Source organism: Vipera berus (assembly GCF_964194415.1).
Source record: "Vipera berus genome assembly, chromosome: 1".
Classification (NCBI taxonomy): domain Eukaryota; kingdom Metazoa; phylum Chordata; class Lepidosauria; order Squamata; family Viperidae; genus Vipera; species Vipera berus.
This window is the reverse complement of record NC_138202.1, coordinates 116,821,745-117,098,248: the sequence shown is the minus strand read 5'-3', so window position 1 is coordinate 117,098,248 and position 276,504 is coordinate 116,821,745. Positions and strand designations below refer to the sequence as shown.

Below are 276,504 nucleotides of genomic sequence, written 5' to 3'. Positions count from 1 at the left end.
GTCTTTATATACTTCTTGGGGACATTGACTATGAAATGAAACAAAGAAGTCCTTCCAATCTCTTTGAGGTCATAGGAAAATATTGTCCAAAAGACCAGTCAGGATTCTGTGATACAGGGGTCCCCAACCCCTGATCCGTGGACTGGTACTGGTCCACGGCATGCCAAAAACGGCTGCGCAAACAAGTGATTCTCAGGATGCAGGCAGTACCTGAAACCACACCCCCTCTGGTCCATAGAAAAAAGTCTCCATGGAACTGGTCCCTGGAGCCCAAAGGTGTGGGGGTGGCTGCTGTACTATGTGAATATAACTTAGATGAACTCATCTAAACCTTTATTTTCCCATTCCTAATTCTTTTGCAAGGTTTATAAATGTGCAGATGAAATGGAAAGCTGCTTGTACTATTAATTTGTAAATATTTTTTTAAGTAGTATCTGGATAAAATGGTCCAATGCAGTACATCTGGCTCTACAGGTATATTTCAGTATTGTCTTGCATATGTAGTTAGATATGCAGTTGGCCATGTCATGTGGGGGAATTCATTGGAGAAAGCAATTATTTTTGGAAGAGTTAGGGTAAAAGGAACCCAGGCTGTGAAAGAACATGATGGCTGGACACTTATCAAACCTGACACCGGCCAGAGCATAGAAAAACTCTGTGAAATAGGGCAAGATTGGAAGATGTGGAGAGAGCTGGCCTGTAGAACCGCCATGAGTCGGACTCGATTGAATTGTAGTATCATCAGGCTGTTGGATGAGCAGTATCAGTCATCTTTAGAAACTATGGGAGCTTAGTAAGAAAGGAATAGTGCAGTATAATAAAAGATGTATTTCATTCATTACTTCTTGAACTAGCTTTTTGAATAATGTACAGTTTCAGGATTCACGTACTATGCCCTAACAGGCAACCATGTTATGGCTTATAGTACATTATGTAATTCTTGTACTCTTGCCCCAGCTGTTGCTCTGGGACAAGAGACAAAACAAAGTTTCAAATTGTTTCATACTGAATGGAGTAGTTTGTCTTTGGGCTGCTATGATTTTTTTCCCCTCTATGGTTTTCTATACAGGTTTTTAAACTATATGCCACCTAGAGTTGTTAGTTCAATGGCCTCTAAATAGATATTGTACTGTAGTACAAAGTCCTGTTTCATCCACAGTGAGAAGAAAGAGCACAGGATCTATGGAGAACGTGGAGAGGATGAAAAAGAGGGTTATTCCAGGGCTCCAACCTCACTCAGGAATGTTAAAATGGGACCTGCTCTCTTACCCACTTTACATATGTTCAGCACTGGTGGCATTTGAACTATTTTACATATTTCTCCCTAGTGAATAGGCCACAATTTTTGCCTAATGTATTAAGGCTAGCAGACCTGCTTAAATAACTTCCTGAATAATAGGTGATACTATCACAAGAAATTCTGTGGGCTATTTATCAGTTTACTTCTAGATAACAAAGGATTATGACAATTCCTGGGTGCATTTATCATCTTATTTATTTGTATCCCTTTATTACTTTTACAAGTAACTCAAAGCCACAAACATCATTTTGGGGACTAATTCCAAGGCAGAAGACCCCAAATAAAATATTTCCATTTTGTGATTGATGCTCTCATTTTGCCATCTACATGTGGTTAATGCCTGTCCTGAAAAGTAAGGATTTTTAAAATTACTGTTTGATGAATACCTTAAAATTTCACAAAAGCATCAACTTAAGTTAAATGGATAGAGTCTAAGAATACATGTATAATGGGTGGCGTTCAGACTTTTCCTGTGAATCATTGAAAGAAAACAGGATGCCTTAAAGCAGGGGTCCTCAAACTAGGCCCTTTTATGACTTGTGGACTTCAACTCCCAGAATTCCTCAGCCAGCGAGCGTGGCTGAGGAATTCTGGGAGTTGAAGTCCACAAGCCATAAAAGGGCCAAGTTTGAAGACCTCTGCCTTAAAGAGCCCTCAAGGTCTTTTTCAGGGGCAAGGGAGCTCTTGCTTGCACCGCCCAGCCTCTCAGTTTGGGGCGTGGCTTTGCCACCCACCGGTCTCATTGGTTGAGGCAGCGTCCTCGGCTGTCGGTTTTACGGTGCTCTCGGCGAAGAATTCCCTCTTTTGACGGAGGAACGTTTCTACGAGGTTAGACTGGCGCTCTCCATGTTTCGGCCTGGCGGAAGTGCGCCTTCACTGACATCGCTCTATTCCCCCATTTGTTGAAAAGCAAGCTGGGAAGCTTTTCTGTCCCGCCATGTTTGTAGAGGGGCGGGGCGAGGCTAATAGGAAGACCTGAGAAGTGGGATTCTCTGCTCGGCTTTGGGTTGCTCTAAGTAGCTGGTTGGGTCGCCGGGTACCGTAGTTTGCGGGTAACTACGGTAGCAGACCGAGGAGTGTGTTGTGCCTTTCCTTGGTGGCTGCTATCGAAAGAACCTCCTCTTTGTGTGTGTGTGTGTGTGTGTGTGTGTGTGTGTGTGTGTGTGTGTGTGTGTGTGTGCGCTTCTGGAGACTTTGAATGGGACGGTTTCAGAAGCTTCGGCATCTCCTCGCTGGGATGGACTACGGCTCCCATCTACCTCAGGCTGGGTTGGCTGAGGATGACGGGAGATGATGTCCTGCTTATATGGAGAACCCTGGGTGAAGCTGATAAGGCAAAACCGAAACGCCCGAGATCTGTACCCTGATTAACCATCCTGTGATAGTTCTTGTCCTCTGACTACGGAGGACTTAAACCCCTGCCTGGTCTGGGCTTGTCAAATTCTCCGTGGATTTTCTGGGTCTTTGTGCTTGTACGACGGTCGCAGCCGCGTTTCCTGACATGATACGAACCGACTGTCGCAGTCCAAGAGTGGTTGGTCCAAATTTGACAGGGAAGATGAAATGCAGACGTTTTGAGTGTGGACTCCAGACTTTAGCCCTCCCTGCCTCTCTTGCACAACAAGTTTGGACTAACTTAAGAACTTCGAGGTGAGGCTGAAGGAATTACTAAGTCACAAGGTGTGGGCTGCCATTCTGGTGAAATTCTTCCCTTCCTCTTTTTCCCCCATTTAGGGCACTATGCTTCCTTCTCTGCCCTACCTCTGCCAGCGTACACGCCATATACCCATAACCAGTGTGGGTCTGGTACGTAGATATTTATCCTGGGAAAACGAGCAGCGGTGCAGAGGACTGCTAGAGAAATCCACCGTCCAATACAGGAAAGAAACTGTTGGGGCAGCTGTGCTGGTATCTCTGTGCTCTGTGGCTGGGGACCCAGCGATCCTGTACACTCTGCGCTCCAGCACTCTGACCGGTTTATACAAAGGACAAGTCAGGTACCTGACAGCTTGATCTTCCACCTTGGTAAATGCAAAGATAAATGGCAGAACACCCGGACGGGAATCCCCAGTTGCAACCTTTTGTTGTCTTTGATGGATCTCATAAATTCTCTGAGGAACAGTTGAAAGTCTGCGTCTAGAGAAGATTAAAGAGACGCATAATACCGGTAGTGGTCTCCAGATATATGAAAGTTTTGCAAAAGGAAGGCAGGACACAATTGTTCTAGAGTTGTTCTAAAGAAAGGGCAGGGAAACATTGTTTAGCTGAACGTTACAACTGGCGTGCAAACATTTAATAGCAATATAGACTGGGGAGCTATTTAAAAGCAGGATGGCAATTCAACAGGATGTATCTTCATTAAGGAACCTGTACAAAGTTAGCGATTGAGCCAGAAGATGTCCAGGAAAAACTTGACTTTTCGAGTCCCCATCAACCCCAAGTAATCTTAAGATTTTCTCCTCCTAAACGTCCCCTGCACAATAACTGATTTGCTTTTGCAGTTTCCCAGGTGGAAAGTGTGATGACACTGACCAGGATGCCATCAGCACAGCATTGCGGGAGACCCATGAAGAGCTGGGTGTACAGTTAAAGGAAGACTGTGTCTGGGGAATCATGAGGCCTGTTCCTGATAGGGTAATGCTTAATGTATCCCCATATCTTCAGGGATAAGATGAGGTTTCTGTCATGAAATCACAATGGATATCCTGTTTTTCGCTAGGATCAGTAGGGGAAAAACCTTTTTTTGCAATTGCTGTCTGAGATGAAAGAAATGGAAAATTTCCAGAAAACAGAAAGGGCTGGGCTAGGGGTTTAATGTGCTACTTGGGATATGCCTTGCAAGAGTAAGCATGGAGTAGCCAAGAACTCACATCTGTTTAATTCTGCCTTTTTTCAGACTAATATGATGGTGGCTCCTGTACTAGCAAACTTGGGGCCTCTGGAGGACCTGGCACTGAAACCTAACTCCCAAGAGGTGAATCAGAATATTAACTAAAACACAGTGACAGTGTATCACATGCTTTTTTTATTCAGTATATTTTTCCAGGAAGATGGGTATGAAAGAAAATTCTCAGTGATGTTCTATTGGCAATCTTCCTGTGCTAAGCACTAATTCCCTTGGAAGTAATCTCTTAAGTGGAGCATAAGCAACTTCTGGGAGGGACCATATGGATGGGCTGCATCATTTTCTTTCCTTTTTGATACCAGATGTTTCTCTTTCTGAACCTGTCTCTCCCCCACTCTTTTTGTGTGCTTCTCTGTGTTTCTGATCCTCTCCCCCCCCAATATTACAATTTAAAATCTGAACTAATTACTTCCAAAAGATTTGGATGGAGGAGAAGATAGTTATCCCACAACTAAACGGGACAATTTATGCTTCCACTCAATCTTCATTGTTCAATTTACAGGTTGAGGCTGTCTTCACACTGTCTTTCTCCCACTTGCTACAAGAAAAGAACCAGGGCTACACCCACTACTGCCGTGATGGTGTCTACCGCTATACAATGCCTGTCTTCCTTCATGGTCCTCACCGTGTGTGGGGTCTTACAGCAGTCATAACAGATCTGACTCTGGAGATGCTAGCACCAGGGAAATACCACAGGCGGACTTATGTCAAGGGTCAGCTCTGACTTTGGGCCCAGATTCACATTGGGATCTCTTAAGATCTTTTTCTGCTTTCCATATTTATCAAAGGACTTTAGAATTGATGATCTCGTCAACCAAGTGCTGCTTTTTTCCCTTGTCATGAGAATCTTCAAAACTCGGGTCAGCTCAGTTCTGAATAACAAGAAGAAAGTCGTTTATCTCTAGTTCACTACCTCGGAATGCAACTATTACATTATTGGCAAAAAGCAATGAGGAAACATCTATCTAGTTTATTGTCAGTTGTTACCTGGATAAACAAGGACACCTGAAACCTTATGCAGGTTTCTGTTTTGTCAGGTATATGTGTAGTACAAATAAAACAGGTTTTAACCTCAAAGAGATGCTAGACCTGCATTCTAGGCTTGTTTGTTTGGTAATGGCAATAACTTTATAAATGAATGATAAAGGCAGCATTTGCCAAAGAAAGCACTGACTTTTAAAGTACCCAAATAATAAGTGCCATCCATCCAGATTAGGATAAAATTTGTGAATGAATATTGGTCCCTGTTTCTTTCACATCTCCACTATTTCCTTATCACGTGGAATTTCTGTTTAGGGCTCTGTGTTGATTTAACAAAATCTGTATTTCAAGAACAGCTGTAAAGTTGTAAGAAATAGTATTTAAATATTTCTGTTAATCAGAATAAATCTGAGATTGTTTAGAATATATAGAGTAATCAGTTCCTAGTTTTTTGAGACATGGAACATTTTTACTCTGCTCTTCCTGCTCCCTAAAACAGCAGCATGAATGACATATTGCTACGTTTAAAAAATATTCTCACTAAGGCTATGACACATTTTGTAGAACTAGGCATCTTACAAGATACTTGTGAACTGGTAAAACCTTGGTTACATGGCAATCTGAATTCCGCCTGAGGGTATTCATACAGAGAGGATGATTTCTCCTTAGCTTTTTCCCAACACTTTAGCAGACAATGATATAATTGGAATTAAAAACCAGTGGTTCAAATATTTATTTGGTATAGCAAAATTCAGAGTTGATGACAGGAATAATGGAGATGACGCATATTTCTGAAAAGACATTCACACCAAAAATGTTAGTATCCTTCAAAGAATGTTGGTGAGTTCAGAGAGAGCTTGAAAATAAAACGGCAGAAGTGTATAGGTCTGAGTGGATGTTGTAGCTTAAGAAACCAAAACTTACAGATTATAAATTGAATATGGCTTTTGGAAAAAAGTATCAGTGAAGGTATGAGATGGACAGTCTTGTTTTACAGTAACCAGGCCACCAGCAATTTTCATATGCTGAATATGGAAAGAGGAGAGTCTTGCCTAAAATGAGGCAATAAAAATGTGCTATTAAATTTAAATTGGTTTAATAAATACATCTCAGTCCTCCCATCTATGCATTGAGAACAATAGAACGGAACAGAATAGAATAATGGCCAGGGGAAATCTCCGCAAACAGGCCCCCCGTAGAAGATTGCAATGCAGTCCCAAAAGAATCTATATGTGATGCCCAGCACTGACTGCAAGCCAGAGCAGAATGACAACCTTGTAAGGTCACAAGAAAAGCCCTTCCCCTTTTGTGCATGTGTCAGGACAGGACATGCATTTCTAGAAGGAGCAGAGCTAGTAGCAGACCCTACTTCCGTGGTTTGGGTAAAACTAGCCTGATATTTTGTAGCAATATCCACATGCAGAGCCTTCCCTTTCTCTAATATATACAGCATAGGAACATTAGACAAGAAAACCTATTGTGGCAGATGCCTCTTTTTAGGAGAGGATTCTCTCTTTGTGATTTTAAGATGGATAGCTTAATATTGTTCAATCTTGGACAACAGCTCTCTAAATAAGAAGAGAGTGCTATTTGAATGGAAATTTATACCTTTTAAAGCTAGGGCGATTTGTCCACTTAGTATGAAATCATTTTTTGAATGATGTGAATAGGTTGGCGGGGAGGGGGGGGCTGTTCTTCTAAAGAAACCTTGTACATAGTCTTCCCATTTGGTTTTCTTAAGCTAATTGCCACAATTAGTTGTTTCATAAGGAGTCCTAATCTCTTGCGCTACAAAGCAGAAGCTGAGTTCACATGTTGGGAGAAGCCTGTATTGACTTACCTGACCTAGCATAGTATGTGAACTGGAGCCTACTCTGTAAACTGAAACAGTAAACCGTAGCTTATCAGTTTGTATAGTAAGGTAAAACTTAGGAAGCTAGCTATTAGGAGCCAAAGGGTGCAAAAGAAGACTAGTCCAGCAGACAAATGCAACTAGAATTTAGACTGCCCTGTTGAGAAATTGATCTGCAATTTTTGCTTCCTCTATGAACATAACTACAGTATTTCTAATCAGGACAGGAGACTATCCCATGAAAGAATTCTCTTGTGAAATGTTACTAAACACAACAATCAAGCTCACTGATAATAATACCAAGATTATTCCCAGTTCTACCAGTAAAGTTTATAAAAATGCATTCAATAGATGGCGCTGTTGCTTTGGACAAGCATTTTTCAAACCTGTTGAGGCTGGGGAACTTGTTAGCTTTTTTAAAAAAAAAATTCACAAACTGATCAAGAGGTAAAACTGTGGTTAAGAAAATTGGCTGCATTTGAGAACTTTTGTTTGTTCTTAGGTAAAAGGTAAAGGTTCCCCCGCACGTGCGTGCTAGTCGTTTCCGACTCTAGGGGCCGGTGCTCATCTCCGTTTCAAAGCCGAAGAGCCAGCGCTTGTCCGAGGACGTCTCCGTGGTCATGTGGCCGGCATGACTAGACGCCAAAGGCGCACGGAACGCTGTTACCTTCCCACCGTAGTGGTCCCTATTTTTCTACTTGCATTTTTACATGCTTTCGAACTGCTAGGTTGGCAGAAGCTGGGACGAGTAACAGGCGCTCAAAATCTGTTAAATTGTGTTCTCCAGAACACAATTTAGAAATCTAGGGGCTTCCAGTTGAGTAGCCTGTAATTTTGTGGGGTCAGAGGAGATGATACTACAAAGAGCAGTCCACTTTTCCTACTGGCACCCTCTCCCCCCCTCCCCCCCCAAACAAATATAAGACTTGCTGATCTTCTGGAATGAGGAAGTCAGGAGCTTGTCTGTCTGGAGAAGTCAGGAGTAGAAGTGCAGCTGCCTGGGCTAGACTGAAAAAATGCACTGCCTAATTCCAAGCATGAAGTACTTTACGCAAGGAATGGGCTCTTTTCAAGTTACTGAAGGGAATGACAGAAACTGCTTCTCTCTCCGGAAAGGAATCCTTTTCAGTGAATCCTTTTCTCTCTCTCCGAAAAAACAGTGACTACATATCGGGATGCAAAGGACACCATTGCACTGATTTTCTCCTGTAACGTTTGTCTTCGTTTGCTGTGGTTATCTCTGATAACCTGTCTGAATATCATCTCTTTAAATGGGAGATTCTTTTAGAAAGGGAATCATCGTTTTTGGTGTATGTTTCCGTATAGTGTAATTTATGTGGTTATTTATAATTATGCTATAGTTTTATATTCTTTTTCTTACAAGTAAAATCTTTTTTTTTTGAACCCAACTCAGTTCCCTCCACTTGTTTGTCTAAATAGAATGGAATAGTGTTGCGGTGTGCCTGTCATGTGCTACAGACGTTGCCTTGAAAGGTTCTTTGGAAGAGGAAGCAGTTTTAAGGATGACATTCTGCTTCTTCAAATAAAGATTCTTAGGTCAAGGGGCCAGACTGACATGCTAAATAAGAAATAATTGCCATGTTGGTTCAGGGAATCAAATAAGCCCAAATAGTTCTGCATTTTCCTGTAGGTCAGACACAGACTTGGCTAAGAATATGTTTTTCCAGAACTGAAAAAGGTACAGGTAGTCCTCAACTTACAACAGTTCATTTAATGACCGTTCCAAGTTACAGCGGCACTGAAAAAAGTGAGTTAGGACCGTTTTTCACACGTAGGACCACTGCAGCATCCCTGGGGTCATGTGATCAAAATTCAGATGCTTGGCAACTGACTCGTGATGCTTGCAGTGTCCCGGGGTCATGTGACCCCCTTTTGTGACCTCCTGACAAGCAAAGTCAATGGGGAAGCCAGCTTCACTTAATAGCCGTGTTGCTAACTTAACAACTGCAGTGATTCATTTAACTGGGCAAGAAAATTCGTAAAAGGAGGCAAAACTCATTTAACAAATGTCTCACTTAGCAATATAAATTTTGGGCTCAATTGTGGTCCTAAGGCAAGGACTACCTGTAGTGTTTTCCCCTGGTTAGTCTCAGTGTTACTGTTTGTGATGTAGGGTTAAGTCCAGGAAAACCCAGAGAAGAGTCTCCTCTCAATCATGAAGCTCATGGAAAGAGATACATACTACCTTGAACTTCTGAAGGAAAGACTGGATATAACTGTAACAAACGAGCACGGTTAATATTAATGGGATATTAGGAGATGTTTGCGCTGGAATTCTTTCAAATTTAACAACTCCCATTGCTACAACTGCTTCTTGCAAACAGCAGAGCCTGCTTCTTCAGGAGAGCAAAGGTGCTGTCAGCTGCAAATGGAGTAGCTCTGAGTATTGTCCAAAGGGTTGAATAATTTGCTGACAGGTCATTCCTTTAATTAGGGGGATTTGGGATAATTTTTACAATTGAGTGCTTCTTGTATCAATTCCACCTGCCTTTTACTAAACATTCCACACAATTTTCTCACAAAAAAATCTGCCTAGAATTCTTACTTTTCTAAAAAAAAAAAAAGCTGGTAGATAGGTTTATCTTGTTACTTAAAAGCTGATGAAAAGGAACCTGAAAGGCGATTTCCCTAGTACCCAAATAAGGACTAAGCATGTTTAATGGCTGTAGAATATTAAAACATTATTTTCAGGTGATTTACAGTTTGATCAACATGCTGCTCATGTCTACACAGTGCCTATATCCAGATCAGAGCAAGTACAGACATCACTCAGATCAGCTAACAAAGATCTAACTTGATGTTGATTAAGCAACCAGTAACATTGAAACATTTAATTGGCAAAACACAACAAAGGGCAGACAAAACAAGGTGGAGGACATGAAGCAAGAATTGACATTTCCAGAGCTGTTGGAGACAATTCTGTGGGTCATTAGTATGGGCAGTCCCAAAGTCTTTGATTATTCCAATCTTAACATTTTATGACAATGTGAACAGGATAGGGATGGGAAGGAGGGCACCAGATGGTTCTTGAAGGTGATGTATCCAAGGCAGATTACAGTACTTAGTCTTTGCAGCCATGTGGGGGTGTATAATGCAAGTTCTTTTGAAAGAAAAAGCATGGGCGGCTTGAATTTAAGCATTCATTAAATATTTTGTTGCAATTTTCACCAGAAATTGTTGTCAGTACCGCAAATACCATTCTTTATGTAAATGATAATGGAGATTTTATCAGGCTTAGAGAAAATCTGAAAATTTGCTGAAGTTTATACACACATACATGCTACATGTTGAAGGAGAAAATAAAGGTCCCTCTGGGGCTGAGTATCTTCAGTAAATATACAATATTGATTGACAGTGATAGTAGGGAGAAGAATATATGCAAGAACATATCACTCCGGCATGACATTCAATATATTGTTGGGTACTAGAGAAGAAAAGAATATCCTGAATCATTTCTAGAGTTGTTAATAATAAATTTTGAAGCCAACAGGCTTCTATGAAGAGTAGAGAATGCTTCATTTGAAAAATACCCAGATTTAAATCTAACCAAAGATTTTGAATAGAAATATTTGCCTGAAAGCTAGGGGTACTTCTTTGGAAGTGCCTGTCAGCTAGGATTCAAAGAATCTGACAGGAAGGAACAATGCCCTAGAAATGAGCTTCCATGATTTGGGGAGATGTATGGCATGCTTGGTGGCATGTAGAAAAAATTAACACCATTGTTAGTTGGACTGAATTGTTCTCAAATTGTGGCTGCTTGATTATGGACTCACTTGAAGTCTGATATCTCAGATCTTTTTATTTCAAGAACTGAACACTTTCTTCTCTAATTCTCTGATGCTTGCACTGTGGTTATCAGTCCTCTCGCTAGGCAAAAGGCTCACTCACCCTCTTGTGAAAGATGGCCTCCATGTTTATGTGTCTCCCACCGCCACCATCGGCTTCCACACCACATAGTCCAACCCAGCCAATCAAGCCACGCTCTGGCTATCGTGCTCCAGCGCCTCATGGTTCTTCCTAGAGGAGGCAGTGGGGCATTTTCAAAAGCAAATGAGGATAGGAAAGGTAACAATAGGAAAAGAATGCAACTCTGGAAAATCTGTCGAAAAATGATGCCGGAACTCTGTTCCGGTGCATTCTATGACAAAAAAAGCCCTACATATACATATACACATACACATACACACACACACACATATACATATATGCACACACATTATACTGTATATATTATATATATACATTATATATATACATTTATATAGAGCCATTTATGGTATTCACAGCTGAAACTAACTGTCAGTAAAATTTACTATATATATATATATATATGCATATACACATAAACATGCACATACACATATACATATACACAGACATTGTATACATAATATATACATTTATATAGAGCCATTTACGGTATTCACAGCTGAAACTTTTTACTTGGAATACATTTCTTTCATGTTACCTTATTGTAATGCTACTTAATAATTGAAGGCATCAGAAGAAATCCTCTGGCTGATCAAGCAATTTAATATAATAACTCTAAGTTAAATGTTAAAAAATCCAGCATTCTTGTGGATCAATTGTTAGAGGTTATAGTTCAAGGATGATGTATAATAGACTGTAATATGTTGCTTACTGGGGATTTCTTTAAATTACTGTAAAACAGTAATGGCTTTGGGATTAATATTACAAATTTTGATGACAGTATACTTTTGCTTAAGCAATTAATAATAGCTAATATTAATCAAGATGATGATTCCAAGTGTTACTAAAAGCCAGGCCAGTTGTGCAAATTTATCCATATGAATTATATATAAAATACGAAACATGTTTAATACCAGACAATTTTCTTGAAATTTAGCAGTTTAAATTTCTCCCCTGCTCCTTCTGCCTATACTGTCATTTTTCCCTATATGATATCATTGTTGAACAATAGAAATCCTGCTGCTTCTGTTTTCTTGTGTTTCTTCTGTAGTTCAAGAAGAATGGTTTGCATACGTTGGCTCCTTGCCAAGTGAGGACAGTAGCTTTGTGCTATTGAAGTTGTGCCTGATCTGAGTTTTCTGGGCTGAACCTCTAAACAAAGGTCCCTAAACAAGTGGTGTCAAACTCGCAATGTCATGTGACGTGTCATGACGTTTCCTGACTTTTTTGCCATTGCCGGCAATGGGGTGGGCGCGGATTTGCTATGATGCATCCAGCCTGTGGGCTGGCAGTTTGACACCCCTGCCCTAAACCATTTGGGGGGAAAAATGTAGCTGCTAAAGGAAGGATGGTCAAGAAGCAATTTGTATCAGGGTTGAGGGAGGAGCCAGCACTTCCCAGGCCTAGATGGCTGTTACATAAACATACAATGAGTGTTTACTATCAAGACCACCAAGCACTGCACCAAGTATCTGTTAATTCGGAAGGGCAGGAGAACAAGCTATGAATCTTCTCCCAAAGGTATATAAATAATTTACATAGTCTCATTGCAAATGAGCAATTGACTGTTTAGTATACTGTAGCTTCATTCTCTCGTGCAATGAAAATTCTCATTTAGTCCAGCTGGGTCTGTCATTCTTAAGAGCACCCATATTTGTTGATATCTTTAATAATGGCTAAAGGCCAAGTACTCATTACTAATTTGAAATTTAGATTGCATACGTCAAAATATACGAGATCCAGTTTCAGCAGACATCTGTTTGTTTGACAATTTAGTTTACTCATTGCCAAAGTACTCTCCAAAGTTTTTTGCTGTTCTAATAGGGGACTACTACAGTTCTGCTTAGGGATGAAGCCTTTTTGACTTCCCAGTTCAGCCTGCAGTTCCTGATAAGTCTCCCATCCAAGCACTTAACCAGCCTTGACCCTGCTTAGCTTTCTGAAATCAGCCAAGATCAGCTTTTGTAAATGGCCATACATTTAGAGGATTAACTAAGGGGCTATCTAATGTTTGTGCTGGATTTGAATTTGTCAGAAGTAAGTTTCTGCTCGGGGCTGTCATCAGATATCAGCTAACTGATTTCTATAAACTAATATAAAAAACTGCATTAGGCAGTTCACATATTTGCTAGACCAAACGAGATATGGAGATAATTGTCTGATTTTCATGGGTAACTTTGTCTACAGTAGAGTTACATAGAATATTGTACAACATAGTAACTTGTAGAGAATGCTGCTTCCAACAAAACTAATTTACTTAGAAAACTCCTAGATACTTAGGCCCATGCCTACCCTGAACATATTTTTCCCAGAAAATATGGTCCTACCTATATATGCATGCATGAGATGTCAAAAGAGAAAACTTTGCATGTGAACATTCTATTGCTGCAGCCAATGGATCAAAGTGAAATCAGGATTGTATCTCAATTTTCCCATACCGCATTCAAAGTAATTTACGTTTCTGGCCTGGAAAATACACAGTAATACATTTCACCACACGGTCTTTTAAATCATCTACCTCTTAAAATCCCGATAATATACAACTCAATTTAACAAATGCATCGTGATCTTATGTAAGTTTAATATTAATATAAGAATTCTATGGGATCAGTGAGATTAGTTATAATTAAATTGATGTATTCTGCAGAATCGGGAACTTATTTATTATTTGTGCTGCTGGACAGAATGCTCCTAATGACACATCTTATGAATGACTCTAGCTAGTTTATAATACTGAAAATTAAAAAGGGATTACTTTTTAATTTTCAGTGTTTCGTTGTGTGGGGCTAGAACATTGGGCTTTATTGGAATACAAACCAGTTTCCTCCTTTGCCTTGTTCAAGATAATCTCTCTCTGTGTAATTCTAAATGCAGAGGGTGCAATTTTTATGTGGGGAGGTACAATGGGAGGGCAGATAAAGTTGGGTAGACCACATGAAATACATAGACAGGGTCAGGACTTTCTAAATTGGGGTGATGCAATTCCTCTCTCCCTTTTTAAAATGATAATACTGTTAATCTTGTTATACATATTTGTGGGCTTTCTGTCTCAAAATAATAGGAAACCACATCACTGCTCTGGGGCAGTTGTATCTTTCAAAATTCAATTGGTAGGGTTTCCTGGGGCCTGACATTGTTTCCAGCTTTAGCAGAAGCTGAGGTTAGGAAAAGAATTATTGTCCTCAGCCCTGCTCTCATCCCTATTGTTATTTCTGCTTTTGCCATTTGTGAACAGCTTGCTACAGGCCTACAAAGTCAGAGTATTACATGCTCATTTTATGAAAAAGCCATAGAAGAAGAGATTTGGGATATACATATTCATGCCCAAAACACACTTTTCTTTGAAACCTTTTTAGTTAGCTGTTTGGGACCAAGCTGTGGGCTGAGCATCCCGCTTCTCTCACACTGCAAAGCCTCACCTTTAACAGCAGACCACACGAGCAGCCAGTAAATTGAGGGGTGGGAAAGCAGAAGAAAGTATTTCCAGATTGCATTTCAATTTTCTTAAATAAAGGGTAACTCATACTTTCCATTAGCACCGTGATTTTCAAATAGCTTTAGCTCTCCCACTTTTCCTTCTTTTCATTAACTTGCATAAACAAAATTGGGGAAGATACAAAGCCTGGATATGAAAAATCTGATATGTTTTTTTTCCACATATCGCAGCACTTTAGATGATTCCACATGGCAGGCTATGCTTCTTCCAAGTATGTGGATATATGGAAGCAATTATGGCCAGAAATAATACAGATTATTTTGCCTCACACGTAGAGGTCCTGCCTGCAATACTAGGAGAAGAAAAGTAGATACAGAATCAAGTTCTTCTATCATACAATGTGCAATGAGGTTGTTGTTGTTGTTAGTTGTGAAGTCATGTCTGACCTCATGGACAATGTTCCTCCAGGCCTTCCTGTCCTCTACCATCTTCTGGAGTCCATTTAGGCTCATGCCTACTGCTTCAGTGACTCCATCCAGCCGCCTCATTCTCTGTCATTCCTTTCTTCTCTTGCCCTCAACCTTTCCCAGCATTAGGCTCTTCTCCAATGAGTCCTTCCTTCTCATTAGGTGGCCAGAGTATTTGAGTTTCAACTTCAGGCTCTGGCCTTCCAAAGAGCAGTCAGGGTTGATCTCCTCTAGGACTGACCGGTTTGATCGCCTTGCAGTCCAAGGGACTCGCAGGAGTCTTCTCCAGCACCATAGTTCAAAGGCCTCAATTCTTTGAAGTTCAAAGGCTTCAATTCTTTGGTGCTCAGCCTTTTTTACGGTCCAAAGCAATGAGGTAGATACATATTAAGTCATGACTAAGAGACTTTTTAAGAGGTATAAGGCAGTTTATTCTGGTATTGTGCTTCACCATCAATATTAAGTATTGCCTTATTATGTAATGGTGAAGGTGCTGTCCTAGAAATCAGGAGATGGTGATTTCTAGGTCTGCTTTAGGCATGAAAATAGGCTTGGTGCCTTCAGGATCACTGTTGGACAGCCCAATCCAATTCACAGTGTGTTGTGGGGAAAATAGGAGACAGGAGTTTGTTGCCTTGACTCATACTGTACACAGAAAGATGGGATAAAATTGTAATACAATAACTATAGTCTACAGGTAGCCTTTGACTTACGACCACAGTTCAGCCCCAAATTTAGGTTGCTAACCCAAGACATTTGTTAAGTGAGTTTTGCCCCATTTTATGACTTCTTGCCACAGTTAAGTGAATCATTGCAGTTGTTACATTAGTTAAATTAAATGAATCTGGTTTCTCCATTTATTTTGCTTGTCAGAAGGTCACAAAAGGTGACCCCATGACCCCAGGACATTACAAGAATCACAAATATGATAAAGTTGCCAAGCATTTTAATTTTGATCACGTGACCATGGAGATACTGCAATGGTCGTTAAGTGGGAAAAATGGTCATAAGTCACTTTTTTCAGTGCTGTTGTAACTTTGAACTATCACTAAATGAACTGTTGTAAATCAAGGACTACCTGTATTTGCTATCCATGGACATAGACAATATTACCTTTTATACACCATTTAACTCTTGATGAGTTCATGGCTTGCCATCTTGATTTGTATCCTGAAAATATCTGCAGCTTCTCCAGGGATTTGCCATAGATTCTCTTGAAACCAGTGATCCACCCTATTTGCTGGCTTTGACTTTTACTTCTCTCAACTTTGTCAGTATAACCTTCCCCCTCCCCCCTGCTAGTACATAATTCATTCACACCACATGCCCAAATTAGGTGGATTTTTGCTTCCTAACGTTTGCTTCAAAGGAGCATCAGCTTTTATACAGCTGATGGATTCTTTTTCTTTCCCCTTGCAGTTTATACTACTCTTAGTAACCATCTTCAAATCAAAGACATCTGTCAACAGATCAGTTTTCACCAACTTAGCCGTATAAAAGGAATATAAAGTGATAAGTATTTTCAAGCTTCCTTCACAAGATCCGGTCCCAAGAGATTTTTTTCCCCTAAAGCATGTCATCACAAGGACTGATTTGATAAGTGATGGGTAGATAGATACAAATTAATAAAGACATGACAGTGGCAATGTTATTTCCACTTCAACCTTTGCTGATGCTTATATTCTGGCAGAACAACCCACCCACCCTAATCACTGTTGAGGTCTTACGCATGAAAGGAGAAATGTACTCCAGATGTGACTGAGGAAAGAGCATTAGATTTGCAAGGAAGCAAATATCCCAGAGGGGATGATCTTCGTCACAGTGTTGGGATTTCTACTGTTATTGCTTGCCAATTTCAACACGGATGTAACAGAGTGGGTGGGTGGATGGGGAGGTGGGAGGGAAGCTTTGTGAATCATTCATCTTCTGGTTTGCTCAACATTTTGTTTTTTTTTTTCTTCCTTGTCAGAGGCAAGCTACTTCAGGGGGAAAATACCACATCGACATTTTACTAATGTAAGATTTATACTAGATTGGCCAGCTGTTTCTCTTCGTATAAACTGGTACTCTGGATTCTAGAGCATCATAATATTACAGGTATACCAGAGGACACCGAACATGCCACCATTAAAAAATAGCCAGTTTTTGCACAGCTTCCATTATCTGAGGAATAATTATACTGCCTTGTGATTCAAAACCAGCTTTTTAAGTATACATATATGTTGATTTACTGGAAAATACCATGTGCTTTGGCCTCAGAGGTTGTGCTTTGTCAGGATTCTTCCCAGAAGGCCAAACTGAGAGCAAGAGCAGGCATAAAGAAGAAATTCTGATAAGGAATGTTTATTTATTTAATTTACATAGCTGCCCATCTCACATTATTATCTCATAACTCCCTGGGTGGCTCACATTAGTAAAAACAGTCACATAACAGAACAAATAAGCAAAATATATAAATCAGTAACTATTACTCTAACTCTCTTTAAAACCCAATTAAAACGCTAATTAAAAACCCAAATTAAAACCAAGCAACATAAAAAGCAGACAAGTGAAAGTCAGATGACCATCCAGCAGCTTCAAGTAGAAGTCAAACAGGAGGAGGGAGAGTACAGCACTAGAGAATCCCATTGTTACCAGGGTGTGATCTGATCAAGACGAGGGAACCAAACAGAGCTCCTCCAATTCCAGATCAGATTTCCACTGCTCTGACAAGAAAATCAGATCAGATGTCCATTGTCCCTTACCTTAGATCAGGGGTAGGCAGCTATGCTGACTCAGGAATTCTGGGAGTTGAAGTCCATGAGTCATAAAAGAGCCGAGGTTGCCTACCTCTGCCTTAGATGGCCTGGGATAAGCAGCCTATGGCCATGAACTCCTGAACAGTCTCAGATCCCACCCCCCCAGAAAAGGCAGATTGAAGACTCCCAGGTCTAGAAGCCTGGGCAACTCCACTTTCAACCAAGAAACAGAGCCAAGTTGCTCAGGTAGGGAGGTCACTACATAGCAAAGAAGCTGGTGTAGTAGCAACAATCCCAAGTACTCATTACAGGCCAACTTAATGAACAGGGTCTCACATTTGAGCAGCTCCACTGGAAGCTGCTATGTTATTGTAGAAAAGCTACAAAGCCAACACAATGCTAGTAACGGCTGTATATCAAAAGCAAATCCTGTATGTAATGAACGTTGGTTTGTGTACCTACTTCTTATAAGGGAAGGTTTGCCACTGGCAAAATGAGATGCTTCATGTAATGTAGTGGGTCCGACGCAAGGATGCCTGCACCTGGATACATAACACTTCAAACTGCCCTTAGTGCACCTTCAAAAACATGTATGACTTGAGCTACCAGGAATACAAAAGTCTGAGGAAAAAAGCCTATATTGCAACAGAAATGGAAAAACAGCACGGGACCTGAAGCCATAAGAATCAAGCCATAAAGACGAGGAAGGAAAAACTGTCCAGTTGCCTTTTGGGGGGAAAAAAAGCTCCCTTGGGACAAACAGGAAGAAAACTGAAATTCCTGAGTCCTAACTTTTTAAAAAATTGTATCAAACAAGATACTTTTCTCCTCCTCCTCCTCCTTCTTCTCTAAGAGAAGAGAAGTGGGAGGCAGAGTCAGTAATACTAGATGTAGAATCTGATTTCAAAGTAGGCTGATGCTCTTTCTTTTTTGCTTTTAGCTGTCTAGATGAAAGAGATCACCTCGGATTCTGGGGGTTGAGAAAGGAGAACAGAGAGGTTGAAGAAAAGTGTTTTTGCGCATCTTATTATTGAAATAATTTTTTTGAAGCAAAGTGGTCTAAGTGCTAAAGTAATTGACAAATCCTGACAGTTTTTGTTCTATATCCTCTGGATGTCATGTTGAATTACAGCTTACTTAATAAAGAGTATCCTATAATGTACTTTTCTCCCATCTAATGATCTTCAGACCTGCTGAGTTTATAATTTCTTCACTGATCAGGCAGCACGAACTCAAAATTTTCAGGCATGTAGTCCCGACAGCTAGAATGCATCAGGTTGGGGAAAGCTACAATAACAGATCTCATATGCACAATTCAAACAAGGCTAAACCCTCTTGAGGCTTTGATGCTATGTGTATTTACTTAACTAAATTTGGTTGAAATCACTGGGTCTTGCTTCTGGGCAAATGTGCATAAATGTGCATTACATAAATGAGGACCCAGATTGTTGGGGGCAATTAAGCTGACTTTGTAATAATGCCGCTTGGGTGTGTGTGTGTGTGAAAGCCCTAATAAGCAGGCATATACATAGAATGAAGGCTACTGCTAAGCTTGTAAGCCGCCCTGAGTCTTCGGAGAAGGGCGGGATATAAATGGAATTAAAATAAAATAAAATAAAATAAAATAAAATAAAATAAAATATAAAATAAAATAAAATAAAATAAAATAAAATAAAATAAAATAAAATAAAATAAAATAAAATAATAAAATAAAATAATAAAATAAAATAAAATAAAATAAAATAAAGTTAGGCTGTCTATCCACTGTAATCAATACAAGCATCATGTGCATTCAGTTTGGATTGCCTTCATTGACTGCCTATAGTTGAAGCTCATTTGGCTCAATCAACTGTTACATTATTTATCTATTTTATCTATGCTATTTCTAAAGTGCCCACATCCCCCAGATTCTTGGATATCTTACAGATGCAGCATGGAAGTGGATTGGATTTATGTATGCACACAACACTAATGCAGAACTAACCAACAACATGCCTGGGGTTTGTAAACATAATGGATGATGCATGAATAAAGTATTTTCCCTGGTTTACTTTCCCATGAACATGGTTATTTTAGCTGTTCTTTTTATAGCTGCAGAAGCATTGATTTCCCACAGAAATTAATGAGTCACAGGAGCTCAGAAGGAGACCAACTGGTAGCCAATATATGGAAATGCCATCTCATAATAGAATAGAATAGAATAACAGAGTTGGAAGGGAGTTGGTGGTCTTCAAGTCCAACCCCCTGCTCAGGCAGGAAACCCTATACCATTTCAGACAAATGGCTGTCCAGTCTGTTTTTAAAAACTTCCAGTGTTGGAGCATTCATAAGTTCTGGAGGCAGGTTGTTCCACTGATTAATTTGTTCTAGCTGTGAGGAAATTTCTTCTTAGTTCTAGGTTGCTTCTCTCCTTGATTAGTTTCCATCCATTACTTCTTGTCCTGCCTTCAGGTGCTTTGGAGAATAGCTTGACTCCCTCTTCTTTGTGGCAGCCCCTGAGATACTGGAACACTGCTATCATGTCACCTCTAAACTAGACATACCCAATTCCGGCAACCATTCCCTATATGTTTTGGCCTCCAGTCCCCTGATCATCTTTGTTGCACTTCTCTGCACTCTTTCTAAAGTCTCAACATCTGTTTTACATCGTGGTGACCAAAACTGGATGCAGTATTCCAAGTGTGGCCTTACCAAGGCATTTTAAAGTGGTAGTAACACTTCACATGATCTTGATACTATTCCTCTGTTAATGCAGCCTAGCACTGTATTGGCTTTTTCAGCAAGTGCAGCACACTGCTGGCTCATAATTAAGTGATTGTCCACTAGGATTCCAAGATCCCTCTCACAGTTGCTACTATTGAGCGAGGTACCACCTATACTGTACCTATGCATTTGGTTTTTCTTGCCTAAATGTAGAACCTTACTTTTTTCATCATTAAATTTCATTTTGTTAGATAGCGCCCAATGTTCAAGTCTGTCAAGATCCTCCTGTTTCTTAAGCTTATCTTCTGGAGTGTTGGCTACTCCTGCCAGCTTTGTGTTGTCTGCAAATTTGATGGGTTCCCCATCTATCCCCGCATCCAAATCATTGATGAAGATGTTGAAGAGTACCGGGCTTGAATTTGAATGATTCAGGAAGTAAGATTAGACTGGAAACAAGGAAGCAACCTGACTCTCAACTATCCCAGGTCACTACAGTGGTAGGATTTCTGAGACTTTAAGCCATTCCAGTTGCATACTGGCCATGAGGGCTCCAGAAGTTTAGTTTTGTATTTTTCTCCAAAGTTACAGGTATATGGAATTATTAAAACTTTTAATCATGGTTTATTGCTCAGGTGAATCACCTCTAGTCCCTAAAAGATTTTTTTGTTTTGTTTCTAGGACCTCTTTTAACTGCCCTAGGAAACCCTGATAGATGGATACTAAAAAGCAGCAAACTTCTTTTTAGTATCCATCTATCCATCTATTTCTGCCCAGGAATTTTGACTCACAATCTTTGGTAGCCCATTGTCTGAGCTGGTTTTCCATCCAAGTGCTGTCTTGCTTAGCTACCAGGATCAGCCAAAGCTGGCTAGGTGCTACTACTTGCTGAATCCATCGCTGAAATTCTAATCCATCCATTCAGAAAATTCATAATAGTTTTCTTTGTTTCTTGTCCAAGTAATTATTATGGCTGGAAATAAATATCTCTTCAAATCTAAAATGCTGGTGATTCTACTGAAAGATTGCTATCAATTTTAGGGCAACCCTCCCTATTGTCACAACTCAATACTTGTGAAGGAGTTAGTTTTCTTGATCAGTCTGGTAGTGAGGCTGATTGGAATGTCTCTTCATGCTTTCGAGAAAGTCGGAGGGTTGTGGCCTCCAAATGTTGTAGAAATACAACTCCCAGTGACTGTGCTAACTAGGTACTGGTAAGTGTCATTCCACAACTTTTGGAAAGCCATCAGTCCTCCATCTTTAGAGATAAACATTTGCCCGGAGAAAGTGAGTATCCTTTGAACTGTGATGAGACAGTATTTTGCCCTCCTTGGTGATTCATAAGCCACTTTTAATCCTTGCATTGTTATTGAAAGGAAGAGGCTTGCTCAAAATTCTGGTGCAAATTGCATGAATAGGTAACACTGATTACTGTATATGGCCCAAAGCAGGATGTGATGGCTCACCATGACCTGGATGGTAAATTACAAGAGAAAACGTATCTGTTGCTATTAATCCCATCACTGAAGGAAGCAAGATTTAAATATTAAAAAAAGTCAAGAATCAATAGTGTCAGTAAAACTGTAGATTCAATGAACAGACAACTGTGCTGGGAGTCAACTGATAATTTATGATGATAACACCTAAAGTTCAATTAATCTAAGTCAGAGTCTGATTTTTATTATTCTCCAAGAAGAGGGGCAATCTTTAAAAGTGTGAAATAGACATACCATGGAAATGGTTATTTCTAGAACTTTATTTCCTTTTTTTTCTCTTTTCATATATTTTAGGGATATCTGTTGCTTATAGACTTTATGTCATGTATTTTTCTAAAGAACATTAGTGGAAAATCCAGAGAGCCAGTGTAATATAGTAGCTAAAGGATTTGGTTCTGGTGGAAGAGACCCTGATTCATGGCCACCCACATTTATCTATTTCTTAAATTTATTTGCCACCTACCATGCCATGAGGCTACTCTAGGTGACCTATTTCCATATCATTCATTGGGGAACAGCTCAACGTACCCCATGGGATAGTTTTAAGGAAAATTGGAGGAGGGAATACTATATAGTGTATGCTGTCTTGATTTCCTGGAAGAAAGGTAGGATATAAAAGAAATAAGTTGGTGTTACTTTTATTTATTGGTGGTCTAATGCTGATTTGTGATGGAAGGATATTGGCTGCTAAGAAGAGAGGAGAATAAAGGGGACAGAATATATGCAACCCATGGTCTGCTGGCTGCCCATCCTAATTTGACATTCCCCACCCACCCATCCTTTTTTCCTACATGATCGGGACACAATATGTGTAATGACATTTAGGTGAAATTGCATCTAGGTGGATTGCATTTACTTCTGCAATCTTGATAATTTTGTTTAGAGCAAAACGCTCATAAATATTTCTATTCTCTGTTTTCCTCAGGGCTTTTTTTTGTCATGGAACGCTCAGAACGGAGTTCCAGCACCTTGTTTGAATGGAACCTTGTAGGGTAGGCAAGGTGGGTTGTATGACATGTGTGAGTTCCGGCACCTTTTTCTTTTACAAAAAAAGCACTGGTTTTCCTCCTCCCTCCCTTGTGCCACATTTTTATTAACCCTGCCCTGGAGAGCTAGAGAAATAAAAATAAATTGGAATTATTGCCCATTTCACATCTCCCCTGGGCCAAGATAACTGAGGTTGCTTGCTTCTTAAGGAGGGTTGGGTAAACAGATTTATTTTACCAGGTATCATTTTAAAAAGCATTTCGAAAAGGAACTTCATGCACCCATGCCCTTATTTGGATATCTGAAAACAAGCATAAAACGCGTTCCATCAGAGGAAAACAAAAACCGTATTCTAACATTTCTGTATTCTAACATCGTATTCTAACATTTCTTTCTTAAGACTCCAGTTAATGGTTAAATCACTGCCAATGACAACAAATGTCAGGGCAAGAAAGAAAAATAAGCTGAGAATGTCTGAAAAATAGGCCGATTCTGTCTACCAGCATTGCAAAGGAGGAACTGAGGACACATGCTTTTATTCCCAACTCTGGAGGTCACAAAATGACCCCAAGACTTCACTTGATTAAGTCTTGCAGCATTTCAAAAAGAATTTTAAAGAGGACCACCAGCACAGGAGGTCTAGACCACACGTAGCAAAACACTGAGTCCAGATAAGGAATTCGGAGCGCCACCATAAAATTGTTATTTAATTATAATATGCACTGTGAACTTCATGGATTTTGGTAAATTATGAAATAACTATCTGGAATGTTGCCCTGGAGTCTTCTCTGCCCTGTCAGCCCCAAAAGTAATATTTTTAGCATATTTCAATATACAAATGCCCTATAGAGTATATTCTTTTTATAAAATATAATTTCATTGAAAGTTTTAAAAACAGGAGTAAAAAATTAACGCAAGCTAAGTCAGACTAAGAAGGAAGAAAGCTTAAGTGCAAAAGGAAAAAAGAGAAAAGAAGATACAAAAAAGTGTTTTCTGTTTTTCATTATAGCAGTTTTAAGTACAATGATAGATTTACCTTTCTCTAAAGTTACATCACAAATGTCTTCTTTCTTTAATTTATCCTATCTAATCTCCCAAACCATAAATCATAAGTTCACTTATTTCTGTTTTACACAAAAAAAAAATCCACAAGGGGCTTGCAGTTCGCAATAAACGTCTATTTTCTTTAATCAAACAGACCAACACGTTTCCTATATATTCTTCACAAGTGCTATCCAAATCGTATTTGTCGAAATCCTGCAAGTTAGGCCAGTATTACTGAAAGTACGATAAATAAAGTTAAGTCATGCCACAGGAAGTGGAGGTTGGGTAGGATGAGGTATGGCAGTTGAGTTGAATTTAAAAGCTGATTCCCTGAGGTGTTTTATTTTCTGAAATGCAGGACAGAAAGTCTCTTCCTGCTCCCTCCCAGAAGCCAGCTGACCTGACAGCCCAGTCTTATTTTAAGCCAAATGGTGGAAAAGCAGCCTCTCTGCTCTTGAGAGCCACAAGTTAGCTGATAAAGCAATTAAATCAGACTTGCCAGGCAGCTGATCCAGCATCTTTGTGGTTGGGGCATCTGTTCAGAAGAAGAGGGAGAGAGAGTAAAGGTCTCGGGAGGAAGAGCCTTGGAGGAAGAGTTGTGCTACCTGCAGTTAAAGCTCCTATCTTTTTAACATCTGGGGTTTGAGGCAGCTAATTTATTGTATGTCATGGAAAGGTTGGCTCCTCGCATGCGTGGCTGAACAAGAGCGGCCATTATGGGGAGATTTAGTTTGGTTGGGCCAAGAATGATCAGTTCTGGTGAATTAGGCTGTGAAATCAAAAAAGAGGCATGGGAGAACCATGTCTAGGTTGCCGAAATTCAGACCACAGTGCCATTAAGTAGCAAAATGCTAGGCTTTTTTTTTAAATGACCCTTTGCTGCCATCTATTGTTCATCCAGATTTTTGCAACCCATATACAAACTCTTTGTAGTCCTCATGTGTTTTCTTATTGTTTTTTAACAACATTTTTTTAAAAAGAAAGATAGGATGGAATGGCTTTTAATGGGTTGAGAGACTAGGGTTTCAGATGTATTTAAAAGGAGAAGGGAAAGAAAAGAATATGGTGAAATGCATCATGGGAAAAAACCCTCAGCTTTCAGTTCTCTTTTGTCTGTCTTCTTGGTGTGGGTTATTTGAGACCACTGAAGCATTGTGGACATGCTTCTCCCCCCCAGAAAAAATGCATAAATTCCAGAGAAGAAACAGTAGCCAATAAGGGTAAAATCAATGTGATGTTGTGCTTAAGAGGCTGGTCTAGAAGTCCCAGAACGAGGTTCTTTTTCAGCTACAGAAGCTGCCTGGGTGACTCTGGGCCAGACACTCTCTCAGCCCAATCTGCTTCACAGAGTTGCTGTTATGGGGGACAAAATGAAGCGAGTTCATCCTGTAGTTTATAGTTTGTTTGTAGTTTCTGGGGAACTGCTACAGCCTGTCAGGACACCCCCCCCCCAAAAAATGGCTTTATTTGCACCTAGGCTACTACTTCAAAAGGTTAAAGCTCTTGTTCTGTAACATTTGTTTACAGGCCGGATCCCATGCTGGCATTCAGACCATTCTGCTTTGTGTCTGCCTACCTCAGCCTCATTTTTCAAACATACGTGGACACCATTTAGCTAAATCTTTGGCTAAAAAGTGTAGCCAAAAAATATGGTCCTTTCAGCCTGAATGTACATATGTGTGAAAACCACAAAAGGATAGGATTAGTTGTATCCCTCCCCTCTTTCCACTTCCATACAATTTGCATTGGAATCATTAAGGATTAGCTGCCAATGGTATGCAAGCCCTGTTTTCTTTCTTGGATCTATCAGGAAGGAACTCTTTCTTAGTCTAATGTGTTCCTAATTACTTGTACCATGCTTGTCTATGGGTGGCTGTCTACATAAGCTCTGCATTTTGTCCATTGTTCCTGGCATATGCAAGTCTTCCCGCCCAGTCCTGCTTATAATATTAAATTAGTCTCTTCTTTAAAACAGAACAAGCGTAGATCTTGACTACAAATATGCAAGGTCACTTTTTAAATTCATAAAGAGAACCAAATGATCAAAAGTGAGGAATATGTTTTTAAAAGAGCCAGGTTCCTTTCCCCTCCCCCCCCCCCACCAAGCATCTGCTCAGAAGAATCCTTCATGCCCCAAACAATAATTAGTAAACAAATACAGGGACCAATTTTACTCCTTGTATGAAGTAATTTTGTGTCTTAAATCATTTGGTCCCACATTGCTTTGCTCAACTGTGCACAGAAAATGGAGTAACTGTGATGTTTCATCACAGAACTGTAACATCCAACTTTCGGCTCTTTCAGCTCTTAGCCAGATCTCAAGATCAAGTTTTACTGTTGTTTCTTTCAGCATCTGCCAGAGTCTCTGTACTTACAAGATGTTGAGGCATGTTTTAGGACTCAGTTTCATACTCTGAGTATTGGATGTCCTGGACCTCATGACTTGCTTATGTGAACTGTGTGTGTCCCAAACATCTTTAGCGTTCATCTATAAATATACGGGACATGGTGGCTCAGTGGGTTAGGATGCTGAGCTTGTCAATCAGAAGGTCGGCAGTTTGGCGGGTCGAATCCCGAGTGCCGCATAACAGAGTGAGCGCCTGTTACTTGTCCCAACCTAGCAGTTCGAAAGCATGTAAAAATGCAAGTAGAAAAATAGAGATCACTATGGTGGGAAGGTAACAGCGTTCCGTGCGCCTTTGGCGTCTAGTCATGCCAGCCACATGACCACGGAGATGTCCTCAAACAAGCGCTAGCTCTTCGGCTTTGAAACGGAGATGAGCACCGGCCCCTAGAGTCAGAAACAACTAGCACACATGTGCGGGGGAACCTTTACCTTTACACTCACAGAAAATAAATAGTTTTGTCACACTAAATAAAAATGTATATCTGATGATGGATTAGTCAATGCAAAACATGCTAATTTCATCAATAGCTTAGTGTGTTGTGCAAAGCATAATACAGCAAATCATAGCCTAGATTAGAATGATGTCTGAATCCTATCAGTTCAAACAAAAGATAGTATTACAATAAACATTTTTAAAAATATTTTTTTTTGCTGAAGAATAGTCAGCAAATGGTTGTGGATTAGGATCAATCCAAACTTTATTGAAAAACCTAAGAATTATCCAAATATCTCCATATTATTATTATTATTATTACTATTACTATTATTATTATTATTATTATTATTATTATTATTATTATTATTATTATTATTATTATTATTATTATATTTATATGCCGCCCTTCTCCCTAAGGAATCAGCGTGGCTCACAACAATAAAAAATTAAAAAACGTAGAATACAAAGATTAAAAAAGAATTAAACAATAAATAAAGTAATAAAGGACAATTTACGGGTTATTTACGGGAGCACCTTTTGCCGGCGTTAACCTCCCATCGTCCTGTGCGCTCCCACAGAGAGGGCCTTCTCAGGGTGCCATCGGTCAAGGAATGTCGACTGGTGGCCCCCAGGGGGAGAGCATTCTCTGTGGGCGCGCTTGCCCTCTGGAATCAGCTTCCGGTTGAGCTCCGGATGGCTCCCGACCTTCGCTCGTTTCGCCGCGACCTGAAGAATTGGTTGTTTGAACAGGCCGGCCTGGACTGAGGGATTGGATTTTAGTGTTTAAATTTTTAAAAATTTTAAATTTTAGATTGTATTTATTACTTAGGGCTATTAATTTAATCTTATTTTAATTTTTATACCTTGCGTGTTGTTAGCGTTTTAATTGCCCTGTACACCGCCCTGAGTCCTTGGAGAGGGGCGGTATATAAATCTAATAAAATAAAATAAATAAAAAATAAATTTAAGCCAATAAAAACCAAATTTTAAAAACCATGATCAGTCCAGGCCCGCTTGTTGGAACAACCATGTCTTCAGGTCGCGGCGGAAGGATCGAAGGTCAGGGGCCGTCCGCAGCTCCGGAGGCAGTTCATTCCAGAGGGTCAGCGTGCCCACAGAGAAGGCTCTCCCCCTGGGGGTCGCCAGCCGGCATTGCCTGGCCGACAGCACCCTGAGGAGGCCGACTCTGTGGGAGCGAACCGGGCGATGGGAGGTTGACATTGGCAGCAGGTGGTCTCGCAAGTACCCCGGGCCTAAGCCATGTAGGACTTTAAAGGTAATTACCAGCACCTTGAATTGCACCCGGAGGGCAACTGGAAGCCAATGCAGCTCGCGCAGGAGTGGTGTAACATGGGAGTATCGAGATACTCCCATAAGCACCCGCGCGGCCGCATTTTGCACCAGTTGAAGCCTCCGGGTGCACCTCAAGGGCAGCCCCATGTAGAGAGCATTGCAGTAATCCAGGCGAGAAGTGACAAGGGCATGGGTGACTGTGCATAGGGCATCTCGGTCCAAAAAGGGGTGCAACTGGCACACCAGGCGAACCTGTGCAAAGGCCCCCCTGGTCATAGCAGTTAGATGATCCTCCAAATTAAGCCATGAATCTAGGAGGACACCCAAGTTGCGGGCCCTTTCTGAGGAGGGCAATAGCTCCCCCCCATCAAAAGAGGTGGAACATGTTGGACAATACGAGATGCCGGTATCCACAGCCACTCGGTCTTGGAGGGGTTCAGCCTGAGCCTGTTCCTTCCCATCCAGACCTGTACCGCCTCCAGGCACCGGGACATCACGTCAAGGGCATCACTGGGTTGGCTCGGGGTGGAGATAAACAACTGGGTATCATCGGCATATTGGTGATACCTCACCCCAAAGCCATGGATGATCTCACCCAGCGGCTTCATATAGATGTTAAAAAGGAGGGGGGAGAGAACCAACCTCTGGGGTACCCCACAAGAAAGGGGCCTCGGGGTAGATCTCTGCCCCCCTGCCACTATGAACTGCGAATGGCCCAAGAGGTAGGAGGAGAACCACCGTAAAACAGTGCCTCCCACTCCCAACCCCTCGAGCCGTCACAGCAGGATACCATGGTTGATGGTATCAAAAGCCGCTGAGAGGTCAAGTAGGACCAGGACAGAGGAGCAAACCCTGTCCCGGGCCCGCCAGAGATCATCTACCAGTGCGACCGCCATTTCCGTGCTGTAACCGGGTCTGAAACTGGACTGGTACGGGTCCAGATAGTCCGCTTCATCCAGGAATTGCAGAAGCTGACGCACTACAACACTCTCAACAACCTTCGCTACAAAGCAAAGGTTGGAGACAGGACAATAGTTATTCAAGGAGGCCGGGTCCAGAGCAGGCTTATTGAGAAGGGGCCTCACCACTGCCTCTTTTAAGGTGGAGGGGAAGACACCCTCCATCAATGAAGTGTTGACAACTGCCTGGAGCCAGCCCCCTGTCACCTCCCCGGTGGCCGAAACCAGCCAGGAGGGACATGGGTCCAGTAAAGAAGTTGTAGTGCTCAGCCTACGCATGATCCTGTCCACATCATCCAAAGACACAGGGTCAAACTCACCCCAAATGGTATAACCAAGACCTGCCCTCTCCACTCTGCCGGATTCTGCCCAGTCGGAGTCCAAACCAGTCCGGATCTGAGCGATTTTGTCCTGCAGATACTGTACAAATTCCTCAGCCCTACCCTGCAAGGGGTCATCCCTCAGTCGCTGGTTGAGCAGTGAGAGGGTCACTCTAAACAGGGCGGCTGGGGGGTTATCTGCAGATGCAATGAGAGCGGAAAAGTAAGCACGCTTTGCCGCTTCCATCACCACTAGGTAAGACTTAAGATAAGTTCTTAGCTGTGTTTGATCAGATTCAGATCTGCTGGACCTCCAACAGCTCTCTAGGCGTCTTTTCTGGTGCTTCATCTCTTGGAGTCCCTCGGTAAACCAGGGGGCCACCAGGAATCTGTGCTGGGTCAGAGGCTGGAAAGGCACAACTTGATCCAAGGCCCCAGCAGCAGCCCTATCCCAGGCTACCACTAGGGCCTCGGCAGAGTCATGGGCAAGGGGAGCAGGAAATGTCCCAAGCTCTGTCTGGAACCTCTCAGGGTCCATCAGGCGCCTGGGGCAGAACCACCTGGTCGGTTCCGCCTCCCAGCGGTGGGGGGTGGTGTACTGAAAGTCTAGCCGGAGAAGAAAATGATCGGACCATGATAGATATGCCATCCCAAGCAAAGCTCTGTTTTGTAGGCTGAATTCTGTAAGGTCATATAATTCAGTTCAAGCTGCTCTACTTTCATTTGGTATTGCCATACCTATAAGTAAAACCTGTTTTTTCTTCAACTACCATGACATCTGATGCACTGTGTTCTAGATATGATAATTTGAATTCAGACGTCCCTTACAATTCTGAGCATGGTAAAATGATATGGTAAAATGGTATTATTTTTATTATTACTGCTACTATGATCATTATGTGAGCTTCATATCATAGAATAACCTGGACATAGTAGCTTATACTGGTCTGTGTGCAATAGCTTTTTCAATAGTTGATAGTGGTCAGCTATTGAAGTTTATGTGAGGTATAAGCTTTAATGAGTCTTCTTCTTTTAATCATCCTCAGCAGTTCTAGAGCATTTTTCAATCATGTATTGAGACATTGATATAGGTTCAGAGATAAGCATGAGGGTTGCATGGAAAAGACCCCATAGCATCTCCTGGGTGGCCTGGAAAGAAAAACGTCTGCCTGAAACCATGGAGGTCTACAACGGTATGAGCCAATATTCTTAGTATCTGCCGACATAGACTGACAATCTGAATTCATAAAATGTTACTTCCTATTAGGTTTCCAATCTGTCACAAGAAAGCAGCAGAAAGCTCAAACATTCATCTCATTAACCCATTGAAGTAGATATTTCTGTCCTTCCACATTATGGGACAAGACAGAAGTTCTGTCAAGGAAAGGAATGAACAAGTGTGACCTGAACAAACAAAACCCTTTCAGATATTGAACTGAAAGGGGGAAAAAAAATCTGCCTTTTCAGGTCCTGGCAGCAATTACTGAAATCTGTGAAAGACATAGATAGTTGTGGCTTTGTCTGGATTTTTTCTGTGTAGGAAGTTCTGAATTAGCCATTAGATCTTTGCTTATGTTTCCCAAAGGAAGAAATGTAATCACTAACTGGGAAAGACATCCACTCCCACATACAGATTTGCAAGTTTAAATTTTAAAACCAGAAGCAAGAGGACTGCCTGCAAACACCTTTCCCTTTGCGGATTCCTCAATGAATACATTGCCCCTGGACACATTTTTTTGTTCTTTGTCAGCATAAGCTTTTGTCAATATATGCGGCTGCCATTCTTCAAACGTTGAGAGAGGAAAACTTTCCCAAATTAATCATGAGCTCTGGCCTGTAGATACAGGCCTCTTTGGGTTTTAGCCTCTCATACCAATTAGACAGTGATTTAGAGCTAGGTTAACCCTGTTAGAAAGAAAGCCTGCCTCCCTGAGAGATGATAAGAAAGATACACTCTCAACCAAATGTGAAGCAAAACAAAAAGGAACATATCTGCTTAAAAAGACAGCAGGGGCCTTAGAGGTGAACCAGTCCATTATGCTAGGTAAATGTGTGCTGATTTTCTGCCTTTAAGAGTTTATGTATATGTATATATACTGTATGTGTGTGTATATAACCAAGATGGATCAACAACATCAGCAAGTATTGCGAGCCCAACTGGTGAAAGAAATCTCAGGACCATATTGGTTGAAATCATGTGGAAGAGGCCTGCATCCAGCAGTGGCTAAAATGATGATGATGAATGCTGATGACGATGTGTATATATGTAATGCAAAATCAGTAGCTGTTGTATATCCTGGGTGAGTTGCAAAAGATTGTAGAGCATGTCCTGTGGGGCACACGTTAGTCCTTTGAGCAGTTCCTGACTGTACCCATTGCCCATTATGAACACACCGATTGTTGAACTATAGTTTGTGGCCTCCAACATAAAGAGACGTGCTGATTGAGATTGTTGGCAATTATAGTTAAAAAAAAACCACTGGAAAATCCATAGGTTCCCCCCCCATCCTGGTATAGAGCATGTCCTACTACATCATCAGACATTTCCTTCCTGTACTGGGAGGTGTCTGCAATTATTAGTTTCACTTAGGTGCACTTGCAATGCTTCTAAAGAATTCTAAGAATCCCTGAGACCCAGTATGGAAAGGGCTGGGCTGTACCAGAGCCAAAGGTAATTGCTTTTGCTTTCCAGAGTGTTGTGTAGTGAGTTCTTTAGAGGCAGGAAGCAAGACAAGAGGTTTCAAACAGGAACATTTCTTTATTGAGGCAAACAGGAACAGAACTGAATCAGAGGCTTCTGCGCAGCTACTTATATGGTTGGCCACTAGGCGGTGGCCAATAGGTTTAAAGGAACCCATTCCTGCCCCAAATCATCCAATGATCTTCTTGGAGACTGCATGTCTGGCTAGTCAGTGACCGTTACACAGACACCTCAACTGAGCAACCTTAAGCAGCATTCAAAAGACACGTGAAAACAGTTCAAGTAAAATCCCAATACATTACACGCCTCCCCACTAGAATGTACGCACATTCTTAATATTATTTGACAATAAAGTCTTGCAAATATGGTGGTGGTCTGCACAACCTTGCAGACCTCCTGGGACATCCAGGCAACTCCCGGTCCACCAGCTTTCCCTTTGGGCTGGGTAGACCAGGACTCATGGGTTCACGAGAGTCAGATTAACTCGAGTCCCTTTGGCTGGCCATTCCAGGTCGGCCCAGACCAAAGTCCAAGGAAGAAGCAGAGTTAGCACAGCGGCTGTCTTGTTCGGGTTGACTTTCCCTGTCAGGGAACCCCTGTTGCACTCCCGGGCTTTGCCCATCTACGACCACCTCCCTGTTGTACTGACTGGTTGAGTCCTCAGAGTGTGTGAACTGCCCTGCTTGGCTGCCAGTTTCTGGCTGTATTTGCAGACCTGCCATGAAGTCCTTGCTTAGTGACCGTTCTGCAAAATGCTTCCGCAGCTGATCAATATGGCAGCGAATGACTCATCTGCCATCCAGATCCATCTTGTACGAATGGGGGTATGAGACTTTGACATTTTTATCCAGCACCCACAAGTTCCCATGCCCATAGTTCTGGGCCCACACCCCATCACCCACTTGCAACCCCCTCAGAGGCTTTGGGCGAGAGGTGTCTGCTGCCACCCAGTCTGGATGCAATCTGTCCAGTTTCGTGATGAGCCTTCTTCCCCAGTGAAGCTCTGCTGGGCTCTTGCCTGTTGCTGTGCAAGGCGTAGTGTGTTGGCAGAGCAAGAAGTCAGCCAGCCTATGGTGCCAATCTCCAGTCATTATATGCTTGAGTGACTCCTTTCTTTCTTTCTTTCTCCTTGCCTCAATGAAGAAGGAACACTTCTTCATTGAGGCAAGCAGGAACAGAAATGAATCAGAGGCTTCTGCATAGCTACTTATATGGTTGGCCACTAGGTGGTGGCCACTAGGTTTAAAGGAACCCATTCCCGCCCCAAATTATCCAATGATCTTGGAGACTGCATGTCTGACTAGTCAGTGACCGTTACACAGACACCTCAATTGAGCAACCTTAAGCAGCATTCAAAAGACACGTGAAAACAGTTCAAGTAAAATCCCAATACATTACACAGAGCACAATCCCTGATACCTTCCAAGAAGCAACCCCATTTTGTGAACAATTAACATTGTGATCAAGACCTTGCAGTTGTGCAAAATCTTGTTCTATTGTTGTGGTTTCCATAGTCAGAGGATGTCCATATGTTGATGGTTATTCTCTTAGAAACTGACAAGCCACGGGAATAGACAAAACAAACAGTAGGCACTTTATATGCCAGCTAATTCCTTCTGAAAGTTTTTTTTTTCTTTGTAGCCTGCTCAGAAGAAAATCCAGTTTTCTAATAGCTGGTCTATTACTTTTTTCTGCTCAGTTTTATCCCTCCCTTAGCTCAGACTACTATAAATCCAGGATAATTGCAATAAATTAAGTCAGGTAATAGCTTCACCCACAATTGAAATAGCTTAGATCGATCTTGAATGTTGGCATAACTAAAGAGAGGGGGCTTGCTGAATGTAAGTCTTGGTGAGAAAAGTTGGGAGCCAGCAATTCTCAAAGTTGGAGGTGCAATTATATCTTTACACATTCAAAAAAAGCATTCAGATTCAAGGTCACAAAGTATCTTTTATTTCATGGGCAGGGAAGGAATAAAAAACTCTGGGTCTGAAGACAACTCTGAGGGGCACTTCACACAACAATCTTTACACAACAATGGGCAATCAACTGTTTCATTTGACTTAATTCTTTTTCTGCAACAAAAATCCTAAACTGAACCTGTCTGTGAAATGTCTGCAGAGTATAAAACAAAAGATCTTTGATGCCCTTCCAAATCATGGTTATGACATTTCCTATGCTGAATATTCCTCTAGATTCCTATATTCTAGTCAATAAGTTCCTCTTGTTGTATACCTACAGAGTCACTGAAATTTTATCAATTTTTGGTTGGGGAGGAGTGGGGAAATAGACATTTTTCTCGGTGCTCAGAAATTTGGAAATCAAAATATGATTTTACTGTAGATTCCTGAGTAGTATGTGGGAAAATGGAAATAGCAAACCATTTACAAAATAAAAGAGAGCTGGAGATACATTTTCCTGGAATGGATTTAGTTGTCTTTCTGAAGATTTTTTTTCTGAGGGCTAGATGATTTGCAGTTTATTGGAGTATTTCACTAAACTGAGAGGGATTCTACAGAGTACAACAATGGTACTTCTGTATAATTTTTTTTGCAACATTTAAAACTATGGGTAGTCCTCAGTGTATGACTGGTTGTTTAACAGCCATATGGAGTTAGGATGACCTTGGAAAGGGAGCTTTAATGACCCGTAAAGTACTTCTGGCCATTGTAAAATGTTGTGCCCATTCCTCAGTGGTCACATTGTTACATTATTTTTTTCCACCAGTTTCTGGTGTTTTTTGCTGTTTTCCAGCAAAAAATGCCCATTGGGCAGAATGGATTCAGATTTACAACCATGTGATTCACTTAACAACATCTGTAGAAATGGTCAGAAAATCAGGTCAGATCATGAGGATGCCTTGACTTACAACTTATGACCAAAATTCTTTTCCCTATTGTGATCAAAAGTCAAGGACTAGATGTATTTCCTAGTGTTATATTTGTGGTCTATTTGGATTTAAATTCAGCTTCATTGCTACAAGTTTTGCCTTGCAAAATCATACTGTCCTTCTTCAAAATCCTTGTCACTGAACCTTATGAACAAGGCATAACGGCCTTACTTTTTAAAATGTAAGCTTTCCTTCAATTAGGTCTGATTTATTATCTTCTTTCCAGTAGTAAAATATAGGAATATATGTAGGTAATTATGTTATATGACACAGACAAAACATTTTCATTCTGTAAAGACTGGCCTGTCTCCATCCTCTGCTGTTGAATGTGTTGTTAATATTGAAATTGTAGCATGTATTCTCAGTATTGATTATTAACACATATACAAGGTTCTACTTGAGTACTCACTAATATTATCATCAGAATTACCTAAATTTCATGGAAGAAAAAAAAAGAAACCTGATTTGTAATTTGTTTAAAAATGCAACATTTGTCTAGCTGTCCTTCCTTTCCTAAAGGATATTAAACTGGTGCTGTGGGTGTCTCTCTTTAGACTTTAAAATTTCAGAGTAGAACCACATCAAGAATTCCACTTTAATGGTTACCTATGTTCATATTTTTTTTAATATTTAATATTTTCTTAGGGCTGAAGAGTAAGGGAGAAGGGATAGGATAGGCTTTAAATTTTGCAAAATACAACACAATCTTGTCAGAATAGCATTATATGGTTCTTTTTAGACACTCTTTTATTTTTCTGAATGCCCTTTGCTCTTTTGTTTGTGTTTTTAAATTGTTTAAATATTGTATGCACCAAAACTTGAATTAGGCATCTATCTTGGAAAATAGCTTTCCATCTACAAGTTTGCTTAGAATTTCACTTAGGCTGGAAAGTTATGATGGTTTCATTGAACATACTTTTTTTTATTGAAAAGTTTTACAATTTTTAAATACAATGAACTCCCTCCTCCCCCTCCCCTCTCCCCAACCCTCCCCTACCCCCTCCCTGACTTCCCAGAGCTGAATACAGGGTATAATAATACAAACATAAACTAAAATATGCTAACAACAAAAATAAAACATTAAGTTCTATCGAACTTTAACTCTCCATAGTCATAATATTAATAAAGTAACAAATAACTAATCATACATCATAAAAATCCACTACTTATGCTAAATGAAACTTTTTAGTCCCATATTTATTCTGAACATATTCAATCCATCTTCTCCATTCCACAATATATCTCTGTTGCGATTGGTCTTTCAAATATGCTGAAATCTTTGCCATTTCCGCCAAGTTGGAAACTTTCAAAGTCCACTCTTCTATAGTCGGCAGTTCCTCCTTCGTCCAATATTGCGCAACTAAAAGTCTTGCTGCCGTAATTAGATGCAACATCAACTTAGTGTCTATAACAGTAGTATCTGTAATAATACCCAATAAAAACAATTGTGGAGAAAACTTTATCCTTTTCTTAAATATCTTTTGCATATTCCACCAAATTTTAATCCAAAAGGCTTTAACCTTTTTACAAGTCCACCATATATGAAAAATTGAACATACTTTTTTGATTCTTTGAGGTCCAAGTAAATTCTGTGTCCTTCTTCCTTCTTTTAAAGCATGGAAGGAACCTCTTCTCTTGGTTCTTTAGTACAATAAAACATTACTGTTATTTCCATTCTGTCTGAGTCAGTTTCAGTTTTCAGCTCAGTGCTAGTGGTATGTTGTTGTTAGTTGCGAAGTCGTGTCCGACCCATCGCGACCCTATGGACAATGTTCCTCCAGGCCTTCCTGTCCTCTACCATCTTCTGGAGTCCATTTAGTCTCACGCCTACTGCTTCAGTGACTCCATCCAGCCACCTCATTCTCTGTCGTCCCCTTCTTCTCTTGCCCTCAATCTTTCCCAGCATTAGGCTCTTCTCCAGTGAGTCCTTCCTTCTCATTAGGTGGCCAAAGTATTTGAGTTTTAGCTTCAGGATCTGGCCTTCTAAAGAGCAGTCAGGGTTGATCTCCTCTAGGACTGACCGGTTTGATCGCCTTGCAGTCCAAGGGACTTGCTAGTGGTATACTACTAGTATATTTCTCATAGCATTTGTCTATGGAGATTCTCAATCATCCAGGTCATGGTTGTCCCAAAGGTGGTTTTCCAAAAAGCAACTGGATTATTTTGGGTTTTTTTTTCCTTGAAAACATTTTATTTCTCATCCAAGAAACTTCTTCAAATTCACACAAAACATTTTTAAGAAAAAAACCAAGACAGTCCTGTTGCTTTTGGAAAAGCACCTTGGTGACATAGCAGGTATTGTTGGCAGTGGTGGGATTCAAATATATGAACAACTGGTTCTTTGTGTGGATGTCACTTCTGGAAGTCCATTCTGGGCCTGGGCAACAAAAAATTAGCTACTGGTTCTGCTGAAGTGGTGCGAACCGGCTGAATCCCACCACTGATTCTTGGTCTTGTAATTTTTATTGGAAGACACTCATCACCATAAAAAATGTGTTTGTTTCCATGGAAGGGAAGAGTCGACATGATTGTCTAGTACAGGGGTCGGCAACTCGAAAAAGGAAAAGAGCCACTGGGAACTGGTTCCATCACACACACAAAAAAGTGGGAGCCGCATGCGTGCATCCATGCACGCGCATGCGCAAAAAACATCTTGCGCATGCGCAAAATGGGTTTTTCTTGCGCATGCGCGGACGCCCGCGGTTGCCACCTTCCTGTGTGTGTGATGGAACCGGTTCCCAGTGGCAGCGGCACTGCCGCCTTCGGCAGCCTGTAAACGTGCCGCGGCAGATCTCCCAAAGAGAGGAGGGCAGCGGCCTGCAAACGGGCCCCGGCGGCTTTTCTCCTCTTTGGGGGAGCTGCCGCGGCACGTTTGCAGGCTGCCGAAGGTGGCAGCTCTGCAGGCAGGCCGCGGCAGCTGTTGCGGCCTATGGGCGCGACATTCGGCAGGGCCCCTCTTCGCAGTACGGCGCGAGGCCCTCACCCCCCACGGACACGCCCTCCTCGCCATGGGAGCCACCCCCACCATCCTTGCACACCACTAGCGCAGGCCTACCTTGTCTTGGGGGCCTGCCCTCCACACGCCGGCTGCATCCTCCGATCGACCGACGCCGCCAGGGAGACTGCCCGGTGTCGGGCTCGACACGCCCGACACCCGGTGAGGCCATGGAGGGACTCACCGGGCCCCGTGACGCAGTGGGCCGAGGAAGAGCACAGGGGTGGGGCAGGAGCGAGCGTGCCTGTCCTGCTCCTTTTCTCTTCCAAGCGGCGCTGCTCAGCGGAGACGGCGACGACATCGGGGCTTGAGATCTCGCTTTCCCCCCCCTCTTCCTCCCTCTCTCGTGCTTTACATACACACACACGCACACACACACGCACACACAAAAGCACAGAGTTCCCCTTCCCCCTTGTACAAGAATGAAAGGCCCCCCGAAGGAAGCCCGGCCTCTTCACCGCACCGATCCGCTGAGGAGGTTTTTTCAAACGGGAAACGGGCAGAGCAAGATAGCCGAAGAAGAGACTCCTCAGACGGCGCCGTCTTTTTCTTCCCCTCCAGCTGCTGGCTCTGAGCCCCAGCTCACGGGTCTGCCTGGCGGCTTTGCGCGAAGCTTGCCGGGGTCGTTTTGAAATTTACACGTGTCGTTCTCGGGGGGGAAAGGGGTACCCGACCTATTCCCCCCCCGTTGAACGAGCCAGGGGAGGGCAAGAGCCTCTACAGGCAGGGAGGGAGGAGTGGCGAGAAAGGGATGTTTGGAGCCTCTGCGGGCAGGGAGGGAGGAGCGGCGAGAAAGGGACGTTTGGGTGTAAGCCGAGCAACCCCGAAAATCAGTTTGAGTAGAAAAGGAGGAGATTTGGCAGGGAGGGAAGTGAGTTTGGAAAAGCAGGCCGGGCGAAGGAAGGGAGGGGAGGCGGCAGCTTTGCAGACGCAGCTTTCTCAAAGAGCGGCGCCGCTGCCCGTTCGCGCGGAGGTACGCGCGCACCTCTCCAAAGGTTTGGGGAGGTGCGCGCACACCTCTCGGAATGGGTAGCGGCCCCGCTTGTTCCGAAAGCTGCCGCGGCCTGTCTGCAAAGCTGCCGCTTTCGGCAGCTTTGCAGACGGGCTGCGGCAGCTTTCGCAACAAGCAGGGCCGCTGCCCGTTCGCGCAGAGGTACGGAGACCTGCCGACGTTTGGGGAGGTAACGTTGGCAGGTCTCCGGATGGCGGTGGCTTGGGAGAGGTGCGCGCGCACTCTCCAAACCGCCGCCATCCCGTTTGCACAGCTGCCGTGAACGCGGCAGGTCTCCGGACGAGACGGCGGCGGCTTGGGGAGGTGCGCGCGCACCTCCACCCTTCGGAAAGGTGCGCGCGCACCTCTCGGAACGGGCGGTGCCACTCTCCATTTGGAGAGGTGCGCGCGCACCACTGCCCGTTCAAAGAGGTGCACGCGCACCGGGCAGCTGGGAGCCGCAGGAGACGGCTCAAAGAGCCGCATGCGGCTCCGGAGCTGCGGGTTGCCGACCCGTGGTCTAGTATAACTTTTCAGATGTTTTTAGGCCTCAGAAGTTCTTCAAGATTTCTACAGAAAGTTTGTCCATACGAATGGGAATTCATAGTCATCTATTGTGGCCAGTGCTTTTTTTGTAAAAGAAAAAGGTGCCAGAACTCACACATGTCATACAACCCACCTTGCCTACCCTACAAGGTTCCATCCAAAAAAGGTGCCGGAACTCCGTTCTGAGCATTCTATGACAAAAAAGCCCTGATTGTGGCTATTGAGTCCTCAGGATATGACTTTAGATGTAGTGTCTCTGGGCATAGGCCTGGCTTAAGCTTTAGTTTGCTGTACTGTAGCTATTTTCAGTTACTGGGAATGTTTTCAACCCAGCCTTCTTTCTGTTGTCTCATAAAAGCTGAGAGATAGGGATCACTCAGCTGAAGATTTAAACTTGTGTTTTCCCAATTTCAAAACAAGATTCACGATACTGAACTTAAGAATAGTTGAACAGCCTTTTAAAAATTCACAATCCCAATTTTATACCCATTGGCTGGCTATACTTTTCAGCGTGGATCATAGGGTGGAGATTATTAACGACAGCCTTGAGATCTAAATCTATATTTTCGGATTTCCTCAATGCTGGCAGATTTGACTGGCAAGTAAATTGTTATCACAATTACTTAAATGTGTTTCAGATAAGCTTCTGCCCATATAACTTCTACTTGGACGAGCATAAGTATTTCAAATTAAAAATTAATTTCTTTATTCTTTACCAGCAACTATCAGAATTCCAACCAAATGAATTGTCCTTTTTTAGCATGTTCACTCAGTGGTTATACTGAGTACAAAGGAACTTACAGTGACCTGAAAACAGCAATGGATGCCCTCAACTGGTAGAAAAAGGGACCAGTTACCCTAATTCTACTGACAGGTAGGCTGGAATTGTAGAGTCAAAAGCTCAAAACGGTGATGGGACTAAGAGGAAATATGTATAAATAAAGGAAAGAGAGAATAGGTAAATCAGATTCCTGTAAAGATAGCAAATTGCTAAAAGGCAACAAAATGCAATAATAAAAACCCTCAGTGCTTATTTTGGCTGTTTTCCCTGAGAAGATGGTATATGTTCTATCAGGTAACTGTGAAAAACAGGATGAAGGGGAAGAACTGAAGCTTTCTATTGAAGAAGAAAGTCAGGAAGTACCTACTTTATTTTTATAGTCTGTCTTCAAGGACAGAATAATCCCAGAAGAAATGCCTCTGTAACTTGATGGTCTGGCTAAATATTTTTGTTTGAGACATCCTAGAAAAGAGGTGAAGGAGGAGACAACTGAAGGAAATCAATTGTTGTCCCTGTTTTTGAAAAAAAATTAATAGAGGATTCAGGGAACTACAGATTAATCAGTTTTATTTAGTCATCTGGGGTGATTCGACAGGTCATTGAGAAGTCCAAGAGACATGCCAGAATTAATCTGGACTGTCTGACCATGGGTTCCGATACTGAAGCATGAATTACCTGCTTCCAGTTTGTCAGATACAGCATTTTATTTTATCAGCAGAAGTCTTTAGATAATTTTTTGTCCTCAGAGGAAAGGGTAGGCATTGTCTTGTTTATATTACATTATAATTTCTGTGTTGTGATAATGAATTATCTTTCAAAATATTTGGATGTAGATCAACTTGATGACTTGCTATCCAAATGAATATCAAGCACATCAAAACATGTTAATTCAACATAGCATACCATGAGTGGTGATAACAGTAAATGGGCTATAATTTGGAGACATGATTTAAAAATGTTTGTCACAGGATATAGATAAGATGTTATAAGTCCCAAATATCCATAATCAAATAGACTTGCAGAAGGTAGAGCAAGGATTGTTAAAATTCTCCTGAGAAATTCTAGTGAGGCTTCAGAAGATCCTTGGCTTCTTCTTATGAACTAGAAGGCATTTCCTTTACAATATGACATGTGTTCCCATTATCCTATTGGAAAATTCAGTAAGGACTGTTCTGTATTGACCAAAAGAGACATACATTTCTTGCTACAGGATCAAAGCTATATCTTTTCATCCACTTTTCTCAAAAGTGTCAAAGTCAAAGCTGGAAAGTATAGGGTCTCAAACCATAGTGATGTTGAAAAGTTCTCCACACTACTATTGTATGGAAATAACATCAGAACAGGTGACAATATTTGTATTTGTAATTAAAAACATCTTCCAGTTTCACGTAAAACAAAGAAACTGAACAATCTTATCAGCAGAGAACTTACAATGACTAGGATTAAAGTAGGTAACACAAAACATCTGGATGCTATTACATGAAGTAATGTTCAATCAAGTTACCAAATGCACTAACTGAACAGCATTGGAGAACTTACTTTATTAAGGAAGGAAATGTAAAAAAGATGACAGTTACCAGAAGCTGAACCTATGTTTTTATAATATGTCCCTTGCAATATATTATGTTTTTTTTTTGTTTCAGGTCAGGGCTGAGTTCAAGCTGGTCTAAATCAATTCAATTCCATTTGCCTCATGTGTCATTTCCTTCACTAATGAATAGCTTTGTTCTGTTCTCTGTTTTAGGAGAAATTATTCAATCTCTTTCAATGCATGCATAGAGGGATGCAGCCAGCAGATGTCTCTGTAGTAAATAGCAAAGAATCTTGTACTGAAGCACCTTTCAGTGGAACCAGTTTATTATCCCAGGAGCTTTGAGTTCTGTGTTGCATGAAGCAAAATGTGTTCTGTAAAAATGTAATAATAAAATGGTGTAATAATATTCCATTATTATTTTTAACTAGCCCAAAGAATACTGTTGAGATCGTTGAAAAATATACTGTCCTCATTTAAAGACATTAATTGGGATCGGCAACTCCATCACTATCCCAACACAATTGGAAGGAACAACACCATGTGACTGTGCTGACTTAAGATGGCAGATGCAGCCGCTCCATTTGGGATTGCAATTTGCATCCTCATGTCAGCTTCCCCACTGACTTTGCTCAGCAGAAGATGGAAGTTAAGGGCGCTAAGGATGATCACATGATTGTGAGACTCTGCCATGTCATAATTGTGAGGTGTTGCCAAGCTGCTAAATTGTGATCATGTGACTGCAGGGATATTGTGATGGTTGCAACTGCAGAGAACAGTCTTAAGTCCAACAGAGCCATCCTAACTTTGACTGGTTGCTGAACGAATGGTTGCTGAATAGCAGTAGCCATAGCACTATATACGTCTTCGTAGTGCCTTAAAGCTGTCTCTAAGCGGTTTACAGAGTCAGCATATTTTCCCCAACAATCTGGGCCCTCATTTTATTGACCTTGGAAGGATGGAAGGCTGAGTCAACCTTGAATGAGGACTCCAACCTTTCCAGCTTGGCAGACCAACAGAGGCAGCAGCGGTGGGAGGAAGAGGGGATGGTTTTGTGTGCGCATGTGCATGAGGCGCTTTTACAAATGCAACTTCATGCGCATGTGCGTGCATGCATGGACTCACCCACCACTTCCACGGCCTGGTTCTGAACAGGCTGCGGTCCAGCACTGGGCTGCAGACCAAGGGTCAGGGACCCCTGCTGTAGAGGGGTATATAGACATATACAAGGAGCTATGGATTCTTGTTGCAGGACACTTCCTTACCAATCAGGATATCCAGGTTCAAAAACATTTCGAGGTGGCATGTTAACCTCAAGCAAAGTACTGGACGTCTTTGAACTCTACATCTTATTGGTCTATTCCTAAAATAAGATCATATGATTGACTAAAGTTGGTCTATTCCTAAAATAAGATCATATGATTGGCTAAAGTTGCTACGATGTCATGGAAAGTTAATGGATGTTCAAATTCCAAAACGGGCTGGAAAACAGTACTGTACTATTTCAGTGCCAGCAGCAGTGACTCAATTAGGCTAAAAAAACTAGTATTTAGTAATCCTGGCATTATGAATTTGGCAAGAAAGAGGGAAACTGAAACAATGTTCTAAATTGATAGAAAGACTCAAGGAGGAAGGTTTTCAAGTAGGAAAAAAAGGGAAGGAGGGTCTGGTCAGAATTGTTTGAATAAAGGGGAAAAAATAGTGAATTGAAAAAGAAAGATTGGCAGGTTGGATAGGAGGAAAAAACACACACAAAGAAAGTGAAAATAAAAGTGAGAATATTGAATAGAGTGGGATGTTCCTACAGACTAATTTAGGATAAGTACAATTTCATTTGACTGGCGGCGGCGGCGGCGGGGGGGGGGATTTTTTAACTTTAACCAATCATGAACAGACTTATTTTAGGAGTAGACTAATACCGTAAGGGGCTCCGTGTTTACTTTGTCCTGGTAGCAGGTGGCGCTAGGACCTGGCGAGCATTCGACTGAGCGAGCGCGCTTCAGGAGGCGAGTCCTATTCCGAACTCGCTTCTGGCGGGCGAGGGACGGCAGCGGCTGCCTCTTTAGCTTCGGCGCAGCGCACCACCATGCGCGTCAGGTGAGCGGAGCCCAGCCGAGCACGGGGCACCGGGGCCAGCGCGGAATATCTCTAACCTTTCTTTCTTTCTTTCTTTCTTTCTTTCTTTCTTTCTTTCTTTCTTTCTTTCTTTCTTTCTTTCTTTCTTTCTTTCTTTCTTTCTTTCTTTCTTTCTTTCTTTCTTTCTTTCTTTCTTTCTTTCTTTCTTTCCTTCCTTCCTTCCTTCCTTCCTTCCTTCCTCCCTCCCTCCCTCCCTCCCCCCCCTCTCTCTCTCTCTCTCTCTCTCTCTCTCTCTCTCTCTCTCTCTCTCCCTCCCTCCCTCCCTCCCTCCCTCCCTCCCTCCCTCCCTCCCTCCCTCCTTCCTTCCTTCCTTCCTTCCTTCCTTCCTTCCTTCCTTCCTTCCTTCCTTCCTTCCTTCCTTCCTTCCTTCCTTCCTTCCTTCCTCCTCTTTTCTCCTTTCTTCTCTTCTCCTCTTCCCCCTACTTTCATTTGCAGGTGTCTCCCCCGGCGGCTACTGCTCGGCTTCTTTGTTTGGCTGGCTGCACCGGCGTCCCCACAGCGAGGTAAGGCGAGGCGAAAGGTGCAGAAAAGGCGGAGAGGTGGTGGTGGGGGCGGCGGGAATGCGCTCTACTCCCCATCAGCCGCCTGCAAGGAAACGTGAAGCGTGCAACTTCCCCACCAGCGTCTTGCAAGCTCCGCGCGGCTGAGTTGGAAGGGTTAGCCGGTTTCCAAGGGGCTGTCAGCCCACAAAGGGCGCCCTTACTTCGGTGAGATCCAGACCGAAGCCCGTGTCCGGGGAAACCTTGAACGTTTGCAGGTTCTCTTCTGAGGCTTCCTTTCTCCCTTTTCCGAAGTTGCATTGGAAGGTGCTCTTACGGCTAGACCCTACTCGGAGGGCAGCGACCCAAGTAGCCTTGCTCGAAACCAATTTCCCCGGAAATGAGCGTAACTACTTCTGAATAGGCTGCATGACCGTGTGGTTCTGCCACGCTCACCCGCCAGTAGCCTGGATGCAAAGTTTGGGGTGTTGAAGGGTTAAACCAAATCTTTCTACATATTCATGAGAATTTGCTAGCTTCGGTGAGTGAGCGACTTCACTGGCTGTGTGCTACAGTGACAAATTCATAGAAGAGACTTCAGGGGACTGGTTTATTTTCTTGATTTTGGAGAGGTTAAAAAAACCTTGCCCGTTGGGGTGATTTGATTCCTTTTATGAAGGTGTTTGCCACTGTACTGCCCCCAAATAAGATACTGTTTAGTGTTATGAGATACAGCATATTTTGGAGATTGTGGTGTTTGCTGCAAAAGAGCTCTCCCTCTCTTCCCCCTCCCTCCACCCACCAAGCTGTTGTTAAAATTAAATATTTGTCCAGAAGCTGCTTCCTAGCCAGTTTGAAAAAAAAAGCCATGGAATCACACAATTGGAAGAGACTATAGAAATAATTTAGTCCACCCCCTGTCCTCCCTCAGTGCAGACTTCTTTCTGGAAGAAGATCATCCAGCCTCTGTTTGAAGCCATCCATTGAAGGAGAACCAGCCACTTCAAGTGACAGCCTCTTCCACTAGCTGACAGTGCAGTCAGGAATCTAATTCTTAGTTTTAACCCATTAGTGTTGCTCTCTGGAGCAAGCGAGAGCAAGTCCATTCTTTTTCTAAGTAATAACAATTCAGATACTTGAAGACTTACCATGCTTCTCACTTCTTTCTGGAGACTGAAGATGCTCATGTTTTTTACATGAAAACCAGAAATTATGGATACAATTGCAAATACCTAGATTTTGTTTAAAAATAAGAAAAAGAAAAACACTTTTCTAACAGTAGGATCTATACACCAGTGTAACATTCAACCTGTGGAGATTATGGGTTTCCCATCTATGGAGGTTTTTAAGAGGAGAATTAAAGGTATCTCTTGAGGATAGTTTAATTGTTTTCCCTGCACTTTGCAGAAGATTGGACAGAGGAGATGATCTTTCTAGTTTTCTTCCAGCTTCACAGCTTTATTATGATTCTGTGAACTGTTTCTTATAGGGTTTGGTTTCTAGACCATCTGACCATTGTGGTAGCACTTTTCTTAAGTTGCTTCAAGTTGTCATTGTCACTTTTGAATTATAGTGCGCAAATTCCAGTATCCCAAGTGGAGTTCGGCCAGGGCAGAGTGGAGTGGAGCAGCTGCTTCTCATAATCTGGACTCTGTGGTCCTGCTCGTGCACCCAGCATTGCTTTATTAGATATCCTGGCTCATATTTAACTTGTGGTTGACAAGGATGTCCAGATCCTTTCCACAAGAACAAATGCCAAACCGGGTCTCTCTCATCCTATGTTTGTGGTTTTCAGACTTCCCATCCAGGAGGAGAATTTTACATTTCTCTTTGTTAAGTTCTACTCTCTTCATTTCAACCCACTGCTCAAACCTATCAAGCAACTTTAAATCTTTTGTCTCTCTTTCTCTCTCTTTAAATTAATAGCCAGCTCCCCCTCCCCCTAACCTTTTTGGACAATCTGCAGACTTTATCAGCATCCCTCAGAGGAGCCTTGAATTAATCAAAATGAGCATGCCTTCCTTCCTTCCTTCCTTTCTCCTGGTCTATGCTGAGCTACAGTGCCCTCATTTCCCCATTGGTATAACAGTGTCCAGCTAGGATTCCACTTGTCTTCTGGGAGAAGATAAATGCATGATAGGAAATAAGAAGTCCTGCTCTCTTTCCATCATCCATCATCTTTTCACCACTTTCTCCTTGCAATGGATTTATACGCAATTTGGCTTTCCTTTTGTTTTTAAGAAAAACCTGGGACTCAGAGCATATTCCTTACCATTTTCTTATAAAGTTTTAATTAAAACTGGAGCCAAGGGTTTCCTTCTAACTTCCTGAAAGTTTTCATCCTCTTGCACAAGTAGTTTCTTGCCTTTCTAGTTCGTTTTTAGAGTGCTTTAAAATTTCTTTACAATGGGTCTCACTTGATCTCCTCTGTGAATAAAGCATGGGAACCCTGGAAAACTATAGATCCTAGACAGAATATTGTAGACTGAAAGATAGAATATTCCCTCTGAAAACTGCCAGTGCAAATAGTGCTTTCAGTGAAATATTCTTCTTCAAAATAGTGTCCACTATTCAGTCAGAACTGAAGAAACCTCTTGGATGAGAAGCAAAACAACTTCAAGGAACAAAATACCATAGACAAGGCACTTTTGGTACATCTTCTTTGGAAGAAAACAATCTTGGTCAAATTCAATGAGAATTGTTGAAAAAAATGCATCTCACCCTTGTTATGCATTTTAAAATAAAGACATTCCCCATTTCTGTCAGTTGAAAACCTACAGTATTTTGATAAATACCTTTGTATTAAAATTGGTTCTCTTTTGCTTTTATTACCCAGTGTTTGCAATTTACACATTCCAGACTAAAAAGCTTCTTTTAGCTGAGTCTTAGGAAATGGCCCTGAGGCTATAAGTCAGAGGATCTTTTGCCTGTGTGTAACCCATTGAAATTCAGTTTAAGATTGACCTGGCAGAACAGTTTTTAGTACTACAATTGAGCAAGTAGAAAGAAATAACTATAGAATTTTGCTTCCCTAGAGTTTAACATGCTGAAGTGGCTTGCAGTGGCATTAGAGGTCTTATTTGTGATACAGCTTCTGGTAATCCTTACTGGCAGGGCTTTTTTTCTCATAAAATGCTCAGAACGGAGTTCCGGCACCTTTTTTGGATGGAACCTTGTAGAGTAGGCAAGGCAGGTTGTGTGACATGTGTGAGTTCTGGCACCTTTTTCTTTTACAAAAAAAGCACTGCTTAATGGACATAAGAATTGGCGTCTCTGTGTGGTACAGCTGCTCACTGTATATACTTCTCATTCTCTCCTCGAAAAAGGCCTTAAAAAGTTGGGATTTTATTGAACTAATAACAACTAAGCTGGAATTAAAAGGATAAAGTCAAGAGTGCTCCATAAGGGTTTAAAAATTAAACGTGTTTTGCAATGCACGCTGAGTGCAAATTTGCAAAATGATCATAGCTGATATACTGTAAGATTTTTTTCCCCTTTTCATTTCTAGCCTGGTCTTACACTTATGACTAGAAGTCTAGATTTAAAGTCTTTGACAGTCTATGCAAGAAGCACTGTGAAAAGATTAGTTTCCTGTGGCTGTTGGAAAACTCGGTTACTGTATTGGCTTTTAGGTGAAGGTTACTAGCTTTTCACACATATTTTGTGAAGGAGCCTTGACTTCTCCATGCATTTACCTACATAGGAACTAGTGTATAATATTCTTCAATAGAGGAGATCTCTTGAGCACAAGTATTTGCCTGGTTAGTGTTCTGGGGCACTTTAATATTTTAAATGCCTTTGGCTGTTCATGAATATAAGTTAATAAACATCTTAGGTATCTGTATTATTAACCTATTAAATGTAAGACACTGTCTGGCTTTGAAGCTTAAGTGTGATCGGCGTGTACTACCTTTGAGTGGAATCTTGAGCGACACATTCTGTCAACAAATCCACACATTCCATGAAGCTTGTATTGACTGGCAAAGTGGGAGAAAGGGAGGCCTTTTTAGTAAAGTTTTTACTGTGGCTCAATGGGAGCTTAGGACTGTTTCATTCTCTGACTTCTAAGGCTAACATCTATTTGATTACAGCACAGTCAACATGTCAGGGCAAGGAGAGGAAAGTTTGCAGAGGGCAGGTGCCATTTCCTTCTTCTGAACATAGTAACCCCAGGGAGAAAAAGTGTGGGATTTAATTAATTAATATGTTAATTTATTTATTCATTCAATTTTATATGACTGTCTCCTGCTACGCCATTTTAAAAAGATTTTTTTTTAAAATGCTGCTTTTATTATTTTTATGAATACTTTAAGGTGATGAACATACCTAAAAACTGCTCCCTCCTCCTATTTTCACCACCACAACAACCCTGTGAGGGCTGAGAGAGAGAGCGACTGGCCCACAGTGATCTATGTCATTGCAGGCTTTATTAATCTAGATCAGGGGTAGGCAACCTCGGCTCTTTTATGACTCATGGACTTCAACTCCCAGAATTCCTGAGTCTGGGAGTTGAAGTCCATGAGTCATAAAAGAGCCGAGGTTGCCTACCCCTGATCTAGATGATAAACTCCTCTTACTGACTGGCAGATTTTTTTTTTTGCTGTGCTGTGTCAGAGTGATCTCCCTCCTAGATTTGAGCTCTGATAAAGGGAATAAAAGAGACCCTAACTTTGAAGATCACAGTGCTTCATAGCTGAAATGTTTCTGGAGGAAAATACATTTCTGGGTTGCAAAAAAAAAAAAGCATTTCTCTTGATAAAGATCCACATGGGGACTCCTGACCTAAAATCAAGATTAATATACAGCCACACGCACTTATACTACTGTACACTATTCACATTTTTAGTTTTACACCATTCATAATCCCAGATTTATTTCATGGAATACTAGAAAATATATTATGATAGCAGTATGGATTTCGCATGTAGCCAAGGATAAATATATATATATATATATGATTCATATCTGCAATATATTCACATGAGAGGCTAGGCATGGCTTAATATTAACCCCATTTAAGAAATTCAGTACTGAATATGTGCAGGATATAATGACATATCTGTTGTTTCCTATCCTCTCTTCAGTTGCCTTTGTGGTGCCTTGCTGAGACTTTTTGATTGCTTTTAAGAAATCAGAGAAAAGCCACTGGGCCAGAAGGATTGTGTGCAAAAAGGTTGAATTCCCTTCCCTTCCCTCTGTGCTCCCAGTTCACACATAAACACAAACTTGCTCTGTGTGGGGTGAAAACAAAGTAGGAGTTGAGAAGACACTGTTGCAAGAGTAACCTCACTGTGTGACTGTATTTACTCTCTAAATCTTTTTTCTCTCAAAGTGCCTTTTAACACAAAGTAAGCATTTGTCCTGAACTGGGTAACTCAATAGTAAAGGGATAAAGTAAACTAACCAACATCAAGAAATGGTTGCAAATTGTGTTTATGCTGGTCTGCTTTAATTACAACTTGATCTGTGATCCAGATTCTGATGGCATGCAAATCAGCTGCATTATGGCTTAATCTTTTATATAGAATATCGAATAACAGAGCTGGAAGGGACCTACCATGTCAGTATGTGCAAAAGAAAGAAAAGTCATTAAGATGAAACCATCAGCTTCCTAATCAGTGCAATGTAGATATTTACCAAGTTTGCTCCTGGTGGTTCTTAAGTTTATGTGATCTTGCTTGTCACCTACCTTGCATTGTTTTTGTACTTATTTATTTTATTTTCCTTACCTTTTCTTGAACTGATATCTTGTGATAGTTCTAATTTACTTTCTGCCTCTTCCTGGTCAACCACTGATATTAATTTTCATTTTCAACCTAATGTTGAGATTGGATCTATTAGGAAAAAGAGCTTCATGCCTGGATTTTCCAGATTGGCCTTGATAGTCGTTGATCTGCAGCTGTTAAAAAAAAGTGACTTTTATGTATATTTTAAAACACAGTATATCAAGACTCAAGAATTTAGAAGTAGGTCTTGTTGTTTTTCATTGCTGCTTTTCTATGGCTGCTTAATATCTCTAGTTGGTATTAGGCTCATGGCAGATGATAGCAGCAGGCTGATCTTGACTGATTTTTCCATGAGGAAGATTGGATCTGGTTGTTAGCTGGGTGGGTGTCCACTGGAATTCTGTTAGTGGGATATAAACTGGGAAGGCAAAATCTTATTCCTGAAGAAGATAGTACAGTATTGCTGCCAAAAAAACAAACAAACAAAAACATGACTGTATTTGCATGTTCTTCAAGAGTTAAACTTGATTCCAGGGAGGTTTTATAATTTTAATTGTGTCACGAGGTAAAAGCCAAGAGTTAGCTTCTTGATATTGTAGCATGGGTGTTGGTGCTTGACTTTTAATCTTTCAAATCCTGTTGCTTCTAAATGTATAAATGGACAGTAGGCCTATACTTTTTAAGCTGACATTTCACTTTTTAAAAAGACAGAATAAACATATACTAATATATAATGTTACTCCCCCCCCTTTGGGCTATATGAATCTATGTAAACTATTATTTATGGCCAAGTGTGATACAGGAACGAGGCTACTAGACTGGAGCTGCAAAAATCCATATGACAAATAGAATTGTTGCTGCCATCTGATGTTTATATGCATTTTTGCAGTGTAAAGCTGGTAGCCTAGTTATGAATGTTCCACAGTGTGCCCTGTTGTCCTCTGGTTTGGTGTTGACAGCTACACCTTATAGGCATATTCTGTGGGAGGAAAGAATGGTAGTATGAGAATCTGTGTGAACTGGGGTATATTATAGTTTATTTCCCAAATTTATTCAATAAGAAATTTCATCCTGACTAGTGACTCCAAATATAAGTTTGGAATATTAATGTTTTTTTGTTGGCTTGCAAAGTTTAACTATGAATGCCTATTTAGGATAGCAATAATTGCTCATTAAACACATATTTCCTGTGATATTACGGTCTTGAATAGAGCAGTTGATACGTTTCCTATTTCAGTTTGGTAAGTGGAAAACTATGGTCGAAGTCACCTTAATCTAGATGTAGCAATTATTAGGGGTTAAAAACAGTGTGGTTTTGAGCGTATACAGAATTTTGCATTATTTTGACTGGAACCATTTGTGCCTAGCTTTCTCAGTAATGATTTATGTAATCACTCAAATCATAATCGATAGGACAGGAGCTTAATGCCTATCATGGTCATGTCTTCAGCAGGTGGCAGCAGCTAGCCAAACCTAGCAAGATATGAAAAGCTGAGCCATTTAATAGTTGAGTGGGAGACCATAAGGAAATCTAGGCTAAGTGGAGAGTAAAAAAATCTTCATAAGGTGACAGACTCAACTTCTTCTACATTGTTGCTAAGAAAATTATGTGGTATAACCCTGGGAGTCAGCAGGAAGGGAACTCAACCTGAGGAAGATTTATTGTATGGAGTGCTGAATATTTAATAGCAGCGAAATATATATCTGAACACTAATGGATATATAACTTAATATATCCAACTTGCCTCCAGAAGATTTTAGGACTACATTAAAATCTGGGCTTAGCATATATGTGGCTAATATCCAAAAAGCAAAAATTCCTTCTAGGTTTTTTTTTAGTATAGAGGTTGTGTCATTTTTGAATGTGTAGATGATTTGGAAAGGGGCATAAAATCATAAAGTGGAATAAGATGTTGATACATAGAAAAAAATGTTTCCACTTTATCCAAGAAATAGATAAGCAGGTTGAAATACTGCTCTTGTGTAATAATGATTTCTGGTTCCTGACCCTCCATATCCCCAAAATGTGGCAAGCATTGCACTATTCTAATTATAGTTGCCTATATATAGTGTTAGGAGCAATCCAAAATATCTTCTTTGGTCTATTTTTAAAGTTATAGTTGAATTAGTGCCCAAGTCTATTTCTTTGTACATATTTATAAATTGGCGGGGGCACAGTTAAATACAAATGAACATTTTCCTGTAGCACAGATAAATAAATAAATAAATACTGGCTGTCTTATGAGAAGGAAAGAATAGAATAAGAATAGAGAAGACACATTTAGTTGCCAATATTTTTTTAAAAAGTGTTACTGGTTATGAACTGATTTGTATCTAACTAGGATTTTTAAAATAGCCAACAAAATAAAAATACAGAAATAAATTGGAAACAGACTGATTAAAATATTATGTGTACAGAAAGAAGGCCAGACAGACAGATACATACACTTATAAAATCATCTAAACTTGAGAAATCCATGTGGATTGGTTTATCCACTTAAATTATGACTGGCTCCATGGAAAGCAAATATCAGCGTTATCTTCTCTTTTCACATTTTCACCCCTTTTTATATTTTGTTCCTTATCTACAGGTGCTTCCTCCATCAAATATCCCATTTTTAGAAGATACAATATGTTCCTTTTCTTTGGATTTCACACAGGAGGGAAGAGCTAGATGGGGGTGCACTTTGTTCTTTCCTTTGACACTTTTTAAAGGAAACATTTGCATGAAATATGTTGGCGGCATGCATTCGAAAGATGCAAGGAAACCATGCTTAGATTGCTTTTGGCAGAAAATACAAGTTTATTCTTGTGCTGGCCAAGGAAAAAAACAGCTTGCTGTTTGATGTGGATGTCATATAAAAGTAACTTGCAATAGATATGTATTGTAGTTTTGAAGTGGACATTTGTTTATGTGTATTGGCATAGATAACTGCATAGACTCCACATCATACAGTAGCTTCTTTTTATGAGTAATACATTTAATGGAAATTCAGGTTGTGCTGATAGTTCATCCTCTATTTTCCCAGCCTGAACTTGTCATATAATAGCCTAATTATTCTGTATACCAATAAAGAACGTTAGATAATTATCTGACATATCCACTGGATAATCACATTCGTATTTCCATAACCCAAAGCATATGTTGTGTAACAATTGGGAGAAAGCTGGAAGTTAATGCAGGAGAGTGTTTTTTAAGGAAATAAGTCTGCTATGAAAGCATCAGGAATTAGAAAGGCAAGTGAAGATGTTTGTGTATCTTGACTTTGTATTAATCACTTCAGCTTCAACTTGCAAACATGATGATATAGCAGTGGAATTAAGAATGATTCAAGATGTATTTGTAAAACCCAGGTGAATAAGAAAGGTTTCCACCAGTTATAAAAAATCATGAAGATGCTAGACAAGATGCTCTCAGGAGAATCCTGTAGGGCAGAGGTCCCCAACCTTTTGGGCACTAGGGACCGGTTACGTGGAGAGAGGTTTTTCCGTGGACTGGAGGGGGCATGGTTTTGTGTGCTGCCTGAATCCTGTGGATGGGGCTTTCCTTGTTTGTAAGGACCGGTTGATGGCATGCCGCGGCCCGGTACTGGTCCACGGACCAGGGGTTGGGGACCTCTGCTGTAGGGATCAGGAAGTTATCTCAATATGTGGACAGACACCAGTGAGGCTGTTTGGTTTTTGGAAGACCAGAACCCTGAGACATAGAGGGCTTTAAAGATTTACGGTAACATTTTATTATAATTGTACTTTGGAAACAGACAACTGATGAAGTTGACAATATTGTTTTCTGTTCAGCTAGTTCCATTCAACAATCTAACAAGAGCATTTGAGACTGTAAAGGTTTCAAGAGATCTTCAAAGGCCAGCCTATATTAAAAGTTTGTTTTGGTGTTCTTTTAACAGCTGGATTATGGATACACTTTGTGATGATTTTATAACAATATATTGCAACTTAGTTTTTTTAATCAAATCAAGAGAAACTTCCATTACAATGCTAATAGTAATTTATCTTAATTTTATCCAGAGAAGTATGTCTATTGAGTATTTGCGAATCCACCAGAGAACTCAGACTTTATTTGCTTGATGGTCTGGGCACTGAAATTAAATTAAAACTTTATGAACAATTATTGCTTATTGTACAAACAGGTGTAAATACTGTGGAGGAAACACTTTGCTGTCATGCTGTTGCTTTCTTTCTTCTGATCCTTTTCAGTTGCTATGACTGGAGGAAATAATCCAAACGCTGAAAAGGATGGGTGAAGGGAAAACAGACAAGATAACGGAAAGTAGTAGCATTACACTCATCCTCTTGAAACGCTTGAAGATGGACCATATTGAAGTGAGCAGAGCATCAGAAACATTTGCAGCTTTTTAAAAAAACATTTCCAGTAGGATGCACATTCCTACTGAAAGACAATAAATTAAATTGCCATTATTTTCATCGACCTTAAACACCATTTACCTTTTCTTTTACATACTTGTTCTGGACACCGTAGCTGGACAGACACAGCCTCCTTGCTTAGTTCATATATGCAAGGGATAAAAAAATCTGCTCTCCTCATGGAAAGAATTGGATTGCATTTAATTTATTGAGGCAAGCAGCTCCTGAGGACCCATATGGACTCATCTATTAAGCTTTCTTGGCATGATGTCAAAGTTTTTCTATTGCTTTCGTCTGCTTTTTTTTTTTTAATACTTTCCAATCTAGCCAACTGTCTTGATTTTATGTGATGGTTTTCCATCCAGGAACTAACCAGAACTGATTGGCTTTCTGGATCAGCTGCATTACCACTCAGGTGAAATATGATATTTGTAACGTGAGGGCTTTCAATCTCTCTGCATTCCTGTAAGTACTTCAGGAGCAGGAGAAATGTGAAGCCAAGCAAACCTAGGTGCTTTTAAAGTGATGACTAACTAGCCCAAAGGTTTGTTGATTTTAAGAGCTCAATAAAAGCTGACAAGCTCATTTCCCTTGTTTGCCAAACATGGCAAAACATTTAGTTTTATTGAGGTCATTTTTCTCAAATAGCAAGAACAAAACAGGGGAAAAGACAATTTAGCTACTTATTTGGGGACAATATTGCACTAATATAGTGGATAGACTCTAGATTTGGGATCTTGGAAAGTGTGTGTATTTCCCAACAATAGACTCTTTTCTTTTATATATACATACATATACATGTATCATTCCTTCTTTTCTTCCTAGGAAATATATGTCCACCCAACTCGTAAAATGTGACTCTGGACAGTGTGCAACTTTACATTGGTATACTCATGTCTTATTTTTAATAAAATCAGGTAGTATGCAGGAAGAGCTTAGATTGAGAGCCATAGCATTTAATTTTGTTTTCATTTAAGTTGAAATGTATCAGCTTGGTTTTTGACATATAAAGCTATTTCAATCATTTTAGGATAGTACACTATGTATTTAGGCTCACTTATTTGCAATTTGCAAATAAATCAGGAAGTTTGTTTTATGGAGAGACAGAAATTTGAGCAGGAAACAGCTCATATTATAGAATTAAGGTTATAATAAAGCTGATTATAAAGTAGATAGATATTTCTCATTAAGTAAGTGGTTCTATGTCATTACTGAATGCTAGATGAAATTATTTATTTTACAGGTAGTCCTCAACTTACAACTACAATTGAGCCCAAAACGTCTGTTGTTAAGTGAGACAGTTAAGAGTGAGTTTTATGACCTTACTCACCACAGTTGTCAAATGAATCACTGCAATTGTTAAATTAGTACTAGTGAATCTGGCTTCTCTGTTGACTTTGCATGTCAGAAGGTTGCAAAAGGTGATCACATGATCTGAATTTTGATCACGTGACTGTCGGGAATGTGAAAAACATCAAAGAGTCACTTTTTTCCAGTGCTGTTTTAAGTTTGAAAGGGTAAATAAAGAAATGGTTGCAAGGCAAGGAGTTACCCGTATTATGCGCCTCCTGTTAACGAAGTCTCCGAATGAATTACATCCCCATCATCTGCAAAAAAGATTAAAAGGGTATAAATATTCTACATTTACAATAATAGTGCCATAATGGGAACATCCTTTTCATGCACCAGCTAGTAGCACGACTGAGTTGAACATTTCCGTGGCCTATTTCTTGCTTTATAAAAGGTATTTAGAAATGTGAATAACCAATTGAAGTGCAACATAATCCTTATGTGCACTTGTCTGTAGAGAACATTATGGGACTGGTTATGTCACAGGGTGAAATTGTGTCAGGTAAGGAAGGACATGCTCTTGGGTGCCATTTACTAGTGATGGCCTAAGCCAGGGGTCTTCAAAACTGGCCCTTTTATGACTTGTGGACTTCAACTCCCAGAATTCCTCAGCCAGCGTGCCTGGCTCAGGAATTCTAGGAGTTGAAGTCCACGAGTCATAAAAGAGCTAAGGTTGCCTACCCCTGGCCTAAGCCATCTCTCAGCGATGCAGACTAGCAGCCAGATTTTCATGCAAGGAACCTCACCTTTTTTGAGATACTTATTAAAGAAGCTTTCTTGATCTAGTTTACTTATGGAGATGTCCAACCCAACCATTCTCAGATAATAAAGGGGATCGGTATTATTTGCTAGCTTCAGAATTCGTAGTTCATTGTAGTGCTTTGCATTGTGTCTACTGATGCATTTAATGTTTGTAAAGTGCTGCAGTTGGCAAATTGTTGCCTTTGATAACTGTTTAGCAGCATAACAGTTGGTTATCAGCCTAAGAGTAGAAGGCAATCAAATAAAAGCTGTTTTGAATGGCCATAATAATGGGAGGGCAGTCTTTTTCAAAATCTTTTAAATGTAAGAGCAGGTTTTGAGGAAGAATATATTGAAGAGACATCCCACCTTCTAGGTTGTGCAAAACATTTTGATTTAAACATGTTCTGTGCTCAAAATGCTCATCAGAGGTTGTCAGAAATGTATTGATATACTTCCTGGTAAATAAGAACAAACCATTTTAAATGTAAAACATTTTGCACCTAAGCAATTGTTCATAAGTTTGCAGGTTTAGAGGCAGCTGACCCCTGAGCATTAGTTATGAAAAAATAATACTAGGACAAGGGACTGTTGCCTTTATATTTTTTGTTATGGCTTTTGTTTCTCAGAGGCATCGTTTTGGCCAGATCCTATAGCTTCTTGGGTGTGGAATTAAAAATAAGGTGCACAGATGTTTTCTTGAAATCCTGCTGTGCTGCCTTATTATAGCAAGGGGCTCTTCCAGACAAGGATGAGTGAAGGAAGTTGGGAGTGTGTGCCAGGGGTACGTACTCCCTAGAGGATTGCCCAAGGCATGAAAGTAATTCTTGTCTGCCCAGCTGTAGGAAACAGACACCTGTGTTGAGCAGCAGTGATACAGGACAATGCTGGAGATGGATGATAACAGCAAAGGCATTGTTTCACATGACATGGAAGAAAACAAGGTAAACCACTCCTATATTTTACCAAAAAACCCCTCATGGATAGATAAGGTAAAGTGATGGATGATAGATAGATAGATAGATAGATAGATAGATAGATAGATAGATTTATAGATAGATAGATAACCTTAATTGACATTTTTTACTGTTGGCACAATGACACACATTAAAAATGAAATTTAGTTGCTTCCTCTCAAAGTGTACGAATACATATCACACATTTAAAATATATTATATATAACATTTGTATAGACCTACACCCTTACATATAACTAACATATAAATATTAATCACTGTCCATCTTGAGTACATAATGGAAGGAGGAAGCTTTAGAGTTCACAAGTTTAATGCTCTATGGAATGAAACTATGGCTGAATCTGGATGTTCTGCTTCGGATACCACAAAGCCTCCTCCCAGAAGGTAACAAGGAAAACAGGTTGTGAAGAGGATGTGTAGTGTCCCAGACCATCTTGTGGACCCTGCTCAAGCAACACTTATATACTATGTCCTGGATGGAAGGGAGGAAACTGCCAATAATCTTTTCAGCCATCCTCACCACTCTCTGCACTTCCTTCATATCTGAAGCAGTGATGCTTCCAAACCAGACTGTGATGCTATATAACAGGATGCTCTTGATCGTCCCTCTGTAGAAAGTGGTAAGGATAGGGGAAGGAAGATGTGCTTTTCTCATGCGATGATGATCTTGCTGGATAATGGCCTCTCAAGTTGGATGATGCTAGACATGCCACTGAGGAAGAGCTTAGGATCTTTCAGAGAACTGTTTGCATTTCTGGTGTGGTTTCTTGCTATCTAGTTGCTGATGTTAAGGAAGAAAAGCCTGAGGCCCCTAAGATAGAAATACAGTGGGACCATGGAACATACGAAGCGTGAACATGGGGAAGCACGATACAGTGAAAGATGAAATGAATCAACTATATTTTAACTTCTTAGATATCAGCAAACTGAAATAGCTTGGAATTGGACCCTTTCAGAACTTCTCAAGGTCACAAAAGCATGAGGAGGAACAGCACAGATTTCACAGTCAGGGAGAACATAGGAAAGATAATACTTGAGTACAATACAACTAATGAGCAAAACAATATCAATCAGACTTTGTGCACAACCCTTTAATATGATATCCAAGTTCATATTCCAACCACTGATGCAGAAAAAGAGGAGGCTGATGAGTTTTATGGTTAGGTTCAATTTGAAATTGAGAAAACATGAAAGCAAGATGTGCTGCTTGTGGTTGGAGGCTGGGTTGCCAAAGTTGAAAAATATTAAAGAAGAAAATATAAAGTAATTGGACTGTATGACTTAGGAAATCGAAATGAAGCAGAAAAAGGATTCTCAGTTTCTGCAAATCCAATGATTTCTTTGTGGCTAACAAAGTATTCAGACAACACAACAACGTATAAATGTCTATATAAATAGACATCACCAGACGGAATACACAGGAAAACCATTTGACTGTATGATTGGTACAAGGAAGTGGAAGAGCTCAGTTATAATAGAAAAGACATTGCCAGAGGCTGACTGGGGAACAGATCATCAACTGTTCCTGTGCAAGTTCCAAGTCAGGCTAAAGCAGGAGAAGAGAGCTAGCCAGTTTCCATGGTATAATTTTGAGCACATGCCCACCAGTTTCAAGGAGTGCACCAGGAATCATTTTCAAATCTTGACCCTTATTGATAAGGAACTAGAGGAACTATGGGATGAAACCAAAGACTTTGTTGATAATGAGAAAGAAAAATGAATTACAAAAGGACCAAGAAACAAAAGAAAGCAATCTGGATGTCAAATCAAACTGTGGAAAAATTGCCAGGGATAGCACAAATCCAATAATTGAGGTTGCTCTACAACACAGTTCCATTGTTGTGGTTTCTGCTGTTGGGTTAGGCAGGACAGGATAATCCTTAATCTAAATGTAATGTTTAGGCATTAAAGTGTGTGCATAGCATGTGTATGCAAGAGGGGAAAAAAGATCTAACTGCTCTTTTAAGCCTTGTTTTCATTCAAAATATTTGGGAAAACTATACATATAGTGCAATATATATATATATATATATATATATATATATATATATATATATATATATATATATATATATATATATATATATATCTGTATATATATATATATATATATATATATATATATATATATATATATATATATATATATATATATATATATATATATATTGAGAAGGTAAAAATGAACTCGCACAACCCAAAGGAATGTAAATTTGTAAAATATTCACTATGATGGGAGAGGAATGGCTTCCGATCCTACTATGAAGCACTGTGGTAGGTCCTAATTATAGTGTTAATGACCCATAGTCTTCATTTTTCGAATGGCCAAACTGTAAAACAATGGCTGTGGAACTGTTTCCTAAGAAACAGTTCATAACATAAATCATAACATAAATCCCAAAGCACAGGATTTCCCTTTGGGTGGGAATGTGCAGAAATTATGTGGTTAGAGAAGCATTCTTTTTTAATTCTTCTAAATAAATCAAATGGGCTCTGGAATCTCTGAAATGTATCCATGTCCCGGAGCATAAATGTTCCATCTTGAGAGAATTTTCAGATATGTCATTTTGTCATTATATATATATATATATATATATATATATATATATATATATATATATATATATATATATATATGAAGCATGAAATGATAATTTATATTGCCTGTACTTCCCAAATATCAGTCAGCATATTTTACATCTAATCTTTTTTTGTTCAAAATTGCTAATATAAAGACTGGCCTAAGTTGTTTTCTCTTGTTTTCTACTGGGAAACTGAGTAATTCTCACAGAATAAAACATTTATTTTTATTTTAACAGCTGAATTTATATTTCTAAAAATGGTGGTCTTGACATTTTTCTTCTTTCTAGTTGGTTCTGGGAGGCCCCCCCCAGTGCAATCTAATAATACTTTGAGCATGAAAAGGGCCAGGTTGCATATCTGAAGGCTTGCTGTCACTTCAACTAAGAAATGAAACAGGTATAGGTAATGCTTTGAAGATTAATCATGTTATTACTCCTTCCCTTTCTTCCTGACTTCTAATTTCCTGATGAAGTTTCTTAGAAATGTGAAAACCTGAAACTTAAGCTTCAATTGGCTTAGTAAAAGGCAAATATAGAATTTTGAATTTTTCCCCCCTAATGGCCAACATGGTTACTGTTGCTTTTTTGTATTCACAGACACAGATGTAAGGATTTGAATCTGGACATTTCTTCTTTTTTTCCCCAAATTTCAGAATTTTCATTGGAGCTCTAAAGCAGCTGTTCCTTCCATTGTGGTTTAGCTCAGATTCAAGTGTTATATGGCAGCTGAAGGCACCACCTCTTCCAACGTCTGGCCAGATCTTCTTATGAAGGTGTTAGTTGGATATTTTGTAGATAGCTTGGAAAGTTCTTTCTTATTCATAATCTTCTGCTTCTGTGGGCCTGGGGTGATAAAAGAAAGCAGAAAAGGATCCAAGAATTAGTTCAAAGCCCAGCCGGTTGATATGGAGAACTTCTATTCGGAAGTGTATACGGTAGCTAAGTAGGGTTGTTGGTGATAGATATGGTGTTCTGCTGGATGAGATTGCTTTCCCTTCTGTTGTCTGCAAGTTGATCCTAGCAACTGGGCTTCTTTTCTTTTTGGTTTGAAACATTTCCTTGCTTATCAAAGTAGCTTTTTCAGCTTCTTCAGAAGCTAAGTGGATAAGCAGCAAAACATTTCAAACCAAACAGAAAAGAATCTGGTTGCCACGACTCAACTTCCAGACAGCTCTGCCTGGATGGCTGAGAAGATCCATTGACATTTTCCCTTCGGCTGTTGCAGAATAGTAGGTTAGCACAATGGAAATCCTAACAGGCAGAAACAGAGCTGGGGGAAAGGGGTGGATGATCTATCAAAATATAATAATAATAACAAGGGGTAGAGCCAAGGAAAGGTAGAATGCACGTAAGGATTTGGCTATCATATAATGCATCAACATGAATCTTAGAAAACAGACAGTATATAAGTGGAACTGATTGCATGGTCTGTGTAGCATAGTACATAAAATGATCATTGACCATTTTAGGTTTTGAAATAATGTAGCTTGTTTGTGGGACTCCGTTCTACTGCACAAAAAACTTTTTTTCCCCCAGAGCCTTTGCTTCCCCTTTATGGGAACCTCCCTAGAAATACTCTGCAGGATTCAGTCTACTGCTTGAAAATATTTGGGAGCTGAAAGTCTAAAATATTCTTTGATAGTATTCTGAGTTTACCCACACATACTATATCTGCACTTGGTCTGTAGTTTACTCAATTAATGCAACAGATAAAATACTCCAGCTCATTTCATCTTGCTGTGTTTTGGAGATTCATGAAGTACCAGACACTGGCAATGAGATGACTGTTCTAATTTAGATTAAGTCCAGGAAAGAAAGCATTCACTGTAGCAGGTAGTGAAAAGAGAAAGGTGCGTTGGAGGTATTAAAGAGTTTAGATTTCACCCCGGGCATTTGGAGAACAAAGGCTGTGCTGTTCATGCAGTAGCTGATGTATCATCAGCTGCTAGAATCAACTATTACTGGGTGAAGCTGCAGATCTTGCAATATTGCTTTCTGACAGCCTTGAATTCATTATACGCTTTTGTTTGTGCTGCTATCATAATACAGTTTAGGGTTGAATTCCAAGGGGGAGAAAATCTTACACACCTATTTTTAAAGTTATATTTTTTTAAAGTGCATGTGACTTTTTTGTGCTCGGTCCCAAGTTTGAAAAGCGGTACTTTAATAATAAAAGCACCCAGTGATGTTAATAATGCTCTTAGAGGATAAGAAACTTGGTCATGGATAGTGCACTTCTAATATTTGAGGAGCATCACTGTAGGGTAACAATAATTTCAAAACTCAACAGAAAATTTGTCTTAATGTTCTTTATAAAACCTAATCATTCTTTTCTTCATTAAAAATATTTCTCTATTCCTTCTCTGCTCATATAACAAAGTCTAACATTATTTGTGTATGTCTTCTGAACAGAAAATAAAGTTGTTTTCCTGTAGCATTTAATCATATATAAACCAATCATAAGTTATTGCCATCTTTTCAACAGCCTTAAGCTCAGATTGTTAATATCAGAATAAACATGTTATGAATCACAAAGTATCCTTACTTCCTGCCTTCTAAATAATCAAGGACTGCTTGATTTGTGTGCTTTAGATTTCTGGGGCCATGTCTAACATCTGTTGCCTAAAAAAGCAAAATTTATAAACAAACTTCAAAGGTTAAAAAAAATCAACCTCTTCCCATCTGATGTCCTTCAAACATATTGGGTATCAATTTCCAGCCAACATTATAATGCATGCTAAAAATTGTGGAGCTTGTAATTTAGCACATCTGTTGCTTGGAAGAACCTGGGCTATAATGGGAAAATAATGGGAAGTGCTAATGCCTGCTCCTTTGCCATCTCAGGATATTTTCCCATTTCAAACTTACAATATTATCTATCCATCTTTGAGTGAATTGAAAGGCAAGATATGCAGTAAAATTATAACTGGATAAAATTTCCTGTTTCTCCCATTATCATACAACATCCCCTGACATCCTTCCAGAGTATGAGGAGATCAAGCCAGAGAGATTTTATATATTCATAGACTTTGTTGAAATAAAAGGTGGGGGGATACTGCTGTTGCTCTTCAGGAACCAAATGAAGACATCTTCATGTTAATATGGCAGGAAAATAATGCTGCCAGGACATATTTGTATGATGGTCAGATGCAACAGGGTAAAAGCCCTCAGTCTTACTTTAACTAGAATTCTGGGTGTTTGTTTGTTTTTTAAAAAATCTGCCCCTTATTTTCTAGCCAAGCAAAACACAGTAAAAATATACTTAACACATCTCTGAGAATGAAATACTGCCTGTAAACATTCAAACCCTTTATTTATTTATTTAAATCCAATGTATATTATTTATAGGCTTACCCTGTTAGATGCAGCAGATGAATAATAATAATAAAAAAGACCAGATGCAAATGGCAGATGGAAGTGACCTGAAGGCATTTGGAGAAGAGGCAAACTAAAAATGCTGGATGCAAATCCCACAGTCAAACTTTACCTGTCTTTTTCAGAATTGCTTACAAAGGAGCTACCACACGGAAAGGGAAGTTTTAATTTTTTCCCTTTGTGATATTTTCCCCCTCTATGGGATAAAATGGCTCCGGTTTGCTTTTTTTTTTTTTAAAGAAGTAAAAAGCCTGATTGGGATCAAGTTTAGTTGCATTTGGTCAGGGAATGGCAAAGTAAGATTTGATTAAAAAGCTGAAGGGCAAGAGTGTCCTTGGGGCTCCTTTCTTTATCCTATATTCTCAGTAAAAGTCTTCACGTACCAGATTTTCTTAGTGTGCAGCTGCTACAGGAGAGAGGAGATCTGCAGATGTTTTAGAAACACAAAGAATCCCCTCACTGGCTGGAAATAGGCAGCAATTACGACTGAAGGGCTGAAGGTCCCCTGACCTATGAAAGATAAAGTTTTCCCTATCAATTGTGTCTGACACTAGGGAACGAAGCTCATCTCCATTTCTTGGTCTTCAGCATTGTCTGAAGACAATTTCCATGGTCATGTGGCCAGCACTATAATACACGCACATTACCTGGACCAGAAAGAGCAGAGCGTCCCAGAGAGTCAGAGTATATTTTATAAGCTAGAAGTAAACCGAGAATGCATGCAAGAGAGATGGTGTCCTTGTTCCATGTAGAAAGTTTTAGAGGATTAATTAATCACGGTCATCTTCTGTTAAATCCGCTAAAACGTTAATTGACCATTTAGGTTGTCAAAAATTATGGCCTCTTTCTAGTCAAGATCAGCTTCTAGTGACCATGTAGTTTTCCTGACTGTATTATGAAAGTGGCTTGTCATTCCTTCTTTTAGGGTGTTTTGTCAGTGTAATACCCAAGTAATAATTCCCCCCTACCTATGTTCATCTAGAAACTGTGCATGTCTGCACTTGGAAAATATTCACATTTCTCTTTGGAATATTCATTTCTCTTAGAAATTATACCTTTTATTTATAATATTTACATTCACAAGGTAGCCCTCAAGTTACAACAATTCATTTAGTGAGCATTCAAAGTTACAACACTAAAAAAAATGACTTACGACCAGTTCCCACACTTACCACCGTCATAGCATCCCTATGGTTACATAATCAAAATTCAGGCACTTGGCAAGTGGCATGTATTAGTGTCCTCAATCATGTGATCACCGTTTATGACCTTCCCAGCCAGCTTCTGACAACCAAAGTCAATGGGAGAAGCCAAATTTGCGTAATGATCGTGGGATTCACTTAACAACTGTGGCAGAAAGGTCATAAAATCATCTTATTTCCAAACCATTTGAACAGGCTACTGTAATCACAACGAATTGGAATCATGCCCATAAGCAGCCTGAATGCCAAAGCAGTGCAGATGATGTAGGACTGGAACAATGTGGTGTTATGGTATGCACCCATTAGCCGGTTGCCACAGCTTCCAGAGCCTCATCACAGGTAACTCCATGCAGACTGCATAATAACAAAGAGCATCAGAAGGGCTGCACTAAAGATGCAGGTCATTATGATATCTCAATACGAAGCTGATAGAGGCGCCAAATAGTACCCGTCATTTGTTCAGTGGCGTAGCGTGGGTTGTCAGCACCCGGGGCAAGGCAACCGGAAGCGGAAATAGAGGGGCGGGCGGGCGGTGACGTCACGGCACTGCTGAAAAGACGCGCCCCGCAGCGGCGTAGACTTTCCAAGAAGAGTTGCGCGCATGCGGGATGCTTCCGGGTCCCTCTCGAGGGCAGCTGGGCGGGGCTCCGACCTGCAAGAGCCGCTGCATTCAAGCTCGCACGTGAGCCCCGCTAAATAAAGCCACGCATGCGCACGAAGCTAGGCCGGCCGGCCAGCGGGTCCGTCTTCGCTCGGCCAAACCTGCCAGGGCGCCTGCGGGGTGCTTGCGGTTGGCCTGAGCCTGGGCGGAGAGTTGGCCGCTTCTATTTATTTTATTCAGTTTATGTGGCCGCCCATCTCACCTGCCGGACTCATTTCGCTTTGCAAGAAAGAGCAGCTCGAGAGCGGAGCCAAGCCAACTCTGTGCAGCCCTTGGGGCTCCCTGAGCAGCTCAGTGCGAGCGCCCCCCCAGATGTTGCGCCTGGTGCGGCCGGCCCCCCCTGCACCCCCCACGCTACGCCACTGCATTTGTTGCTAGCTATAAGACTTTGCCATATGTTTCTTATCTTGTAAAGAGAAGCCGGTGGTGTAGTGGCTAAAGCAGCATTTATCAATCCTAGCAACTTTGAGATGTGTGGTCTTCAACTCCCAGAGTTCCCCAGTCAGCAATTGAGAAACATTGGGCTAAAGTGTTGGCTTAGTATCTGAGAAACTCACGTTCAAATCGGTCCTTACTGGATGATTTTAAACCAGCCAGTCTTAGTCCAGTTTATTTGGAAGAATTGTTATTGTGGGGAAGATTGGAAGAAATAGAGCTATATATGCCCCGCTGATCTCCTGGTAAAATGGAGAGAGGGAGGGAGGGAGAGAGAGAGACTTGAAGATTGTTTCTACCTAGTTAATCTGCATGGGGTAAATCCTTTCTTCCCCATTAGCTTTTATTTATGCTGCCAATTAAAAATCATAAGCAGGATCCTCAGTAGGATCTATCACAGGCCTGCACAACTTGTAAGGGAACATGGGCTACATTGATATTGTCATGGTTCCGACAGATGAATGAATCTCTTCAAAAGTACTTCGAGGCATTGTTTTCAGTTGGGTCTTGCTCCCAACTGAGAGGCCTCAGAAAGTTCCTTCTCCACCGGTGCACTGGCTTGCGCTCCCCCTTCTGAGGCAGCAGCCACTGCCGGGGTGCTGGTTTCAGGCACTCCTTCCTTCTCCATGCTGAGATCTTCCCCGAATCTTTGTTGGTCTATCCCTCAATTCTAGGGACAGCAACTGGGGCTCCGGATCCCAAAATAGTTAGGTAAAAATTCGAGTTTTTGGCTTAATGTCATGGTTCCGACAGATGAATCTCTTCAAAAGAACTTTGAGACATTGTTTTCCTTAAAGAATCTTTTATTCAAGAAACAAAGTATCTGACAGATGAATCTCTTCAAAAGAACTTTGAGACATTGTTTTCCTTAAAGAATCTTTTATCTGAGAAACAAAGTATCTGAAAGATGAATCTCTTCAAAAGAACTTTGAGACATTGTTTTACTTAGAATCTTTTATTCAAGAAACAAAGTATCGGCAATACATAGCTGAAGCCAAAAACTGAATTCCCCTCCCCTGGCACAAAGTAGCAAAGCACAATTCCCTCCTCCAATTAACAGCCATAAATCACATTCCCCAATTAACTTGAAGCGAGGGCTTTCTCCCCATCTTTCCTGCCCACCAAATTTCTATCAACTCTGAACTTGATAACCTTGGGTTCCCTTGGCTGAGTTATTATTGTTAGGACTAGCTGGACTCTCATCCACATTCCCCTTCCCAGCATCAACAAACTCTAAAAGCAATAGAGAAAAGATGGCTACATTACCATCTGTTGTCAAAGCAAGAACATCTGATGTTAGCAGCATTGACAGATATATTAAAAATCCTCTTAGGCCCCACAGAAATACCTGGAGTGCCAATTAGCCATAATAGACTAGTAGAAACACTAGAGCTGACATCTGCAGCAAGGTTTGGAGCTGTTTGCAGCATGTTGTAGTTGTAGTTGAAATTTACTGCTTTTTAAAAAAAAAGGCCTGTTTTTTTCTAAGACAGGTGTCCCAGCCTTCCTGACTTGCAGATGCATTATGCTTTCACTTGTCATAATTTTGAGCCAGTAGCCAGTATTGGCCATGCCAGCAGTAGAGATGATCAAAGGATCACCACTGATGGAGCCATCTACATCTTGTTTACTTCTCACCCTTATCTCTTGTGAAGTCCCAAGAGATTCACTTGAAGTCCAACACAACGGAAACTCACTAGATTAGGGAAAGCACCTTTAGGATCTCCCGGTGATCAAGTCAGAATTCAAGTCTCTTGCTTGAAGTTGCAAGTAGCAGCTTTCAAATGATGCACTGTGCTCAGTATACTTGCATGTGAAACTATAAACACAGAAGAAAAAGCAACACACTAAAGTTAAAATGAGGAATAACAAGGCAGTTTTGCATTGTCTTGCACTTTTTTTTAAAAAAAAGAGAATAAATGAAAATGTCGGGGAAGGCAATTACCCATTGGCAGAGTGCGGGAGGTAATAATCTTCTTTCAGTTTCTTCTTGGCTAATTGAAGAATTGACATTATCCCATTCAATGAAAGGAGTCTTTGTCTGAGTTGGTTGCTGAGCAAATCAAAATCTTGGCAGTTGGATTGTGAGGCCTGAAATTCTTCTTCGGACATCACTTTTCTTAAAACAGGTAGTTTAATGGCCTTTTCATCTTTGAGAATTTTTCCAATCACCCCTGTTCGTATTTTGTCCTAGAAATAATTTGCTTTTCTTAAAATGGCCACTAACTCATGAACCCAGAATTTTTTTGCCAATTATATCCAGAAACCAAGGGAAAGGTCAGGCAGTCTAGACGTTAATCCGAAAGTATGACATTTTCCCCCAGCTAGTTGCATAGCAACATGGATTAATGTTTAAGAATGACGCTGACAGTCATTGAATCTTGCTGTGGTATGTGGTGCCAGTCCTGTACCTCCTCTTGATTTCAACTTGTGCTCAGCTTGCAAATAGAGTCGCAAAAGCCTTGTCTAGATCTGAAGAAAAATGTTAGTTCTCTGTAACTTCTGGTAGTGGAAGACAAGCAAATATGGTCAATAAACTGTTTCATTGTTGTTGATTTGTTTGAGTGAGAGAATTATTTGCAGAGTATTACTTCTTCATTGTTGCTTTAAAAAAAAATCAGAGTGACTCTCCAAGAGCTTGCTCCAGAGCATTAGTGCTGCACAAATGTGCCCAAACAGTAGAATATTAGCAATGCGTGATCATTCTTCTTACAATTCGGAGTTGCTTTCCTCAATTCTTGAGGTGTTTTCTTCTTCACTTATTTCCGTATATCTTAGAATGTCATTCTTTGTGAGATTGGATCGAAGAGAGAGACAAACACTAATCCTTTTCAGAAATCAATTTAGGGTATGCTCACATGTGTGTGGGGAGTGGTATGTCATGTCATGTGTGGGAAGGATTGTGTGGGCAGACCTCATTGTCTAAATCTTTATGGCTCAGTTCAGTTCAGTATATTGGGGAGATGCCTGGTCACTAGAACTACTTAGGTTATTTATTTATTTATTTATTTATTTATTTATTTATTTATTTATTTATTTATTTATTTATTTATTTATTTATTTATTTATTTATTTATTTATTTATTTATTTATTTATTCCTAAAACCCTGAAACTTGGTGCAAAACAAGAAAATTGATTCAAAAAGGGCAGTTTGAGTTTGTCTAGATTAGCCTTCTCCAGTCTCCTTATCGTCCAAAGTGCAGTTTGTCCAAACCTTTATGTATTCACCATTTCCATATGCATATGAAAGTACCATCAAATGTCTATCGTTGAACTGTTTGATTTTAAATTTTTGTTTTTATTTAAATCACTGAAATTATTTTAAAAAATACAACACAACACAACACAACACAACACAACACAACACAACACAACACAACACAATACAATACAATACAATACAATACAATACAATACAATACAATACAATAGGCACCATGCCCCCAAAGCTCTGTTTTTCTGGAAGGTAGATAATGTCAGAAATAAAAGAATTCTAGCAGGAGGCTCCTCCCCATCACAGAAAACAATATTTCTAGGATTTACTTCCTGTTTTACCCAAAATGGGGAACAAACAGCTGCTTCTCCTGGCACGAAGGAAGTGGCCAGTGCCAAGTCTAGTGGGTGTTGCATTCCTGCAGGTTACATGGAGCAGAACTTTAAACTTTTAGAGAAAGCTTTTGAAGTAGGCGTGTCCAGTCTTGGCATCTTTAAGACTTACAGACTTCAACTCCCAGAATTCCCCAGCTAGGTTGGACACCCCTGCTTTAAAGGGTAGAACCAGCCCTTTAAAAGTACTTTGCCTCCTCCCTCTTTTCTTCAGTCAAGACTCAATTTTAATTGGAGCACAGAATGCCAATTAACTAGTAATCCCAGGCTCAGAAATAATGGCAAGGCATGCTATTATCAAACAGGGTTTGTAAGCAGCAATAATCCAGGTACCGATTGGTTTATTGCTCCAAACAGATCACATTTATTTCTTGGGATGGTTCACATATCATATCATAAGTCCCAAAGCAAATACCCTTTTATGGCATAGAGACAGGCAAAATTTGTGCCATTGTGCCTGGTCACTTCGCCTTTGGTCATCCCAAATGTGCTCTACAAAGACAGCCCTTGAAGAACAGTCAAAAGTTGCAATTGTTCCAGAAGGCGGTGATGTGTGTATAATTATATGCACACTGTATCTTGTTGCATCTCTGCTTTGCGAGCTGCACTGGCTGCATATATACTTCTGTGTACAATTCAGTGTGCTGGTTGTCATCTATCAAAGGCTTCATGGTGTGGACAGACAGGCTACTTGAGTGACTTCCTTTCTCCAGTTGTTTCTGCCTGTTCTATGAATCTGGCAGGAGGTCCATGCTCCACGTCCCATTAAGTGGAGAATGTCACCTAGCGGGACCCAGGAAGCAAGCCTTTTCTGTTGCCTGCCCTATGAAACATTATCATGCATAGGATATTATCAAAATAGAATGAGCTATATCCAAGCACAGATAAATTATGTTTTCTCATCTCATTAATAATCAGAAGATGTTCCCATCTTTCCGTGGCTCTAAGTAAGTTGAAAGAATCACAGTTTTGTTGTTGTTATAGATGTATGCACTTAGTTTAGAAAATAATTATGGCGCCAGCATGTACCTAGCATGTTTGTCACTCTTTACAGGGGGCTTACAATTTGGGCAGAATTGCCTGGGGATGCTGATTGCATAAACTTTCCTATGGCAGCTGTAATTGCACAAATTTAGATGCTTGCTTATATTATGATTCCAATGTTGATACACACCATTTGTTGCATGATGTTGTGATTCAGGGTCAGCCTGTGGGTGGGTCGGACAACTCAGAGGAGGAGGAGGGGGGTGTTGAAGAGCTTGCTGATGATGGCCTTGAGGCTCCGCAGAGCCCTCAGCCGGGCCCCTCCCACCTGGTCACGACGGAGACCCAGCTGTGTGAGCCTGACAGCGTGGATGAAGATGACCCACAGCTGGCCCTGTTCAAGGACACCCGACGCAGGAGGCAGTCAAGCAGGAGTAAACAGAGGAAGGCAATGGGGCACCTCGGAAGGAGGCAGAGAGAGGCCACGCCCTGAACTGTATTTAAGGGGAATGTGTGGGAGGGCTGGTTTGCTGAAGGCAACCGCTTGGATAGTTCCTGTTTCATAGCTCCTGTTTCATGGTTGGTGTCTGTTTTATGTTAATAAATTTGGCAGGCTTTATTCCAGCCTCTTGCCGTTTGTAAAGGGGTTGTCCCTGCTTTTGCTGCAGGGCCGGTAGCAGGCTGGTACAGAATACATGATCCTGGGTTAACCTGAAGCCCACCAGCAACTGTGCCCACCAACATTCTGCTTTTATAGTACAGCGTGGAATTACATATTACAGTCCCTGGAAAGCAGAACTTCATAAGGGTCGTCACTTGTGTCAGTCTCAGTTTTGACCTCATGCAAATGCTAGCTGTCCTAGAAAAGAAAATGTGAAGTATGTGAGCTAATAAATAATGAATCTGGATCTTTGTACTTTCAAGCATTTTAATTCCTTTGGCCTGCGGCATAATGTGTCATTCTGAACACAAACCCAGATAAATAGGTGTATCGTTTTAACTATTTTTTAAAAAGGGAAAAGTAAGCTCATTCATTTGAAAAGTTTGGCCAATTAATGCTCAGCACAGGTTCTCTCTGTCTTCTTTCCCCATTTTTTTTGCTCTACAGATGGACCTTTTGGCCTTTGTTTTTTAAAAATATATATTTTGACTAGTTGGGTGGCGTATGTGGGAGTCACTTCTCTGCAGTCTCATAATAAACTCCAGACAATTCCAATAGAAGCACTAGATGGCATCAAAGAGTATGAGGCTAGCTCTTTGCTGCCAGCTGGCAATCCTCTGGATTTTTGCAACCCAGATCCCATCATCCTATCATGTGAAATATAGGTAGTCCTCGACTTACAACAGTTCATTTAGTGACCATTTGAAGTTATAACGGTAATTGAAAAAGGTGACTTGTGACAATTTTTCACACTTATGACTATTGCAGCATTCCCATGATCACTTGATCAAAATTCAGACTCATATTTATGACAGTTGCAGTGTCCCGGGGTCATGTGATCACCACTTGTGACTTTCTTACAAAGTCATTGGGGAAGCCAGATTCACTTTACAACCATGTCTCTAACTTTATAACTGCAGTGATTCACTTAACAACTACGGCAAGAAAGGTCATAAAATGAGAAAAAATTCATTTAAACAGTCTCAGGACTACCTGTGGCTGGGCTGGAAGAAGTGAGTGGCCCTAAGTTACTCAGTGAGCTCTATTGAAGGAAGACTTAAAGCAGATCTCCCCAATCCCGCTGTTAGTTTTTAAACAGTGCAACACACTAGCTCTAAAATTATCCTAAGAATTACAAATCCAGCACATCTGAAGAACCTGGAAGGCAAACGTAATGTCATGAAAAATTCTTATCCTGTGTTCAACAAAGGTATTCCTTGATCTCTATGTACTATATTAACAAACTCTCCAATTCCTTCATTTAAAAAATCCCTACTGATTCTAGTCTCTATAACTAATTGTGAAACTTCTAAAGAAGATAGGGAGAGTTACAGATTTGCTTTTTTCCACTGGTTTAATAAATTTCCTACGAGTGCATAATATTACTTTTATAAATAATTTTCCTGGAATATATTATCATTTAATAGTCTAAGAAGGCATGTAGCACCCAGTCAATTTTAGATCTTTTTTACTTTAAGGATATTTTCTCATTTTCTTATATTTCTCAACTATTAGTAATGCATCATTAAAATACCCTGCTCATGATACATTAAATCTGGCTTAGAATTAAAGTCCTCATTATTTGAAGAATTACATTTAATTCTTTCTGACTTTCTGACAGATACCTTTTCCCTATGGAATGATCGGCCTAGTATCATCAGTCTTAATTTTCTCAGAGAATAAGAAAATATATAAGTATGGAGAATTCCTGGTGAACAGTCTCATTGATTCATTGCTTGAGCAGAATGGGCTGAGCTGGTGCACTGACTTTTTCCTCACCCGTGAGCAGAAGGGCATATAAATACTATATGATAGAAAGCAAGAAGATCCAGTTGCATGAAAAAGCAATCTGCTTGCATAATCTTGCATTTAGTCCAATACTGGATTTTTCCAATTAGAAAAATTGAAGGAGGAAAATATTGCTAATTCCTTCCTTACCCTGAATGTATCCCAAAAAAGCTACTTCAGTGGAAATAAAGCAATGCAGGAAACTGCAGATGGAGAAGTGAATACATAAAAAAGGTGTCTGCCTCCCGAGGAAAGCCATAGCTTAGGGGTCTTCAAACTTGGCCCTTTTATGACTTGTGGACTTCAACTACCAGAATTCTTCAGCCAGCATGCCTGGCTGAAGAATTCTGGGAGTTGAAGTCCACAAGTCATAAAAGGGCCAAGTTTGAAGACCCCTGCCATAGCTTCTTCTATGGATGACGGAATGCTTCTGAATCCACTTGAGCTCTTTTTCTAGTGAGTAGCCTTTTGTGGTCTTGTTGCCAGTGGCCTCTGATCACCCCCAGTATTGCTTATAATTTCCACTGTGGAGATAGAGATTAGGTTATGCCTTCCCTGGTTTATTAGTTCTTTTCTGTTCTGTTTTATTAGTACAATATTTAGAAGAGAGAGTGCCCTCAAATGCCTGTGAATTAAATGGAGGTTAAATAAAGTACTGCTGTGGAGATGCAAGATGCCTAAAATTAAAGATTAGCCTAAAAGGTTAAACCTACTATAGTACAAAAGGAGCTATGAATTTTAATCCTTTTTTGGCAACATTTTGTCTTGCCTTTCCCATCCCTTCCCCTCCCCATATATCCATACAGGAATAAATTACTTTTATAAATTATAGTATTTCGCAGGAAATCATTATTAAGGTAAGGTAAGGTAAGGTAAGGTAAGGTAAGGTAAGGTAAGATAAGATAAGATAAGATAAGATAAGATAAGATAAGATAAGATAAGATAAGATAAGATAAGAATTATTGTCATTTTTACTGTGGGCACATTGGCACACATTAAAAATGAAATTCTGTTGCTTGCTCTCAAAAGTGTAAACATACATTATACACATATAAACATGGTATATACAACATACGTATATACCTACGCCCTTACATATAAATACATATAAATATTAATCACTGCCCATCCTGAATACATAGCGAAAGGAGGAAACTTGAGAGTTCACAAGGTTAATACTGTATGGAACAAAACTGTGACTGAATCTGGATGTTCTGCTTCGGATACCATGAAGCCTCCTCCCAGAAGGTAGCAAGGAAAACAGGTTGTGAAGAGGATATGAAGTGTCCCAGACAATCTTGTGGACCCTCCTCAAGCAATGCTTATATGCTATCTCCTGGATGGAAGGGAGTGGTGAGTCTAACACACCAGAGGGCAATATGGTTGGTGGCAAACCTAGCATAACAGTCCTGGGTCAACAGGGTGAACAGCAGCAGACTTAGGACGCAGCCCTGAGGAGAACCTGTGCTCAAGAAAATGGTATTAGGGGCTTAAAAGAGAATCCTAAAGAAGACCTAAAGCAGCTGATTTCTGAGGCTTTGGAAGCAGTATTGGGCCAGCCAGCATCTGAAATAGAGGGATGTATGGATAAAGTTTTTCGTGTAAATTCATGGATTGCAAGGCAGAGGAAGTTACCTAGAGATGTGGTGGTCTATTTTACAAAGAGAGCAACTAGAGATGAAGTTATTCAAGCTGCTTATGATAGTAAAGTTGTGGTTGCTGAGCAAGAAGTGCTGGTTCTAAAAGAAATTCCTCCAAAGATTTTAAGGAGAAGGAAGGATTTTGCATTTCTCGTACAGGAACTTAAGCAACGTGATATTAAGTTTAGATGGGAGATTCCAGTTGGACTGGTGGTGATGCACGAAGGTAAAAGATATCGTCTGGTTACTGTGATTCAGGCGCGTGATTTCTACAACAATGTTTTAAAAGCAACCCCTCTATCACTCCTGGAAGCAGCAAAGGGATCTGGAGAGGGAAAACCTCAAGAGGCTGAAGGTGGACAGACAGAGGAGAATGGTGCTGGAGGGGATCAAACTACAGCTTCATTGGTGGCTGCTGGAGAGCAGAGGCTGACGCGCGCCGCTGTAAAACGAGCAAGACAAGTACAAGAGCAAGACCAGCAGACGTTTATGGAATTTTCAAAGCGTACTTATAGTGAAGCTGTGGGAGGAGCGCGGCCCAAAGAAAATATAGGGGCTATTAAAGATGTGCTTCAAAAGCTTCGGGATGCCACGTATGGCGACTAAATTCCTAACCTGGAATGTCAATGGACTAAACTCACCACAGAAGAGAAAGAAAGTTTTTCAATATTTAAAACAATTTAAGATTGATGTTATATGTTTGCAAGAAACGCATATTAGGGTTATGGACCAAAAGTATTTATCGAACTCAAGGTTGGGCACGCAATTTGTTGCTTCTGCGATGAATAAGAAAAATGGAGTGGTTGTCTACGTTAAAAGTACTCTAACAGCGGAATTAATTGAAGCAGATAAGCAAGGAAGATATGTCATGATAGATTTGTTGTTAGAAGGTAAAAAAACGCTTTTAGTCGGACTGTATGCTCCTAATCAACAACAAGCTGATTTTTTTAGTTCACTTCATACAAAGCTTACTCAATTGGATTATAAATCGTTTATTTTTATGGGGGACTGGAATGGTGTATTGGATGTACAGATGGACAAGGCGGGCTCTTTTAAGCGTGCTCCGAGTCATGCCAGATTGCCTAAATCTTTTTTTGAAATGAAGGACGACTTGGAATTGAGAGATATCTGGCGTGACATACACCTACGTGAAAAGGATTATACTTTTTTTTTCTGACAGACATCAATCTTTTTCTAGGATTGATTTTATTTTGCTGACTAATGATTTCTTTTCTAGGATTAAGAAGGTAAAGATTTGTGCAAGGACTATTTCGGATCACAGTCCAGTTTGGTTAGAGATCAATAAGGTGAATAGGGATAGGCGCTCGTGGCGCGTAAATTTGTTTAGAAATCAGAGAAATGTGGAAGAATGTAAACAGCAGATGAAGGATTTTTTTGAAATTAATATGAATAAGGATACTTCTATGGACATGGTTTGGGATGCTAGCAAGGCCTACATGAGAGGGGTGTTGATATATATGAATAATAAATACAGACGTACTTTGGAAGCCAGAAGGAAAGAACTGGAGAATGAAATTAGGGAAAAAGAAAAGGTCTTAATTTTGAACCCATCGGATGTGAAGACTAAGGAAGTTATTAAGCTATTAAGAGGGCAATTCGATAAATTGATGGCTGATCAAGTGGCAACCAACTTGCGGTTTGCTAGGCATAATACTTTTTGCAATGCTAATAAGCCAGGTAGATGGCTAGCTTATAGACTAAGGAAAAAGCAAAGGGCTTCTAATATAGATAAAATTGAACATAAGGGAAAGGTTGTGTTTCAACAGGATCTTATTAAGGAAGCCTTTGTGGATTTTTATTCTAAATTATATGCTAAGGAAAAGATTAATGAAAAAGACATTGATGTATATTTGGAGAATGCTAGCATCCCGGTTCTTACGCAAGCACAAAAAGAGGAGATTAACCAGTTGATAACAGAAGAAGAAATTCTTATAGCAATTAAGGAACTGAAGTTGGATAAAGCGCCAGGTACGGATGGTTTGACTGCGGTTTACTATAAAAATTTACAAATGGAGTTGATAAAGCCGTTAAAGGAACTGTTTCAGACAATTCAGAGAGGGGGAAAGGTGCCTCCGTCGTGGAGAACTGCTTTTATCTCTTTGATTCCGAAGGAAGATCAAGATGCTACTCAAGTTAAAAATTATAGACCGATATCACTTCTAAATACAGATTATAAAATATTTGCTAAGGTGTTGGCTAATGCAATATGGGAGGGTTTCTGGATTTAAAGTTAATGCACAAAAAACTAAAATTCTGGCCAAAAATATGACAGTATCGCAAAAGGCTCTTTTAGAAGGATTAACTGGATTTGAGATTGCTAAAAGGGTCAAATATTTGGGGGTGTTTTTGTCACCCTCTAATACAAAGTTATATAAAAATAACTATGAAAAACTATGGGGTAAAATTCAAAAAGAAATGGAGAGTTGGGAAAAATTGCAATTGTCTTTGTTGGGAAGAATCGCAGCAGTGAAAATGAATGTCCTGCCTAAATTTTTATTCTTATTTCAAATGATACCGGTTCTTAAGAAAGATTCTAATTTGGAAGAATGGCAACGGGGTATCAATAAGTTTGTTTGGGCAGGGAAAAGGCGACGAGTTAAACTTAAGATTATGCAGGATACTCGTGAAAGAGGTGGTCTTAAGATGCCCAATCTTAAATTACTGTATATTATGAAGCTGCTGCGTTAGCAGGGATAAGTGATTGGATTAATTTGACACAAGAGAGATTATTAAATCTTGAGGGCCACGACTTGTTATTTGGCTGGCATGCGTATTTGTTGTATGATAAGAAGGTAGATAATGTGTTTAAAGTGCATATTTTAAGACAGGCATTGTTGAGAGTTTGGAAGAAGTATAGATACAAGTTAGACTGTAAGATGCCATTGTGGGCAATTCCAAAACACGCAATAGAAAACATAAATGTTGGTTTCAAACATGACGTGACCACGTATAAGGAGATTTTAAGCTTGGAAAGAAGTGTATGGTGTTTAAAATCGTATAATTTCTTGTGAGATGAGAAGATTGTTCAAACCTGGTTTCAATATACTCAATTACGGGCCAGGTGGAAAGAAGATCAGAAAACTGGTTTTGCAATGACTGATGAAAATTTGATAAAGCAAATTAGAAATCAGGGTCCAGCACATATCAAACGGATATATCTTGCATTGATAGAAATTGATTCAGAAACAGAACTGGTTAAAGACTGTATGATAAAATGGGCCCAGAACATCCAAGAAGTTATTACAATGGATACGTGGGAAAAGATCTGGGTGAGGAACGTAAAATTTACACAAGCTCAAAACTTAAGAGAGAACTTTTATAAAATGTTTTATAGATTGCATTTAGATCCTAAAAAGCTTGCAAGTATGTATCCGAACTATCAGCCAAAATGCTGGAGGTGTGGTGGTGAAGATGCAACATATTTTCACATACGGTGGACTTGTAAAAAGGTCAAGGCTTTTTGGATAAAAATTTGGTGGAATATGTAGAAGATCTTCAAGCAAAAGATAAAGTTTTGTCCGCAATTCTTTTTGTTGGGTATAATTACAGATGCTACCATTGTGGACACTAAGTTGATGTTAAATTTAGTTACAGCAGCAAGACTTTTAATAGGTCAGTATTGGAAGAAGGAGGAACTGCCGACTATAGAAGAATGGACTTTAAAGGTTTCTGACCTGGCAGAAATGGCAAAGATTTCGGCTTATTTGAAAGATCATTCGCAAGAACGTTATATTATGGAGTGGGAAAAATGGATTGAATATATCCAGAAGAAATACGGGACTAAAAAGTTTCACTTAGCATTTGAATAAGTCTTCCTTTCTTTTTTCTTTTTTCTTTTTTTTTATATGTAATATTAATATTGCTTGTAGTTATTTTATATGAGCTAGAGAGTGATAGATTTAAGAATTTATTGTTGGTAGCATTTGGATGTTTATGATTGTTCTTTGTTTTTATACCCTGTACTTAGCTCTGGGAAGTCGGGGGGGGGGGGAAGGGGGGGAGGGGTAGGGAGGGATAGGGAGGGGAGGGGGAGGGGGGGATTGTCAAAGATAAAATGTATTTTAAAACTTTTCAATAAAAAAAAAAGAAAATGGTATTAGGAATATTTGTCCCAGCTTGCACATACTGGGGCCTGTCAATAAGAAAATGAAGAATCCAGTTGTTAATCTGAGTTATTAACTCAATAGTGTTCTATCTTTATCCTTTTTTGACTTCTGATTGGTGATCATATAAATGCATATGATTTATACAAGGGGAGAAAATGTCATCTGAAACTGGGATTCCTAGAACCAGCGTTTCCCAACCTTAGGAACTTGAAGATGCGTGGACTTCAACTCCCAGAATTCCCCAGCCAGCTATGCTGGCTGGGGAATTCTGGGAGTTGAAGTCCACGCATCTTCAAGTTCCTAAGGTTGGAAAACGCTGTCCTAGACTGACAAATTGAGGAAGATGAGCATTGTATAGATTTTTGTATCTATAATATAAATTGTTTTCTTTTCTTCTTGGGGAGGCATCATAAATTCAGGACTAATCTTTTTGAGTAAGTGTTATACCATCTTTACTTCTGCTTGAGGAAACTCTCTAGGAGAAGAGATGTTACAGATGTTTGCCCTGGCCATCTGAATTGGAGGAAGACGTTAAGCCCATCCTCGTATCCTTCTACCCATTACACATTTTTACCCTTTTCCATTTTTGTAGGCTGGAAATACCACAGCTTTTCAGCTTGCTGATAATTAACAATGGAGAGCAGAACAACAGTGACATTGTAGCATAGAAAAAGCAGATCTAGGAGAGAATTCAATTCCTCTCTGAAATATTACGATTCTATTTATGGTGCTCTAATTTACAGAATGCCCTTCAGGGCTCTTGATACCTTGCTTGAAAAGCCAGCGTGCATTTGTCATGTACGCATACTTATCATTAATTTATGTAATCCTCATTTTTACTTTCCTTAGTTGGTAATAATATTTTTTATTAAGCTTAATCAAAGTTTCAAAGGATATGTAAGCTTTTACCTTCTTCAGCCTTAACCATGACATTTCATTGCTATCCACACTTTATACATGGAAAATAATGGATTGTGCCAGACTGAAAACAGACCACCCGTTTTCTTCTGCATTTTTAAGTTAGCAGTGAGGTCTCAGCTCAGTGTGGGTTTTTAATGAGGAAACCATCTCCTCCCAACAGTATTCTAATGAATTGCTTCTGCTTGTATACAGTATATTGAGACGTACATGGGTGTTTTTTTCAAGTTTGGAAAACTAATTCATGACTACTTATTTTCCTAAGTTGCCTCTTGCTGACAAAGGCATTTGTAGGTATTGGCCTCATGCTGACCTAAGAGAACTCTGTCCAGTATAGTAATAGCACTGAACTCATCAAGCTTCCCAACCCCTTAGAAATATGTATTATTTATATTCAGCCTTTCCTAATAGCAATGAAAACATAAAGATAGCAACAGAAAAAAGGAAGGAATAAAACCAAGTAAAAGTTATTTGAAAATCCAAAAATAGTTTAATCCCAACTCCCTCAGGCAGAGTTTATAGCCCAAAGAACTTTGTAAATAGAAAAGTTTCATTTTCTCCTATTCTTTCCTATCCCATTAAAAAAAGTCAATGTCAGCTACACCAATCAAGCTCAGTGGTGAATAAATCAATTTAATTTAGTTTTCTAGTTTTGTTGAAATAACTTTCCAGTTGTTCTATTTTAGGACCCTTTTTCTGAAGCATTTTCATTGCCTTTCACTGAAAATACTTCGTTAGCTTTCCTCAAAGGCGCCTTTCCTGCTGAGGCGCCTGGAAAGACCTTGATTTTTTGCTGAAGCTCCGCTCAGTGTGGCTCCGACCGGCTGACCGTTTGTGCATCGGAGGTCCCGAGACCCCTTCCACGGAGCCTGGTGGTGTTCCTGAGATCTGTGACGCCCGGATTAATTGTTTACAGCTCGGTGATGCTCCGGAACGCCTTCCTGCTGCTTGGGAAGCTGCGTGTTGTTAGAATGACTATGAATCGCGGCTTGGAGCGGCGGGGGCGCGAAAATGCTGGAGTGGTGGAGACGTCGTTTAGCTGGTTTCCGAGATGGCTGACGGTGAAGGGAGCGGGCCTCTCTGATATGGTGACCTGGCCTGGTGGTGGAACGCGGACGCTGTTGCCTCGGACATTTGTGAGGCAAAACTTAATTTCTGCGCTGCCAGAAAATCATTGGACCATGTTGTGGTTTCCCTCCTTGACTGACTATCATCCAGTCTTTTTTGCAACATGGAAGTGACTTATGTAACCAGAATCCCTCCTACCATTTTGTGACCATGCCGGCTTGTTAATCCTGATATATTTCATAGATTCTTTGCTCTAACTCCCTCCCCTTCTCCCCCCTCCCCTATAATAGAAGGCCCGGGTTGTAACCACTGTGGGAGAGTGGTTAAGTTTTTACATCTGCTGCCTCCCAGAGGTGAGAGCTCTGGGGGGTATTGCTCCCCCGGTTTGTATGTACCAGGTTGCCCCCCGGCTTTGACCGCCGTGAGAGGGCGGGATTCGATCTATCCCGGGATTTCCCAGCTCCAGTGGCAGTGGAGCTGGGCTGGCTCTCTGGACACTTGCCTTCGATTTATTTATTTTGAGATCCTCCCATGTTGAGTTGATCTGGTCTGCCTTGCTGTTTTTTTTGTCGGACTTGTTAAGATCATGCGTCTGACTTATTCGAGCACGACCTTATACGCTCTCAGGGGGGCCCCCCCATCCTGGGAGCGACCCGCCTTACTTTTTACACCTCCTCTTGATGAAGGGCCCGAGTGTTGGGACCCTGAGAGATGGCTGGGCATGGGTAGGGGCCTCCGATATAAGCCAAATAGGAGGCCCCTGGTTAGTTTTTTGGTTAAATTTTTTAGGAGGTTAGGGAGGGGGGTGGGAACTTCTTTTGGTTGTTCGGATATGGGGGGCAGTCCAGCAACCACTGTTCAGGCCAGGGCCGGGATTGATCGCGGAGGGGAGGAGCGGAGGTCGGTCGCCCCCGGGGCTCCAGGGCAAGTCGTGGGAATGCCTATTCCCACGACGTTAGGGAATGGCAGCAGGTGCAGGAACAGAGGGCCGTATCGACTCCAGGGAAGGCCTCTCCGCTACTTGCAAGCGGTGAGGCGTTCCGACCCTCTTGTTCTACCCCGAGGTCCCGGGAGTGAGGATGTGCAGCCTCCTGAGCTCCGGCTGGTGTACCTGAATGCCAGGTCTGTCGTTAATAAAGCTCCTCTCGTCCGTGACTTGGTCGAGGGTGAGCAGGCGGACCTGGCTTGCATCACGGAGACTTGGTTGGGCCCAGAGGGCGGTATTCCTCTGGCTGATCTCTGCCCACCAGGTTTCCGGGTGCTACACCGGCCTCGGGCTCAGGGTAGGGGTGGGGGAGTGGCTGTTGTTATGAGGGAGACCTTAGCTCCGCGGGAGGCCACCGTTCCGCAGATAGTCGGTTGTGAGTCTCTCTTTTTGAGATGCGGCCCTGGTGCGCAGTTGGGCTTGCTGCTGTTGTACCTTTCGCCTAGTCACGCAGCAGCAGCCCTGCCTGAGCTTCTCGATGTCCTCTCTGGGTTGGTGGTTGAGTTCCCGAAACTTATAGTTTTGGGGGACTTCAATCTACCATCTCTGGGAGGATCATCTGAGTTGGCTCGGGAGTTCATGGCTTCCATGACGGCCATGGACCTGATGCAAGTAATTTCAGGGCCGACTCATGGGGGAGGCCACACCCTTGACCTAGTTTTCTTATCTGGGTGGTGGTTAGATGATCTTGGTGGGGGCTCCCCAATTATTATGCCCCTGTCATGGACCGATCATCATCTCCTGCGGCTGGTCTTCCGTTTTGCCACCCCCCGCCGTGGGTGTGTGGAACCAGTTAGATGGTACCGCCCCAGACGCTTAATGGATTCCGCGAGATTCCAGGCAGCGCTGGGGTCCCCACCTGCCTCCCCCACTCACAGCTCGGCAGATGCCTTAGTGGAAGCTTGGGAAAGGGCAGCCACTGAGGCTCTTGACCGAGTTGTACCCTTGCGGCCCCTGACCCGATGCAGATCCCGTCGAGCTCCATGGTTCTCCGCGGAGCTCCGGGAGATGAAGCGCCGGAGACGGGGCCTAGAGAGCGGTTGGAGGTCCAGCCGATCCGAATCCGACCGATTGCGACTAAGAACCCATATTAGGTCTTATCTCGCTGCGATAAGGGTGGCGAGGTCTAATCACTTCGCTACCCTTATCGCGTCCGCAGATAATCGCCCGGCCGCTCTGTTTAGGGTGACTCGCTCCCTCCTTAATCAGGAGGTGAGGGAGGAACCCTTGCAGGGTCGTGCCGAGGAGTTTAACAATTATCTGTCGGACAAAATCACTCGGATTCGGACCGGTCTGGACTCCGACTGGGCAGAGTCTGGCGATCAGGACGCGGGTGGTCTTGTCGATATCACTTGGGAGGAGTTTGATTCTGTGACTCCGGAGGAAGTGGACAGGATTATGGGGAGACTGAGCTCCACCACATGTTTATTGGACCCGTGCCCTTCCTGGCTGATTTATGCAGCCCGGGAGAGGACACGCAGCTGGTTCCAGGCAGTTATATCAGCTTCTTTGAGTGAGGGTAGCTTCCCTGCCGTCTTGAAAGAGGCGGTGGTGAGGCCCCTCCTCAAGAAGCCTGCCTTGGACCCAGCTGTATTGAACAACTTTCGTCCGGTCTCCAACCTTCGCTTTCTTGCGAAGGTTGTTGAGAGTGTGGTGGCGCATCAGCTCCCTTTGGTCCTGGATGAAGCGGATTATCTAGACCCGTACCAATCGGGTTTCAGGCCCGGGCACAGCACGGAGACGGCATTGGTCGCGCTGGTGAATGATCTCTGGAGGGCTCGGGACAGGGGTCATTCCTCTGTTCTAGTCCTATTGGACCTCTCAGCGGCTTTCGATACCATCGACCATGGTATCCTGCTGCGGCGTCTCAGGGGATTGGGAGTGGGAGGCACGGTTTTACAGTGGTTCTCCTCCTATCTCCAGGGACGCTCGCAGTCGGTGTTGACAGGAGGGCAGAGGTCGACCGCGAGGTCTCTCGTTTGTGGAGTTCCTCAGGGGTCGGTCCTCTCGCCTCTCCTGTTCAACATCTATATGAAACCGCTGGGTGAGATCATTCGTGGCTTTGGAGTTGGGTATCATCAGTACGCTGATGATACCCAGCTTTTTCTTTCTACCCCAAACCACCCCAGTGATGCCCTCAACGTGATGTCCCGTTGCCTGGAGGCGGTTCGGGTCTGGATGGGGAGGAACAGACTTCAACTCAACCCCGACAAGACCGAGTGGCTTTGCATACCTTCATCCCGGGTCTATTCGGATATTCCATCTCTTTCTATGGGGGGTGAATTATTACCCCCCGTAGATAGGGCTCGCAACTTGGGAGTCCTCCTAGATTCGCGGCTTACCTTGGAAGATCACATGGTGGCCGTGACTAGGGGGGCTTTCGCCCAGGTTCGCCTGGTGCGCCAGTTGCGGCCCTATCTAAGTCGGGATGATTTATGCACGGTCACTCACGCGCTCGTGACCTCTCGTCTAGACTACTGCAACGCCCTCTACATGGGGCTTCCCTTGAGGACCACCCGGAGGCTCCAACTGGTACAGAATGCAGCCGCGAAAGTTGTGTTGGGAGTTTCCCGATACTCCCATGTGACACCTCTGCTCCGTGAGCTGCATTGGTTGCCAGTTGTCTTCCGGGTGAGATTCAAGGTGCTAGTAATGGTGTTCAAAGCCCTCCATGGCATGGGGCCGGAGTACCTCGGGGAACATCTGCTGCCGGCATCAAGCTCCCTGCGCCCTGTGCGTTCCCACAGAGAGGGCCTCCTCAGGGTGCCACCGGTCAGAGAATGCCGTCTGGTGGCCCCCAGGGGGAGATCCTTCTCTGTGGGCGCCCCGGAGCTATGGAACCAGTTACCGGTTGAGCTCCGGACGGCGCCCGATCTGCGCTCCTTTCGCCGCGATCTGAAAACATACTTGTTCGAGCAAGCCGGCCTGGCCTGAGGGGGGATTGGTGGGGTTTTTTATCATTCTTATTGGGGTTTTTACTATGTATCTATTGTATTTTAATCGGGCATGTATTTAATTATCTTTTAATTTTTGTAAATTTCTGTGTTTTATTCTTGCCCTGTACACCGCCCTGAGTCCTTCGGGAGAAGGGCGGTATAGAAATGATAATAAATTAAATTAAAATTAAATTAAAATTATTGAATTTGCTAGATGGCCTAAATAATGTGCAGTAAAATAGTGAATGACAGCCTAATAATTGGTTGTGTAGATGCAAGGACACGACCGCAACTAACAACAACAGATGCAAATATCACAGGAAATCATTGAACGTTTTTCTGCTTACTATAAAATATTGCTTTCAGGACTGAACTTATACTTATACTGAACTTATACTTTGGAATCTATTGGATTATAAAGGATACATATAAAAACCAGAAAACTAGAGGAAATTTTGATCTATTTTTACAGACTGGTGATAATTAGAGGATCTCCAGGAATGATGCCTCAAGAAAAAACAAACACCTTTGATGTGAATAAAACTTTTAGCTATATAAATGTAATTAATATTGAGAAAATCATAACTGATATATTGCAAATACTGATGGGAAATCAAACCTTAACAAGAGCACAAAAACAGGATATTAATTAATGAACTGACATTATTGATTTATGAATTGATATTGTTATTTGTATGATATTAGTAAAATTCTAATGGTGTAATGAGGAGAAAATGGAAAAAATATGGAGAAGAAAGGAGGATCAGGGAAAAATACTGGATTGTGTAATATTGAACAGATTTATATTGAAGAAGTTAATGTTAAATACTTGAACCTGGGCAACATGTTTTTTTTACTAAGCACTAAAGACTGTAATACTTAAAATTAATAAAACTTTTATATATATAAAAAAGAAATCTTGTTCTGCAGGTCACATCTGCATCAATGTTTATTCCAAGTCTGGTTTTGGTGGATCTGTGCTGGACCAATAACCCTCTGTGAAGATTACTGGCCAATTCTATGTAGAAATACTGTATTAATTGACAGTAATATAATAACAATTTCTCTTGGAAACATTATGTCATTGGACGATGCCCTTAGTAACATTTCTCATTGATCACATCCTGATAATAACATAAACAGGGCAAGAGTCATAGAAGAGGAATGGAACAGCCTATCTCCCACCCAGCGCCTCAAGGCAGGATCCTATTTATTATTTAGTTCCCAAGTCCATGACTTGGTACTTTGTACTATTGAATTTAAAATGGAAAAAGGCAGTCACAGAAATCCTACATATTGAGCTTTAGGGATAAATCGTGAATTACTAAATTCATAGTCAAATTTCACTTCCCATCAAGGGTTTAATAATAAAGACATAGAAAGTTCCAAATAGAGAAATCATTGTTTTATTTAAAAAGTCTTTCCTTCCATATTTTTGTTTTGAAGATGATGATAAAGTTTACAGACAAAAACCCATTCCTTTTAAAATAGAATGGCTGCATAAATGGAAGCCCAATAGCAAGCAACTTTCAGATATTCAACTGGCCTTTTGTGTTTTGTAAACATGTTTAAATGTGTATGTGTTTCTTTTGCCTAAGTGTGGGAAGAGGGTGAATGTTTTGCAAGGCTGTGGGTTGTCTTTGGAACAAAAAGATCTCATGGAAAATTGTGTTGCAGCATTTTAAATTCTGTCACACTGTTTTAATTTGGAGTAAAAGTAATGAGAACCTATTTAAGTATCAAATCCATTTTGTTCCTTGATTAAGGTCACTTGATATAATATGTGTGAACCTTTTTTTAAAAAAAAAGCCCTATTCAGGTAATTCAGTTCTGGTACTATTGTTATTTTATATCATTTTAAATTCTATATTTAAGAAGTTCCCAATTATATGGGACTAAAAAGTTCCATTTAGCTTATGAGTAGATTTTAGTGGGATATTGTTATTGGTATTTTGTTTGTAGTTATGTTAAAGGGGAGTTAAAGCACATTATGAATTTGGTTAATTGTATATTATGCATAATTTTTATTTAGAATATGATTATTGTAACTATAATCCTGTATTTAGCTCTGGGAAGTGGGGGGGGGAAGTGGGCGGGTTTGGGGTGGGAGGGATTTGGGGATATATTGTTGTTGTTGTTGTTAGTTGCGAAAGTCGTGTCCGACCCATCGCGACCCTATGGACAATGTTCCTCCAGGCTTTCCTGTCCTCTACCATCTTCTGGAGTCCATTTAGGCTCACGCCTACTGCTTCAGTTGTTTTTGTAAAACTCTTTAATAAAAAAAAAGAAGTTCCCAACTTTTGGAATAGAGAGTACATGTGAAATTTTGAGGGCCCCCTGATAGAAATTGTGGCAGGATGGATTGTCAGAATGGAAGTAGTCAATCAAATTTACCAGAAGGAACACTGGTGTTTGCTTCTCACAGACCTGAATTTGCCTTCCTGAATTGTCCCCAATAGTCTAGTTTTTCCGTTGCCTTTTGCTTCATTGCTTTTCCTGTGACATTTGTGTCCTAAACACAAAACTGGAATGCAACCTCCCACCCCCTTTCCCCCCCCTAAGAATGCCTCTTGAAACTGTAGGGTCCATTGGCATTGACAGAATTACAGATTATATTCAAGGTTGGTGCTCTGCTTAGTACAGGGGCGAGCAACTATGGGCCCTTTATGACCTGTGGACCGCAACTCCCAGAATTCTTGAGCCAGCCTTGCTGGCTCAGAAATTCTGGGAGTTGAAGTCCACAGGTCATAATGGGGCCATAACTGCCAGCTCTTGACTTAGTAATATGCTAGCTGCTCTAAATAAATAAATCATGAAAGCAATCAGGTGGGGCACAAAGCCTCTTGGATGCCAAGAGAAATTGTTAAGACTATTAACACCGCTGGATGCAGGCTTGTGATCCAAGCACAGTTTGAAGCTGAAGAAGGCTCTTCCCCTGTGAATTATAAGGAGTGTGCAAATACTAAAGTATCCTCAAGAAGCTGCATGAATGAACAGTAAAGCTGAAGTAAAAGAAAAACAATATGTATTCACTTATATAAAGTCTAAAAAATTAGTACCACAGAGAGGATCTTCAGCTGACCTGTACATTCTCAGGAGGGACCAAGCCATGGAGAACATTTAATCTTTATTATTGGAGATTTAAGAGATGATTTGAGAGCGGAAGTGGGAACAGCTGGAAAATATACTCTCTTGGGAACATGTGAAGGACAAGAATTAGATACGGAATCTGAGGGCCACCAATGACGAATTTCCCCTGGATGCTTTTATGGGTCTAAGATAAAGAAAAGAGAAATAATCTTCATTTGTCTAAAAAAAAAAAAGTTGAAGCCTCCCCAGGAGAGTCTTTTCCAAGCTACATTTTGCATTTACTTAGTTATTCAGGCTCTTTGTGTCATGGCCATAAGCCTTCTGGGTCAGAAAGGAGAAGCCCAGGCTAGTTGTAGGGCCATCAAAGTGAGAAATTATTGAATGCCTACTGGGCTCTTACACAGGACCGATGGGAATTTTGTTTGGCTTGATGGCTAGCAAGCCAGACAGGTGGGACTTAGGGTGCTTTTGCCATAGAATTCTCTGAAAAACGTGGGTGCCTGAGGGTAGAAAGGAGCAGAATATTTTGAGTTTATCACACCCTGTTGCTATCACACTCTGATCTGCATGGAACTGTCTCTGAGCAACTGCGGTGCCTATGGAATGCATTACTCATATGCTGTCTAGATCACCTGCACAAGACGTGCTTTTCCTTTGTCAGTTAATTCTCCTCCCAGCAATGATGTATCCTTCTTCCATGAGCAGACCGAGATAAAGGCCTTTAGATTGCACTGAAAAGCTTCCTGTATTGATAGGCAGTTTTTGAAGGAAGAGATTTAAGCTGATGAATCTCATCCCACGCTGTGTCTCCTGTCTAAATCAGACTTCTCTGTAGCTGGCTTTTTTGAGGAAAAGAAATTACATTAGGGAATTCCAATTATGGCACTTTACTATAATGTTCAGTTTGGCTGTTAGGAGCCAACAGAAAGAATTAAACATCTGTTCAAAAAGCCTGCAGTATAGATTGATGCCTAATAGCTTTGTTTGAAAGGATGTATCTTTTGTTCTGTTGTCTTAACTTTTGGATCTTGTGCAACCTCTGGATTATTAAATTTTATTGTTTCTTTCTTGGCTTAAATCTAATATGGTTTTGGCTTAGGCGTAGAGTAGAAAAAATTGCAGTGCATGTATCTTGGAATATCAGATGAGGTTATATCAGGTTATACAATCTAATAAAACGTCCAAGTATAAGCAGCCTCTAATAATGCTTTAGGTGAAATAACCAGATGTTCATAATGTGTTCATTTTCTTTTAATGATGATCTCTTGAATTGGATTTGCAATAGCAACTAGATCTCAATGGACAACAATACTGCACAGGTAATTATCATTTAATGGCCAAAGTTGGAACCAGCAACACCATTGCTAAGCAAAGTGGTTGCTAAATGGGAAATTACACGACCACAGCTGTGCTTTCTGAATCCAAATTGACAAGATTATTCAGTTGTACACCTTTGGCTTTTGCTTGCTTTCTAACCATTCACCCTGGCACTGGGATAATTAGCAAAAAGGGAATTGGTATTTGTATTTACTTTCATTGAAGAGAAAGAAATTATAAGACACTAAGCAGGAACACACTGTCATGGTTCCGATAAATGAGACACACATTGAACGTAATGCACTGTTCCTGGCTATTTGCCTAGCCCACTCCCCGCTCCATGTTTCCAGTCCTTTGGGAAGCACACAAAAAGATGTAAAGCTGGTTAAAGTCTTCTCAGTTACAGGTAGCAGTTGCCAGCCAGCTAATTAAGGCCACAAAGCTGAGTTTCTTAATTTGACACTTTTTAGAAAGGGAGAAAATCAGCTCAAGAAGAGAGAATTTGTTTAAGCAATCTATGCTGTGGCGGGGGGGGGAGGGGGAGAGAAAGAAACAAAAACAGTTCTGGCACAGGACATATGCGAACACATAACTGAGAGACTGAAAAGGTGGTAAATTTGTGGCTTGGTCACAAAATTATTTTTTCATCCCATTTTAACTTTGAATAGTTGCTGCAATCAATAAGTGAGGTCCACCTGTATAAATAACCACTTAAAGTGATAGTTCCTGGGCTGATTACACATACTCTAAATGGATGAAATCCATCAGCTCTTTGTCTTCTGGACAAGGCAAAGGCCCTGAGTTTCATTTTTTAAAATGCAGGCACAGAGCAATGAATGAATGAGCAAGAAGGAGTGTGGAAGGCCAGTTCTTTGTAACTCTGTCCAGCGATGGGATTCAGCCGGTTTGCACCATCAGTTTGCAGAACCGGTAGCTAATTTTTTATTGCCCAGGCCAAAATGGACTAATGGAAGCACCATCCACACAGAGAGCCAGTTGTTCACATATTTGAATCCCGCCACTGGTTCTGTCTCTTGATTAAGTAGCGGCTAGGCTTGCTTACTCCTTGCCTTCTTTCTGAGAAGTGACCTCCTAGTGCTCCCTAGTCAGTGGAAAAGGCCAGAAGATGATTTCATTCAGCTCTAGCCACTTAGATATAGCCATTATATACATTTTTGGCAAAGACTTAACAATATTTATTTACCAGAACTACAGTGATGTACAACATTCAGATTAACTAAAATTATAATTAAATAGTACATAATTAATAAACATAAATACATTTTTGATGCAGTGATTCTACCTCCAAAGCCATTCTGGAAATGGAAAGTTTTGAAAATAGAAGCCCCCTCACCTCAAATGGGAAGGGATCCTCAACAGCTCTTTTTGATTCATCTGGATTTGGCAGGCTGAATTTCTCTCTGGGAAAGCTGGTTTCTTAGATATATATACATCCCAAATTCAGGGCACAATGTCCTTTAGATGAGCTTAGTACCTAAGGACAACGTGACTTGTTATTTTGCTGACCTTGTTGTTTGGGGGGAGGGGCTTTCTTTGTCTTGATTGTCCTCCAGTCTCAAGAAATGACTGTACTGTCTCTCCTTAGTAGATGATGAAGAGATCGTGAAAACAGTATTACTCATAGAAGGACTTTATGAAACTGAACTTGCAATATCAATTGTGGTTCCTTTTGTTTTGAACTCAGCTGATTTGTTAACTGTGCAGAATGGGGAGAACTAGTGGAAAGACAAAATAAATATTTGTTTTTTCCCCTCTCTTTTTTGCTGTGAGATTGTCTTTTGTTAAGTTTGGCTGCTGGGTATTTTTTGCTCCAACTTAGGATTTTCTTGTCCTAACTGAAGTTGGGAGAATTATTATTATTTTTTATAATTCTGGCTCATTAATAATCTTTGCTGGAGAGCGCCAAGGTTGCTTATTAAATGGGAGCTTAATGTTCTTGCATCATGTGCCTGGATGCTCTCCTAAGTTTTTCCCAGCCTCTAGGCATGCTTGGCATTTGTGGCACTTTGTTTGAGCTTGTGTTGTGTTGTACCTTTTGCCTGATGTAGTCTGACAATATCAATGTAATTGGATAGTATGCAAAGCAAGGCTGCCAGTTTGATGGCTTCTCCCAATTGGATTGGCCTGCCCACATTTACTGGGGATGTTGGGAGTTCAGTTTAGTATATCTGGAAGGCACTTTAAACTACGTATGACATAAAGTGTTGTTGAAATAAAGTATTCTGACAAGTAATGTGCTTTCAATAATAAAAATAAAAAAACAGGGTTCTAGAAAATGTAGATCAGTAAGGCCACTGAATGTGGCTTTTAAGTTCTCTGCTTAAGAGGAACCCAGAAATATTTTCAGTGAGGAAAAGTTGAGATAAAATTAATTAATGTTAGGTTGAAACAGGATTGATTATATTTTTATTTATTGCTCACCTTGAAAATATTTCTCTAAGGTATTCTGCCTCTTTTTCTTTTGCAAAAAAGAAAAAAATGTCCTTGTGTAAATGGGCTTTGACTCTGGTGTATTAAAATAGATTAAAATATATTTTGGCTACTTCAGAAGCTGGTTCAAAGCATGCTATATAATTTTCTCTCAGCTCTGGAACTGTGCAAGATTTTGTTTTTGCTGCATTGTAGACTTCATTCTGCAGTCTATTAATCAGAGAGCTTTACAAAGGAGTTGTATATACTTGTATTCAACTTCTTCTATAAAAAGATAAAGGTTTCCCCTGTCCAGTCATATCCAACTCTAGGAGACAGTGCTCATCTCCGTTTCCTAACTGAAGGATTGTCCAAAGACATTTCTGTGATCATATGGCTGGCATGACCTGTGCTGAGACTCATGGAATGCAGTTACCTTCCCACCAAAGTGGTACTTATTTATCTACTCACATGTGCATGCTTTCAAACTAGATTAGCAAGAGCCAAGGCAAGATCGGGCGCTCACTGCTTCTGTACCAATAAATTAATCCTGTCCCTGAAGCATCATAGCCTACTTTTTCACAGTAGGAAAGTCCACCAGAGGAGATCCATTCCAGATATGGAAACATGGAGTATTGTATATGATTGTGTTTAGCAGCTGAGTGAACACATAGTATACAATTCCCAGTAATTTATAAATGCCAGAGAGATGACATGATCACACTACAAAAAATAATTAGTTTCTTCTGACAAAAGGATGTCAAAGGCGCTGAAAATACAGAAAGGCTAATGCTGTGCTCTCTGTATTTATGAAAGAGTGTTTTTGACAAAGAATGTCTTGGGTGAACTGTTTGGATTATTTATTTATATCTTCATATTTATAAGCCCATCCATCTCATAGATAAGTGTTTAAATTGAAAACAGATCTTATTTTTGACTGTATATTCATTTGTTTTTAGATGTTTATGAAACCTACCCAGTATTATATGAGAGTAACAGATATATAACAGATACAGTTACTCATGCGCTCGTGACCTCCCGTTTGGACTACTGCAACGCTTTCTACATGGGGCTGCCCTTGAGGACCACTCGGAGGCTTCAACTGGTGCAGAATGCGGCCGCGCGAGTTGTAATGGGGGTCTCCCGATACTCCCATGTAACACCTCTACTCCGCGAGCTGCATTGGCTTCCGGTTGCCCTCCGGGTGAAATTCAAGGTGCTGGTCATTACCTATAAAGCCGTACATGGCTTGGGTCCGGGGTACTTGAGGGAACACCTGCTGCCAGCATCAAGTGCCCTTCGTCCAGTGCGCTCCCACAGGGAGGGTCTGCTCAGGGTCCCACCGGTAAGAGATTGCCGGCGGGTAATGCCCAGGGATAGGGGCTTCTCAGTGGGGGCGCCTGCCCTCTGGAACCAGCTGCCAGTGGAGCTGAGGACTGCACCCAACCTCCGTTCATTCCGCCGGGGCCTGAAGACCTGGCTCTCTGGCCCAGGCTGAGGATTAATTTATTTTAATTGGGGTTTTAGTTGCACAGGGTTAAATTTAATCTTTTTTAAACTGGTTTTAACTTTTGTATTTTTGGTTTTTAATTCCCTGTAAACCGCCCTGAGTCCTCAGGGAAAGGGCGGTATATAAATGTAATAAAATAAATAAAATAAATAAATAAAATAAATATTGTTTTAAATGTACATACATACCATGTTTCCCTGAAAGTAAGACCTACCCTGAAAATAAGCCCTAGCTTGATTTTGGGAGTGGGCGTAATATAAGCCCTACGCCAAAAATAAGCTCTAGTTTTAGGGCGATGTGCATGCCTAAAAATCAAACTAGCTCCCTTTGCACGTGGTGGCAGGGGCCTAGGGGAAAAGGATCCGCTCCTGGATATATTTCTATAGGGATAGAATTGATTGATTATGTGCCATCAAGTAGTTTTTCAGTAACAGTTTTCATTGAGTAGCCTTCTATCAGCTAATGCCTTCCAAATACAACTCTGGCTCATCCCAGATTGGGAAAGGCCATCACAGGATCATGTGATTTTCAATAGGGATACATTACAAAATTCTATATGTTATGAAGCATTAAAGAAAATTCTCTCTTAGCAATGAGGTGCTATATATTGGCATAAAATATTATTTTCCTAGTTCTCTATATAATATAGGTTTCTGCAGATGTTCTGTTTATGGCAGATGTGTACACCAGCATATTTATCTGAGGCAGGCATAGACAATATCTGGTTTTCTGAATAATGTGGACATAAAACTATCACTGTTCTTCCCCACTGGCCATGCTATACAGTAGAGAGTATAGAAATATATACTTTGGGAGTGGGTGTAATATAAGTAGAATAGTAATATACAGTAGAAAGTATAGTGTGTGTGTATATACTGTGTATGTATGTATGTATGTATGTATGTATGTATGTATGTAAAGGTAAAGGTTCCCCCGCACATGCGTGCTAGTAGTTTCCAAGTCTAGGGGCCGGTGCTCATCTCCGTTTCAAAGCCGAAGAGCCAGCGTTTGTCTGAGGACGTCTCCGTGGTCATGTGGCCAGCATGACTAGGCGCCAAAGGTGCACAGAACGCTGTTACCTTCCCACCATAGTGGTCCCTATTTTCCTACTTGCATTTTTATGTGCTTTCGAACTGCTAGGTTGGCAGAAGCTGGGATGAGTAACAGGCTCTCATTCTGTTACGTGGCACTTGGGATTCGACCCGCCAAACTGCCGACCTTCTGATCCACAAGCTCAGCGTCCTAACCCACTGAGCCACCGCGTCCCTTGTAATATATAATAAATAAATAAATAAATAAATAAATAAATAAATAAATAAATAAATAAATAAATAAATAAATAAATGGAATTAGATCACTATTATTTTGTGTTCCCAAATTTTGCTATGTGACATAATGTACTGGGTCAGTCACGCACAATTTAGTGGTACATCTATTCTTGGATGAATATAAACACATATCTTGCCAAATGGCATTATTTTCAAGGGCGACAAAGACATTTCATACAAAGTTTTGAAAAAAGTGTCAGCTGGCTGTAATAACTATGTATTACTTTCAATAGACTAATTTTAAGGATTTATTTTAGCTTTGTTATGTGTGTGAAAGAATTAGAAAGCTTAATTGTTAACATTTTGGGTCTATGTTGTAAATATGTGGTTTTTATTTATATATTGTACTTTAGGCATGCAAATACATATAACTATTTCTTGTTCTAAACTACAGAACCTTCAGAAATATTTTCTTTTCTATAATTCTGAATAAAATACAAATTATTTTTTGTTTATGAATAACCTTTAAAAATACAATATTATAAGGTTAATGAGCCAGTTTGGTCAAGTGGTTAAGACACCAAGCTAGAAAGCAAGAAACCATGAGTTCAAATCCACCTAAGCCATGAAAGCCAGCAGGGTGACCTTGGGCCAATCCTTCTCTCAGCCCAATTCACCTCACAGGATTATTATTGTAAGGAAAATAGGAGGAGGGAACTGTGTTGCATGTGTTCATCGCCTTGAGGTATTTGTAAACATTATAAAGGTGGATATAAATAATCAAATAAATAAATAATGTAAGTCTCAACTGCAGCCAAGGATCTCTTCCATAACTGCTGCTATGACCATCAAAATGTTATGCAAGAGTTTTCTATGTCTTTACTTGGGGGAATTCCCCCCCCCCAAAAAAAACATTTTCTGTGAAAGCTAATTGATAATTTTGATTTTAGTACAAATTATTTCCACAAAGGTGTCCAATCAATATAATTCTCACTTTGGCTGAGAACCAAGAAGGTGTATCCAGTGTCCAATATTTTCAGTCTGTCTGAAATATTTAGTGCATGAGTGGAGCAGCACAGTGTGAGCAAATAGATGGAAGGTTAAATAAACTATCTGCAGCTCTCCTAGCAAGATGGTTAGTTGAACATTCTCAGATCCTGTTCTGTCCTTTTCAGTCTTGAAGGTAATTTATTAATGGGGAAGGGGGCTGGGAAGCACTGTGTGAAGAGGTCACATTCCAGTCATATCCCTCTGTCACCTTATCTCTGCTCTGTCAATTAGCCCTAGGTGAAGTAAAACAGAGTCAATTTATCATTCTTTGAAAATTTAGAATGCTGGAATTCTTCCCTTCCCTCCCTCACCCAGTCTTCCCCAAGCCCTCTCTGTATTACTTCAATTAAATCTCTAAAAGGAGCTCTGCAAATAGTATGTTTAAATTGTTCAGATATGTGGCTTATAATAACCCACTAACTTGAATTGGCCCCAGAAAAGAGAAAACCTTGGGCATGCAGAGCTTACTTTTGAATAGACATGTATAGGATAGTGCTGAAATACAGATGCTTAATGATATTTTAAAAATAATATCAACATGCCTGCATATGTGTCTTCATGGTATGCCATTTTGGGATAAGCAACATTAGCAAAAAACAGAAAAAAGAAATAGCCAAATAAAGGCATTAAGTCAGAAAAAGAAAATACAGGTAGTCCTCAACTTACAACAGTTCATTTAGTGACTGTTCAAAGTTACGACATCACTGAAAAAAGTGACTTATGACTGTCTTTCACACAACTGTTGCAGCATCCCCATGGTCATGTGGTCAAAATTCACAGTTGGCAACTGACTCACATTTATGTCAGTCGCAGTGTCCCGGGATCATGTGATCATCTTTTGCAACCTTCTGACAAGCAAAGTCAATGGGTAAACCAGATTCGCTTAACAACCATATTACTAACTTAACAACTGCAAAAAACAACTGTGGCAAGAAAGGTATAAAAATGGGGTAAAACTCACTTAACAAATGTCTCACTTAGCAACATCAATTTTGGGCTCAATTGTGGCCATAGGTTGAAGACTACCTGTACAGAAATCAGGTTTACACTACTACCATACTTTTCCAAATTATCTTTGCTTCTACCATATTCTTACTTGCTTCATCCATTGCCTTTTGCTCTTTAAATGTTCCATCCCTCCCTTTTAAACCATACATCATCTCCTTCTAGCCACAGTGTTCTCAATTTTCCCCTTCCATTCCATCCATTCATTTTTTTCTTCGTATATTTGATTTGTAATCTAATCCTCATTCATTTTCAATATGACTAAACCAGTCAATACACTTCTTTCATTATGGTCAGACACTTCACATTTTTTTTATCACCTATTCATTTTGACACAATTGATTCTTCTTTTAGCACATGTAATGCTTAAATATGCCATGCCTGTTGCATTCATCTTATTTCTCTCTCCTGACACATACAACTGTCACTTCTATATGCAGAGATGTGTTCATTTTTTTCCTTCCTTCAACAAACATTTGAAAGAAGAAAGCAGCATTTGTAATCTTAAAATTTCTCCATTTTCCCAGTAAACTCCAGTAAACATTGTATGGGAATATACATATTGATCTACTTGCTGTAATGTTTCACCATTTGTAATTACTGACTTTATATTGTTTTTTTGAACATAATTTCCTTTCCTTTCCTTTCCTTTCCTTTCCTTTCCTTTCCTTTCCTTTCCTTTCCTTTCCTTTCCTTTCCTTTCCTTTCCTTTCCTTTCCTTTCCTTTCCTTTCCTTTCCTTTCCTTTCCTTTCCTTTCCTTTCCTTTCCTATTATATTGTTACAAGTCTTGATACAATGTATTGTTTCAGTACAACAGAAAGAGAAAAAAAATATTCTATCAATAGTAATGACAATTTAGGACATAATATTACAAACATAAAATTATTTGGCTTTTTTATCCAAAGTTGAGCATAACATTGAAAAATGAATTGCCATGAATTGTATCAAAGGATTTGTTGTTTGATAAAGGTTTCGATCTTAAGATGATTACTTGGTATTAAAGTGTCCATTGTATTGTTATATATGTAGAGATTAGGTAGATAGATAAAGCAAAATTTAAGAAGAAACATAAAAAAGTAGGGAGGAAAGGGAAAATGAAAAAAAGTTTGGTTTTTTGATTTCCCCCTTTTTATGCATCTGCTAATTTGTAATATTTGTAGACATTTAGACCCCTCTGAAGCCAAACTATATGTGACTATTTTTACCATTTATATATTCATTTGTTTGTATTCCACCTTTATTATTTTTACAAATAATTCAAGACAGTCAACATATCCAACACACGTTCCTCCTCCTAGTTCCCTACAACAATAACCTTGTGAGTTGAGTTGGGCTGAGAGAGAGTGACTGTGTTCTGTACCAGCCTGCTACCGGCCCTGCAGAAAAGGCAGGGACAACCCCTTTACAAGAAGGCAAGAGGCTGGAACTAAGCCTGCCAAATTTATTAACATAAAACAGAGCAAAACAAGACACGAACCATGAAACAGGAGCTATTCAAGCGGTTGCCTTCAGCAAACCAGCCCTCCCACGCATTCCCCTTTTATACAGTTCAGGGCGTGGCTTCTCTCTGCCTCCTTCCAAGGTGCCCCATTGCCTTCCTCTGTTTACTTCTGATTGACTGCCTCTTGCGTCGGGTGTCCTTGAACAGGGCCAGCTGTGGGTCATCTTCATCCACGCTGTCAGGCTCACACAGCTGGGTCTCCATCATGACCAGGTGGGAGGGGCCTGGCTGAGGGCTCTCATCACCAAGCTCTCCAACCCCCTCAGCAAGCTCTCCGACCCCCTCAGCAAGCTCTTCAACACTCCACTCCTCCTCTGAGTCATCCGACCCAACTGCCGAACCCACAGGCTGACCCTGAATCACAACAGACTGGCCCAAAGTCACCCAGCTGGTTTTCATGGCTAAGGCGGGACTAGAACTCACATTCTCCTGGTTTCCAGCCTGATATCTTAACCACTAAATCAAACTGGCTATGTTGTGTGAAGTACAAAACCATTCTTGATTAAATTTGGTTAAAATTTGTTGAGAATATATACTATTAGTTTTGCCATTGCTGCATATTATCCACATTTTTAAGTTCTCAGCCAAAAGTTGTCAGAACTTTCTTCAAAACTTATTCTTGTGGCCATCTGCCTGAGGAATTCTGGGAGTTGAAGTCCAGAAGTCTTAAAAGTTGCCAACAGTGGAGACTCCTGTGCTAAACCTAATGAAAAATAAAATGCTGTCTCTTTTGCTTTGGGAAAGCTTTAAGCACATAGCTAGATATATGTAGGTAATTCTCAACTTACAACCATGGCAACAGGCATAAGTTTATAATGGCTGCAGGGCCCAAGGGTCATTTGATGACCTTGTGCAACCTTTGGACAAACAAAGTCAATAGGAAAGCCAGATTCACTTAAAAACCGTGTTACCAACTTAACAACTGCGGTGATTCACTTAGCAGCTCTGGCCAGAAAGGTCGTGTAATGGGGCAAAACTCACTTCACAACTGTCTTGTTTAGCAAAAGAAATTTTGGGTTCAGTTGGGGTTGTAAACCGAGGACTACCTATAACTGATAATTGGCAGCCTTGGAATCTGATAATTCAGGACGTCTTCAGTTGAAATTACTGTCTATATGTTATCTAGAAGTAAAGTACATCCTGTTTCAAAAGTAGCAATTTCCTCCATTGCCCAGGGAGAAAAAAAAGAAAAGACAAGCTGGTTTCTGAAATCCTGACCTATTATTTCCGGGCTCTGGCCAAACTTGAGATTACCATCAGCCCAAATAGTAAAGTTTAAAGATACCATCTGTCTCCAGATTTCAGCTAATTATTTTAGTCCTTCCTAGCTCATAAACATGCTTAACCTCAAGCTTTCACTTTGTCTGTTTAATTGACGTATAATGGCAGTAACACAGAATCTGGTAACCTCTTGTTTTGGACAGAGGCAGCCTGATCAGTAGAAAAGGATTGTGAGGTTTATCATCCACAACACTTGGTTATTTGCCTATTTTGGAATTATTTAATTGTTCTCCTGGGTAGTACTGTTCCTTTCAGACTTACCGTTGTGCTTCAAATTTCCAGGAAACCAAAAAGAGGGGATTCCCCATATATTTGAAACAAATGCTTCTTTGTTTAGAAAGCAAGGCTGCGGAATATCACGTTTAAATGGCAGTAAAAGTGTTTTCTGTATCTACTTGCTGCCATCTTGTGTCTGTCCCTATTTTTATAGCTGAGATGTGGAGTGTTCTCAGAAAGCACACTGCTCTCTGACAAAAATGATGGAGGTGTAAAAAAGTTTTTTTAACTAAAGTTGAGATGATGATTATGATAATGAGTACATTGGCTTTCTTAATCGTGCATTCAAGGTTGCTGTGTGAAAGGCAGTGATCATCTACCTAGAATTAGACCAATGTTTAGAGCATGGATGAGGCACACATGGCCCTCCAGGTGTTACCAAATCCCAGCTGCCAGCAGCCTCTGCTGGCATTAAAGTTCAGGGAAGCTGGGAGGTGTAGTTTATCAACATTTAGAAGGCAATAGGGCCATGATGTCCTGGTTTAGAGCTTCATTTGCATGTCAGGTACCTAATTTGGTGAAAATGAATTTAAACATCCGAACAGTATTTTAACTGGAAAATCACGTTTACTATAATTGGAGAGAAGACAATGTTGCTCTATCATCCGCTTTGGAGGTTTCTTATGAACTATTAGGAGAACTTTGAGTTCTACATGTTGTGATGGTGGAGGAGGGTGGACAGCCTCCTTTTATTCTAGCCTTTGTAGAGGGAGGCAGGGACACTGGGGTGTGTGATTTCCCTTGCTTGTGTTGCCTGTCCCAGACATGCAGCTACACAGTAAAAGCCTGTTGGGCTACTAGGCTGAATGGTAGAGCCAATATGCCTCACAACTGGCTTGCTTTCATTTTGTAATGCTTGGGGAGTGAGGTTTTTTTATTTTTTTTAGTTTTACTCTTGTCTCAGTTCTTAGCTAAAGGAAGGTATTTCCGCTTTTTACTCAACTATGGTGAAGGAGCCCAGATATCCCAGGAACCATATCAAGTTTTATTTATTTTTCTCTCTCCTTGACCTAGGAACACGTGGCAGTTTGTGGAAGGCTGAGTCTTCTCAAGTTGCCCCCATCTGAATCCTCTATCAACACTGTGGTTCTCCCAAGGCTTTGGGATGCTAGCATATTTTTAAGAAGCTGAACTACATAGAGGCTTTCATCAAGCGTAATAGATGAAATACCTTTTGCAGATGCCTAGATATAAATAATAGAAGATAACTTGCTAATCAACACCTGCTTTGGAAAGTGGGTAAAGGTGTTGTTCTGTTGTTTAAACAGCTGATCCTTTAGTGTCTGTCAGCTTCTCTTTTTGTATGAATGGAGAGTCTAAAATGGTTTGCTAAGAGACACATTCAGTTGTGGGAAACAGCTGTCTTGCTGACTAGCATTGAAGAAAAATCTGCTCTCCTGAGGCCAGAAATTAAGGGTGATATCCAACAATGTACAATGGCCAGCAGGATGGAGAATCTGGTGAAATGAATTTTTTTCTATCAAAGTCTCTTGTCTTTTTAAAAAACTCCCCTCCTTTGGGAATTGAGACTTCTTGTTGCAAGGATATACTAAGTGCATGGTACTTATAGTCTTTCCAAGCACACTTTAGCAACTATCCTGTCTATTTTCTGAAAAATCACTGCCTTGTATAAACCAAACTTATTTCCAATATGGCATGTAAAATAAGATCCATAGCTGCACAGATTTCCTCTTCATACTTATTCATCAGCTTCCTAAATATGCTCTAGAACAGGGGTGTCCAACCTTGGCAACTTTGAGAGTTGTAAACTTCAACTTCCAGAATTCCCCAGCATAGCTGGCTGAGGAATTCTGAAGATTGATGTCCACAAGTCTTAAAGTAGTCAAGGTTGGACATCCCTGCTCTAGAGCATTCCTAAGTTTCTAGAGCAGCTCTGAAGTGGGCAACAGTCCATTTTTCTTTCACTTGCCTATGAGATTGCGTGTGGGATATGTTCATGGACTTCCAAATATATCTTCTTCGTTGTACACCGAAGCGTGCCTGCAACTTTATGTATGATCGATTGATCAATCAGAATAGAGATGGAAGGGACCTTGCAGGTCTTCTAGTCCATCCCCTGCTCAAGCAGGAGAACCTATACCATCTTATACAAGTGACTGTCTTGTCTCATCTTAAAAATCTCCAATGATGAAGCACCCACAGCGTCTGAAGGCAAGCTGCTCTACTGGTTAATTGTCCTCACTGTTAAGAAGTTTCTCCTTAATTCCAGGTTGCTTCTCTCCTTGATTAGTTTCCATCCGTTGTTTCTTATCTTGCCTTCTGGTGCTTTGGAAAATAAGCTGACTTCCTCCTCCTTGTGGCAGCCTCTCAAATACTGGAATACTGCTATCATACTGCCCCCCCCCCGCCCCCAGTCCTTCTTTTCTCTAGATTAGGTAAAAGGTAAAGGTTCCCCCGCACATGCGTGCTAGTCGTTTCCAACTCTAGGGGCTGGTGCTCATCTCCGTTTCAAAGCCAAAGAGCCAGCGCTTGTCCGAGGACGTCTCCGTGGTCATGTGGCTGGCATGACTAGACGCCAAAGGCGCATGGAACGCTGTTACCTTCCCACCGGAGTGGTCCCTATTTTTCTACTTGCATTTTTACGTGCTTTCAAACTGCTAGGTTGGCAGAAGCTGGGACGAGTAACAGGCGCTCACTCTGCTACGCGGCACTCGGGATTCGATCCGCCAAACTGCCGACCTTCTGATCGACAAGCTCAGCATCCTAACCCACTGAGCCACCACGTCCCATTCCCAAATCCTGCAACCGTTCTTCATATGTTTTAGTCTCCTGGCCTTTATTCATCTTAGTTGCTCTTCTTTGCACTTTTCCCAAAATCTCATGATCTAGTGTAGTATTTCTCATCCTTGGCAACTTGAAGAGGTATGGACTTCCATCTCCCAGAATTCCTCAGCCAGCCGCTAGCTGGGGAATTCAGAGAGTTGAAATCCGTACGTCTTCAAGTTGCCAAGATTGGGAAAAGGTAAATGGAAAGCCACTTTCCAGGAAGGGTTTTTTGTTTTTTTTGCTTCCAGGTGTTTAAAAGAGCAAAATTAAAAGGTTACCTCTCGGCCTGCTGAAATAAAGGCAAGGTGAGATGGTGCAGGATTGATTTATGTGAGAAAAGACTTAACATTCAGTTCTAGCAAAGAGAAATTACTGGACTGAAACTGTGCTTGGGGAACTTTTCCCTTCCTTTGCTTTTTTGTCCTTCCCACTGAGAGACTGCTGTTAGTGGATGTTGGGGATATTTATTGGCGGCCATTCAAATAAAGACAAAGTAGGTACCTAAAGCCTGAAGTCTTCCAATTTGTGGTTTAGAGTTATGGCCCATTCATGGGTTGAGATAAACTGTTTCACAATGTCACCCTTGCTGAGGCTAATTACATGCCTGCTTTTACTAGTACTTCTTTTGTTCTAAAGTGAGGGTGAGGGCAAAAGGAGAGGGTGAATGAACTCAACTAGGATAATGTAAAATAGGCCATGTGTTTAGTGGATGGCTTTGGTGATGGGAAATCCAGACTCAGTTCCCTGGTCAGTTCATTGGGTAAGTGGCCTTGAGAAAGTCTCTTGACATAAATTAGTTCATAAGGTTGCTGTGAGACTAAAATATCATTATGAAAGAAGGTCAGAATGTAAGCATAAGAAATAAAATAGTAAAAACACATAAGATGTTGATGGTTAGATTTCACAGAAATAGGGGCTAACTCTCTGCAATACTGTTGCTTTTTCTAGATATTTTTTCTCCTCTGTTTTCATTCGTTCGGTTTCTGAATACTTTGCTTCAATTGAAATTTCAGACACATATTTGTTAAAATTTATCAAGTTATGAAAACTATGGAAATGAAAATGGTGGTATTTATTGACTTTTTTTGAGTTGACGGATCCGGTTCAAAGTCAGATGATCTACAACAGGGTTTATCAGCCTTAGCAACTTCAAGATGAGTAGACTTCATTGAATTGAAATCTACTCATCTGAAAGTTCCTAAGCTTCAGTTGAGAAACATTATACCAGAACACTGCAGAATGGCAGTGAATGATTTGCAAAGAGATAAGACTTAATAGCTAAAAGTCAGAAGTCAAGAAATGATATGAGCTACAGCAGTGGTCCCCAACCTTTCCAGCTCTGTGGACCAGCAGTGATGGGGGGGGGAGGGGATGCTTTTGTGTGTGTGCCTGCCACTTGTGCTGCTTCTGCAAACTGAGCTTTGTAGGCTTGTCCACTGCTTGTGTGGCCTGATTTCTAATGGGCTGCAGACCAAGGACTTGGGGATCCCTGAGTTACAGGATCTTTTTGGGGAAAAAACAAAAACTACTACAACAGTGTTGCTTGCGGGATTTATTGAAGGCTTTATTGGTCTTAAATGCTGATTGCAGCTGCAGGCTGGATTGTCTCACATTCTGCATCTAAGATGGAGATGTGTCTTCAGGGAGACTGTTCAGGAGCCAACAGAAGAAGAGACTGACTGGTGTTGCTACCAACCTCAAATGTTAAGAGGTCATAGATCATGACATGGATAATGAACCTCTGCCCAAGTAATTTCCCTCTCTTAAGTATACAAACAAGATTGCATAGCATTGGAGATTATATAGCCAAACAATCAGTTACTCAATAACGTCTCGGTTGAAGAAGATAATACAGAACTTTAACTGTGGGAATGAAATAAATGGTGTCATTTCTCAGAAAGGAAGAATAGTTTCATTCCTTGGTCATCCTGACAGAAACCACTGGCATCCTTCAATCAGCAGCTTGGAGAAAAAGAAGTTGTTTGAGGGAAAAGAGCGGGAAAACCAAACAGTTAGGGTGAGGGTCCTCTTAATTCTAATCACCCAGTATAGTAGTAGTAGTCTAGTAGTATTATCTATTCAGTTGCCTTTATACCTAATGTTTCCTCAGACTACTTATGAAAATGATTGTGAGGGCAATCAAAAGACTGCTCTATTCATCATCTCCCTACACATGATATGGAGACCTATCTTCTTATGGGTTGGAGGGGAACATCACAAGGCTTTGTTAGTGTTCACCATCAGAAGCAGGATTCTCCTGTATCCTTCTGTTTTGTGAAAAGGATTTTGCTTACATTAGTTTGAGGTGGCATTTCAAATCATTGTCTATTCTGTCTCTTTACTTTCTGGTTTTTTACTTTATTTTGGGAGAGTACTCAAATCATTCCCAGGCAACTTGGTTAATGGTTCTGGATAAACCCATGATTTCCTTTCAGCTCTGATTAGGAGAAGAGAAGCAGAATGTGGTTTAATTGGATTATAGACATCTTGTTACTTATAGTTCATCTTAATCTACATCAAAAACTTTTCTTTTAAGAGTCCTAAGAATTGAAGCCACATATGAACTGTAAAGAGGGGTTGTATTGTTTCCATGGAAAATGAATGGAGAAAATACTTCTTGGAATTCAAATGCCATTATTTGGGGCCTCAAACCACAGAACAGATTTGTACTACATTCAAGATCAGTAGATGTTTTCTTCATTTTGTTATGTTCCTCACTGCTTTTTATTATTCCTATTTATAATTCTTTCAATGATTGTGAATGAGATTTGTCAATTCCTTACTAAATTTATATTTGCTGCATTATGTCACAATGCATTTGGTTATTCTTTTAAGATCGATGAGGTAGGCCAGGGGTCAGCAACCTGAAACAGTGAAAGAGCCACTCGGAACCGGTTCCCTCACAAAAGGAAAAACTGGGAGCCGCAAAAAATGTATGTGCATGTGCGTACATGCGCGCATGCGCAGAACAGGATTTGACTGAAGAGTGGAGCCAAGGCGAGATATGCACCTACCCTGCGTATTTGAATTGATTGGTTGAACTTTTTTAGTCCCACTTTTTTTTTTTGGACTGCACATGGCAGAGGACTAGGAGCCACAGGAGATGGCTGAAAGAGCCGCATGCGGCTCCGGAGCTGCAGGTTGCAGACCTGTGAGGTAGGCCATGCCAGGAAGCAGTCACCTCAAGGACTACTGGAATTCTCCTTTATGGATGCCATCTTTAGAAAGGCAAGATAGAACAATAACATCTTGAAAACTTGCAAGTTTCCATCTGCCCCATTTTTTGGTCTGCTTCCTCTGCCTAACTGTAATCAAGACAGGGTTATCTTGAGTCTCTTTCTCACCCTCTCATCTTTCCCAGGGCTAGGCTCATGTTTATTTAACTGTTTTTGCATTCCTCCTTCAAGTTTATCTCTTCTCCAGATGATAACCAGTTCCATAAAGGAAGGAGACGAAAGAGGTCAGATAGAAAAAAAAATGACCAGATGCCCAAGCTGTGCATGCTGTTTCTTTCCTCGACACCAGAGTTTGTATTACATTGTGAATGCTGTTCCTTTGTTCAGTTGCCATTAAAAGACTACACTCCTCCCCCCCCTTTTTTTTTAAAAAAAAAAATGAGACAGTCTTTGTATCTGGCCTTCCTGATGTTGAATTCTAAAGGTCAGATCAGCGGTAAGGAGAGCAGTAATCCCCCTTGTGTTGAAATGAATTTCCTTTCATCTCTTTTTTGGGGGGGCTGCATCTCAGGTTACAGCACAAGAGGAGTTAAAGGGCATGGCTGCCCTGACTTAATTCCCTTCTGCAGGGGAATCCATTTCTAATTAGGAAGAGAAGTCTGGTCCAGCAGTGAAGGTGTTGGAGGACAGATTTTGCCTTCCCCGCCACCTGCCTGGATGTGGCTGCACATTGGTTAAGGACATTAAAAGAGAGAGTGTTAATCATGCTTGCTGTCTTTCAGGTGATCCGGCATTTGGGTGATCCTGCCTTACTTGCAGGACCATCTCTTTCCAGTTTTGACCCTTTTTATGAGACCCAAAGGGCGAGGTATGGTCTCATTTGTTAGGGAACGCCCTCTGGCAGGCCTGGGGAGTGAAAACTTTTCTGTTACGCTGATGGCCCTCTGGAATATAACTCCCCAAAGATTAGATTTGCCTCAGCTCTGTTGGTTTTCCATACGACTTTAAAAATCTGGCTTTGTTGCCAAGCCTGAGGCCCAGATTGTGTGGCTGAACCTGTATCTTGGTTATACTGAGGACATTGGTTTTATTTTGGTTCCATATGTATTATTTTATAATGTTTTTATCTGTTTATTAATGCTATGTTTGAGATGAGCAGCCATATACACTGGATGTACTGTAATGAATGGTCTTACTATGAGTCAAGGGATTGCTCACAGGACTGTTTGAAACAGCTTAAAATTCCACCAATTTAATCTTCCTGGATATGACTGGCTGGTCACATCCAGTTGCTATTAAAAAGAAATCCGGCATCCCAAATGACCAATAAATAGTAGGCCCAGCAGGAATTTCAGGCAATTCTCCCATAGAGATGACAACAGCACTGACAAATGGATCATGTTTCCAGATCTGCAGAGATAGATCCTTTTCCTTTCATGGAAATAATGCTGTGAATAAGTGGAAGGTCATAATCCAAGGAACCGGAGCAATGTCAATACTTTTTTTGTTCTGTCTTCTACAGGTCGCAGTGGAAGATGTGTAAAGACCAATTTATATGTATATGGGGCTGTATATAGGGAAGTCTAATGGAACAGCCTCTCATGTTCTCTTTGGGTTTTGTAACCAATAACCATAGTAAATGATGAGAAACTATAAGATAATCTTAGATGAAAGAAAAGAAAGGAAGAATAACATGGCTTAAGGAAAAAAAGCAGATTTAGAGCCAATGGGAATACAAGTACACTCAGAAGACATTGCTTCTTTCCAAATCCTATTCCTTTAGGCCAGACATGTCAAACACAAGGCCCAGGGGCCAGATGCGGCCAGCGAAGTGGTTTCATGTGGCCCGCGAAGCCATCCTGGAAACAGTGAGGGAACGGCCCCCACTACCTTGGCCCTGGCCCAGAGACCCTCCTTCTGCCAGAGACCCTCAGATCTGTCCCACTCCTGCCCAGGCCCCCATAGGCACCCTTGATGCGAATGAGGTAGAGCTGGCCACGCCCACCCAGTAGGCCATACGTGCTCTAGCCACGCCCACCCAGTAGGCCACACCCACGCAGGCCACACCCACCCGGCCCCCTGAGGGCAACCGCAATGCTGATGCGACCCTCAATGAAATTGAGTTTGACACCCCTGCTTTAGGCAGTAGTATGGCTTAAAGACAGAAAATAGGGCTGCCTAATTATTCTTTTTTTTAAAGTAGCTGATCTGATATTTGATTTTATTTTGGGCATGAGGGATTGTATTAGTAATGTTTTAAGCAAACAATGTTGGTTTATGCTAAGCAAATTTTTAAAATGCCACTAGCAGTTAGGCAATATAACTTTTCACTGGACGCAGCACCTCAATTTGGGATGTGGCTGGCAGGAAATTACCTTCCACTGTGAATTCAGTTCACAGCATATTGTTGCTCTCTGTGTGGCCAGAAAACTATGTTGAGTAGGAATATGTTATGGTATGGTTATGAGTATAAATAAACCCTATCCCACCTGCTAAGATAAAAGCTGGGAAAGAAGCGGTGTATATTTGCTAACTTGTTAACTTTGGTGTAGTTACATCTGATCTTTCTTTCTCTTTAACATTACATTTGCAGATGCTGCATATGGTTGCTTTTTTCAAGGTCAAAAGACAAGACAGGATTATTTTTTTAAAAGAAAACCCTAAAAACCTCCACTAAACCTGATATGTAATAAGATCCTAGTTTTTAATGTCCCTTTTCCCTGAAACAAACTTTTTAAATGCACTATATATTTAGCTTTTACTAACTTGCAGTATGCTGCTCAATGACTGCAGCCCCATCTGGTGGTTCAGAATATATTTATAATTAACTTAGCTTCTATTCTCTTGTTCTTATTCTACTGTTATTGATATTGAGAAAAGGATGTTTTCCTAAAGAGTTTCGTTGGAAAGGGAGGAAAAGAAAGCCAGGGAAATTCACTGGTCTCCATATGTTATTCTAGTTGCAGGAAAGTGCTGTGTTACACACACAAATGGAAGTGGAGTGGAGTGGAGTGGAGTGGAGTAGAGTAGAGTAGAGTAGAGTAGAGTAGAGTAGAGTAGAGTAGAGTAGAGTAGAGTAGAGTAGAATAATAACTTTATTGTCACTTTGAATGTACACTAATCGGCATACATTAAAATGCAATTTTGTTGCATACAGCTCTCAAAGGGTCACCCCCTCCGATATACATAAATATGACAAAAATAAATAAATAAATAAACACAGAATTATGCATACACCCACAGATATTATATGACACAGAGAAACAACAGTCTAGTTCGGGTTAAGTATACATGTGCATGGCGAGAGAAACGAATTTTGCGAGTTTATCGGATGGATGGCATAGGGAACAAAGCTATTACAGAATTGGGTAGTCCTGCTAGAAATACTTCGACACCTCCTCCCAGAGGGGAGCAGCAGAAACACCATAATGTGGATGTGTGGGGGTCTCTAACAATGCTTTGAGCTCTAAGCACATAGCGCTTATAAGCAGCATCCTGAATACCAGGGAGGCAGCTTCCTATGATCTTCTCGGCTGTCCTTACCACTCTCTGTATGGACCTTCTATCTGAGGCACTGGTGCCATCAAACCAGACAGTGATGCAGTTTGTTAAAATGCTTTCAATCGTGCCTCTGTAAAAAGTGGCCAGGACAGAAGGAGAAAGATGTGGTCTCCTCATCCGATGTAGGAAATGCAGACACTAGTTTGCCTGCTTCACTAAGGATCATGTGTGGAGAGACCAGTTCAGATTGTTAATTATCTGCACCCTCAGATACTTAACACTGTTGATCACCTCTGCAGCTACATCCTTGATACTGAATGGAGTATGAATATGCCAGCTTTTTCTAAATTCTGCAATGATCTTCTTTATTTTATCAACATTTAGAACCAGGTTACTTTTAGTATCCCAGTCCACCAGTGCCTTCACCTCTTTCCCTATAAGCAGAGCTTTTTTTGTCATAGAATGCCCAGAACGGAGTTCTGGCACCTTTTTTGGATGGAACCTTGTAGGGTAGGCAAGGCGGGTTGAATGATGTGTGTGAGTTCCGGCACTTTTTTTTTAAACAAAAAAAGACCTGCCTATAAACATCTTCATTGTCATCCCGGATAAGACCCACCACTGCCATGTTGTCTGCATACTTCACAATATGATTTGTAGCAGATAGGGTGCATATATTGTGGGCAGTAGTAAGTCTTATTTAAATTTTTCTTCTTGGTGTCATAGCAGCAACATAGGCCTTGGTGGAATGGTCAGACAAAAGTTTCATTACAAAGAATCCCCAACTAAGCTACACCCTGATGAATCCAGTGAGTATGGCACTCACACAAGCCTTATGCATGATGGGGAGACAAGTCCCATGTAAGAATCATTATCTGGATCCTGCTCAGTCTGACTCTCTTTGGGGCACCTCAGTGATTTCCAGATCCTGGAAACTGTAAGGATACTTGCAGCCAGAAGAATGACAAGTACAGCAGCTGAGCTATGGACCAAGAGTGTTGTGGACTAGGGTGGCTCTGGTGGTGAACTGGGATCTCCAGCAACAAGAGGAAAATGGGGAGCATCCTGGCTTTCCTCTTTGGCCAAGCATTGATGCTGTTGATGATCCAGCATTGGTGTCATGGTTATCTTGGTCATCCCCATATGTTGGATCCAGATAGATGAATTTCTCTTACTGCAGCCTCAAAAGTGAAACAAAAGTTGTAGCATTGGAAAAGGCAATGGCAAGAACACGGTCTTTCATTTTTCCCATGAGGAAGAGGCAGCATTCACGGCTCTTCATTCTTTGCTCTCCTTTTATACAGAGTAGTGTATGATATAATTTTTAAATGCAAAGCCACAAGGATTTCTATACATAAAATTAACTTCTACTTTCACATGTTCTATGTTGTCAACCAAGATATCTTTTTTAGAGCTATGAAATACAACATTTTCAGCCAACATGGCTCATATTTTTAAATTGTTTCCAAAGAGGTAGACTTATTGCAACAAAAAAAATGGCTCCACAAATCAAGTAACATTTTCCATTGCGCTGAATATACAGTATCCCATTCATGCACCACCATTTGTGTGGTAACAAAAGTGAAGTTTAAAATAGTATAAAACTCTATATTTAGAAAGTTTTGATTTGGAAAACTGAAAATGTTGAATTAAATGTTTATGGCTGGCCCATAGATGGCGCTGAATGACCTTGAAATGGAAACCTTACAGCACCATCAGCCCTCAGCCATTAATTTCATCAGTCATTTTGTGAAGGGTTTATGTATAAGACACTTTTGTGGACTTAGTTTTGGAACTGACAAAGTAACAAGATGGAGATAAATGCTCTCATTTTTCCCCTACTATCTGGTTTATTTCTCAGTAAAATTCCTGTAACTTTATTGATCAGTGAGTATGATTCGGAGATAGCATCAATTATTGCTATATATCCTATTCCAAGCTGTGTAAATCTTTGAAGCCAATTGTTTATTCCTAGAAAGATCCTAGAATATCCTAGAAAAGATAATAAAAAACATATCTATGAACAACTAGATAGAAGAAAACAAAGTTATACTAGTAGCCAACACGGGTTTGTTGAAAACAGGTCATGCCAAACCAATCTTATTTCATTCTTTGATAAAGTGACTAAACTAGTAGACCAGTGAAATGCTGTGGATGTAGTATACTTCGATTTCAGTAAGGCATTTGATAAAATAGATCACAACCTACTCCTTGGTAAGCTACAAAAAGGTGAAATAGACAACATCACCACCAGATGGATCTGTAGCTGGCTGGCAAACCGTACTCAACGAGTAGTCCTCAATGGCACTACATCCCCATGGAGAGAAGTAAGCAGTCGGGTACCACAAGGTTCTGTCTTAGGCCCAGTACTCTTCAATATCTTCATAAATGTCTTGGATGAGGAAATTGAAGGGGAACTCATCAAATTTGCAGATGACACTAAGCTGGCAGGAGTATCCAATACCCCAGAAGACAAACTCAGGATCCAAAAAGATCTTGACAAAGTTGAATAATAGGCCCTATCCAACAAAATAAATTTCAATGTGGAGAAAAGCAAAGTTTTACATTTAGGCAGGGAAAATCAAAGGTACAAGTACATATTAGGTGAAACCTGTCTTAAAAACAGTAATTGTGAGAAGGACCTTGGAGTCCTAGTGGACAATCACTTGACAATGAGCCAGAAGTATGCAGCAGCAGGCAAAAAAGCTAATAGAATCCTGGGTTGTATAAACAGAGGCATAGAATCAAGATCACACAAAGTATTAGTACCGCTTTATAAAACCCTAGTAAGACCACACCTGGAATACTGCAGCCAAATTTGGTCACCATATCACAAAAAAGATATTGAGAGCTTGGAAAAAATTCAAGAGAAGAGCAACTAAGATGATCAAAAGCCTGGAGACTAAAACATATGAAGAATGGCTGCAGGACTTGGGTTTGCTAATCTAAAGAAAAGAAGAAATAGGGGAGACATGATAGCAGTATTTCAGTATTTGAGGGGCTGCCAGAAAGAAGAGGGGGGTCACATTATTCTCCAAAGCACCAGAGGGCAGGACAAGAAACAATGGTTGGAAACTGATCAAAGAGAGAAGCAACCTGGAATTGAGAAACTTCCTGACAGTGAGAACAATTAACAAGTGGAACAGCTTGTCTCCAGAAATCGTGGGCACTCCACCACTGGAGATTTTTAAGAGGCTAGACAGTCACTTGTCTGAGAGGGTATAGGTTCTCCTGCTTGAGCAGGGGGCTGGACTAGAAGACCTCCAAGGTCCATTCCAACTCCTATTCTATTCTATTCTATTCTATTCTATTCTATTCTATTCTATTCTATTCTATTCTATTCTATTCTATTCTATTCTATTCTATTCTATTCTATTCTATTCTATTCTATTCTATTCTATTCTATTCCATTCCATTCCATTCCATTCCATTCCATTCCATTCCATTCCATTCCATTCCATTCCATTCTATTCTTCCAACATTTTCCCTCCTGTTACCATGTTTTCCCAAATGCTTAAGGGAAGGATTTTCTGTGAAGTGTCATGCATCAAAGGAGGTGAGGAAATGTGGTATTAACCATTAATTAAATTAAAAGAAGGTATGATGAAGTCAGGAGAGTTAAGAATTTGGTGGCCTTCTTGAGATGGAGTTTTCCATTAGCTGTTCAAGAATATCAAACTCTCCTAGGGATGCAAGTTTCATTGTCTGGAGATGGTCAGCTATATACATTTATATTTTAGCCAATTTTTCTCAACGCAAAACTAGCCAATATTCAAGAAACACATCATCAGTTCCTCAACATTTTTTTTCAGGATTGCCTGTGTAGTCAAAGAAAATCTTCCAGGAATCGATGAGGTGTTTATCTTAAATATTGGTTTAGTTTGCATTGTAGAAGTTTGATTAATGATTTTTTTCCCCTGTGGTTCTGTGTGTGGTACCATCTGTGATATTCTTTGTTGTTTAAGGGAATAATCTTGCTCAGGGTGTGAGGAAGAGATCCCTCCCTCTTCAAAATAAAGTAGGTAGTTTAATACAGCAGAATGTGGCTTTTCTGTGTTACCCATTAGCTTGGTGGGACAATTGTCAAGATTGTCAGCATTCCAAATTGTCTGTGGCAGCCCAAACATCTTTTCAAAGTTCTTATTTATCTTGAAACTTTGTTTTGGCATTTGCTTTACTTTAGGCCTGACAGTAAATAATGAAATTGTGTCCTGTCCTTTTAATTGCTAAAGGGCCACCAAGGCTTGTAACAGGATCCTGGAAAGCATGTTATTGGCCTCACACTATATATAGGAAACAGTTTTCTTCCTGATCAACTCATAGCTATTTGATTCTTTCAGAATCATTGCAGACTGAACCACATTTGCTGTATTTGTTCAGATGAATAAACAAGAGTTGGAGTCCATTAAATATGAGAAAAGTAAACTGCAGTTACCGCAGCAGCAATACATTTTTCTGGGTGGAGATGACCAAATGTGAACAGCGTAGAACTCTGTAGCAACTTGCTTGGTTTGATGTGGAGAATTTCTAAAAACAAACAAAATGTTCATGTTAATAGATCGTGTCTGTCACATGTTGCCTCAATAAGAAGCTCTGCTATGTGGTTCAATAGTTGTTTGAAGCTCCACATGGAATAATAGCATCCAGAAGTAACAGCTCTGTAGATTGATTTTTGTTAGCATTTATGAGGGTAACCACATGGGCAATTTTTGCTGTCATATATGGATTTGAAGAACTACATTTAAACTACATTTAAGCTGGGATTGCTTAATTCTCACAGGAATCTATAGAGAATTGCAAAAGAGTTTGAGGTCATAATAAAAAGTTATACGAAGCACAAATGCTACATGTTACTTTGCAAAAAGAGAGCCAGAAGTAGGAAAGTAATACCAACCTACTAGTACTGAAATGGTCTTTATTTGCACAAATATTTTGCATGTGAAATTATTTTTGAAGTGGTTTTATTATGATGCAGAAATACTTTTCATTGAGAAAGGCAGAAAGTCCTCATTTTATTCCCAGGAATGCTCTTTGGAAGTAGAATTAAGATAATAATAACTTTCCCAAGGTGACATTGATTAATTATGGGCTATAAGTGAGGGGAGCAACTTTTAGGGACCACACAGATTTTCTCCAGGACAAAATCCCATGCTGAGCTTCATAAGAGTTTTTTCTTCATGGGTGGACCTCTACCATGTCCAAATCTAGTAACATGCTCATTTTATTGTACCCGAAGCTCTACCACCTGAGAACTCAGCATTGACACAAAAGCAGCATCAGATCTTTGTAACGATGTCAACTGTGTCCAAGGCGAGCTTGATCATTTGTAGCTCAGTTGTGAACTACTGGACTTCTTTTTTTTTTAAAAAAAACATGCTTCAGCTTAATGGAGACATTAGATATCTGGCTCATTTCCCCATTCCCGCTTCTTTGCATTTCCTCAGGTTAGTCAAGGGGGGGGGAGAAAGGTTTTTTCAACGTCTGTTCATTGGAACCATTTTTTTTTGCATATGACCACACTAGAAAACTGCACAAAATAAGGATAAAGCAATTGATTTAATTTTCTTTTTTATATGAAGGAAATTTGCTTTCTGTGAGGTCTGCAGCAGCTCACGCAGGACAGTTGTTTTCTTCTTAACATCCTGTGATTGAAAGATCGTTTGTGGATCATCTTCAAATGCCTTTGATGGAATGGGTTTGGGTATAGTATTGTGGCAATCTGGAAATGCTCTTAGAATCATACAGTTGGAAAAGTTATTTTAGACTACCATGTCCAACCTCCTCCTAAGAATTGCAGTTAAGCATCACCAAAAGATGCTACAAACAGAGGCATCTACAGGATCGTAGCCTTTAGGAAGATGACAAACCCATATTGCTATGGTAGTGCAAGCTTCATCTCTTTTGTATGTGTGTATAGGGTCACAGTGTATGAACAAAAGGGGTGATGCTACTTTTCTTCCTCCATAGATGCCTCTGGTTGTGTGCCTCTGCCTGAATATTTTGAGCAAAAGGAAGCTCCCACCATTCATTCAGGATTGATCTGCTGCTGAAATAGCTCCTATTGTTAGGATTTTTAAATAACATTCAAGTAGATCTGTCTTCTTGTGATTTAAAACAGTTATTCCATGTCCTGCATTTGGAATGATGGACCACCAGTTGTGGCTGCCTTCTGTGTTTTGTTATTTGGTTATTGTGACATGCATGAATTTGGAAAGTAGAGATGGGAGTTAAGAAAAACACAATTGTAGTAGACAGGCAGGGGAGTAAACTGCCATGAAAACATATGTCTTATGTGAACTCACCTAAATATTCCCATCTTATCTTGTGTTTCTCACTGGCATTGTAGACATTTAGATTGCAACACTGCATGATTCAAATGGCATTTTATTCAATGGATTATTTCTGTTACAACCTGCCCCATAAGCTTCTTTGTGTAGCAATATTTTATATATCTGGCAGAATCTGATGCTTTTTACTCTTAGACCTTTTTGTTAAAATATATGTTTGCGATCCATAGATTTCTCCCCATCTGCTGTTGCATCTGGACTTATTTGTGCAGGTGGACAGTTTTGTTTAGCACAACAATGAATGTAAAAGTCTGAGGTTATGAAGAAAAGCAGGATTGTTCTCAAGCCAAGGTTAAGTTTACCATGCTGACAGGCTGTCAAAAGAATATGCATTCTAACACTTTTTTTTATAGTATTCAGAATAAAAATCTTGGTAGTTTTTGGAGAATAATAGTGGCTCATCCATTGTTTACAGGATAAAAATTATACTTTGATTTAAAGACTAAAGCAGCTTGCTCTTCTTTCTAAGAAGGACGGAAAAATGGGGGTCACAACTTGCCACACTAGCTCTAGGATTTAAAAATGTTTCTGATGTTGAAAAATAATCATGGGTATAAGGTAAAGGTATATATATATATGTAAAGGTTCCCCCGCACATGTGTGCTAGTCGTTTCCAAGTCTAGGGGCCGGTGCTCATCTCCGTTTCAAAGCTGACGAGCCAGCGCTTGTCCGAGGATGTCTCCGTGGTTATGTGGCCGGCATGACTAGATGCCAAAGGCGCACGGAACGCTGTTACCTTCCCACCGGAGTGGTCCCTATTTTTCTACTTGCATTTTTGCGTGCTTTCGAACTGCTAGGTTGGCAGAAGCTGGGACGAGTAACAGGCGCTCACTCTGTTACGCGGCACTTGGGATTCAACCCACCAAACTGCCGACCTTCTGATCGACAAAACCCACTCATTTCAGCAAAACCATCCAGACAACCTTTTTCAGTGAAACTGGAGCAAGGGACTAAAATAAATATATAGATTAAACAAAGCTATAGAATATTTTTGCTTGACTCTTACTTATTTAGTTGACAGATTTATTGAACTTTTGAAAACCAGCAACTTGAACCAAAGCTCATGTTGAAACTAATTTCCTATCCATGTCACCAACTTTGCACCCGGTGGAAAGAAAAATGCCAGAACAAGCATGGATCTTCCAATATATATTGAGCTATTGATAAAGTGGTGTAACTCTTAATATTTATAAAAACCCAATCCTTTCTTGTAGAATACTGCTTATTTTTGCCATTAAAAGTTTATGTGACCAAAAATTAAATACTAATGTGTTGCTTTTTAATGTAATTGTGGAACTTCTAATTTAATCTGCAGTGATATTTTATTTATATTCTTTAGTGTTTACGTTGTTGCATCTTGAATTAATTTCATGATAGGTAAGCAATGTTTTCCAAGTCAGTAGATACAGAGCCTTGGTGGAGCAGTGGGCTAATGCCTCCTTAAGTAACACCAGCTGCCTGCAATTAGTGCAGGTTCGAGTCCCACCAGGCTCAAGGTTGACTCAGCCTTCCATCCTTCCGAGGTAGGTAAAATGAGGACCCAGATTGTTGGGTGCAATAAGCTGACTTTGTAGTAATGCCGCTGGGGGGGGGGCGAAAGCCCTAATAAGCAGGCATATACATAGAATGAAGGCTATTGCTAAGCACATTGATTTGTGCTTAGATTGTAAGCCGCCCTGAGTCTTCAGAGAAGGGCGGGATATAAATGGGATTTTTTTTAAAAAAGATACATCTGTAAAATGTGAAGTATATTCTCAAAAATTCTTTGAATTGGATTTTTGAGGTCATAGTGTTGGCCTTCTTATAAAATAGCGGTGATGGGAAAGAAGGTTCCTGTCTAAAAATGGCTTCTGTTAGTGAATGTGAACAATGGAAAAATATTTATCAAACATACACTAATGCAGTTGTCCTCATTACCCAAGTACTGGGTTGCAGCAAGGCTTCATTCAGATGTATTCAGGGTTAAATTGTCCCCTAATTTCCAAATGTACCTCATGGAGCACAGAACAAGATGATTAGGGCCCTGAAAGGGGGAAAAATATGAGAAATGGTTGGATGAAGTATTGGAGAAGAGAAGATTAATGGGAGAAATGTCTTCAGGCATCTGAAAGGCTTTTGGATGAAATATATATAAGGTGGACTTGTTCAAGGTCATTTCAATAAAGTTTTGTCCGCAATTGTTTTTATTGGGCATTATTACTGATACTACTGTTGTGGACACTAAGTTGATGTTGAACTTAATTACGGCAGCAAGACTTTTAGTAGGGCAATACTGGAAGAAGGAAGAATTGCCGACTATAGAAGAATGGACTCTAAAAGTTTCTAACCTGGCGGAAATGGCAAAGATCTCGGTGTATTTGAAAGACCATTCACAACAACGATATATCGTGGAGTGGAAAAAATGGATTGATTACATCCAGAATAAATATGTGACTAAAAAGTTTCATTTAGCATTTGAATAAGTATTGATGGGACATTTATATTGCTTGTAGTCATTTTATAAGAGCTAAAGTGTGATAGACCTAATAGTTTATTGTTGTTAGCATATGGTTGTTTATGATTGTTTTTACTTTTATACCTTGTATTTAGCTCTGGGAAGTCGGGGAAGGGGAAGGGGAGGGGGGGCGGGTTGGGTTGGGAAGGGGGGAGGGGGTGGGGAGGGGTTGTTTTGTTAAAGATAAAATGTATTGAAAAACTTTTCAATAAAAAAAAAGGTCATTTCAATAAGCAAGACAAGAAACCACAGATTTAAATTAAAGGAAATAAATTTGGATTAGACATAGGAAGAACTGTTGAGCTGTTCAAGGAATTGCTTGGGGCATTGTAGAGTTTCCTTTGTTGGAAATGTCTAAAAAAAGATTGGATGGCCATCAGTTGGAGATGCTATAGCAGAAGATTCCTGCACTGGTAGGGACTGGACAAGATGATTTCCAAAGGTACTTCCAATCATTGTAATCTAGGATGATGTGGTGTTTTTCAGACTAATCTTAGCAATGTTATTTGCAGCAAAATTTAATGAGGCACAGGAAGTCATTGGTTAGTGTCGAGCTAAACATTCTTCTGCATTTTTTTCAATTATTCTTCAATTAGATGTTCAGAGGAGAAGAAAATGATGATATTTGAGGGTGGGTATGATAGAGGATTTTTATATTTTTCTTTATTTGTGAAGCTTTTGTGCATTCATACTTGCATCAGCATCCTGTCTTTATCGTGCAGCCATTTCTTCACCAGCCTGTCTCCTTGGCTTCTCATGGTTTTATATATTATTTGGTAATTCCTGCCAGGAGATCATTTCCTGTAAAGAATTAGGGAGTTAGGGCATCTGCAAAGTAATTGAGAGGTGTGCAAAATACAAAACCACGACCTCAAGCATTCTAGGCTAGAACAAACCCAAGGAAAACACTACAGGAATGATAAAATACTTCACGAATGAGATAAACAGATGCTACTGTTTATCTGTTTCACTGAGAAAGAAATCGTTCAGGAAGTTGAAGGATGTGTTTTGGCACAGTTGTAATACTGTACACAAATAGATTTAGTTGTGATTTTGACATGTATACCGGCTGCATAAGGTCATTCAGGTTTTCTTGTATACACACATACTCACACACATATATATACACGTGGAAAGTCAGATACATGCCCCCCCCAATTAAAAAGAGTGAATTTGGCAAAATGGGCACCCTGGAGGAATAATTCTATTTGAACTAAAGGCGTTTGTGTGGTTATGTTATATGTCTTAAAAAGATGGATAAGGAACTTAGAAACATGAATTATTTCTGATGGAATCAAAATGTAGCAGAAGTTGTGGTGATATCATATTTTGCTCCCCAGTAGAGGTTTTGAAATCCCAAAGTATATGGCTTCCTTGGACAGCTACTAAAGTTTCAGTTTCTTCAAAATCTTGTGGCTGCCTTCTATGAAACCTCTTTTGTCTCAAAACAACCATTTTGATTTCCCATTATGCTGTGGAATAAAACTGTATTAGGAAGACAAGTGATTTTAAAGGGTAGCTGGTTGATTTCGATCCATTGTCATCAGTGTCAGGAACTGCAGAGGTGGAAAAGCTGGTGATGATCACAGATGATGCTGGCCTCCAGAAAGCTTGGTTGAGAGCCTCGGACATGCTTTTGAATTGTTTGAGTAAAGAGAACCAGTGCATTGTCAGTTGTTTGGGAGGAAAAGCAAGCTGCAACCTTATTGAAGCTCATTTCATACTTTTGTGGCTGAAAAAATGTAAACCGAGAACTAGTGGGCTGTAATATGGAACTCTGACATCATTTGTCTTACCATGCCAGGCAATCTGTGGAAGGTTTTAATTGATATATGTGGGAAACGAATGTGTGGTATGTTCACACAAAATTTGTCATGGCACTGTGGCTGATAAGACTATTAAACAGACTCAGAAATCATTAAGTTGCTACAGCAGTAGCAAAGATAATGTAAAATGTTTGTAAATCAGTAGCCATTAGTATTGGATAAGGCAGAAGTTCTCATTAGACATTCATGTTGGCAGCACCAAGGTATGAGGCTGCAAACAAAATTACAAACAGACAAGAAACGGTGTCATTCTCGATCTTGATCTTCATTCAGCTTCATTCTTGTAGCTGGCTAGCACACTGAAGAGATCATTTTAAATAAAGCAGTGCAGTAGCTAGTAATGTTAGTGCCTGTACAATAGTTCACTACGCAGCTTGTGAAACAAAGCAATCATTTAAATTCATATGTATAACTTCAGCATGCACATCCCTCTTTAGAGACTGCTATACGGTGGTGGTTGGACTGTGGCCATCTTGTGTGAACTGGAATTTTGTTATGATTTGCTGTAGTAAAATATATCAAATGCTCACTCCTATATCAAACCCAGTCCGCTGTACATTTTGTCACAATGGCTTTGTAGCATTTTTCCAGCCAAGATTTGTGCAAGGCAAGCCTCCTGGGCAAAGACTTTTTTGAGTCTGAATATTTTCACTTTTGAATATTTATTTACATAGGTTAAAAAATGACCAACTTTAGAAACTTCTAGACATATATTTGTGGAAACATAAGAATTCCCTTGCTGACTCCAAATGCATAGCATCATTAAGTAGCCTTCTGTTGCTTAGCCAAATGTTTCTTGGAAACTTATAAACCGGACATATTGAGGCTGACCTTCCTAACTTGCTTGCTTCCTGATAGTATTTAAATCTATGCTATTTTTTTTTACACACAGTAAGGTTTCTTTATTGTTTGTAACAGTGGTTGACAGATCTATGGTTCATACATTTTCCAGTTTTTTTCACAGAGCCATGTTAACCTAATGACATGTATTGTTTACAATCTTAATATCCGAAGAGAGAAAGAAAGCTTTCTGATTGTCTGCATCACATTCATAATTTATTTTTAAACCTCTATTGCGCCTCCAGTAATTGTCTTCCTAGGGGGTAGTACCTAGTAAAGCTTGGCTGATCTTGAAAACAACTGAGAAGGGTTTGATCTGGTCAATACTTGGATGGAAGAACAGTGAGCAATTCCAGGATAGGATAGTAAACTTGGAACCTTTCAAATTGTAAACTTCGAATGTTTCAAAAAATATCTTGGATGAAAGTAGATGCAAGAAAGCTACACTGAAGTAGTTCATGTAACCAAGTTAAGCCTAACTTAATGAATTTGTTTCTTTGCCACAAACTACAAACACTGTGGGCTTTGATCATAAGTAATAGCTTGTTTCTAAAAGCTTTTTGACAGTATTTTGAGTCAAATGAGATAATTGGATAATTATACACTGTATTTTGAACAAAGTTGGACTACATAACTTTTGCTGCTTTTCATGATCAGCGTTCTGTATATTCTGTTGTAACTTGTGATGAAAAAAACTTTACGTGATAATAAAAATGTTAATTTTTAAGGTTTTGTTGATTTTAAGGCACCATAAGACTCTTTTCCGAAGGAATAATATACTGGGTTTTTTTGCTTATTTTTCACATATAGATTGTGTTCATGCAACATACCCAACCTGATTAGTGAATTTCACCCGGCTTGTATATTAAACTGAAATGTAAACTAACCAAATGCCATCCCTCTGAACAAAATAAACACTAACTAAAGTTAAAATCCATCAAGTTTAATACGCTGTACTAGTAGAGTTAGGTTTATAATTGACTGGATTAAGCATGTTGGGTGAACATTCAGTGCTTTGTGAATGCTTCTTTAAAACCTACTTAAACCTCAGTAACATAGGAAGTTGTTCAGAAAAAAGATTTAAGTCTATTTTGACTATTTTAAATATTGTTAAAAATTTTTATAATGCTGTGTTTTTGTAGTCATCATATCTGTGTCATGATAATTCTTAATACAGGTTTTCTATCTTTGTGATGGTGAGGAAAGAAGTTGTTTGAAAGAGAAGACTTTCCCCTTCAAAGAAAGAGAAACAAAGAGAAGTCAAAGTGAGAAATACAAGGAAGAGACTACCAGGGGCAAATATTTAAAATTGTTTGTAGAAACTAGTTGAAGTCAGATAGCTTCACAGCTGGCAACACAGTTTCTTCTTTAAAGGAAGTCCTTGAGTTATGACTACAATGGAGCCCAAAGGTGAGACATTTGTTAAGTGAGTTTTGACCCCATTTTGTGACCTCTCTTGCCACAGTTGTTAGGTGAATCACTGCAGTTGTTAAGTTGGTAAAACAGTTGTTGAGTGAATCTGGCTTTCCCATTTGACTCTGCTTGTTGTAAGGTTGCAAAAGGTAACCCTGGGACACTGCAATTGTCATAAATGTGAGTCAGTTTCCAAGCATCTGAATTTTGATCACGTGACCATAGGGTTGCTCCAATGGTCATAAGTGTAAAAAATGGCCATAAATCACTTTTTTCCGGTGCTGTTGTAACTTTGAACGGTCACTAAGCGGATTGTTGTAAATTGAGAACTACTTTTTTTGACAGATGAACAGCCAATGGCAAGCCGATAACCAAGTTAAAAGTAGAATTCAAATTCTACTTTGAATTCATTCTAGTCTTAAGGTTCTAGGATTCCTGCATCTTGCAGCCAAGTATCCAAATAGTTTATCTTTGTTGGGTTGGATTTGAGATTTAAGTACAAACACTTCTTGATGGATTGTTTAATGATTTCCTCACCATCTTTGCCCCTTTTTTTGGATCTTGCCAGCTACATTAAGTTAACAAGATCATTATAGAACTTTAGGAAGAATGGGAAAAATAATTTGGTAAGATGCATGTAGTTATGCAAGTCCTTTTCATGTGAATTGCAAGAGTGTATTTTTTGCTACCTAAGGAGTAAACTAGGTTCAGAAAAACCTGAATGTGATAGTTCTTCAATGGCACAAATTGGACTTATTTATAAATAAGCCTAGGCTTTCTTAACAATGCAACTCCTTCCCTTAGTCTCACGTGCTCGGAACATGGAGCAAGGCTAGTTCCTGGAGAAAATGTGAACTCTTTTGAAGCTAGCTCAGGAAATCCAGCTCTTTCAAGTTGAAATGGGATCTTGTTTCACCTGTCTGCCTTATATCGCTTGTATATCCTGCTAAATTACAGTACAAGCTAGATAATGATATAAGTGTTTTACATTGAGGTATTCAAGCCAAAATAAAGCAACTGGTATAGTGCTACTTCTTTAATGGTGAACAATAATTGGCATCTCTTTAAAATAATATGCTTATATCCTAAAATGGTGTATCTCATCCTCAACAGTTTTAAGAGGAATTGACTTGGACTCCCAGAATTACCCAGCCAGAATGCTAAATAAAATGATGTGAGAGCACAATATGCACTCATTACAATGCACTGATATATTGCTTTGGATATCCAGTTGTTTGGATTCTCTGTGAACAACCCTTAGAAGCGACAACACAACTTCTGGTTTCATTAAGCACTAGCACTAAATACTTAAACAACCATATAAGAATCCAAATAGCCATACAAGAATTTCTGTGCTGCCAAGAATCTAGAGGCTAGACAAGGGATTAGGCACAAATGGAGTTCTCTTCATTTGTGGGTAAAAGTAGGTTTGTTTATTCATTTCATTCAATTTATATTGCTACCCATATTAAGCAGGCAGCTAATAGAGATGAAAAAAAGATGATTAAAAACTTCATTTAAAAATAATAAATATAAGAGAAAACCAAGGAAACAATCAGCAAAGCAAGGTGGAGGGCTTGGCCACACAACCTGACCCCCAGATTCAGCAATAAAGTCAGTTTTTAGGGCCTATGGAAAGCCAGAGCAATGATGTTATAGAAGATAAGCACCATAAAGAAAAAGCTCTTTTCTCAGGATCCACCAAATGACGCTCCCTAACAGACAGGACCATATCTCGTCATCATAAAATAGGTAGGTACAACTGGGGAGAGATGGTCCTGGAAGTATCCCAGCCCCAGGCTATGAAGGGTTTATAGGTCACTAGAAGCACCTTGAATTGAACTCAGAAGCAAACTGGCAATCAATGAAGTTTGCAGAGCAGAGATGTTACATGTACCAAACCAAAGGTACCTATAACTATCTGTTCCACTACATTTTGTATCAGCTGTAGCATGTAGAGAGTATAGCAATAGTCTAATCAGGAAATGATCAGGGTATCAATAAACTGTGAGTAGAGCCTCTTGATACAGGAACAGGTACAATTGTTGCACAACACAAAGCTGGGTGATGGACTTCCTAGCCATAATTGCCACTTGCTCTCCAAGGAATTGTGAGTCCAGGAGGACCCCCAGCCATAGTGCACAGATTTCATTTTGAATAGTGCAACTCCATCCAGAACAGGAGATTGGAGGTCCTCAGAACGGTGGCATTATAAAACTCAAAACTACTTAGTCTTGCTAGGGTTGAGTAGAAGTCTATTCTACATCATCTATAAGTGTGATTAATGCCATATCAATCTTAAACTGGATCTGAATCCTGACTGAAAGAGTTCCAGATCATCCAGAGTCCCCTGGAGCAACTGTGCAACTACTTTCTCCATAACCTTCCCTAAAAAGACAAACTTGTTCAGAATAATTGGATCCAGAATGGCCTCATGAGGAAAGGCAGATATTGCTTTCTTAAGAGCCAGCAGAATTACCCTTTTTCTCAAAGAGAAATGTACCACCACCAAGACTCAACATGGATCTAAAACAAAGGTGGCCAAGCTAACAGTTGCAAGAACCCTGTCCTCTTTTGAGCAACAACAAGACCAAACTCCTCCCAGATATCAAGACAGACCAATCTCCAGTAATCTCTATGGGACTGGCTCCAAGGCCAGAACCCAACCTATCATGAATCTGAGCAACTGTATATGTCATTTGCTGAACATATTCTTCAAAGTAATCTTGTAGGTGAACTGCAAACTACATTATGTGATAAGGGCAGAAAAATATTGACATTTCACTGCCTTTACTGCCAGGAGGTAGGCCATAATAGTGTCTCTAGCCCAGAGGTCCCCAACCTTTTAGGCACCAGGGACCAGTTCCGTGGAGAAAGGTTTTTCTGTGGACCGGAGAGTGCATGGTTTTGTGTGCTGCCTGCATCCCACGGATGTGGCTTTGTTTGTTTGTGTGGACCAGTTGCTGGCATGCTGCAGCCCGGTACTGGTCCATGGACCAGGGATTGGAGACCCCTGTTCTAGCCCATGTTCAGTCATATTCATTCTATGTTGCCTTCCAGTAAACCAAGTGGAGTTGCAGGAACCCCATAAAAGGAGATGCTGCATGACATGATCTGATCCAAAGCCCCAGTTGCTTTGCAATTCCAGGCAGCCACAGGACTTCAATTGGACCATGCAGCAAATCATTAGGAACAAACCCAAAGGCTGTTTGGAAGCCACATGAATCTATTAGTTGTCTGGGGTAGACAGCTGAATGGGCTGGACCAAGTGACCAGCCTCCCTTCGATGAATGGCAACACCAGAATACTTGAGGACCACTGGGTGTAGGCAGGGAGGTTGCTATAGAGCAGGGAGGCTGGTATAATAGCAACAGTCCCAAGTGATCACTAGAGCCCAACCTATCAAACAGGAAAAGCATCTTTGGGCTAACAAACAGGGTTTTGTACCTGCTAGTATGTGGAGTAGTGCTGCTGGAGCCCAATTAAGTATTTCAGATGACAATCACTACACTCAACCCCTTCCCAAGGGCCATGACTGATGCCACTCATGAAACCATTGGGGCACATATCTGGGACAGGGGACAAACCCAGCCAGATTTTAGCAATCTACACAGTATTGTTAGTACTAGCAGAAAGCATTTAATGTCTGCCCAGTTCTCCTTTAGTTCACTGGAATTTGCTGGAAGTCTTTTTTAATTAGATGCAAATAAAATAGCACAGCTGTACAGCAGTGTTTCAAAATATTTTCCTTGCAATATCAGAAAGAGCAGCAACTTTCCCGCTGATCTTTGATTCATCAGCATGAGAAATCAATTTGGTTCTCTTTTTGGAAGAAAAGCCTTCTTGTTAGTGCTTTTGCATGACTTTGAGAACAATGAGCTCAAATGTTCACATCCTTTTTCTTTCTGGCCCCTGTTCCCGAGCTTTAGGCATTTCACTTAAATGCTGTTATGTGACTAAATATTGAATATTGAATGAATATGGGTGTTAGTGGTATGAAGGGATGAAGCCTTGATCATCATTAGCAGGCTGATGTTTCTAAGAAATGGTAGTCCTGATCTTTTGTGCATGTTAAGATAGTTAAACATCATAATTGCCATATGTGAGTAAGGAAAAATAAAAGAATAAATCTCCTACTGCTCAGAGAACAGTCTTTCAAATCCCAGTGTCTTCTTGGTCAAATTCTGAATAGTTACAGGAGAAATTTAAAATTACTTGGATATAGTGGCTCAAGATTCCTAGATTAGTATCTTCAAATGAATAGAGGAATTGAGAGTTTTTAATCCCATTTATATGAGATTAATCCAGGGTACTAGATATTCATTCTTTGGAAATAACTTTAGCTCATTAAGTATATAGCTTGTAGTCAAGCAATCATTTTGAATCTATAAAAATGGTTTTAAAGGATGATAGTTAAAAAGAACATTGCTCTATTGATTTTTGGCTGATTCAGTTCAACAAAAGGCCTCCAGGTTATGTTCTAGATATTACTTGGTGAGACAATTCTACTACCAAGATGCCTTTGTGAAATGCATTTTACTTTTCAAATTAGTTTTCTCTCACCTGTATCATAAGTTCAGGATATTGGTAGGATCGTAGAACTCTCCCACTGAAGTGGCTCTTTAGTTTTTCTGCAGTCTAGCTGCCTTAGGTAGTTTTGAAATATCTTGTTCTATGTCATAAGAGTAGAGTTTTGTAGGAATATTTTTTTTAATTGATTGGGAGAAACCTGCTCAGGGAGAAAGTGCTAGTCCTTTCTCCCCAGTTCCGTAGTCCTGACCCAAATTACTGTATATCCTAACCCTGAGTCAAAGGTTTTATTAATAATTCTCCTGCACAGCATTTAATTTGGACCTAACAGAAAGTCATGGTTTATTTTATCTTAACGGTTCAGTTGGCCCTAGGATACACATAGGAAAATTTGAAATATATAAGAAAGGAAACAGTGTCCTGGCAGATTCCCAAAGCAGCTCTAGCATCTCTAGCAGATTGTCAGGTTGTTGCTCCATAGTGAATTCAACTGTGTTTCCTTTCTTGTGGAAACAGGCTCAGAAATCCAAAACACAATAGCATCTTAATGCATTTCCCTGACAGGAAGGAATTAATCCCACTTTTACGGATATTTTTGTTGACTGCAGGCACTATGTTCTCTGAGCTATGACTATAGGAGGAAATCCAGGTGCTTCAAAAAATGTGTTGGGCCAAAGTCATGAAGAACAAGTAAAAGCTAGGAATGTACTTCTATGGAGAAGAATGTCCTTTTCTTAAGAGTGGGAGGCGGGGAAAAGTTTCTTTAATCTCTGAGACTGAAAAAAATCCTGTATACAGTACAAGCAACTGTTATCTCATCTAAAATGAAATAGAATAGGGAGGCAGATATTGTCAATAGCAACTTCCAAAAACAAAGTATAGTGTGAAGTCTGGGAAAACAGCCAGAAAGAAAAGGGAATTCTACTTATGTTATACTTTGGGGACATAAAAAGTGAGCAATGTTTCAGAAATGGGTTTTTATTCCTTTCTATGCCACCAATCACTTGTCTAAAGTAAACAGTTTTTAGTCTTGAAACCCAACTTTATTGGGTGCTATCGTCCATTTTCCAGATTGGCTAGAAAAAGCATATAATACTTGGCAAAACATTAGTTATATTTCCAGCCTTTCTGAAATAATAGATGTAATTTATTTTGGTAAATGAGCCTGCTGTTCCAAAAGCACCCTCTTCTTTTTATCCAAATGGGAAGCTTGGAGATCCAGTGTTCCAGACTTTGTTCTAAAGCAAAGTTCTTTTGCCTGGCAGTTTAATTGCAAGAAGCGCTTGTGAGTTTCATAAGAATGTGCTGTACTAAAGAGCAACGCACAGAGCTTAGAGATGAAGCGAAGGGAGGCATATGACTTTTATAGCAGTCCCATTATACCATCTACTACTACTGCCTTGAATTAGACTACAGGGCCAAAATTTGAACTTTTCTTAGGTGTCCAGACACATCAATGCTCTAATTCCCAGAATAGCATTCTTGCAGGTATCTAGAGGTTGTCAGACTAGGGAAGGGCTGGCTGTAGGATGTTCATAAAGAATGTACACAGGGCCCTCACTTCAACACTGTATCTTTATGTCGTTTAGCCCATTGGAAAGCAGAGGAAGGCTGATATGTTTGACTTGTAGCTAATCCTGACAAAAGCATAGAAATAGGCAAGGATTAGGACATGCTCACTCCAATATCCTTTATGTCAGCATGGCTGGTTTTAAACTTTGAGGGGATAGAGGTGATTCATAGCTGCTTTTCTTGTTCCAACCTTAGGTTGTTTGCCTTGTAATTTGAAGTCCTTAGAATGATAATGCCTGATGAAATTAATGTTTTAGGCAGCAATCCAATGTACTCTTAGTAAGGAATAAATCCCACTTATCTTAATAGTGTTTATTTCTGAATAAATAACCCAGATTGTGCAACTTCATCTTTTACCCCCTTCAATCTCAGATATATTTTTAGTCATATAAAAATAAGGTTGAAAGTTGATTTTTATTTTTATTCTTTTTTAACTAATAAAACTTGAAACAATAAATCTTGTTTAAGGTTGTTTTGAGTATGGATATAAATTAATATGAATCAAGCAAAGAAAAAAGTGAGGAAGGCAAAATGAAGGAAAACAAGGTTGTGGTTGCTTATTTTTTAAAATTTTGTTTAAATAAATATTGGCAAGATAGGCACCATGACATAACTAATTAATTAAAAATAGCAAACGTCTCCCCACAGATTGTATGTAAAAATGTTTTCCGTATTTATAACATGTAACATTACATCTTGATTCACCTGGCTCCCAGGTTTTGTCAAGTACCATAGGTAAAGGTAAAGGTTCCCCCGCATATGTGTGCTAGTCGTTTCCAACTCTAGGGGCCGGTGCTCATCTCCGTTTCAAAGCCGAAGAGCCAGCACTTGTCTGAGGACGTCTCCGTGGTCATGTGGCTGGCATGACTAGACGCCAAAGGCGCACGGAACGCTGTTACCTTCCCAGCGTAGTGGTCCCTATTTTTCTACTTGCATTTTTATGTGCTTTTGAACTGCTAGGTTGGCAGAAGCTGGGACGAGTAACAGGCGCTCACTCTTACGTGGCACTCGGGATTTGATCCGCCAAACTGCCGACCTTCTGATCGACAAGTTCAACGTCCTAACCCACTGAGCCACTGCATCCTTCAAGTACCATACAGACTCCTAATAAACTCAGAATAGTAGTAGTTCTTAATCAGCCTTACGAAAGCTGGCTAGGACATTATGGGAATGAAATCCAGAATATCTGGAAGATACTGAGTCAAGGTACAGTTGATTTAAACTTAATCCTTCAGATTTTCTATAGAAATTAATGACCTACAGTATAATTTAGATTACACTCAAAAGCTGCAGTCCCAGGCTAAGCATTACTAGAAGGCAGTTCCTATTAAATTCAGTGAACTTTAGAGGACTTATTTTAGGAGCACATTACAGGTACTGTATTAATACTTCTCTATCTAAATGGAGTAACATCTAATCAACTTTACTGATCACAAAAAGTTAAGCCAGGATTAGACATGCTTAGTACCTGGATGGGAACAACCAGGAAATCCCACAGTCCTAGAATGAATTGGGAGGTCAAACAAACAACTCTGCTGGAAGGAGGTAGTGACAACTGATTTTTCAACTATTGTCAAGAGAACAATATGAATGTGTCCAGGAGGGGAGCTCAGTTTGAAGAAGACCTTATCTTACACAGTACTATACATTAAATTCCACCTCTCTGCTTTTTACCAAGTATTTATGGATTACCGTAATTATATACTACTTTTACAGTATGTGCATTTTTTCAATGATATCCTGTCTAGCTTCAATAAAATTATTGCCTTATTTGTTCCCAGATTACTCCTAAGCAATCATCCCATTGTGTTCAAGCCAGTCATAAACTGGGTTGCTTGGCATCAAACATAGATTCTTTAGGTTCTTTGCAACTGCTTACTTTTTATTCCACAGTTTCTGATTGGTGCTTGAATAAATTCTATTTTAAATGCTGTGATTTCCACTAGAGTAACTTTCAACAGTTGAATTGCTGAAGGTAGCCCATGAGAAAAAGTGGCTTTTGGTTGGACTCCAAAACTCCAAAGCTCTGTGTGAAATAATGAAGTCTTTATTTGTGTGGATCTGTTTGAACAGCAAAAATTGGAGCTTTAAGCACCGAAGGACAAGAAAAATGACTGGCCTTGTATTCTAGGATAAGGGCCAGTTTAGACTTACAATATGCAGAACAGACATACCCTGAAAAACAGATTTAAAATATGTTAGGCAAAGGGTCAGGGAGAGAAGAAAATGGTTCACAGTTCTCTGATCAACCCATTCACCACTGCCACCTCCATGCACAATCTTCCAGAGCAACTCCATAGTTTGTGAAAAAGAATTACAATTAGCTGGCTTATTACAGGGACTCCTCTTATACAATGGGTGCGTTATATAGATATAAAACAGAAGCTACTTTGTTTTAAAGTTCAGCTGAGACCATGTATGTGGAATTGCCATTTGCCTGGTAGCATGATGAGAGATTGAGCAATAAGCAGCAGTGTAGCATAGCTGGATGGGCATGTTAATGTGCTACCCACCACTTCTTCACCAATAAAAGAATGCTTATGCTGCTGATATAACATTTCATATCTCGATTGCCGGCAGTATTCTGCTTCGGAGACTAGGCTGGTGACCAGGACTCTCCTTAATGTTTTAATGTGGGATAGGTTAAGGAAAAAAATTGGTGGATTTTCCCAGCTTTGTTTCCCCTTCCAACAAGATGGAAAACAGCCACTAAATACACTCCCTCATATGAGGTGGGGCAGGGTTGGGTATGTGTAGGTGGATGTTGGAATGGTGTGTTGGCCCTCATGCAGAATTGCCCCATAACAGGTTGCGGGCAGGGAGGTGCTCTGGTGGGCTTTTACTGAACATGGATCTAACTCAATCCACAAATAGCCCAGCGGACAGGTCACAGAGATGGGGTGCAGGAAGAAACCATCAATAATGAATGAATTCCAATAATGAATGAATTCCATCGTGGACTGCATTACAAGGTTCTCAGGAGTCTTGTTTTCATGCCCAGCAGCTCCTGCAAGTAGCTCACGGACAGGCACGGGCCTGCAGTTGAGTGGGCCTGGTGGTGCCACCTGCTCTCCAAAATAAAAATGTGAAAAAGTAAAGTAGAATGTATTGCCGTATACATTAGCGGAAGCAGGATAAAATCTGTGATATATTCAGTGGTGACAAATGCAGCAACACTCAGTTGGCAGAACCTAGTTCTTTTTTTCCTGGTTTAAATTGACCTTTGATGCAGCACATTGGACTATCCCGCTTCTAAAAAAACAACAACAACGTTTATAAGGAATCCATGTAACATCTGACAATGCTTTGGAAGTCAAGTGTTTAGTCTGTCTTTCAGTCCAAGCCAAAAAGGCCATGGAGAGCAGTTCCCCATGATGAGAGGGGAAGAGACATGCCTGCATCAGCCTTAGAGACCAATACCTGGGCAGATCCCAGCACTTCACAGTGTCCTCAGCCTCAGTGGTGATGGAATATTTTTTTATTTTTTATTTTATTTTATTTTAATTCCATTTATATCCCGCCCTTCTCCGAAGACTCAGGGCGGCTGACAAGCTTAGCAGAATATGCTTACATGAGTTTTATGGCAGAAATTGTATTGAGACAAGAAACCTGCTTTAAAACTGGAACAGCTCAGGACCATTCTAAGCTGCTTAAGCTGTGATCTGGGAATGGGAAAAAGACAATAGCACGAGGACATAAACAAACAAATGATTTACAGGGCAAGTTTCATGCCAGGGTTAGAGAGATGTGATGCTAAAATGCAGAGCCTGTCATCCTGCAGTAAATGAAAATTGCTCTCTGGGACCTTTAATTAATCTGCCTTCAAGTCATTCTTATCCGCTGGATAAAACGTATCTGCTGAAGTATTTTTGGTAACAATTTTGCTTGCCATTTCCTTCTTCCTAAGGCTGAGATCAAAACTTTATGTACGGTATATATTGAACTACAAATCTTAGGGCTATAAGACTATGCCCCCTGTTGATATTGGAAGCTACCTCTCTTCAAAACCATATTCAGGAACTGGAGGAGGAATCCCTCTGCTCCAGGCTTAGCACTTTTTAGTAATTCATGCTTCCCCGCCACCAAGGGACAGGCAAATTGTCATAAAATTAATGAAATGTAAAGATAATGGTTTTATTCGGGATTCCATAAATTGATTAAAGGAAGTATTGTGGGAATATACAGCAGTTCTTTCTCTTGAACGTTTGACTCACATCTTTATTTGGAAGAGCCAGATAAAAGCTAGTAGTTGACAGAATATTTAGTCAATTCAAAAGGTAATAAAAATAATTTGAAAATGTAGGATGGTAGGTGGAAATGTGGGGTGGTAGATTATCCCCGCAATATTCATGATTCTGGGTTACGATTGCACCCTTTTTAAAGGTGGGCAAAATTCTCGTACTTTTCATTGTTTGTTTGCAAAAAAAGGAACTTCAGAAAGCATAGCTTGCCATGTAAAATGTATTTTCTGAAATCCCCCTTTTCACAATGGTTGATAAACCTCAGGAGCCCAATTCTCTCTAAAACCTGGCTGCAGTTGTACTGCAGCAGAAGGTTTCTCTTGTTCTTACCATGTATTTGCAAAAGCAGTGGAAAATCTGAGAAATGAGTAATGGGGTTGAGCTTGACTCATTTTAAGGTGAAGTGTTATGTTTTGCTTTTGAACTTACTTGGTTCCTTGAAAATCTTTCATGTAGTAGTTGCCATAACATACAGTTCTTTTTCAGAATCTCAAAGAAGTATTAATAGATGAAATGCCCAGTTGAGTCACTTAAATGGGGTCTTAGGTTTGTTTTAAACTCTCCCCCCTTCTCTAATGGAAAAATAAATTCTCTGTTCAGAATAAACTGTTCACATTTGGTTTGCATGCATAAAAATTAGTTAAAATGGGAGGATTTGGCTACAAAACAGTTCATCTTTGATTGTACAGCTGTCTTAACATTCACTTTATTTAATCCTCAGAAAAGTTTACATCACTGCCCATTCAAGCAAACTCTGAACATCCATATGTCATAGTTAAAAAATCCTGGCACTTGGCCAAGGCTTGGAGTTGGAATCAGGGGCAAAACCCAGTGATTTGGTGGAAGGAAGATTTGGAAGAATGTCTGATGAACACCTGTTGTTTGGGACTATCCAAGGCATTAGACTCTAATTTCCAACCTGGTACATGCAGTAGCCAGCATGGCCATGCATATCTCCCATGGCACCCTAGGATTTTTAAGATATCACAGCCCAGTGTGATTCAGTGAATTGTCTATTATGGGAGAGCAATTTTTCTTTACCTGATCCATAGGACCTCCCCAAGGTCATTAGAATAGGTTTGTCTTTAGGTGCCATCAGCTCATCTGATCTTCTCATTTACTCTTCTAGGTTAGGGTTAGGGTTGCAGAATGGACTCTCTGTAAATACCAGAGGTTGACCTTCTTTGGAGGTCCTTAAGTAGCCTTCAAAACTCATAAGATGAGCTTTTAATAATATTTTCAAATGGCTTTAAAGTGAGTTCTATATTGATGTTAATGTTTTGCTTTAAAATTATTTAAATAATTTTCTTTTCAATCTTAATATGTTGATGGGGAATTATTATGTCTGTCTACCTTCCATTCATGAGCTATCAGACTTTTAAAGAATCCTTTTCTCCTGTATATGCATAAATAAGAATTACTTTCTTTTATGTCTAAGATAACAGCTGCATACAATACTAGCCCTGTGGCATAGTCAGTGCTACAAGAAAGAAAAAGTGGTTTCTGCTAGACAAGTAGCTTTTTCACATATTAATACCCATTTGAATCAATGAAAGGAAACTTTCCATTGAAAACTATAGGATGCTGGTTATTCCGCAGGATGCCAACCATTTTTTCGGTCTGTAGAGAACAGATGCAGACTTTGAAAATAGTCCAGAGGGAATTGATGCAGCTTTCCTCAAGCCCACACCCTTGAGTTTTGATGACTTTCTGCTTCCATGCTCTTAGCCAGCAAAAGCCACACTGGTTGAAGGTGATGGGAGCTAAATTCAACACATCTGGGAAGCCCTTAATTTGGGGAGACTACAGTATAGTGTACATTTGTGCACTGATAGGAATTTATTAGAAGATACTGGTGGTCTTCCAATCTATTACTAGCTGTGGCTAATCCTGCTTAGCTAACCTTGCCTGTATTTAGAAGCTAAGTTCTGCCACCTGTTGAGACAAGTATTTCATAGTTCCAGCCCAGCTTGGATTTGCATTTGTGTGTGTGTGTGTGTGTGTGTGTGTGTGTGTGTTTTCCCCAATGCTCTAGAGTCTAGACTTTTTAAGTTATTGCCTGCTTTGCTGTGTTGAGGTGGATTAGGTTAGAAATTTTAGATGAAATAAATTATATACCTCCACGCCCATCACCTTGCTAGTTGAAAAGACACTAAACAAGATAAAAGCATTTTGCAGATGCTTAGCAGCTAAGCTGGGTTTCCCTTTTGCTGATCTTGGCATGCCCGGATCCTAGAATGGCTTGCTCAAATAGAAGCATGGTGTTTGTCATCTCAGGAACATTTGCACACAATAGCCCACCTTCCCAAGACAAATTGGAGCTTGCACAATACCAAACATGTTTAACTATTTCATTTCCTGGGCCGTGAGGCTTCCAGCCCATGCCTGCTTTCAAGTAGCTTTGTTCAAAGCTATTGCATCAGGAATCCATCTGTTTCTTGTCCTGGTTCTACTTACACAGAAGTAAGTTCTTCGGACTCTAAAAATCCCACAGAAGGAAGCACAGAATTGAGAACTTTGTCCTAATAACTACTTACACAGAACAGGGCAGTTAGTCTAACATGTTTTTGTCATGTAGGATTTGACATTCACCCACTTTCTGGGCGTTTGTAAGGGCTAGTTAGATACTATTGATAATTCATGATGGCAGAAGAACAGACAATCCCCCGACATTAGAGAGCCTGTTTATTTTTGAAAACTAAGCCTGAGTAAATGTAGGTTTCTGTTTAATCCTATTCATTTAAGCAGGGATTCAAGTTTGTTTCGTGTGCTCCAAGCTATACTGAAAAGTTGAAAAATATCTCAGCTTTTTTCAAAATAAAACATCTCCCAACCCGTATATAGAGATTTTTTTTAAAAAAATCACCTGTCTCAAAGTCTGGTGCTTTTGTGACTGTTTTGAGTCTGGGTCAGTCTAACCCGTGACAATAAGCTGCACTGGAAAGTTGAAGAATGCCCTAGAAAAAGGACATGATTAAACCACTGCCATACTGTTATTAAATGCATTGCATAGATCAGGGGGTGAGCATCTATGGCAACTTTATGACCTGTGGACTTCCAAACCCATATTTCCTGAGCCAGCAGCATGGCTGACTTGGGAATTCTGGGAATGGAAGTCCTCTTAATTGCCCACCCCTGGCATAGATTGCCATAAAGTCATCAGTGGTCAGGCCCAGCTCAGAACAGACTTTTAACAAAAATGCACTGAAATCTAATTGGCTGTGGCTGGATCACGTCCATGTTTCTGAGCAGGATCTCTCTCTGTGAGGTAAACTAAGTGAGTGAAAAATGCTTTCTTGAATGAGTCAGAACATATTTCATCCTCTGCAGGTTTTTGGATGCTTCTCCCTTAGATGGGATTTCTCTGGAGAAAAGCATCTGTGCTCTGAAGTTAATGGCTGGAGAAAGAAGATGTAAGCAGCTAGGAAAGTCTGTGTGTGTGTGTGTGTGTGTGTGTGTGTGTGTGAGGGAAATCTCTACCTTTTGTTTTCAAATTGGTTCAGGGCAGGGAGGAGCTTAATGTGCCCAAATATTCTCTTAAGGTTTGGGTGGAGGAGAGGAAGCAGCAGGCTGCTGAAATTATGAAATTGTTAGCTCCCAGGCATGCTTTTCCATCACTTGGATATAGTAAATAAAGTGGAAGAATTCAATTTAAGATCTACTTGTATATTCGTTCTGTTAAAAGCCTTCCCAGGCTGTGTTTGAAAAGTGTTGGTTTAATGGGAAACAGGCTGGAGGGGAGGGCTTGGTTAGCCACACCTCCTTTCCTTTTACTGTATATCTGCCTGGCCGAGAGCAGCGTGCTTCCTAACCCCAGAACTCCAGAGGACAGATCAATGTGAATTCCTTCATTCACCACTCACGGCAGCGTACCTCCCCATAGCGACCTTTGAATGGCGCGAGTAATAGTCAGTGCTTGGCTTCTGCTGGTGCTCCTCTGCTGCTTAGCCAATGCCCAGGGCTGGAAGAATTGGTTTTGGAGAGGTTCAGAAGAAACCACGCTGTCTCCTACGAAAGCTCCCGAGGCTGAAGATGAGATGAGCCAGGACCTTCCCACACCTGCAGCTACCACCAGCCCAAATGCCCTCTTTGAAAGTACTACTGATCCTGAGCCCAGGGGGAAAGTGGGGACCCTATTTAACCTGAAGCAACCAGACGTTACTGCAACCTTACCAGTCCCTGCAGCAACATCTCCTTTCCAGGAAGAAGGCAGAGAAAGAAATGTTACAGGAGTGGGAGAGGAGATCCTCAGCGTGGCTAAAGGCATTCAGAATTTGGTTCAGCTTTTGGATGAAAAGACAACCAACAGGACAGAGAGGACCAAGGTACCTGCCAGAGCTGAGACCAGCACATCACCTGCCCCTGTTACGGAGCCAGGGAGTATCCAGAACATTACTGCTAACTTAACAGGTGACATACAGACCTCCCTGGAAACTAAGAAGCCAGAGGGGGCAACAAAGCTCGCTCGTCTGTGGAACAAAGACTTTGCTCTTCTGTGGAACAAGACACGCGTCTTCCCGAAGAAACCTGGGAAGCCACGGCAAGGTAGTGCCTCTTTCTCATTTTCACCTGATGGTCATTTCAGTGGCACCATGTTGGTTTTTCAAGAGTCTCCAGAAGCGGGGCAAGAAGTTGCTTTCACCCCAGCAACAAGGGCAACCTGGGTCATTTTCTCAAAAAAACAAGATATTTTGTCCACTGCAAAAGCTTTGAAATTGCAGGAATCCCACACCAATAGCAGCAGCAGTGGCAGCGGCAGCAGCTTGCATGCAGGAATGCCATCCAAGGTGGTGGGTACTTTAGACAACTGGGTGCTGCCTTATGTTACAAATCCCAGCCAGCCTGTCTCCAAAGGCAGTGGAGCACACCTCAGCTTTAAAAGCCACCCCTTCTTTAAACATTTTGGGATAGGAGTAGCTCATGCAAAAACGAACCATTCTAGAGGTTCAGTGTTTAATTCCAATGCAACTAATGTTATGGATTTCCCCCCTGCCAATAACTCTGACTCTCTTGAGTTTCTACTAACCTACGCTGTGCAACATAGCAATAGCAGTTCAGGGCTTCCTTCCTTCTTATCTGGATGGACTCCATCAGCTGGCCGGTGCTTGCCCTTACCGACCAAGTTGTCGTATTGCAACCACCTGGGCACGAAGCATTTCCGAGTGCCGAATTATTTGCACCACGGCAGCGAGGAGGAAGTTTGGGCTGCTTTGCATGAGTGGGAGGGGCTTCTTAAATCTCGGTGTCACCGCTACTTGGAGTGGTTTCTCTGCTTGCTACTGGTACCTGGGTGCAATGCTTCTCTCCCGGTCACACCACCGCCCTGCCGGGGATTTTGTGAGGCCCTGAAAGATCTGTGTTGGACTCAGTGGAAAGAGGGGCACCTTCCAATATCCTGTGAATCTCTCCCAGAGGAGGACGGTCCATATTCATGTGTATTTGTAAATGTTTCAGCAGGTAATAAGGCAAGGCTAATCGTCTCTTTTCCATTCTTTCCCACCACCAGGTAAGCTCATTTTGTGATAGATCCTGATATATAAAAAGAAGAGCTACTCCATCGACCGTGGACACAGGCTAAGGGTCAGAAAAGAAGGAGAAAGAGAGATAACCACCATTTCTCCTTACTTCAAAGATGATGTCTAGGCTTTATGATGCCAAAGCAAGCATTGTTTTAATGTGAACTTCTTAATATATCAGGGTTTCCAAATTGGGGTGCTCTTCTGATGTATAAACTTCAGTTCCCCCAAATACTGGCCAGCTATTGTCATTGTTGAGAACTCTGGGATTTGGAAGTCCACAAGAGAGAGGGTATCCAGGTTGGGAAAGGCTGCATTCTTCTATAATAATGATGGATTGCTTGCCAACCAGAAGAAAATTACCACTAATAGTACAGGCAAAGAAGGGGGCAGTGTTCGGCAAGACTACGAAGAGCCATAATTCTCTTTGTCACGGCTAAGACTAAGGCTATTATCTACTGTACACCCTTGATTCTGTAGAGTGGAGGCAAAGCAGCACTAACTCACAGGAAAGACCATGTGTTTCATTCATCAGTTTTTCTCTACCTCAGCAACTTTGAGATGTGTGGCTGAGGAATTCTGGGAACTGAAGTCCATACATCTCAGTAGTCAAGGTTGAAAAACACTGTGTTGGATTAACATGCTGTTGTTTTGTAGACATCAGGCAGTTTTGCCCCCAAAGCTGTTAAAGGTTCTAGATGTTATCTTGGACCTTCAAGTGAGAAATGAAGGGATACTGAAAAAGAGATAAAAGCACAGCATGTTAAGAATTAGGGTTTGTGATTCTTTGGATATGTGAGCAACTTAGAGGAAGAGCTTAAATTCCTCCTCTGATTTGACCAAAGTGGGTCAGGAAACAGTGGACTGCTCTTAACAGTATTTTTCCTCCAATGCTTTGGGCAGGGGCGCCTTCTTATCATAAGAATATAGTCACAGAAGAACATATGTGATGATAAGCAGAAAGACTGTTCTTTTAAAATGCTTTGCAAGAAGCAGTATGATAATGTAATCTTATGGGGTTAGAAAGATTGATTGTGTGCCTGTGTGAGTATGCGCACATTTTGGTGCAAAAAAGGAAGAAAAAAAGCATGGATGCAGGAATTTTAGTAGGCAATCAGTGTAATGTAATTTTGATTTTTTTAAAATAATAGTGTTATTAAAAATTACAATTGCAACAACAGAGTAATGCAATTTTCAGGGTAGCACATGTGGAACAATTCTTATATCTTTTCATTTTTGTACTCATTTTGAGTTGTAGCATAATGCTCTTCTATTTATCTTTGTTAGAATCAGTACTGAAATTGCATTCCAATCCAAACCGTAGGTTAGAATCTCAAAAAATGCGCCCTAATAAGTAGGTAAATTGTTCCTAAAACCCTTCTTTTCCTAGGCATCTGGCCCTGGATGTGTCCACATTTCTTGTATCTTGGGGTTTCTTTGCACCATGTGCAGAAGCTGTAAGTTTCAGAAAACAAGTTCCTACAAGACAAGAATATTTCTTGGTGTGCCTGTGATATCTCAGATTTCTGTTGGCAAAGAATATTCCACACTCTCTCAAAGATTTAGAACTTGGGGGTCATCCAGAACATTTGCTTGGCAGTAGATTGAGGACAGACAAAAAGAAATATTTCATGCAACATGTAATTAATCTAGGATATAGAATATCTGGCCACAGGATGTTACGATAGCTGCTGCTGGCTTCAACAGTTTTTTCTTACGGATAAATCTATTCCCCCACTTAAACCTGTACAATGACAGCTATTCATCCATAATTATGTATGGGGCATCCATGTTTAGAATCACTCTGCTTGGAGGTAGACAATAATCTGGAACTGAAAGTCGTTTGAGATAGCTTTTGCTTCCCATGATATTAATAGATATATGGTTTTTTTGGCCCACTCATCAAAGGGAGCTTTGCAAATTATTGAAAAAATGGCAAGACCTGTTTATCAGAGATGAAAGATAGATGATCACACACACTATGATTAAACGTTCTTCTTTGAAAAAGTGCTTTTAGCTCTCTGAAAAAGAGAAACTCCTGTCACTGATTAGCAAACTCTGGAGGCAAAAAGGGGGTGGTGGCTGAACAGTAGGATAAGAGTGACAGATGCTTGTTACGTTCTTCAGTCTTGTGGGTGCATGAAAATAGATGGGTGCCCCCTTTGAGTTTAAAATAATTTGGAGCAAAACTAATATACCTTTCTAAACTAAGAAAAGTTGAAAACTGAGCCTGTAGAAATGAAGCACATTTCTACATGTGTATATGTGTAAAGTTGTCTAATTTAGGGACTTCCTATTGATACAAACTTCAATAGAATTTAAGGGATCAATTTTCCTTTTAGGTACTAACTAACTCAAGATTGATTTAACCTTATCAAAATTGTTTCATCTTTTTCCTCCAGATCATAGTAAAGCCAGCTAATACTGCCTCTTAAATTTGGAAGAGATAGAGGGTAGATTCAGATCCTACACTAATTTGTAATATGGTTTGTTACAATGTGTTATATGAATCTAGTCACTGTGGTTTGAGTTTCAAACTCGGCAAAGTCATTTTTATATTGAAATGTTCTGTAGACCTCTGTTTAAATGAATACATTTCAATTCAACAGATGTGTGTTGCACAGCAAGTGGTTGAGCAAGCTCTCTATCAAGAATAATGTTCTGTAAATCTTTTGAGTTACTCCAGATTCCTATAAAACCAAGCATATATATATTAGCCTTGTAATTAAATCAAGACCATAACCATTATTTACTTAAAATAAGCTCTTTTATCAAGAACTGCACACCGAAGGTTGGCTGATGATGAAGGATGTGTATGAACAACTATATTTTAGTCTTGCCTGTCAGAGTGATTTGTGTACTTGCCCTCAGAGGAAGCAGCCAAACTGATAGAAAAGCTGCCTTAGAGATAATTTCAATTCAAACTTCTCATTTTTATTTGTGGCCATGTTTTGCTTGAAAGCCAAGGCCTTCTTATAAGACCTTCATCTCTCAAGATTCTGATTGTAGCCCTGATTAGATCATTATAGATTTATTTGGGTGTTAATGTCATATGTGGTGTCTTGGATTGATCTGGAAAGAGTGCAGAGAGGAGCAACAAAGATGGTGAGGGGTTTTGAGACTAAATCCCAGGAACAGCATTTAAAAGAACTAGGGATGTTTGGCTTAAAGAAGAGAAAGCTAAGGGGAGCATGAGAGCAAGTAGTCTTCCTGTGCATGAAGGAATGTTACAAAGAAGAGGAAAAAGATTTATTCTCCTTAACACCTGAGGGGAAGACAAGAATCTGTATGTGAGAGCCCTTCAATGTGGGATCCAAAATAGAACGCAGGAGCAACTGCCTGACTCTGTCTCCTGAAGTTGTGGGTGCTCTGTTACTGGAGGTTTTCCAGAAGAGCCTGGCAGCCATTTTGTCTAGAACTGTGCTGGTGAACCTATGGCACGCGTGCCACAGGTGGCATGCAGAGCCCTCTCTGTGGACACACACACCATCGCCCCAGTCCTAGGCCTTCAGCTGGGTTTTATAAAAGCTTTTCGCTTTAGGCCTCCACCACCGTGTGCAAAAAAAAAAAAAGGTTCAATCAATCAATTTCAACTTCTCGTGGGAAAAAAAAAGATCTCGCAAAGTTGGAATTGATTGATTGAACTTTTTAGTCCCACCCAGTCTGCTGTTACCACCGCAGCCATGCCCACCCAATGGGCCAAGCCCACCCAATGGACCACATCCAGCCAATGGGCCATGCCCTCCCAGCACCCAACGATACATAAATGGGTTTTGGGTTGCAGTTTGGGCACTCAGTCTCTAAAAGGTTCGCCATCACTGGTCTAGAAAGTTGATTCCTGAACTGGGCAGGCGCCGGACTAAGAGCTAAGGTCCTTTCCAACTCTAGGTTTTTATGATTATAATCCCTATTAACATTTAATAGATCCCATCAAACCAGTACACAAATATATGCAAGCTCTTCACTGCTCTAGAACTCTCCATCTAATAAGAAGTTACAACTCCAGAGAACAGAGAAGAATGAGGAAAAAATTGCAGCGTAGGTAAAGATAGATATTATAAACTTAATGGGCTTGCTGGAAATGGATGCTGTGTGAATTAGGTTACAGCTAGCAATTAGGGAGAACCCTTTTGGTGTAATGGTTAAAGCCTCAGGCTAGAAACCAGGAGACTGAATTCTTGCTCTGTCTTAGACATAAAGCCATGTGGGTGACCTTGGGCCAGTCATTCTCTTTCTGCCCTAGGAAGGAAGCAATGGCAAGCCACTTCTGAGAAAAAAACTTGCCAAGAAAACTGCAGGGACCTGTCCAGGCAGTCTTCAAAAATGGGATGTGATTGAATGGAAGGGGCAAAAAAAAAAAGCAATTGAGAATGAAAGTAAAGGCCAGCTGTTCTCCTGATACTGAAAACAAATTTTTTTAATCAAAGTATCTTTTTAATCAAAGTATCACACAATATTGTGAGATGATTCAAACCTCACAGAGAACTTGTTTTGAATGTCTAGGCAACTGTTCACTCTACATCTAACGCTCTGTTTAAATGTCAGCGGGACACACCCATCAATAAAAGTCTGGGTGCATTGGAAGTTTCTAATCCCCAATTTGTAGCTTTACATTTGCATTATGCGTGCAAGAGATAATTTCCATCTCCTGCTTTGTCTGCTCTTTTTTCGTGCTGCCGCCGAAGCTATTCTTTCTATGCCTTCTATGGTCGTTTCAAGTGGGTCTTCCAGGTGAGAGAGTATTAGCAGTCACACAGCTGCCTGTAGTTATCTGCCAAGTACAGGAAGACATTTGTGGCTCAAACTTTTTGGAGATCTTTTGTTTGTCACATAATTTTCCAGGTTTCTTTGTTTCCCCCTTTTCCCTTAATTATAGTATTGCACTATTAACACTACTATATCGTTTTCCTACATTGATCTAAATAATAGATAATTTAAAAGACACTGTTGTTGGAAAAAAAATACACTCCTCACAATATATTTTCTAGTTAGATCATCCTTATTTTTTTCTTATGTGGGAAAGATAAATCTATTTTAGTCACAAGGCATCTTGTCTATAAAAAAACATTGTTTTCTTGGCTGGGATTATTTTTTTTTAATGTTCTGATGGATGGCGGAACCTATTTTAAAGGATGCAGTCAGTCTGTTGAGAAAAGCACCCCCTCATAAAGTTATTTATGCCCAAGCACCTTTTTCCCTCAAGAGGCTATGGATGCACCTCCCTCTTTTCAATGTGCTTCTAAATGCTTTCCCTCCAGGTAGAGAACGGTGGTTCCTGGCATCATTCCAGTCTGGGAAATATTTACAGGAAAGGCAGAAATCCAAATGCCAAAAGAACAATGTGGGGGGGGGGGTCATCTGAGCTCTCTTGGGTCTCACCTTCAGAAAGAGGGAGTTGATTTTTTTCCACCTCTTCCTTTCTCTTGACAAATTTCCTCCTGAGTGGAGAGGTCTGGCCAGTTTTGAAACCCCACATGCAGAGGCACCCCTCTGTTTCTCTCTGGCTTCTTCTACGTGGCCTTTCAAAGCTCAGAGAGAATGGCCGGAATAAAGCAGCCCTGTTTTCCTGGCTGAGAAGAGGTTCATACAGGTTCACTGAAGCTCTGGATTTCATGATCTCGTCCCGTGCATTTCAGACATGCATGCAGACTGCTGTGAGGTTTCTGTAGATGTCAGTCCCAAAACATGTGGAAGTTGCCAAGATGGAAAAAGCTGATCTGAGATCACAGCAGGCAAAAGCCTTGGTTGCCTCTTCTGGTTTTAAAGTACCAAGAGTGGCCTCGGGGAATGCGATGCGGATCTCTTTCCAGCTTTTAATAGATATGATATTTATCATTCACTTACAGTGATTTTAGCTTCCATGCATTAATACAGGGGCCCTCAACCTTGGCAAGTTTAAGACTTGTGGACTTCAAGTCCCAGAATTCTGGGAATTGAAGTCCACAAGTCTTAAACTTGCCAAGGTTGAGGACCCCTGCAATTAAAACTCCTGTATTTCCCAACACTTCTGAAGAAGGTTTTTCCCTCCTAGGTTCTATGCAGAATAAATTACCGTAGATACTGTCCAGAATAAAATTTTGGGTAGAATTGAAAATCACTTCACAGACAGTTTCGCCACTCTTTTTCACTTGCTGCCTTGTTTGTGGATCATTAACTTCCACAGGTTGCGGTCTAGGGTCAAAATGTACTTTGTGGGTTGAGGTTCATTTTAGTTCATGAGACTAACATGTTTATGAAATAGAGCACAAATGGATAAAAAACCTTCAGCATAGTGAAAAAATAAAAGAGCTATTGCACCTTATTCCTCATTATCAGTAGCAGCTCCAGCATGTTAGGGTGTGTTGTATGGCAGAGTTCCCCCACCATTCTGGCTTTGCGGACTGGCGGGGGTGAGGAGAGGGGATGGTCCTGCTCAAGTGGCCAGCAACTGCGCGTATGCACACGCCCACCGCTCATGCAAATAGAGCACGCGTGCACACGATTGCTGCGCATGTAAGTGAGGATGCGCGCACGGGCTCACCTGCCATTTCTGCGGTCCAGTTGCAAACAGCTCATTAGTGGGCCACGGCCTAGAGTTTGGGGACCCCTGTTGCATGGGACAGAAAAATAGGGTCAACTGTGTCTAGAGGCTTATACACTACAACAGTGGCCAAAATTGTGGAAACTTTTTGGGAAAAGTGTACGGTAGAAATGCCACCTCTGGTTAAGTTTCCACCAATTTTTCTTCTACTTTCTTTATAACTGTAGCCTTGTTCACTTAATAATACTATTTTACATCGCTTTCTGTGCGACCAGTCAACTGTTTGCACCAACTGTTTGCACCAACTCTGGTCTAAAACCTGCAGAAGAGACCAAGATGTCTATTCTTCATATACAGTAGTGGCCAAAATTGTGGAAACCTTTTGGGAAAAGTGTATTTTTGAGGTTTGATGGCTAATAACAGCACCATAAAATTATATATCAATGGAAAGATAATTTAATGAAGAATGTAATGCAACATAGTTTGTTCAATTATCTGTACTGTATTCTATGAAAAGTTATAGGCAAATAACCAGAAAAAGGAAGCACAACTTGCTTAGGTTGATATCAGGTAGCTTTCCTTCATCTGATTGTAGCCAATGAGCATGAGTGTTTAGAGAGCCAATCAGGTGGTTTTAGCAATGAGCCAATCAGATCACAGTAGGATTCAGTTATTGATGTCATGTATTGAAGCTGAAAGAATATTTGTCAGTGCATTATGTGATCGCTATCAAGTTGGTTGGGTTTTTTTTGTGTTCTTTCATTTAGTCAGCTTGTAAAATGTAATAAAATTAAAGTAATGGTGCAAAGAGTTGACTGGTCACCCAGAAAGTGATGTAAAATAGTATTATTAAGTGAACAAAGCTACAGTTATAAAGAAATTAGAAGAAAAATTGGTGAAAACTTAACCAGAGGTGGCATTTCTACTGTACACTTTTCCTAAAAGGTTTCCACAATTTTGGCCACTATGTAAATAAAACATAAAAGAACCCCAAGATAGCCATTTATTGCAGTTTCCAAAGCCAGGGTAGATTTTTGAGGGTTCATAAGGTCCAATATTATTACCTACTTTTCTTTAATTTTTCAATGTAACCACTTTTGTGTCTGAAATATTTGCCAGTTTCCTGCACATTAGACTGAAATGTTTGAAAGTATTATTATGGGGAAATTAAAAGAGGCACTTTGTTTTCTCTCTCTCTCCTTTCTTTCTTTCTTTCTTTCTTTCTTTCTTTCTTTCTTTCTTTCTTTCTTTCTTTCTTTCTTTCTTTCTTTCTTTCTTTCTTTCTTCCTTCCTTCCTTCCTTCCTTCCTTCCTTCCTTCCTTCCTTCCTTCCTTCCTTCCTTTCTTTCTTTCTTTCTTTCTTTCTTTCTTTCTTTCTCTCTCTCTCTCTCTCTCTCTCTCTCTCTCTCTCTCTCTCTCTCTCTCTCTCTCTCTCTCTCTCTCTCTCTCTCTCTCTCTCTCTCTCTCTCTCTCTTTCTCTCTTTCTGTTTAAAAAATAAAGCCTATTTGCAATGCCACAGGGATTCTAACCCAGCACAGAGTTCCTTTTAGAGCTCTCACTGGACAGAAAATGTTCTTGCTCTTCTCTTGAGAAATAAATCAGCACCGACAAATGTTCCCTCTCCTTCAGTCATTTTTGACTCCAGAAACAGGGCTCCAGCAAACCACTTTCTTTCTCAATTTCCTCTTCATATAAAATGTTTTAAATTGTGTGGGGGTTTAATTGCTCTTCAGCCCATAACTTTTTTCTTAGCTAGTAATTTATTCTCTGAAATAAATTAAGCCAGTTGTCACCAGTTTCCTAGGCTTGAGTCATCTATGTGTTGAAAAGCTTTGGGAGATGTTCTAGGAACGAAGGGGGAAGCTTTCTGCTCATTTGCAGTGGCTGTGACATCTATGAATCACAAGAGAAATTTTGTTCACTACGAGCCATTGATAGGGCACCAATACCCCATTTGATGTGTGCTATTACTTGCCAAAATAATCTGTTGGAGCTGTATTAATTTGAAACATGATTCCCCTGGAAATGTGAGTCCTCTGTCTGCCTTTTCAGTATTGGCATCTTAATCGCTGACTGGGACTGAGGGACCGCTTGGACTACAGATGCTAGTTTGCTTAGAGTACATGTTTTGAACGAGTGCAGATAATGTTGTCTCCAGTTTGGTGGAGCAGTTTTTCCTCCTTTGTTAATATTTGTGTGGACCCTCCATCAGATATATCTGCTCACCTGGTGCTTCAGTTGTCAGTGAATAGGATAGTAGGAGCCACACACACAGTAGGAGTGTGTGTCTACCATCCCAGTAGGATTGTAGGAATTCGCAGTCGGAGACAAGGAGTGCTACCGGAAAATAAGCCCTAGCATGATTTTTCAGGATGCTCATATTATAAGCCCCACCCCCAAAATAAGCCCCAGTTAAGATTGTCAGCAAGACGTCCGCATTTAGTACCATATTTCCCCGAAAATAAGACCTAACTGGAAAATAAGCCCTAATGCATCTTTTGGAGCAAAAATTAATACAAGACCTGGTCTTATTTGGGGGGGGGGGGAATGGTAATCCCACTTGAGCATGAAAGCCACCTGGATGACTTTGGGCTAGTTGCTCTCTCTCAGCCCAACCCACCTCACAGGGTTGTTGTTATGGAGAAAATAGGAGGAAGAAAGAATACTAAGTATGTTCTCCATCTTGAGTTACTTATGAAAGGCAGATAAAAAGATCTAAAAAATAAAACAAATAAAAAATTAACAGAGTGCCGCAGCTGCAGCAAAAGAATTAAGCAGGAAAGGTCTTCTCTCTTCCTTTTGAGGTAGGAACTCACAGCCAGCATTCTTCTCTTGAAAAGCTTTGGAAGACTTAGTTATACTAGAATTTAGATAGCTACCAAATCCAGGTGTAATACAGAACTGCCATGTCAAAGGATATCCATTCAGTGTAGCGCTTCCCCCCAATGCATAGGCACAAATTGATGCTTTTTCTTCCTATCAGGAGTTTCCTTACCTTAATAATTTAGAACATCTGGCATTTTCCCTCTTTTTCTTTCTTTTCATGGCACCAATTCAGGACAAAGCATTTGCATCATGCTTCAAACTTGCTGGCATTCATGCCTTGTAATTTTTACAGCTGTCTAGAGGATATAGCATAATACACTATTGTAGTCAACAGTACTAGAAAAAAAAACCTCTTTGGTCAAGTCTGGACGTGAATCCAGCTTGTGCAATCTGTTTCACTGAGAGCAACGTGATTGTCTGATGAATCCAGCGTTCTTGTTCTTCTCTTTCTACCTCCTGCCATTGTAACAACCAGTGCTTTTTTTGTAAAAGAAAAAGGTGCCGGAACTCACACATGTCATACAACCCACCTTGCCTACCCTACAAGGTTCCATCCAAAAAAGGTGCCGGAACTCCGTTCTGAGCGTTCTGTGACAAAGAAAGCCCTGGTAACAACAGATACATCATGGTCTTAACAAATGAAACCATTCTATGTTGTACCATTCATTCAGTTGTTAACACTGTAAAAATAACAGCAGTCCACACTGTCTCAGTTGCCAAGTGCCTCATGAGAAAATGCCACGCCTTTCATACAAATAAGATGGACCCCTGACATAGGCTGGCTGCACTTATTGCAGATAGGATTGCCTTAACTGCAATTATTTTGCTTAAGTCAACTGTGTGCAGATAATATAATTGTGTTACACAATTGTTTATCATTGCACTTTCCCATATTACATACTGTGTCTTAGCTTTGAAGTCAGTTTGGCTTAGAGGTTAAGGCATCAGATTAGAAGCCAGGAGACCGTGAGTTCTAGTCCCACCTTAGACATGAAACCAGATGGGGGCCTTATGCCAGTCATTCTCTCTCATCCCTAGCAAAGAGGCAATGGCAAACCACTTCTGAAAAGCCTTGCAAAGTAAACTTCAGGGACTAGTCCAGGAAGTCGTTAGGAGTCAACACTGAAACAGAGAAGCCCCCCCCCCCCCAATTTAGCATTGGTCTTTAGTTTGGTTATTTTGAAATATATTTTCTTGATATAAGAAGTGGTATAAAGTGACTATATGAAGAGCCAAAGTAGTGAAGAGCTTAAGATGGTGGACTGGCACTGTGGAGTCACCAGGTTCAAGTAGGTTCTTAGCCACGGAAACTTTCTGAGTGACTTTGAGTGGGCTGCTCTTTCTCAGCCAAAAGAATATACTGTATTTAGGTTTACAGAACCATGTGTTGCAGACTTGTGTAGGAAACTGAAAAATGATGGATAATTGCAGTATTGCAGTGAGCACAAAGCTCTTGAACAGATTTAAAAGAAGAGCTTCTGATGTTATATGTTTACCAGCATTAAGAATACAAAACAAGAACTTACTGTGCACAGGATGTAGCTCTTAAATTTCTGTAGACCAGGGAAGACATGTTTTGGCTAGGAGTATGTCTGAAAATTCAAACATGTAAGCAGGTGTCCCCAGGCCAAACAGACAATACAAAGTTACCAGAAGACAAACTGGTAAAGATGGTCCTCTGCCACTTTCTTTAATCCCCAGCCGTGCCTCCTGGTCTTGCCATTTTCCAGGCAGCACTAGGTAGAACAATGAGTTGCAACCACCACCACCGCTATGGAGTACAGTACTGCAGAGTTTATTTTGTGGCCAGATCCATTCCTGTAAATAAAATGATGGTAAAGACTAAGAAGAAATAAAAAGAAGGGGTGGAGGTTGGAAATAAAATGTGAACTGGGTGGCAAAGTAAACCACTCTGAGAATCTGCAGTATTGGATAACATGTTGCCTATATCTACTAAAGGCAACAGCCTTGCAGCATATTGTCCAGAATCCATGCACTTATGTACACAGCTGTTTTGGGCTCACCAGGAAGTCAAGTTTCCTTCCATCCATTTATTCTGGTAAAGATGTAATTTAATGACAGGAAAAGAGAGGAAACTCATTATTCCATTAACAACACATACCCGAAATCCTTCCTTGTGGAGAAGAGTGTGGTTAAAGTTTCTTCTTCCCCACCATTCCTACTGAAGACCACCGCTGTTATTGGGGGGGGGCACCCAATTGCACTGGGAGAATCAGTGAGTTGAGGTGAAAGCTTTCTCCTTACCTTCCAAATTGTTTTATCAATATTGGTCCTTTGGATCTGCTGAAAACAATTTGAGAACAGCCATCCTTTTTCTACCAGCAGGTCAGTAGAGAAAAAGAACAGGTACAGGTAGGTCCTCAACTTACAAGCATTTCTTTAGTGATTGTTACAATAGCACTGAAAAAAAATGACTTGCGACTTGTCCTTGCACATAAAACCGTCATAGCATCCCCATGGTCACATGATCAAAATCTGAACGCTTAGCCCTCAGCATGTGTTACAGTGGTTGCAGTGTCCTGGGACCATGTGATTCCCATTTGTGACAGCCAGCTTCCAACAAGTAAAGTCAATGGGGGGAGGGGGAGGGGGAGGGGGGGAGGGGAGGAGCTGGATTTGCCTAGCAACCAGATGATTGGCTTAACAGCTGTGGTAAAAAAGATTGTAAAATGGGGTGCAACTCACTTAACTGCCTTACTTAGCAATGGAAATTCTGATCCCAGTTGTGTGTCATACATTGAGGACTACCTGAATCCTGGAGCCTTGAAAGCCAAGGGACAGTACCCAAGTGTCAGAAGTGGGCCATGGATTGCCCACTTGTACATAAAAGGAATCTGACTCTAGAGATATTGCTCTGAACTAGAGACATTCCGTGTAAACTCCCTGTTGGTTACTTGGCTTCCCTCATCAAGGATTTTCTCATCATGCTCAATTGCCCTGGAATTAGTAAGAGCTTTACAAAGGCATGGGAAATCATCCAAGCATGGACTGGGTTCCTAAGGCTAGAACAGAATAAGGAAGAGCAAGTTGTTTTGCTCTTGGGACTCTTGGACTCTCAAAGCTATTTAAAGATTCTTAATTCCTAACTTCCTGGAAAAATTTATTAATTTTCAGTCTAGGCCTCAAAGCTGTGGAACAGAGATAGAAGGAACTATCTGAATGATTGTACAATAAACTTCTTTCATAAACTGTAATTATAAATAAGTTGGATCTCTTCCTATACCTCTTCATGTGTGGGAATAGTAAAAAGTCTGGATACTTGTGGAGATGCAGTTAGACAATCTTGTGCCCGCCAGATGATTTGGACTATGCCTCTCCATCAACCCTGAGCAGTGATGAAGGATTACAGCATGGGAATTAGGACTCAGAACTTTACAACTCACAAATTACATCTTGGGACAACATAATGACATTAAAATTTGGAGAGAGATCACCAAGATAGTGTTCTCTTTTAATATAAGAAAGAATTTTGTGACATCAAAAAGACTAACACATTAATTACATCATACAGCTTCATGGACACAACCCACTTAATCAAATTACAGAGTTGGAGCAAGAGCCATTTTGGTGCTGTCATTTATGCCTTTAGATGCCAAGAAAATTTGTTCTTTGATACTTCCTATGTTGTGATTTCTCTCCCTTTATGTTATCTAACCTACTTTGCTTATTTGGTTGAAGTTTTAAATTTCCATATGATGTAATTTAATTTAATTTAATTTAATTTATTAATATTTCTATACCGCCCTTCTCCCGGAGGACTCAGGGCGGTGTACAGGGCAAGAATAAAACACAGAAATTTACAAAAACTAAAAGATAATTAAATGCATGCCCGATTAAAATACAATTGATAAATAGTAAAAACCCCAATAAAAATGATAAAAACCCCACCAATCCCCCCTCAGGCCAGGCCGGCTTGCTCGAACAAGTATGTTTTCAGATCGCGGCGAAAGGAGCGCAGATCGGGCGCCGTCCGGAGCTCAACCGGTAACTGGTTCCATAGCTCCGGGGCGCCCACAGAGAAGGATCTCCCCCTGGGGGCCACCAGTCGGCATTCTCTGACCGGTGGCACCCTGAGGAGGCCCTCTCTGTGGGAACGCACAGGGCGCAGGGAGCTTGATGCCGGCAGCAGATGTTCCCTGAGGTACTCCGGCCCCATGCCATGGAGGGCTTTGAACACCATTACTAGCACCTTGAATCTCACCCGGAAGACAACTGGCAACCAATGCAGCTCACGGAGCAGAGGTGTCACATGGGAGTATCGGGAGACTCCCAACACAACCCTCGCGGCTGCATTCTGTACCAGTTGGAGCCTCCGGGTGGTCCTCAAGGGAAGCCCCATGTAGAGAGCGTTGCAGTAGTCTAGACGAGAGGTCACGAGCGCGTGAGTGACCGTGCATAAATCATCCCGGCTTAGATAGGGCCGCAACTGGCGCACCAGACGAACCTGGGCGAAAGCCCCCCTAGTCACAGCCACCATGTGATCTTCCAAGGTAAGCCGCGAATCTAGGAGGACTCCCAAGTTGCGAGCCCTATCTACGGGGGGTAATAATTCACCCCCCATAGAAAGAGATGGAATATCCGAATAGACCCGGGATGAAGGTATGCAAAGCCACTCGGTCTTGTCGGGGTTGAGTTGAAGTCTGTTCCTCCCCATCCAGACCCGAACCGCCTCCAGGCAACGGGACATCACGTTGAGGGCATCACTGGGGTGGTTTGGGGTAGAAAGAAAAAGCTGGGTATCATCAGCGTACTGATGATACCCAACTCCAAAGCCACGAATGATCTCACCCAGCGGTTTCATATAGATGTTGAACAGGAGAGGCGAGAGGACCGACCCCTGAGGAACTCCACAAACGAGAGACCTCGCGGTCGACCTCTGCCCTCCTGTCAACACCGACTGCGAGCGTCCCTGGAGATAGGAGGAGAACCACTGTAAAACCGTGCCTCCCACTCCCAATCCCCTGAGACGCCGCAGCAGGATACCATGGTCGATGGTATCGAAAGCCGCTGAGAGGTCTAATAGGACTAGAACAGAGGAATGACCCCTGTCCCGAGCCCTCCAGAGATCATTCACCAGCGCGACCAATGCCGTCTCCGTGCTGTGCCCGGGCCTGAAACCCGATTGGTACGGGTCTAGATAATCCGCTTCATCCAGGACCAAAGGGAGCTGATGCGCCACCACACTCTCAACAACCTTCGCAAGAAAGCGAAGGTTGGAGACCGGACGAAAGTTGTTCAATACAGCTGGGTCCAAGGCAGGCTTCTTGAGGAGGGGCCTCACCACCGCCTCTTTCAAGACGGCAGGGAAGCTGCCCTCACTCAAAGAAGCTGATATAACTGCCTGGAACCAGCTGCGTGTCCTCTCCCGGGCTGCATAAACCAGCCAGGAAGGGCACGGGTCCAATAAACATGTGGTGGAGCTCAGTCTCCCCATAATCCTGTCCACTTCCTCCGGAGTTACAGAATCAAACTCCTCCCAAGTGATATCGACAAGACCACCCGCGTCCTGATCGCCAGACTCTGCCCAGTCAGAGTCCAGACCGGTCCGAATCCGAGTGATTTTGTCCGACAGATAATTGTTAAACTCCTCGGCACAACCCTGCAAGGGTTCCTCCCTCACCTCCTGATTAAGGAGGGAGCGAGTCACCCTAAACAGAGCGGCCGGGCGATTATCTGCGGACGCGATAAGGGTAGCGAAGTGATTAGACCTCGCCACCCTCATCGCAGCGAGATAAGACCTAATATGGGTTCTTAGTCGCAATCGGTCGGATTCGGATCGGCTGGACCTCCAACCGCTCTCTAGGCCCCGTCTCCGGCGCTTCATCTCCCGGAGCTCCGCGGAAAACCATGGAGCTCGACGGGATCTGCATCGGGTCAGGGGCCGCAAGGGTACAACTCGGTCAAGAGCCTCAGTGGCTGCCCTTTCCCAAGCTTCCACTAAGGCATCTGCCGAGCTGTGAGTGGGGGAGGCAGGTGGGGACCCCAGCGCTGCCTGGAATCTCGCGGAATCCATTAAGCGTCTGGGGCGGTACCATCTAACTGGTTCCACACACCCACGGCGGGGGGTGGCAAAACGGAAGACCAGCCGCAGGAGATGATGATCGGTCCATGACAGGGGCATAATAATTGGAGAGCCCCCACCAAGGTCATCTAACCACCGACCAGATAAGAAAACTAGGTCAAGGGTGTGGCCTCCCTCATGAGTCGGTCCTGAAATTACTTGCGTCAGGTCCATGGCCGTCATGGAAGCCATGAACTCCCGAGCCAACTCAGATGATCCTCCCAGAGATGGTAGATTGAAGTCCCCCAAAACTATAAGTTTCGGGAACTCAACCACCAACCCAGAGAGGACATCGAGAAGCTCAGGCAGGGCTGCTGCTGCGTGACTAGGCGAAAGGTACACCAGCAGCAAGCCCAACTGCGCACCAGGGCCGCATCTCAAGAAGAGAGACTCACACCCGACTATCTGCGGAACGGTGGCCTCCCGCGGAGCTAAGGTCTCCCTCATAACAACAGCCACTCCCCCACCCCTACCCTGAGCCCGAGGCCGGTGTAGCACCCGGAAACCTGGTGGGCAAAGATCAGCCAGAGGAATACCGCCCTCTGGGCCCAACCAAGTCTCCGTGATGCAAGCCAGGTCCGCCTGCTCACCCTCAACCAAGTCACGGACGAGAGGAGCTTTATTAACGACAGACCTGGCATTCAGGTACACCAGCCGGAGCTCAGGCGGCTGCACATCCTCACTCCCGGGACCTCGGGGTAGAACAAGAGGGTCGGAACGCCTCACCGCTTGCAAGTAGCGGAGAGGCCTTCCCTGAGATCGATACGGCCCTCTGTTCCTACACCTGCTGCCATTCCCTAACGTCGTGGGAATAGGCATTCCCACGACTTGCCCTGGAGCCCCAGGGGCGACCGACCCCCGCTCCTCCCCTCCGCGATCAATCCCGGCCCTGGCCTGAACAGTGGTTGCTGGACTGCCCCCCATATCCGAACAACCAAATGTATCAGCTTGCATTAATTGTATAACAAGAGGTTTTATGATACACACAAGTTGAGTTGAATTTCCAATTTAAAGGAGCTCCAACAGGATTTACATTGCTACCCAGGGGAGTCTTGGCTAACTGGGACAGAGAAATTAGCTCTCTGATGTTCTCACACAGTATAAAGGACAAGGCAGTCATGTGAGTTGACCTTTGCTTGTCTGTGTGGTAGCTGAATACTGGCAGGCATTATTAGGAAGATAGCTAGCTACTTTGGGAACTCTATTTTGGGGTGGGGGTATATAAAAGGGAACAAACATCTGGCAATCTCTTTTGATTACTCATCTTTTAGGAGCCATTAATCTCCCTGGTGGTGATGGGTGACTCATAACTAACAACGGTTATCTTTATTCACAGTACAGACCCTGATCTGGGGTCAAAGGGGAGGCAGTCCTGGAGCAATGTAGGGTGTCCCTGAGCTCTTTCCTGTGGGCTGTAGGTCTGACAGCCTCCCTTTACGGTACTTTACGGTGGGAGTGAAAGATTGTGGACTGCACATTTTATCTTTCTTAAAAGCAGCTTTTCTGCTTAGTTTTGAGGATATGCTATGCATCCAAACATAACATCTGCAAAGGCCAAATGGCAACACTTTATGAAGGAATTAGGACTTGTTTGTTCATTTAAAAGTGAAAAACTGGTTCAGTGTTCACCATCTTAATTTCAGGAGGAACAAAATGCTTTTGACTGACATCCAAGATTTCCAAGCTTTGCCAGCTTTTATCTAAACACTGACCACATGGCTGGGCTTTATTGGCCAACCATTTTTGGTGTTTGTTAGATTAATAATGTCTTTTGCAGATTGTAAAGCTTGTGGGTGCAGTAAAATGAAAATGTACACAGGATTGGATCTGTTGATTAGTTAATGAGTCATTGACTTTAGATGGTGTAGTTAATATTTCTCTCAAAAAGGTACAGGGTGGTTCTGTGAAAAATGGCATTACTAGAGAGAAAATGTGCTTCTTAACCAAAAGCAAAGATCATAACCCTGTTTTATATAGTTAGAATCTTTTTTAATGATAGCACTTTTCTCCAGAATATGAGAAGATACAATTATCTACAATTAGATCATGACCCTTTTGGACCTCTTTTGTACATAAAAAGGCCATATCTAACCATGGTGAGAATCACTGTAAATTAGTTCCAATTTAAGATTTTCACAGAAACCCTTGACTTAATTACCCCATGAGTAAAAATTATACCCTATATTCTTAATTCATAAGTGCTTTAAGTTGTGGAAAACATATTCATGCAGTAATGTACTTGAGAAAAGGCATTGCATTCCTCAAGTTCTCTTATTTCTTTTGATTCTGATATACTGAATTTTGAAATCACCACGATTTAGGGTTGCTTATTTGATTCTTGATTTCTCTCTGCAAAATCATTTAGCGTGTTAATCAGCTCTGGGTTTTTTAATTTGAGACTCATTTTTGGTTTATTTCCCACCTCTAACCCAGTCCAGGATAGTTTTTACCTTGTAATTGTGTCAGGTTTTGTTGCAATTTTATTTTTAAAGGATTTTTTAAATCATGCTTAAAATACATGCAATGGATAATAATGATTATAATTATGTAGAGTTCAATTTTTAAAAGTAGAGATATTTGTTTGCATCAGTTGGCTCTAGCTTGTTTTTCTAACATATATGAGGAACAAAAGTCTCACCAGTTGTATGGGTGATCGAGAAGAGATGAAGAACTATGCCAGACACATAATAATTTATTGTGTAGGGTCAACATATAAATATCCCAGGGTTCTGCTGGTGTTGCTAAATGAATTATTAATGGATAAGAATGACCAGTTCGCCTCATGAGAAACTTGATGTTCTTCATAAATATTTCATTTTACAAAATAAAAACATACAATTATATTGGGAAGCCTGGAACGCCGATTGAGGCAGCTTTCCCAGGGAGTAGAGGAATGGAATTTATTAGGAGGGGATAGTAAGGGAGCAGCAGTGTGGGTGTGGGTTCAGTGTAATCATAATCAACCTTTTCAATGTTTTTTGTGCTTAATATTAAGTAGGCCTGCTTGCTTAAATGGACATTCCTTGTCTCTTCTGTTCACTGTAGCTGATTCCTGCATAAATCTGTGTAAGATTATAAATTGAATGTTGAACTATATTTTGTAACTGGGTTTGCTTAATCTTCCTTCCCAGTCCACAGTTATTAGCCCCCAAAAGGAACATAGCAGGTTGCATCGACAGGAACAGATATAGCTAGAACAGCACATCACTTCCACTGTTCAATTCCTGTGCAATATGCTGTTCCAGGGCAATGTCAAAGTGTTGTGTAACCCATCAGCCTACCCGGGAACATCACAGCCCCAATCACCATGTCTATTGTGATATATAAATGGAATGAATAATGATGGCCTTGGTATTGGCCACTATTGATGCAACTGGTGATATTTCCGTGTACATGTTTCTGATGGGACCATGGACTCAGTAGCAGCAGAGAAGGGAAACCCTGCACGAATTGCACTATGCTGTATATTCTCCACTAGTCACACAAGGATGCCTCCACACCACTGATCACAGAGGAGAAGGAAAGAGATCAGCTTGGTGCATCCAATCTTGACCATACATGGTAGTCATGGTAGGGCTGAGGAGGAACCATGGAGAAATCCATGACCTCAAGCAGGAAGCAGCAATTGTCATCCCTGGTCAGTGAGCCCATTGGCCATGTGTCTTGAGGAAGTGCCTGGGAAAGTGGGTAGCAGAAGGAATGGTCCAGATCACATTGTGGAATAAAGCCACATCTTCTCTTGGGCCCCAGCACATGATTTATGGAGTTTGTGTCAAAGTACATGGCTAGAGTTTACCTGTATAAGCAAGAATACATACAGTACCAGCTTTACTTCCTGTATTTTTCAGTGCAGGCACAAAGAAGTTCTGTTGAATTCCAGGTAATAATCAGTGCACTCCAAGCATGAGGTGCCCTAAGATTTGAGCAATCGGCAGTGTATAAACCAATCAGAGTTTTCCTATTGAGATGGTGCAATTTAAGTGGAGGTGTAGTACAGCATTCTTTTGTGTGAGCACGTATCTCATGTGTATTGTTATGGCAATGAAACCTTTTGAAAGATACTTCAGCTGTGAAAGGTTCTCAAGGACCAAAATCACCACTTTTCAGGGGGTTCTATCACCAAATAGCACGTTACTAGGCAACTGGTTGTGAAAAGTAACCCCTGACTGCTTTCAGCCATTCAAACTCACTTTGGGCGAGGAATGAGAAGAAATGGCAGCCCACCATGTTCTCTCAGGAGCCTGTAGAGCCTGCTCAAGTTGTATGCATGGAAAGCTTCCGTTCCCAAACCCTTGGCAAGGAAAAGGTAATCAAAGAGCAACTAGAAATGGCAAATGAATATGCCAACTGGGCTAAAGAGCAAGGTCCAACACAATTTTGACTTTCTCATGTCAGTGACACAAACTATTTTGGGAGGTCATACTCTCTCAAAAAAAGTGCGTAATAGAGAAAAGTGGGAGAGTATGCAGCCTGATGTTGACATGCATTGAGTATTAAAGGATACGAAGAGGGGCTTCTGCTGGATAAAAGACACAATGTGCACTCCAAACATGAGAGTCACATATGCAGAAATTGTGACAGGTTTCCTCCTCTGCACTTCTTCTTGCAGCAGGACAATTATCAGAATATGTTTGATAAAGTCAATATAAAAATAAAAACCCAAGCAGTGCAAGATTAAAACCTATTGTTGTTGTAGTCTTAAATCTACCTGTGAACAGTGTATTCTACCTAGGTCTCCTGCTAGTGGGCTATTTGTGGGCTGAAAATGAAGGGCAGGTCCTGTGAAGGAAAGCTGCCAATTGTGGCTGATGGACTCTGGCATGTGGAGTTGCATGGGTATCAGCACTCATGATCTTTGCTATACATGCCTGGTAAAGATGCAGGGTGAGTGCAGAGTGCACAGATGGGACCCCTTCTGGACTCCAGGGCAACAGTGCCTTGCAAGCCAGGCTGCATCTTCTTCGAGTTAGAATTGGTCTTCATTTCAGTGATTGATCAGATAGTATTAAGACATTATGGAATTACCTTGGGTGAGATATTTTTATCTATCTCTGTCTTCTTTGTACCAAGTTACAAAAGGCCTATTTTATTTGACACTTTTATTGGAATTTGATTTATAGGCATATAAAATAAGCACTTGAGAGTGGCTGAGGGATAGTTGCCAGTTTTTTAAAAAAAGAAAAGTGTTAAATAGCAATCCGTCAATCTTAACTTTTCCATAAAATACTCCTCTGCAAAATGCACACGTTAAGGCTACTAGTCCCCTCTTTTGCATTTATACAGTATGTCATCTTTATGTCATCAGGAAATTGTCTCACTTCAGCACCGTGTTCCCTCACATCCAACAAATAGTTGCTTCTGCAATTTGTCAAATTGTAGTGTATGTTGCTCAATATTCCACAGCTTAGGGGAAAGGGCAGTTAGGAAAAAAAGTTGAGTTCAGAGTGACTAATAACTATGCATGTGAGAAAGAGGTGGTGGGTGGAAAAGTGAATGATAGGAGCATCATTCTTTCGCTAACTGCAGCTTATGTTCTCATGTGCATGCCAGTTTTTGTGCTTCCAGAGTGCAGTACTTTCTTTCTGTACAACTTGGCTTAGCAGGATCTATTTCATTTTATACAGAAAGTTACAGAAAGGTAACACAAGGTCGCTGCTGAGAGCGGAACAGAGATTTGGATGGACCTCCTCATGTCTGCCTCATCTAGCCAAAATCTGCAAGGCTAGAGATTTCTTTCTCTCTTGCAGCTGTGTTCTTCCTGAAAGGGAGGGTCCCTGGAGTGCTAGCAAAATGACCATGAACTATTGAACGTGCTGGTGCTTCAGGATACATCACAGCAGTTTCAGAGTCCTCTCTTATACAGAATACAGAATAACAGAGTTGGAAGAGACCTTGGAGGTCATCCAGTCCAACCCCTTGCCCAAGCAGCAGACCCTATACCATTTCAGACAAGTGACTGTGCAGTCTCTTCTTAAAAACCTTCTGTGTTGGAGCACCCACAACTTCTGGAGGCAAGCTGTTCCACTGATTGGTTGTTCTCACTCTGGGAAAATTTCTCCCTATTTCTAGGTTGTTTCTCTCCCTGATAAGTTCCCATGCATTACTTCTTATCCTGGAAGCAGAGCAATTCACTGATGAAGGAGACACACTTTAATAGTGTATTGGACAGATGGATTATGTGAAGGGGCCATTCCTTTAGTCTTTTCATGTTATACACCAAGTTCTTAATCCTGTTTTGCATGAGCAAATGTCACATAGACTACCAACACACGTGGAAGTGAAAAATTATAGCGAGATTTGAAAATTGTGACAGCAAGCATCAAATGTTTAGCAAAGTTTCGGTTAATGTTGATTTTCCTTCAGATAACAAATGGCATATGATGCTGGTTGGGGAATTCTGGGAGTTGAAGTGCACAGATCTTCAAGCTGTCCAGGTTGAGAAACACCAGCATATGTCAGATCATCATCAAAGGCCTGTTTGCATGACACACTTGCTATGTCTGTGGCCTATCTTAAGAACTCTTTAACCTGTGCAAACAATCCACTTGATTAAGTGAAGGGGGCTTAAAATTTCATCTCAAACAGACTTGGTCTTATATAGAGCTAAAATACTTACCAGAGGGATGAGTGATTCTTCTTATTCTGGAGACTAAAATGACCTTGAATTTTTATTCTGGTTACACTGGGATACTGTAAAGGGGACAGAAAGAAGTTGGCCTGTCTGCTTGTGATATCCTTGGTGATTTCAATCATTCCCTCTAGAGGGAGAGAGAAAGTGAAGGAGACAGAAAGGGAGGTGGAAGTGATAGCTGTCAGGTGTTCTTTGCTTGAAAAGTAGCCACTACATGGCAGACTGTCACAACTGTCTTGTGTAATCTGCTGCTGACAAACAAAGTGAGTTGATGGACTATGGGAAGAAATGGCTGGGTCATTTGTGTTGTGCGAATATAGTCAGAGAATATACAAAGCTGAACTGTTTTTCCTTCCTTAGTCCGAAACTCCACTATTTACATTTAACAAGGAGCACCATTGACTCCCCCATATGCCTATCACATGAAGGTCTTCCATGATCATTCCTTCATTGGCCATGTATACCACAAGTGGGGTCAGGGAGAAGAAAATGTGGAGCCTGAGCATCACAGGGTAACACAAAACTGGGGAACCCGGGACCTTCTAGATCAGGGGTGGGGAACCTTGGCTCTTTTAGGACTTGTGGACTTCAACTCCCAGAATTCCTGAGCCAGCCTCTTCTAGATATTAGGCTAAGTAAGAAAAGTGTGCAAGTTGAACTTTACTTCTACTGACTACATGGGTACAACCAAGCTTGGGGTGGGGATTGGGGTGGCAATAGTATAGGGGGAGCTTGCCACTGCCTTTTTCTAGGATCCCTCTCCCCCTTTTTCCCTACTTTCCATCTGCAGTCATGAAATTTCCTTTATGACAGAAAAGATGAACCATGCTCATTTTTTTCAAGATTAGCCAAAGGTTGGCTAGGTCCCACCTTCTAACTCATTCTTAATACAGCTAGTCCTTAACCTATGACCACACTTGAGCCCAAAGTTTTTGTTGCTGATGAAACACTTGTTAAGTGAGTTTTGCCCCATTTTGCGACATTTCTTGCCACAGTTGTTAATTGAATCACTGCTGTTGTTAAGTTAGTCAAACTGTTGTTAAGTGAATCTGGCTTCCCCATTGACTTTGCTCGTCAGAAGGTCGCAAAAGGGGATCACGTGACCCCGGGGACACAGCAACCATCATCAATATGAGTCAGTTGCCAAGCGTCTGAATTTTGATCTCGTGACCATAGAGATGCAACAAATGGTCATAAGTGTGAAAACTGGCCATATGTCACTTTTTTTCAGTGCCGCTGTAATTTTGAATGATCACTAAATGAACTATTGTAAGTCGAGGACTACCTGTAGGCTATTATGCCTAAGGCGTGCCTTTGCTTAGGGTGGCTGGAGGTCAGCACCATCGGGAGGACCAGATGTTCTCTATTTCATGCTTGTTTTGACTTCACGCTGCAAATGTGTCATGTTATAAGACGAGCAGCTATGTAAATATTTTAAATAAGTAAACAAATAACCTAAGAAAGGCACAGGCTGGGCAAGGCCACTTGCCATGGGGTGGGGCTGACGTCCTTATAGGAACAGAAACTATGCTTAGGGCTTCCATATTTGAAGAGCATCAGGGGCTGTATGCCATTGTACTGTAAGTACACAAAATGTCACAGTTTTGCATAGACTATTAAAAGAGTTCTTGTGGCAGCAGTTTTAGCCCTATTCATACATTATATGTACATAGGATGAATGTGTGTCTGTGGAGGGGGCAATGAAAGACCTTGTCATTTCCCACCCACACTCATTAACGTATTTCAACAGAGCTTAAGTTTGGAGGAGGTTTCTGTTCAGGCAATGTAATTAATGAATGCATATATTTTAGGAATTAAAGTTGACATGCCGTCTTCGTATAGTGGGTCTTCATTTTATATTCATGTAAAAGGCAACTAAAATTAGCTCTTTATTCCCACATCGGACTACAAAACAGTTATTAAATCAGAACGCGTTTGCATTTCTGTCCTCGTGAATATTTTATTTGTTCTTGTTCTCTCAAAACATAGAAAATGTTCTGTTCTGGCTTTCAGATTCCCCCTATTGTCCTTAAAAGGTGGTATTTAAGGTGCTTTGTGGATGTACCATTCCCAAAGTTTTGAGGAAAAGGAGCAGTTCCCTTTAGTGAAAAGGAGGGAGGGACAGATTGTTTTTTTTTCTGGCTGAGTTGACATTATTTGGCACTGCAGGTTGCTCTCTGGAAGGTAGCAGATCAGGGCAAAAGCTAAATTTCTCTTCACTGACAAATCTAATTATTACTATTGAATTAAGTCTAATTCAATATACTTAATAGGATCGTTCTTTAAGTTCAAGTCACGCATTTAATAAGTTTCTTATTTTATCAGGTTAAATTTTGCATCCAAAGATCTCAGGGCCTGTACTCCAAATTATTCATCCTGTTTCAAGGGCAGAAGAGCTGCCTTGTTGCCCTTATAGATTGAATTCATTTACCTAAACCTGCCATGCAAGAAAGTCCATAAAAGTGGCTCTACATTTTAAAAAGTAAATTGCCTGCCATTCTGTTTTTGCTCCTTCCAGAGCCAGATTGAAATTTATATCCAGTGTCTCTTTCCAGCTTGCTAGAAATTCTCAGCCTCTTTATTTAGAGATGGCAAATGACTCATTACAATCCTGGTTAAAATACAGTTGTGTGGTTACAAGAATAACGTTTAGCTGAATAGAAGATTATTTCAATTCTTCGAGGAAATCTGTAGGCTTGAACTAGGCATGTAGATTTCAGCTCACAACTTTCTTACCAGTTTTCATTTGTGGACTCTGGTTTTCCGTTCTCATGATTTCTCAGACTTATGCAAAGTATTTGGGCCCTAACCATTGGCTGTACTACATATTCTGCGTTGTTAGAATACATTCTATAGAAAATGATTTTTGAATCCTCAGGCCACTCTATCTGGAAAAAGACATGAAGAGATAAAAATGGCAATCTATATCTTGTCTCTCTTGGGGCTACACAGGGAAAGGAAGCAGCCTCTACAGAATCCGTATTCTCAGGATGAGCTTTCCAGCGTGAGCCTTGAGCAGAGTCACTAGAGACTTTGTGGAGGGATTTCCAGTTTGTGGTCCAGGAAGAATGTTTTCCCATCCAAATAATACAAACTGAAACAAGATAGATCCTGTTGTTGGTGTGAATTATTCCCTTGTGTCTGGTCCCTGCCAGCAAGCAACAGATGCTCGGTCTGTGATAGATTTCATGGAAGTCTTGAAAATCCGTAAAATGTTATTCTTGTGGAACAGAGCCCTGCCTGAGGAAGGATTTTGCTTTTCCTGACCTACTTGTCAGAATGAAGATCTTGCACTCTAGGCTGAAATCATGGAAGGCCAATCGCCCCACAGACACACTGGGTCCTTCCCTTTCAAAGGTATAAAAATATAAGTAAGAAATGAAGAATAAGCAGCATTCCACACAATTCTGCTAGTCAAACTGGAAGTCGCATGTACTCCAATATAGGTAGCCCTTGACTTAGGACCATAATTGAGCAGCTTACCACGTGACTGCCCCTGATTTTATGACCCTTTTCTCAGTGGTCGTTAAGCAAATGCTGTGGTTATTATGCAAATCCATTGTTTGTAATGGGTGGGTTTTTTTGTTTTTTTTGCTGGAAAGTGGAAGTAAATGCAGGTTACCAGCAAAAAAAATGTCACAATTTGACTATGGGATACTGACTATGGGATACTGCAATCAGCTATAAATGCAGGCTGGTTGCTGAGCACCCAAAATGCGGTCACATGACTGTGGGGGATGGGTGGGATGGCCATTGGTACTTTGAATGTGGATAATAACTAATCCTGAGGACTACCTATAATATACGTTCCAGCTATCTTTAGATATTGCGAAGAAGCTGTACTTCATTTAAAATATTTGTGCTAGGCTGCAATTAGAAAATGTTCTTTGCTGGAATTTAAATACTTTTTTAGTATCTTCCAGTTAGTTTTTAACCACAGGTCAAAGTACATATGCTTTCCCTTTGAAAATCTCTGATTTTCTATTATGCACTATGTGCTTCCTCTTCCCCTTCAGAGGAACTGGGGACTTAATCTTGAGAGAAATTGCTTTGAAGCTCTAGCTTAAGGAGTTCTCCCAACTTAAGTTTAGTTGTTTTAACTGCTGCTTTTGTTGCTGCTGTACACAGATTTGCTGTTGTCTTCCAAACCAGGGGTGGAAGTGATAGTCTATTCTCCAATGCCATTTTTAACTCATTTTCCAGATTTATTTCTTTTCGAGAAGGAGGGAAGAAGACATATTTGCAAGAGGAAGAAGCTCCCTGGAAAAGGGTACCTGAGCTTCCTTCCACCTAACAATTCTTTCCCCTGAATCTTTTTTTTTTACACTGTCATTTTCACCATTGTTTTGAAGAGAGGCCAACTGGAATTACGCCTGGCTTGGGCTAATGTGAGGAGAGGGAAAATGCCCTCATTAAATAAAATGTCTTGCCTATTACATTATTATAAGAATTTATAAGCAAGATATAGTAGGCGCTGACCCTGAAAATAGACAGTCCAAAGTGCCTTTCCTATATCTACCATCTTGAGAGTCTGGACATGGGCTGTAGGGTGTCTATTCCCTGGATCAATTACCTGAATTGTTTTAAAAAGAATGTCATACGTTGAATTCTGTAAAGTGCTGCCTAGCAAGAAGAACAGAGAGACTTCTTCATTTCTCTTTTAAAAATAGTTTTTTCTAACGCCTTGCTGATTCCAAGCTTTGTAACCGTTTGAGCAAGATGTCAGAACAAATCCATTTTTTAAAAAAGTAACTGGTAACAGTTATGGATGGTCTTTCATTCAGGCATGGACCAAATCTTAATCTACTTGGTTTTAGGAGAATGTCTGTATGAGGTGCTTCCAGTGGTGTACATTAGATCACTGTTGGTCCTGTGTTGTACATTCAAAGGAACTGGTATCTTTCTATGAATGCATATGCAACTGTCACATTCATAGAAATATATGTTAATTAATTCCATGAACTTTAATTAGAAATATTCTAATTAGGATAAAAATAATATTCTACTCTAATCTTCTAATTGGAGTTTGATTATATGCATTTACAAGAGAAAAAGTTCTAATTAATGCAGTAATTTAGAAATGTCTTTTCTAACATGAAACTTGCCATCTGAAGTTTTGATAGCAAGGTCTAATTTTAACTAGTAAATTATCCAATATTTATTTTATTTATCTAATTTATATAGCCACCTATCTTACACTGTGGGAATTAATAGGAGTGGCACTTAGTTTGGCAGTGAGTTTATCGAATACTTGAATTAGTGTGTTGTTCAAACATAGTAATCGTTAAAATGTGATTGACTGACTTGTGGTTCAGTTTCTTGCCCAGGAATATACCTGCAATGTTATTGTTATAACTGCTAAGCAAAACAACCCTTATGGGTAATAAAATCACTTTTTCTCACCTAAAAGTAGACTCTTATTTAAAAACCACCGCACTGGGTCCCTTTGAAATTCTAGAGGTTTCTTTCCAGGGAGGGATGGATGGACGGACGGACGGACAGACAGACATAAAACTGCTGAATATGGAAAATTAAAATTAAAATTTAAATAGGTATTTGCAACACAATTTCATTTCCTGAAGTGTAAGCAGGCAGTCTTGTAGAAGACTGGAACCATCTAGAAATCCTGTTTGTTTCGGAACGATGACACTGCAACATGCCTTCTTCACTATGCAATAAATTCTTCATTCTGAACAGAACCTTTCAAGAGATAAATAATCTGTAGATGGGAAGTAGATGGGCTATATGGATGGGCAGAAAAAGTGAAATTCAATATGGGATCAAGCATATCAACTAGCTCAGAATTACCCTCTTCCCACTCTGATTCTTAGGAGATTTTCCAGGGGGTGTTGGATACCATCCTTGTTTCTGAAACTATCTCATTTCTTTTCTTAACAGAAAATTTCAGCAGAGAAGTTGGTCTCTTAGAGTTGATTGGAGATCCTCCACCAGACCAGATAACCAAAATCTATGGCCCAGACAAAAGTCCTGCTTACGTGTTTAGTCCAGATGCCAATGCAGGACAAGTGGCACGGTACCACCTCCCAAGCCCCTTTTACAGAGACTTCTCACTGTTGTTCTACATTCAAGCCACTTCAGACAACGCAGGGGTGCTTTTTGCTCTTACGGATGCCTCCCAGTCAATCATCTATGTTGGTGTGAAGCTTTCTGAAGTGAAAGATGGAAAACAGCAAATCATATTCTACTATACGGAGCCTGGTTCTCAAAATTCCAACGTTGCAGCCACATTTACTGTCCCTTCTCTGGTCAATCTGTGGACTCGCTTTGCCCTCAGTGTGCGGGATTACAATGTGGTGCTTTATATGGACTGTGAAGAATTTAAGGTGGTTCATCTTGAGAGGTCATCCGGTAAGATAGAGCTGGAAGAAGGAGCAGGACTTTTTGTGGGACAAGCTGGAGGTGCAGATCCTGATAAATACCAGGTGAGCTTGCTTATTTCCAATGAGATGGTTATCATAAATCAATGTTTTCCCAAAAGTGAAAGGCAAGGGAGCAAAAACTAGTTATTTTTTCCCTAATGAAGTAGACTTTTGTTATCTGTAGTTTCAGGGAGATTTCTCTTGGTGCTTATAAGCAATCTGTATCTTATCCTTTATTATCTAGCTATCTAGCTATCTTTCACTCTGCTAATCTTCTGCTGTGGACAATTTAGGATCCAACAAAAGTACAGGAATGTATAAACATCTTTCTTGTTTTATAAATTACTGCAAAACATTTTGGATAAAGTTTATTCCCCCTCTCTCCACGCCACTAATATTTTTGGCACAAGTGTTGATCATTCTGAAATAAGCATCTATGTACTTCATTCTCTGTTTTATGCAACTGAGATGGTAGGAGAGGGGTGTCAAATTGGTGACCCGCAGGCCAGATGTGTCACGTGCAGGCCATTCCCATCCCTACTCCCCAAAGGCAAAAAGCGTCGCAATACGTCATGATATGTCATTGTGACGTGATCGAGTTTGACACCTGTGTGCTAGGAGTATGGGCGAAAAAAAATGAAAGAGGGCTGTGACTTATGTAGAAACCACATTCAATAGATGGGATGCATTGAGAAGCACATCTGGTACGCAACCAACAACTCTCAGTCTAGCTTCACATACTTGGCAGCTCAACAGACCACAATCATAACGTTACAAAATCAAATTCCTGAGTGTTCATGTTGCAGCAAACATGGGATAACCTGTGCAAATAAAGATGTCTGTGGTTAAAAACTGTCTTCTTTTCTTCCCCATTCTATTTTCTCTCCTTGTATATTCATTCTGTCCACATACCATGGTACTCTTTGGATTTTATTCTCACTCTTTCCTTTCTTTTGATGGCATTTATGAAGGATTGGTTGAAGGATATTTGCAGGTAATTGCTGCAGACCATTTTTGTGGTAGTGATAGTCCGAGGTGAAAATAATGAGGTGAAAATAGTTAACATTTTTCATCTTCAAATTCATGTTCAGACATTGGCTTAATTTGCCAGTCTAGTGATTCCTGAGATTTATCCTGGGCTTCCCACTGAGATCAAATCCATTGCTGCATTCTTCTTTTTGCTGGGTACAGAAAAGCAGAAATCCTCTGGTGCTAATGACTCCTGACAAACATGGAGGATTCCCTTCCTTCCCGCCCCCCCCCCCCTGTTAAAAATTAAGTAGGAAGGAAGATAAAAGCAAACTTTCCTGCTTTTCAGTGCAGACATTGGGGAGGACTTTCCTACCCACTCAGAAACAGATGTAGGTAATTATCTATAGTACATGCAGCTGATTATTTCTTCAAGCTTCAAGTGTCCCAGAAATATATAGGAAAAATAAGTGCTAAACCTTAGTAGGAGGTGATTGACCTTTCCAATTGCTGATATAAGCCTGGAGATTAATCTAGTCTGTCTAAGAGCAAGAAAACAACAAATACCAGCAAGCATAAGTGACATATGTATGCATTAACTCAGTGGTGGGATTCAACTATCTGAACAACTGGTTTTCTGTGTGCCGCTTCTGGAAGCCCATTCTGGGCCTGGGCAACAAAAAATTAGCTCCCGGTTCTGCTGAAGTGGTGCAAACTGGCTGAATCCCACCACTGCATTAGCTGGATTTAAGGAATTTTACTCTGCATCATCTGCAATAGCAATTCATTATCCTGTCCCAAGAAGCCTGCTGATAATCAGATTTCAGATGGGGAAGCAGCAAGCACTGCTTGATTTATGTTAAGAACAATCAGAGTCATTCTTATCCATGGCTTACCACTAACATGAGGATAAGCTCAAAGCCATCCAGCGAATTAGTCCAACACTTTAAACTATGCTGGAGCTTACATATTTAATGACGCTTTGATATAGTATGTGATAACCAGAACTTGTATTGCTGAAAGGCACAAACAACATCTTACAAATTTAGTTTCCCATTTGTGCAGGATGCCAAGAAGATTGGAGAGCTCTTGCTTCTTCTGTTCATAGTTAGAATAAACCATGCTTTCCCTAACCTATTTCTAGCACACATATAATTCAGAGGTGAACAGGGAAGTTTTCTGTTCCTTCTTTGTGCTTATGGGGGGAAAAATGGCTGGATTATGAGCTCGGGCAGCCTCACTATTACAAAGGTAAAATTGTAGGAAATCTGCATAAAGTTCTCCTGTACTTGTAATGATCAGTTATGGTTTTGAGCTTGAGCCCCAGAGAGACTCAGTCACAGAAGACTATAGGATAGGTTTTAAGTTCTCTTGCCATCTGCAGTACTACTCTACTGCTCAGAATCACAATGGTGCTTCAGCTTCTGAATTTAGAGGACGAGGTTCATCTCCGTTTCTTAGCCGAGGGAGCCAGTATTGTCTGAAGACATTTTCATGGTCATGTGACCAGTATGACTAAGTGCTGAGGCTTACAGAATGCTATTACCTTCCCACTGAAGCAGTACCTATTTATCTCATTTGCATGCTTCCAAACTGTGAGGTGGGCAGGAGCTGGGGCAAGTAACAGGAGCTCAACCCGTTATGCAATGCTCGGATCTCGAACCCTTCCTGTCAGCTTTCCAGCTGATGAGCTCAGCCTCTTTAACCACTGAACCATCACGCCCCCAGATGCTAAATATGAACACCAATAATGACTGAATATTGACCTAATTCTAGTAGTGTGATGCGGTGTTTACCCTGCCCTTTAGCCTTCAGGCAAGCATATAGACGCTTGACAGATCTGGTGCTCAGCCACGTAGCAGACCTCATCCAAGGTATTTATTTGCTGTCTGCTGTTTGTTTTTTAATTGCCGGTGTCCAACTTTTTTTCTAATAAAACTTATAAGTTGTTTTTTTAATTTTAATTTTAATTTTTGAAAAGAAAGGGCACTACCTAAATAGGTCAAGTTCATCCAGTTATTTTTTGGTCAGTAGACCAACATTTTAAAAATGGTATCCATATAGTAAAAGCTGCAATAGAACAACTCTAAAATACTGATATTGTACAACATTGAAAGTCAGGCTAGAAATGGGAGACCATGGGTTCTAATCCCTGCTTGGTCATACAGCCAGCTGGTGACTTTGGGCTGGTCACTTTCTTTCCTTCATAGGAAAGAGGAAGGGAAGGGCAAAATCTTGCCAGGAAAACTGCAGAGATCAGTCCAGGGAGTTGCCAGGACTCAACCCCGAATCAAAGAAACAAAACAAAAGCACAACATTAGATGGCAACAGTTTAGATTACATGAACCTTCCCTATCGACCATTTCTAGGACAATAACACTTAGCCAGTCATTTCAGTATAATCAGAGAAATTGCAGACAGTTGATAAGTAATAGATAACTTCTCTTTCATGAATCAAAAAATATAGTAAGATGCCTTACTGAGTCAGAGCATTGGCAAAGCCTCTCTACAATTTCAGGAAGAGGGTGAGAGATTGAATCTGCAGGTTTCTTTGTACTACTATATTGCTTTGGCTTTCCAAGAAATAAAGGGCAGCGCCGGTAGTTCAGCGGTTAAGATGCTGAGCTTGTTGGCTGGAAAGCTGGCAGCTCAGGTCGAGACCCAAGCGCCATGTGAAGGGGTGAGCTCCCATCCTCTCCCCAGCTCCTGCCAACTTACCAGTTCAAAAGCATGTAAATGTGAATAGACAAATAGGTACCACTTCAGTAGGAAGGTAGCAGCACTCTGTGATGGCCACATGACCATGGAAATGTCTTCGGACAGCTGTGGCTCAATGGCCATGAAATGGAGATGAGCACCCCCCCCCCTATAGTTGGCAATGACTAGCAGAGTAAAATCCACAGGGAGTCCTTTACCTTTCCCCTTTTTTTCTTTCCAAGTAATAAAGTCCAAAAGGCAGCTATATTTTTTACTCCTCTAATCAGTGGTAAGTTGTACATATTTTAGATTGGCAGGTTCTTTGGACTTTTAAGAAAAAAAGTTGTTGTATTTCAAATGTGTACTGTACAGCAGCAAGACTAAACAAATTCACAGGAAGTACGGATTATCTTGCGGAACACAAGCACATAGTAGTAACATGACATGCTAATGGATGAAGCATTGTTTAGAGAGCACTGTAATTAAACAACTTCATAAACATACTAAGAAATTTGAAGTGATTGTTTGCCTACTTTTTGAGGTCATGTTCTTTGCATGACAAAGATCTGCACAACAAGGCTAAAAACAAAAGCCCACATGCAAACTCTGATGTTAGATCTTTAAAGTTAATTTGGAGAATTGTGTTTAGAATGTTATTGATGTGTTACAATGTACAGTGGGAAATGTTTTATATCAAAACTGCATAAAATGCATTAGTTCTATGCTAAAAATGTTTTGTGGGGATTCACCTCCCGAAGGAAATGTAAAAAGTAAGAAGAGGAAGCAATGATCTCATTTTTATTGATTTTCCTGGTATCTCACAATAAAATCTGATGGGCTGCATGATATCATAAGGAAGTATTTTCAGAATCAGGGCTAGCCCCTGGGTGGAATTTGGTTGCAGGGTCAGTTAGGCAGAATTACATGTACTGCATAATGATATCATGGCATGCCTTCAGACTCTTGCGTTGTCCAGAATTGGCTTATGAAGAATGCAATTATTGCTAGAGTTTTTAACAACCAGAGCTTTAGGCTAAGGAAAGAAGCAATCGATAACATGCTAAAAAAACAGACAAGGAATATTGAAATTCCCATTATCTTCCATGATGAGTCATTATGTCCAGGTGTAACTACACTGTTTTTTGTTAGCAGCTTCTACATGACTTGTCCTCATGACACAGAGTAGGGAATCAAAGGAGCAGTTGAGTCAGTATTTGTCAGCCTTGGCAGCTTTAAGCTTTAAGGTGGGTGGACCTCAACTCCCATGATCCTCCAGCCAGCATGCTTGCTGGGGAATCATGAAAGTTGAAGCCCACCCAAGTTAAATCTGCCAAGGTTGAGAAACACTGACAGAGAGTACTAGAAAATTCTTGAGAATGATTTCAGGGAAGGCCAACTTGTCCTTACCTTTTTCCCCCTAAGAATATAAACATCATGGTGGGATCTTTTTCTGCCATTTCTGGTCATGCAGCTACTTGCAGCCCCTGGCCTGTCACTACCTGCTCCTATTATTTCCACTTATCTATCCTTGGAGATTGAGCACATGCTATATGTATGTTTACAGTGAGATAAGATACCTCAGCCACGCCCTGGGATATGGCAGTATCCCAGATGGAGATCTCACTGCACAAACATGTTTGCCAACTCTTGTCAGGAATCTATGCATGACTGAGAAGAGATGCTTCAGGAGGCAGAGTGGCAGGATGTGGAGAATGGATTCTAGGATTCTGCCATTGTGATGAGAATGAAGGGAAAGAACAGGGAGATCATTTTTTAAATTGAGGATTTATCGAAAGAGAGAAGGAAGGAGAGTTGCTTTCTCTTGTTCAGGGTTCAAGCAAGACAGACCTATGGTTGGATCATAGGGATCAATGGGGACCTGGGTGTAAGAAGCAATTCACTCATTGCGTCTTTTAAATCTAAGCATCAATTACTCCAATATCCTTGCCTGAGGCTACTGAGATACAAATCTAGTTTTTCCACTTCCAAATAGATTATAAACTCTATTGTTGAGTTATAATTTCTTGATAGTTCAGAGCTCAGTAAATTAGCAGTACTGTAGCACCTTAAATTTTATATTAATTCTTTTTCCAGCAGCTATAGGAAGAATAGTAATGATACTGTTGCAAAAAGGGTGCTTTCCTTGGTTTTGCTTCTCCCTTCATTGTGGTGTTATTTATTTTTTTTTATCACAGATAGATGTGCTATGTTTGCTCAATGCACCAGTTTTCTTTTGTTCCCCACGAAAAATCTGAGAAAAATTACCTCATTCCAATTCAGAGGTTTGCTGTTGAAATTTGGGAACACGAACATGAACACAAAGTACACTAACCAAACAGTTGGTAAGAAAATAGGGGAACTCAGGCACCACATAGGTTATGTAGAAAGTAAACACAGGGTCAGTCATAAAGGACTCAAATATCTATACACCAATGCACAGAGTATGAACAGTAAACAGGGTGAACTAGAAATTTAGGTTAACGAGGGCAGATATGATATTGTTGCCATTACGAAAACGGATGAAACCCACAAATGGAACACACAGCTAGAGGGATTTAAATTATTTAAAAGAAACAGACCAAATAAAAGAAGAGGTGGAGTTGCTCTCTATATAAGAAATAACTACATCTCTATAGAAATAGAGCATAACAATGATGAAAATTGTCTTGAATGCATTTGGGTCAATATAAAAGGGGGAAAAATGACATTGCCATAGGTGTATACTATAGGCCACCCAACCAAACAGAGGAAATAGATCTTTTTGCTAGTCAGCTAACTAAGGTATGTAGGAAGCACATCACAATAGTAATGGGGGACTTTAATTACCCTGACATCAACTGGGAGACAAACTCTGCACCAAGTGGAAGATCAAACAGATTCCTGACAAACCTAGCAGACAACTTTGTCTCCCAAAAAGTAGAGAAGGGAGCTAGGGGATTAGGCATATTGGATCTAATCCTCACTAACAGAGATGAAATGATAGAAGGTGTTGAAGCTACAGGAATCTTGGGGGGAAGTGATCATGCAATATTGGAATTCAACGTTATGGAAGCCGAAGAAATAGAACACAGTCAAACACAGTCTTCGACTTTAAGAGAGCTAATTTCAATAAACTTAGAGAGGGCTTAGGAAGGATTCCATGGATGAGAATCCTCAAGGGTAAAACAACTCAAAAAGCTTTGGAAATTTCGAAAAGTGAGATAATAAAAGCCCACTCTAGCACAATACCAACAAAGAAGAAAAATAACACCTCTCAAAAGAAACCAGCATGGCTGCATTAAGAACTCTCTGATAAATTGAAAGATAAGAAGGGAAAGAATAAAAAGTGGAAAGAGGGGCACATAACTAAGGCAGAATGTCAGCAAATAGCCCAAGCCTGCAAAGATGAAGTGAAGAAAGCTAAGGCTTAAAATGAACTAAGGCTTGCGACCAAAGTCAAAAATAACAAAAAAAGCTTCTTTCAACATGTAAAAAACAAGAGAAAAGTTAAGGAAATGATTGATCCATTAGTGGGGGAAAGTGGCAAGAAGGTGACAAGCAACAGGGAGAAAGCAGAACTATTTAACTCGTTTTTTGCATCTGTTTTTACACAAAAGGAAAAAACAGTCCAACTTATCAAAAACAGTGCCATAAAAAACGGAATAGAAACACAAGTTAAGATAGGCAAGAAAATGGTAAGTGAGCACCTGTCCAGCCTAGATGAGTTCAAATCACCAGGACCAGATGTATTACATCCCAAGGTTCTCAAGGAACTGGCAGATGTGATCTCAGAAACACTGAACTATATTTTTCAAAGATCCTGGAGCACTGGGGAACTACCAGAGGACTGGAAGAGAGCTGATGTAGTTCCCATCTTCAAAAAAGGAAAAAAAATGGATCCAGGAAATTACAGACCTATCAGCCTGACCTCAATATCTGGAAAGATTCCGGAAAAGATAATCAAACAATGAATCAGTGAACACCTAGTGGCAAACAAAGTCATTACTAAAAGCCAACATGGGTTTGTCAAAAACAGATCATGCCAGACAAATCTTATTGCATTCTTTGACCAAGTGACAAAATTAGTGGACCAGAGGAATGCTGTGGATATAATTTATTTGGACTTCAGTAAGGCATTTGATAAAGTAGATCACAACCTACTACTTGATAAAATAAAAAATATGGGTTAGATAGCATCGCCACCAGATGGATTTGTAGCTGGCTGACCGGCCGTACTCAGCGTGTGGTCCTCAGTGGAACTGCATCTACATAGAGGGAAGTGTGGGGTGCCCCAGGGCTCTGTTCTGGGCCCAGTTCTCTTTAACATCTTTGTCAACGATTTGGACGAGGGGATAGATGGGGAACTCATCAAATTTGCAAACAACACCAAGCAGGCAGGAATAGCCAACACTCCAGAAGACAGGCTTAAGATACAGGAGGATCTGGAAAGACTTGAACACTGGGTGCTATTTAACAAAATGAAATTCAGTGGTGAAAAAAAATAAGGCTCTACATTTAGGCAACAAAAACCAAATGCACAGGTATAGTATAGGGGGTACCTTGCTCAATAGTAGTAACTGTGAGAGGGATCTCAGAGTCCTAGTGGACAATCACTTAAATATGAGCCAGCAGTGTGCTGCAGCTGCCAAAAAAGCCAACACAGTGCTAGGCTGCATTAACAGAGGGGGAGAATCAAGATCCCATGAAGTATTAATACCACTTTACAAAGCCTTGGTAAGGCCACACTTGGAATACTGCATCCAGTTTTGGTCACCACAATGTAAAAAAGATGTTGAGATTCTAGAAAGAGTGCAGAGAAGAGCAACAAAGATGATTAGGGGACTGGAGGCTAAAACATATAAGGAACGGTTGCTGGAATTGGGTATGTCTAGTTTAATGAAGAGAAGGACAAGGGGTGACATGATAGCAGTGTTCCAATATTTCAGGGGGTGCCACAAAGAAGAGGGACTCAAGCTATTCTCCAAAGCGCCTGAAGGCAGGACAAGAAGCAATGGATGGAAACTAATCAAGGAGAGAAGCAACCTAGAACTAAGGAGAAACTTCCTGACAGTTAGAACAATTAACCAGTGGAACAACCTGCCTCCAGAAGTGGTGAATGCTCCAACACTGAAAAATTTTAAGAAGAGACTGGACAGCCATTTGTCTGAAATGGTATAGGGTTTCCTGCCTGAGCAGGGGGTTGGACTAGATGACCTCCAAGGTCCCTTCCAACTATTATTATTATTATTATTATTATTATTATTATTATTATTATTATTATTATTATTATTATTATTATTATTACTACTACTACTACTACTACTACTACTACTACTACTACTACTACAATGCAAGAAAGCTGAAGGGGGAGGGGAGCTGGGATCCTGTGGCCTATGGCTGCCCTTAGTGGGCTTTAAGGTGTATCTCAAGCTACTAGCTCCCTGAGTCATCTCAGTCTGATGTTTGGAGCTAGGAAAGTGTTATTTCTCATTTTTTCCTACAGAGAAAAATCTGGGCATGCACAGATTTGTATTGAAGTATGACTTCACCCACAGAATAGCCTCCTCTTTTGGGTTGCTTAGTTTTCATGACCCTGGAGAGAAAAAGATAGCAAGGAGATGAGTGTTGTAAAATACCTTGGAATGCCTGCTCCAGAACAGCTTTGAAAAACAGCTGTACACACAAAACTCTGGGTTAAAAAAAATAACTTGCTCCTCCTTGTGATTTTTGTCTATGACCCCATTAAACCGGCAGGCTACAGCTGGAATGTTCTCCGTGTATAATTCCAAGGAGGGGCGTCTAGTTGCCTGACAGTCATGTTCTGCTCTCGGTTTCCAAGTTGTTAACTTGAAAGGAAAGGCCTCCACAGATTCAGAGAGGCATTTTTCCCCTCTTTAATCTTGTTTAAATCTGCATGCTCATTCCGCCCACTGGCTCTGCAGTCCTGGTGTGGCTGAAAAGTTCTTCCCGTGGGTCTGTCTAAAATCTGATAATCGTGAATCACAGAATAGTAGGAAGCATGTCATTGCTTTCATCCCTACCTAAAAAAGGAACCATTGGTAGACAGGTAATCCACATTGGCCATTGCACTTTGGCCATTAATCTTTTCCAGATCAATGGCCATGGATTAATAGTCAGTCCAACTAGTTGTACACTCCCAATCCCTGGGCTCATGTTGGGAGAAATCGGTTCTCTATACTTCCTATATGGAAACTTTTAAAAATTAATTTTTTATTTATTTATTTTATTTTTATTTTTATTCCATTTATATCCCGCCCTTCTCCGAAGACTCAGGGCGGCTTACAAGCTTAGCAGTAGCCTTCATTCTATGTATACGCCTGCTTATTAGGGCTTTCACACCCCTCCCATGCGGCATTATTACAAAGTCAGCATATTGTCCCCAACAATCTGGGTCCTCATTTTACCTACCTCGGAAGGATGGAAGGCTGAGTCAACCTTGAGCCTGGTGGGATGCGAACCTGCACTAATTGCAGGCAGCTGGTGTTACTTAAGGAGGCATCAGCCCACTGCTCCACCAAGGCTCTTTTAATAATAATGATTAAAATATTGTAAACTATTTTCATAAGTCAGTTTGTAAAGGAGTTCGGTTGTTTAATACACAGTCTGAAGATCTGGCACAGCTGTGTACCTGAACAATATGACAAATATGTATCATGTGCCTGAGACAGGCAAGAGCATTTTAGCATCCAAGTGTTGATGTTCCCAATTAAAAACAAACATTTGATTCCTTTCTATTGCCGTGCAAAAGCAAACGTACAAACTCTGATATTTGTTGGTGATGGATAAAATAGCTAAAAGCAATAGCAGAATGGAATGTCTTTTGATCCTTTGGGATTCATTTTCACTCTATCCTTTTATGGAGGTTTGAAGGGTGGTGGGCTCTTGCCATGTCTTTATTTTGAGGGTGGCCAGGAATGGTGGCACCTTGTGCTGCTGGTGTTGGGAGCCATGGCTTTCTGAGCCAGACTGAAAGGGCCTTGGCCTCCTACAGTGCCTCAGGCAAGGTTTTCAGCAACCTTTGGAAGGGCAAAGCCAAAACCAAGCACAGGCTTTCAAAATATCTCTTTCTTGTTCTCCTGAATGAAAGGAAGCCTTACCTTTTGAGCCATGAAATAGACTCCTCTGTGTTTCTGAAATAAGGGGCAATAAAGGAAGGGTGTACTCCAATAGGGAGGAAAGGAAGAAAATACTGTGGGAGCTGTCACTGGGGAAGCTGCTGGTTTGTGGCCACAATTTTGAACAGGCACTCCCTCAATTTTATTTTATTTTTTGATCATAGAAGAGAATGTGGACTCTGCTGATATTTCTGATAGAAAGACATTTTTGCCAGATCACTTGGCCGTAGCTTCAGTTTGCACCAGTGGCAGGCCGGTACCCAAGATGGAGGCTCAGATTCTGTTCTGATGTTTTCAACTAATGGTAAACCGGCCATCTTGGAAGTCAGGGTAAAGAGACTGAATGGATGAACCCACTTTGAAAAATAGCTTGATGTATCTTGTTGAGATGATTTGTTTGAGTTAGTGCTGTGCTGCTAAGTTGCATCTAAAGGTATTACAGGACAATTATAACAACCATTGCTTGGATTTTGAATTAGAAACCACTTTTTTTTAGGAATTACAGAATTATGCACCTTGTTGCTAGCTGGCTGTGCAGACTACAAAGGGTCAGCAGAAAATAACAGCAATCTGTAAATAGTTTATAAATGTTGGAAATGTCAAATCTGTGCACTCTCGGTCCTCCAAAAACCATTGCAATCAGAATCATAGATCTGGAAAAGATTAGAAGGATTAAATCTAACATTTCCTGCCACAAGGCACATGGTTTATCATAGCACTTTCCTCACCTGTATTGATTTTGTTCTTCTGCCTTACTTTCTTCTTTTTTACATTGGGTATTAATGCTTCAATCATAAGCTAACAGTGTTTGTGTTATAAATAATATTGACTTAAAATAAAATGGGCATTTTGGGGTTGGGGGGCACAGGCCTAGGAATTCTACATTTCCTTAAACTGGGAAGGAGGCTCTTTTTGCCTCTGGGAAATATTGGTCATATTTGGTCATATTTGTTTTCTGCTTTTATAGGGCATCATTGTAGAATTAAAAATAAAAGATAATCCTTGGGCTGCTGGTTACCAGTGTGTTGAAGAAGATGATGACTGTGATACGGTGAGTGACTCTATTTCTGATGTTTTTTCCCAACATGTAAACATAATATCTGTGGATGTTCTCAAACATTTAGGTCATGGTTGTCCTAAAGGTGCTTTTCAAAAGGCAACTGGACTTTCTTGGGTTTTTTTGTTGAAGCTTCTTGGATGAGAAGTGAAACGTTTTCCAAGAATTTTTTTTCCACTGTTTGGAAAAAGCACCTTTGGGACATGTGAACATATGGCAGCCTTTTTATGCTGGGCAAGTTATGTTGGAAGCTAAATTTTAGTTTAACATTCTGAGAATGACCTTCAATTCCTGTCAAGCCTCCATACTCCAACTTTCCCTCCAATGGAGCTTCTGTTTTTGCTTAACCGCAGTATGTTGTGTTTTCCGAATCTACCTGAACTTTGATTAATCTTAACTATACTCAAAACATACTTCATTAAGATGTTTTCACCAATCATACTTAAAATGTCAAGTGACATGCTGTTATTAATTTGAAACACAAGAAGAAGTGTTTGATCTCCTTGTGTCTAAGAAATAGAAGGTGGAAGTTTAAAGGAAGATTAGGTTAATGAGGTCGTGGAATCAGAAGAGTAGTCAGTTTAGACCAATATTGCCTGTTCCGTTGGCAGTAGCTGCTGTTCAAATTAAATGGGAGTCTTCTCCAGCATTGATTTCTGAGAATATTTAGCTAAATAATAATAATAATAATAATAATAATAATAATAATAATAATAATAATAATAATAATAATAATAATAATAATTTTATATACTGCCCTTCTCCTGAAGGACTCAGGGCGGTGAACAGGGCAAGAATAAAAAATACAAAGTTACAAAAGTTAAAAAAGAATTAAATATATGCCCACTAAAAACAGTAAATACAAATATTAAAATAACAATAAAAAACCCCACCAATCCCCCATCAGGCCAGGCTGGCTTGTTCAAATAAGAATGTCTTTAGATCGCGACGGAAGGAGCGAAGATCGGGCGCCATCCGGTAACTGATTCCATAGCTCCGGGGCGCCCACAGAGAAGGATCTCCCCCTGGGGGCCACCAATCGACATTCTCTGATCGGTGGCACCCTGAGGAGGCCCTCTCTGTGGGAACGTACAGGGCGAAGGGAAGTTGATGCCGGCAGCAGGTGTTCCCTAAGGTACTCCGGACCCCTGCCATGTAGGGCCTTAAACACCATTACTAGTACCTTGAATCTCACCCGGAAGACAACTGGCAACCAATGCAGCTCACGGAGCAGAGGTGTGACATGGGAGTATCGGGAGACTCCCAACACAACTCTCGCGTCTGCATTCTGTACCAGTTGGAGCTTCCGGGTGGTCCTCAAGGGCAGCCCCATGTAGAGAGCGTTGCAGTAGTCTAGACAAGAGGTCACGAGCGCGTGAGTGACCGTGCATAAGTCATCCCGGCTTAGATAGGGCCGCAACTGGCGCACCAGGCAAACCTGGGCGAAAGCCCCCCTAGTCACAGCCACTATGTGATCTTCCAAAGTGAGCCGTGAATCTAGGAGGACTCCCAAGTTGTGAGCCCTATCTACCTATCTATATCAAATATGTTGAGAATCTGGACTTTGTAAGTACAAAAATGTCTTCTTACACTGACTCATGATCTCCCTTATCGTCTAATGCAGGCATGTCAAACTGCTGGCCTGTGGGCCAGATGTGTCACACCGAAACCACGCCCACCCCATTGCCTGCAATGGGGAAAAAGTCACGATACATCACGCGATGTCACGTGATGTTGCAAGTTTGACATGCCTGATCTAATGTGTTATAATGTGGCAATATTGGCAGACTTTGTCTCCAGAATATTAATGCAGATGGTTACACAGCTTTGTTAATATTTTATATGAAAGCATTGTAGCTGATGAGAAAAAATTAAGATAAACCCAATAGGTTATGCTGTAGCTTTTGATATGTTCCTGAACTACAGTTCCCAGTATCCCAACTAGCGTGCCAAAATAGCATAACGTATTAAGGATTGTAGTTCAGCAGCATCTTAATGGCCTTGTTTTCTCATTTCTAATGTAGATGAGAGATTTTTCTTTCTTTCTTAGTGGGACTATATCTGCTGATTTAATGTACTAGTTACTCTTCTTTCTCTTTTTAAAAAAATGTCTTTAGTGTGGTGGTAGTGGAAGTGGATTAGACATAAAGCAATCATCTTCCGAAAAGGAAAGCGTGAGTACAATGCCACTTTTGTAATCATGTTACTATTTTCCAATATAGAAATATCTTTTCTCCCCTTCCTTCTTCACCATTTCTTTTTCACCCCATCATCAGTTCCTTTCCCTCCCCTTTATCCTTCCGTGTCCTTCTCTTTTTTCTGTAGTTGTAGCATTGGGTGGTCTGGTTTCATGGTATTTCTTAAACCCACAACGAGGAGGTTTAATTTGACAAGCTGCTAGCATCTGCTTGCGGTGAACCATTTATCACATGCTTAGGGCTGCTGCAGGCAGAGGAGAAACAGCAGTCATTACAAACCATTAGCTGACCATGTGCATCAGAATGTTGCTGGTCTCAGATTGTAATAAAGTTCATTATTGTGCATCAGTTTGAATTATATCCCACGGACAAATGCATATGTATGTATTTTAAAAGATCAGAAAAGGTTTTTTTTTTGTTTCTGTCAGAAATGTTCCACCTTATTTGTGAAACGTAGTTAGAAGCTATAGATGCACATTGTGTTGCATAATTATATAACATAGTGGATAAAAACTGGTGTGGAAATAAATGAAGATCATGACTGCAATTCCAGCTTTGCCTGGAAATTCACTGAAAGCTTAAAGCATCTTTCTCTCTGTGTCTCTGTCTGTCTGTCTGTCTCTGTCTCTCTTTCTCTCTGAGAGATAAAAATTAATTTTCCTTAATGAAATTGACTTACACATTTGCAGAAGGAATGTACAATTTACATTGTACAGATTGCATATAAAAGTTGCACATGAAACAGTTTTCTTTTGCTTTGTTTGTGGCAATGGCAGAAATCAATTGATTCACTCTACTTAACCCGACTTTCCCTCATATATTGAGAATGCAACTGTCTTTCACCACACACCAGAACAACAAGTGTATAGGGAAACATAATAAGTTACAATAAAATTACATACTTCATCTCACTGAGTTTGAAGCACGACAACACCATGAGTTGCATGTGTTTACACAACATTGGCTAGGAATTGCAACATTTAGCAATGAATTTGAGCATTAAAGCATTAGATTGTGTAAGTAGTGTTAATTTGGAAAAGATCTAGGTGGTAGCAGTCCAGAATCTTGGAAAAAATCAATGTGTGTTGACCAAACTCTAGTGTGTGTTATGTATCCATTTTTTATCAACTTGCTGATTTATCCCCTTACAACAGCAGCTCCCAAACTTTTCTATACCCCGCACCCCTAGAACGCTTCTGATATATTCTTGCACCCTTTATAAAAATTCGAAATAATGGCAGCAAATTATGCATATGCACTATAATTTTGAAAACCCAAGTTTTCGCACTCCCTGGAGTCTCGTCTCGCACCCCTGGTTGGGAACCCCTGCCTTACTAGAAACTTGATGCTGGAGTGACTTGCTCTCATAGGGATTACTTTAGAAAGAATTCTGGCTGAGCTCAGAATAATCCATTCCTGCCCAGAGAGGTTTGTACGTAGAATGGATAGGCAAAGAGACTCCAGAATTTTGGCTGAGAGTGAGAAAGATTTTATAGAAGGCAGGCTTTAAGAATAAGTTTGTGTATGGATTCTCAGTTTCCCAGAATGGAGATGTGCTACTGTGGCTTTGTTGGCAATGTGCAGATGTTAGGCATTCCTGGCTTCCTGCTGACTATTTTCCATGTCGCATAATTGCAAAATCCATGAATTCTCTTCAGGCCAATAATTTTGGTTTCTGGTTGGCCACATCTAATTATCACTGTAATACTGACCATGATTAATATGGTTGCTTTCTTTGATTTCTTTATCTATCTATCAGTATCATTTGTAAGCATTATCCCTTTGGAACGGCATTGCATAAACCCACTGATCTTGGCATCAGTTTCTTATTAATTACTTTTTATTATAATTGATACTGATGTATGATTTGTCTGAAACTTCTCTTCTGGGCACAGTTTTCAGTTTTCTGCTTAAGAAGGCTAAGCAATGCAATCATTTTTTAATTTTCCAACTTCATGTTGATCTGCTACAATTTATTTATTTTTCATGTTTAATATTGACAAGAAACTGAAAATATTATGCCTTCATTGGGGTGTGAACTGGGAGCTGTGTTCCATTTGCACATCTCACAAGAATGCTTCACAGCTGTGTTTGAGACCCCCCACGTTAACCTGCCAGAGGGTAGCTTACCATTTCATAATCATAATCATAATAGTAAAGTTGGAAGGGAACTTGGAGGTCATCTAGCCCAACCCCCTGCTCAGGCAGGAAACCTTCCAGTGTTGGAGCATTCGCAGCTTCTGGAGACAGGTTGTTCCACTGATTAATTGTTTTAACTATCAGGAAGTTTCTCCTTAGTTCTAGGTTGCTTCTCTCCTTGATTAGTTTCCATCCGTTGCTTCTTGTCCTGCCTTCAGGCGCTTTGGAGAATAGCTTGGCTCTCTCTTCTTTGTGGCAGCCCCTGAGATATTGGACACATCATCTCTTAACATGTTGATAGCATCTATTCTGGAAATATCACCACCACCACCACCACCTTTTTTTAAACTAATAAACAGAAATAGTTTGAATTTGATACTAGTCCTTTAGAGATGGGGAGAATATCTTGAAACCTTCAAATATTGCTGAGTGGAACTTGTAGGAATTGTAGCTCAGCAAGCTATAGGTTCCCAATGCCTCCTTGATTGTCTTTCACTGAACACTGATCCAAAAGTTTTACCAAAAATGAATAATAATATTGTCAACCTTATGAGGTAGACCAAACAGGAAATACGGCCATATGGATTAAATCTGCTTTATTGTAAAACCACATTTATTATTTATTTTTAAATTTATTTGCCATGGGGTTATTCTAGGTAACTTACAATAATAAAAAAGGAAGAAAAGGAAAGGAGTGCAAACAGAAGAGAAGTAAAATAATAGAATAAAATAAACAATGACAAAAGAATACAATGAGAATAATATATCAATATGATAACAAAAAAGATGAATGGTGGAGAACAGAGACCGGGGTTGGGGTGGGTAGGGAGTTGGAGAACAAAATCTTTAACATTAACATTAATTAACATTTAATATTAAAAGAATCTTGCAAGTTTGAAAATACAGTTTTCTTGGAATCATCTTTAGAACCTGATAACTTAGGGAGAGTCTGTCTTGAGCCTCTTGCCCTGCCCACTATGCAGCCATGGGCTATGCTTCCTCTTCTCTGACTGTTTCCATCTCTTCTCAGGGTCTCCCAAGGTCATTCCCACATACCATTACATGTTCAGGAAAATACAAAGCCATTCCCCAGCTTCTGCAAGATTTCTATTAAGATTTATGAGTAATACTATAGTGGACACAGATAAATTGATAGATAGTGGGCTTTAGCCTTCGTGATTCCCAGCTGCTTTGTATTTTCTCCAAAAGTTAATTTTCCTTTATACCTTTTCTCAAGGGAGTATTAGAAATTTCTATTTGGCTTTGACATAAACGTCATCCACTCTGCCAGAAATAGTGCGAGATCAATTTGCAAAAAACAACCAACACAGGGATGACCTTTGCAAAAAACAACCAACACAGGGATGACCTTTGCAAAAAACAACCAACACAGGGATGACCTTCCCATAGTTTATTTTTCCAAAGTACAGTTTTACACATCCTGAAGTCACTTTTGACTTTGTTCAACATACAGAAACGAAGATCAGTAGTATTGAATTGTCAAAGCAACAGTCATGAATAAACGAGAATTTCTTTTTGTTTTCATTGTAATGAAAATTTTCTCTTCCGATTCTTTCCAGATGTGTCTGTATGTCATTTAGTATAGCTGTTTAATCTTAATTGTATGCACACACAGCATTCATTGGATGAAAAGACAAGTTATAAATTAGTACAATTAAATACATTTAAATATAACAATAGGCAGAATTCAGATATGTATAGTACTTCTTTGAGTGAAAATGTTTCTGATGATGGAATGATTTCCTTCCGTGCTGTACTTTCTATATTTACAAAACTTGCCCTAAATTTCTGAGACAAATTTGGCAGCCTTTCTGTATGGGAGAAGAAAATTGAGGGAGAGGAAATTCTATTTCACAAGTCAGATACTCTCTTGCATAATGCTGCACTCCATCACATCTTCCTGTATGTTGTATTCTGTTTTTCCCATCTAAAATAAAAGGAACAGTAACACTTCATAATATTTAAATTGTTTTTCTGTGCAATATATTTGACATAAGAAGCTTCAGTGTTTGCATCTGCCCTGAACACATTTAATATGATTAAATATAAGAAGGAATGAGCAAACACACAGCCATGGTAAACATGTATGCATAAAGCCAGCTTCCCTCCAATGTCCATTTATTGAACAGTTACTGAATTCATAGGACTGTAATCTATAAGACTGGACTGTGACTATTCAGGAGTTCTTAAAGCTTATGATCTACTTGTTCATCCTGTGTTTGAGTGAATCTTTGTGTGTCTGTATGTGCTAGAAATATTTGTGTGTGTGCTAGAAATATATTTGTGTGAGTAAACGTATAGTTGTCGTGTCTTTTAAAGGCTTTGTGGACCGGCGGGGGTGGGGAGACCAGAGGGTTTTGTGCAAGTGGCAGGCAGGTGTGCACACACACTCGTAGCTCCATTTGCATAGGCAACAGGCACTTGCACCCACTGCTTGCATAAATAGAGTGGGCGTGCTCCCTTCTGCTTGTGCACTTGTGCACTCGCTCACCTTCCATTTCTGTGGCCTGGTTCCAAAAGGCTCAAGGTCCGGTAGTGGGCCACAGCCCGGGGTTTTGGGACCCTTGTTTTAAAGCATTAAATAGAGATTTTGACAACTAATCAATCTGGAAGCAGTGTGGAAATATTTCAAAATTGTCTGGTCACTATAATGCAAAGATTCAAGCTCATAAGTAAAGCAACATCACACTGTATACAAGGCATAGACAATGTGAGTTTTACTTTTCTCCACATATTTATTTTCTTATTCACTTTTCCACCTCAAGTATTCCTAATGCTATTGGAAACATTTAAACCAACATTGCAATGAATTTAAAATAATGAAAAGGAAAGTAGGAAAAGGAACTGATAACTCTGAAAGTATCATATGTACATCCTTCACTGTCTCAAAGGAGTCCCCAAAACATTCTTCTCTTCCCATTTCGCTTTCACAGCAAATCTGTAAAGCTGGGCTGCAAGAGCAACCAGCTCACAGTCAGCTTCACAGCTAAGTAAAGATCTGAGTCTATCCCACTTGTGTGCCCCATTCCTACTCTGTCACCCTTAAGCATCATATCATAGGCCACTGTCTTTTTCATCCAAACAGGAAAAGAGCACTAAATGTGGTGGGAAAGGCCCATTATGGGGAAAGTGATATTAGACATGCAGTACCGTATGTCCAACTCCGGCACTTAAGGCTGTGAAGAAAACGTGATGAATGCAGAGCATAGATGCCACCCAGTGGCAAGACACATAGTTGTCCCACATGATCTCCAAATGGGCTCTCTTCTAATATATGACATTTCACAAATTCAAAAGGGATTATTTAAAGTATTATCCAAAGGAACTATCTGTAGAACATTGGAAATTTTTATTTATTTATTTTTTATTTTAATTCCATTTATATCCCGCCCTTCTCCGAAGACTCCGGGCGGCTTACAAGCTTAGCAGTAGCCTTCATTCTATGTATATGCCTGCTTATTAGGGCTTTCACACACACCCCAAGCGGCATTATTACAAAGTCAGCTTTTTGCCCCCAACAATCTGGGTCCTCATACAGTATGTGCAACATAGTAAACATAAGCTTCCCTGTCAGATATCTGCAGGTAGGAGTGGAAATTTATTTCTAGAGCCCAGGGTCTAATAACAACAGAAAGCTCAGCTTCTAACAATAACAGAGACTGGTAGAGGAGGAATAGTGCTATAATGAACGGAACATGGAACCAAGCATGCTTACACTCCCTTCTAGTGAAAGCAAAGTGAAAATATAGAAATCATAATTGAGTGCAAAAACAGCCAACCCCCCCCCAAAAAAAACAAATAAGGTGAAAAAAGTACCACACACCTTTCATTTGACCATCCAAATTTTTTTAAGAAATAACATTTCTTATTTTAGGGATTCTGCTCTGTGCATTTCCTTTGCCTGCTTTCTTTCAGAAATGATTTGCAGATATCCTGTAAGTTAGAAGTGAACACTACAGGTAGTCCTCAGCCTATGGCCACAACTGAGTCCAAAATTTTGGTCGTAAGTCCTTCCAGTTGGGAAGCCACTCATCACTGACCTGACTCAATTTTACAACCGTTTTTACAATGTTTGTTACGCTCCTTAAGTGAATCGTGTGGAAAGTTTAAAAATGTTTTACTACCTATGTTTAGAAAGCATGTAGAAATGTTTTAAAATTTTTCCAACATGTATGAGTTTCTCCACAGGTTTGAGGCTTGTTCTGATTTATAAAAGTAAAAATAACCCTCCCCCCAACTGACAGTAACATTATAATCTTTTATCTAAGAAATTTAACAATGGTAGGAAGTTGTTGAAGCAATATTGCTTTAAAAATCACTGCTTTAATAAATATTTCATTTCTAAATGAGAAAATATACTTTTTTTTTTACTTTTCTCACAATTGTCCAGTTTATTAATTTCAGGTCTGATAGCGGTAAGGAAACGTTCCAAGTTTTTCCACTTGTTTTTTTCTAATGGAATCCATAATTTCTCCAGCCCTAAACAGTAAATATTAAAATGCTAAGTGGGCAAGTCTTCTGTAAATTCAGTGAGCTTTTGCATATTAAAAAAGCAATATCTTGACAACATGACACTTTCATTGATAACGTGTCTTAATGCTAAAACTAATAGACTGAACTGAGGCAAGACTGAAAGCTCTGTAGTTTTGTTTGACTAAAATCAAATTTGAAAGGATTCACACATAATGCTAAGCATGAGTTTGTTAACAATGACTCCCTACCCTAATTTTTCCCCAGTATTCTCCCTGGCTCATTTTTCCTAGTATTGCCAGACTGATAGTGGGAACAACTGAGAGAACTTTCTGAGAAGAATCGCTAGACCCAACAGTCACTTTTTCAGAATCAATTATTTGTCTTGGGTTGCCAGCTCTGGTACAAGAGGAGGTTTAATTCAATTCTGTTGTCTCTAGGTGATTCCTCTATTATCAAAACTGCCAGTGCCCCCACCTGTTTCTTCCCCTGACCTTGCCAAAAAACCTGTGCAGTTAGAGGAGACTGAATATACTGCTAGGCCACCACATGTTCCTGCAAGTAAGTTCTTGTTTCCTGGGAAAAAAAATTGTCAAAAAGTGGGGGATGTTTAATACTAATACTAATACTAATACTAATACTAATACTAATAATTAATAATAATACTAATAATACTAATACTAATAATAATACTAATACTACTACTACTACTACTACTACTACTACTACTACTACTAATAATAATAATAATAATAATAAAGATTTACCACTAAGCAAAAAAAATATGTGTTTTCTTTTCATATCACGAAAACAAGCAATGTTCTGTACTTGGTATCTCTTACTAATGTTACTTTGACCATTAATATAGTATAACTTCAATAACTATCTACCTATCTATTATCTTTTTTGGAATCTTTATGTAATTTTTATTTATTTATTTATTACATTTATATCTCACCACCAAGATTCTAGGTAGCTTACGAGATAAAAGCGACAATGTAAAACATTAAACTGTAATTTTGTTTTAAATAAAGGCAACAATTTTAAAAAGTGGAGAATGTTGTGACATAGTTGTGCAGAAAGGACTACAAAAGTAATCAGAATCTTGTATGTCCTTCAAGTTAAGCTTGTATTGAGCTAGCCGAAATATAGGAGACAAAGTACAGTAAAGAATTCTGCAGCTTTTGTTGAGAAGGAAAAGGTGTATAAATGAATGCGTCACCTGAGATGTGGAAAAGAACCTGGTTTTACAGTTGAACCAGTCATGGGATTCAGCCGGTTCGCACCACTTCGGCAGAACTGGTAGCTAATTTTTTCTTGCCCAGGCACAGAACGGACTTCTGGAAGTGGCATCCACACAGAGAACTGGTTGTTTACATATTTGAATCCCACCACTGAGCTGAACCAATTTATTGGGATGTAATTTCAAATGTGAAGCTACAAAGAAGTACGGATATATATTTAAATAGTAGCTGAGGGTAACACACACACACACATTTGTTTGTTTGTGTGTGTGTGTGTGTGTGTGTGTTGGCATATTCGGGTCTTTTCCCGTGTAAGATTGAGGGTGTCTTGGCGACGTTTCGACGAGGTCCCACTTGTCATCTTCAGGCTGGTGTCTTGGGCTTCGTGCTTGTGCGAGCAAAGCGTGATCGGAGCTGCCATCTCTCTATAAATATTGGTGGGGTTGTGTGTGGTGCTGGCTTTGTTGCTGTAAGCGGGTTGGTTGGCTGTGTTGTTATATCCTGATTGGATGATGGAGTTATTGTTTGCAGCTGAGTCGGTTGTTTTGTAACATCCTGTGTGGCTGGGGTGTTGGCTGTGTGCCTACAGCTTACAGCAACAAAGCCAGCACCACACACAACCCCACCAATATTTATAGAGAGACGGCAGCTCCGATCACGCTTTGCTCGCACAAGTGCGAAGCCCAAGACACCAGCCTGAAGATGACGAGTGGGACCTCGTCGAAACGTCGCCAAGTATAATTATGCAAATGTCAGTGTTTCTCAACGTCAACAATTTTTAAGATGTGTGGACTTAAACTCCCAGAATTTCCCAGCTAGCAGAATTCTGGGAATTGAAGTCCACACATCTTAAAATTGCTAAAGTTGAGAAACACTGTATTACACAATCTCCCTGAAACAGAATTCACAATAATAATCTCTCATCTATTCAGTTCATTTTAAATTTTGCCCTATCCCTGAACACCAAGCATTCTGGTTTCCAGGCTCCCTTATTGCACGAAGCAGATAATTCTGAACAATTCTTTTTCATTCTCCTTATAGGTGGAACCAAAGGTGAAAAGGGAGACCCCGGAGAGAAAGGGGACCGTGGCCCCAAAGGAGATCCTGGGGCTGGGGCTTTGTCAACCAATGGTGATAAAGGAGAAAAGGTGAAGTAGCAAGAAACAGCTTGCTCTCCTTTCCTGTTTTTTACTGAAAGGCAACCATGTTTTGATCAAGTTCACTCAAAGAAGGACTATAGGATGGCCTCTCCCCCTTTCCTTTCCTCCTTTGTTAAAAGTATTCTGACTGTCGTCTTCATTCCCGCCCCTCTATCCTGAGACTTGCCTCCATTAGATATTCCATCTGTATAAAGAAAGTGGTGATTCCCAATAGGCAGGGAAGTGAACTTTCACCAGTTATCAAATTATTTCATGAATTTAGGAGTAGCTTCTGCCACATTCAGGGGGTGTGGTGGGGAGGAAGAAACTAGGCCAGCATGGGAAACAAAAGCATTTCAGATGGACAGATGACCTTTAATTGCCTACAGTCCTTGGCGATCAGGAGTCAAAAAACTAAAGAGAAGGGAAAATAGCCGCTTGCCTCTATTCTCTAAAATAAATAATGGCAGCATCTGATGAGGAAGACATAAATCTGAAGTGGTGGAACTTTCTCACTTTTCCAGCAAAAGAATAGAAAGATTCTATTCCAAGAGTAAACTGCATTTGGGGGCAAATATAGGAATGTGTGAGATCAGGAGGAAAGGCAATTTCTTGTAAAGGTGATAAAAAAAATACTTTTTTTTTCTCTTAGGAAGGATTAGATGTTTCCTTCTAATGTCTGGCCACTGATATTTTTATTGCTCTTGAACCAAAGTGAATTTTATGGGAAGCACACTTGGTTTGCCTGTTCATGAGAGATGCTTGCATTCATTTAATGTTACATGTTCCTTTTCCCAACACAAAGCATTCCCACTGTTGGATGACAACTCGCCCTCTCTAGCCAGCCAATATCTTGCTAATGACAACTGATGGGAGATGGAGTACAACACATCTAGAAAGTTCTAAACTAGAAAAAGCTGCATTAGCAGCGACGTAGCTCCTTTCTTTTCCCACAGACAGCAGCTCGGTGGATAATTAATTTTGCTGAATGTTGGATTGATTGTTGGATTTTGTTGTATGTTAGATTACGCAATACTGAAAAGCTTTGCTTTGCTCTGCTCTGCTCTGCTTTTTGCTTTTGCAGGGAGAAAAGGGAGAGCTGGGTGTAAAGGTAAGCATTGCAACAATCTTTTCTTTGCCTCTAAAAAGGCGTCAAAGGAATATTGGAATGAGAACCTAGGGCATACTTATCTGACGTATTAATAATTATTTCACTATACACAGATTTAAAGCCCTCAAAGTATCATCTGCACTCCAGAGGGAAATTTTAAACAGTGTAGAAACTTCCATAAGAGCAATAATTTTAAGGGGAAAGCTCCTCTGAGGACAGCAGATTCCAAGGATAGCCCACTGAAAATTGAAGAGCTAAATTCCATGCAATAAATTTTACCAATAAAGTTTAACACAGGGGTAGGCAACTATGGCTCCTTACGACCTGTGGACATGCTGGCTCAGGAATTCTGGGAGTTGAAGTCCAAAGGTTGAAAAGGTGCCATCGTTGCCTACCCCTCTGTTAACATAATAGCCTAGATCACAATATGCTAAAACAATAGCTGAATTCCTATAAAAACACTGAACACAAACAACCTAACACTAGTGTTCTCTCTAAACCAGAGGTTTCTAAACCAGGGGTCCCCATCCTGTGGGCTACGACCCGCTACCAGGCCATGACCTATTTGCAACAGGGCCACTTGAGTGGCGGGCTGGTTTGTGTGCACATGGACACTGCCTAACTCACGCAAGTGGCAGGTGCCGGTACTCACAGCCCCACTTGTGCACAAATGAAGCTGTGCACACCTGTGTGCACACGCCTACCCCTCACACTAAACCACACCCTCTTCCCCTCCTCCCCCCTGCATCAGGCCACCAGCCCAGAAAGGTTGGGGAATGCTGTTCTAAACCTTTTGCCATCACACTTCCATTTAATGTAATCTTAATGTACACACCTCCCCCAAAATTGCAAATGTCAAAACTAACCGAAATGAACAGTGAAAACAATGTAATGAAACTTTGGGAATGATGAATTTATCGTAACAACGTACAACTCAAAGATTCTTTACCTTCCCTGGACTCTGTTTGTACCTCTCTAAGGGAGCTTTATCTCTTGGTTTTGGAAATTCTGCTCTAAACCAGGGCAGCAGATGTACAAGTCATCATGTTTTCTGAGCAGAAGCAAGGATTTTTGAAAAAAAATGCATAATCTACTTTATGTTTGTAGATTTTATTATTTCTTTATTCTCCCACCTTTATTATTTTTATTAAAGCATGGTGAACATACCTGATACTCCTTCTTGCTGCCGTTTTTCCCCCCACCACAACCCTGTGAGGTGGGTTTTGCTGAGAAAGAGTGGCTGGCCCAAAGTCACCCAGCTGGCTTTCATGCCTAGGGCAGGACTAGAACTCATGGTATCCCAATTTTTTAAAAAAATGAGGTTACATATTTTTATGCAACTGGAAAGGTAACTATATATAAAATGAAGGTAAAAAGTAATACAGGAGTGCCTGGCTTTAAAATGATTGCATCCCCAATTCATTATTTTCATTATTAGCATGAGCTGCTGTTGGTTCCCCTCAGTTTTTGCCAGTTTTTATCGCTTTTCCAGAAAAAGTCATGGAGAGAAAATGCCCCCTTCCCCATTTTGCTGTCCTTTTTCTTGAACTTTCTTTTCCTTGTGCCACTCAATCCCTCCTTCAGCTGGAGCCCAGCAAAGGTCCTAGCTTCCTCCTCCTTCCCCCTATTTATTTATTTGTTTGTTTATTATATTTATATTTACACGTATATGTCACTATCTAGTGACCCTTTGCTTATCTTTTGGACAAAATACACTTAGTTAGTACATCTTCTTTGGCAGTGGGAGAAAGACCCTAGGGATCATTGTCAAACACCATTGTAGGCTAATGTTTGGTGTACTGAAAACCCAGTCAGCAGTACATAGTAGTGCAAGCTAGTTGTTCAGTGGGTGAGCAGGGATATCGAAAACTGAGATAGGTCAATCAAATCAAAGGCTACTGTATTTATCTGGAAGTCTCTTCATTACTACTGGACTGGGGACAACATGCCTCCAATAACTGTAGTAGGAGAAACATTTGCAGGAGAAGCTCATGTCTCCCAAGTCCCTGGGAGAGATCTGGCTGCTATTTGAAATACAAAATGCTGGACTAAAGTGGGCCTTGCCTGGATTCATCAAGGCTGTTCTTGTGAGACAGAAAGTGGGTAGGAATGAAATAGAATAGCCAGGAAACACAGTAGTTTGATAAGACCCATGAATAATATTCTTTCTCACGTGCTCTTAAAGTAAAATTAGATTGTACAGACATTAATTTATCTCTAGGGTAATTTATCCCTAGGGTAACTCCATAGCCTCCAAATTCTGCTTTTATTTTTATTTATTTTATTTTAATTCCATTTATATCCCGCCCTTCTCCGAAGACTCATGGCGGCTTACAAGCTTAGCAGTACATTTTCCATCCCAAGGCTTCGGCAAAAGATAGAATGAAAAGATGTTAATTTGAGGGAATCCTTCCTGATTCAAATGGGTTTCCATCTAAAACATAACGGTTTCTTTGTGCAGTTAATTTATGCACAGTTGCTATTCTTTGCACAAAAATAAAGATTTTCTTTAGCTAAGACGCTCAGTTTGATGGCTTGCACTCAGAATCTCTAAATATAGAGATATCCTCTTTTTTTATATTTGTTGTTGCATATCTTTCCTCTAACATCCACTGGTACCAAATGAATCATTGCTTGGAACTTGCCTAGGGAGTGAAAGATGCTTATAGTGTTATCAGAATTTGAAATTAAGTTATTTGTTACAAAAAACATTCACTTTCTGTCATAAGATTGAATGGAATGCTTTTCTGCTTAACAGCTTGGTAAGAAGTCCTATTTTTAGACTAATGTTATTGAGCTGTTTCTACAGGGCAAAACAGTTAAATCAACCTATACTTAGTCTAACATTGCAAGAAATAGAACAAAGTTCCTTTCATTTAAAAAAAAATTGCTTTCCGCTCCTTTTTCCTTTTAAAATACATGCTAGAATCTCTTCATACATAAATACTCTGTCCTGGAGCAATTGTGCAATGCATACCTCCATAAGCACATATCCAAGATGGGGAAATATTCTTGAATTCAGGGGGATGATCAAAACAGGATTAATTTCCCTAAAGAAAGACTCTCGATTAGCAATATAGCACTCCCGAAACCTGACAAATGAGCAAAACGTAGCTCAAATATTTTGAGCTTTATTGCAATGAATAATTAACTTGCATTATTTGAAAAGGGCCTGATGTGGAAAATGGAATAAATAAACATTGCTAAATTCCAGATGGCTCAAAACGTAAGCAAACTGGAAACCCAAATTCTTCAGGAAAGAAAACGGTCAAATTAAAATAAAGACGTTTCCTGGAACAATGCTAGCTATGACAAGGCATCTTAAAGAGGACCTCTGTCTAGCTCTTGGGCCTCCTGGATGTTTCCTCCCTTTAGGAAAGGGAATTAGCAGCCTCCCCCCCCCCACTTTTTTTTCTTTTTACTTCCGTTCAGTGTAGTTTCTCCGTAGTGGACCGAAGGCCTTAGTTGCTTCCTTTTCTCCCCCTGCTTTCTGCATCTGTCCTAATCGTAACCTCAGCCACTATGGAAGTTGTTTATATCCCTGCCCCAGTGGAGGAACGGTGCTCTTCCTCCATTGTCTCAAATGGTGGGTGGGCAGGTGGAATGGAGAAACAGCATTTGGATCAGCCTCATGCGGGTGGTGAAGGCATGGCATGCAATATGATTAAATGTCTAATTTCTTTGCTTTGGCAACTGCATACTTTATGTAGCCTTTGCTCACAGGCCAGCGCATCTGTTTGCATTGTCGTTTTTGATGTACACGTAACAAGTTACCAGCAGTAGATCTTATGTAGATTTGTTCCTTCTTCCAAAATAGTATTGGGTAAAGCACTTGAACCTATATTGATATAAACTCTGATTTAAGGCTAGAAAACAACACAAATACACAATAATTAATACATTGCAGGGAGAAGCAGCCTGGTATCCTCTAGAAATTTTGGATGATAGTTCCCATGGTCCCTTGCTGATGGGGACGGGGACTGATGGGGACTGAAGTCCAGTCTGACTGGAGGCTATCAAGTTGTCTGTCTCAGTACTTCCAGTATGTGACAGAAGGAAATGGGAAGATAATAATTCATGTTCATTCCATTTCCAATTTAGAAGAAATTATATTTGGCTGGTTTTCATTTTTCATAATTTTCTTCCCCTTTAGGGAAGTGCAGGCTTTGGATATCCAGGCTCTAAAGGACAGAAAGGTGAGCCTGGTATTCAAGGGCTTCCTGGTCCAATTGGGCCCCCAGGACCTCCTGGAACCATCATGAGGCACTCTGATGGCTCTACTGTTCAGCAACCAGGAGCCCCACTAGGACCTCCTGGAAAAGATGGTCAACCTGGAAAGGATGGAGAGCCTGTAAGTAACCTTTTTATATGATGGTTGATTTCCACTGGTGGGAAATGCACAAAGGGTTGGAATGGCTTGCCTCTTAGAATTCATTAATTTATTGCTACTATACATTGGCATTCATGCAAGGAGTAGCCAAGGGTACCAGCCTTAGCTGGACTCATGTCATATGCAGCATTTTCTATTAACAGGACAATTCCTTTTGGACAGATTTTTGCCAATATGCCACCAGCAGAACCAGAGTCCAATTTTATCCCAAGTGAGCTTATACTAATCCATTAAAACTAGTATTTCTAACCTAAAGACAGTCTTGTAAACCAAAACATTGTTGGCAACATTCCACTATATTACAAGATAAATATCATCATTTATTGATTTAGAATACATATACGATAAAGTGAATAGTCTAGAATCATGGAACTTTACATGTATATGAAGATAAAAGTTGGTTCTACATGATGGAAATAAAACGCGCATGAGAATAAATGGCTTACAGAAGGTCAGGTGAATGAATTCATGTACCTCAGTGATATTTACTAATAAAAAAATAGAGATCTTTTTAAGCATGCAGATGCTGGTTAAAAAAAACCCAGGTGGTATGTAGTCTGTTTTGATGGATGAATAAATGTTTGTGTGTAAAAACATGCTTTTACCCATTTGTTATATGGAAATGAGAATTGGGTGTATCAGGAGAAACTTAAAAGTAAGTGGAATGGCATAGGACTGAAGCACTGAAGAAATGTGTGTAGTAAAATAAGAATCAAGAATACCTGGATACTAAACAAATCTAGATTTAATACAAAAGTGAATGACCAGTATGAAAGAATTATGTTATATATGTTTGCACATTGAGAGAGGATGAATGAAGGCTGAATGGATAACAAAATAAATATATGAAGGCATGGCAAATGGGTTGAAAGAAAGAGCAAAATTAAAAAAAGCTGGATGAGGTTGGTGAGATCCTCAAGAAGTAAAAGGTCAGGAGTTATATGGAGCAATGTATAAATCAGTGATTGGATGAGGAAAAAGGAAAGAGGGTTTGGAAAGATAGAAAGCTGTGGAGAGAAATACTGAATGATATTGTCATAAAGCAGATCAATCTATATTTTCTTTTTCTTATCTCATGGCTTAAATTTCTTTAGCTTACTATTTCTTACTCCTTTTCTGCTCTCTGCGTAACATCACTTATCCTGAAAGGGAATAGCCTGATAGGTATGTATACATGTATGCACTTATACATTGGAATGAGCAAAATGTGGTTACATTCTCTGTATACAAATAAATCCATATTGATACCACCTTTCAGGTTCACCATAAAAGCCAATAGTCCTAAAGATTTTAGTGAATTTTTTCTGTCCATTTTCTTATTTTCTTCACATGAGTTTCCTATCCATTTGTTTCCCTCTCTGTTTTTGTTTCATCCACCAGATTTAAGACTTATTTAAAAATGGAAACTTTAAAGTGCAAAAAAAATAAAGACCCTTTAGCTGTTAGATTGTTTTTGAAGATTATAATAGGCCATTCTATTAAGGGCGTAAATAATGAAGCCACCATGATGGTCTTTTATACAAAATCCATGATTGGCCCTTATTTGCTAGAAATGTGACACAAAATAGCGTGCAATCAGGTTTTAAATTCTAGAGATGGCTTCCATAGACAGGAGTTTTTCATTTTCAATGGAAAATTTCACTTGAGCTTTGATAGGTCTTTGGTCTTTCAGGTTAATACGGTAGTTCTCAAAACAGATTCCCTTTTTCAAATATATTTTAGGGTTTTTTTGCCTGCATGTTTTGTTCCTCCAGTCCCCAACTCCAGCATCATGTGAATTAGACTTGACACACCCTCCCTATCCTGAGACTCAATGTTTCTGAAATATATTCCAGCAGATTCTGCAACCTCTGAAACACATTTGAGAACGAATAATAGAGGGTCACAGGGAAGAAGGGGAACAATCCTTTGTCTTAGAGGAAAAAGAGTGCCTTTTTAAGTTCTCCCCCCCTATTGGTGCTCTTTTTAGATATTTTTATCATTAGCTTCTCTTCTCGTTAAAAATCCTAATATTTTCCCTGTTCTTCTCTCTTTTGCTTCCTTTCTGAGCTGCTACATTGTTGGACTCTCTTTATTACAATCCGAATTAAGCCAAGATATTCTTCATATGTTTTGTGCAAGTCTGAGTGAGCTTATCCCTGTAGCTGATTTAGCCAAATATCATATGAATGCAGTGCTTTTTTGTAAAAGAAAAAGGTGCCGGAACTCACACATGTCATACAACCCACCTTGCCTATGCTACAAGGTTCCATCCAAAAAAGGTGCCGGAACTCCGTTCTGAGCGTTCTATGAGAAAAAAAGCCCTGTATGAATGTGAGAAGGTAGCAGAGGAAATTAGCTTGGGTTTTGAAATTTAAACCACAACAAAGTGGTAAAAGTGCCTAAGTTCTGCTTCCAACATTTTGTTCTTTTTTAGGGAGATCCTGGTGAAGATGGTAAACCAGTAAGTTCTGTTGTTTCTGCCTCTCATTTGAGATATGAACTTTTTAGTTTTGAACTACACAGTTGTAAAGAAATTTCTGTATACCATGCAAAACTGTCCTGATTGTCTCACAGAAAAATGATGACAACCTTATACAAGTTTGCTCAGACGTTACTCCCCTAATGTTGTATGAGGTAACTTTCAGGTAGATGAGAATAAGATTGTACCCTAAGCCATATTTTATACAGAGATTTCCAGACCAGACTTTTAATAAAAATGCTTCTTCTACATTCATTCAAGTGAAGTGTGTAACGATTTAGGCAATCAAATCTATAAATTTGTAAATCTGCCAGAATCATAACTGAGTTAGTCTAATGTCCCCAAATTTATTTATTTTATTTATTTATTTGGATTTATATACCGCCCCTCTCCCAAGGGACTCGGGGCGGTGTACAGGGCAATTAAAACACTATGAACAACACATAATATACAAAAATTAAAATGAAATTAAACCAAATAGCCCTAAACAATAAAACACATTCTAAAATTTAAAATTTTTAAAATTTAAGATCTAAAATCCCAGTCCCTCAGTCCAGGCCGGCAAGTTCAAATAGCCAAGTCTTCAGGTCGCGGTGAAAAGAGCAAAGGTCGGGAGCCATCCGGAGCTCAACAGGAAGCTGATTCCAGAGGGAAGGTGCGCCCACTGAGAATGCTCTCCCCCTGGGGGCCGCCAGTCGACATTCCCTGACCGACGGCACCCTGAGGAGGCCCTCTCTGTGGGAACACACAGGACGATGGGAAGTTAACGCCGGCAAAAGGTACTCCCGTAAATAACCCAGACCCATGCCATTTAGGGCTTTATAGGTCATCACCAGCACCTTGAATCTCACCCGGAAGACAACTGGAAGCCAATGCAGCTCGCGGAGCAGAGGTGTTACATGGGAGTATCGGGAGACCCCCATCACAACTCGCGCGGCTGCATTCTGCACCAGCTGGAGCCTCCGAGTGGTATTCAAGGGCAGCCCCATGTAGAGAGCGTTGCAGTAGTCTATCCGAGAGGTCATGAGCGCATGAGTGACTGTCCGTAGGGCATCTTGGTCCAAGTAGGGCCGCAACTGGTGCACCAGGCGAACCTGGGCAAAAGCCCCCCTGACTTAAAAAATAGGAAAAACAAAACTAGGGAAGCCAAAAGAGTAAACTATACGTATGTAAGTATTATATTTAAAATGCTCTTACAAAATTTATTCTTTTTTAAAAAAAATGCAGCTTGTCATTCTCAGATATGTTGTTGCATATTTGTTTATGACTAATAAACTAAGTTGAAATGTTGCTTGAAATATTGAAACAGAATACAGCAGTCGTTAAAATGGGAAGAACACTTCTCAGCCAAAAGTGCTTTTCAGTTGTATCAGACAAAAGATGATTCACACGTTGCACTAAGCCAAGGGTTCTCAAACTGTGGTCGGGGCCCGTCAGAGGAGTGTAAGTGACTTAGATGGAGGTCACAATATTTTGCGCAATTTTGTTTATGCAGGTAAACAAAATTACGGATTTTGAAAAATCAGCTAGTTAGGCTTGATCAAAATACATATTTATTTATTTCTTGTGTAGGGTGATGTTGGTCCCCAAGGATTCCCTGGAACTCCGGGTGAGCCTGGCCTGAAAGGCGACAAGGTACAAATATTCTAAGGCTGTCAGAATATGGCTGTGCTGTTACTGGAGTTCAACATTTTCCGAGTAGTCTGTTTTGACTGAGGGATTTGGTGTGTGTGTGTGGGGATTTTTGGAGAGAAGGGGACTGTGATCAGTATTCTCAGCTGGGTAACTTGTTATTTCCATCTAGGGAGAACCAGGTATTGGTGCAAGAGGTCCTCCTGGGCCCCCAGGCCCACCTGGGAAACCTGGATTGAGTTCCAAACTGGATAAGTTGGTGAGTTCCAAAGGCTCGTAAAAAGACACAGAGCGGAGCTTGTTTTTGTGGTCTTACCCCACCTAGGAAATGATGCTGCACTGCCAGCCAGGACAGCTCTCTGCTTTTCTCTTTAGGCAAATTATTTGCCTTCCTTAACATGACTTAGATCTGTATAAGTGGAATTTCCACCAGCTGAATGAAACTACCAGATGTCAGGGATTGCATGTGTCCCTGCTGCCCCCATTCTCAAATCTGAACCAGATGTTGGGAGCTATGCAGGAGGTAGGAGAACTCTGCACCACTGCAAATCCAATTGTTATATTTGGGTGGCGCTTTATTATATATATGCCAAGTCTGTTCCTTCCTTACTCTAGGTAGAATTTTTTAATTTTTCCCAGATTTTAACATTTTAAATTGCTTGAAAGTATTAGTTGTTCTGCCTTGAATAGTATTATATTTTTACTGTTGTAATGTTTTATTTATTTATATAAATATTCATTACTCATTGGCTGCTCATTTAGTCTTCCAGGTGGAAGATTTAGTATATAAGGTATTAAATTGCAGAATAACATTTCCACACACCCCTAAATTTATTAACATGCCCTGTTTGTCTGGATTTCTTCTCAGTATAAACCAAGAACACAGCAGGTGAAATTAGGCAGACATACTGTATTACTTTGAACTACTTAGGTCTTTGTTTAAATAACATTTAACTGTGATATGCTTAATCATTTGTTTGCATTTGTGCTTTTTTCTTCCAGACATTTATCGATATGGAGGGATCTGGTTTTGGAAGTGAGTTGGAGGCTTTGCGAGTAAGTACCTAAGTACCATCCTGGGAGCGACCCGCCTTATCTTTTAATTCACCTCTTGATGACGGGTCTGACTGTTGGGACCCTGAGAGATGGCCGGGCAGAAACAGGGGCCTAAGATATAAATTTAACAAGAGGCCCCTGATTACTTTTTTAGCTAAATTTTTTGTAGGGTTAGGGAGGGGGGAGGGTTGTGGTTGGTTGGAGAGGGGGGGCAATCCACCAACTGCTGTTCAGACCAGGCCTAGGAGAGATCGCGTTGAGAGGGAGCCGGGGTCGGTAATCTCTGGAGCTCTGGAGCGGGTCGTGGGATTGCCAATTCCCACGACGATAGGGAATGGCTGCAGGTGTAAGATCAGAGGGCCGTATCGACCTCCGGGAGGGCCTCTCCGCTATCTTCAAGCGGTGAGGCGCTCCGACCCTCTGCCTTCGACCCAAGGTTCTGGGAGCGGGGATGTGCAGCCACCTGAGCTCCGACTGGTGTACCTAAATGCCAGGTCCGTTGCTAATAAGGCTCCCCTCGTCCGGGATCTAGTTGAGGGTGAGCAAGCGGACCTGGCTTGCATTACGGAAACCTGGTTGGGCCCAGAGGGTGGTATCCCCCTGGTGGATCTCTGCCCACCAGGCTTCCGGGTGCTGCACCGGCCTCGGACTCAGGGTAGGGATGGGGGAGTGGCTGTGGTTATGAGGGAGACCTTATGCCCGCAGGAGGCCACCGTTCCTCAGATAGTCGGGTGTGAATCTCTCTTATTGAGGTTTGGTCCTAGGGCGCAGTTGGGCTTGCTTCTCGCGTACCTTTCGCCTAGTCGCGTAGCAGCAGCCCTGCCCGAGCTTCTCGATATCCTCTCAGGGCTGGTGATTGAGTTTCCTAAACTTATGGTTTTGGGAGACTTCAATCTACCATCCCTGGGAGGAGCATCTGAGTTAGCTCGGGAGTTCATGGCTTCCATGACGGCCATGGACCTGACGCAGGTAATTCATGGACCGACCCATGAGGGAGGCCACACCCTTGACTTGGTTTTCTTATCTGGTCGGTGGTTAGATGATCTTGGTGGGGGCTCTCCAATTGTTATGCCCCTGTCATGGACCGATCATCATCTCCTGCGGCTGGTCTTCCGTTTTGCCACTCCCCACCGTGGGGTTGTTGAGCCAACTAGATGGTTCCGCCCCAGGCGCTTAATGGACCCTGAGAGGTTTCAGGCAGCGCTGGGGGCCCCACCTGCCTCCCCAGCTCACAGCTCGGCGGATGCCTTAGTGGAGGCCTGGGAAAGGACGGCCACGGAGGCACTTGACCGAGTTGTACCCTTGCGGCCCCTGACCCGGCGCAGATCCCAATGGGCTCCATGGTTCTCCGCGGAGCTCCGGGAGATGAAGCGTCGGAGACGGGGCCTAGAGAGCGTCTGGAGGTCCAGCCGATCTGAATCCGACCGATTGCGACTAAGAACCCATATTAGGTCTTATCTCGCTGCGATGAGGGTAGCGAGATCTAACTACTTCGCTGCCCTCATCGCGTCCGCAGATAATCGCCCGGCCGCCCTGTTTAGGGTGACCCGCTCCCTCCTTAACCAGGAGGTTAGTGGGGATCCCTTGCAGGGGCGTGCCGAGGAATTTAGTCAACATCTGTCGGACAAAATCGCTCGGATTCGGACCGGTTTGGACTCCGACTGGGCAGTATCGGACGATCAGGACACGAGCGATCTTGTCGATGCCACCTGGGAGGAGTTCGATCCTGTGACTCCGGAGGAAGTGGACAGGATCATGGGGAGGCTGAGCTCCACCACATGTTTATTGGACCCGTGCCCTTCCTGGCTGGTTTATGCAGCCCGGGAGGGGACACGAGGCTGGTTCCAGGCGGTTATAGCTGCTTCTTTGAGTGAGGGTAGTTTTCCCGCCGCCCTGAAAGAGGCGGTGGTGAGACCTCTCCTCAAGAAGCCTGCCTTGGATCCGGCTGTTTTGAATAACTTTCGTCCGGTCTCCAACCTTCGCTTCCTTGCGAAGGTTGTTGAGAGTGTGGTGGCGCATCAGCTCCCTCTGGTCCTGGATGAAGCGGATTATCTAGACCCGTACCAATCGGGCTTCAGGCCTGGGTACAGCACGGAGACGGCATTGGTCGCGCTGGTGAATGATCTCTGGAGGGCTCGGGACAGAGGATACTCCTCTGTTCTAGTCCTATTAGACCTCTCAGTGGCTTTCGATACCATCGACCATGGTATCTTGCTGCGGCGTCTCAGGGGATTGGGAGTGGGAGGCACGGTTCTTCAGTGGTTCTCCTCCTATCTCCTGGGACGCTCGCAGTCGGTGTTGACAGGGGGGCAGAGGTCGACCGCGAGGCCTCTCGCTTGTGGAGTCCCTCAGGGGTCGGTCCTCTCGCCCCTTCTGTTCAACATCTATATGAAACTGCTGGGCGAGATCATTCGCGGTTTTGGAGTTGGGTACCATCAGTATGCTGATGATACCCAACTTTTCATTTCGACCCCAAACCACCCCAGTGATGCCCTCGACGTGATGTCCCGGTGCCTGGAGGCGGTCCGGGTCTGGATGGGGAGGAACAGGCTTCGTCTCAACCCTGACAAGACGGAGTGGCTGTGCGTACCGGCATCTCGGGATATTCAGGATATCCCACCCCTCATTATGGGGGGTGAGTCATTATCTCCTGTAGATAGGGCTCGCAACTTGGGAGTCCTCCTAGATTCACAGCTCTCTTTAGAAGACCATATTGTAGCTGTAACTAGGGGGGCGTTCGCCCAGGTTCGCCTGGTGCGCCAGTTGCGGCCCTATCTAGACTGGGATGCCTTGCGCACGGTCACTCATGCGCTCGTGACCTCTCGTCTTGATTACTGCAACGCTCTCTACATGGGGCTACCCTTGAAGACCACTCGGAGGCTCCAACTGGTACAGAATGCAGCCGCGAGAGTTGTATCGGGGGTCTCCCGATACTCCCGTGTTACACCTTTGCTCCGCGAGCTGCATTGGTTACCAGTTGTCTTCCGGGTGAGGTTCAAGGTGTTGGTAATGACCTACAAAGCCCTCCATGGCATGGGTCCAGAATACCTTGGGGAGCACCTGCAGCCGGCGTCATCTTCCCTCCGCCCAGTACGCTCCCACAGAGAGGGCCTCCTCAGGGTGCTGCCAGTCAAAGAATGCCGACTGGTGACCCCCAGGGGGAGAGCGTTCTCTGTGGGTGCACCGGATTTATGGAACCATCTTCCGGTAGAGCTCCGGATGGCGCCCGATCTCCGCTCCTTCCGGCGCGACCTTAAAACCCATCTCTTTAACGAAGCGGGCCTGGCCTGATGGGACGGGGTGGGATTGTTACTATGATTTTAATTTTAAATTTGTATTATTATGGGCACTGTTTAATCATGTTTTAATAATTTTAATTTTTTTGTACCTGTTTTTATGTATTGCCCTGTTAACCGCCCTGAGTCTCTTGAGAGAAGGGCGGTATATAAATTAAATTAATAAATAAATAAATAAATAAATAAATACCCATTACTGAATAGAGGAACTGATGTTCCATTGATTATACTGGATTTGGGAGGAGTAAAGAAAGAAACAACAATAGTGGCCTTCCTCAATATTGAGTCATCCAGATGTTTCAATACTCTAACTCCAAAAATAGCACCATTAATTTTTAACCCAAAATCTCTGTGCCGCATGACCTTCAAACATCAATGATGTAGCATTTGCTCAGCAAGTGGCTGTTTCCAGTTCTGTAGGGTCTGCAAGAAAATTAACTTGGCTAGAATAAGCACATTTATTATTTGTTGGGCCCACTTTAGGTTAGAACAGGGGTGTCCAAACTTGGCAACTTTAAGACTTGACTTTAATTCCCGGAATTTCTCAGCCAGCAATGCTGGCTGGGGAATTCTGGGAGTTGAGGTCCACAAGTCTTAAATTTGCCAAATTTGGAGACCTTTGGGTTAGAACATGCATTATATTTATTGTGTTTCAGGGTCCCAGAGGACCACCTGGGCCTCCAGGCCCTCCTGGTGTACCTGGTTTACCAGGACAACCTGGAAGATTTGGGACAAATGGCACTGACTTTCCAGGACCCCCAGGCCTCCCTGGAATTCCAGGGAGAAATGGCAACTCAGGAATAGCAGGACCTCCGGTGAGTAAATCATGTTAACTGTCACCAAGAGCTACCCAGTGCCTCACTCTGTCATGGTAAGCAGGTTTTCTGTTGTGTTAGTGCATGTGCAGTGGGAGGAGGCTCGCATGCCCCTTTGCTAGCTGTGGTTATCATGCTGAATCCTGGATGTTAATGACGAACTTGTCTCACTGGCATATTAGTAGAATTTGGGAAGTGTGAGGAAATGAGGGTTGGATTTGGCTTGTATGGCCTAGTAGTTAAAGTGTTGGACCAAAACAGGGTTCAAATGCACCTTCAGCCGTGGAAGCTCACTGGGTGACTATGGCATCCATCAAACATTCTCTCAATAATCCATACTTTCCTTACAGGCTTTATTGTGGGGGAACCATGTATGTTGCCTTAAGTTTCTGTAAAACTAATAAAGCAAAATAAACAAACAAACACAGGCAGGTTAATGGCGGTAAGAAAATCAAGCCTTTACTCCTCTCTGTGGATGTAGACGTTCACATTTTCAAAGCGTAAATGTCACACAGAAGCCTGCACAGGATAATCTCTGAACATTTAACTGAGGAAAAGTTTTCCTTACTATTTTCCAGGGCCCATCTGGGCCTCCAGGAAAAGATGGCATCCCTGGTGAACCTGGAGAAAAAGGAGGACCGGTATGTATCCTTCCTCTTCAACGATGCTCAGGGTCACCAGGGTACACAATGAGGAGGACCAGCCAGCGAAACCGGACTTCCTCCGCCACTCCCTGCTTCATCAAGGTGTCCTTCAACACTTGGATGTAAATTCACTGGTCTTTTCCTTTCCTGTTTCCAGGGAGAATCAGGCGAAGTGGGCTTCCCTGGAGCGCCAGGACCAAAGGTACAGTAACTTGTTTTCTGAAGAAATAGTTACTAGTCCATATGTTGATTCTAGTTTGGTAACATTACAACACTCTAAGACTTTTTTTGATGTATATACTAAGTTTTCAAGTGCAAGTGTTTAAAAAGGGTAACGATTTCACTAATTCAGGTTCCGGTGTTGGTGATTTCGTGAATATCTTCATGTAGTTTTCTTGGCGACAGTATGAAACTGGTTTGTCAATCTCTTCTTCCTGGTGGTGGGGATGGGTGGGTGGAGATACAGGAATTTCCCAAATTATCCTAGGATAGGATTCAACTACTAACTAGGTCAATAAACCACTTGACATTTCAAGAGCAGTTAAGGCAAGCGTTTGTGTTTGCTATGTATAACTGATTTTATCAATCCCATTTCAAAGATGTCCCAGTGTTCTATGGAAGGAAAGATATTTACAGCTCATGCTCCCTTTCAAAGAGCGTTGTAAATGTTCTAGTTGCAGGTGCTGAGAATACAATATTGTGCTTATAGAGAAATGACATTTTCTTCCTTCTTAGTTTATGATAGCAAAACAGGTCTGTAGTGCAAGCGTGTTCCAAGATTGCCATCCAGGAGAACATAATATTATTTTACAAAGTTACATATGATGTGATACATTTTTAAGAAGATAGTTTCTCCCGCCATGAAAGCACCTTGGTCTGGTTTTAAAATATGCTATATTTGGGGACTTCTTCAGTCACTATTAACTTTATAAAACTCTTTTTCCCCTTTATCCTCTGTGCTGAAGATATGTGCCAGAAAATGGTATTATGCCAAAAAGCAGTAATATAACACATTATTAACCCAGAAAAATCTGATTAGCCCACTGAGAGATGTGGACATAATTATCTGCATTTGGTATTTTGGCTGAAGTGTCTTCCATTACTGCCCCACCTGATAGTTAAAGGTGGAATTTCTTTTATATCAACATTTTCCTTTAGCAAATATAGGTGGGGTTCTACTTTTAACCCTCTTCTGGATTCCAGTCCTCATGCCATTATATGTTATAAAGTACACACATTTCATTTGATTAATAGCCTCTGTTCATAAAGCCATCTGCTTTTGCTAACATTTCTCACCTCTTGATTTCTTCCTCTTTGCACTGTACATAATTTCCTCTTTGCGCTGTATATAATTCTTTAAAATGTTCATTTCTAAGTTACTGCAGTTTCTAATGCAGAATCTAGTATTGAATATTAATAATACTAATACTAATAATAAAAGTTGGAAGGGACCTTGGAGGTCATCTAGTCCAACCCCCTGCTCAGGCAGGAAACCCTATACCATTTCAGACCAATGGCTGTCCAGTCTCTTCTTAAAAACTTTCAGTGTTGGAGCATTCACAGCTTCTGGAGGCAGGTTGTTCCACTGATTAATTGTTCTAACTGTCAGGAAATTTCTCCTTAGTTCTAGGTTGCTTCTCTCTTTGGTTAGTTTCCATCCATTGCTTCTTGTCCTGCCTTCAGGTGCTTTGGAGAATAGCTTGACTCCCTCCTCTTTATGGCAGCCCCTGAGATATTGGAACACTGCTATCATGTCACCCCTCACCCTTCTCTTCATTAAACTACTAGACATACCCAATTCCAGCAACTGTTCCTTATATGTTTTACCCTCCAGTCCCCTGGTCATCTTTGATCATATCTAACAAGTGCTCAGTATTAAGTCTTCCTAGGTTTTCTTGCTGGATCTTTTACTCCTCCATATCTTCCTTTGATAAATCCAATAAATAGCATAGTTTCCATCTAACAAGTTTGAAGAGGTAGCAGCCAGCTTGGCTTCGAATAAGAAAATTTTGGCCTAAATTTTCAACTCCTTCACAACAGAAATTTCTCCTGAAGGTTTACAACTTAATGTAACATTCCATTGTTATCATTCTAAGAAGTGGCATAATTTATAGATTCATGTACCAGCCACTTAATCATATGACCTGCTACAAGATTAGTTAAATTTCCACCATCAAACACAACATGCAGAACATAATGGGAGCCCTGCTGGATGAGGCCAGAAACCTATTTAATCCATTTCCTAAAGCAGCGACTAACCAGAAAACATTCTGAACCTGCAGCGAAGACAATGGCTATGATGCTCCCTAACAGGTGCTGTTTAAATATGCTGACTGTGGTTCAGAATGTAATAAACAGCCATCAGACCTGAAAGGTACTAATCATTTGGTCTTCCATTAATTTGCTGAGTCCTATTTTAACTTGTTTTAAATTGGTGGGCTTCAAATTCTATCAGCCCCAAGTAAAGTGGCCCATAGTTGGCCATAATAGGAGGTGCGGTCCAACACATGACGATAATCTGTCTGGACTTGAATTAATAAAACTGAGACTGACATTTGAGAGAAAGGTGTTTTTTAATTAACAATTTTAAAAGCTAAGAGCAGAAGTTTATCAAATATAAAAAGGGTTGTATTTGATGACGTGGGTTGTATTTGTTGCAGCTACTTTCCTTTTTCAGCATGCTCATTCTGTAATGCAATACAAGGGTATGAACATAATTTCTAAGTCAACATATGTTGTCAAATGTCCCCCCTACTCATTTTGCTTATGCGAGATGCTTATTTTCCTGAGGTTCCACAACAATCCATAAGCACAGTATCACAATCACATAAGATGTGATGTCGCACCAAAAATGTCAACTGTGTTCTTCAGTTTCGAGCAGGTAGTCAAAATGTGTATAACCTTGCACATTTGTTGAATCTCAAAGCAATGTGTGGTAATAAGTGCAGCAAAATCTTATCCATTTATTTTATTTTTTATGACACCCATCTCCCCTCTAAGCTGACTCTACCCATTCTGTATAATGTAGATCAGGGGTGTCAAACTCAATTTCATTGAGGGCCGCATCAGCATTGCAGTTGCCCTCAAGGGTGGGTATGGCCAGGGTGGGCGTGGCCTACTGGGTGGGCGTGGCTAGAGTGCGTATGGCCTACTGGGTGGGCGTGGCCAGCTCTACATCATTTGCATCAAGGGTGCCTATGGGGGCCTGGGCAGGAGTGGGACAGATCTGAGGGTCTCTGGCAGAAGGAGGGTCTCTGGGCCAGGGCCAAGGCAGTGGGGGCCATTCCCTCACTGTTTCCAGGATGGCTTCGTGGGCCACATGAAACCACTTCGTGGGCCGGATCCGGCCCCCGGGCCTTGTGTTTGACACGTCTGATGTAGATGGAATTCTGGGATTTGGTTGAAACAAATATACCTAGCTTAACGCTTGCAGAGGAACATTTTGTCCTGTGAATATCTTGCTTGATATGATGTGATAAGAGATGTATGATGTAATTAGGGATCTGTATACATCTGCAAGCAAACCACCAGGCTCAGAGAGCACTCCATGGTTGTGTATACAGACATATAAGTGCAGGCATGCATATGTAATCCAAACCAGATGATAAATCTATAATCAGAACTCTATGAGTCCTGGATGCATGCATTCCTATCTTTTTATTTTGACGTTCTAATTTGCATGGCTCTGAATACTTTACTCCTTGCGAGAAATAGAATTATCTTAATTTTCAATGTTCTTTCAGGGCAACCCAGGAGTGCCAGGATTGCCAGGAGTACCAGGTGAACCTGGTCTGGCCGGCCTTCCTGGGCCAATGGGACCCCGTGGATTGCCAGGGCCCCCTGGGCCGGGCATTGCGGCAGAATTTGTGAGTACCAAACATTTGAGTATGGTTTAGAACAAGATGCAAAATGCTGAAGAGCACTGCAATTTCTAGTCTGATCTATTTATTACATGTTATTGCTATTACTGAACCATCAATGCCCTTGGTAGTTCACAGGGAAATAGTAGAAGCTGACCAAATCTATAACACTTTGAGATCCCATACAGAGTGAGAAGACAGATAAAGTCAAAGAAATACAGGGAGAATGTCAGCAAGGCTCTTTGCTAAGTTCTTGTTGGGCAAGCAATGATTCATGGGTGCAGTTGTTGGATAATTAAGTTTATTGCAAGAACCAGGTTAACCAACTTTTAAGAAGGAATTCCAATAACTGCTAAGTATAAAATACAACCCTTATCTATAGTAAAATCAGAGTTTGATTCTTCTGCTTCTTTGTCCCATCCACATGGTGCAACAGAGGGAAGGCCTCCCTCCCTCCATTGTAATGGACAAGGTTGTTTGAGTCTATTTGCTTCTGAAATAGAAGGATGAAGACTAGAAAAGATTAAGGCAGTGGTTTATTGAGAGAGGAAGACATTCTGCAGAAAGCTTTATTGTTGGAAAATTCTTTAAAAATGAGGGGATTACTACCCATGCTCAGAGCTCAGGAAAGACAAATCTGTCCCTTCATCTTTTTATTCCTTCAATATGAAAAACTTTGATCTGTTAGAGGGAATCAATGGAGGTTGGAAGACCAAGGACAAAAGACAAGTCTTTTTGGCAGCAAAGGCTGCTATAGAGAAGAGAAAGGCTATAAATGATGATGGCCATCACAAAAAGGGAGACTGTGACATTGATGACATCACATGTCATTGAGCGAGCAGAAAATGGGGTTGAACAGTATTTATGTTATATACCTTGTAGCAGAGGTCTCCAACCTTGGCAACTTTAAGACTTGTGGAGTTCAAATCTCAGAATTCCTCAACCATCCAAGTTGAAGTTCACAAGTCTTTAAATTGCCAAGGTTGGAGACCCCTGCTGTATCACACACACACATGCACACACACACACACACACACACACAAAATTGTACAATTGAGGGGTCCCTGGTGCTCTCTGAGCTTCCTTTTTTTCTTGCAGAGGTTTCATTACCCTAACTCTAAAATAACATAATCAGTGCCAGCAAGCAAGCTCAGACAGCACCAAGGAGCCTTCATTTCAACCCTGAGCTACAAATATTCTCCTTCATTGAACTGTACAATTGTACCATTGTATTTTTTTAATTTTTTTATATCCCATCTTTATTTTTTTACAAAGGGGACAAACATACCTTATAATTTGTTGGGGAGGGAAAGAGACACCGCCTTAACAAAATGACATTCAAAGAAGACTCGTACATGATAATATACTGGTTGACTTAATAACTTCTATTACTTTTTAGGTCGACATGGAGGGCTCAGGATTCCCCTTTGTTTCTGGTGGTCCTGGAACTCGTGGGCCAGAAGGTCCTCCGGTAATCCACTTTATATTCCTTTTCGTGGATGGGAATATGGATATGCAAGCAGATGAAGACTGACTGAATTTAGCTGTAACTTCTTTCTATTTACAGGGGCTTCCAGGACTCCCAGGACTTCCGGGGCCTCCAGGACCCAAGGTCTGGATTTTAAAATTTTGGATGCTTTTGCTTCACTACCTGAAATGTAGATAGTTTAGTAAGGTGGCTTTGTCTATTTTAATTTGGAATTGTCTCTGCAAATGATAAGGGGCATTTTATGAATGACCATGACCAAGGCGACAGCCATTCTGTCGGAGTGTCCATGAGCTGCTCTCCCAAGCCTTCTGGTGCCCACTGATTCTAAAAGGTTTCCTGTCCTTAGAATACACTTTAATGCTATTTTTTTTTCATTAGCCTATTCAAATTCACATTGAGAAAAATAAGGTCTACCAAGCTGGAGCAGTATTGCTGATTGTGCTGTTATATTCAGAAACTGCTCTGATAGAGTGGGTACATATATGTTGTATTTTGCACAGGTAATTGATAGAGGAGTCATGGGGGGGTTCCTTCCTGGTCTTATTAAAGAGACTTAGCTCTTTATGATAGGGAATGATCCTGTGCACTCACCATAAATCAGGAATAGCTGTTGGACCATTTGTTGTTCCCACAGTCTGAAAGCAAGATAGGTAGATATGCAAATGGCATATCTTTCTGTGTTTTATTTAGATCCTATGACATGTTGTCACCCTGATTCATGTGTCCCCTGCAAAAAGATATTTCCATGTGTATTAAGTAGTGTTTGTAAAAAAAAAAGTCCATATCTCTTTCTCTTTTTTTTAATCCTAGGGAGATGAGGGCATCATTGGTCTCCCAGGTTTGCCAGGCGAAAAGGTAAGTTCATGTCAAGATGTTTGATTAAAAAAATTATATTTACCTTCCTCGATGCTAGCAAAAAATGTTTTATTCATATACTATTAAAAAAATTAGGGCTGTACACAGATAAAAAAGGACCTACAGCAAAGAAGCTGTTCTGTACCAGCCTACTACTGGCCCTGCAGATAAGGCAGGGACAACCCCTTTTACAAGAAGGCAAGAGGCTGGAACTAAGCCTGCCAAATTTATGGACACAAAAGCAAACAGAGCAAAAACAAGACACGAACCATGAAACAGGTTGCCTTCAGCAAACCAGCCCTCCCACACATTCCCCTTTTAAACAGTTCAGGGCGTGGCTTCTCTCTGCCTCCTTCCGAGGTGCCCCATTGCCTTCCTCTGTTTACTCCTGATTGACTGCCTCCTGCGTTGGGCGTCCTTGAACAGGGCCAGCTGTGGGTCATCTTCATCCACGCTGTCAGGCTCACACAGCTGGGTCTGCATCGTAACCAGGTGGGAGGGGCCTGGCTGAGGGCTCTCATCAGCAAGCTCTCCAACCCCCTCAGCAACCTCTCCAACACCCCCCTCCTCCTCCTCTGAATCGTCCGACCCAACTGCCGACCCCACAGGCTGACCCTGAATCACAACAGAAGGATTTCAGACCTTGCACATACACGAGCATTGTTCATCTCTACTATTCATGAAAGCAACTTGCTATTTCACAAGATATGGCACAAAATATAAATAAAAAAGGATACTGGTTTAAGGTTATTTGTTTGGTTGCCGGTCTTAGTTGGCCAAATTTAAGAAAAAAAGGTACAGACTTAAGGATATTTGTTTGTTTGTATGTATGTTTGTTTGGCTTGTTTGGTCACCCATGTTATGTGCCATAACACTGGGAAGCTCATAGTAGCAACAATAACCTATTTAAAAAAAAGCAGTGCAACTGGCATCCAAACAAAATAACTCCTGGCACCGTAAACCACGCTCCCCAATACACAAGCAATTAGAGTTAGTGAGCTGCAGCCTCACACAATCTCAACACTTGGAAGAAGAACCCGTTTTTTAACACCTTCCAGAAGGCTAGGAGGGTGGGGGAACTGCCAATTCTCAGGGGGGAGGTGCCACTGCCGAGAAGGCCTGCTCCCTAGGTCAGGGGTGTCAAACTCAATTTCATTGAGGGCCGCATCAGCATTGCGGTTGCCCTCAGGGGGCCGGGTGGGTGTGGCCTGGGTGGGCATGGCCTACTGGGTGGGCGTGGCTAGAGTGCATATGGCCTACTGGGTGGGCGTGGCCAGCTCTACATTGTTCGCATCGAGGGTGCCTATGGGGGCCTGGGCAGGAGTGGGACAGATCTGAGGGTCTCCGGCAGGAGGAGGGTCTCTGGGCCAGGGCCATGGCAGTGGGGGCCGTTCCCTCACTGCTTCCAGGATGGCTTTGCGGGCTGGATGAAACCACTTTGCGGGCCAGATCCGGCCCCCGGGCCTTGTGTTTGACATGTCTGCCCTAGGTCATCCTAGATGACAGCATCTAAAGGAAGGACCTGGAGCATGCCCCCCCATCTGACCTGGTGCAATGGACAGATATCCTTAGGGAGGGGCAGCCCTGCAAATAACCTGACCCATTCTAGATTGGCTGTAACTTACAGATATCCTTCAACGGTAGCCTTAGGCAGGAATGAATGCCTCACATCCATTAATGGGGAGAGTTGGCACCCCAAGAAGAATTTGTGCAACACCCCTACAACCTCAGCCTCAGCTGCCACCTGCTACTCAAGCAGAAACGGCAAATCCAGATTGCACACTAGCTCCGCTGGGGATGGGCTATCCTATCCAGAGTCAAAGATAAGGCATCATGAGGTCCAGAGGCTCCAAAATCCCAAAGCCATTCTATCTTGCTGGAGTTCAGTTGAAGCCTGCTCCTCCCCAGCCAGACTTTTACATTGTCCAGATATTGGGTCAGCACATGAATGTCATTGCCGGCCTGGACTGGGCTAGAGTTTTACAATTGCTTGTCATCGTCATAGTGATGATACTGCAATTAGTTCTGTCGAATGACCTCACCCAGCAGTTTCATGTAGATATTAAGGAGGAGCAGTAAGAGACCTGAACCACCTTATAGGAGTCTGGGATAGACTTCCCCCTCCACAACACTCACTAGAACCAGCCACAAAAAAAGAACAACCTCAAAACAGTGCCCATCCTGAAGCCAATCTGGAAGGATACCGTGGTAGGCTCACCCTTTTTTCATGCTTACATGGAAGTCTGAAATAAATCTGGCTGCTTTAAATTAATAGGAGTGAAGTCATGTTTGCTCTCCCAGGAAAATCTGACAGGAAACGCAACTAGATAAACTAATTCTACTTTACTATAAGGCTCCATTAACAGAATTTTGGAAGTCTGGAAGTACAGACTTCCTGCTGCCATTTTTAACAGCTTGATCCATTCGGGGCAGGTCCTTCTTAACTTTCTTTCTCTGACTGTTAATCTAGTGGGGGCTCCTCCCTCAAATGTCTGATTGTTTCCTAGGCAGCATCTTTCCCCCTCATCCTTCAAGGTTATCCATACACTGTGCTTTCCTTTTTTTGAAGCATGCACAGCCTTAAATGTATTTTAATGGGAGTTGAATTGTTAAGCTGTGATGAAAACCAGGACTTTTTTTTCTTCCCACAGGGATATCCTGGCTTGCCAGGATTAGATGGTCGCCCTGGATTAGAAGGTTTCCCAGGACCACAAGTGAGTAGGACATTCAGTTCATATACTACTCCTTCTAATTCCCTATGATTTTAGGAATTTTTAGAATTATTTCTTTGAAAGCTTCTAGCCCTTGGATCCTAAAGATAACAACAACAGCAATAATAAAGTTGGAAGGGACCTTGAAGGTCATCTAGTCCAACCCCCTGTTCAGGCAGGAAACCCTATACCAGGGGTGTCAAACTCAATTTCATTGAGGGCCGCATCAGCATTGCGGTTGCCCTCAGGGGGCTGGGTGGGTATGGCCAGGGTGGGCGTGGCCTACTGGGTGGGTGTGGCTAGAGTGCGTATGGCCTACTGGGTGGGCATGGCCAGCTCTACATCGTTCGCATCAAGGGTGCCTATGGGAGCCTGGGCAGAAGTGGGACAGATCTGAGGGTTTCTGGCAGAAGGAGGTTCTCTGGGCCAGGGCCAAGGCAGTGGGGGTCATTCCCTCACTGTTTCCAGGATGGCTTCGCGGGCCACATGAAACCACTTAGCGGGCGGGATCCGGCCCCTGGGCCTTGTGTTTGACATGTCTGCCCTATACCATTTCAGACAAATGGCTGTCCAGTCTCTTCTTAAAAACTTCCAGTGTTTGAGCATTCACCACTTCTGGAGGCAGCTTGTTCCACTAGTTAATTGTTCTAACAGTCAGGAAGTTTCTCCTTAGTTCCAGGTTGCTTCTCTCCTTGATTAGTTTCCATCCATTGCTTCTTGACCTGCCCTCAGGTGCTTTGGAGAATAGCTTGACCTCCTCTTCTTTGTGGCAACCCCTGAGATTTTGGAACACTGGTATTATGTCACCCCTAGCTGTTTTTTTTAATTAAACTAGACATACCGAATTATGATATAAATAACCTGTATATGAAGTTCTACAGAAAGCATCAGGTAGCAGGACTGCTGCTGCTGCTGCTGCTGAAAATGGACTTTTATTCCTTAAAATGGACATGCATGGTGTCTGTTTCCACTTGGTTAATTTAAAGTGACAGTGATATTTCTTCAGTATCTGTAAGTGATCACACATACTTCAAATGTTTGTTGTAATGGTGATGATTGTTTATAGCTTTTAATTCATGTAAGTAGGCTCTATTCATTCATGAGAGAGATCATTCATAAAAGGAGAATAGACCGAGTTGTTGTTCGGTTGCTAAGTTGTGTCTGACTTTTTGCGACTCCATGGACTATAGCATGCCAGGCCCCACTGTCCTCTGTTGTCTCCCAGAGTTTGCCCAAATTCATGTTCATTGCATCAATGCCACTATCTAACCATCTCCTCCTCTGACACTTCTCTCTTTGCCTTCAATCTTTCGAAACACCAGGGTCTTTTCCAAAGAGTCCTCTCTTCTCATTAGGTGGGCCAGGGTAGTTGAGATGCTTTAATAGACCAAATGAAATGAAGGTAGTAAATCAGAAGTCAATCAAGTGAATCAACAGTGACTTTTCAATCAAACCACATTTTCTGGATCATAGTTCAGCCCTCCGTATGCTAGACCACAGTCACTCTCATTTGCAGCAATTCCATAGTTGTCCATTGTGTGAAAATTGCCTTCTTTACTGAAAATGTCTTTTGCTCCCCATTTCAGGGACAAAAGGGAGAAGAAGGAAGCCCAGGGCCTAAAGTGAGTACCACCGAAACTTGAGAAGAAATTATGTTTGCCTGTTGTGTAATAAAATTTGGATGTTTTTCCTGAAGGATTTTGTCGAAGAACATTACAATTTATTTTGTTTCAAAACTGCCCATTGAAAAGTTCTTAGTTAGAACTCTTAGAACTCTTCAAAACTCTTAACAAATATCACCAGTTCACCTAGTCCTGAAATATGTGTACAATCTACATCTTCACTGATCAAGTTGGCATTATAAAGCATGAGGATTATCTGTGCCGAGCCTCTTAGAGAAAAGTGAGAGAACTCTGTTGGTTAGGCAGGAGAATGAATGACTAACATTAAAATCACTCTATCTTTCAATGCCCCCAAAGAACAGCAACCTATAATGCAGGGGTCTCCAACCCCGGGTCTGTGGACCAGTACCGGGTCGCGGCATGTCAGCAACCGGTCCGCACAAACAAACAAAGCCCCATCCGTGGGATGCAGGCAGTATACAAAATCGTGTTCCCTCCACTCCACGGAAAAGCCTCTCTCCACGTAACCGGTCCCTGGTGCTGGAAAGGTTGGGGACCTCTGCTATACAGAACTGAATTTCGCATTAAGAGATTTGGCTGGAGAATTTTTATTTTAAATATGCAAAACAATTGCTCTTCCAAAATCCCAGTTAAAAATCTGAAATTTGCAAATATTTTTTTCTGAACAATGCAGGAATACAACTTAACTAGCCCATATGTCAAGACTTTTTCTTTCTTTCTTTCTTTAAGGGTGAAAAGGGTCAAGATGGAATAGGACTTCCTGGTCCTCCTGGTCCTCCAGGACAAGCCGTATACCTGTCTAGTGAAGATGTAAGAATATTTCTACCTTTTACTAGCTATTTTCTGTTATTCTACCAGAATAATGTTATCTACGGGAGAAATGCTGCTCCAGAAATCACAGTACTTTAATTCTAAAGGTTAAGTATTTGATGTTTAACCCAATGTTTCTCAAAAACTAGAAACTAACATGTGTGAGCTTTAACTCCCAGAATTCTGGGAGTTGGAGTCCACACATCTTAAAGTTGTTAAGGTTGAAAAAAAACTGCTGTAACCATAAAGATATTGCTATACAATTTACTGCTATTGCATAGCTGGACATCTAGAATGAAGATACTTTGGAGTTGTTTTTTTAAAAAAAATCTATCATCAGTTTTTAAGTTTTCAGGCATATGCCGAATGGGAGTATTTGAAAACCCAATTATATGCAGATACAATCTGCAGATGCAGATTTAAGTGTGCTCATTAGCATTTTATGGTGATTTACTGCTCTCTTAAAATGTTTGGCTGAGCAATCTAAGGAAAAGCACTTTGTGTTCTCATGTTTAACAAATGGTTTTGTTATTTTTTAGAAAACTGTGCCTGTTTTGCCAGGCCCAGAGGTAAGTAGAAGGGGAGGCTTTATAAACATTGCTTCCAGCTTTAGAAACATTTAGTTTTTGTTGCTAGGTGCCTAAAATAGGATTAGATTGCCTGCAACAATATAAACTTTAGCTTTTCCTAGGTAAACCCAGTCCTTATCTGAATTTTTATTATTAAGATTAAAGTTATGACAGTCTTTTCTCAATGTAATTCTCAAGAAGTAGGGCTAAATTTCTTCAGTTTTTTTTCCTTTGGACGGTGGAGTGGACAGTGTCCTGCAGGGGGTTGGAGAGTAATATGCATGAAACCTGTGCTCTGAAGTAGCTTTTCTTTGAAGGTCTTATCTACTTGCCCACTCCAAAAGGGTTTGCTCTACTGAGATTTCTCCTGAAGGCATTCTAGGGAGTTCTGCTGCAGATTTTGCAGCAGTTCTGTTCTGTTCTGGAAGGGGACCATCTGAGGCCTCTTCTGAACACACGTATGTGGATTATGAGGTTATCCTACAGACAACTTCTTTGTGTGAGGAGCTGAGAGAGTCATTATATTTTTCAGGCCACAGAGATATATCTGAATTTTCCTTTGACCCTAGAGCTCTTCTCTTCTCTTCTCTTCTCTTCTCTTCTCTTCTCTTCTCTTCTCTTCTCTTCTCTTCTCTTCTCTTCTCTTCTCTTCTCTTCTCTTCTCTTCTCTTCTCTTCTCTTCTCTTCTCTTCTCCTCCCCTCCCCTCCCCTCCCCTCCCCTCCCCTCACATTGTTTTTTCCTGTTCTTTGCAAGGTATTTAAATTTGTACCTAGATAACTTCATTATCTGTGTGCCTGTCATCTTCTACAGGAAGAGAATATAGAATAGCATTCTATGATCTGAGATACCCAAACTGTTTACAAACTCCATGAAAGAAATATTTTAATAATAAATGTTCAGGAAACCATGATATTCAGGACAATATTTCTCCAGCAGTTTCTATTTCCAAGTAAAGAAAGAAGGCCCTATTAGCTTACCACATGCTTTAATGTGCCATAGGAGAAACATATGCAGCTAGTAAAAGTGCTCAAAAATAAAATTGCTCCGTTGCCCCAGCACTGGAAAAATCAGATATGAATCTTGATGACACGAAATGTATATCTTCCTCTTTAGGGCCCAAAGGGACCAAAAGGTGACTCAGGAACTCCAGGTTTACAAGGCTATCCTGGACTTAAGGTAAGATTGTATAAAGTACTTTCTTTAAGAAATCTGGGTTGCAAGGTCATCATCATAGTGCAAAATTGTCTATTATCCAAGATGCTTTCCCTTTGTTTCTAATTTTACTATTACTCTATATCCAATACTGTTTTTGTTATCAGAAGTGCCATCACTGGCTCATTTTCATCCTTAAATTAAGCTTTCCTTAAAGCTTTCCTTAAGTTACAATAATATTAGCAAGCTCTTTCTTTGTTTGGAATTTGTGGAAAATAAAATAAATGGGAAAATAATAAAATAAAATAATAAAATAAAATAAAATAAAATGGAAATGAAGTAGGAGAAAATGGATTTGATAATGTTCTGGTAAAACTACTTTGAATTTTTGGAAAACAAGAAAAGTATAACTGAAAATAACTGTTTAAATGGCTATTGTTACCATTCAAGTTCCCCTCTTTAAAATGCCTTTCGTAGGGTATTTTATTTTATTCTTTATTGAATCAGCAATAACTCTTACTTGTGTGATCAACAGTAGGGAAAAAAACATTTTATTGCAAGCTTAGCTAACATTGCTGTATTCCTGTGTTATTTCCACTGTAGAAATTAACAACCAAGATATACATAATATCCAAATACTGGATATAAATCAATGTTTTCTTCTTGTGTTTTGCCCCCTGGACAGGGTGAAAAAGGGGAACCAGGAGTTATATCCAGGTCTGATGGAACAATCATAGCAGCTGAAGCAAAAGGAGAAAAGGTATAGCTTCTTTTTGCTTACATTTGAAGAAAGTTGCTAATTTCTTTTGCTTTTGTGCAGCAAGATGCGGAAGGATCTGCTTTTTGCATAGTAAAGAAAGATTTCCTTTTAAGAGGAAGGAAGGTAAGAGGACCCCTAACCCACCTTCTAAGACAGACATGTCAAACACAAGGCCCGGGGGCCGGATCCGGCCCGCAAAGTGGTTTCATGTGGCCCGCGAAGCCACCCTGGAAACAGTGAGGGAACAGCCCCCACTGCCTTGGCCCTGGCCCAGAGACCCTCCTCCTGTCAGAGACCCTCAGATCTGTCCCACTCCAGCCCAGGCCCCCATAGGCACCCTTGATGCGAATGATGTAGAGCTGGCCATGCCCACCCAGTAGGCCATATGTACTCTAGCCACACCCACCCAGTAGGCCACGCCCACCCTGGCCATACCCACCCGGCCCCTTGAGGGCAACCGCAATGCTGATGCGGCCCTCAATGAAATTGAGTTTGACACCCCTGTTCTAAGATAAAGCCTCCATAGGTTTTACGATTATTTAAATCTATCTTCCTATTAGAAGTTATTTACAGATTACACTAAACTTCAACTCCTGTAATTCTGTGGTAATTAGGCAATGCTGAAAGAGGAAGTTCCATATATCCAGAGATGTCTAGCTAGGGGAAACGTCTAAAAATAATATGCCTTTCTGACCATAGACCTTTTTATTTACAGGGTGAAGCAGGCCCAAGGGGACCTATGGGACCAGCAGTAAGTTATAAATGGTATCTTTGCTTTTATGCAAGGAATTGATTTCAGAATTCATGATGATTATTACTTCATATTTTTTTTACTGATAAAACTTTAAAAATTATTCTCACAATTGTATCCATTGTCCCTGCCAGCCAAAGTGACTGAAACCTGCCAGCCAGACCTAGCTAAATCTAAAAATCCCAGGAAGCCATTACTATCCCATGTCCTGTGTTATTTTTAATACTGATGCTTAGTTTTTTCATGATTGTCCAGCATGCTCTCATTGGGTTTTCTGTGGAGGAGAGGGCAATATTATGGTTTTCTCTAATACAGTGTTTCCCTAACCTTGGCAACCTTAAGAAGTGTGGACTTCAGCTCCAGAACTCCCCAGCCATCTTGTTGGCTGGGATGTTCTGGGAGCTGAAGTCCACATATCTTAAAGTCACCAAAGCTGAGAAACATTGTTCTAATATATCCAAATCTTAGCATTTCCTTGACCTCTGTAACTTTCCCAGGAGCCTTAGTACCAATTGTAGTCCAGTTGCTGCATCTTGACCTTGATTTTGCCAGCATTCATGCAAAAATGTTCTGTTAGAAGGAACATTGACATAGCCCTCCTGCTTCCTTCTGGGTTTATGAATCCTGTGATATAAATAGAGTAATACTGCAGTGATTCTGGGTCTTCCCACTTAACCATCTATTTCTATCTTTTTAAATAGAGTTTTCCATTTTGCTTTCTTTTAGGGGTCACCTGGGCGATATGGACGGAAGGGAGAAATTGGTTTTCCTGGAAGACCTGTAAGTATTTTAATTTTCATCAGTCTAGTTATTTATTTAATTTATATGCCATCCATCACACCATTCAGATTTTAGTCCCTTTCTGAGATATACAGTATATATTCTTTTCTGTAAATGAATAGGAAGAGAAAACTCTTAACACATCATCCTGTTTTTGACTGGGATTAGAGAAGTGGCAGAAATTAAAATTAGATATATGTTTTCTTGAAAATGAATAATGAATCAGTTAAAAAAAAGAATGCAGGCCCTTAATGTTCTGTAGGCAACTGCTCCAGGAAATAAATACCCATGCCACACTGTGTAGTATCTGTGCAAACCAAAAGTACCTCCTTTTCCAACCTATTCTGTTCTCAGAGCCTCCTTAGCAAGATTCATTAAGAAGAAAGGCAGGTAGTTTTAAGACTCCAGCAACTGAACTATTGTCTTTTACAACCAATATAATCTAAAATCATTAGGATAAAGTCTTCTTCATTTTTTATTGCTTTTCTGTGAACTGGTGAACTGGTAATCAATTCACTGACAATAATGCGTGAACCATCTCCAGAATCCTTATTAATATTGAAATTGACCATTACAACTCATGAATCTTCTTAGCTATTCCTCTCCAAAGCAGAATTCTGGCTCCATGCAGATACAGCTATGTCAACTTCATGACATTTTTCTATCTTCCTTATGAGCACATGGCTATCTCAATACAGTGGCGCCCTTTCTTTTAGGGCCTGTCCTTTACCAGCCAGGATCCAGCTGCTTGACAAAATAATCCCACCAGCCCACAATTTGACTTACATGGCACATCTGCAGCTGCTGTTGGAATGACTCTCCAGTGTATTTTGCACTTCAGCTAGATTCTCTGGCAGTGTCAAAACAGCACTAAGCAAGGAGAGCAGCTGTCACACAAGGCAGCAGCCAGAATCATCTTATGAACATCTCTCCAGGGCCAAGAGTGTCCTCTATGCTTTTTGGCTACCTTCCGTGGTCAGGCCCAGGTTTCTTAGCTTATCTACCCGTTCAAGGCAAACTGTAATATAATGGCTCTCCCTCATCAGTTTTTTTAGACACAAGAATGTTCTTCACAAATTGTTCACAAATAAATGCACAGCCATAACTTCTTCCTTCTCTCCACTTTTTTTGCTCTGCCGCATTAGAAGCAAGAAAGATGATGGTGGCTGAGCTGTTGGTACACATTATGTCATTTCTGTAATCCTTGTAATGGAATGTAATTAATTTATTTACTAGTTTGTGTGGTTTTAAATTGTGGGTGTTTTCTTTTGATTGTTTCGTTATAAATATGTCTGAAAGATTATGCAATAGTTTTAGTATACAAAGACCACACTTCATTATACCTGGGCTTTTATAATATGTGTATGTGGCTCATTCATCAGTTGCAAGTAATATAAGATTTTCAACCTACTGTATAAGTCATCCATAAAGTTACCTTTCTGATGTTGAAATGTATATGCATGTATAAGCCCAGATGTAGACATATAAATGAAGTAGAGATACTGTAGATAGAGATAATGTTTTGTTGCATTGCTTTCATTTATTTTTTTTCTCTTTTTTCTTTCACTATTTTTTCTTCTCCGTTCTGTTTTATTAAATAAATAAATCCAACTATAAATAAGCAAATGCAGAACTTTCTTTCTGTGGATATTTCATTGCATTTTATTCTGCTGCTCCTCGCCATCTTTTGAAGGCAATTCCATTGATCTGTTGATCCTTTCAGGGCCGGCCTGGTATGAATGGATTGAAGGGAGAAAAAGGTGAACCAGCAGACTTAAGTGGGGCGCTGGGCTTAAGAGAGGTAAGCAATTCTTTGAATGATAAGAAAAGAATAGATGTGCTGCATCAGACCAGGGACCTCTCCAGTAGCTCTCTTTGTCCCACAGTGGCTTACCACGTTTATTCAGGAAACTCAGAAACACAGGCTGTACAATGAAGGCCCCTTTCCCATCGTTTTTCTCTAGCAATTGGTGTTAAAATATGCAGCTTGTATATTGCAATTTGTCTGGCCCATTTAAATCCATTTGAATACAATTCTAAGAAGTTGGAATTTGGTGTAGTGGCTGAGGCATCAGGCTAGAAATCAAGAGATCTTGAGTTCTAGTCCCACCTTAGACACTAAGCCAGCTGAATGACATCAGTCCAGTCCCTCTTTTTCAGCCCTAGGAAGGAGGCAATGGTGAATAATTTTCAAAAATCTCGCCAAAAATACCTATAGAGACATAGCCAACCTGTTGCCAGAGTCAAGACTGACTTAAAGGGACATAATTATATTGCACCATAAGTTGAGGATGGTGGGCAGTGATGCTGTCTGTGTTCAGCCAGTATTTAGTGAAGCTTCTCAGGCTCTATTATTGAAAAAAAGGAGAAAAAGGTGAAGTTACAACATCAAATTTAACCTTCAGTTACTTTGGTCTACCACAGAGAGTTGTTCGAAATTTGGCCAAGCATTTTGTATCAAAACTACTACTTATTTGTGTCTTATCTTAAATTATATGAAAACCAAACTGCAGTTTTTGAAAAGTATCTTACAAATGATAATTTCCCCTATGTATATGTATATAAGGTTCAAAATGCAGCAGCATGAACAATAGCAGGCACTTCTGGTTATATTCTTGCTCTACATGAGTTATATTAGCTGCAATCAGCTTCTGGGTACAGCTCAAGGTGCTGGTTCTTACCTATAAATCTGGTCATGGCATAGAGTCTCTGTAAATCCAGGACTGCCTGTTTCCAATCGTTTTTGCCTGCCCAATATATTCAAGCTAAGTGGTGTCCTCCAGGTTCCCTCAATTATGTGTTTTCATCTCAGAACCACTGAACATAATCTTTCAAGAATTCCTGGGGCACATGAGAACTACCAGAGGACTAGAAAAGAGTCGATGTGGTTCCAATCTACAAGAAGGGGGGAGGGCAAAATGGACCTAGGAAACTACAGATCAATCAGCCTGACATCAATACCTGGGAAGACCTGGAAAAGATAATCAAGCAGTGCACTTGTGAGCATCTAGAAATCAACAAGATAATTAATAGAAGCCAGCACGGATTTATTAAAAACAGATCATGCCAGACAAACCTTATTGCATTCTTTGACAAAGTGACTAAATTAGTAAATAAGGGAAACACTATGGGTCAAAAGTACTACAAAAGTACAACGTCATAGGGAATATATTTTGCTCTGAAGGGTCTGTTCTCCCCTTTGATTCCCTGAGAACTAAGCAGAGGGAAGCAGCACACAACTGGGGAGAAAAGCAGCAATGACCCCACTTGTGGGTTCTCACGGTCTAATCCAGGGGAAACCTGGATTCCAAGAAAACTGATATGAATGTCCACAGGTTCCTCAAATACTATAAGTAAGCCGCCATTTGCTACTGCAGACTAATGAAAGATTTGTATTGTTTGCAAAGCTGCAGGGAGAAATTGTACTTTATTTTTTAATCTATGACTTGATGGAATGTACACAAACTTGTATGTTTTCATCGTTGCCTATGCTGCAAACCATAAAACTGAAACAAGATTTTGCTGGCGATGTTACTTTCCTTTTTTTCCCCTGCTGTGTTTAGGTAGAGTTGAGTGGCTACTGATGAATTGCATCCCCTCCATCCTCTGTTTGATATTTCACCCAATTAAATGTAATGAATGCCGTGTCTTTCTCCCCTCTTTTCAGGGTCCTCCTGGCCCCCCTGGGCTTCCTGGCCCCCCAGGCCCCCCAGGGAGCACAGTACCTGTTTATGAGAATAATGTGAGTAATAGCTTAACTACTTCTCGCTTTCTGGGGAATTAAGGGGATATATTGTTTTAGGGTAGAAAATGGAATGTCTAATTCTCTTTGTAGTGACACACTTTGGGAGAAACTTTATTTTTATTGTTTCAGGCATTTGGTGATTTGGGCCCTCCAGGACCTCCAGGATTGCCTGGTAAGAAAATGGTAGATCTGGATCAGGGGTAGGCAACCTCGGCTCTTTTATGACTCATGGACTTCAACTATGCTGACTCAGGAATTCTGGGAGTTGAAGTCCATAAGTCATAAAAGAGCCGAGGTTGCCTACCCCTGATCTGGATAAAGGAAGGGGGAGGTGGATTCAAGAAGGCCTACAAAACCATGATGGTTCTCGCCCATATTCTACCCTTGAACTGAGGGCTAGTTGCAATAGGGCAGTGTTTTTCAATCTTGGCAACTTTCAAGAAGTGCGGACCTCCACTCCCAGAATTCCCCAGGCAGCATTGCTGACTGGGGAAATCTGGGAGTCGAAGTCCATACTTCTTAAAGTTGCCAAGGTTGAAAAACACAGCAATAAAGTATCCTCTCTCCAGCCCGGATTTTCCCAGATGGGTTGGATTTCTGCTTCCACTAACCCTGCATATGGGTCACGTTGGCTGAGACTGATGGAAAATGTAATTCAAAACATTTGGGCGAACCCAGGTGGCAAATACTGTGATAGAAATGTAATAATTTTTTTTCCCTTCCCCTTTGGAACATCTTGACTTGACATTAAAAAAAAAAGCATCTAATAATTCCTGTATCACAAACATGTCAAACTCGCGATGTCACGTGACGTCGCGCAATGTATCTGAGGTTTTTTTTTGCCATTGCCAGCAATAGGGTGGGCGTGGTTTCCCAATGACGCATCCAGCCCGTGGGCTGGCAGTTTGACACCCCTGCTGTATCAGGATCATTGCTTTGTTCTGCTCCTAAAGGATTTTAAATAATTTTGTTTTAAGGCAAGCCACAGTTTAAGTTTATGTTTACAGGGCTGTTTAAACGAACAGTTTCTGAACATTTGGTTTTGTGCTAAATTTCACTTGGGTTTACTTTCTTGTTCTGCCATGCTGTCCTTTCTCGTTAGTTCTTGGGAATGCCAGAAACTTATGCCAGTTTCTGTTTCAGGCTACCATGGTCAGAAGGGAGAAAAAGGTGAACAGGGTCTTCCAGGTCCACCAGGTAAGATTCTCTAAAATACGATACATATTCAATTTCACATTTCCTTCAGCTCTTATCAAGACTTGTCACGGGTCATACAAAAATGGAAAGATACTTTAATTTCCACAATGCGTGATTGGTTGCAAAAGCTGATGGAGTTAGCAGAGATGGCTAAGTTGACTGCTTTAATCAAAGACTTTGTGCTTGAGGGGGGGAAAAACTGAAACATTGACTTCGGGTTTTGCTGATTAGATAGATTTGTGGTTGTAGACATGGCTAGTATGTATTACTCTGCAAGAGTAAAACGTTGGGACTGTACTGTAATTACCTTATTCTAATGTGCTAAAAAGAGTCAGAGGTCAATGCTTTTCTTTCTTTTTCCCCTTTCCCCCCACCACACTTTTTCCTCCTCCCTTTTTCTTCCCGTACTTTCCCATTATTTTCATTTTTTCTTTGTATTTTTAATTTCGATAAACAAATGAAAAATTTAAAATTTGGGAATAACAGAACCTTCTCATAAATCAGTTCATTAAAATAAGATTTGAATATGGTGGGGGGGAAAAAGATACGTCATGGGTCATGTCACTGAAGGCAGAAGAGATACTTCTTATGGTTTCCTTCATTTGTTTGACCCATTTGGAGGAATCTTCTTCCTAAGGTCCCAATACTCCAAAACCAGTAGGAAACTTTGTAAATGTAGCGTGCTTTGACCTCAGGGTGGGCTGGTTTTGAGTGAGCCAGATGAGTTCTTGCTTTGCGGTAGATTCTTGTCATCTCAGTTCATCTACCTTTGATTTGCTTCCTATGTCTTGCCGTCTTGCTAACCTATTCTGTACTGCCCAGGGTCTTCTTGGAATTGGAGAACTTTAATGAATCCAATAAATAAATAACTAAAAAAATAATTATGCACAATATGCTGATGGTCCTTCCCATGTGGTTGTCTTTTCAGATTCTCAGGATAATAATGACAATAAAAAAGCCTGGAATAAACCTTCTAGGCCCATTATTTGCATTGGAAGATTCTCCCAACTCTGTTGCCTCAATTCCTTTAAACAGAGATGTCAAAAACTAATGCAAAACCAGGATTGTGGCATGGCCTATCTCTTAAATAAGATGGGAAGCTAACCTTCAACTGATTTCACCTTTAGTCTCTCAGAGTATATACATGCTGAATACAGATCTGAGGATGATGGTGAACATTTGCAGATGATGCAGGTGTAACTGTATTGCCTCTCAAATGTTCCTTAGAATTCATGATGTGAAAGTAGTGAAAAAGGCAAGCTATGTCTGCAAAAATAGCAAACACGTCGATTCTGAGTAAAACAGTTTTTGCATGCTTCACTTTAAGCACTGAATTCCCTTGTCTTCAGGCACGTTCTCTGTTTTCCGAAAAAACGGCAATAGTTATTTGTCTCTCTGTGTGTCAGTCTTCTGTTTTTATTTCCTCCCACTATCATCAAAGTGAATTAAAAGATTTTGGGTTCTGCTCTTCTTTGGTAAAGCTCAGCTCTCCGGTCTGTGTCAGAAACTGGCACATGCCTCTCACTTCAGCCCTGCTTGTATTTATTCAGGAAGAGCCCTGGTTATTGGAAACTGAGTTCCAAAATGTCCATCCCGTAAATATAAATATTTGCTTCATATAATAATCCTAAGTGGTTTGGCAGTGCCTTGAAAGTCCATTATAAAAGAGAGGAGAAAGGAGGCAAGTTTCTCAGCATAGTACATGTTTTGCCAGGAGGACAACTAAATTCTCAATTTCTTTTTTCTTTCTTCTTCACCAGGCCAGCTCCCTTATGACCTCAGCAGATTCAGCTCCACCTTCAGGGTAAGTAGTCTTCACTTGGGAGGAAAGTATGGATTTATAAAGAAGCCAGATTTCTTTATCCCAGGAAGATTGCTGGGCTAATCGATACACTGGACCTCAGAGCAAGATGGGAAATCCATTTTGCCCAGCACGTATTTATTAGATTGGATAATAATATGAGGAGGCATGAGTATTTCTGTGAGTTACCTTTAATATCAATCTGCATTGGTGGTATAATGGTGAGCATAACTACCTTCCAAGCAGTTGACCTGGGTTCGATTCCCAGCCAAGACAATTTGCTTGGTTTTTTTCCCAATACTTTTCTTGCTTCTCCTTTTCAACATCACTGAAGTTGTATTCTGCTGAAAGCCCAGCCCTAAAGTTATGATGATCCGTGAGGGTTTGCAATAGCTAAAGTTTTGCTCTTCCACAGATGGGAATGCTGAGGTATTCAATGAAACAATTTCACACAACCTTTATTTGGATTGGGTTGATTTCCAAGAATACCTGGCTGCTCTGCATTGCTGAAAATGTAACTTTTTAAACCAAGGAGACTCAGATTATCTGGTCTTGCAAAAAAAGCATGTCTAGTATGTTATTTCTGGTTATTTGTAGCTTATCCATGATCAAGGTATGCATATTCAAAATTGATTAATGTTAGTCTTCAAAAGACTAAATAATCATTTATTTGCTCAGAATTCTCACTGACAGATACACAAATTGCACAAACATTTAATACGTTTTTCTGCTTATGGTTTAACATTAACTAGGAGTTCCCAGCTCAGACTGTCATGGCAACTAGTTCATTAGCCTACAGGCTACAGAAGCTTTTTCATACAATAATATAGGTCTCTAGGGAACCAAAATTAAGTGTGTTGCAATATGCCAAGGTGGTGTTTTAGTTCAGGTTTTTAAATTTAGTCCTTATGTCTCATTCTGCTTTTTTCTTTGTGATTCCCATTGGGAGGTTTCACTTGTTCCTTTGCCACCTCATGCAGGAGAAAAAGGTGGATGCATTTCAGTGGATGATTGTAGCATATTTGTTTACTAATTCCCTTTCCATAGGGAGAAAGAGGGGAGAAAGGTGATCATGGGATGAAAGGTGAAAAGGGTGAACCAGGTGGTGGATCAAGTGCTGCTGGACCTCCTGGTACCCAAGGATATCCTGGTCTTCCGGTGAGAGTTGTCATAGCATGTAACAATGTCTTTATAAAATGGTATGTTTTTCTGCCATATTCCTTGATAATTTTCAAGATGGTGGAAATGTTACTATATATGTAGCAGCTTTGACTGTCTGTGTGGTCTTGAAAAAGAAAAACACTAAACTCAAAGAGCAGAAGTTTTTTGGTGTTGCTCCTTAGCAAAAACTAATATCCTCAAGTGCAGGCATGTCAAACTGCCGGCCCACGGGCCGGATGTGTCACACCAAAACTGTGCCTACCTCACTGCTGGCAATAGGGAAAAAGTCATGATATGTCGCATGACGTCACGTGATGTCACGAGTTTGACATGCCTGCTCTAGTGTAAAGACGTGATAGTCTTGAGTAGTGTTGAGGCACATTTGGAATACAGGCAGTCCTTGCTTACCAGGGCCACGTCTAGCAACCATATGAAGTTACAGTTTTGCAACTAATCCTTCCTTTTTTTACTCAGTGTGCTGCATGATTGCCATTAGGGAGCCTTGCAACCAGCACACATTAACAACCGTTGCAGTATTTTGTGGTCATGTGTTTGCAATTTGCAAGCTTCCCGGCTGGCTTGCAACGTACCAAGTTAGTGAAGAATGCAAGTGTAAAAATCATAAATTGCAATCACGTGGGTTTTTTTTCACTTAACAACCAAATGGGAAGTTAGATCAGGGGTATCAAACTGCTGGCCAGATGCGTCACACAGAAGCTGCGCCCACCCCATTGCTGGCAATGGCAAGACAGTCCCGATACGTTGCACGACATCACATGATGTCGCGAGTTTGACATGTCTGAGTTAGATGAAAAGCCCATTGTGGTCACATAATTTTCTGATTAGCAGCTGTGATGCTTAGAAAGGGATTTGCTGATCTTAATTGTGGTTGCTAAGCAAGGATTACCTTTAGCTTACAGCAGTAGCGGAAGAAAGCAAGAGTGGGCTTTATCAATTTGTCACTCTGAAGTTAATTTCTTCTTAATCTGTTTTAATTTTATGTAGGTCAGACACCATTACTGACACTGTTGATATTGTAGCTACTAATATCTGGCTCCATTCTTCAAAGAGCTCCTTTAAAATTTCTAATACTATGATATTTTGTGTCATTTTGTAAGTCCTAGTTAAGTGACACCAGAAATTAGCTTGTAATTTTTACTTCTTCTACTCAGAATCTTTAGTCCCCTCTAGTGTCCAGTTTATTAAATCATAAAGTCACTTATCTTTAATATGAACCAAGGTAGTCAAAACAACTCATTTGGAGCACATGTTTTCTCCTTATTTGGAAAAGTTCCAAAGAATTGGTCTACTTGTGGGTTCTTTGGTCTTTGCCATGATTGTTGGCTCCACATGGAAAGTCTCTTCGTTTGGATTTTCTGGGCAGCAGCCTGACCACCTTCTCAACAGCCTTCCCTTAAAAGAGAACGTTGAAAATTGGATGAACGTTGGTTTTTTAAAGCGCCTCTTTATTATTTAAACTTTAAATCAGGGTGGCAAACATATCTAATATTCCTTTTGCCTGTCTTTTTTATAACTGTTAAGTCCAGCAATGTCTTCTTAAGGTGGAGGCACACCACCGCTTCTTTCAAAGCAGCTGAAAGCATCTCTTCCCTCAACAAAGCAAATATTTTTCCATGGAGCTAATCATATCAGATCCTAGGCAGTCTTCACCAACCAAGAGAATCTAATAGATAGTCAGGTTAGCAGACCTGACAATCCTGTCCACTTCCTTGGAAGTTAAAAGCTGGAATTCATCCCAGCGAACCATGCCAAGCCTTGCTTCTGATACCTTGACAGGACTTACCCAACGTGAATGAACCTGACAGGTTTTATCTACCAAATCCCAAGAATGTTCCTTGTGGTAGCCTTCCAGGTAGTCCTGTGGTCTGTCCTCCCCAGCAAAGAACCAGTCACTGTAAAAAGGGCTAGCAAATTACATGTAAAGATGTGGTAAGAGTGAGAAACAGCTACGTAAGCTGGATGTTCCTCTTCTTAGGCTTAGATTAATCAATAATGGTGACTATTAATTAACAACCACATTCCTCCCTTTGGGCAAGAAGTTAATATTGGATCACCCTCTGCTTTTATGACTGTAATGGCATGTATACTTACTTTTTCAGGGCCCTAAAGGTGAGAGCATCAGGGGCCCACCGGGCCCTCCAGGCCCCCAAGGACCTCCTGGGGCAAGTTTTGAAGGACATCCAGGCCCTCAAGGCCCTCCTGGCCCTCCTGGCCCTCCAGGACCCCCTTCTTTCCCAGGTCCCCACAGGCAACGTGAGTAGACACTTAATGTCTTCTCAATGAATTTGTTACAAATATAGGTGCCTTCCGGATGATTGTGGTTTAATTGTGGCTTCTTTCAGATATCAGTATTCCAGGACCACCAGGTCCTCCAGGTCCTCCAGGACCTCCAGGCGTTAGTGACCCACCTTCTTTGGGGGTAAGACGAAACACTTGTACTTTCAGAGCATTGTTCTCCAACTTGTTACACTCCAGACTGTGGAGTCTAAAATGAAGCCTCGCAGATTTAATCTGGGTTTATACAAGATACAGATTCCAGGAGTCTTCAAACTTGGCCCTTTTATGACTTGTGGACTTCAATTCCCAGAATTCCTCAGCCAGGTTGCAGGGAATTGAAGTCCACAAGTCATAAAAGGGCCAAGTTTGAAGACCCCTGGATTAGACTATAGTAGTGTCAGTCTCTGCAATTCAACAAATTGTGAGAATCCAGTCACTGTCTTCACACAAGGGTGGACAACCTGTAGCTTTCAACTACCTTCCCCCTCAACCTGCCAAGATTGCACTGCTGAAATTTGGCCACAGAATGGTCCACTATGGGTGGTAGTATTTGGGTCCTTTTTGAAGGTTCGGGTAGTGATTGAGGGGAGAATGACAACATTACACATCTCGGAGGCCTCTCACTTTCCGTTTCACCCTTGCTCCCCTTAATCTTATATTGCTGAGGCTAATGGAACAGTAGCAAAAATAAAGTGTTCTTTTCCCCTCACATTTTTAAAATGCTTTCTCTCCCAAAGGTACGGATTTTAGCAACGTACCAGAACCTGATGAGCAGAGCTCACGAAGTGCCTGAAGGGCAGCTCCTTTTCATCCGAGAGAGAGAAGAGCTGTACATCCGTGTCCAAAATGGCTTCAGAAAAATCCTTGTGAGTACCCTCTGCCTTAGCCATTTTATTTTTTTTATTTTAATTCCATTTATATCCCGCCCTTCTCCGAAGACTCAGGGCGGCTTACAAGCTTAGCAGTAGCCTTCATTCGATGTATATGCCTGCTTATTAGGGCTTTCACACAGCCCCCAAGCAGCATTATTACAAAGTCAGCTTAATTGCCCCCAACAATCTGGGTCCTCATTTTACCTACCTGGGAAGGATGGAAGGCTGAGTCAACCTTGAGCCTGGTGGGACTCAAACCTGCACTAATTGCAGGCAGTTGGTGTTACTTAAGGAGGCATTAGCCCACTGCGCCACCAAATTTGTGATGTATAGACTTCAACTCCCCACATGCTGGCTGTGGAATTCTGGGAGTTGAAGTCCACTTAACTTAAAGTTAACAAGGTTGAGAAACACTACTCTGCCTCGACCATGGCGGTGGTCCTAAGGGATGGAACTTTAGATGCACAATTATTATAACAGAATAAAAACTCTCTTCAGGGAAAAAGAAGTAGGTTGTTCACATGTATGGAGCAGTGGGCTAATACCTCCTTAAGTAACACCAGCTGCCTGCAATTAGTGCAGGTTCGCATCCCACCAGGCTCAAGGTTGACTCAGCCTTCCATCCTTCCGAGGTAGGTAAAACGAGGACCCAGATTGTTGGGGGCAATTAAGCTGACTTTGTAATAATGCCGCTTGGGGGGGGCGAAAGCCCTAATAAGCAGGCATATACATAGAATGAAGGCTATTGCTAAGCACATTGGTTTGTGCTTAAATTGTAAGCCGCCCTGAGTCTTCGGAGAAGGGCGGGATATAAATGGGATTAAAATAAAAATAAAATAAATGTACAAAATGAGACTGCAGTGTCATAAAGGAACAATCTCCCATAGGGTTGGTGAACTTCCTACCCTTGATGTAGAAAAGGTTTGTTTAAAATAAACTAATGTAAGCTTGATGTCTGTGGAGATTCTCAGTCATCCAGGTCATAGTTCTCTCAAAGGCGCTTTCCCCCTCCCCCCAAAGGCAACTGGGCTGTTTTTGTTTTTTCTTTTCCCAAGGAAAAAACAGTCCAGTTGCCTTTTGAAAAAAAGCATCTTTGACATAATGTAAGCTTGTTTCACACTGGCTTCTGTAATGTCATTTCAAATTCAACTAGATTTTGGCGTATGATCTTCTCAGGTCTTAAGCTGTGTAAATAAATAGAACTTTTTATAAACCCAGCTTCACCATCACTAAGTCCCCAAAGTCTTGGGAAAACCATTTATATCTTGGAACTCAGGAGGCTGAAGAGGCAGGAAACAGACTTGTCAAATGTTGTCCCCCTCAAAAAAAAACTCCTGGAAAGGAGAATGACATGTTGAAAATGATTGGGGTTTTTTTCTCCTATATTGTCTGTTTGTCAATAGTGTTATTTCCAAAAATTTAGCTTTTTCAAGAGGTTGGCTGGGAATTGCTATAAGCAAGTGCTATATAATGTTTTCAATAATTGTTTTGGTTCAATTTCAGATGGAGGAAAGAATATCCATTCCTGGCTCTGGACTGGTAGGTGGAATATCTAATACTGGCCAGTAGCTGGAAAAACTGTTATATAGGGAACATCCTACACTTGCTGCTAGGATTTTTCTGCTTCAGGAATATTTATGGTTCTATAGGAATTGTTTAATGCTTGGGTTTCCATAGGTAATTATCTCTTATCTGAATGCACTATAACTAGGGTTATTAGGTGGTGGAAACTAGGAGGAGGTGAAGTTTTCCTCTTATGAAAACAAATTGTATGATTTCCTCATACACTTGAATACAGATACTCCTTGTTTAATGACTGGTCTCTTAGTGACCATTCTAAGTTACAAATGATGTCCTCAAAGCTATTTACAACCCATTTTTGAAATTCTTATGTTGTACTTCCCTGTGGTCATACGATCGCATTTTGGATGATTTGCAATTGGCTCGCATTTAAGGTCATTTGTAGCGTTCCATGGTTACATGACCATGATTTTTGATGTTTTTCAACTATCTCAAATAATCGGGGTATGGTCGTGCAGTGACTTACTTAATGACTCCATGACTTACAACCATAATTCCTGACTCAAATATGAGGACTACCCCAGTAAAGGGAGAAATTGCACTGCTAAAAAAAACCCCCCCAAACCCAGAAAGTAGTGAACTTCCTATTGTCAAGTATCCTAAAAAAATAAATAAAAAATGAAATTCTTGGCACTGGGGCCTCTGCCTGTGACTTTGAGTGAGTAGAGACATTCACTCATCTGAATGGGGAGAAGCCATCCGTTGCCCTTGCAAAACTAGATTGGCTGTGACCACAGCCACATGTTTCATTGACTTCAGCACAAAAATGTCCTAAAAGCCCTTTTTTCTGTGTGCCAGGTCCTCATATTGCCTTTGGCTCATACCCTTTTCATAGCTGAGGCAGTTTAGCTGGTTCTAGTTGTTTCAGTTTTCAAGTAGTGCTTTTCTTCTTCTCCTAACAATTTTTGCCATTGATATCATCTAGGACAGACATGTCAAACACAAGGCCTGGGGGCTGGATCCGGCCCACGAAGCCATCCTGGAAACAGTGAGGGAATGGCCCCCACTGCCTTGGCCCTGGCCCAGAGACCCTCCTTCTGCCAGAGACCCTCAGACCTGTCCCACTCCTGCCCAGGCCCCCATAGGCACCCTTGATGCGAACGATGTAGAGCTGGCCACGCCCACCCAGTAGGCCATACGCACTCTAGCCACGCCCACCCAGTAGGCCACGCCCATCCTGGCCACACCCACCCGGCCCCCTGAGGGCAACTGCAATGCTGATGCGGCCCTCAATGAAATTGAGTTTGACACCCCTGATCTAGGATGTTTCAATTAAAATGTGACATGGACGCCCTTAGAGACCAGACACTTGGCTATATAACAAAGGCATCTGCCAGTCACTATCATTTCCAAAATATGTGTCAGCCCCTTACAAACACATTCAGCACTTCTTCGAGTAAACTAGACCTCTTTTTTTAAAACAAAAACAAAAACATGGTTTTCACACTTTGTGAGACAATACTAGTCCTTTTGCTGAGCAGACGGTAGATTTAAATTGGGAGAGACAGCTGGGTGTTGCTAGTTTATAGCGAACCAATGAAGATCTTGTAGCATCGATACTGAATGGTAGACAAATGCAAACCAGCATGCTGGTTGGAGGGATGAATGACACTATGGATGACAGAAAATGTGGTAGTGTGAGGGGTTGTGCTCTGTAGCCGTGATTGCTCAGACAAGCTCTCCAAAGGAATGATTCTTCATTCCATTATAGGACAATGAAGTCTATGAAAGGTCTTCCAGCATCCACTACTCTCATGGAGGGACAGCCTCCTCTGGATCCCATCGTCCATTTCAGCCACACTTACCAGTACATGCACGTCCAGAACATAGTGCTTATTCTACTGCCAAGCCATGGAGAGGGGACGAGAGTGTTGTCGACTCACACCGCCTTCCCGAGCAACCTGCCGTCCACCCACCAAACCAGGGAGCACAATCTCAGCAAGAATCCTTGGACCATTTCTTTCCCAACAACCGCCAGACTGAGACGGCTCCTTTGGCAGTTCACACACATCATGACTTCCAGCCTGCTGTGAGTGCCCAGGTGTCATCAATGTGTCCTTCATTCTAGTATCTGCTGCAGCTTGCTGTATTGCCAATTCAGATTTAGGTTGCTATTAAGAAAACAGCTAGCAACAGCAACTGAACACAAACAAATTCTGAGATCAGGGTAGATGTCACATGTGTGGTGGCTTTTGGAGAATGAACAACAGCAACAAAACAAACAAACACAAAACCCTGAAACAGTTTCTTTAGGTTGTTATCCTGCCAGTGAGCAGAACAAACTGAACTCAGTACAAATGCAAATGAGAAACATGGGCTCAGTTTTAGGGGCAAATGTAACTTCTTCCATCTTAGAAAGTGAGTTTGGCACTGGGTTATCAACATCTGGGTTTGCCTTCTTTTTATGGATTAGCACATTATACTAATTTGTTTGGTAATGTATTGCTCCGTGTAATTTGTATTTCTGGACAATAGATTAATTGAATAACCATGCTAAACAGCTTGCATGAATATCATCACTGGATTTTTCTTCCATTTTGTCTTGAAATAGGTTAGGTTAGCAGATAATGATTCGCCCCAAAACAGTGAGAATCAATGAGCTTCAGAACCGAATCAGAATTTGAAATCTCCTAATCACTACTGGCTGCTTTTGAGGATGTAGATGTTAATTAACATGCCCCCCCCAAAAAAACCCCAGAAAAAACCCGCTGTTAAGATCCATCTAGGCAGCAGTGATCTGAAAAACTGGTCTGGATAACTTGCATTTGATAAGAGCAGATACTTTCCATTGCTAGGAAGTCACAGCAGGCATCAACCAAATGAAATATTTATCCTGGCTCTTCCTGGCGTGTGACTGTCTGTTTGTTTTTTCAGCTGCATCTTATAGCCCTGAATACTCCCCAGAGCGGCAGTATGCGAGGCATCCGAGGAGCTGATTTCCAGTGTTTCCAGCAAGCTCGGCAGGTTGGACTGTCTGGCACTTTCCGAGCATTCCTGTCCTCTCGGCTGCAAGATCTCTACACCATAGTGCGCAGAGCAGATAGGAATACGGTGCCAATTGTCAATCTCAGGGTAGGTTGGGTGACAGAACTGAGCAAATTAAGCCTCATCAAAGTACTGAGAATATAATCTATTACCTTTAAAGGACAAAATACTGTGATCCCAAAAAGCAAGAACAAATCATAGCGGACTAAACTTAGCTCCTTCCCCCCACCCAAACAATTGCAGAAAAAGACATACCGTACTATGTAACTAATTAATTGATCTTGGTTTAAGCAAGACTTTGCACAAGACAGCTCAGCAGGGCTATCACTGTAGATGATAGATAGACAGACAGACAGACAGACAGATCACAATATTCTTCTTGGTAATGTGAAAACAAGTGTTTACCAGGGTCAATTCAGCCATGCAGAAAGGCAACTGGGCATCACATGTTTTGTGATGGATTTAGTTTAACATTTTTGTAAATGCTTTGAGCAAAAGTATAAAGGAAAAGCTTGTAATGTTTTCAGGTGATATTACAGTACAGCAAACAGGATTTTGATGGGTGGAAATGTAAGACAAAACCTGAGAAAATTGAGTGGGTATATCTGATGTCTGTCTTTCAATAGGAAGGGTCATTTGCACATATATAGGATCCATAATAACTGACAGTAGTAAAAGTTGTGAAAATAATTTTTGACTACAAACTAAATATGAATCAGCAGGGCAGGGCAGCAGCTGAAATCCTAGAATAATTCTAGATTGCCTCTATGGACATTTTATTCCATAGATATAAGTAGGCTAGAATAAAATGTCCATAGCGGCAATCTAGAATTATTCTAGGACTTTAGCTGCTGCCCTGTTGGTTCATATTTAATAAAATATCTCCTGGGATATAGTAGAATGTTAAATACAGATATTTTAAGGGTATTGGGTTTTTTAAATTTATGGTGGTATATAACATTATTGATGGTTTTGATGGAACATGGCTAATAAGATGGTAAACATGGCAAGGGATTAGTTTTAAAGCTAATCTTTTAAAGGAAAGGTGAACTACAGGTAGCCTTTGACTTACAGCAGTTTGTTTAGTGACCATTTGAAGTTACAACAGCACTGAAAATGTGACTTATGGCCATTTTTCACACTTACGACTGTTGCAGCATCCCTGTGGTCCTATGATCAAAATATAGATGCTTGGTAACTGACTCATATTTATGATGGTTGCAGTGTCACATTTTGCAACATCCGACAAGCAATGTCATTGGGGAAGCCAGAATCACTTAACAACCATGTTACTAACTTAGCAACTGCAGTGATTCACTTAACAAATGTGACAAGAAAAGTCGTAAAATGGGGAAAGACTCACTTAACAAATTTCTCACTTAGCAACATACATTTTGGGCTCAATTATAATCATAAGTCGAGGACTACCTGTAGTATGGCAAATAAAATTCAGCTCCGAGCAATACAACAAAGAAGTAATTACATCTTTTTTGTCATTGTGGAGCAATCAAAAATCGACTATAGTAAATTAGCTGACATCTCAGTTTGCATAATATCTCTCTTTGCAAGAACAATTTTTACTTACAATAGGCACTTGACCCATGGCACTTGACCCATGGCCCATGGCTTTCTTTAAAAAAATATATTTAATGTCTTTGTCAAGAATCAACAAGTTCTACTTTGGACATTGAACATTTCATTACACCAAAGAATATTCAAAAATTAATTTAACACAGGTAGTCCTCAACCTATGATCACAATTGAGCCCAAAATTTCCATTGTTAAACAAAGCCTTAAGTTGTGCCCCGTTTTATGGCCTATTTTGCCAGCTAAGCAAATTACTGTGGTTGTTAAGCGAATCTGGCTTCCCCCACTGACCTTTATCGGAAACTGGCTGGAAAAGTTGCAAATGGCGTTCACACAATCCCAGGACGCTGCAACTGTTTCAGTTTCCAGGCACCTGAATTTTGATCACATGACCATAGGGATACTGCAACAGTCATGTGAAAACCAGTTATAAGTCATTTTTTTCAGTGCCATTATAGCTTTGGATAGTTGTAAGTCAAGGACTATTTGTAGAAGCTTAAACCATTCCTGGCATCCCCAAGATTTAGAGTGCTTCAACCTAGCAAGTCTTCAGACTATCTCTAAAAATCTGTCTTTTCTCCCAATCTCTGGGCTAGATTAGTGAGCCCAATGAGATATTATTCCCCTTTGTGTTTCAGTCTAGTCTTATGTTCTTTCCTCAGGTATTATACTAACTTTAATTTTATGCTGCCCAGAGTCTGCATTAAGTGTGGCTTTATGAAATAAATGAACAAATGAATGAACAAATGACTGATATACATATTCCCAAGGTTATAGACAAAGAGGGTTTTCTAGATAGGTCACCCAGGTTCCTTCAATTGGAAATAGGAAGGAATTTCGACAGATGCTGTCTCAGTGGTCTATCGATTCTTGAAATGGAAAGCTCGGACTAAAGATCATTTCTAGACAGAAAACCTTTTTGGAATACTGCCTAGGCAAACCCGTGGCTCTGTTTTGTTTCCTCCCAGGATGAAGTGTTGTTTAATAATTGGGAGGGCCTCTTCTCAGGCACTGAAGCTCCATTCAGAACTGGGGTTCGCATCCTCTCCTTTGACGGAAGGGATGTCCTGAGAGACTCTGCATGGTGAGTTGGGGCTGGGGAGAGTGGTTTAGTTTCCAGGGAAGATTTTGGAATGTGCTTAGATTGTTAATTTGTTCTACTTCCTGCGGAGTGGCACAATGTTTTCAAAGGCATCCAAGGCCTCCTTTCTGATTGACCTTTGTTAAGCAATACAGTTTATGTCCCCACCCCACCCCTTCCTCAGCCCACATGATGCCTTTTATTAAGACAAGGGATGCAGCAATGAAATGTTTAGAGAGCAAAAAGCTCTACTTTGTGTTACCTAGCCCTTTAGCAACATTTATTTGTATAATTTGGTGCAGAGCAGCGCAGATTTTTTGTGTGAAGCCACTATCTGGCCCCAGCCTATTTTTTTCCCCTTTCCCTGGGGTAATAAGATTTGCTCAGATTTTCTTTAACTTTATGGACCATGAGTAGTGGTCACAATAGCTGAGACACACACTATTAGGCACTGCAAATCTTATACAAAAATCCTGGTCCACCAACCAGGGAGGCAGGGGTTTATGCATGGGATTAAGCCATGGGACGGTTACACTGTTATGAACCTAGCCACTACTCTTCAACCACAGTTTATCCCTTATTATTAAGTTGCACTGACCCAGCCAAGTATAGTTGACTCAATTATAGCTAAACAGTAACAGAGGTCACAGTGCTCCTGCGTGTGAAATGGCCTTGACATGAGTGTTATTTTTCAGGCCTCAGAAGTATGTGTGGCATGGCTCCGATTCCAAGGGACGGCGACTAACAGAGAGCTACTGTGAGACATGGCGGACAGATGACACCGTGGTGACTGGCCAGGCTTCCTCGCTGGCATCAGGCAAGCTGCTTGAACAGAAGAGCAACAGCTGCAGAAACGCCTTTGTCGTCCTGTGCATCGAAAACAGCTTCATGACCTCTTCCAAGAAATAAAACCCCTGAATGTGCTGATTGCAAGTGCAGGCCGGGAGTCCAAATGTTCCCCCTTCTGCAATGGGGAGCAGGCAAGGGATTCCTCCCCCTCCACCGTCAATCAGGGTAATGCGTCCAGCCAATTTCATAATATAGCAACCAAGCAGATAAACAAACAAGAAAGCCAAAGAGCATCTTCCTAGGATTTCCAGCACAGATCGGATGCTGTTTTTTTTTGTTCTCGTTTCCTCTCAGCACCACTGCTGGAGGGGCTCAGGCAGAGCAGGATTGTATGCAAGGCAGTCTCCAGGCAAGGTCAGCTCCCAAAATGGTTCTGGTTCTCTCTCTCTCTCTCTCCTGCCCTTACAGTATGTAACATTTGATGGCCTTTTTCTTGTTATCCTAAAGCTTCCCTGATCGCCTCCCTTTCCCTCTTGCCTTAAAAGAGAAAACCCAGGTCAAATGGGATGTCAGAAGAAGATCTATTTATTTTTACTGACTTAGTACAAAAGGGCTTCCCCAAACAGGGACGTGCTGGAAGCCCTGACTGTGAGCGTGTTAAATCCCAATCACTTGGCATGCAGGGTACCATCTGCTCTTCTGTTAGGAGCTAAAGGAAACATATTATCTTGCTGAAAAATCCATGACCAAAAGTACGAGTTTTATAGGCCCCAGGCAGGCTTTCCTGAATCTTCCCCGCATAACCTCAAAAGCTTCCTTTTCCAAAAAAGTTGCCCTGGCAACTCTGCTGGCCCTGCCAGCTGGCTCAACTGCTTTTGCTTTTTTTAAAAAAAAAATTCAGACACAGAAGGAAATAACACTGCTCCCTTCAAAGGCTCTTTACAATTCCTGCTACAGAGATGCTACAACGTCCTTTGCAAAAACAGGGTCAGAAGAGAGAGACGAAGAACCCCATTCTTCCCATGTCCTTTAATTGCCCATTTCTTCTTCTTCAAAGAGACAGGAGTATTAAAAGGAACAGCCTTAAAGGTAATTTAGATGTAGGAGTTTCCTTAGAGGCCTGGAGGGAAGCAAATTTACCACAAAAAATAATCTGTATTTGTTCCTTTATTGAGGATTTTTTGTTGTTATTGTTAACAATATTTTTCTTCTCCGCTTTGCAGGGAAGTTGCCTTTCTTTACCTTTGCCCAGAAACTGGGCTACAGCAAATTCTGGGGAGCCCCAGAGTTGCCATTAGTTACCAGAGCCCTGCCAATCTTGTCCCTTGGCCCTGCTGATAGCAGCCACCCCTTGGAGAGGAAAGTTTGTTCTATGCCGACCAACCCATTCAGCTTTAAACCGCAGCTACACAATACCAGGGAGCACATAACACGAGCAGTCTCTGGCTTTAAAATGTAGTTGCCAGGTAACAGCACAGTAGAGTAGACAAGAAAGCCAAATGCACCCACAAGGAGCTGCTTTCAGCGCATCAGGTTAACTCAAATCCTGACAAACCCCTAATGCCAGTGGAGGCTGGAGGTCCAAATTGGCTAGATGGTGTTAGCCACTCCTTTGAAACCAAAAAGAGACCCACCCCTCCCGTCTTTTGATTGTCTCTTCCCCTGCTCCTAACCCTGGGGCAGGAACCATGCCTACCCATTCCAAAGCATTAAAGCAGATGGCTATTTCAAGGGGTGGCGGCCTCTGGAACACAGACTGGCATCGTGTCTAAATGCATCGTGTTGTTCCCCTATAAAAGCATGGCTGGATTCCTGAGCTTGGCTGCAGCCTTTTAAAAAGCCATCATAAGGGCAGGTCACAGCAAAGCAGCATGATAATCTCTCCTCTGCATGTAGATTTATGGAATGCTATGGAATGTCTGATCCACATCACCCGGCTTGCATTTTGGTGCCCAAAACTCAGCCAGGCTGAGGTGTGCTCCGTGCCCATTCATTTGAGTCGGTTTTTAAAAACCAAGGTGCTAAATTCCTACCTAAGCTTTGTTTTTATTGTCCTAATAAAATGCTATTACTGCGGTGGGGAAAATCTGTGCAAGTCATACAGTCAGTTTTCTTACTGTCTACTGTATTTTGTGACATTTCAATGCAGTTTTAAAAGCCTGTGGACCTTTATATCTTTGTCAGTTGCGTGTTGTGTATTATAAACTGTTTTCTAAAGGCACTGAATAAAGGAAAGTATCCTCCTATGTTTTGTGGGTCTTTACTGAAATCTTAAACCCAGTCCTGGGGTAAAAGATGCTTCTGGATATCTGTGAAGCACCCTTGAGTTACGGAGAGGACCCAGGGCTTCAGTGTTGAAAGCTATGACTCCCCAGCCACAAGATTTACTGCATATTGTAAATAAAAAAAATATGCACTGTAAATAAAACTGCAGTTCAACAAGCTAAGAAATGCACAGAGGCTGCTGCTTGAAAATTCTCTGCTTATGCTCTGACCTACTTTCCTTTCAAATCGTGCTTTTCCAGTGGGCTCCTGAAGGGGATCGTGTGAGTTAGTTCCATAAAAAAAATGGCTTGAAAAGAAAGGCTTGGGTTTTGTGAAAGCAGAGCACAAGCATTAATCAAAATGCACACTCTTGGTTTCTAATGAAGAAGATTAGATTGTCAAGCTCGCTTTGATCCTATGTCTGCCAGTCAGTATTTTCATGAATTTAAGGGCATTTTGGGGAGGAGGGGGTAATTTCATTCTTTTAATAGGCTTTCTGAATGTGGCTGATTACAATTAGGTAAAGATTCCCCCGCACATGCGTGCTAGTCGTTTCCGACTCAAGGGGCCGGTGCTCATCTCCGTTTCAAAGCCGAAGAGCCAGCGCTTGTCCGAGGATGTCTCCGTGGTCATGTGGCTGGCATGACTAGACGCCAAAGGCGCACGGAACGCTGTTACCTTCCCACCGTAGTGGTCCCTATTTTTTTACTTGCATTTTTACGTGCTTTCGAACTGCTAGGTTGGCAGAGGCTGGGACGAGTAACAGGCACTCACGCGGCACTCGGGATTCGACCCGCCAAACTGCCGACCTTCTGATCGACAGGCTCAGCGTCCTAACCCACTGAGCCACCGCGTCCCTTTGATTACAATTACCAGGGTTCAATTATGAAAGGTATCTCTCTTCTCCTATAAGGGGAAAAAACAGAAATGTGTCTCGAGTTACTAAGAGTCACATCCCAGTATATTAACCAGCATCAACATTAAAAGTGCCTTAGTCTCACTTGCTCTGGTGACTGGCAAGTTTACGTGACGGAAACTAGGAACACAAATGTTTAAAAGCCAATTTGTACAGTCATAAAATTAAGTGCCCAATTATAATACTGGTAAATATTATTTCAGCATAGCTTGGCTCAAGAGGAAAGTTCCTGCAGAAGAAACAGGGAGAGAACTGTAGCTGCCAGAAAAGTCAACTGCACCAAAGTTGCACCTGAAACCAAGCCAGCTTTTCTCTGAGCCTCTGCAGAGATCCAATGTTGTGAAAATAGGGATGCGCTGACTGTGATAAGTGCTGTTTGTCATGAGAGCTGCAACTGGTCTCATCTCAACTGAGACGTTGCAGGAAAACCCATCTCCACGCAGTACACAGATTGTGGTGTTTCTCAGGCTTTGGAAGTAGCCAGTTGCAGGCTTCCCTCCTTGTCCAAGTTCTCCTCAACTGGGCTGGAGAGTTCTTTGGCTAGTGTGGCCTCTTCTTGGGGTGTCTTGCAGGCACTGTGCCTTGCCATCATGTACACAAATGACAAAAGATACAGCGTAGCCAGAACAGTGAAGTAGCCGAAGTAAACGTAGAACTGGAAGAGGAGAAAATGCATGAATATTTTGAAGAACAATACAGGGCTTCATAAACTCAGTGCACAAAAAGAAAGGATCAATGCACCTAAGGCAGGGGTAGGTAACCTTGGCTCTTTTATGACTCGTGGACTTCAACTCCCAGAATTCCTGAATCAGCATGGCTGGCTCAGGAATTCTGGGAGTTGAAGTCCATGAGTCATAAAAGAGCCAAGGTTGCCTACCCCTGACCTAAGGGGGGAAAAATTGGAAATGGATCTTTAAAAGAGTAGTATAGGTAATCCTCGACTTAACGACCACGACTGAGCCCCAAATTTCTATTGTTAAGTGAGACATTTGTTAAGGGAGTTTTGCCCCATTTTATGACTTTTCTTGTCAGTTGTTGTTGAGTGAATCGTCACAGCTCTCATTAATCCAGCTGTTAAGGTGAATCTGGTTTCCCCATTGACTTTGCAAAAGCTATTCACATGATCCCAAGACACTGCAACCGTCATAAATGTGAACCAACCGCCAAGCATCTGAATTTTGATCACGTGACCATGGAGATGCCGCAACGTCTGAAAAAGGCTTGTGTCATTTTTCTTCAGGTGCTGCTGTGACTTTGAACGGTCACTAAACGAATTGTTGTAAGCTGAGGACTGCCTGGAAAAGGGCCTTGAAATTGGATCAGCTCAATGGGGCCATTTAGTGGAGCATCCTACTGTCCGCGGTGGCCCTCCAGAAGCCTGTTAAAAATTCTACCTCCCCACCTACTATCATATCAGCCTTGTTATTTTTGAGCCACTGCCCTACAGTGGCTGAACACAAACTCTGGCCCTACCTAGCCATCAAAGCCAACTTTCTTCCTGTGAACACTCAGGAGAAGAAGGAAGAGGGACAGGCAGAGGAATCTTGCCACCTCAATGGCAGTGACGTGGAGAATTAGACTCCACGTGAGTAAAGTTATGTTTTCAGCACCAATGTAATTTCAAACAGTTGCTGAGCAAGTGGTTGGGAAAGCGAGGACTACCTGTATATTTAAAGTATGAGAAAGATAATGCTGGTTTTCATAAGTAACATGCTTTTGAACTTTATCATTCTGGCTTCTATTACCAAAAAGGGTATACTTACTTAACTGAGATTAAGTTAGCTCCACTGGCTAAACTGGGCTTGATAGGTATTAATGGTAGGCAATGTAGAGCCTCCAGCTTTGGCACTGTGGCCAATAATAATGTATTTACCTGCCCTTTGGATTGTGTAGTTCATTGACGATAAAATTTAAACTAAATGGAAAAGTTCCACTGTGGAGAATTATCTATCTCCACACAAACTTCCTTGGGTTTGTTGATCGGGGTAACTTTTATATGTCCCCCCCTCACACACACACACACAAAACAGGCAAAGCCAAGCCTTCCTAATAGGCACTTTCCACTGAACAAGGAGTAGCTACTATAACTGTAGGGTAACTTGCTCCTTTCCTTACCTGGGGATGGACTGAGAGAGCCAGACCTCTCTTATCAGTTATGATGATAGTGATGATGGTTTTGAGAACTGTGGCTAGGAAAGTGTTGACACCAAACACCAGAGCGCAGAGTTCTTTGGACAGCGAAGATGCAATCTGGAAACTTCAGTCAGAGAGAGAAAACAAATTAGCTTTTCACGACTGCAAAATAGCCTGACAAGAAAGAAGAGACACTGGGTAAGGACTCCGCTTTTTGGCTGGGTTCTGCTGATCTGCTCAAACATCTTTGCAAACAAGGGTCACCCACAATTGCTACCGTGAGTTTTATTTAAAATTTCCAAGTGTTACAGCAGACTCTTCCATTCACCTCCTGATATTTATAATACATACGCCAACAAAACGTGCAGGATTACAGCCAACCCTTCTGGAGGAAAAAAGCAAACTAGGGAAGAGTATGCTACAGCAATACTACTGCTATAAATTTGAGGGAGGGGGGGGCTCTTAGAAAAAAAAACACCCCGGAAAATAAGATTTTTAGAAGACAAAAATATTTGTCATCATCATCATTAGTGAACTATTTTCAGATTGGTTGCATTAGCCCATTGGTCTGACAGAATAGTTAGAACATTTGATCCATTTTCCAGTTTCGACATCCTTACAAAAATCCTTTATTGTTTAGGAATATTGCATTGTGTTTGGATCCTGCTCCGCATACTCTGTACCTGAATGTGCGCAAGCATATAACTTTACAGACATGTAAATGATAGCTCTCACTCCAATGCTGAACTGGTTTCTTGGGTTGACGGAGGCTCTATGTATCCATTTTTACCAGTATACCTAGTGTAAATTTAGTTGTCAGTTTTCACCATCTTCACTCACATGGCTATAGGCACCAGAAACTGGTAGGAGCCCCTGAAAAGGACATAGGCCACATAGCACAGCCAAATATTGGTAGTTGTGTTCATCAACAACAGTAGGCCTGCCTGGACTGCTGTCACAACCCCAATCACCAGTTTTGACCAGAAGGCCCATCGGATCTTCACAAAGCCAGCAGAAAACGCAGTGATGGCACCTAGGAAAACACAAAAGTTTGTCAAGAGGGGACAAGCCCAGGGCTCTAGTTTTCTATGCAAAATTCTACCAAGGGATAAAGTTGGTATATCCAGCAATGTCATGGGGGAAAAATATTCTCAAACAAAATTTGGCAACTTTCTGATCTGGAATGCAAGACTCTTAGCAATCAAATTGTTCTGCATCCATTCGTTATAACTGACACATATATCTACTACATATATGCTATTCAAGGAGGCTGGCTCACTTTCAATAGCATATATGTAGTAGATTTTGTCCAAGGCCAGAGATATGACGAATCAAAGTGAATGCGCCCAGACTCATATGGATTTTAGGATGGTCTAAATTACTTTGGGGGGATAGGAATGCAGTTGCAATTTTAAGAGGTTGTTAGGATTGCAGTAGAACTGTTGTGGAATTAATATAAAAAGAGACATCTCAGGGAAATATCTGAGTTCTTTTTATATGGTGTTGATCATTTCTTCCAATGGTGTTTTTTCTTGCTGGAAGAGATGCTTCCCTATCTTTTTGACCCAGATGACATGAACTGAGCCTGTGATCTCTGACATGAGTGAACCAGATAAGACATTCATTTTACATGCTTGGTAACAGGGGAAGTTCCATACCTAATAAGATTTGACCAAGCAAAAGAGCACTTACTGAGGTTTAGCAACTTGGCCATGTTTCCCTACAACTTTCTATGCAAGGTGACTAACACAGGTCATCTCATCATTCCCAAATGATTTTTACAACAGCTGCAAATTTCTTAGAACTACAAGAATGGGAATCAAAACCAAAGAATTATAGAGTATCCACGATGAGCTTAGTAGACATAAAGAACCTGCCTTTGCATAAAGGTGCTTAGGGCAGTGGAATTGGATAGTCTACTCTACTTCATTATTAGTGGAGCTCCTGATTAGTCCCTGTTGGGGGCATAGCAGAGCAAAAAGATAAATATGTAAAACACAACTGCAGAGGGAGAGAAATATTCATATATACCAAGCAGGGTAGAAACAGCATCTACTCCACCATTGTAGACCTTTCTGTTGTCCCTGGTGGGGTATATTTCATTCCATAAAATATGCACATAATAAAGCATCAGATAGTAGCCAGCAGAATTGAATATCCACCAGAGGGACCAAAGTCTCAGCTGCGGCATTTGTACAATTGTCCCCAACTCCTTTACCATCCGGAATAAGATCAGATTTTTCCAGGAAGAGGCCTTATGCCACATGGGCTCCCCTGCCCCAGGGTTCATTTTGTCCAGTTCTGAGGGTGAGGTACCATTACACCAGCTCTTGCTCCTGTTGAAGAAGAGGCTGCGTTTCGGACGCTTCAGGAAGAGGGTCAAGAGCAGCCCAAAGCACATAAAGCCCAATGAGATATAATTCACTGTCATGAAAGTGGTGCCTCCAACTGTGACACAGAGTTGTCCCACCACGGAACTGGTGAAGACACCCATCAGCACTGAAGACCGGGAATAACTGGCCATGCGCTGATAGCGCGACGGAGTGACCAGGGTGAAGATGTAGGAGGAGTAGGCTATCCGCGTAGCCATCGTGATGCCATAGAAGAACTCCATGAACTGCATGGCAATGATGCTGGTACCCAAGATCAGCAGAAGCCAGATAGCAATGTGGCTCAAGCTCTGCAACACCAACATTGGCTTGTACCGCAGGTAGTCCGTGAGTAGAAAGATGGGCACTAATACTGCCATGTAAGAGTATGACAGGACAGGTGTAATTTCATTGGTCACCTGCAAGAGAAAACCCAAGCGCAAGTGATTTATACGAGTGAGTAAACCAAAGGGATAAAGAACTCTAGTATGAAAGAGGCCACGTGCACTTTCACCTGTATTCTAATCATCTAGGTGCTCCTCCTTCATGATTTACTAATCATTTGGGTGCTTCTTCCTCACATTCTCTTTTTCCTCAACAGGCACCAAGACTAATTCTAGGTACTAGCCATCCTGTGCTTGGAAGCTGGAAACAAAACAAATATACAAGTAGGATCAGCTGATGCAAAGACCTAGGGCTGGGCCTGGGGTATCCACAAGAGAAAGAAACCTCCACAGCTATAAGAACTTGACGGCATTCTGGGTGAATGAAAAGACATTGACCACTGGGCAGGACTGAGACAAAAGAAAAACAGATTCACAACCAACACAGAAAATTATTCAGTGCTACCAAGCTAGATTATGTCCTGGTTCATCAGATAAACTACTGTATTTCTATCAAAATTCCTAGGGACAAAATGGAGTTGTCCGCAATGGGAAATGAAACGACAACATGCAGCTTATAAAAGAAGGCAAAGCACCTTCAAAAAGAAAGGACACTGGTGGCTGAAGGGAAGAGGAAAAAAACTCCATTCACATGTTGAAGACATGTTGTTTGGAAGAATAGCCATCCCCCTCCCCTCCCCCCCCCTAGTTTACGTAGCTGCTTTATACCAAACCAGACCACTGTTAGCTGACTGGTAGCATTTCTCTGATATTTCAGACTGAAATTTTTCACAATGTTTTGATGTCTTACCCCTCTGTCCTCTTAGTTTTTCCAATAGTCACTCGGAGATTTCTACTCTGATTGAAATCTACATGTATTGTTTGCCAAGGAGGTTGGTTAAGCTTCTTACAGTTGCTTTAGACTGGAATTTGAAATGTTTTAGCCATGGCAACACAGCAGCAGGAGACTCCGATGTCTGCCTAGCCCAGGGGTAGGCAACCTTGGCTCTTTTATGACTCGTGGATTTCAACTCCCAGAATTCTTGAGCCAGCATGGCTGCCTACCCCTGGGCTAGACTGAGGTGTCTTGAGTGCTGACCAACACTGCTCCCCCAGATCTCCCTCAGACAGCAGAGCAGAAGTATAGAGAAGATTAAATTCACTTTCAGTGACAAGAATGCCAAAAGAGTTTGATTCAAGAGATCTTTGTCCTGACCATCCTGTCATATTTTTTTTTTAACTAGAAACCTGTAGTACTCCCTAGCCTGATATCGCCCAGAGGTATTTCTCTTCAAGCATGCTTCCATGAAATTTGGGAAGGTGAAGTCCAACTTTCGGGCATACTCCCGGGGGAAGAATGGTATGTAAGAATATACTTCAGGAAGAATGAATAATTCCTTTTCCATAACTCAAGGTATTATCAGTCCTGTTAGAACCAGCTCACTACAACTTGGCATTTGGTAGTTCATCATTTCCTCTCTCTTCTACCCTCAAAGGATGTCTGTCAACTTGAGGAGTTTGGGATATTTTAGCAAATGTAGCTGAGCACAGAGTTTATAAATGGAGTTGATGCAGAATATATGAGGCCTCCTCTATCTCTGGATTCATACATCTATACTTCTAGATCAGGGACGGACAACCTGAGCTCCAGGGATCAACTGACTGATGCACTGATTGATTTGCAGCTCTGGAGCCCATTGGAACCACAGCTGCTGAAAATCAGTGACATGATTTGTAGCCACTGAGGTAAGGAACATGCAAAAACTATAGCGCAAACCCTAGAATTTAGGCTTAAACTTAGTGAGGAATGCCCTCCCCAACTGCTCCTCAGAAAGCCAGACAAAATACAGAGAATACATCAGTCCCACTGATAGCTATAGCTCTGTCCAGTGTGGTACCCAGGTTCTTCAGAAATAAATAAATGAAGTCCTTCACCCTGCAAAACATTGCCCATCATGAAATTCCTTCGAAACCTGTTTCCAACCTTTAGCATCTTTTTCAGCTATGAATCTTCTCTTATAACTCCATCTCAAAATGTCTTCTCTTATGGCTTGCCTTTTGAGACATTTAATATCAGGCGTCTTTTTAATATCAGGCCAGCCCATTTCTCTTACTGAAGAATTTTTGTAACTTGTTTATTAATTTAATTAGTACATGCAATACTTTGTGCAAAGGGAACAATTGTCCTTTGCGTTTTCATATTTTTAAGTAACTTTTATTACCGGCTGTTTTTCATGTTTCAATTGGTTGAGTTTTAAAATGATTTTATAAGTCTTCATTTCTGATTGAGAGCTGCCCAGAGTTGGTTGAAAGATGGGCAGCTATATAAATGTTTTAAATTAATAGAAGCTTTGCCCCCCAAAATTTCAGCTACTAGACTTAGATTAAAGTGACAGTTCTACTCCACAACCCTCCCAACCATTATGACGCACAGCATTAAACAAAGAGGTATCCATAAGTCAGGAGCGATTCTGCCCCTCTCCCAACACACATCTCAGCATGCAAAGAAGCTGCCATGGACTAATTGACAACCTAGGGTGCTGAACGTTGACTGTTCCAAAAAGCACAGCAGTCAGGCAGAACAAAATGTTTGGGAACAGATTGCCTATGTGTGATTGCTTTTTGCCAAAACGACAAGAGCTGCCAATGTCCCAGAGTCCTCACAAGGGTTCAGAGAGAAAATAGACCTTGCTCATTACTAAAAGAAGATCAAGTGTTCAAATAGAAGCTTAATGAAACTAGAGCAGCAGGTCACAGCCACCTACCTACACAGAGCCACTGCAAATGTCCACCTTTGGGGAGGGCAGTTAATTCCTCATTCTAAGCTTTTGGTTACTAAATAGAGAAACCTATAAAACATTAAGTGTTTTAAATATTTTTTTAAAGAAACAAACCAGTAGTAGTATATTAGCTAGTTGAGAAATTGGTCAATTGACTCTTAGGAAAACAGACTGAAAATAAATATTAATCTGTATTTAGAATGCTTATTTAAAAAAAAGCCTGGCAGGTGACCAACCAAACAATTATTTTTAGATATGCTTATACTTCTATAAAAAATAGTTAGTGCTTCACAACCTTCTCTGAGCAGTTTACAGAGTCAGCGTATTGCCCCCAACAATCCGGGTCCTCATTTTACCGACCTTGGAAGGATGGAAGGCTGAGTCAACCTTGAGCCGGTCAGGATCAAACTCTTGGCAGTGAGCAGAGTTAGTCTGCAATACTGCATTCTAATACTTAGCATCTTTAAGGAAGAAGAAAAAAAAGAAAGACCATTTCAAACTACTGAAATTACAAAGGGGTATTTAATTCTATGAATGAAGATGCTGTACCGGTATCTTGATTCCAAATAAAAACATACTTGTTTATTGAAATATAAGTTCCAAAACAAATTATTTCTCTCTGTGTAGGTGCATGTGTATCTGTGTGTGTGTGTGCACGCGCACATGCATTGGGGCACCCACCTTCAAATCAGTCTTGACCCCTGGAAACTGGCTGGTTAAGCCCTTGCAATTTTCTTAGCAAGATTTTCAGAAGTGATTTGCCTTTGCTTCCTTCCGAGGGCCGAGAGAAAATGACTAGCCCTAGGTCTCCCAGCTGGCTTTGTTCAAATTCTAGTGGTCAGTGATTTATATATGGAGGCACTGAAATTGGGGAATAAGGAAGGGGTTCAAGAATGAGAATAGAGTCACAGATGACTTATGCTTTTACTCCCACTCTTCAAACTATTCCAACCCCATCCAACTGGATAAAAATTATACCTACTAAAATTAATTTGGCTATCAAATTAGAAAGAGATGAGCCTGGGATATTTCTGGAGACTGTTAATAGAATGCAGGTGGTGAGGGGTGCTGCGGGTACTGGATTGCCCTACTTTGCATGAGAAGTTGTGATGATCAGTTTACATTACAAAACAATGAAGATCAATGGAGAAAACCAACACTAAAATGTTTACATCTTTTGTAATGACCAAGTGGAATTTGTTCTTCTGGATTTGCCAGCACGAATGTTCAGCATTCCATTGTGAGGCACAGCATAAATGTCTCTGAGTGAAGACACTTATTTCCTGTGGCTCAGCTCTTTCCCTGAAAGTGTGTTAAGGCCAAAAGAGTAAAAAAATCTGGTGAAGGAGGTCTGTCTGGCTAGTTCCATCCCGATCTTAGAGGAAGATAGTGTCCTTTACTTACAGGAAGTAGTCAAATAAAGAACACATTGTTAAGACTTGACTTTAATAAAGCCTCCTTTCGTCTACCCAATAACGATTTCCAAACACAAGTAGAGTTTGTCAAGATTTCAAAAGTGAAGTCCTTTTCAAGGCCACTATGAATTAGCCAGCTTGGAGAAATCAGAAGGCATTCTGCCATTCCCAAACCTTGAATAGGTCCTAATTTCAGATAAACACATTTATAATTTCATTTAAAGAGTTAAGCTATGATCGAGCAAATTAGTATTCTGGCCTAGATGAAATCCTTTAACTTAGAAGAAATCCATAGCTTCGGAACTGCATGAAGCCCCACTCTCAGTCAGTTTTCTGGTGGTCTCAAAGATATCTTGTTACGATTGCACCTTGTCATTCTGAGGTGCAAAACACATGTGTCTAAGTGTGTAGTGTACTGTAAGCACTCAACAGGCATTTCATAAGAAACTAAACTCCCCAAACTGAGCCCTCCTCATATATATGATGTAGCCCTCAAAAATGTTAAATATGGTCTTTGGCCATCTCAATTTTACTCAATTCATGGAATTAGCTGGGAACAACCATTCATTTGATAAAGACAGCAGTGTGATACTCTAAATTTAGCCTTCCATCAGCTCATCAACGGAGTCGGTGCCACAGTTTAGAATGGCAGGAACCAGCTTCAAGCAGATTTCACTAAATTTAGGAGCACCTCAAGCTGTCTAATTCACATGACTTTCTACTTTCTATCATCACCTGTAATTGGCACAAAGTATTAAATGAACCAGAGCTACTACAGGATAATCATGGGGTCCCTTCTACAGAAAAGGTAAAATAAAATAACCTCAAAAGAGGAGGAAAACTTTACAAGGATTTATTTTTTTAATATTCGTAAAGGTTCTCATGTGTGCCGCGTGATATCTTGACAACAACAAAGATCGTATCACGAAGCACAGCCTTCCCAAAGTGTGTCCTCCGGATGCACTTCACCACAAATCCAAACATAGCTATCTTGACTAAAAATGATGAGAACTATTGTCCCATCCATCTGGAGGGATCCAGAATGGAAAGAGTGGTCACAGGAGTTCACTCAAGCAATCGGATTAGGCATTTACCTTGCTAGCTTGCACTGCCAAACTATTTGCTGAATCCAAAGTTAAATCTTAAGTCTCCACTTCAGATTATCAGGGCGACAGGTAGCAGGTATGTTCAGACTTGAGAATCCTTTCAGTTTTATTTTTAACTGAAGAAAAAAGCAGGTCACCCCAGTGCTTTGCTGTCTGCTTTAATAACTACCATTACTGCATTAATATGTTGGAGAAGAATGCAAGCATACACATACTTTTTCTAATTTAACTCAGAAGCAAGCTAGCTCTGTGGAATTATCTTCCCATCTCAGCCCTCATGCTGGCCTTTAGTCACAGAAAGTCTGTGTAGGTCTGTTTGTTCCTAACCCAATCATCCCTCTGTGCTCCCTGAGCCCAGGATCCAAGAGCCAAATAAAAAGAAGGAAAAAAGAAGGATTCATTACTCTTCCCTCCCATGCACTGTTGCAACACACTCTTTACTCCCTCCACTGTCCCATTAACAGAGTCATTCCTAGCATTTTGTCAAAACTATTGCTGCTTGGAAAGTCTTCTGCAAGACCCCACACTTCAGTGCATTCTTCAGACCATTACAGCTAATCTGTCCTGTGTGTGGCTAATACGTCAGATGATCTCACCTCTTCCTTTGTGAAATTCTTCTCAAATCCCAACAGGTAGGGCGTGATGAAGCTCTCCCCAGGTCTAATCTGGCTCATGAAGCCGTAGAAGCAGAGGTAGGTAACAAGGAACTTCCAGCGTGGGTCTGGTGGAGGGTCAGGAGGCTGTTTTTCCATTTTTTCAGCCTCTTCAGACATAGCTCCCTGCTAGCTCCTTGGTCACTTTGAAAAGAAATGGATTCTTTTCAGTGAAGGCTACAATGCTGGATTTATTCTTTGTTCAGTTTCTCTTTTTACTGCTGGGTACAAACTCCAACATGCAGAGGTATATATGCCTCACTGGTATGTCTGAAAGAAAAAAGGAGAGAAGGTGGCACCTCAGGAAATTTCCTGGTGAGAACATCACAAACTAATCCCTACTTTCGTCTTGTCAGGAATGTGCTGGCTTTGCAATATTTCCTGAACAAAACTGTGCTCGGTTTCCACAAATGTCTTCTACGGTCTATTAAATATTTACATGATAACCAGTGACCAATATAGTGGAATGTTTCAAGTCAGCCAGATCAAAATATTCAAAAGGGGGTTGGGGGGGGGAGGGAAATCAGAGAACCCAAATAAAGAAACATGGAACACTGTGGTGAAACAAAGTTTATTTAGCTGGATTGCTGTTTTTATAAATAATAACAAATACTAGTATCATTTCTTCATCTACTACACTTACGTCTTGTCACTGAATAATAATAATAATAAAAAACCTTTATTGTCAAAGTACATGTGTACATTGAGATTAGCTGAGCCTCCCCCCGTGCTCTCTCCCCCCAACACACAGTGACAACAAACCCTCCATCCTACCACACCATGTGAACCAACTACACCACACACCGGCCTCCCAAGTCAATTCTGCATAAGATTATGTCCCATTTAAAAGCCTAACAGCCCAAGGATAAAAGCTATTTTTCAGCCTGTTGGTACGGCTGGCTATATTCCTATATCTCCTACCGGATGGTAGGAGAGTAAAGAGATACCGTCCAGGGTGTGAGTCATCCCTGAGAATCTTCCTCACTCTTCCAAGGCAACGAGCCCTGGCGATGTCATCCAGTGGTGTCAGGGAACAGCCCACAATGTCTTGTGCTGTGCTCACTACCCTCTGTAATACTTTCCTGTCCACGGCTGTCAGACCATCATACCAAACCACAATACCATACGAGAGGACACTCTCTATAGTAGACCGGTAAAAGAGGTCATTAGCTGTTGTTCTACCCTGTTCTTCCGCAAGACCCTAAGAAAGTGAAGCCTCTGTTGGGCCTTTCTAGCCACCTGGGTTGTGTTAACTTTCCAGGTCAGATCTTCACAGAGGTAGACTCCTAGAAATTTAAAGGAGGAAACTCTCTCTACGCAGTCCTCCCCGATGTAAAGTGGGGTAGGTTCCTCCTTTTTTCTCCGGAAGTCTAACACCATCTCTTTCGTCTTGCCGATGTTTAGGTGCAAGTTGTTGTTACTACACCATATGGATAGTTTTTGTACCTCCGCCCTATATGCTGTCTCATCCCCACCTGTAATAAGACCCACCACAGTTGTATCATCTGCGAACTTGATTGTCGCAGTGGATGGGTCAGATGATACACAATCATAAGTGTATAAAGAATACAGTTAGGGACTAAGCACACAGCCCTGTGGCGTGGTGGTGCAAAGCTTCAGGGGGGTGGACAAAGCAGACCCGACCCTCACTGTTTGTAACCGATCCCTAAGAAAGTCTTGAATCCAATCGCAGATGGCGGGGGAGAATTTCAAGTCAGTCAGCTTCTTGATGAGAATGCTCGGCAAAATGGTGTTGAAAGCCGAGCTGTAGTCAACAAAAAGCATCCTGACGTAACTTCCAGGTTTCTCGAGATGACTTGCTACAGAGTGTAAAGCAGTAGCTATGGCATCGTCTGTTCCAGGTTTCTCGAGATGACTTGCTACAGAGTGTAAAGCAGTAGCTATGGCATCGTCTGTCGACCTATTTCCCCTGTAGGCAAATTGATGTTTATCAAAGTCCAGTGGGAGGCATGTCCTAAGATGTTGGAGAACCAATCTTTCGAAGCATTTCATGACTACAGACGTTAATGCAATAGGCCTGTAGTCATTCAGGCACTCAACTGCAGTTTTCTTGGGGACTGGGACAATGGTAGCTGCTTTCAAGCACACTTTCATTACACAACCTCTCTAGGACAGACTAGGAGGCCAAAAAGTCAAGAGCATACAACAGGGGTCTCCAAACTTGGCCACTTTAAGACTTGCGGACTTCAACTCCCAGAATTCCTCAGCCAGTATGGCTGGCTGAGGAATTCTGGGAACTGGAGTCCACAAGTTTTAAAGCAGCCAGGTTTGAAGACCCCTGGCATACAGGGTCCCTCACACTGGAGGAATGAGTTGAATTACACATAAACTCAACAGTAAAATACAGAATAGCATTCTGTCATACAAACTTCTGATAATAGTATTGTACTAATTACTAATTTAAAAAAACACAAAGACTCCTTGAAGTTGACTTTGATGTCTTGTGCCTTCATTTCATATCCACACTTTTTTTTGCCAATGCAGAAATATTTCTGTTGGCTTTTTTTGTGGATTTCCCTGTCTAGCTTACACTGTTGGGCTATCCTTAGAGCAGACATGTCAAACACAAGGCCCGGGGGCCGGATCCGGCCCACGAAGTGGTTTCATGTGGCCCGCGAAGCCATCCTGGAAACAGTGAGGGAACGGCCCCCACTGCCTTGGCCCTGGCCCAGAGACCCTCCTTCTGCCAGAGACCCTCAGATCTGTCCCACTCCTGCCCAGGCTCCCATAGGCACCCTTGATGAAAACGATGTAGAGCTGGCCACGCCCACCCAGTAGGCCATACACACTCTAGCCACGCCCACCCAGTAGGCCACACCCACCCTGGCCATACTCACCTGGCCCCTTGAGGGTAACCGCAATGCTGATGCGGCCCTCAATGAAATTGAGTTTGACACCCCTGCCTTAGAGTGTCTTTCACCTGTGTTCCTCAAGCCTGATTCTCTTTAATCTTGAAACCCAAGGTCAGTTGGAGCTATCGTCTGTGAACACTGGCAATTAGCAAGAATTTATTTCTCAATTCTTATTGGTTCAAGTTTTATCTCATGTGAATCTTATTCTAGTTAGGGGGTTGTCATGTGCTGGGGATAAAGCTGTCTTTGAAGGTTAACTGGAATTTTCAACCACATCACAGGGCTACAAAGAAACTCTCACTAGCATCCAGGAGAAGCTTGCCAAGAAAATTGTTGCTTAATGGTCAAGAACAGGGGTCAAATTGTTGCTTAATGGTCAAGGACAGCCAGCCATGCTGGCTCAGGAATTCTTGGAGTTGAAGTCCACGAGTCATAAAAGAGCCAAGGTTGCCTACCCCTGGTCAAGGAGAAAGTCCTACTTTCTATTAAAGACAAGAAAGGACTGGATAAACATTACCAAGTGATATGGATCAATGATTTAACTCAATAAAAGACAGCTTCCTATTTTCCTAAGAGTTACACTGGCAATTGCAATGTTTTGAAGGGTCTAAAGTTGAGTGCATTTTCCCACTAGCAATTTATAGCATCATCTAAATGAGGGTTTCTTAAATATTTTGCTCTTGCCCACTTTTAAAAATTGAAAGAGGATCCCAAAAAACCTTTTGTATGGATTATATTTATCAATATTTACATATTAACATTTGACACAGTCATAGAATATTTATTGAATCGTGTAAAAAACATTATTAAGCCCATAGTATATTAACAATAATCAAATATTGTTCATGAAAAGCAAATTTTTTAACAAATTAAAGTAACGAGAAGAGTGATATTGATTTAAACATTTGCAAATCTTTAATATCTAGCAAATAAGTTTGATTTCAAAGACCCCTGAGATGGTCTTGGGGGACCCTTAGGGCTCCTTGAGTCACTTTTAGAAATACTGTCCTAGAGTCATCCATTTATCACTGCCCAAATTAACAGCAAAGACATGCTTTCTATTATTTCAACAATGGCCAGTTGATACTATGATGATACTGCAAGTGACTAGTAGGAGAATAGCTTGAAACCTAGTACAAAAATGGCTTGAATAGTCACAATCACACACTCAGAAAAGATTTCAGTTACCACAGGAACCCCCAAAACCTGCAATTAATTACATTTCAGTTACTAAAGACTATAGACTTAAGCTATATGAATACAAAGAGGAAAAATCCCTACGGTCACAAGCAGAATGTTATCTAAAATAAAAACTGAAAAATAGAAAATAAATGAAAAGTTCATCTTCTGTTGTCTCAGAGTTCTACACTTCATTTTCATTGAAGGGTAAATGTCCATCTTATCCACGCCTATTCAGAAATATGCCATGTTCTGCTCAAGAAGGTTTACCAATAATGGATATGGGACTACACCCAGTACATGTTAAATTCATCTTCCCAGTTTTATAGTGACATAGATTTAAAATGTAATGCACAACATACTGACTGGCAAAAGTGAGACATCTAATGTACAACCTCTCTTACCCTCTGCCCATTTTCGCAATCTGTTTCAGTGTTATGGAATGGGTTTCGGAGTTCCTCCAACAAGGAAAAACAAATCATCAAACTATATACAGTATTTAAACCATTCTACATCACTCAGTTATATATGAAAGTTGTACAGCATATGAGAAATGGGTTCTTCATTGCAGAATTTATGCTACCATTTTGCTGCTATTATGGTCCAACTACCAGAGAGAAAACTATTCTACACACATGGATAAAGAAAAGGCAGAGCAGATGGGTGCCATACAGATTTACTAGCAGGATCCAATCTGGGCTAGTAACCGGGATCAGAGATTTAGTCTTCTAAGCTTTCAGATATGTGTTAGAACCCATCAAAAGGGAACGTCTGTCTACAGAATGTGTGCTTTGGGCTATTCTATGCATCGTATTTATGTGGTGCCTTCTTATTGGTTGACTGGTGTGTTGATGGTAGGCTATTGGATGTTGCTTCCTTGTACTGCCAGATCCTCGGCTTCTACGTACCTGATAAGCAGCACTCCTGTTGAATGACAAGTGGCCCATTTTCTAGGCTTCAATCACTTCCCTGTTTTTATGCCTGTTCATCCAACAATCTTAATAGCTACAAAATTCAATGTATGTCTTTGTTCATTGCAATGTGAGGCTACTAATGACTTTGGTTCACCTTGTCTCACTGCTCGCTTATGTTCTTGCAATGTGGTGGTTAGCTTCCTCCCCTTCTGTCCTATATAGTCACAGGGGCAATCCACGTAGTGCAGAGGTCCCCAACCTTTTGGGCACCAGGGACTGGTTCCGTGGAGAAAAGTTTTTCCATGGACCGGAGGGTGCGTGGTTTTGTGTGCTGCATGCATCCCATGGATGGGGCTTTGCTTGTTTGTGCGGAGTGGTTGCTGGCATGCCGCAGCCTGGTAGCGGTCCACGGACCGGGGGTTGGGGACCCCTGAAGTATCTCCCACCTCCAAGCAATCTTTGCAATGTATGATTTGACCTCATATGGTAGCCTCTGAGCAGTATGTGATGCCCACTTGCAGATCTCAGAAGCTGCATTCTACTACTTCTGTAATGTTTTTGATGTATGGCAAGCTGTGCCATATACTAGTTCATTTTATACCTTGTTTTTTATTTTTCTTCTTTGTGTGTTTTGCAAGCATCTTGTAATAAATGCTTGTGGGTATTCTGCCTGAATTGTTCATGTAGGTACCTTCTCTCCAGTTGTTTAGCTTGCTGGGTACTGCAGTGGGTTCTCTTCCTACCATATAGTGTTCTGATGCAACTCTTTTTGTGTTACAGTGTATAGCTGCTGTTGAAATCAAGAAAGTGTGTGTGTCAACTCTACAATGAATCTGGCTGAAGCCATCGTTCTAGGCTGCCACAAGATTGGGAGGGGATGCGGAGGATTTCTGCTGGTCTATAAACATTTTATGTCCCATGGGAACCAAGGTCATTGCTGTCAGTTAGGTGGAGGCATGAGCATTTGGTAAGAAAGCCCTCCAAACTATTCCATTGGGATACATAGTTGCTTGCATAGCATTGGGGTGGGAAGTTTAACTTTGTAATAGTGTTTCACTTTGGAGGCATTTTCAGACTTGGTTTCACTTTTGACCATGCCGATACTGTGTAACCAATAAACAAGTTCTTTGAGGAAATCTCTAGCCTCCGAGTTCTGATTTGTTTGGTCTCATCTATCAGAACCATGATATTGTGGAGTGTTAGTGGCCTTGAGATAAACTGTAGTTTCTAGGATTCTACCTTCCTCCCTGCTGACAAGCAATTTAAAAATGGTAATTGTCTTGCCATTTCTTCCTCCATTGTGAATTGTATGTCTGAGAAGATGGAGTTCAAGAGGATATGAAAGTCTCTCAGCACTTTTCTTTCAATGATGACAAATGTGTCATCCATGTAGCGGCACCAAAATTTAGGTTTGTAGTTTTGAAATGCGTGGGATCCCTTTTATTTGCTCATACATTCCCCTTTTGAATGTGAAGAAGGTATGTTGGCAGTACTGGAGTAGCTTCACGATTTGTGTCCTGGTTAGGTTGTTCTGGTCTGTCTTGTACCCTTCTTCTAGTTTTTTATCTATTACTTCATGTGCTAAGGGAGGAGGGATAGATGTAAATAGGGATACTATGTCAAAGAAGACTATGATCTTGTTAGGAGCCACATTTAAGTCTTGTAGTTTTGTCAAAAATTGTGTGGATGATGTGGCCATGCTGTTTGAGGGTGGGGTCAGGAAATTTAACCAAGGAGGGGCTCCAGCTTGGAAGACTAAACCCCTGGTCCCGGTGACCGACCCCAGATTGTATCCCGTAACACTATCCTGGGACATGTACATTTACCATCATTCATTTACTATGAATTGGTTGCCCCGGCATATGAGTTAGTGGGGAAATGATCAAATATATCTGTTAAGAGATCAATATTCTAATTGGATCCCACCTTCACCCTCCTCCAGCTTAAACTACATTATTTTATACAGTAGTTCCTCTGTTTCGGGTTTTGTTCAGGTTTTACCCGTTGACAGAAAAGCTATTCCCAAGTATTACCATCTCTTTTAGAGTTGTCTTAGCATATCCCTTAAGGAAAAAATATGAAGTACAAAACACATGGAGATCTCTAGGAAGCAATTACTAATACACTGGTTTTTACCTCTCTCTGCTCTCTGTCTTTAAAGCCTGATCAGCTGCCCGTTTCTGTTTCCTAAAAGACTGTTTCTGACTACTCTGGAAGGTGAGTGTTTATGATTTCGCAAAGGTTTCAGTCGTTCCAAGATGCACTCCAACCAGTCAGCCTCTTCCCAAAGTTATGGAAAATGAATAGTTGAGTTCATCTTATCTCTCTAAGATCTTTATAATGTGCTCAATCCAACAAAGTATATTAGCAGCCCCCTCCTCCAATCCTACAAAGTCAAGCTTAAAAAGCCACAATAATTCCTTTTATAAAAAGAAACCATCGGATGCCACCTCCTAAAATTCTGAAATCCAAAGTTGGATTTTTCTCACTACTGCTACATATTAAATTTAGCCAAAGGACCATTTAAAAAGAAAAAGTGGAAGACTAGATTTAACCATTCAATTACTGCTTTGTCAGTTTATTTCCTAAATAAATAAACAGCACATATGAACATTACAGGTGACCACCTCAGAGCAAAGTTCAGACCTGCTTAATTGCACAAGATAGAAATAATTTAACTCATTCTCCAAGTTAATACGCATAACTCATTTTATCGCACTATGCTTTATTATGTTTCACAGATATTGATTTTTATTTTTTTTACAAATTGAATTAAATCTTTTTAGCAATAATTTTGTAATTAAGTATGCATTTTGGTTTTTTTAGACATAATGCTATTGCACACTTAGTAGACTGCAACATGGGGCAAACCTAACTTTTATATGCACGGGAATCACAAATTTGTATTACACGAACCCCACAGTATCTGTGAGATATGCCTGTAGTTACCTTTATCTTGAAAACAAACCTTTACTCTGATTCAAGTATGTTGTATTTTATGGCCAGCAGTTTGATGCTAATTAAGTCTTTATTATCCATTACCTTTTTTCTCTTAAGCACACCCTGCACTTAAGCCAGAGGACCCCAACCCCTGGCCTGAGGCCCACTACTGGGCCGTGGCCTGTTCAAAACCGGGCCGCGGGAGACATGGGCCAGTGTGCACAGATGAAGCTCCAGTCTTGTGAGTGGCTAACAACCAGATGACTGCAAAGGAATATAAATTCTTCATTTCCCCCCTCCCTCCCTCCCAACCATGCAGTCAGAACTGAAGAAGCTTCTTGGGTGTGCTGTGCAGGCTCTGAGGTTTTTCTTGATTAAAAAACCCAGGAAACCAGAAGTTGCCTTCAAGCTTTATGTTTTTATTCAGCTGAACAAAGACAGGCTCCTCTAAAAGAGAGAAAGCCCTGAATGTCAGAAAATCCCTGTTTTTATACTTTTTTTGTTTTTAGATTTTGGCTTGCAAGTGAGCTAACCAAAGTTAGGCTTGCTTAATGTATGGATGAGGAACCCACCAGGAAACAGCAGGGCTATAAACTAAACTAAGCAGTCTTCAGAACATTCCAGCAGGAATCAGTGGTAAGCCAACTTCCATACTGTTTCCTGTAAAGCTACAGAGACCTCACTTTTATGAAGTTTCCAGGGGCTGACTTTGACCCAAAGCAGAGCTTACATTACATACTCACCATTAATTGAGATAAACGGGGCTTGATGCCAATGTAAACAAGTCCTAGTCTGAAATCCTATGCCAACCTCCTTGGGTTAAACAAACTCAATGTACTTATAAAACCAGAGCAAATATGCTCCCAGATATACTGTTAATCTCTCCAAGACATTTTTGTTTAGGGGACATAGAAATGGTGTCCTTCAATAGCCATTAAAACAGGCATTAAAACTAACACAAGGAAATAAAAAATACTGGGTAGATTTGAACTTGATAAGTGTCCTACAGGAATCCACAGGCCTGAATTTTTCATGACTAACAAGCTTCACAGATTCTGATGCCATCGATCTATTCTGTAGTATGAATAAATCTGAATGTTACCCAATGATGTTGTTCTAAGTTAAACGAAAAATTCCACATTGCAGTAAAATTAAAATAATGAGTTTTTTAATGTGTATAAATTGAAGGCACTTTGTCTTTCTCCACCCAAACACACATGCAGGCACATGGAGCAGTATTCCAGTATTTGAGGGGGTCACGTTATTCACCAAAGCACCAGAGGGCAGGACAAGAAACAATAGTTGGAAACTGATCAAAGAGAGAAGCAACCTAGAATTAAGGAGAAAGTTCCTGATCGTGAGGACAATCAACCAGTGGAACAGCTTGCCTCCAGAAATTGTGAGTGCTCCATCATTGGAGGTTTTTAAGAAGAGACTACTAGACAGTCACTTGTCTGAGATGGTATAGGTTCTCCTGCTTGAGCAGGGGGCTGGACTAGAAGACCTCCAAGGTCCTATTCTATTCTATTCTATTCTATTCTATTCTATTCTATTCTATTCTATTCTATTCTATTCTATTCTATTCTATTCTATTCTATTCTATTCTATTATTGATTCAGAACAAAAATGCATATATCAGGAAACTCTCTCAAAAGGATAAGAACTATCACCTAAATTGATAACTGAACCATTAACTTCCAACTGAACTTTTAACCCACAGTGGTAACTGAGTCACTCACTTCCAATAATGAAAAGCACTCGGAAAATATGTTCCTAAAAATCAGAAGATTTAAACTAAATGTTTATCCTACTTTCTTTAATTTGTAATCAATGCAAGTTACATTTTTCAAGCAATCAAGCAGGGCAATTCTATGGCCCTTCGATTCCAGCAGTCACTATGGCTTAGTTACCCCAGCTTGATGTATGAAATTTGTTTTTGCAGAGCACACAAGCCCCTTCCTATATTAGCTGTTCTGAATGCCAGTTTGTCACTGGCCCCATTCAAAACAGAGGCCATCCTTCTCAGAGGCCATCTTCTCCTGCGCAATCTCACCAACTGACTATGACCGCCCAGCATCCGAAGCACACTTTGCATGCACAGGGGAAGAAGGCTTCTCTCTGGCGCCAGCCATAACTGGATGACCATGGAATCTCTGAAGAAGGATGAGCTATTTCCACATAGTGCGGTGAATCTTATGATTGCGAGCGAGTTTGGTTTGCTCTTTCCCTGAAGTGCTTTTAGGGTTTTATTATTGTTTCTTTGGCTACCTCAGGGGTAGGCAACCTCGGCTCTTTTATGACTCATGGACTTCAACTCCCAGAATTCCTGAGCCAGCCAAGCCAAGTCCATGAGTCATAAAAGAGCCGAGGTTGCCTACCCCTGGGCTACCTGTTTGATTATTTGGATTTTCTTTTCAATTCTAATATGTAAAACAACTAGAGTTGCTTCTGTGCCTGGGCCAGCATGTTGCTGAAGTGTATGTATAGGAGGAAGTAAAAAAGTCATGAGGGCACCCCTTTTTTATGTGTGTCACAGATATCACACAGATAGTCTTTGACATACAACCAGTCATTTAATGACCGTTCAAAGTTACAGCAGAAGTGAAAAAAAGTGACATGACCAGTTTTCATGCTTATAACCATTGCAGCACCCCAGTCACATGATCAAACTACAAGTACTTGGCAACCAACATGTATTTACAATAGTTGCAGCATCCCAGGGTCCTGGGATTGTCATTTGCAACCTTCCTAGAAAATTTCTGACAAACAAAGTCAATGAGGGAAACCAGATTTGCTTAACAACCGCATGATTCACTTAGCTGTAGTGATTCGCTTAACCACCATGGCAAGAAGATAATAAAATGGGATGTGGCTCCTTAACAACTTCCTTGCTTAGCAACAGAGGTTTTTGGGCTCAATTGTGGCTGTAAGTTGAGGATTACCTGTACACATAAAATAAGACGGCTTTAATTGCGCAGTCATAGCTGCCATTTTCACTTCATTCTGAATCCCCATCCTTGCAGTTGTCTCTAAAATTAGTTAAATAAATGAAAATTGTTTTCTCATAACATACAAGATGTTCATTTTTGTCTATGTAGTTCTCCATACTCACTCTGGAAATTCATCTCTTAGGTGTTGGTGGATTATTTTTAACTTTCAAATTATTTTTTCTCTGTTAATTCCATAAACATTTTCTTTAGTTTCCTTTCTTCTATCACCACAGTTCATAATCTATCCTGGAAATCAGCTCCCCACACCCTGCTAAATTTTTGCCAGTTTCATAATTGTGTCATTTGTCCTACAGGGTTCCTAGTTTAAATATGTGAAATAAACAGTTAAAAAAAACTCTGCCCAGTAAACATGCACAGAAACCCAGCCAGGAACCAGACAGCTAGATAAGGTTTATGGGGCAACTTCTAGAAAGTAATAAACACAAAGGCAACAGTCAACTAGCCACCACCTACCTGCCAGGTCATTAGAAGTGGCTTAACCCCAATTAATCCTAGTAAGTAGCATTTATGAGTGATTGCTTGCACACTTTGCACACCTAAGCTTTTTGCAACAAAGATATGAATTTTGCTCAGTCACAATTCAAGACTAAGGTATCTATTGTAATAAAAGGAAAAAAAAACAGACATTGTTTAACATGGGTATTAGTGTTTTAACTTGGCCTTGCCTTCTTAACCACAAACATTGCCTCAACCTACCTAAGACAGGACTCTCCGCCTTTGTCTCAGTCCAACAATTTTCTAGCACAAAGGTAAAAACGTGTCACCCTAGAACAGGGGTCAGCAACCTGAAACAGTGAAAGAGCCACTCGGAACCGGTTCCCTCACAAAAGGAAAAACTGGGAGCCGCAAAAAAGTGTGTGCGCATGCGCGTACATGCGTGCATGCGCAGAACAGGGTTTGACTGAAGAGTGGAGCCAAGGCAGATAGGCACCTACCCTGCATATTTGAATTGATTGGTTGAACTTTTTTAGTCCCACTTTTTTTTTTTTGGACTACACATAGCAGAGGACTGGGAGCCGCAGTAGACAGCTGAAAGAGCCGCATGCGGCTCCGGAGCCGCGGGTTGCAGACCTGTGCCCTAGAAGATGATGAACTGCAAATTCCATTTCCCTGACTTAGCAGGGCCAATGGTGAGATATTAAGAGATCTGGAGTACACCAACATCTGAAGATGTTCCTACTGTACTGTCCATATGCATGTTAGCACAATCATTTGCCAATTCTACAGTAGCAGGTCTAATCTGACTCTTGACTGGGCCATACACGCTAGTGTGCATTATTGTCCAAAATCATAAAGCAAATCAGGATTAGTCTCCCTTGTTGTGTAGAAAAGACAGCGCACAGTTAACACTCATTCTGGCCTTGTTCCAACAGTGCACACAGATGGTAGACAAAGTAGCCTGTTGCAGCATTAACAGATCACATGGCACTTAAAGACTAAATCTTTATTATAACTTTATCATGCATATACTGAAACTACTGCCCAACAATCTGAAACCACAATCTTAAACTTAAGAAGGAATAAATCTTATGAAATGCAATGAAATCTGTTACAAGTAAGGACAATTTCAGGGTTTTTAGCCTATCAAGAAGGCTAAAGCCTCTTTAATTTAGCTAGGTTTTTCAGCCATGAATGGCTCTTAAATGCATGCATTGTTTTGTTATTACGTGTCCTTAAAATATAACATTAGTTGCATTTGATAAAGTGGGGCCTTAGCTGAACTTGCTGTATAGAATAACTGTTGAAAGATGCCTAATTATTTTAAACATTCCAATTTAGTTGCCTTTGATATACTAGTTTTCTCTATCTTTTTAAAAAATGTTAAGAGGCACAAATGGATAATTAAACAAAATGTTTTCAATTCATAAGGGATAGCTACCACTCCCAAATAAGATAAAGCTTTGAATACAGTCACTTGCCCTTTCCTAATCTTCGTTTCCCAGTAAGATTACGGCTGTGCATTCCGGACCAGATGCTTCGGTCCCCTGTATCTTCTCTTTATCACAGAAATAATGAACAATTAGCGGGGAATGCAAACGCGGCAAACTAAATTCCTATGCTCGTGTTATGCACTATAGTCCAGCTTAGTGCAAGTGCACCATGTTGCACTTGTTCCGCACCCAGTAAACAAGAAGTGCTCACCATTCCCACGCACCCTCCTTCCCTCATTAAAAAAGATAAATAACCTGGATAAGACACTTTGGTGTCCTGTAGCTTCCAGGTGGCCCGTGGATATAATCCGCCAGCCTAAGCTGCTGCTTCCCCACGACTGGCCCGCGTGGTGCTCTGCCTTACCTCACTCGCTCAATCCGTTGACTCGCGTTCAGCCTTCCTCTGCTTTCTGAACGGGACACGACTCCCTCACTTACTACGCGAGAGACATCCCTCGCTGCAGGCTCTTAACGCACAGATCTATAGCCCAGAGCCAGACTAATCCGCAGTTGTCGCACGTGGAAGGCGGCAAGGACTCACAGCTCCTGGGAAGTGTAGTTCTTACTGTGGGCAGGCCAGGGCAAGAGCGCGATTAAACTACCATTCCCACAATGCAAAGCAGGGCGGAAAAGGTACAGTAGAAATATGAGCAGTAGAAATATGTAAACAGATCCCACTCCCTATACCAGGGGTCGGCAACCTCGGCTCTTAGCATAGCTGGCTCAGGAATTCTGGGAGTTGAAGTCCACGAGTCATAAAAGAGCCGAGGTTGCCGACCCCTGCCCTATACAGTATTTTAAAATCAACAGTAGTTCGGTGACCCTCTCAAGTGTTGGTCTTCGAAAGCGAAACCTGTTCTCAAGGCAGCAGCAAAATCAGTGTTTATTTTGCCAGCTAATGTTCGACTAATGCCTTGATCTTTTAACCGCAGAAGGCGAAGCGTCCTGTTTGGAATAAAGTTATAATCGCGCTCCCGAATATTGTCCCGCTGTTCTTGCTCTCCGGTTGCAATTCAGAATCGTTTCCTTGGTGATAACTCTGTGATTATATTCGTATAACACTGGAAGCCGCATATCATTGGCAGACTCACGTTGGCTTTGTTTATATACAATAGGCTAAGAGCACTTTGCATTGTTATAATCGTGATCCACCTTCCTAAGATTTAAGTAACTTTTAAAATGCAAAGCGGCTTTTGTTAAGATTACGCATTCGTTTACTTTCGATATGTTTTTGTTTCTCCCTTTTAAGATAACACGTCGCAATTATAAAGCACGCAAATGGAAAGGGGCAGGGAAAGAAGGACAAATGACACATTTTACTTACAATTAAAGTAACACAAATGGCCACAATCCATCTAATCCTCTTCTTAATCTAGAGTCTAAAGTTATTTCTAATGTTGGGGTGAAGATAATTCCATTTCCCGGCTCTTTATCCACAAAACAGGGTGCCTGGCTTGGGTAGTGAGGTTGTTGAAGGAGTTTTATAGTCAAGGCTTGCGGAAGAACAGCCCACTTGAACTTGATGAGTTACTTCCCTGCCCTTGTAGCCGCTGGACTTGTCCACTAGAGTTCACAAGCGTCCCATCTTTAAACCGTTAGCTGATTAAACAAAGTAGACAGAGTTGGTGTACAGTTTCTCCAACCTGAGCCAAGCTTGTCTGAGGACAGTTGCGACCGACTCTTAAATTTACATTGCAAAGGAATAAGAACACCCCCCACCCAGTCGACCTCAACTCCTTTTGATTGCATTCCCATGCAGTTTTTTTGGTGGCACTACCTAAGTGGCTTATTGTTACTTTCTTCGCAGATATTTTTTCAACTCCCAGGAGTCACCCATCCAAAAGCCTGTCTCTCGACTTCCTAAAAAGAGAGAGAGGAGGAAAGCAGAGCTCGACTCTCGATTGGGAGATTTTTGCGTAATTCTTTAACAACGTTCTGAGATGTATCTTTAGCTTCAGACTCGGGAGGCTTGTTCTTTCTCATGGCAGAAAATAAGGATGTAAAAAAAGGGGTTGGCAGTTTATTTTCCAATTACCCTGCATTGGTCAGTTTCAATAATTTCTCCTTGCTTCCCCTAAACCAGGGGTGTCAAACTCAATTTCATTGAGGGCTGCATCAGCATTGCGGTTGCCCTCAAGGGGCCAGGTGGGTATGGCCAGGGTAGGCGTGGCCTGGGTGGGCGTGGCTAGAGGGCATATGGCCTACTGGGTGGGCATGGCCAGCTCTACATCGTTGGCATCAAAGGTACCTATGGGGGCCTGGGCAGGAGTGCAAGAGATCTGAGGGTCTGTGGCAGAAGGAGGGTCTCTGGGCCAGGGCCAAGGCAGTGGGGGCCGTTCCCTCACTGTTTCCAGGATGGCTTCGCGGGCCACATGAAACCACTTTGCAGGCCGGATCCGGCCCCTGGGCCTTTTGTTTGACATGTCTGCCCTAAACTAAGAGTCCACTTCAGGACTCCCTCCACTCTGGAACAATTTTTCCCAGAATCTTCAGGAAGGGCATCTGGCCAGTAAATGCTCAGCGCCATCCAGTCTCACTGACTCTACCCAGAATTAAGGGATTAGAGGGTTGTAAAAACAAAAAACAAAAAACACGGGGAGTTTCCCCATAGGGTGTTTTGTGTGTGTGCCTGCCTGTGCCTTTATGTCAGTTTTTGACTCTTGGCAGCTGCCTGGACAAGCCCCTGACTTTTTCTTGGCAAGGTTGTTCAGAACTGATTTGGCCTTGCCTGCTTCCTATGGCTGAGGGAGAGACTGACTGACCCAAGGTCACCCAGATGGCTTTGTGTCTAAGGCAGAACTAGAACTCACTGCTCTCCTGGGTTCTAGCCTGGTGCCTGCACCACTGTACCAAATAGTTCTTACAATTATGTTTACTTCATATTATTTTAAATTAGGACATTCTGTGGAAGAAGGGCAGATAAACCACCTGAGAGAAATTAGAGAAATTCTGGAAAGTCCCTTTAACAATGCATGGCTTAATATATTCTGGCTACCTCAAGCGGTTATCCTAAGATGTTGCTTCATAACTCTGTTGCAGCTCCCTTCCTGTGGCGCACCATCCTTCTGGAGATTCAGATGGATCTAACCTTACCAGCCTTAGGCAAAGCACTAAAAATCCTGACTAACCCCCCCATCCCCCAGAAGTGAGCTCTATTAGTTGATTGGTTTTAATGTTGTTGTAGTAGTAGTTGTAAGTTGTGAGTAATTTCCAACCTCTGACAATTGCTATCTGAATTGTTTAATTTTATTGTTTGTTTCTAATTTTTGTGCACTGCCCAGAGTCCTTCCTATGAGACAGATGGCTACACAAATCATTTACATAAATGCATTTAAGTAAGTAATCCCAGACTGTTACCGTCCTCTAAATCTGGGGGGAGGGGAAGATCACCCACGCTTTCATTCAGAGACGAATTTTCCACCAGTGCTTTACTCTGGAAAAACAAAGAAGAAGCACCTTTTCCATTTCCTGTAGCTAGCGGAGAGGCCTGGTCAGCAAAATTCCTGGTTAGAATGAGAATAGGCCATAAGTTGTTTATTATCTTCTAGGTCAGGGCTTTTCAACCTTTGTACCACTTTTAGGACATGGCAACATCCGAGTACCACCAGTTTCCTAGCAAGGTGTCAAAAACTTGATGACCCCCCCCAAAAAGGAAAAAAGGGATGAAGTACAGGTAGTCCTCAATTTACAACAGTTTGCTTAGTGACTGTTCGAAGTTACAATAGCAATGAAAAAAGTGCCCCACAAGCCACAGCCGAGCAAGACACCTGCCTGCCCGCCCGGCGGCGCTCTTCCTCCTGTCCAAGATTTTCATTGTTGTGAGCATTTCTGTTGAGGATTGGCAGCGGGGGTGGGGTGGAGGGGTGTTTGGTTTTTATTCCACCCCTCTGCTGGGTGGTTGCAGCAGGTTTTGGTCACTTCAAATGACCTGGGGGACTGTGACTGTCATAAACATGAATCAGTTGCCAAGCATTTGAATGTAAATCACAAGACCCTGGAGATGCTGCAACATTCCAGCTGATCAGCGCTTCTTCTGGGCTCAGTAGAAGCTGGAGCCTGGCGCTGATCCTGGCACTTCCGCTGAGCCCTGACAGCCCTGCAGCTCCAGCCGTCTCTCACTCAGGCTTGTGCAGTCCTGTCATTCCCCTCCCCCACTACCACTTTTCTAGGATGGTCACGTACCACCTGCCAGGTGTCAATGTACCACAGGTGGTACCCGTACCACTGGTTGAAAAGCCCTGTTTTAGGTTAAGATTAAGGAGCTAATTGAGGGTGGAAGACATAGGGAAAAAAACCTTGAGGCTTGCAAGGATAGCACTTCCTCCTCCACCTTTCCTAGCTAGTCTTTCAGTCTGGAATTCACATAGTGGCATGAACACAATAAAGGTAGAACAAAACAGGACTCAATTACAAAGGAACTGTCCTGATGAGTCCTTAATGCACACAATATTTGTTTTGCCTTCCAATCAGCCTTAACCACCACACCAAACTAAGCTCTCATAAACAATTGTAAATACTCTAAATCTCTTTTAAGTCCTCATTCCCCTTGATGGCCAAGGATGGCTTCCTTCTTCTTGGAATCTTGAGTTTTTTTCTCTTCCTTCCAGACAGTCCCAAAGTCAGACTTTCCCTATTTGGGCAACATGACACCAGCTGATGGATCTTTTTCCCAGTGGCTTGGCCAGTCCATTAAAGCTAAAGGAGAAAAAAAAACATTGCTTGTAAGCAGGGCTTTTTTCCTCATAGAACGCTCAGAACGGAGTTCCGGCACCTTTTTTGGATGGAACCTTGTAGGGTAGGCAAGGCGGGTTGTATGACGTGTGAGTTCCGGCACCTTTTTCTTTTACAAAAAAAGCACTGCTTGTAAGCAGGAGAACCCTATTCAGCGGTGACTCTGAACAACCCTAGAGAGGAAGGAGAGGGTTTAGCAAGAGAGACAACAGCTTTTGTACACATGCATACACAAACACACATACCTTTTCTCTTTTTATCCACCTAGCTTTTCAGCCCTGGCTCTGAGATGGCGAGTTTAATGATTGCTGAGATCACATCTTCAACATTTTCTATTTATTCTCTACACCTCTCTTTTCCAATCAATTTCAGGTCGACTGGAACCTTCATTTTACGACCACCTTGCTGCTGAGGCAGCCTGGAGGTGACATCTCTAGCAAATGGGGAAGGGAGGGGAGTCTTGAGTTGGTTGAAATACTGAAACTACAGTATTTTATGATGCGTTATTATGATCTTTCAAAATTCTTCCAACTGATGATTTATGACATTTTTTGTGGCAGTCATCAAGTGAATCACCACGGTGGTTAAGGAAATGCCGTGGTCATTTACAAATCCTTTGTCTGCAATGTGCATTTTTTGTCAGAAACCAAAAGTAAATGCCAGTTTCCAGCAAAAAACAATGGAAATTGTGGTCGTGTGATAGAGCAGCACACTGAAAAGGGGCATAAATGCAGTGGTGGATTCAGCCAGTTCGCACCAGTTCGGTAGAACCAGTAGCTAATTTTTTTGTTGCCCAGGCCCAGAATGGACTTCCGGAAGTGGCATCCACACAGAGAACCGGTTGTTCACATATTTGAATCCCACCACTGCATAAATGTAGGCTAGTTGCCAAGTGGCCCAAATGCAATCATGTGACCATGGGGGGGGCGGGGCAGAATGGGAAGCAGAGCTCAGAATTCAAGCCGTAAGTAGCCCTGGGGAAGTCCGTCATAACTTCAAATGGTCACTAAATGACTGGTCGTAAACTGAGGACTACCTATAGCCACAAGGAGACACGAAGGCTCAGAAAGACTGGTAGCTCATCCCCATGCAGTTCTTCTCTAGGTAGAAAGCAAGCAAGCACAATTATAAGTAGGCACAGATGGTATCAGTGCAACTAAAAAAAGCAGCTGCTGAAGCGTAGCTGAAAGCTGGATCCTCAAGTTTTGAAATCATTCCCTCCCTCTCCTTTTAGTTTTTTTCCTCCCTTCTTCCTGTTTGTTCAGTTACTGTGGTCCATATCCTGAGCTGCATTCTTAGTTTCACCTAGGGCTTTCAACAGAAAATGGGCTTTCAACTGGTAGTCCTCGATTTACAACAATGGCCATTCAAAGTTACCATGGCACTGAAAAAAAATGATATTTGACCCTTTTTCAAAGTTACGACCTTTGCAGCATCCCCATGTGATCAAATTTCAGGTGCTTGGCAATTGATTCATATACTGTATATGCTGTGTCCCAGGGTCATGTGATCATGCAACCTTCTGACAAGCAAAATCAATGGGGAAGCCAGATTCACTTAACAACCAGATTACTAACTTATCAACTGCAGTGATTCACCTAACAACTGAGGCAAGAAAGGTTGTAAAACAGGGCAAAACTCACTTAACAAATGTCTCACTTAGCAACAGAAATCTTAGTCTCAATTGTGGCCGTACTATCTGTAAAGCCTGATAGGTTCAGTAAAGAATATTATAGGATTAAGATTATGAATAAAATATATTTGTAAAGGGTGTCAAATAAAGAGGAGGATCAGTTCATGGATTATACTATTTGTGGTTCATTGCATAAAACACATTAGTTAGGTTCACACAACACACTAAATGCTCACATGTGTATCAACATTGGTATTACTTTAAATGTTCTATCGAAATTAATGGCAAAGTGCAACTCAATTGTTTTGCAGGAGAATGGCATAGAAATACAATCAATCAATTGAAAAGTATATGAGAAGGAAGCCATTTGCAAATTACTGGACAGTGTTACCAAGGAAACAACATGGACAAGTCCTTTATCCCAAAGATGCTTTTTCACGAGGCAACTAGACTTTCTTGTTTTTCTTTGAAGACGTTTTGCTTCTCATCCATATGTGGTCTGGGCTGAGGTTGGTTCTGTCGTCTAAGGTGTGCTGTCTTGCTACAATGTGCCATGATGGACCTCTGCCTGACCATTACCTATTTTAAATACAGTGAAGGTTTCTACAGACAACAACATGGCTGTGCCATGGGTTCACATATGTTCCCCAATCTCTAAATGGAAGAAACCAAATCCCTAAACTCCTTCACAGGAATTACACTCACTCACTGGTATAGGTATGTGGATGATACTTGGGTCAAGAACAAAACACAAGAATTGGAAGCATTCACCAAACATATCAACTCGGTGGACAGATACATCAAATTCACACATGAAGATATTAAGGAAAATAGTCTAGCCTTCCTGGACCATGCAGTATATATTAAGGAAGACAGAAGCCTTAACACTGAAGTTTACAGAAAACCCACACCCAGAGATCAATATTTACATTTTGATTCTCAACATCCACTAGAGCACAAAATGGGAGTTATCTGAACCCTACATCACTGAGCTGAAGGCCTACCTACCAGCCAAGATGGGAAGGAAAAAGAACTAAAACACATCAAGGAAGCTCTCAAGACTTGTGGCTATCCCAAGTGGGCCTTCATCAGATCCAAAAATAGACAGTAGGAGCTCCTCCATAACAGACAAAGAAGAAAACAATAAACGAAGTAACATAGTCATACCATATGTTGCAGGAATATCAGAAAAGCTTAGGAGGATCTTCAGCCAACACAACATACATGCACACTTCAAACCTAAGAATACACTAAGGCAGATGTTTGTCAACCCCGAGGATAAAACACCCAGACACAAACTGAGCAACTGGTATATGCAGTACAATGCAGTGAGCCATGTGCAGATTTGTACATTGGGGAAACAAAACAACCACTTCACAAACACGTGGCACAACACAGGAGAACAAACCCATCAGGACAAGATTCAGCAGTCCATCTGCATTTAAAAGACAAAGGCCAGGCTTTTGAAAGCAGCAAACTCCACATTTTGGACAGAGAGGACCGCTGGTTTGAAAGAGGGGTCAAAGAGGCCATTGATGTGTCAAAACTGAACAGCTCTCTCTCAACAGAGGGGGAGGGATATGACATCATCTATCTCCAGTCTACAACACAGTCCTTTCAACAGTTCCAAGAAGCCTCCACACCCACTTGCACTACTCAGGTGACCCTGTCAACACAAATAAGCCTCCAGGTGGCATCAGCAACTCGCTAAAGAATGCAAATTAACATTCTTTATTTATTGATTAGCCCTTGGGCCATATCAAAGTGCAAAGTTCCAGGAACAAATTATTACTAAAATTTGATAAAAGCAATTTAAAGTGGAATTAGATAAAATACAATTTAAAATGAAATTGGAATAGAATACAATAAGATATAGATAAAATATAAAAGTATATTTCGGTGTCACCCCTGCAACCCCAATCAGTCCCACATATGCAGATCTCAACTGGACCATTTTGCTTAAGTGCTGTACTGTGTTAAATATTATTTTCAGATTTTGGCCACATATAAGGTAAGTTGTTTTGATACGGGGATCCCAATGGGGTCATTTGTTTGGTATATAGACTGAGGTACTGGTCTCTCTCCCTCTAATACAGGCAACAATCGAATAGGATGTGAGCCAGGTCTTCTACGTCTGGTGCTCCGCAAATGCAGACATGTTCAATGTAGGGTATAGAATGGAATTGCCCGTATCTAACCAGTGTGTCGAGCTGTTTGAATCTCACTCATGTAAATATCTCCCTTAGATGTTTTGGCAATTGTAACTTCTAATAGCTGTCTATTTGAAAAGTACATTTGTATTTGCTCAGCCATTTCAAGTTACCCACCTTACTAAGGATAGCTATGTCATTTTGTGTTTCTATATCCTTAATTCTTTGGGCAGCTCTTTTTTAAAATTGTTCTCCTGTTACGCAAGAAACAGGAAGACCACAGCTTCTTACAAAATTTGTTAGCTTGGTGATACAGGAGATTTGTGATTGTGATTTTATTTGCCAGTAGACATAACTTGGGGAGTCTATCAGTCTCCATTTCATTGACTTTGTGCCAGTAGTTATATGCTCTAATTTTGGATAATGCATGAATGGTATGAATTCCCAATTCAGCTCTAACTGCTGCAGCAGATGTTCTTCGATCTACACCCAAAATACATCTCAAATGCTGGGACTGTGTTTGTTCTAGGACTGTGGTTGAGTATAGACCCCAAACTTCTGCTCCACACAAGAACATAGAGGTAACCTTAGCTTTATATACTTTAATTAATGGGGCTAGGGACTCTGGGTAACTATGATTCTTTAGTTTAAGCCAGGGGTCCCCAACCCCCAGTCCGTGGACCAGTACTGGGGCACGGCATGCCAGCAACCGGTCCGCATAAACAAGCAAAACCCCATCTGCGGGATGCAGGCAGCACACAAAACCACACACTCTCCGGTCCGCAGAAAAACCTCTCTCCTCAGAACCGGTCCCTGGTGCCCAAAAGGTTGGGGACCTCTGGTTTAAGCAGTAAATTCTAATGGGCTTTTGCTCTAAGTGTACTCCATTAATGACCAGCTGTCTGCAAGACTAAAAATCCTTCCATTCCCCACCATCCAGTCAAGAGCTGAAGATGAAAAACAAAGTCCAGTTGCCTTGTGAAAAAGCATCTTTGGGATAAGTATGACCTGGATGACTGAGAATCTCCATAGACAAGCCCCAGTAGTCACTAAGAGCTTGACTCAAGAGTGACTTAACCTTTAATTTTTTTCAAAGAACTGTAATTTGGCAAACATTCTAAAAATTTGGCTAGGGATGACAAGTCTGTATCCTGCTCATGCAATAAATCTTCCCAGGATTACTAAATACTAAATAAATCAATCTGAGTCTGTTTATAGTATAAACATACCGAGAAGGTACAGATGTTTGTATAAAATGGGAAAATTTTAAGAGTGAGTTTTTCAGAGTTTTATAGTGGAATGCTCTCTCCACCATTTTAATTGGAAGTAAGGTTTTATATCTTTTTGTCATCAGGTTAAGACATGCTTCACTGCCGACGTATTTCACATTATCTAGTTTGTCTCAGCCTGTGCTAAAACTGTGCTTAAAATAACCTGGCAACAGCTAATGGGTGCACCTGGTAGGAGGAGGTTAGATCGTGAAATGGCAGGACATTTTCCTACCTGACTTCAATCCTGTCACCACCCCTGTAATAGTCCCAGCCCCCTCCTCCTTGCAACCAAATCTGTCAACTGTTACTCAGGCTACTTTTAAAAACCAGCTCAATATGTTACGTATTTTAAGTTATATGTTATGAATATATCACAAATATGATATGAGTTATGAACATAGAGGGCCTGTAATACAACCATAGTTAGCCTTTTCATGAGCTCACTGGGCAACTCATGTTGCTGGAATGTGTGTACTACTACTGATAAGGAAAGATTCTGAGTGCCTGTATGAATGATTTATTGTTGGTGATACCAGGTAGAACATTAGTGGGTGTAAGGATTGCACTTTTCATGGAGTCTTGGAACAAAGCTGTGAGGATGTAAAGTTCCTGACATGGCTGGGGCAAGATGTACTATACACATGGACTCTGAGTAAACAAGCTGAGTATAAAGAGAAAACTGGAATGAACCCAGACCATAAAGTTTGAGATGATTCTTGTTGGAGCAGGGGACACCCTGAATTTGCTTCCCAGCCCACTCTAACGCAGCTTGATCACCTGTTTGGAGAGTGTATGTGAGTATTGTGTGAATGAATAGCCTAGTTGGGCAGCAATACAGCAACTTGAGTAGCCTTGTTGGGAACAGTTGTTTGCATAGCCTTGTTGGGTATGGTAACCTGAATAGCCTTGTTGGGCATAACTTACTGTAGTAAGATAACTTTGAAATTAGACAAGTCTATGTAGAAATATAAAGGAACTAATTAAGTTTAATTGCACACTTGCCTTGCTTTTTGTCTGAATAACACAAGAATAAAAGAACTATT

At 41.0% G+C, this 276,504-nt stretch overlaps 3 protein-coding genes across 13 annotated transcripts; 2 read left to right on the top strand and 1 right to left on the bottom strand.

Annotated features, from left to right (window-relative positions):
* Nucleotides 1-2,066: 2,066 nt before the first annotated feature.
* NUDT8 (nudix hydrolase 8) lies at nt 2,067-5,612 on the top strand. 3 transcript variants are annotated; one of them, XM_081315400.1, is made up of 5 exons: nt 2,067-2,128; nt 3,035-3,297; nt 3,802-3,934; nt 4,197-4,274; nt 4,708-5,612. In XM_081315400.1, exons 2-5 carry the CDS (start codon nt 3,041-3,043, stop codon nt 4,927-4,929), a joined length of 690 nt encoding a protein of 229 aa, XP_081171526.1. In that variant the 5' UTR covers nt 2,067-2,128; nt 3,035-3,040; the 3' UTR covers nt 4,930-5,612. The 3 variants fall into 3 exon arrangements, with proteins under 3 accessions (XP_081171526.1, XP_081171525.1, XP_081171524.1); XM_081315399.1 differs by lacking the exon at nt 2,067-2,128 and adding an exon at nt 2,222-2,950; XM_081315398.1 differs by lacking the exon at nt 2,067-2,128 and adding an exon at nt 2,223-2,457 and having other exon boundaries at nt 2,492-3,297.
* A 37,984-nt stretch (nt 5,613-43,596) lies between these two features.
* Nucleotides 43,597-239,764, top strand: COL18A1 (collagen type XVIII alpha 1 chain). Of its 4 annotated transcripts, XM_081328545.1 has the most exons (42): nt 43,597-43,804; nt 44,279-44,346; nt 165,395-165,939; nt 177,625-177,708; nt 179,832-179,888; nt 186,983-187,103; nt 188,828-188,934; nt 190,010-190,036; nt 194,190-194,387; nt 196,843-196,869; nt 198,460-198,522; nt 198,692-198,778; nt 199,522-199,575; nt 203,528-203,686; nt 204,265-204,327; nt 204,488-204,532; nt 208,074-208,196; nt 209,590-209,661; nt 209,758-209,802; nt 210,490-210,534; nt 213,186-213,248; nt 214,832-214,867; nt 215,618-215,698; nt 216,238-216,267; nt 217,382-217,444; nt 218,106-218,180; nt 218,896-218,931; nt 219,658-219,711; nt 221,435-221,512; nt 223,379-223,453; nt 223,586-223,628; nt 224,600-224,653; nt 226,414-226,457; nt 227,502-227,612; nt 229,736-229,889; nt 229,979-230,055; nt 230,651-230,779; nt 232,289-232,324; nt 234,078-234,395; nt 235,241-235,438; nt 237,907-238,022; nt 238,715-239,764. In XM_081328545.1, the coding sequence occupies exons 1-42, from the start codon at nt 43,794-43,796 to the stop codon at nt 238,926-238,928; spliced, it is 4,086 nt and encodes a 1,361-aa protein (XP_081184671.1). In that variant the 5' UTR covers nt 43,597-43,793; the 3' UTR covers nt 238,929-239,764. The 4 variants fall into 4 exon arrangements, with proteins under 4 accessions (XP_081184671.1, XP_081184670.1, XP_081184668.1 ...); XM_081328544.1 differs by lacking the exons at nt 43,597-43,804; nt 44,279-44,346 and adding an exon at nt 135,760-136,466; XM_081328542.1 differs by lacking the exons at nt 43,597-43,804; nt 44,279-44,346 and adding an exon at nt 135,760-137,378.
* SLC19A1 (solute carrier family 19 member 1) lies at nt 233,770-267,160 on the bottom strand. 6 transcript variants are annotated; one of them, XM_081328579.1, is made up of 6 exons: nt 267,001-267,160; nt 252,772-253,098; nt 246,154-246,910; nt 244,963-245,155; nt 244,105-244,246; nt 233,770-233,977 (listed from the first exon to the last, which is right to left on the bottom strand). In XM_081328579.1, exons 2-6 carry the CDS (start codon nt 252,946-252,948, stop codon nt 233,885-233,887), a joined length of 1,362 nt encoding a protein of 453 aa, XP_081184705.1. In that variant the 5' UTR covers nt 252,949-253,098; nt 267,001-267,160; the 3' UTR covers nt 233,770-233,884. The 6 variants fall into 6 exon arrangements, with proteins under 6 accessions (XP_081184705.1, XP_081184703.1, XP_081184704.1 ...); XM_081328577.1 differs by lacking the exon at nt 233,770-233,977 and adding an exon at nt 239,963-242,644; XM_081328578.1 differs by lacking the exons at nt 233,770-233,977; nt 267,001-267,160 and adding exons at nt 239,963-242,644; nt 266,041-266,213.
* Nucleotides 267,161-276,504: the final 9,344 nt, after the last annotated feature.

What these genes read in the sequence shown, in the direction of transcription:
- NUDT8 (XM_081315400.1), top strand. Translation starts at nt 3,041, where the DNA reads ATGCTTCCTTCTCTGCCCTACCTCTGCCAGCGTACACGCCATATACCC. An exon ending in TTATACAAAGGACAAGTCAG is followed by an intron (nt 3,298 to 3,801) that starts GTACCTGACAGC and finishes TTGCTTTTGCAG; the next exon opens with TTTCCCAGGTGGAAAGTGTG. An exon ending in TGAGGCCTGTTCCTGATAGG is followed by an intron (nt 3,935 to 4,196) that starts GTAATGCTTAAT and finishes GCCTTTTTTCAG; the next exon opens with ACTAATATGATGGTGGCTCC.
- COL18A1 (XM_081328542.1), top strand. Translation starts at nt 135,815, where the DNA reads ATGGCGCGAGTAATAGTCAGTGCTTGGCTTCTGCTGGTGCTCCTCTGC. An exon ending in GGGGACCTATGGGACCAGCA is followed by an intron (nt 218,932 to 219,657) that starts GTAAGTTATAAA and finishes GCTTTCTTTTAG; the next exon opens with GGGTCACCTGGGCGATATGG. An exon ending in ATCATGACTTCCAGCCTGCT is followed by an intron (nt 234,396 to 235,240) that starts GTGAGTGCCCAG and finishes TTGTTTTTTCAG; the next exon opens with CTGCATCTTATAGCCCTGAA.
- SLC19A1 (XM_081328577.1), bottom strand. Translation starts at nt 252,948, where the DNA reads ATGTCTGAAGAGGCTGAAAAAATGGAAAAACAGCCTCCTGACCCTCCA. An exon ending in TGCTGTTTCTACCCTGCTTG is followed by an intron (nt 245,156 to 246,153) that starts GTATATATGAAT and finishes GTGTTTTCCTAG; the next exon opens with GTGCCATCACTGCGTTTTCT. An exon ending in TTTCTGGTGCCTATAGCCAT is followed by an intron (nt 244,247 to 244,962) that starts GTGAGTGAAGAT and finishes CTCTGACTGAAG; the next exon opens with TTTCCAGATTGCATCTTCGC.